We start from the raw sequence: 262,855 nt of genomic DNA on the forward strand, positions 1-262,855 counted from the left end.
TTAGCGGATCGTCAGGTACCGGACTTGGCAGAACTTACAAGGCTGGCCAGACTCCACACGCTTGTTGTGGTACGTGGTACAAGTCGGCGATGAACATGCCTCGGGTGTACTTCTTCTTGGACTCGATTCTGACACTTGCACGTCCGCGATTTGTGGCGCTCTGAACTGGTGATAGGACCTTTGCGGAATCTACTCCCATATATGATCGCTTTGCTGTTGGATTGTATCCGATCAGTCCTTTGGAAAGCGCTGCAGCTTGAGTTTGGTAGTCGACGAATCCTCCAGTTGGGTCATTTACCTTTACAACGAATCAGTCATTGTTCATGCCACATTCCCGGGACGAAGTTCTTACAGTGATGAAGTCAAAGTTGTTATAAAAATTGGGCCCGGAGAAATCATCCACCAACAAGTATTGAGCGGCATCGACCTGAGCAGAGAGAGCCAGAGCCAGAACGGCCGCCTTGACCAAGGAAGTCATGATCAAAAGTATTAGAAAGACGAGAGAATAACGAGTGACTAGACGTATAGACGTCAAATATAAACCAAGGCGCGGGGCTCAGAACGAGTGATGAGTGACAAAGACCGAGGTCGTCAGGACAAGCCACTAGATATGGGCGGCAGCCATCCTTTTGTTCACCACCTTTCAACTCCCCAACTCGGTGTGAACTGTGACATCGGCCCAACCCCTAGCTAGACCGTTGGTCGTATTGATGACTATGTGGCAAAGCAAGGCAATAAATACACATCTGGAATGGTGGCTCTTTGCGGCGCAGGCTTCTAGAGGCATCGCTTGATCCCGTGGATGACTTCTGGACGGCTTTGCTGGTGTCCTGTACGGATGCAGAAGCTGAACCGAGCGGATATATGAAGTGTGGAAATGAGTTCCCAGCAAGGCGGGAGCGGCTTGACCCTTATTTGGACTAAGACGAGCCGAACCCCTGAATGCCACATCTACGCGAGTCCGCTTCCAGCTCAAGGCGCGACGCCCAAAATAGCCACTACGCCCAAAATAGCCACTCGAGCAGATCAGACGATTTGCAAGATAGCACGAAGTGATGATGCTTAGAAATTGTGACTATGGCTCGGTTGAAATCTATTAAGCGATCAAGGATTCCTTGGGTGTGCGGATAAAGTACCCGTGGTGCACGATTTATGTTGTTGTAAGCAAGAAAATATGGATTCGCTTACTATCTTCAACTAGGGGTTCATCGATCCCAGTCCAGATGCAGGTACGAGTCCAGGGTCCCGGCCACTGGCCAAAAACTTGCAAGTTTTGACTCCGATAGGTATCAAACAATTCTCAACCATTTGATCAGAGCAACAACTTGACATGGAGAAGAGCAACTAGATGTGTTCTCATGGAGAGAATAGACCGACACTGAAATATCATTCAAAGCGAATAGAGGGAAGGGAATGTGAATGCGATGAAGACCTCGAGGCATGCATAAATCCAGATCTGACAACCCCTGCAAAACCCTATCGCCGGCGAGCGGGAATAAGCATCTGACACGGTGATCCGGCCGTGCATCCGAAAGTCTCTTCGACACCTTGACAAAATAGACTTTACGGAAGATACAGTAACGACTTCAAGCTACTGTAAGCCTATAGATGATTTGTATCATCGTGAATTGTTCACGAGCAAACCAGTTATCCTCACTCGAAGGCTGGAACGCCGGCAAAATTATCCAGCTGGCAATATTCGAGCAGAATACCCGCCACGGAGATGTCTTCTCATTGGGACTAGCTCGAAAATGAGTAATCAGACCCCTTTAACTCCAACTTAGGAATCTCGGAATCATAATTCAACTTAAGAAGTCCACAGATATTAATGTTTATCCGTGTCTGACATCTTGCTGCAATTTTTTTTTGGCTACGCCTTCGCCATACATTGTGCCACGAGATCACTGTTCTTAACTTGCAGGGGAAACTTCCTAAGACCATGCACCTCGCGCAGAAACCTCGTATTTGTCTGACAGCCAAGGCTCAAATCTTATCTATGCTTTCAATCGCCGCCTTCGAACGCGAGAGGCTATCGACCGGAATCTGCAAGGGTATAGGTTGGACATGTAGATGTCTGCATCGAGGGCAAAAGATTATACATCAAGAAAACAAAACATTTACCCAGCCAATACCCTCTCGATCCTGAAGATTTAGAACCTCTAGTCCTACACTTAGAGAAATATTTGCTGCTTCTGATATCAAGCACCGAAACCCCACCAAAAGGGAGGTTACACACACCTGTCTCTCGCGCAATTTCCCATCAAAGGTCCTCCTCATCGCGAGTCCATTGTACGATTTTGATTTGAAGATCCTGCTTCTCATGGAACTCAATTCTCCGGCGTGCAGCCTCTTCACGAGAGTGCATTTTACATGCCCCAAGTCGTCTCAATAGGACTGACTTCATTTGAGATGCACAACCAAACTCATCCATCATGATCTTCTGCAAATTTTGAGCTGCGCGGACATGTTCTCGCGTCATAGTGATGTTTTCGTGGTCGGCGTTCGTTTCGTTGCTTGATTTGAGGATTCCTGTAAGACCGCTGACAAATCTTGGCTTCTTGAGCGGTGTCGCGTGGTGGGGGAATCCTCTCGGGTTGGAAGAAGGTGAATGCAAGACTGCATAGTTGTTCTTATCACACAATTAGCCATGATCCGGTGAACACCTCTTTGGAGCTAGATCATTACCTTGGGATGGAGTCAAATGAAGGATGAACTCCGAAAAGAATGGTTGAGATCCAACACTATACTTGATGCTTCCTGGTTTAGCCTCCAGCTTGCCAGCTGTTAACACAACTCTCTCGGCATCTTGATGGATTTTGCGCCATAAAGCTAGTCTGAGGTCGTATGGAATGTCTGGAAATCCCCTCTTTGAAGCGGGAGCATATGGATTTAGGCATGCCGTTGTCTCCGATATTACATGGGATGGCTAGTCAGAACCAGGAGAGTCGTGGTAGAAAAGGTCGTGGCAGAAACTTGTTGATGAAGTAAGAAGTTCTTTTTGTAAACAAATCGCGATGGGTGGAGACACTTGTTTAAAAAGGGACTATTTAAAGCCTGATAAGGCGCACTACGTAGACCAATCTGGGTCACGAGGAGATATCTCCGCTAGCTTGTAGGTAAAACATTGCAAGAGTTCAGAGCTTTCACGTTCGGTATACTATTCACGCCGCCTTCCTTGAACGTCCTTGAGAAATAGAGCTCTTCTCTTTCGTCAAAATGATTGCTACTCGCTTAACTAAGTCCTCAATTTGAGGATTCATTTTATTATTGGTCATTGCGAGCTATTCCAGACAAAATTATATTTGACACACCACTAACTCCCTCTATAAACGAATGATGTGAGCCAAGTGAAGTGAGGAAGAAGATTTATGCCAAGAGTGTTCATAGTTACATCAAGCGTAATTCACAAGACATAGCACTCAAGAGAGACATTGCTGCACCACACTTCACACGGTGCTAAAGAATTTTGTATCAGCGTCCTATGTAACCCGAAGGTCGCATCTACTATGATACTTCCCCAAGTTCAAGTGCTATGCTATCAGAGAGTTATGGCCACTAGAGACTCTTTGGTCTCTCAAGTATGCCCACAGTAATTTCAAAAAGTCACTTGTGGAACTGTACAATCTTTACCTCCATTCCTTGCCCATCCACGGAATTATTCCGCTTCCACCAGTTATACCTTGATGATTCCCTGTAAACTGCACTAGCTGTTGGATGTTTGAAAGAACAAGGTTGAAATCTTGTGGTAAACGACTGGCAACCTTACCTATTGCCCCCGAATTCCCCGTTGTTCCACTTCGTGACCTCTCTATTGATTATCTTTTTCAAGCGCAAGGCGTGTTGGTACTGTTCCGTTACACACCTTTTGAAAGCTATCTCCCTGGTAGCATCTTCTTGTCCAGCGGTTTCAGTCGCAGAGTTGCCTAGGCCAGTTGCACCAGGAACGAATCTAGGCTTCATTGTGTCGGAGTTCTTGGCAAATCCTCTCGTATTCACAACGATGTATAACGTCTTTAGACCCTTGTGCCATTGCAGAAGTTGCAGCATCAGCTTCTCGATTCGATATGGACAGTTGTATCATAGCAATCTAGGGACCTGGGTGCGAATGCATGGAATGCTAGGCTTTCCGTTGTAGCGACAGACTCCACCTTCAACTCCGGCTCTACGCTTACCAACATCCAGGACGGCTTGAGTGGATTTTCTTCGGAGCCTAGCAGTCCATATTCGGTCGTGTCGTTAGGGCCGGCTGGAACCCAGACTGTCTGTCGTGATACAACAAGCTCATAGATGGGTTTGAAGATCTCGAAGAGGTCGCCAACGAAGAGGATATTTTGGGCATCGAGGACTTCTTGCTGAGCAACCTGCAATGTCTTGCTGAGAGCATTGGTACCTGCCATGTCGGTTTGAAAGAAGGTAGCAGCAAGCTCTGCGACACTTTCTATGCATCAATCAACTTCAAGTAATATCAATCAACTTTGAATAGCACCTACCCTTATCTGGTGCAATCTTGAGGATGAATTAATTGGCATAGAGATTTTCAAACAAGTGGGTCTGAAAGTTTGTAAGTTAGGAAGCTGTTCTCGATAGTTCTTCGATAGTTCTTTGAATCATGTAAGCACGAGTATCAACCAAAACTGACCTTCAGATATTCATTGCCTTCAGACAAGCTTGTTCTGGCCGGAACGACTCGTGTCTTGTCCTTGAGAGAATCTTTCCACATGAGAACGCGAACGTCGAAAGGGATGTCGTGAAAAGTGAGCTTCTTTGGAGCCGCGTCTTTCTTCTGTTCGGTGTTTGAGATTGCGGAGCTGTCTGCTGTAGCAGATGCTACTGTGTCTTGCTGCGATGGAATCATGGTGCTGGGATAGGGGATTTGGTTTTCGAGATACAGGGTGCGTAGTGGGATGACTCGACTTCATTCTCAAAAGAAGTCGAAGTCGTGTTTGCTTTCCAAGCCCAGGCTGAAACGCGTTTGTAAAGTAGAAGCAGGTAGTCATTGTTGATTGTGGACTAAGCGAGGCTAGCTCGAAATCGAAGATTATCCGACCACCCGACACCGACATGAGTATATTGAATGTAATGTGACAAACTCACTTATATCATGCTTACTTCAAAGTAGGCTTCTATTCATTGTAAAGCACGATTTATAAATCAAAACCATGTGAATGTAATTCAGCGTGATATGTATTCCATTGTCTATAGTCCTTCCTATCAAGAAGGATATTGCCATACCGAAGCTTTGTAGGGGCTGCTCGCCAATGCAGCACGATACATAGTATGTAAAAATAACTCTGGTCACTTCTGGTACCAAGGCAGTGTCGTGGAAAAATAAACCATCGTTAGTAGGAGCATTTCCCAGCACAACAATTTCCTTGCAAGTTCTCGCTCCTGCTGCTCTACGCCCACGAGACAATCTCGATCTTCGGACATAGCGAAGACTTATTTTCGTCTTGGTAGCTTTGCATAGTGCTCCTTGCTTTGAGTGCTTCCTGAAGGCTGACAACGTCGAAGGTGCTTAGAGTCTTTCTCTGCTTCCTTTCTGTTCCAGTTCCCTCATAGACCGTATCGATCCTGCAAACGAATTTCTTGAATCGAGAAGATTGTGACTGTCCTTTTCTACCCGTCTGATCATAGTCAACGACTAAATATATGATCTTGAGATGTGGCATCGTCAATATTGCCCTGTAAAAGTCCTTTCTAATCTCATCATCTGTACTATGGGGGAGGCGAAGAATGCTCCGTAGCGAGAATGCAATATTTTCCACCGTTCCCTGAGGATCCCACGTGACGGGAGGCTCTCCCAATCTTAATCTGTGTGCCTTTTCCCAGAAAGCCCAACGTTCTTTATTAGACCTTTCTTCCCTCCAAAGCTTGGTGGCATGCGCGAACAGACTTTCTAGAGCCTCAGAATCCTCAATAAGTGGCTTGGTGAATGAAAATACATCTGCAATGAAGAAGATACTCTTGGGATTTTCGATTGCGTGCCTGATTGGTTGAGTGCTGAAGAGGAATTGCAAGAAATGTGGCGAATCCTTGATCTCAGGAGCAAAGAAGACGATCGCCAAGTCCACATATAAATATCTTGCTGGCACTATGCTGCCTCTAAAGCTGTTTACTATGTTGACAGATGATTCGTGGGTACCGGCTCCAGGTATGGCGATGGTATCAGTATCAATACCTTCTGCTAATGTTGCGTCAGCATTGGCAACTCTGGACTCGTCTTGCAAAGCCCTTTGGAACAAGGCAAGCCTGATATCGTAGGGAATGTTATAGAACTCGATTGATTGCGCCATTGTAGCTGTTTCCATCTCAGGTCCTGACTTTCGAGTCGCTTCGGTATGGCAGCTTTAAGTGGAGATATTGCAGTTCGCTCGCTGAATTTGGAGGAATTCGCTGTTGTACTGGCAATTCCTTTGATATCAATGCGCAATGGGGGTGGATAATGGATGAGGAAGTCGAGCTTGAGAGAATTTTGAATGTAAGGTCAAAGTGAAGGAGTGCTCTTTAAATGTCCAATGTGAATATCGACTGACTAGAGCGCTAATCAGAATCTTAGACTGAGATTTTGAAGCTCGAACTTTTAAATCGAACTAGCTAACAGGAGTAGGCTGCTCCCGTCTTTCGCACAAGGCGAGAAAGGCCTAGCCTCGTTTACCTTGCGACGGACCCAAACTGTACCACTCAAGACAAAAATGACCCAGGGCAATACTAGCTTATGGCGTGGATTAGTCTCTTGTCATCAAATTATTTTCGAATGAAAATCATCCCAGAGCTTGAATTTGTTGTATAATTCGGATATCTAGACGTTTGAAACATGTGAGCCGTAGAGAAGCAGCTCGAGCTATCTAAAGAATTAAGTAGTATTCGCAGACCCAGTCAGAGACCAGACTCCTTGTATTGTGATCGTGTAGCAAAATGAAAAAAAATTCAGTCAATTGCTTTCCACTCTTCCTGTATCTGACTATGAACATCAAGTCTCCGTTGGTACTCTGTAGTCAGCTGCTCCAGAGGCGCATTTCGCCACACATTAAGATCGAGTGGAGGTTCGTATCGACTGTTCGCAGCATTGTGATGTGCCATGGCAGCACTCGCGCCGCTGTGGGTGAGGTAACCCATACCAACCTATCAACTAAATCAGCATCTTGAAGTCATCACCAGAAAATTAAGACCTACTGTAGAATTGCCATATCTATACCCGTGGTCAGTCGCAGCAGCCTCAGCAACACTTCCCCCAACCCCAGAAATAATTGCGTTCTGCTGAGCGTTCAATTGCTGTGCCAGCCTAATGCTGCCCATCTGGATATTCATCTGTGTCTCGGCATTGATCCTCGCAGTGTGTCCCTTGACCAGCTCACCCAGAGGCTTCAGCTCTTCTATACTCCTCCATATCCGGGCGTACACTTCTTCTCTCTTGTGGTGATACTGAGCATATGATGCAAAGTTGCTAGTCTCGCAGGCAGTCCGAAGACGCCGCTTGCACTGCTTGGACCAGGTACTGCAGCGATGACCTTCTGGATTATCAAACGTGAGATGTGTGAGGTCGTTGCTCAAGAGACTCTCTAATGGTGTGCCTTTGACGGAATAAAGATGGCATTCTTCGCACATAAGAAGAGTCGCATCGTTGGGATCATTTGGGTCGCCAGCGACATGACCAAACCACTTCCTTCCATTGACCGGCTTGAAGCGCCTAAGTTCTGAGCCACAAGGTTTTGGTAACTCAGCAATCTTCTTTATTTCGGTGATGGCAACTGTGAAATCGTTTCCGGCAAAGTGTCCATATCTCAAAAGATTTCTGATATAGTTTCCCCTCCAGAAAGTTGTATTCTCATAGTCCATCGGATCCCAACTCTCGGATACCGTCATATCTTTGGATGGCGATAGGTAGCATTGACGAATCATTCCAGGTTTCAACTCTCTCGTGATTGGAACGAATAAGTGCTTGGCTTCTAGCACAGCGACATTTGTTCGGTAGCAGCGTGGGCAGCACTCGATGTTTGGATGATCTCTGAAGTGGTACCAAGTTTGCCAATTTTCTCCCATGGAAGGCATGTCTGCTTCATCAGTGCCAGCAATTGAAGGGCACAATGGCAGAGAGTGATGGGCCTGAATGGGATCAAGCCAAAGGCTGAAGTCAGTGGCATTCCTTGCAGTGGTCATTGCGTATTTGGAAAAGGGACTCGCCAAGTCACAACAGAGAGTTCCTTTCTGAGGTTCTTCCAGCTCGAAGGCATAACCGAAATACTTCTCCGCAGGAGTCCCTGCGACGTCATTGTAGAAGCAAGTGGAGCAGAACACACCACTATTGTCGGCCACAGACCGGTAGGCGTATGAAAGACCTGCTCCGGCCGGGAACATCGCATTCCCTTCTCCAGCACAAGGAGCAAAACTGAGTTTCTTGTTCATGGCAGCTGCAACATGAGCGAAATCGGGTCGAGCTTTATTGAGATCTGCCAAAAGTGTTCGGTTACAGAACCCGCTATATCCCAGGTCGCAACCCCATTCCATGTGAGGCTCTGGCATATGCTGCTTCGTGAAGTTCCTTTGGAACGGCGTACCGACGATGAAGCATTCATAGCAACTATTGCAGAAAGCCAAAGAATCGATAGCTTTGCATGTATAGTATGGTCCAGTCGCAGATCCTCCTTGACACGCACCGAGGTCTGCATCAAGCCTGCAGTATTCGACGAACGGTGTGATTGACCTCTGCGGAATACACTGATTGATAACGGTACTTCTTATTCGAGGAAAGGCTAAAGCACACCCACCGATCCTTTCGAAAGAGATCTGGGGATGGGTCTTGTCTGCAGGCCGTTCATCTTTCGGTCGTATAGTAAAACAACTTGCTAGATGTGGATGCGGTGCCAGAACCGTCAAGAAGCAGTACTCGCAGACGAGTACGATAGATGCTGGAGGAACTGGCATGGAGTGAGACTGCAGAACTATGGTATTCAATTCGTAGAATGGAACCACATCGCTTAGGACCTCTTCGAATAGGGGGCACTTCGTTTTCCAAGGACTAGCTGAGGTTGGAGATATTGCAGAGCTTGTTTGATATTGCTGTGGTATATTTGTATGTGGCCCATTTTGTGAGTTTTGCGATTGGGCCACGCCTCCAATGTCAAGTCCTCGATACTGTGCCTCGAGCTGTTGAACTGGATCAGAACTAGGCGGTTTAGTGGGATCTAGAGGACCGGCAGTTGGGATTTCTGGGGCGGTGGAGGAAAAATAATGGGCTCCTGAGACATTCTGAGGCGCGGCTGGCGGATAGCCTGATGCAGGAGTTGGTAGAGGCGTAGGCGGTTGATTTGAGTCTTGGTAAAGAGGATATTGGTGTGGTTGTTGAGTCGGTGGCTGCTGGTAGGTGGGTTGGTATTCAGGAACTGGCTGCCGATGAGCAGAGCCGGGAGTCTGAGCAGGGCTAGATGTTGATGGCGGCGGTGGGTATGACTGCGGAGGTGGGAAATATTGTTGTTGATTCTGGGGTTGGTAACCCGTTTGTGTCTGCGTTTGTCCGGGATATCCATAAGCAGCAGTCGGAGAAGAATACTGGTGCTGTGGTGGTGGAGATGGGTAAGCCTGCTGTCCATAAGCAAGATATTGAGTTTTCTGAGGAGGCTGTTGAAGAGGAGCATAAAATTGCTGCTGGTTGTTTCCATACAATTGTGTGTTTGCAGGCTGTTGGTGCGTTCCGCTGGAAATCTGATTGACTTGTTGCTGGACATCCTTCACAGCAGCCTTCACCTGCTTTCGAGCTTTTTTGAACAAATCCATGGTGTAGATATCAGATATACCGGCCCAAATCTAAAGCGTACCAAAATCATGAGCACCGGATTTTGAGATGGTATTGGGAAATTGGCATTATTTGATGGTCACACATGGAGGGGTAGCGGGAGGGGCAGAGGGGTCCACTTCTCGGGCTGGGCCTTCAGCCGCACTGCACTAATCCTTATCGTTTTTGATGAAAGCCATGCCAAGTATTGAACGAGGTCCAGGTCTTGGTGACGGGAAGTCTTGCACAGATTGGAACGTGTTCTAGCTGATTCTGAGTTTGTGGCTTGCGACTGTGATGTTTTGTTGGTTTCCTTAGCGAGAGGCTTTTCAGGGGCGCTCGCTTTGTCATAATTGCAGTTGCATAAGGAGCTACTACAGAGAGAGAGAATCTCCTATATAAAGGGGTAGCGTACTCAGTAGTACGGCCTACAGTACTGAGTCTACGCCTACAATCCCCATATTTCTAACAGCCCCCCTATTCTCTATATCTGTAGTAAATAGAGCCTTCTAAAGCAGTACAGCGCTGAATATTCCCGAAGCGACGCTAGAGTATCGCCGAAGTATTACCGATAACTTATATTATATAAGGAGCCTCGATTGTGCCTTATTAACTCCTGTAATATACTAGTATATATATAGTGCCTACGTCTCCTGTTTTCCTAGGAGTTCAGCAACTTTGTAGTATCAAGGCATATAAAACGGTATAAGAGTGCACCTAAATCGCTCCCTTATTAATGATCTCCTGCTCCTGCCGCTCTTATTTACTCTTCTTTATAGCTATCTCGCACCTTCCTTTTGTAGCTACTAAGATATTCCTTACTAGCTTTCTCTCTAGCCTCTAGGGTATATAAAGGTCGTCCTCTTCTAGTTCTGTTTCCTTTCCTTCTTCCTTTAACCGCGGAACAAGATTCGTCTTAACTATTAGGTATAGTAGTTATATATCGTGTTTTACTTGATTCGCAGTTATATATTATCGTTAAGGAAGATGTTTATTAAAAGACTGATTTTCCGCGAAGAATATTCTATTTTTTATAGGTTCCACTACTAGAAATAGCCTTGATTTATACAGATCTACTGTTAATTAGCTAACTGTTGTTAATCTTAGAGTTGTTATCAGAGAATTAGTTATTACTAAGTAACCCTATATATGTCTTATATCGTTTAAACGATTCTGAAAGTAAAGCTTTCGTAAGAGTATCTGTTATATTATTATTACCTAGAACGTGTTTTACTACTAACTTATTATATAAAACTATATTGTCTCGAATATAGAACTAGCGGATATTAATATACTTTACCTTTAGATAGAATTTCCGTTCTTTTAAGAGAGATTCAGCTCTAGTATTATCGAGATATAGCGTAGGAATTCGGGATAGCTTTATATCGAGGTCTTTCTATAGCTTAAGTAACTAGGCTACTTCTCTAGAGCTATCACTAGCAGCTATTATCTTAGAATCTAAGCTAGAGAGAGCTGTAGACCTTTACCTATTAGTAGCCTAAGAGATTAGACCCCTGTAGAACCTTACTATCTATCCTTGGAACGATTTCCTATTATATTCCGTCCCCTACGTAGCGTTAGTTTAAATATTAAATATATTATTATCTAGCTTTCCCCTATATTCTATTCCGATTCTAAACGTTATTCTGTCACCTTCTATATATTATAGATATCAGAGGAGAGGTTTCGTGTCTTAGAGGTGAGATTTAAGGGGATTTAATATATGCCGCGCTAGCTGGCCTATTATATAGGTAATATCAGGTTGTATGAAGTTCGAGAAGTATATTAGAGAGCTGATAATCTGCTAAAACAGTGAGATCTCTTCAGGGGAGACTAGTATAACACTTTCATCTTTAGCTAACTCCTTTAGTACTATTCCAGCGGCTACAGGTAAGGCATTACCTCTAGCTACAGCTATTCCAAACCTTTCTAGTAGCTTTTATATGTAAGCTATTTAATAAATCCGTAGAGTCTTATTCTTCCTGTCTCTCTTAACTTATAGGCCTATAAACGTATTAATAGCTCCGAGGTCTTTGCCTTTCCAGGTCTTTAAGAGCTATTTCTTAAGATATTCGCAGTTAGTAGGGTTACTTATAATCAGTATATCGTCGATAAAGACTAATATGTATACTCTATTCTTAAAGATAAAGAGATTAAAGTCAGCTTCTAACGCTTCTAGACCTAGCTTTTCTATCTTATCTTTAATAAAGAGCTATTATTCCCTAGGTACTTATTTCAAGCTATAGAGAGAGCGTAGGAGCTTCAGATATACGTCTTTCCTTCTATTTAGCTCTAGGTGAAGCTTATTCTATATCTCCGGCGTCTCGTTGTTCGGAATTGTTATATATATATCTTCTTTTAGGTACGTGTTTAGGAAAGTAGTATCAATATCGATATGCTCGATCTCTAGGTCTCTTTTAGCCGTAATAGCGAGTAGTGCTTATAAGGTGGAATAGCGTACAACGCTCGCGAAGGTATTGAAGTAGTCAAGGCCGTGTTTTTACTTAAAGCCTCTTACTACGAGCCTAGCCTTTCGCCGTGCTATAGAGCTATCGGAGTTGATTTTATTATGTAGAACTAGTCTTGAAGATATCAGTTTTAAGCCGGAGGGAGGCTTACCAAAGTATACTCTATAGGTTCCAGCGCTTTATATAGCTTGTAATTCCTTAAGAATAGCGGCCTTCTATTCCACTGGATTCTCCCTTAGAGCCTCTGCGACAGTTATAACCTTAAGAGGTCGTATAAGTTCACCCTCTAGCGTAATTAGCGCTATTTAACAGGTTAGTGCCTTATTAAGGATTTACTAAGAGTATAGCTTCGTAGTTATTACCTAAGTAGCTTACTCGAAGTGTTATTTTCTATACTATTTCCTACTATATCTTAATAGTGAAGTGTTATTAGACGCGTTTGCTAGTTAAGTCTATTTAGGGAGGCGTTAATCAGACGCTCCTTTAGTATCTCCTACTGTGTTTTCTATAGCTAACCTTCCTGTAACGTTTCTAACTCGGTCGGTGTCGTGAGTACAGACTCGTCGGTTGGTATCAGCTATGAAGTAAGGTAACAAGACGCTCGATTCTCAATAGGAATTGAGACGTTACAAGCAGTGGTAAACTAGGTGTAAACTTGCTATTTGATTTGAGCACGAAGCTCTACTATCTAGGAAACTACCTACTCGTTATATAGAACTTCCGACTTCCTGTGCAAGCCGTGCAAGACGTCTTGCAGGGCGCGCAAGCCCGCAAGCCCGTCTAGCAAGCTAGCACATCACGTGACCCATGTCCACCGTGATCAACATAACTATTATTATGACAACGAGCGTGGAGTATGGTACTACTCGCTAATTCGTACCATTCTCTTGTTGGTGCCATTCTCTCAATGGTACCATCAACCCTTTGGTACCAAACACCGACTGGTGCCATCCACTTGGTAGTACCATCAGTATTATGGTGCCAACCCGTGACTTGTACCAAGACTGAGCCTGGTTCGTGACACTATCCCCCTTCCAGCCTAGCGTGTCCTCACGCTTAAGTATGCCTAAGGAAATATCGACGACTGCCCACGGCCGTCTTCTTCTTTCATCATGCCACCCGAACGCTCAACCAAAAGAGTCGATCATATTGCGCTTGGGCGACAGATTGAATTGAGTGGAAAAATCATGGCACCCTGTACCAGATGTGAAAATGCGAATTGCAAAGACTGTGTGTCGCCCCGCGATCCCAAACTGACTCGGTGTGGTCGATGTGCCCGTCTAAACAAGACATGCGATGTGCGTACCGTGAACCGCATGCCGACAGCGTTGGATTGGGAGTCCCTTGACTCCCAGATCGAGAAGTTGGATGCCGAGGAAGAGGAGGCGATGGCGAAAATCCTTCGTTTGAAGAAACAGAAACGTTTCCTCTACGAAAGGCGGCAGAAGATGATTGCTGCCGGGCTGAACTCAATGGAAGAGCTCGACGCTCTCGAAGCGTTGGAAAAGGAAGCTGAGGAGAAGCGGAAGGCGGAGGAGGCACAGAAAAGTGCTGAGTTGGCAGGCGCGGAACGTCCTAGTTCCGGCGACGTCGACCCCCCCTACGACCCGACGGTCGGCCTTCCCTTCGACCCTGAGGACCCGCTCTGGGCAGACCTGGGTTTCGTTGATGGAAACTGGCAAGCAGCTTCGGGCAGCGAAGGTTTGACCTAGGTTCCCAAGTGTTCTCGGATTGTGGGTAATCCTTCCATTTCACTAGGTATTTGATGATACCGTACTTGTACTGACAATCCAGCAGTTCCTCTACTTCGTATTCTTCAAGCGGATTGATGGGTTCTGCGATTGTTTTTGGGGCTGGTGGTGCGCCCGGTGGTGCTTTTTCCAATAAGGATATATGGAATACTGGGAATACCTTCTTCATCGTGTTCGGCAGTTGGAGTTCGTAATTCAAAGGTCCTTTGACTTGCTTGATCTTGAACGGTCCTAATTTCTTGTGGTCCAATTTGTCGCTTGGCCGCTGCGTGTTGATGTTTTTCCGTAAAAGATAAACCCTATCCCCCTCCTGTAGCGTTGGCTCCTGGCTACGCGTTTTGTTGTAGTAGTGTGCGTTTCTTTCTGCTACGAACTGGAGTTCCTGGGATAATTCCTTGTGTAGGTCCTGAATCTTCTGGACCTGGATGCGAGCCGCATCATTATCCTCAACCGTCAGGTTGGGTTCTCTGTATGCGACAGGTTCGTAACCGTAGTTGGCGAAGAATGGTGTTACGTTGGTTGTTTCCGTGGTCGAGCTGTTGTAGGCGAACTCTGCAAGTGGCAGCAGTCCTACCCAGTTATCTTGTTGGTAGTTGATGTAGCATCGCAAGTATGCTTCAACGACTTGGTTCATCCGTTCATTTCCTCCATTTGTCTGAGGGTGAAATGCTGTTGAGAGTTTTCGTTTGGTTCCGAGGAAACTCGTCAATGCCTTCCAGAATTTGGACGTAAACAGCTTGTCCCGGTCGGACACTATTTCTTCCGGTACTCCACGCTTGGAGACCACTTCTTTAAGGTATACCTGCGCTAGGTCCTCGGCCGTGAGCGTTGATTTGACTGGTACTAGGTTCATGTATTTGGTAAGTCTCTCCATGATGACCAGTATCATATCATAGCTAACTCCTGTGGCCGGGTCTTTGGACATGGGTAATGGTCCAATAAAATCCCATGATATCGATTTCCAAGGTTGTGGTGGTATGGGTACTGTGATCATCTGCCCATAAGGTGCGTGCCTGGTTGGCTTGTTCCTGATGCAGGCATCACAATTTCCAACTACCTCCTTGACTACTGCGCGAAGTCCCTCGCCCCAGTAGCATCGCGAAATCCTTAGGTACGTTCTTCGTACCCCTTGATGTCCGTGTGCGGGTAGTCCATGTTGTTCCTGAACATATTCCTTGGTCAGGCTGGGCGGGAGCCACAGCTTCCCATTTACTCGCACGTATCCTTTCTCAACCGTGGTGTGGTTGTTGGTCTTCAGGAGAGACCTTTCGAGCTCCTGAGCTTTCTTCAGTGTTTCTGCCCAGGGTCCCTTGAGTTCTAAGGCCGCTGCTTCTCGGATGTGGGGGACTAAGTCCCCATTGTCCAATTCCTTGAGCAAGGCGGTTTCATTGTAGACCTTGTCTCCTTCGTACCCTGGCAGCCTGCTCAGGGCGTCGGCTCTGGCGTTGTCTTTTCCTTGCACGTACTTGATTACAAGATCAAAAGAGGCAAGTTCCTCGGCCCACCTGGCCAACCGTCGATTGTCTAAGACCTTAGTGGTTGTGAAGGTTCGAAGATTCATATGGTCGGTGTGGACGATGATTGGATACTTGGCTCCTTGCAGATAGATCTTCCAATGTTTGCATGCTTTGACGATAGCCATGAGCTCCTTCTCGTATATGTTGTAATTTTGTTCGGCTGGGGACATTTTTTCGGAATAGTAGGCGACTGGGTGTAGTCGGCCTTCCTCGTCTCGCTGTAGGTGGGCTGCACCAGTACAGGTATCCGAAGCGTCGGTTTCGATTATGCTTTCCCTTTCCTCGTCGAAACTGTAAAGGATTGGTTCCTTGGTGAATTCCTTCTTGATTCGTTGGAAGGCTTCCTCGCACTGGCTAGTCCAGGTGAAAGAGACACCCTTCCTGGTCAGGTTGGTGAGCGGTTCGGCGATTTTGGAGTAGTTTCGGATGAACTGTCGACAAAAATTGGCAAATCCCAGTTGGGATTGCACATCCTTGACGTTCTTGGGTGACTCCCACTCTTTCACCGCTCTGACCTTTTCTGGGTCAATGCTCATCCGTCCTGGGTTTATGACATATCCCAGGAAGGTGACCTGCTTGACCGAGAATTCACACTTTGATAGTTTCAGTCTAGAATCTACCTTGTGTAGGGCTTCCATGACTTGTAGGACGTGTCCTTGGTGTTCCTCGATGGTTCTCGAGTAGACCAGGATATCGTCCAGGTAGCATATTGCGAATTTTCCGATGAAGTCCTTCAGAATCTCGTTATTCTGCCTTTGGCATGTGGCCGGTGCATTCGTAAGTCCGAATGGCATCACCGTGTGTTCCCACAAGCCTGAGGGTAGGATGAAAGCCGTCTTCCATTCGTGCCCTCTTTTGATTCGGATCAAATTAAACGCGTTACGTTGGTCCAATTTGGTGTATACCGTTGCTCTGGCCAGCCTGTCCCGCAGGTACTGAGCATTGGGCAAAGGATACACGTCCCTTATCGTCCCATTGTTGATCATGCGATAGTCGCCACAAGGTCTTCCCTTAGGATCCCCTGCTTTCTTGGCGACTAACATGTTGACCGCGCATGGTGATTTGGACTTCCGAATCCATCCTTTCTTCACTCCTTGTTCCCGCCATTCCTCAAGCGTCCTCGTGGTGGCGTAATTATGGTAGCGAAGCTTCTCTGCAATGGGTATGAACCCTTCTTTGAAGTTGATCTCGTGGTCCCAGGGTTGATGTTCAGGCAATGCCCTCATGTCCTGTGGATCCTCGAACATCTTTGCGTACTTCCTATAGGGTACGGGCAGCTGTTCCCGTACGTCATCCTTCTGTCTGGGATGACCTTCAGATTCCTTCTGGCTGGGAATCGGACTCTCTCGTGTAGAGTCAATCGGCGTCATCCTTAAGGAGGCGGCGCTAGCCTCCCTTTCGCCGGATAGTCAACTGCGGCGACAGTTGCATCTATCAAAAGTAAGCGTTCTTGCTTTCCAGTCGATGCTGGGGTTGTGGCTGTTCATCCACATGGTTCCGAGGACGATATCGTGTCGTCCAACTGGGACAACGTCGAACGATAAGTACTCCGTGTGACCATCAGGCATCTTCATTTCGATGCTCGCCGTTTTGTCTCGCACCCACCCGTCAACCCCTGCGTTTTTCCCATCCAATAGGGTGAGTCTGTAAGGGCGTGGGTTGCGTATAATGGGTATGTTCAGTTGTTCCACCAGTCGTGGGTGAATGAACCTTCCCATGGCTCCTGAGTCGATCAGGGCCTTAGCTGTATTCCCATTCAGCTCTACTTGGACCACTAGTTGGTCCATCTCTCCGGTGGCGGCGAGTTCGGGGTAATCGAGGTGATCGGGGTACTCCTGCGGTTTTACGGGTAAATCCCTTTGTTCCTCGACGATTTCTCCCGTTGTCTCGTCCATCCACTTCCTTAAGCCTTGGTTGTAACTGATGAGGGTGTACGGGACATCCTCCTCAAGGTTGACCTGGCTCTGTATGGGTTCCTCTCTCGTCCTCTGGAATCGGAGGGGTTCCCATACTTGCTGTCTTCGCTTCCAATACCGTTTTCCGCTAGTCGTTGCGGTCACGACCCACGTATCTTTGACTTCCAGATAGTCGTCTAGCTGGCCATATTCCCGAGGCTCGGGTTCTTCCACAAGGCTAGCCGTGTATCTTTTAGATCGTTGGTCTGTATACTCGGTGTTCTCTTGGAATACGATGATCTCGGCGTCTCGGTAGACAACGACGCAACTAAGGCCTCGCTCTGGGGCATCGTGAGTCCTTCGCTTTTCCGCTAGGTCTGGCTTATCTCCCACGTGCATCCAGACTCGTCGTTCTCCGTTGTGAGAGCGGAGGGCCCCATTTTCGTTGATGATGGGCAGCCGGTCTGCCCAGTGATCATTAGTCACCTGGCTTTCTTGTTGGGTGTCCAGGGATTCTATATCACTGATTCGCTGGTTTTCGAGGGATTCGGTCAGGACTTCCTCCCAACCGTCGTCCTCGCTGACTCGTTCGAGCACTGCCGCTTCGCGGCGCTCGGTCTTTCGTTCGGCCAAAGCGAATTGTCGTTTGTCTTTAGGAGGGGCTTTCCCTCCGTTCTTGTTCTGAGAGCAGTCCCTGGCGAGGTGGCCGGCCTTGCCACAGGTGTAGCACAAGCCCTTCTCTCGTCGTTTCTGCTTCTCAGCCTGGCCCTTGCCTCCTCTCTCGGCCCCATCCATTTCCATCGGGTCATGATGACTCCGTTTATTGTTGGGGTGGGGTTGGAAGTTTCCTCCTCTCTTCCCATGTCGTTCCGGGAACTGAGGCTTCCTGTATTGAGTAGGGGCAAAATACCCTCTTTTTTCCTTCTGTCGTTCCTGGATCCGTTCGTCGATGGTTGTAGCCGTTTTGATCATTTCCTCCAGGCTGTCGGGTTTGTCGGCCCTGGAGAGTTCGTCTTTGATATGGTCCTTTAGGCCCTTGTAGTACTGGGCTTTCAAACCACTATCCGTCCAGTCCAGTCGCATGGAGTGACGGTGGAACTCGGCAGTGTATTCGTGAACGGATCCTCGTTGGCGGATGCCAAGCAGGTGTTTCTCGGACTGTTCTTTCTCGTTGGGGTCTCCGAAGACTCCCTTGATAGCCGTGGTAAATCCTGCGACGGTGCGGAAGATGACGCGACTCTTCTCGGTCATGGTGGTGGAGCAAGCTCCGGTCACATGTCGGTTGAGAAGGTAGTCGCTGAGGGCTGGTTCGATCCAGTGTGCTGCAGTGTCGCGGAGGAACGAGGCGATCCACAAGACCTTGAGGGATTCGGCCTCGAACTTGTCTCCGTTGAAGGCTAGGTACATCTGGTACTGGAGTACGAACTGTCCTAGCTTGGATCGTTGACCATGGAAGGTATCCGGTAGGTTGACTCGGGGTGGAGTAACCTTGTCTTCCTTCTTACTGGTCTGGGAGCTTTCTCCCACGACGGATCCTTCCTTAGGGGCCATTGTGTCTTGCTGACGATACTTCAAGTGAGGTGCTCAAAGTGTAACGTTTCTAACTCGGTCGGTGTCGTGAGTACAGACTCGTCGGTTGGTATCAGCTATGAAGTAAGGTAACAAGACGCTCGATTCTCAATAGGAATTGAGACGTTACAAGCAGTGGTAAACTAGGTGTAAACTTGCTATTTGATTTGAGCACGAAGCTCTACTATCTAGGAAACTACCTACTCGTTATATAGAACTTCCGACTTCCTGTGCAAGCCGTGCAAGACGTCTTGCAGGGCGCGCAAGCCCGCAAGCCCGTCTAGCAAGCTAGCACATCACGTGACCCATGTCCACCGTGATCAACATAACTATTATTATGACAACGAGCGTGGAGTATGGTACTACTCGCTAATTCGTACCATTCTCTTGTTGGTGCCATTCTCTCAATGGTACCATCAACCCTTTGGTACCAAACACCGACTGGTGCCATCCACTTGGTAGTACCATCAGTATTATGGTGCCAACCCGTGACTTGTACCAAGACTGAGCCTGGTTCGTGACACTTCCCTTTAAAGGATTTTTAGCTTCTATAGCTAGCCTCTCTCTTAGAAGTCTTTCAGCTTCTATAGCTAGCCTCTCTCTTAGAGGTCTTTCTAAGCCTTTAGTACCCTTAGCTAGCCTCTTAGTAAGTACTAGACTAGTAGCTAGTAGCAGAGGTCTTTCTACTACCTTGTTACTACCTTTTAGTGTAGTTTCCTTACTACTAGTGTGTATAGAGTATATTATATACTTGTTAAAGCTATAGTCGGCTATTTCCAGTTCCTTAAAGGTTTCTATATTCAGGAGCCTATAGGTTAAGGTGTTAGCTATACCTACTAATATGAAACACCCCGGAATCGTCCTTTACTTTATTTTACCCTAATATAGCCCTAGTAGATACAAAGGGTACACTATAGAGCTAAATACTCTTATTTTAAAGAGGTTTATAGGCTGTCCTTTATACGCTTCAATTGGAGTAAGTCTAGTAGCTGTTTTATATAGTAAAGCAGTAGTTAGGCGTCTATTCTTTAGCTTTACCGCTTACTTAATAGCGTAGTACTATATATTCTCAGGTATCTTCATGTCGTAAAGGATTAAGCGTGTAATCTTAGCTAGTTTATATATCTATCGCTCTACGACTCTATTCAGAGAGTATTTATATAAAGGAGAGAGTTTAGGAATAATTCCACTCTCTTATAGCTAGTTAATAAACTCAGGACCGAACTCTCCCTTACTATTATTAGTCCTCTAGTAGATAATTATGCGGAATTTACTTTACCCTTGAGTTTCAAACTATAGCTTTAATTTCCGAATAACTAGTTGAATAATTAACGTAGACTTATTAACTAAGAGATCTACCTAACATATCCTTATAGTATTATCTACTACTAAAAGGAAGTATTTATAGCCGCGAATTAAGCGTAGTAAGATACTAGAGATATCAGCGTATAATCGACGAATAGGTATATCAGTTCTACTATCTGACTTCTTATTAAAGTGCTCTTTTATACGGCTTGTAAGGTAAGCCTTGTAATACCTCTCTCCCTTTAGCTTCGGAACAGAAATCAGTCTTATTCCGTAACTACTGTAAGTAACTAGTTTCTTTAAATAGGTGTAATTTATATAGCCTAAACGCCTATAGAGTAGATCTGCCTTTATTTCCTCTGTGCTAAGCTAACTCTCTATTCGTTCCTTCAGTAGCTTTAAGTCTAATAGAATTACGTTATACGTAACTTAATATCAAGGATTTGTATCTAGAATATATAAACCTCCGTTTCTTATACTTATAAAAGCTAGTTCACTATTCCGGTATCTATTTGCTGATGTCTTAGTTAGTTCCGTATTAATTCCTTTATCTGAGAGTTAATATATTAATACTAGCTTTATAGCTCCAAAGTCAGGTATATACTATACGTCTTTAAGGGTTAACTTATTAATAGTAATATCTCTATAACCTTCAGCTGTCGAGTACGAATTAGTTACTGTTTTAACGTATTTAGTGTTACGCTAGCGCTTAAGTTGCTTAAACTCAGCTAGAACTCCACTAAAGTAGCGAGTAGCGCTAGAGTCGATTTTCTAGACAGATTCTGTAATAGAGATTATTAATAAAGCATATTCTACGTCTTCAGCGTAGTAAATCTCTTCCGAAGGGAACATAGGATAAGTATTATCGTCTTTAATTTCCTCTACTTTGTTAGCGCTATCTCTCGCGTAGGTATTCTCAGCTTCCGTGTAGTCTACGTATTAGTAGTTGTAGCTTTTATATCGGGCACACTGATTTCGGCCTAATTTAGGGCGATTTCCTCTCTTTTCCATGTGCCCTCCACGTCTCTATTAGCTACTACCCCTGCTATTGTTATTCCGTCTTTCCTGTCCTCTCCTATTCTCATATATATTACCTCTCTCATATGAGTAGCCTCTACCCCTCTAGCCTCTACTATCTCTACTACTTCTCCCTCTATTATAGCCTCTATTCGCGTAGTTCGCGGTGTTACTAGTAGCTATAGGTCGAAGCTGTTCCCTCTATTGAATTTAATATTCGTTAAGCTTTTATATAGTATCTCTAAGATCTAGGTCTTATGATTCTAGGGTAAGCGCTATAGTAATCTAAGCTCCGGACGCTAGCAGCGACTATAATAGCTTAAGATATATATCCTTATCAGTAAGAGGTTTACTATCGCTGCTAAGCTTTATTTTAAAGAGTAAGAGCTTTATAATATAGTTCTGAAGTGTTTCCTCCCCCGGGATAAACTTTATCTTAAAGAAATCGTCTCTTATATTAGTAAAGGCAAGACTCCCTTGAACTACTTTACCTTTATCTACGTGAATAGCTTCCTAGAGAGGCTTAGTGTCGTTTAGTTTAATAATATCTCTATACTTAGGAAAGAGAAGCTTAGAGATTAAGTTAACAACTATTTTGAAAGCTTCCTTCTTTTCCTTAGCGTGAGTATTCTACTAATTAATACTATTCGGCACGCTAACTTTAGTAAGAACGTGATAAAGAACACTAGCTTTAGCTAGCTCTTGTTTAGTCTTAAGCTCCTATTTAAAGAAGTTATTGAACTCTAGTAGAGTTTTACCTTTTAAGGCTCCGGTGACGTGGGGAATTAGTGCTTTTAATTAGGATAATATCGTAGCGTAGTAGCAGATACACTAAGAGTTGATGAAGTAGAGATCTTAATAAAAATAAAGTTTTAAGGTCTTTTTCGATCGATTGGAATTACTACTATGTTATAATTGCAGTTGCATAAGGAGCTACTACAGAGAGAGAGAATCTCCTATATAAAGGGGTAGCGTACTTAGTAGTACGGCCTATAGTACTGAGTCTACGCCTACAATCCCCATATTTCTAACACGCTTAGCCGTGTGTGGCCCTCTCGAGGTTGCCAGGTTGCCAGTTGTGAGGCTCATGGCACAGTGTGGCGAAAAGGATGATTACCGCGATGCTTATCTTATGGGTGGTTAAATTCTACTGAGCTGACCTTACGTATCAGGAGGGATCCCAAAGCAGATATTGTCAGAGAATTGTTGAGCACCCGCAAGAAATATTCGTAGCACATAGGATGCATAAAATCCTACGACGTTGTATACCCGAGAAGAATATTTACTTTTCAAACTTTGTAGTTTCGTTGTTACGAGGTCATGATATCTTGATGGCTCGGCTGAACTATCATTTGGGACGGTTGTCTCTGTCAGAGAGATCATTTTGATAACTACGCTATCGATTACTTCTAAAATACGAGTTTGACAAGACTGAGCAACCGTCTAAGACACTTATTATGAGCAGTTTCGAGACTCAATTGATATCAGCCGAAGTCTAGCTTGGAACCAATCCAAAACCACAATTCAGAATCAGAAGCCTTTCACCCGTAAGTAATAGGTAAATTGCCAGGTAAGGACGTGAGCCCTGTAGGTAGTCAGTCACAAGTCAAAATACCAATCACCTCTATACCTGGGGTGAGAAAGGAAGGAAAACTCACATCCGTCCACAGGCTCCTTAGCCTCCTGCCCCTTCATACAAGCATTCGCCTGTTCTGCAGTCTGCGTCTTTAGCGCCGAACATCTATCGCCGGTACATCTAGCATCGAGAGCTTTCTGAAGCACATCACCTTTCCATCCAAAGAGGTAATCGCCATGCCAGCCATAGCCAGTACTACCAATGTTTCATTAGCATTGTAGAACCAGGAAACTGGGATTGACGAAGTGACAGGAGTAAACAAAACTCACGGATCACCCATAGAGTACACGAATGGGTTTGAACCATCGACTGGCCACAGTTTGGGGTCATTGAAAGGAGTTGTGTCCCACATAACTTCGTACATGACCTGCGGTAGTCTCACGGGGTGAGAGGATGGACATGGGCCTGTGGACTCGAAAGATCCAGAACTGGGGTATGCAACGTGGGCTTTATGGTCTGGACTGTCGATGTCCTTTCCGTCCCAGCATCTGTTGTTTGCAGTCAGTATCTATTGCAAATATAGTTGCTATAGGTATTGGAAGCCTGGTGGAGACGGAATGAGTTGATACTTACGTTGGAAAAGTGATCTGAGCACGAATGCCACCACCACACATCTTGTTCGGTAATGTCGCGGTGTCGTTTCCCGTACATGGTGCCCCTCCAAATGGATCCTGTTGCTTGTTGCTGAAGCATCTGTGGCAGAGCTGTTTCTGCATCGTTGCCTTGGACCGCAACATTGGGTCGCCGACGATCATTCGGAACCCCTAAATCGAAAAAAATCAGCTGAAAGCTCTTACCTATCGAGTTCCGCAAACTTGCGGTCTACCACCAAGAATTTTCTGGAAATTTGAAGTAGCGCTCACAGGTTTGAAAGCAGTAACCTTCGTCTTCCCATCATACGGCGGGATATAATAAACCGTCAACCCCCCATTCTTCCCCTTCAATCCCAGATTCGTCATCTGCGGCACCCTCTTGAACGTTCCATTCCTCGCCTTGAAATACAGATTCGCTGTCCAATAATTACTAAAGTCCTCACTGAACGTACAACTCGTACAGCTGGATTTTGCAGCTGGGTCATAAGCCACGGGTTCCATGGCTGAGTTGAATGAGTTGCCGCCGGCGATCTGATGCGTGTGTGTAGAGGGTGATTGACCTGGTTGCACGAGAGGGTTGATCCGCTCGATCACGAGTTGGGAACATTCGAAACGCATCATGGCTGCTTGGGAAAATTGCCGTTTGGAGAGCTCGAAGTCATTGGCTGGGGTGGGCGTGCTGTGGACATCGTGCACGAGGACGAGTGCTGCGAGAATGCTTGGGATGTGCATATCGAGGTTGGGATTTCCGTCAAGTTCTCGAGAGACAGTTGAAGTTTCCAAGACGTGGAGAAATTACTTGAGAGAAAATGAGGGAGATATACCGCAGTAAAACCCCGCACATGGATATTGGACGATTCCTTGCTCGCAGGATTGAACCCGATCATGCATATCACAATATAGAACGCCACACAAATGCAAAGGATATTGCAAACTCATTGGTGTCGCATGTTTACATTTTGCCGAACGTAACATCAGACTCTTCGGCAGTTGTTTTGATGTTGGAGATCGCTTGCGGGGTTGAAGGATGGCTTTTGGCAAAATAGATATTGACCTGGACGGACAGGCTTAAAGCGCCACTTCAACCGTGGGGATGAAACCACTCAACAGGGAAGGTTGGATAGCGAGATGCGAACGTTGAAGATGTTTCGTATAAACTAGCCTGAGTTTTGATAGTGAGGTAGCGTAGTACTGGGTGCTATGTACAATTTTTTGTGTATATAGTGTTTAAGGACGAAGGAGGTCATCTCAACGTCGCCCACATGCAGTTAATAGTTCTGTAGAACTGTCTCACATCTTGTTCCCAACGTAGGCTAGAGTTGAAATGGCTATCTCATAGCTCAAATGCTGAATCCTTGGGAAGTCAGGAGCGCTGGAAGATTTGATAATAACAAGTGATCAACAGCGCCTCGTAGGAATCTGAGGTCATGTGATCAGTTCTTTCGATGTTGCCAGGACTTGTTTGATGTTTCCTGCAGCCCACAGGTGCGTTCAGAGTAAAAGATTTGGTACAGCTATAGTTCTATTGTTCGAGTCCTCGAAAATCCATCCAGCTCGTCGTACTCCCCAGAACAGCAACCTCCTCACTCACAACAATCCCATCCTGAACTATCTTTGCTCTCAGTATAGAATCTGCGACCATCCTCCCAGCGACCCACGAATCAAACTTTGGAACCGTGACGCTGAAATCCACGGTTTCCTCCATCTTAGGAGGCACAGCTGCCCAGCATGTGATCTTAGTTTGCCGAAGCGAAGGCATGGAAAGGAGATCTTCAGTCCATCTCCACTCTCGCCACTTCTTTTCCGTCTCGAACCTCTCTTTTCTTTCTATCAATGCCATTTCATCCCTCTCACTCAGTCCATATTCCCTCACTGGCATCCTCAGATCCTCATTCACATCCCAGCCAATCTCCTCGTCAGCCTTCGGAAACCCCGACACACCCCCATCCGCACACCACAGCATCAAATCCAACTCCCTCAACCCCTTCAGCTCGTTCCTCAAATACTCCACGAACCTCATCCAAACCACCACTTTGCGCCCTAAAATCTCCCCACCACTTCCACTCTCAAAGATACCTTCCCCAGCAGGACACTCCCACGCCACCCTCAAACTCCTAACACACTCCCTCGCCAACTGACTCCTCTCCGCCCAAAACCCCCTCACAGCATCTAAATGCACGCCAAAATCCCACACTGCCTCGCTACTCCCATACAGGACCGGTTCAGCTTCATAATAAATCTGTTTGCATGTTTGGAGCAACGCGGTTGTGATGGTGTTGTGTGGGTAGGAGGCGTGGGTGTTGGATGTGAGAACTTTGTAGGGGACAGTGAGAGGTTTGCCGGTGGGGGATAAAGGGGCGGAACGTCCGAAAGGGTAGGATGGTGGATGGAGAAAGGAGGAAGCGGAGGTGTTGTAGAAGAAGTTGGTTGAGGGGAGGGAGGTTACGATTTTGTGGTGTCTTGGGGGGAGGATGTAGCTGTAGATTTTGAGGCGGAGTTCGAGGGGGAGGGAGAGGATGGGGAAGTAGGTGGATCTGGGATTTGTATTGGCGAGGGAGATGTTTGAGGTACTGTTGTTTACTTGGAGGATGTTGGTGAGGGAGGTGGTGTCATGTGATGCTGGTGTTTTGACTTTGGCGTGTTCCTGAAGATCGGTTGTGGTAGCCATCGTTGGTTGGTTGGATGCCATGGAAGGATGCATGAGTTCTTCTAGCGTTTCCGCGAGTGCCGAACCTCTGGTTCCCTGGAAGGTGGAAAAGTATCGTTTTTGTGTTTCCGTTCCTGAAATTCGCAAAATCGTAGAATCAAGAACCAAAACTGAGCAGGTGAGACAGCGCAAGCTGATATATGTGCAACCCACAGTGAGTCTTACTACGGGAAATCCATGTGTGTGCATATCTCCGACTTGCGCCGGTAGGCTATGAGCACGGCATTAATTATTGTTATCTCAAATCAGCGCAGCGATAACGGGAGACCTTGATGGCAGTTCCCTGTCAAGGTTGTTGCGTGCGATTCAAGTGGTGTGGTGGATCCGACACCCTCATGCGCTAGAATAATCACTGAGAGGCTGACCCGGTACAGTAATCACTGCCCGTTGTGACTGATGGGGGTGGGTGAGTGGTGACGGAATACGCTGTGTTTATGGTGATTTGTCAATGCTTTTGTTGAGGCGGCTGCCGAGGAGGACGATTCCGTCTGGACTGGCTTGGTGCGTGGGAGATTGGTTGTGATTGATGGCATGATCTGACCGCTTCCAGTGCGAGATGCATACTACTTTTGTTATTGCGTGGAGTAAGTGCGAAGCCAGCCTCTTCCACCTTCTATCTTGCATATGAGATGCTCGCTTGAGTGAAGATGATTCAGCTGACGTACAGGTTGGAACTCGTTTGTAAATAGACTTGCATCGGCTATACAGAAACCTATGATGACTACATTTCCTCATGAATACTGATCAATAGAACATAGCCAAGAGAGACAGGCCTGGTTCGGTAGGAAGAAACTGATCCTCTTGTCTGAACACGCAACTCAAGGTTCAGCCACCATTTCCGAGCGAAGAAACTCGGTGAAGCCCTTCTCTATGGAAGAGGAAAACGAAGCAAAGAAAGCCATTGCAGTTGAGTGCGAAGGCGGACAATGATGACTCTCCGAATCCACTTCCAAGTTCCGAATCCCTTTGATAGACAGCAATTCCCATACCCACTCCAAAGGCTCATACCGAACGTTCAACAGTGTTTTGAAATCCGAAGCAGTGTATTCGGGTAAACCTTCCCACCCCAGCGAAGGACGTCCTCCCTCAACAGTCAACTTCAAACTCCCAAGCTGCATATGATCCTTCAGGAAATCACAAACACTGCTCCATTCGCAACGATCGCAATCGCGCGCATACACCGAGCCTTGTTTAACCAGAGAGATTTCATGAACCATTGGTCTAGTCTGCTTTGTGATATCCGAAAAGAAGGGTACGATGGCCTCGATATCTCTGCCGAAACTGAATGCCCTATTCCCATACAGAATGTGTGCCGTCTCCTCGTAAATCTTGCGATTTACACGCATGATCGATACGTGCAACTCGACGTCTGTTGTCATATGGTAGGTTGTCGCATTGCTCTGGCGCACAAGGTCGCGGCCCAGAACTCGATATTGCGCTCGCACATGAGGGGCGCCTCGACGCTTGTAGGCTTCAGGATCTTGATTTCGGATCTCGAATGTACGTTCGTTGCGATCATCGAAGAGGAGGGAGTAGATCATAAGTCGAATCTCGCTCGGGACTCGCAGGAAGGGCGATTGCTCTGCCATCGTGGAGATATTTGATTCTGTGATTTGGGAAGTTCGTTACCCAAAACCGTAAGCTTTTCAGAAATGCAATCTATGACAGCGGGTATCATGGGAGAAGAAATGCGCGAGTGTCATAAAAGAGGGTACGGTGAAAGATATAATTGCGCCATCAAGGTAGTTGCCGGAGGCTTTCAGGACATGCTGAATCCAATTGGTTCCGTGTTTTGATACCCGACGGTTCGCAGCTGGTGCATGCTACAGGTGACCAAGGATTCCATGCCGTGATAGGACATCGATCATGGATGTTGCTCACACTGGCTCGACTGGCTCGTGTTTTGAAGCACGACTCAAGACGAGAGAGGAGGAACAAAGCCATCGGCGGTGAGCTTCGATGACGATTAGCTAGCCAAGACTATGCGCACCGATAAGAATCCAGACCAGTGTGCCGCTGCCATATGCACGAGAAAAAGAATCGGATGTGCCTGGGAAATGGGACACAATGGTCGCCTGATTCATTGGAATTGGACAGAAAAAAGGGTATACATTTTCCACTGGGAATTTACACCATTGGAGGAATACTCGTATGGCACCTGTATTGATATTGAGTTCAAGGGAGAATGAAGCAAGAGATCGTATTTTCCTCGCGGAACTTCACGATATGGAAGCGTGCTTTGAACCAACCTGCAATAAATCCGAACGAGGTCAGATCCATGGAGCTAAAATAGAAAAATACGCAGGAAGAACAGGAAAAACGAGGAAAGACATGCCACAAGAATTTTCCACATTCCTGCAGGGCACAACATTCCAGGCAATGATGCTCGGCTGAGCCGAGCCCCTGAAGATATGGAAGTCGCTTACATAACGCTTGGCATCCAGCAGCCGAGGCCCTATGCAACTCTCCCTCAGCCTTCCAGATCAACAACAACAACACCATAACTGTTCCGGCAAATATACAACTTGGCCCTGGCTGGAGAGCCTCAGCGCTTATATATTAGACAGGAACCAGTCTACTATCTTAAATCTTTGTGGTCTAGATGGTGCGACACCAAAACCTTCCAAGTATTTTGGTGGGGATGCAGGTACCAGCCATCACATTTACGCGCACAACACCAGCCATGCGCAAGAACACCAACCCCTCCCAAATGCAAATGCCATCGGGTAACTGCGTATATCTAAACTGAATCTCCAACCCCCGGTAAGGTTTCTTTCTTATCATATTCGCTCACTCATCATATCTGTGCAAGTATCGCATCACATTTCCACTTCAAGCTTTTGTGCGACAGTCAACATGCGTCTTAACACCTCAACCCCGACTCTCTTTGCAGTATCATCACTTTTTTGTTTTGGCTCATCGCTACCATTTCTTTCTCAAAGGGTTCCTGTTCTGGTACCATTGGTGAGAAGGGCAACTTATTCAGTTGTGCCTGTTGATGGAGGGCCTGCTGCGACCGATGCTGGATCTCCGCAAGCGACTATCGTCACGACCATCATTCATACACCTGCGCCAGTTACGATTGTTGAGACGGACAATGTGACATTGCCGCCTGTCACTGATATTGTTGTATCAACGAAGATCATTGAGGGGCCAAAGACAACACAAAATATCGTTGTTACAATCACACAAACATCAGATCCAACGACTGCTACAACCACAGCCACCGAATACTCCATCATCGATGTCAGCTCGCCCCCTGTCACCGTTGTAATTCCAGTCCCAGCATCTTCAAGTGCGCTATCAACCACCTCGACATCGGTGACTGTCTCCTCGGAATCGTCATCTACCAGCGTTGCAGCACTATCCTCGAGCTCCAAACTCTCGTGCTCGAAATCCTCCCCTACAACATCAACTTCGACTTCCACTTCTAGCCTCGCCATCTCACCAAGCACACCGATCACATCCGCTAATTCGAGCAGTTCTGCTATTACTTCGAGCGCATCATCTGCTCAAACTACCTCAGTCGAAACATACTCGACTTCCATTTCCTCTGTCGTGGTTTCCACATCAACTCCAACTTATGACGATGGGCAATGGCATACATACTACCCCACATGGTCCAATGCAACTGGGACACCCACAGGGCTGGCATCTAGGCCAACTCTGAAAGCAAGCCTTGATTCTGCTGGAGAGTGAGCTGCAAATCACGGAATTATGGCAACATTGAAGCAGATTGTTTCTTGAAGCTGGTAACAATAAAGGAGAGAATACACACAACACAGCAAAACGGAGACGTCCAGGGGAGTAAGAAGTACCTGGAGAAGAGAAACAAACTAAGAAGTGAAAGAGAGAAGCCCTCAAAAGCTTTAGATATCTGGATTCACGTCCATAGCCTGGGGACTGTTTTGATAGAAGAGGCTGGATCGCACCAAGAGCTGGAAGCGCATCCTTGTAGGTGTTGGGGCATTGTAGACCCAAGAGAAATGTACACAGTAGATAACTAATACATAATTAAACAAAATCAAAATAAATCTAGCTCATAAATATGTCACCGCGATATTGTGGTGATTTCGTGCAGTTCTCATCAGGACACCGAAAGTAAGCCTTCCTTCCATTCGCTGCCGCCTGTTGCGCGGCTGGGGTTCATGACGCCGCCTGCCGGTTGTAGCGAGCTGTTGGCCGCCATCTTCAACATCAACACCTCTCCCCTCTATCTTTGATCTCACTGTCCCACGACATCAATGCCACCAGTCTGAGCTTCACTGGCCATTGTGCACGATCTTACAACTAATAACCCGTCATGGCCAGTCCTCCGGCAGTGGAAGATCAGGCTCGATTGCTGGAAGATGCCTTGACTGTAGTGAGGCAGCAGACGCATCTGATGCGCAAGTGCTTGGAAACACCTGGGAAGCTTATGGATGCTCTGAAATGCAGGTAAGGGGATTCTCGAACCAGTATTGATGTCTCGGGAGAGCTTGCGAAGGATGCGCAGAGGTTCGAGTATGCTCTTGTGCTGACCTGTTTACAGCTCCACCTTAGTATCAGAGCTTCGGACAAGCAGCCTGGGACCGAAACAATACTACGAACTTTACATGGCAGTATTTGATGCCCTGCGACACCTATCTTCCTACTTGAAAGACTCCCATCCCGTTAACCACCTCGCGGATTTGTATGAGCTGGTCCAATATGCAGGCAACATCATACCCCGATTATACCTAATGATAACGGTTGGCACGGTGTACATGTCAATCGAAGATGCGCCGGTCAAAGAGATCATGAAGGATATGATGGAGATGAGTAGAGGAGTGCAGCATCCTATTCGAGGCCTTTTCCTACGATATTACCTCTCCGGCCAAGCGCGGGATAATCTACCTTTGGGCAATGGGGATGGACCAGAAGGGAACTTGCAGGACTCGATCAGCTTCACCTTGACCAATTTCGTGGAGATGAACAAACTGTGGGTAAGATTGCAGCATCAGGGGCATTCGAGGGAGAGAGAGCAACGGACACAGGAGCGGAAAGAGCTTCAATTGCTTGTCGGAAACAATCTGGTCCGTTTGAGCCAGCTTGTGGATCTGGAGACGTACAAGAATGTGATTCTGCAGCCATTGTTGGAGCAAGTGGTACAATGTCGAGATGTTTTGGCGCAAGAGTATCTCTTGGAAGTCATCACGCAGGTTTTCCCGGACGAATACCACCTTCACACCCTGGATCAATTCCTGGCAGCTGTCTCCCGTCTGAATCCTCATGTCAATGTCAAGGTTATCGTTATTGCGCTTATGGACAGACTTTCATCATATGCTGCTAGGGAATCTGAGGCACATCCCAAGGAAGATCGAGAGAAGTTGGAGCAGGAGGCGATTACCAAGTTGCTGGAGAAGGTAAAATTAAGCCAAGAGAAGAAACCAGAACCACCTGCTGCGGAAGCAAATGGGGAGCAGCCACCGGCGGAGACCAATGGATCCGAGGCACCAAAACCAGCAGAAACTGAGGAGCCTGCAACGAAGGAGGAATCCAAAGAACCCGAGGCCAGCGAACCAGTCAATGGTACAGACGGAGCGGTGGAAGAGAAGAAGAGCCGAGGTATTCCAGAGAATATCAAGCTGTACGAGATATTTTTCGAGCAAGTTATGAACTTGGTTAATGCTCAGCATCTGCCAATTCAAGACACAACTGCTCTACTTGTTTCCCTTGCGAACCTCGCACTCAACATCTATCCTGAGCGCCTGGATTATGTTGATCAGGTACTGGATTATGCCAATCAGAAAGTCAAGCAACATGCCAATAGCGCGGACCTACACCATGCCGACTCACAAACCAATCTCCTAAACCTTCTTCTGGCGCCAATGAAATCTTACGTTTCCTTATTTACAGCGCTGTCACTCCCGCAATACATTCCGCTTCTTCACTCCCAGACATATCCCACTCGGAGAGCTGTGGCTGGTGAGCTGGCACGAAACTTACAGAAGAACCTGATAATCATCTCAACGCTTCCCCAGTTAGAAGGAGCTCTCGAGATTTTGAAGGTGCTGATCAAGGAGGGTACTCAACAACCTGCTGGATATCCTGGCGTTCAACAACGGAAAGCTATCGAAACAGATGAGACGGTTGAGGAGCAGGGCTGGCTTGCTCGGATAGTTCATCTCATCCACAGTGACGATAATGACACCCAGTATAAGCTACTTCAGATGACGAGAAAAGCATACGCTGAAGGAAACGAACGAGTCAAGTTCACAACCCCAGCACTGATCACATCTGCAATGAAATTGGCAAGGCGGTACAAATCTAGAGAACATTACGACGACAACTGGGAGTCGCAGTCATCGGCGCTGTACAAGTTCATGCACTCTTCTCTATCGACGCTGTACACCCGTGTACCAAGTTCTGCAGAATTGTGTTTGAGATTGTTCGTCACTTGTGGTCAAATAGCTGACCAGACTGGAGCAGAGGAAGTTAGCTACGAGTTCTTTGCTCAAGCTTTCACTATTTATGAGGAAGCCATCAGTGATTCGAGAGCTCAATTCCAAGCCGTTTGCATCATTGCTGGAGCACTACATGAGCTCAGGAACTTTGGAAGGGAGAATTACGACACTTTGATCACCAAATGCGCTCTTCATGGCAGTAAATTGCTGAAGAAGCCAGATCAATGTCGGGCTGTGTACTTGGCATCCCATCTATGGTGGGCAGTGCCGATTGTTGCCAAGGGTGAGACGGAAGATGACGAGAAGAAGGTATGTTGCACCATGTGGATACGTAGAGCATGGACTAATGGTTGCAGCTCTATCGCGATGGAAAGCGTGTTCTTGAATGTCTTCAACGAGCTCTTCGTGTTGCTGACGCTTGCATGGATACCGCCGTTTCAGTTGAACTCTTCGTTGAGATCCTAAATCGTTACGTCTACTACTTTGATCAACAGAACGATGCTGTAAGTAGTCACAACTTCTCTTTCCAAACCCAGCTAATGTGATTAGGTTACCACAAAATATCTCAATGGTCTTATCGAACTCATTCACTCCAACCTCCAAACTAATCAAGAATCCGCTACTATCGACATGCCAAGACGCCATTTCCAGCGGACAATAGAATACATTGCATCGAGAGAGTATGATGGCGTGGTAACGAGTGCGGCAAAGTGATTACGGGAGGATTCGGCTGTTCAGGGGCTAGCCCATTTGTAAGAAAGTTTGATGGAGGTTTGGTGACTTACAGCACGCTGAGCTCACTTTGGCCAGTATGTCTCTTGGGCTGGGTTGCAGACATGGAGAAGATAGAGAACTGCACTGTCGAGCTCTTGGCAGGCTATTTGTAATATTCAGAGAAGAGAAATGAGAAGCTTGGAGGGTGATCACATGACCTTGGCTCGGTGTTTCCGGAGTTGCTTTGTGACATTATATTGCTGTCTTTTTTCTCTATAGCGAGATGACATCCATCGCAGAACTGTATAATGAAACAAAATTGTATGATTTAATAATCTAGTCGATATATATGTTCGCAAGGGAAACACTTCCAAGAATGTCTCGGCTTCCAAGCTCTGGGCCAGCCGAGACGCGAATCATACTTCAGAACATCCAGCTCGTAATGGATCCGACAACACATTTCACTTTCAACAACAGTTTCCAAGACCACACCACTCATTCCCTTCTCCCAGTCTCTCGCAAACCCACATTCCTTACCACTCAATACAATAGCGGCACAATCTACGATGCGGCAATCGACCCAGCTGGCCTGATTCAACTAATCCCTTATCGACCTCTCCTATCTACATCATCATCGCCTCTCTCCACGACCGAGTCAACCCCATCCCATCTACACCATGCCCACCGACGAGAAACCCAACAAATACGAACCGGTCCCCATTCCCACCTACGACGAAGCCATCGGTTCATCCTCACGCACAACCCCCGTTCCCCGAGACGACAATGCGCGCGAGGCCGCCGACCCGGCAGAGCGAGAAGGACTGCTTGGACCAGACACCGGGGCTCGCACACCAGTACCTACACGCAGAGCAGGATACCGACCGCCAACAGTAGAAGATGTTCCCGATGAAGACGACGCCGAGCACGATACGTTCCTCAATCAGGATGGCACGCCCGATCAGCGGAGGCGGAACAGCGGAAGCAGCGAGGAGGACGAGGTACGGCGCGAGCTCCAGGAGATGGACATTGAGGATCCGCCGGCAGCACAATCCGCGTGGGGGAAACGCATATCCTCTCTCTCGCTCTCGCTACCCTTCAAATGGAAGTGGCCGTCCGGTCTGGGCTTCAAGCCGCGCTGGCCTACGATCGATGCGAATTTCTGTATAGTGCTTGGACGATGTTTCGCTATTCTGCTGGTTATGGCGGTCGTGTATCTCCTGTTCATGAGCGATATCTTTACGTCTGCGGCGCAGAGGATGGCGGGTCAGATGTTTGAACCGGAAAGCGTGAGGATACATGTTCAGCAGATGGTGGATGAGAATCGTATTAGGGAGTACCTCCGGATTGTCACGAGTACGGATCATTTGGCTGGTACGGAGGGCAATTTCGTCCTTGCGGAGTACGTGCAGGACTTCTTTAGGAGTAACTTCCTGGAGGACGTACATATGGACCAGTATGATGTGTATTTGAACTTCCCGAAGGAAGGAGGGCGGAAGGTCGAGCTTGTGAAGGATGACGGGAGTGTGCAGTGGAGTGCGAAGATTGATGAGGATCCGGTCTATGGCCAGGGGGTTAGAGCGCAGACGCCGGTTTTCCATGGACATAGTAAGAGTGGTGATGTTACGGGCCCGCTCATATATGCGAATTACGGATCGAGGGAAGACTATAAGAGGCTGTACGATAGTGGGATTGATACGAAAGGTGCCATTGCGCTGGTAAAGTACTACGGAGGTCAAGGAGATAGAGCATTGAAGGTCAAAGCGGCTGAACTGGCTGGGTTCGCAGGGTGTATAATATACAGTGATCCACGGGACGATGGATTTGTGAAGGGAGAAGTTGCACCTGGTGGGAGATATATGCCTGAAGGAGGTGTGCAGAGAGGTGCTGTCAGTCTGATGAGTTGGGTCGTTGGAGATGTATTGACGCCTGGGTGGGCAAGTGTAAAAGGTGCAGAAAGGCTGCCCAAGGAAAACAACCCTGGACTTGTGAACATTCCAAGTATACCTCTGTCCTGGGGAGACGCTCAACATCTTCTGAAAGCGATAGAAGGTATCGGCGAGGAATGTCAAGACGAGGACTGGAAAGGAGGCATTCCCAATGTGGTATACTGGTCTGGAAACTCGAGTTCGCCTAAAGTACACCTAGTGAACGACCAAGACGAGGTCGAGCAGCAGCCGATCTGGAATGTCATGGGTAAGATCACGGGAGTGGAGCAAAGGGAGAAGTCTGTCATTGTGGGAAATCACCGCGATGCTTGGGTGTACGGAGCTACGGATCCTGGGTCTGGGACAGCTGTCATGATGGAAGTCATTCGCATTTTTGGCGACCTTGTTGAGCGTGGATGGAGACCCCTCAGAACCATCGAGTTCGCATCATGGGACGGTGAAGAGTACAACTTGATTGGCTCCACCGAATACGTCGAGAATAACATGGACAAGCTACGACAAGATGCTTACGTCTACATTAACGTGGACGTGGCTGTTGGGGGCTCTGACTTCGTCGCAGCAGGCAGTCCCGTTTTCAAGAAATCCCTCCTCCGGGTCTTGGACCGCACAAGCGACATGGCGAAGAACGCTACTATGCGAGAACTCTGGGACAAGCGGGGTGGTGAACTTGATGGTCTGGGAGCTGGAAGCGATTATGTCGCATTTCAAGATATGGCTGGTGTGTCCAGTCTTAACATCGAGTTCACAGGCGATAAATTCCCTTATCATTCTGCCTACGACAACTTTGAGTGGATGGAAACCGTTGGCGACCCAGGCTTCCAATATCACAAGATTCTAGCTCAAATCTGGGCTCTCCTGATCCTGGAATACTCGGACCGTCTGGTACTTCCTTTTGATATGTCCGCCTACTCCTCGGCTCTTACAAGATGGTGTATGGATCTTGACAATTGGGTTAAAGACAAGGGAATCAATGTCGATGGCAACACGCCGTGGAGTATCGAGCCGCTCAAGGAAGCTGTCCTGCAACTGGCGAAGGATACGAAACTGTTTGAGAAGTGGGAGGAGGAATGGGATGCGGTCGTTCTTGGTGGAGGAGGTTTCGAGAGTGCGATTCTGGCGGCGCATAGGAAGAGCCACAATAACCGGATGGCGAACTTTGAGACGCATTTGCTGGATTTGGAGGAGGGTGGTGGTGTATGTTTTACCTTTCCTCTCCCTTCCCCTTGAGCACTTTTTGCCTTCTCATACCCTTTCCCCCCTAACATACCTCTCCTACCCCTCTTCCTCGACCAATAACCCGCACTCTGTACTGAAAATTCACAGATCCCGAACCGCACCCAATTCAAACACATCGTCTTCGGCCCCCAACTCTGGTCCGGCTACGACGAAGCTTTCTTCCCTGCCATCCTCGACGCGGTAGATGCTAGGGATTGGACGTTAGCGCAGAAACAGGTTCAGAAAGCAGCTGATACCATTATGAGGGCGAGTAGGAAGTTGATTGGCAATACGTGATGCTAAGACGTATGATGTGATTTTGTATCCTGCCAGGGATTCCTATGTACAGAAACGGAGAGGAATGGAAAAGGTGAAGGGGACTCTGCTACAAAGTAGGAGAGGCCATTTTGTTCGTGGATGAGGACCATTCAAAAAAGACAAGCCAAGGCGAAGGAAGATAGAGGTGGAGACGAAGGCGGAGAGAGACCTGTACATTCAATCTGCTTTCAGCGGTTCCTTTTTACTTCTTTCTATGCGGACAGACAGACTGGCGGATGACTGGCGATTGCCTATTCATCCGCCTGTCGCACTTCATGTCAGGTCAACTTGAGCGGCGTTCTCAACTGACTTCTTTGCATATCCGTACGGTGTTTGGGCGTTCTTTTTGGCATGATTCCGTCTGGCTTGGTTTGGTTTGGTTAAAGCATGGAATGGATTGCAGATTTCAAGTTCCTGCTTCCTTGAATAGAGTAGACCTGCAAGGTGGATTACTTGCGGGTGATTGTCTGGTTGGTTCTTTTGTCTAGTGAGATAGATAGGTACATGCATACATATATTCGAAAACGAAGCAGCTCGTTTTTCTGAATAGGCTTCATGTTGATTTTAGTGATGAGATTTAGGTCGTGTCTGGGTTTTGTGCAATGACGAGATAGATCCAATGGCAACATTTATGCCTACCGAAGCAGAACCTGAACCCATCCCCCTCTTGCCCCCATCGCTCATTCAACGATGGGGAGCTCGGAATCCTGTAAAATATTCCATGTTTGTCACTTATTTGAATTCATGTAATAGATTCCCTCCAGTTCGTTCTTCGTGCAACGGTCTTTTCAAGTCAGGTATTCCTCGATCACTCCCAACCGGAATCAATTTGGAACTGCTGAGTTCTCGTCATCAACAGTGTGTGCGAGTTTTGAGTCGAGGCTGCAAAATGTCAGGAGTTGATCTGCTGATTCACTAAGTGTTCCATATCTCTCATTTTTAGACTGGCAATGTCCGCTGTGTCATTTCACCCACGTCACTGCATGCTGGTGTAAGCCCCATAAGTATGCACATGCAAGGCTTCATTTAGCATCTTGCTTCTCGTTCTATTCATTCTCCAGAACCTAGAATGCAACAGGGAGCTTAAAGATCTACTGGAAATTATTCACCAAAGTGTCTCGCCGTAACGCATCTACTGGTTCCTTATTCACCAAGACATCTCGCTGTAACGCACCAGCCCAAGCAAGGAGGAGATTGAACAACCAAGTGAATAAAACGCATTAATTTAACGATATTCAATCATATCACACTCAGTATAAATATATCAATATCTTCAGCTAAGTAGCGAAGGGAAAGTCCAAAAATTCAAAATTGAAGCCAACAAGTCTCCCAGACTTGTTTGTGCAAGCACCTTAGAGACAAACAGAAAAGCTAGCCTGCTTCCCTCACGATATTCAGACTTTTGATATTCATTTTCTGCTCTGGAATCCCATGGAGTTTCCACCAAGCTCTTACTATACTGAAAGGCCCAAGCATTCTTTCGGCATGGGTCTAGTAGTATTCCCTGCTTGGTTATCAGTACGTATCTATTGTCCTTGTGTAGCCATTTTTGCAAGTGGATCTGAACATACATACAGATAAATAAATGCTCGCTAAGATTCTTTCCTTACGACCATGCAGCCCCTCATCAAACTTTTCATCGAGTGAATGAGTAGCTTGACACTTTCTGATGAGCTAATTCACTTCTATACAAGCCGAAGCTTAATTTAGCGCTCTTTATTGTTGTTGTTCTGTGTTCGAGGTGATGCCTGAAGTCACTCGCGATCAACTAGACGGAATGGCCTCGCTTATTTTGTTAGCGCCATCTGCCCCTGCATCAAAACATCAAAACATGGCAGACTCCTTCCGTCCCAAACAATCTCTCGATCTCAACCAAAGCATTTTGCATTGCAATCCCGACAGATCGATCTTTTTCAATCAACCTTCAAGCCTCACGAATTGAGACTCGCTCTTCATTGGATAAGCTTCTACACAGCAGTGCCTGGTTTTTACAGGTTTGTTTACCTTTCCCCAATAACAACGCTGGGTGCTTGCTAATCATTCTCTTCAGCCTTGAAAGACGTATCTCAGCTATCAAGCTCGTATCTGCTCTTTTACCATCACCGATTGTCTCAATTTGGACTTCCTTTCATCCTACAATCTTCCAGATTAGAGAATCTGATCGCACAAAGTATGCTCACTCTCTACTCGGAGCTCTGGAGGTGACATTGTGCTAAGACGTCTCTCTAGCAATTGAACTACCAGTGAATATCAATCGGAGTTACTTTCGTGTATCATGTATTCAAACGCCTCGAGTCTACAAACTATCGCTGTGGCTGCTTCTACTGAAGGTGCCACTGATGTTAACACCCCTGAGCTAAACTGTACGGCCGAACTTGATCTCAGAGACCTCTCACTGGAACCTTCATCTCAATCTATCGACAGGGCTATCTCGCGTCCAAGGGTCATGACTCCCCCGGTCGGCTGGTCTCTCCAGTCGTCTATCCCGGAGAACTTCCCAATGTTTTCCAGGCTTCCATTCGAGCTCCGAAGCATGATCTGGGTTCATCACCACCATGAGACCAACGAAATCGTTATCAACTTCAAGAAGACGGTCTACCGAGCTAAGAGTAACGATGTCCCAATCAATAACGTGAACACGAAAGGCGTCACTATCAAGCGCATGTAAGTTCTCTCCCAAGGATATCCTCCAGTCTCAGATTTCTTGTTCTAATTGAATGATAACAGGTGGAGGAATAAAGTTCGCGCCTACACTCCCGAGGAGAATACCACTGGTCTTCTCATCTGCAAGGAGTCTGCAACAGCGTACAAGCGAGCAAAGCCGTGTATCTTTAAGTACCGATTGACCGGAGCGAAGATCCATTTTAACCAACGCCAAGATGTGATTCTTTTCAGCGCCGAACACTGTTACTTTACCTATCTGTACGCTCAGGCTATTCGACCACCAGGAGGCTTCGCTGGCGGGTTCATCGGGCTTGAGAACATCAAGCGGGTTCTTTTCACCTCATCCGCGCTTGTTTTCGACATCGATAGAGTGATCGACCACTACAAGGCAGAATGTGCTAAGGCAGAGGAGGGCAGGGAGGATGCGATGAGGTACGATCCAAGCTATGAAAGATATATGAAGGAGGCACAAGACTACGAGATCGTGCAGATTAAGAAAGGTCAGAAAAACGCTCAGTACTTCATCGAGAAATTTGTTCTGGTTCTCGTTAAGAATAACATCCAGATTTGGCAAGAAGGTGAAGAGAATGAGGTTTTCTTGGCTCAAGTCTAGCGCACTTGAAGTTGGGCTGGATAGTATTTGTGTTTTGACCCGGGGGAGCTTGTTGAGATTTTAGGAACTGTTTATCTTTGAGTCCGGGAGCATGACTAGACATGATTGGAGGAAGGGTGTTTTTCTTCCAGAATAGCCATAAATGGAAGAAAATGAGCCTCACGTGCCGATTTGAGATGTGCTTTAACACTTTCTTACTCCTGTACAGCGTGTGCCGAAACCTGACTGGAAGAAATATTTGACGATGAATATTAAATGCATCGTGTTTGAGCAGCTCCCGAGTGATGGAAGCAGAGTCGTTTCGACTAGGGCGTATGTTTCACCGAGATTCCATAGAGCTCGACCAGGAAATAATCTGGAATGCCCCAACTTTACCAACTATCCTTCATATCATTGCCAAAAGCACAACTATTCAACTCGTTTAATTGTGAACAGGCGGAACCAAAATAATGACACAAGCTGATTTGACTTCAAGCGAGATTTTAACTTCTTGCTCCCCAACATTCTCTTGGTGCAAAATCAAAGCGACGCCACTTGCCTTTTGGCTCCCTGTCTTCGCGGCATCGACTTGCTGGTTGAGTATCCGTTGCAGTCGCACCCTGATGCCGCATCCACGTAACCCCTCCTTGTTCGCCCTTCTCCATCTCCATCCTCGTCCAGAATCATGATCAAGTCAATCAGCAGATGCTGCAGTCGTCTCAACCGATACGTAGGTACTCGGTCCCTATGCTTTCCAGCATACATTAGATCTTGGATTCCCCGCTCGATGGGGATGAACCACTGTCGAAACTCAGGCTTTGTTTTGTACTCCACCGAGAAAGTTGAGTATCCAATGCAGTACAATTGATCATCGCCTCTCGTCATCACTTCCCCGATAGCCATTTGTTGTCCTTTCCAAAGCATGAACGGAGCTTCGTCGGGATTCTTATCGGTATAGAGGACATAAGAAATGGCTTCAAGTGTTCTAGCCATTTCACGATTGGTTTTTTGCGTGGAAAATCTGAGAAATTGCGCTTCCCTTCTCAGGATGTACGTCCAGGAGAGAAACTGGCCGAACAAAATTGCGGTATACACATAGATTAGGTCTTTTTTCTCTTCGTCCTCGACGTGAGCCAGGAGATTCTGTTGTGTCATGTTGAAGAGTCTGGACTGGAGGTCGAGAGAGGCCAGAAGAAGAGGGTCGTGATATTTGGCGACAAGCTTTTTGGCGTCAGCCCGCCGTCGCACTTCGTCGATAAACCATGTCACCCAGCCCGTGAACGCTGCGGCGACGAGGGATCCTATCAGGGAGACGACTGCAATTACGATCGAGACGCCATCCACCATCTTGAAACTAAAACTTCCACAATCTCGATATCCTTTTTGATGCGGATTATGTAGAAGTGGAGGGATCACGTAGACGAAAAAATATGGAGTTATTTCTTCAGCTTGGTAGCTACAGGTGGTTGTATTTCAGATTTATTATTGATTCGCTGATGTTGTCGGATGAGACCCTATTGCAGAGCTGACTCCATTCGAATCCTTGTAGACACATGTAGCTGCATGAAGCTTGTATGTAGCCGCCCCACTAAAGGGTGAGATTAGATGTAAGCCCAGCCTCTGAAACAGAGGGGATCTAAGCGCAGCGAGGATAACTTGCACCTCTTTCCCTTACTCTCTTCCTTTCCTACATGCGTTCGCTCTCAGTAAAGCTTTGATTTCCCCACCCACCATCCCTTTGGGTTTCTGTATATAAAAGTGATCAAAGAATCTACTCTAGTGTCTTTAGTCCTCTTTAGTGCAGGGATAGGGTGGTTTGTAGCCCTCGAGCTCGCCCCCTCACTGTCGAGAGCTGAAGGCACTAGTTCCTGCCAAACACATCTTGCTTGCCTTTAATTGAAGTGAGACGAACGCACGATTAGATCTCTTTTCAAGTCACCATTTTCCACCAGGAAAATACATGCAGATATCAACCAATGTGTCTACATCAGACCTCTTGACGCGAAGCCTCTGAGAAGGTGTGCCACCCTGCCGCCTCGCTTGCTTTGTTGACCTTAACCGAAGGTTCAGGGGCACGATCACTAACTTCGTAATGTCATGCGCTGGCTCTTGCAGTGTCGCCAAACTTTGTCCCTGAACGGATCATGATAAAGTACCTCTGCGAAATGGGTAAAGAGGAATTGTTTGTAATCTGTTTCGTCCTTTGACGAATTTTCTCTACATCATTAACCACATTTCTTCACTTACAGGCTTCTGGAGCTGGTGGTGTGCCCCGTATTGAGAAGAAATGCACTTCTCACCTCCCAACTTAAGACCAGAGAACCCACCAGAAGCTATAGTATGAGCTCGCATCTCATTAATTGAGAGACTAGTAAGATTCCAATCCAACAATTGCTGTTTTATTGCCCATCGAAATGGTAAAAACCGCTGCGGTGTCGTCATCCGGCCTTCAACCCCCGCAACTTTGACCATAGCCCAACCAAGCCGCAACGTGTTTTTCCACCGTGCGAGTGGTTTTGGTTTCTAGAGATAAAAGGAAACAGGGGATCATTATATTATTGTGAATCCGGTTGATTTCAAATCATGGGCTTTCTATCAACTCCTGTCTGTAACCGGATTATGTTTATTTGAAGGTCAAAGACGAAACAGTGCTTGAGACGTGTGGATGTTCAGGTTTCAGTTACTGAGAGTCTTCACAACCATCATGGTTGGAAAGGCTGATTAAATACTTGCTGCACTGATCAATATTCAATGGTGAGTCACAAGCATTCCGAAAGGATACGTGAAAGTGAAAGGGCATTGTGAATTGGAGTCCGGCATCGGCATCTACTCTTCATTTCAACGGGAACATTGCTTGATTGATCTGCTTGAGTTAGACTTAAAAAGGTGCGATTTCAGCAGTCCGTAAGGCTGTAACAAACAACCATCGGGATGAAGACCTGTTGTCATCTCCGGAAATGGCTTACTGATCCCGGAATCAGAACAACCAAGTTGCTGGCGAAGAGTCCCATCAGTGGAGGACTCTCTGCTAAGTGGTTGGATGTATTCAGTTGAATTCTACATCTATTCAGTGCTAGGTGAAGATCATGTCAAGGAAAATTGGTAAAGAAGCAATTGCCTCCAAGCATCCATCTTGGTCGAGCACAAAAGATACGTTACCGATGCTCGCCAATCAACACGCCCAAATCGAATGCTCTGCATCAATGAATACAAGACAAAAGAGTTTAGGGTTGATAGATAGAGCATAATGGAGAACAACATTCTTGTGCAAACAAAGCTTCTTGCACGATATCCCGTCCCCGCTCCTCAATCAGCTTCAAGCTAAACAGGTCGGCATTTGAAAAAAATGCGGCCTCGATTGTATGTTATGTAAATAATAGCGACTACTGCAACTACTCGTGACCCCAAAAGAGCAAATATTCTAGCTTAAACAAGAGGGGGTAGCAGGCCAGCCCCAGCCACACCAAGTTCTTTGGGTTAGCGGTGTGCGCTTGTGTTCCTGACCTGTTGATGCCCAGGGACTAAGCGAGGCCTAATCGGGTCCAGAGTTCTCGGCTGTCGCACTCCAACCAATAAACACAGTCCGACACACGCCAATGAGCCTTTCAGCTCTGCAGCACGAAGCCAGTTACCGACAATACACAACCTCGATGGTTAAAAAATCCGATTGTTGACTTAAGGTTATGGCTTCACGTTGGCTTGGCGCCCAGGGCAGGATTTTTGTTCGTCGCTGGCCAGGCGCGAGCTGGCAGATTTTTTCCCAGCTCTTGGGTAGGCTAATGCGGGATGTCTGGATCTAGGGGCTGTTAGTAGATCAATTGATGGGGTTGAAGAGGAGCTGAACGACCTTTATGATCCCTTGGCTATGGCTAATCCAAGCTGCCGGATGCTCTAGAAGCTCCACAGTGTCAGTCTGTATCAGGTTGTTTTTCTTGGGTAGACTACACTTGGGAATTATCAGCTACTTTATTTTCTACGAGAATGGCTATGGATCCATAAGTAGACAAGATATTCTCATGTGGTATCAATGCGATTGCTCCACTGGGTACAACTTGAGACCAATCCCAAAGGCCTTACAATGAAGCTCAGCGCATGGATCTTGGTTGCTATCGCAGCACAAGATGCGTACTGTTCTGATATATTTGAAAGAGGCACCTGTCATGCAAACGACTGTCTCCGCGTTGTGAGGGGTAACTATGCGTGGCCAAACCTTGCTTCTCGCAGAGCAGATTGCTCCAAGTTTCAGCGAGCTACTGTCACCCCTGGAAGACGGTGAGTGGGCTACTAGATACCCTCTGTTTAGATTCCAGATGATTGATCCTTTATAGGACAGCAACTGTTACTCGAACGACTACAATCACCACTACGTTAACTCCAAACATCAGGATTCGAGATGGTGAGCTTGATGAGCGAACGTATGCAAATAGGAATGCTGTTCCTTGGTATGCGAAATTGGTGTGCAGATCTCCAGAAGCATATGCCAGTGCATGTTCATGCATCGGGTGAGTCAACAAAATCCTGTGAAATGCTGGTGTGCATCAAGAAACTAACTGTAAAAAACAGAATCCCAAAATATACCACCGTTCTGGCTACGCCGACCACTACCAAGACCTCAAAAGCAACTGCTACTGCTACTGTGTGCCCAGCACCATTCACAAAGTGCGGCACTACATGTAAAAGGCTCTCAACGGACCGTGATAATTGTGGTGGCTGTGGTACTCAGGTACGTATCCATGTAACAGTCGAAACTTCACACTAACAACGGACAGTGCCCTACTGATTACACCTGCGAGGAAAGTGTCTGCCAACCCCCAGCACTTCAATGCGGCCCACAAACGAATTGTGGTGGGACTTGCATCGATACGCAGACAGATAACAATAATTGCGGAGGCTGCGGTCAATTTGTGAGCAGCTCTTCTCTTGATACCCAGCTTTTGGAACTAACCAAGAACGCAGTGTAGCCAGGGCTTCACTTGTCAAGCTGGAACCTGCACTCAAGAGACCTGCGATGCAGGTGGTGGTGTCCAAGGTGGTTTCTGCCGTGGGGTTTGCGTCGATTTCCAAACAAATAATAGAAACTGCGGGATGTGTGGAAGAGATGTAAGTCTTGTTAAGTATGCTGCGAATTCTTGAACTAATGGTATGATAGTGCGGTGATGGCTCAGTGTACACCTGCGACGCTGGGACTTGCATCCAACAGCCAGTTTGTATCTTGCCCGATTCCAGGATTGGATTCACCTGTGGTGGGCTGTGTAAAGATGTGCGATATGATCGTGATAACTGCGGTGCTTGTCGTAATGCTGTGAGTGATGCAACACCTGCAGCTTTGGTTCGTTTACTGACGCTTGCAGTGTCCGGCTGGAGATATTTGCGACAACCTCCGGTGCTCCACTCCGCCCACGAAGTGACTTCAGAGCTGCCGCTTCGTTTCTAACTTGACTTTGTAATCTGTGATCTATCAATATCAATAGAAGGGTGGATTATTTGCAATGGCATATTGTCCGCGTGAAGTGGATGTGAAATTGACTGATGGGCAGCCAAAGGGCACGGCTTCAGATATTGTTAATCTTGTAACATGCCCAAGTGCTATGTTGCTTCAGACCCTCGATGAAAACCAGTACCAGGGGGACATTCTACATAGGATTGAAAAACTATGCCGCTGCCGTAAGCCACACTCTGCTCCCTTGGGTTAGCTGCCTGAAGGGCTGAGAGACTATCGCACATGAGAGATCTTCATCTTACAAGTTGTTAACAGAAGTAGTAAGCAGTCGTCCATAAGTAATTATAAGATTTGACTTTATAACACGACGTGGATGCTGGATGGTGTACAAGTGTTCAATGCGATGGTATATATTGCTAATTCTTCTTCCTTCGCCATGACCAAAACTCCCAGATCCCACCAGAACGATATCAATCAAGAAAAGCCTAAAACTCCGCGCTTCAGTATCGCCCAAATCTACATCAAACTCCCCCCCGGATCCAGTATCTCAAATGTGAAAATTCAATGCACTCCAACCTTCTCCACTACCTCCACCCCGCACCGCTTCATCGTCTAATTCGATTGCTTGGCGACCTCAGCAGCTGGTCGTTGTCCTTGGATTGGCATGCCATAGTAGGCATAGAATGCTCCATTCACACTCTCGTGATGTTCCTTCGCATGTTTCTTGATGCCCCTCCCGATGCGTCGGATCAAAGAATCCTTCGTTGCTGACCCGGCAGAGCGGTTGGTGTCGAAGGAGGATCTTGGTGTTTCGCTGGCGAGGCTGGAGTAGTCTTTCTCGCTGAGGAACTTGGATGTTGTTGTGCAAGACATTTTGGACATTTTGGACTTTGTTGTTGGGGCACGAGGTAGAGGTAGAGCTGGTATTTTGGATTGTTGTGTGATGTTCGATGCTGACGAGGATTTGCGAGAAGTGGAAATAACGTGCTCTTTATCCTTTCACGAATCGGCCCTTCGTTGATGAAATGGTTCAAACTATTTTTAAATTGATGTTCGGCGGCCGCGATAGAGGGCTGAAAGCTGATTGTTGTATTCTTACACGGGACGATGGCTTGAAGATGACGGCTGAGCTGATGATATCTGAAGGGTATCAAGCGACGGTCGACCAGCATATATACTTAAAATTTCTCCTAAGGCATTGGAAATGAAGCCGACTATCGCAATCATAGCCAGACACTAATTCAATAGTCTTTGCAAAAATTCGAGTCATCGCAGCGGTCTACAAATGTCAATGTCGTGCTCACGCCTTACGCGGAACAGCAGATCCAGCAAAATAGTCAAACCGGAGTCGCTGGCTCATAAGACCAGTTTTGGGAAAGCTTGTCAAAGCAATGTCAACGGGCAGGGCGCATGGCTGATTAATTAGGTCTTCGCAACGACGCAGTGGTTATTATTGGTCACTTCCGTGATTATGTGGCGTAATTGTTCCAGCATCTTCGCTTACTCTCGTTTGGGAATAGGTAAGCAATGTTGACAACATCAATGCGGCAGGGCGTGAGACTCGGTAATAGTCATCCAGGTAGCCGGGAACCGGCAATTCCATGAAGTCCGTAAAAGTACGGATATCGTATGAATAGACGGTAGCAAATAGTCATGTCTCTGTGGGGAGCTTTGCGTACCCAGAATTTGCTAATGTGCAGCTGGGTCTGGAAACGGAACGGCTCATTGGCGCTCGAATCAGCGTTTGAAGATGTTAGAGCTTCCCTGAATTGTGCAAGACACGCAGTTATTCTTTGATCTAAAAGCACTACCAAGTTTTGATCAACGCGAAGTGCTGAATCTCTGGCAATTACGACGGTGGAAGATGACTCAAAAGTATTGCTCTCTAAGACCTGAATGAAGGAAAACCTTTTATACCTCCTCCATCGGTGAGCATATTTTCAATGGGGTACGCTGGAATAGCCATACGAGAGGTGATTGCTACGATGATAATCTGTTCGAGAAGAAATGGCTCAGAAGAATCGAGCATGTAGGTATCGCTCGAGCTGCGGTATTGATCTGTTCATCGAGAAAAGTAACTCTGTAAATAAATACTTTAGATACCTTCTCAATACTCGCCAGCACCGCAGCATATCTTGACAACCCGAGTTTATTTGTTCAGATCCGAGACGGTATCGATTCTGTGAAGCCCAAAGAGAACTAAGACAAGGCACGATGTCTTGTGAGGGAAGCGGAGAAAACAAAAACGACGACGAAGAAAGTAGAGGAAGGAAATGCGCCTAGAAGAACGACGCCAGAATGGATCGCTTGGGCCTTGAACTGTAGCGCCATGGATCCCTCTCAAACACAGATAGATAGCGACGCCAGTATTGTATGAGCATTACCCTCGCCGCGAAAACCTCATTGATTAACTTACCCTTGATACGGCTGCAAGTCGCCTGAACTCAACCCGCCATGACACCTTTGAGTGCATCGGACATAAATCCCCCTCGACCTGAGCCCACGTGCTCAACTTCCTGGTGAGCTAGCAGATATCTCTCAGTGTTTTGATCCGGATGCCGCGATACTTTGCGCAGGCTCGAGCCGGTGTCGGAGTCAGAGTCTGTCTCGGTGGTACCCTCGTCGCTTGGCTCACCCACAAAAGCTATGAACACTCCACCAGAACCATCAATGAGAAGACCTGTCAAATCATTACGGAGCGTAGAGTGTCCTCTTCGTCCTCGCACACAGCTCTATTATGTCTATCAGTATACCCCCCTCCTGGCCCTGCTCCTCGATGGCTGCATACGTGTCGGGTATTCCGACGGTACACATATGTCTACTTCCAAGAACACGCGAAGGTTGAAACATCCTGCTGAAACAACAACGAGGTTGAATATTGGTACAGTACCAGATACATGTATTTCCTTTTGAAGAACGGATAATCGACAGAATGAACAGGTAAATTTCTCATCTCCGGAAGTTTAGTACCAATTATTTGCCAACAAATCTCTAATGAAGCTACTAGTGTGGCAGATTCGGCTATGTCCATAGGCTAGGAGGACTTGATACATGCAATATCGCTTTTTTAAGATAGTCAAGCCATGGACAAAGGTATTCCACATAAATCTCACGCGTAATACCCTGACAATTGTGGCTAGCCCCAAAGCGAAGTGAGAGATACAATCAGTCTAAACTTTTCTGAAGGGTATGCGTCTATAAGTAGGTCCACCCAATAGGGAATGGAAGAGAACAGAAAGAATCGTAAGCCAATCAGTCAACCACCACATGCCTTAGTTACTCATCAAAGGTTTTATGAGCCCCAGACCAGGAAAGTAGCTTGTAGGGAGACGGGGAATTGGGATCTCAGAAGAGAGACCAAATCCTGAGCCCAGGTCCCCGGACATCTTTGGGGCCCTGTATCCTGCCCTAAGGACATGTCAGCAATTTTATACAGCAGCCAGAGAGAGAGACTCACGGAGGAGAATTAACCGTTTGCGAAACAGCTGCATACGCTCCTGTTCCACTTTTTAAGCAAGCTCCAGTGCCATGGGCAGACCTGCACTTGTACGTCACACTCGACCCTGCATCAGTCCAAAGACTCATATCCTCTAGATTGATATCTGTGCAAGGGGCCGCATCAGAGCACAGAATCTGAATGGGAGATCTCTGATTGCCATCCGCTGCAGTACCCGACCAGTTTCTAAAGGTCAGACCAGTGAGCTGAACTCCCGTTGAAGCCGATCCTGGTTCGAGTCCGCTCCAGTATTGGTCAATATTAAGGGTGTAAGCGGTGCCATGCACAATGAAATTTTCAAATAGACAGTCCCGAACATAACCGCTACCGCCAGTTTGCGACTTGATCATAAATGCTTGGTTGCTTGCCCATGTGTAGATGTTGCGGTAGACGATATTGGAGATAGCGGTGCCTTCACCAAGAGACCCCATAGCCGAACCACCTGATTGGTTGCACCAAACGCGCTCGATAAGACAGTTGGAAGCAGGTGACTGACTTTCGTTAGTATACTTTACTTGTAGGCTCTATCTGGGAATCGCGAACCTTGACTGTGACACATTCATCCCTGTTTGTCACTTCAATGTCGTGAGCCCAAATGTTGTCGCCCCAGATGTCAATACCATCTAGCCCGCCTTCATCTCCCGCGCGGATCACGAGGTTGTAGAGTTCACCACGCGATCCTTTCTCAACAATGAGTGTAAAAGCTGGGGCATCAATGAGAGCCAGATCGTGGACGGAGAAACTGGTGCATCTCGTGAATCGGAAAATTCGTGGTCTTTAAAGTATCAGCTTCTTCACTCGAGGACCAAAGGATCGCAAACATACCCATAAAGTCCTTTCTTGCCATTATGCATTTTATATCCCGCTCCTTGAATAGCGCCTCTGCTGGTCTTGGAAAAGACTTCGAGGTCGGTTGCACCGGAGAAGATGATCATATGCCCACCTGCTGTCCCTGTGCGAGTTATGACACCATCTATTTGGAGTGCATAACTGCTACCACCATTGAGTGTGATCCAAGTGTTCTGCACGTAACCTCCAGGAGGAATGTAGATGGTAGCGCCTCCGTCTTTGGCACAATTGTTAAAGGCGGAGAGGATTGCAGGGCCGATGTCTGTTTGTCCATCTGCCTTCGCACCGTAGGAGAGGACGTTACAAACCTTCGACTTGGATGCAAGCGAAGTTGTTGGCCCGACAGTCGTGGTCAATTGAGCTGAGGACAGGAAAGGGAGCGCTACTAGAGCAAGAACTGACAAGTGCCTCATTGTGAACCTTATGAAGCTGAATAGATAGGTAGCAAGTATGTCGAGAATAGGGTGGCTATCAGGTATACTTATGCCAAAAGCGGCCTGTAGAGCGATCCAGAACAGACGTGGCTTTCGCAATCATAGAGATAATTAGTGGGGCTCTGAATAGTAGCTTCCATTGTCAAAAAGTTGGACCTCCTCTACTGACGACTTCTGACTGCATTGATCATAAATGTACCAGGTTTTCGCCGGCTTTCATGGCCGGTAGAAGAAACAGTACTTCTATTTACCGCTCTTATTGAGTTTTACGCTCCCATGACTGTCGCTAGCCACGCAGGATCCGCTCAAAGCTTAAAGGGCCTGTAAGCGCTAGTGTTTTACTCTTACCCTCCGCTACCACGAGAGTCCGGATCGGTCGGATGATTAGCCTTTTTATTTATTTGACTGAAGGAAATGAATTCGGGAGAGTAGGGATTAGAACCGAGCGGAAACGAAGATGAGTTTTTTCAATTCTGTCGTTCACATACCCAAATTCTAGCCGAAGTCCCTGATTGAGCCAAAAATTTCCCATTCACTCTTCTCTTACAAGCTTAGAGAACTCCTGTGATTCCTGGCACAGTGATCATTGTCATCATATCATGCCATTCCATATCATATAGAGAGCAATTTCAACAGAAGCACGTGAACTCGTAATACCATAGCCTCAACGTTGGATATGCATCGAGACATGGTTTAATACAATGGATGGCCGGCCGTAACATTTGTCAAGCCGGATGAATGAGCCCTCTTTATTGGCCTTTTCTTTTTGACATAATCAAGCAGACCAGTTCTTCTTAACTGCAACCCGTTGGCAACATCATTTCTCCATGCAGCCTTAGTCACTTTGTGTTATGCATGTCAAAGACATCATCTCCTCCGCTTCCGGAGTCACGGCTCACCCCCCCTGACTCTACGATGCTCGAAATCCTGCTCCAAATGAATAGCAGAAATCGCGTAGGTTCAGCCTTCGTCTATTTACTTCCGTCCACAAGTGGACGGGAGACATGGGGGGCTTGTTTGATCTCAAGGGCTCATGAAAGAGATATATGAAGCTATGATCTAAGGTTTGGTACTGACATCTGCTACAAAGGCTTATCATATTAAAAGCGGCTGAAATCATTGGCAATAAGAGAAGTTTAGAGCGAACTCTGGCATTACTTTGATCGGAGATCATAGCCATAGGCGAGTAGCGCCCAGCTAAAGTATCCCCTTGGCTGCCGTATCAAAGACACCTGTAGCGAGACCCTGTAATTAAGCGAAGAACGCTGAAATTTGAATGCTGTGTTGCCGTCCAGGCAGCCTTAGCGCCTCGCTTCAGCGCTGCCCTGGAAAAGTGTGATTTCGGCAGTCGAGGGGGTAAGCTCAAACCGAAGCCCGATAGAAGCCTTGTCACTGTGGATAACCGATGTGCTAGCGGCCTTGCTTCCTCCGACTCCACGTCGATGAACCTCGTCCAATCTCTTCTCTTTTGGGCTGTCAATTCGACGAACATAGATTTGAGTGATGAGCAGAGCTGAACAGTTTTACAATAGTAATAGTGCCTATTTATCGGAGCCGAACGTTGTTCCCCTTTGTTTGTAGTATCTCCTGTCATTCCACGGAAGGTCGGCAGGTAACTTCGAGGTAGCTGGATAGCTGATGGTATTAGTTCTGAGAGCAATGGTACTGAAGATATGTATATATTCCCCTCGTGAACTCATCCGTAGCATCAAATCATTCAACAACTCATCTTCTCTTCATTCACCTCAGTAGCATCACAGTCGATCAAAATCTCTTCCGAAACAGTATCCAACCGCAACTATGCAACTTCAATCTACTTTCTTTGCTATCATGGCGACAAACAACTGTTCTCAAGCTCATGGCGACCCGACAAGTCGTCAATCACTTTAAGTACGAACATCTTGGAGAGAGTTTCACATACCGCCGAAGGTGACAAAGTTTCCAGCGGCGACGTATCAGCTACACCAGAAAATATCCAGCAGAGAAGTCTCCGGCGGCAAGATCCAATGTAACACATATGTACGGCGACGCTGCTGGGACACTATCTGATGCTGCTCCTCAGGGTCATCCAGCTATTCTCAACGGCGGAACGGAAGTTGCGAACGATGGCCTACCAGTGGCACCTCGATATTTCCGGGGCGAGGCTGACATCTCTGCACCCGCCGCGGGACCTGGAGAAATTGAAGAAGTAAGATACATTCTGTACAGGGTGAGGTAGATGGTCTCTAACAAATGAGGCTAGGTTATCCGACTGCCTGGTCTTGATGTTCCAGAAGTGCTTCTTATGGACTGGTCTTCCTAAACCAACCCGGAGTAATGAAACCCCTTGAAGATGCGGATCGGGCATAGGCCGAGCAAGAACCTAAGTTTTCATTTTCCGAGGCTTTCGGCAACAGTGACGCTTAATAAATCCAGTCACATGAGCTCGAGCATTGCTGGATAGTAGAGGACTGATGCACGATAGATTCAACATCACCCAAAGCATAGTGGAGGATAGGATCGCTCGAGAGCCTAGAGAGGCGATGTTGTAATATTAGATCACTTCGGCAGCATGATAGTCTTAGGAAAGACCCGGGCTGAGATTTCTAGCTAGCGATTCACGACGGTGCGCGCTATGGACGGGAACAAATAGATCACACAGCTTTGAATTCCTGTCACAAGAGCATTTTTGCTTTCGAATGTGAACGTGTTATTGTTGTGGCATGATTTCAACCTCGAGATAGAGATATGACACCTGGCGTTGCACACCTGAGAAGGTTCTCGCGAGGATAAGATTCATCGTCGCCGCCAGTCCAACATTCAAGAGATTCTGCGAAGCTGAGGTCTCATAGAAGCAGTTACAGAGGGACTATTCTCTGTACTGTCCCAAGGCTCGCTTCCAAGTGAATGTAGCGATACGTAATAGAAACAACATGAATTATTTGATCTATAGAACCGTCTCAATATGAAATCGAGGTCCCAATCTTCCATGGTGCCACATTATACAGCAGTTTTCGTTTTCATCACCAGATGGTCAATCAAGCAGTGGATTTTGTTGTACGCATCCAAGTGATGAACAGCTTCGGCAAGATTGACACTTTGTGATTCCAAGGTGTTGATAGAGATTCTTCGATAGATGGGCAGAAAGTGAACTGGAATACATGTGAATGCTCTAGCGCTCTGAAAAGCTGAGGTGATCATGTTGACAGGACTGTGGTGTGGACAGCCTCGCTTATCAGTAGCGCAGAACTAGCGTGGTTTCCGCACCTAGGTAAACAAAACAAATTTTCTTTTGAGCTGCCTTCAAAGCAACGGCTCCTTCTGCTTCAACGGAGATCTCGACACCTTCTTTGCTACACTCGTACTGAAGTGGAAGATGGAAGACAGCGGAGGAGAAAAGATGTTGCCGGTGGCACTGAAAGGTACGATCTCAGTTTGGTTCGTCGCTACATTACATTCAGCTCACCACATTTCAGAACAAACTGGCAGCATCGACCCACCCAGGAAGTCACTTGGAGATTCAGGTTCATCCTCGGGTCTCGAAGTCACCCCGTCGCCACCACACTCTCCAATCAAACCCCTTGCTGGTGTAGATGGCACCGTCACAGAAACTAGAACTGAGGGACGCGTCGGCAGGGCGATTGAGCCACAAGCCGCGGCAGAGATACAATTTTCTGAAGAAGAAGAGAGAATCGCAGACGAACATTGCGCAGCTCTGGTAAGTTTTTGCTCCCAACGTACTCGTCGGTCAACTTCTCATTCGGAATAAGTTACAGTTATGCGGGAACCTGCTCGACCTTTTCGACAGTCAAGTCGCCCCTCTAGAGGCCATACTAGCCAAGGATAGTGATGAGTTGCAGGAATTGGAAAAGAGAACTCAGGTACTAGATGCGCAGTTGACTCGTTTGATGCAGCTGGGGGAGACGGAAAGAGAACAACTCGGCGTTCAGATTGATATCAAGTCGTTGGACAATTTGGCTGAACTCAAATCAGAAGTGAAATTGGCTGCAGATAGACTAGTTTCGACAAGGGCTATGATCAGCACGCTCAAGTTCTCTTTTGTCAGGGACGCTGCAGCAGCAGCTATACAGGGCTGTATGTAGGCTGAAGAGCATGAAGGAGGGCCCATGGTGCAACGCAAAGCATGTACATTTGGTTCAACAAAAGTGGCTCTTATTCAGAACATAGACTTTCTATCGAGCTATTCTGGCTTTGAGCAATCATGATTTGAGCAAAGTAACTTCTTGGACTTCGTGACATCGAGACGTAGCTTGTGAACAGACTCTTTAGATCAGGACTTTTTTTCAGCATACATTCTGATGGTGTGGAAGTTTGATCATGCTAGCGCATCAAGATTAAAGATACGACCTAAGGTACCTGCGGTAGCATAGTTAGCCGATCACCTTCCTGTCTCGTGGAAAGAAACCTACCATATTCTGTATACTTCAACCAAACCACCGCAAACCACGATCAACGCAGTCAATCTCCCAAACATGGCTTCCACCACCCAAAAGCCTACAAGGAGCGATCTTGAAGGTTTGCGACTCCAAGAGAGGAACTTACACAGCTTGCGACAGATAACGCCAGGAAGATCGAAGATGTCATGGAATCAATCGCGAAAACGGAGGCAAACATTCAGGATAGAGCGGCCGATCTGAGCCAGCGGAAAAAACAGCGTGAGAAGACGATAATAGAGATCAGCGAACTAAAGCTGCTGAGGAGAAGTAAAGAAGAGGGAGCCTTTGATGGGAATGAGGTTTTGGCTCTCGGCCAGCTGGTGGCGGCAATGGGAATTGTTGTTGTCGTCGAGGAAGAGGATCCAAACGGAGGAGAGCCCTTCTAGACTTTCTCACCAGGTCCGAACAACATATTGGTAAGGCTTATTACTATTTCACAAGGTGTGTCGCTGACTTTTGGGCTTTGTAGAGAACTTGCTCAAAGAAAGCTATACACGTCAGATCGCAAAGCTGCAGGCCCGCCTGGACGCACTCAAGGGAGATGAGGCTTTTGTAATATCTGGCTAATCTTTCAGAATTATACACTATGATCCGCCCTATGGTCGCTCGGATTGAGGACGAACACGTAGACATGACAGACCCAACCAAGTTTGCACTTTACCCAACACGCTGGGCGATGAAGATGACGATGGCATTAGCCGGCAATCCGTTGTGAAGCATGTGCAAGAAATAGTCAAATGCATTCGCCAGTCTATCGGCTCAAAGCCTATCAAAGGTGGGTTAATCCCAGAACTGCAATCTGAAAGCGCCATTAAAATGATACAGATGAGGCCGAAACCGAGATGAAACCCATTTAACTGCGATTGAGAGAACGCGATATGAGACCACCGATACAAAGATTCGTAAGTTTGCGCTACCTAAGCGCTTTGAATATGCACTCACAAACAACAGCTCATGTCAAACAACCTGGAGGATAACTGCATGTCGTCGTCGCGGATCTTCATTTGGGCTAGGATTCTCTGGAGGTCACGAGTGATGGGAGAGTTTTATTTGCTTCTGGGGACACGAAGGCCTTGACAAAACAAAGAATAGAGGATTTCTATTGCAGCAAAATCATTCGGAGCGGCGAAGATGACTATCATGGTCAACAAGACGCTGTTCAAGATAGCCACATGATGATCAATACATTGAATTTCCATTACCGGGGACAAGCCGTCAACCTCGTCAACAAACACTGTAAATCAGTAACACCGTCGCCGACGAATACAAACATGTTTGCAAGGACATCTCTACTTGAGATCGTTCTCGCCAGTAATGAGCCTGCTTTCTGTTGTCCCTTGTCAAGCCGTCGCTGCACACACTACCTTGATGCTCTGATGATGGCCAAAGTTCGACTCCGGATCTAAACAACGGAAAATCAAAGCTCAATCGAACACGACTTGTGTTAAAGAAAATTTGCATAAGTCCATGAAAGTACAGAAGATTTTGAATCTCTTTGAACATTGCGAAAGCCGCGATCTCTAGCGCAGACTTGCGAAGAACTCTGAACTGGTAATGCCTGCGCCCCGGCGCCACCTTACATAGCATCAGAGCCTGAGAGGTAGATCTCATGAAGAAAACCCGAAAAACACCCCGATCTTTCAATGCGAGCCCGAACAGGGATTGGAAACAACGCATGGATGCTCTTGTACGTGGTGCGAGATAAATTGTTCTGGTGAGGCGGTGGTATTTCTTCAGAAACATACATTTTATATATTCCGGCCCCTCGCTACGGTTACCCACCTGGAAGAGAGTCGAGATTGTACCATTATATGATGAAATACGAAGCTGAGGATTACATAGTCTGGAAATGAATCTGTTGAGGAAGAGTTGATGTCGCACGCCAAGCTGGTAAACGTAGGTGGTGTGGCGCAAAAATGTGGCTGACTAAGGTCTTTTATTTCCTCACCCGCAATTTGGCCGCAGCTCTTTGACTGTGATCTGTACCCAAATAAGAAAATTTTCAAAAGTCACGGTGGCCTGGTAGCGTAATGGTAACGTAAGTTGTGCCTCGAATCGACAATACTTGCTACACAAAACTAACTATCGACAAGGCGTCAGTTTCCGGTTAAAGGACATACTGAAGACTGCGGGTTCGAGTCCCGTCTGGGTCGTTTATTTTGCATTTTACAGCTTCGTTTTTGCTTCTGCGGTTGTTTGAATATCTTTTGTCCAAGACTGGAATGCTCGGGAAGGTAGTGTGTGAATTGGTGCGGGGCAGTGCAGACAAACCGAGGATGACAGCTGGTGGATGGTTTTAGCTCCTAAGCGAACAAAACAAACCATTTTTCACTGATGAGATGATGACTGTAGCTGATGCGCTCTGTTTATCTCCGCGATTAGTAGCTTTATGTACTATTCTCTCTTTTTGAATTCTCTGGAGTTGAATTGGCTTTGAGATTTTGCACTAGAGCATACTGTATGGATCCTGCTGCCTCAGGCATAATTCTATCAACTGCTCCAGGAGACTTCAGACTTTAAACCCCCACTTTCTGCCGGCGAAGCTGGGCAAACACCAAAACATCACCGATTCGTTCCACCACGGCAGCCTCAAAGCAACGTACACATTCAAATACGAACGATGTGATTGGATATGCCCCAGTAACGTTACATACCCCAGAGTGGGCTGGCATGCAAGGCTGAGGCTTGATTCCCAAGCTCTAATATCTCGAAGATACCCCTCCATCGCGGAGTAAACCCAAGTCAACATGGCACCACACGCAGACTCCCCAAGCGACGATGTCGACCGTCTCCCGGCTCCTCCTCGCCCTTCAATGTCCCTGAACCCTCCTCGACTCCTTATTATCGGTGCTGGATCTCGCGGTACTGCCTATGCCAGAGCTACAGGCGAATCGTCGAATGGTATCCTCGTGGCGGTTGCAGAACCAATTGCATATAAGCGGAAGCTGTTGGGGGATTCATACATTTGGGGCAAGGCTGGACCTGCAGAGGGGCAGGAATTCGAGGATTGGAAACAGTTCTTGACTTGGGAACAAGAGAGGCGAGAGAAGGCTGTGAGGGGAGAAGATGTACCAGAAGGAGTCGACGGTGTATTCATCTGCGTACTTGATGAGATGCATAAGGAGGTTATCGTAGGACTTGCGCCTCTTGGTCTTCATATAATGTGCGAGAAACCACTGGCAACAAGTCTTGACGATTGTGTCTCGATTTATAAATCTCTCCTCCCGGATCTACCAAATACCACACCGTCGAAGATCTTCTCCATTGGACATGTTCTCAGATACAGTCCGCATAATATGCTACTCAGGAAATTGTTACTTGAGGATAGAGTGATTGGAGATATTATGTCTGTCAACCATACCGAGCCTGTGGGATGGTGGCATTTCACACATAGCTACGTCAGGTATTTCTCATAGTCTCACCTCGTAAACAAGTCTAATGTCTTGCAGAGGAAACTGGCGTAAAGAATCCACGACTGCTCCGTCCCTCCTCACAAAATCCTGTCACGACATCGATCTACTTCTCTGGATTCTTTGCTCCCCACCGCCAGGGTCTGCCAACTCCGCACATATTCCAACGACAGTCAGTTCTGTGGGCGGCCTTCAATACTTCAACAAGTCGCGGAAGCCCAAGGCTGCCGGTAAAGCTACCAACTGCCTATCATGCCCAGCAGAACAAACGTGCAAATACTCTGCGAAGAAGATATACTTGGGAAAGGACCACACGGGACTCGGAAGTGGGAACATATTCTGGCCAGTCAATATCGTCCTCCCAGAAATCGAGGAATGTATAGCTGCTGGTGGTGCCGCAGGAGGTGAAGCTGCTCTGACAGCCAAACTCGCAGAGGATTACACGAACGAGACTCCAAAAGCTGAAATATCTGCCAAAAACTGGTTCGGTCGTTGCGTCTATGAAGCAGACAACGACGTCAACGACGACCAAGTAGTCACCATGCAATGGGACAACGACCCAATCCCCACAGCAGACGCAGATACCGAGAAAGCGCTCCTCGGCCGCGGCGCCAAAACGGCAGTCTTCCACATGGTAGCCCACACCAAGAAACAATGCGATCGCTACAGCCACTTCTACGGCAACGACGGTGAGATCTACGCCGACAGCGAGACCATCACCGTACAGGATTTCAACACCGGCGCCACCAGGATCTACAAACCGCATCTTGCTGGCGGGGGACATGGCGGTGGTGATGATGGGCTGGCGAGGCAGTTTATCCTTGCTGTTGATGCGGTTAAGAATCATGCTGTTAGTGTGGAGGAGGCGCAGAAGGTGCATGTCGGGTGTAGTCTGGAAGAGGTTATTAGGAGTCATGCGATGGTGTTTGCGGCTGAGGAGGCGAGGTTGGGGAGGAGGGTGGTGGATTTCCCCGGGTGGTGGAGGGAGAATGTTGAAAAGAGTTTGGTGGAGTGAGAGAGTAAAGCTGTCAGTGGGAGAGCGCCACTGCTTCTTGACTCTAGATGCCAGCCTTGTGTTCCACGAATGTCATGTTAGTATCATTACTTCTACCATTTTATTTGATTCGTTTCTTTACACACACTCCTCCAGGTCGTCTCACTCCTCATCATTTCGTAATCATCTAAAATAGGTGCACAACAGCAGCAACCAATCCTTCCAGCGACGGTTTCAAAACATATCTGTTTATCCTCTCCTCGCCGCTACCTTCTTCCACTTGAAAGGACCATGCTCGTTATGAAACACAGAATCAAATTAAGAGCGCCACATTCCGTCCTTGTCGCTCTTGTATCCCAATCTCGTAAAGCTTCTTGTATTTGTGGCGAAAACACTACTTCTCTAACCCAGCTACGATGTTCTTTCAATCGTAAAGCAGCGGTGTGGAGTCTACTATTTTAAAGTACTGTCACTTGGATTTTTTGCTGTCAAACTCCACGCGGCTGTCATCCCATCTTACATCTATGCCTCTACCCCCACTGCCAAAAGTCCTGTTTCCAATGGAAGGTGTTGCTAAAGATGTTTACTTCTTTCCACTGGAACGCATCTTGCCGTTCTAGCTATGCTTTTTGGAAGGAAATTCATCAAGGTCACTGGTATGGTACAGTCTAACTGTCTAACTGTCCTCCGTCCTAGCGGGTATATCTTTCTTTTTCGAGTGGCATCCTGAGCTTGAGAGTTTCCTTTGAGATGTATTTACGTACGATGCGTAGCACATACATGGGTTGCAGGTTCTGAGAATTTGGGGATGGGATTCACTGATGTATGTCGTTCTTTTCTGTTGATGTTGAGATGTTGAGGCAACGCGGAATTGCTTGTGCTTGGTGGGTAAGCTGTCTTGAAATTGCTAGATTCACATTTACTCTTCGATTCCGCCAATTCCGCTGCCCAAGTACCATGTCACTGAACCCAAGTCAGGGGTATTGGTAGGAGTATATAATGTTCTATCGGCGCTCAGAGTCGATTCTCCAGCAGGAGTAAGCAACAGACGACTTCCAGACGCTTCTGCGTTATGGATTGGACCTTCTACAGACATACTCTCTGCTCTCTGATTTTCATGGAAAGAGTTGAGGGCGCGAGAATTTTATCTGGGATTGAGAAGGGAGACTCTGGCTTTGGGGCTACGATTTGGGTAACTGATGTTTGGAGTTGCTGTTGTCGGATTTTGAGTTGTTGTCGAGTTAGATTTTGTTGTTATCTGCTCCGTTATGTCGATCTGGGACAATCAATCAAGGCTGGGTTGGCTTCAGAATTGTAAAAGTCTTCTAGCTAAGACAGTCTTGGATTCTCCCTCCTGGTAAGGTGAAAATGTTGAGGACAGCCTAGTAAAGAAAAGTAATCATCACTGTTTAATAACATCTGAGCTACTAATCACGCCTTCACCAAAATGTGTTTCAAATTGTGTACTGTTTTGTTTATTTAAGTAGCTTGCTTCCCGTCTCCTTCTCTGTATGTCTGGTTTGCCTCAGTTCGCTGGCAAATTTGTCAGTCATTCCCGAACACTTTGAAATACCTCACCAGACGTGTCACAAGATCGTCCACCGGAAGCTCTATATCGCTCTATCTAGATATATCCACGGCGTTCTTGCCGCCTTCTTGCAGGAGGTCACTGCCGACGGGACGCGAATCACTACACCTTCGAACCTCCACACCGCGTGCCCCGACATGCACCCAAACATGGACGTTGTGCAATTGGACAACATTTCAAGATCATCTCATAGCGAAGTGGCATGGCACACTAACAGAAATTCGAATACCGGTATTGTAGGACCCATACATTGTCATTTGTAGATATACTGTCGATTTTGTTTTGGCTATCATTAACTCAAGTTGCTGGACTGCTGTGCCTTTCTTCTCTGGGCTCCGAGTGGACACCACGCCTGCACGCGTGTCAGAGTTCCATCCTCCTTGTCCGGACTCAAGACAAGGGATTTTCATGGACTAGATGGCGATTGTAAATTCTGGAATCGTTCCCACCCTCACTTCTTCCATCATGATCTTGTCGGTGCTTGTTGGGTGTTGACGGAGGTTGGGACGTGGAATTTTATAGCTCCCAGGGAGTAGTCAGATCGCAGAATTTCTCGTATCACTTGAAGTACGGTTTCTACCTAGGTATTCACTTATGTTTCCAATAGTATATAGCCTCAAGTGAAGGATATTTTGCTGAAACTAAGGGCAGTGTGAAGGGTACATATTGAGTACCCTTCTCCGGCGAAGTTCTGATCTCCACGAAACTCAACTATTGGGTTTCTAGATTTAGATTCTTCGCTTGCGCGCTGGGATGTTTCAATCACGCTGTATTTGCTTTGTTACGAGTAAGTGCACTTTGTTCGTCAGGGGCAGAAAGTATGGATCTTCTATAAGAACGAGGACGACGTTTATGGTGCTTGCTTTGGGAACTGAATTTTAGAGTTGCTGTCAGTTTTTGATTGCTGTCATCTACTGTCGGGTCTTTCTGGTCGTCATCCAGCAAAGCATCTCTGTCCTGACAGTGCAGCGCCGTGTTGAATTGTCCTCGCCAACCATCGCCGATCAAGCTTTAGGATATACTTTTGTGTTACACGAATTGCTAGTACTTGGTACTTGGTCCCTTCAAAGGCATGATCCTTGGACTTGTGAGTTTGAAATCCCTTGGTGGGTTCCAGTGGAGTTCGCACGGAGGTAGTTTCATAGCGCCGCTTTACTTAGCAGTAGTATGCCGACTCCCTTTGCTAGAAGAAGAAAATCAATGTCAAGAGGGATTACGCTGTGATTCATCGCCATTTCCAAACAGGTCTCGTGGTGAATTGCAGCTGTTGTTGGACATGCTGAAGTCAACGAGCTTCAATGCCCAAAGATAGATGAAAGCCTATATAATGCAGCACCATGTCTTACTGCGTAAAAATCCAGGCGCTGTGCGTAGACACAGAAGCCAACGCTATTTGTTGAGCGAGCCTTGACTCTCACAGGTAAGAAGTGCCATTAAGCCTAGACATGACAGACACGGTGTGATACTCTTCTCAAGGCTTCCAACACTTCGTTCAGGGTACTTGGAATGGTAAACTGCTTATGAGTAGGGCCTGGGTATTGGCAGCCGATCGCTGTCAAGAGCATTTCTGTTGTCAGATAACCATCTTGTATCGTCAAGTGGCATTTGGAACTGCGGAGGGTTGAGGATCTGTTCATTACTTTTTAGCAGTCGCAGCTTTCGTAAAGCAGACATCTACATCATACTCCCATTTCTCGCATCTGAGCTAATCTATGCCTTGTCCTGGAAAAGAATTTACCTCATCCGAAGTGTCTGGGACCAATTGCAACAGCAGAACGTGAGGTTCATTCGCGTCCTCTACAATGACAGGACCCTTCTATAGAAAGACAGATAGGAGACATAGGTCTTGATATGCGCCAATCACATGAGGCATGCGCGATATCGGCGTTTTCTGCCTGTTCTTGTTGCCTTTCTGCCAGATTGGGAAATCAGGTGATCTGCAACCGCCTCCTCACCTTTAACCTCGCTTGCGGCCTCCCACAACATCTCAAATTCTCGCGACCAGCGTTCTATCTCTTTCTCATTCAACGTCAACTCCCTCTTCCTCCATTCTCTCAACTACCACCATCACTTCGATCTCCTTCCCACCCCTCCTCCTCTCAGTATACATCCCTCCTCAAGCACTCTCCCCTCAATAGCAGTCTCGAGAGACACGCCAAGACACGAGTCCACACATCTCTCCGGGCGAAGCCACAGCCTCACCTCTGGTAGAGTGACGGCAGCTGTTCAGACAGTTTTCAGAGGTAGACAGACTGCGCGGATCAACTGGTAAATACAACACCCCATGTTCTCTGTCACATAAGCTATGCAATGTACTCACAACTTCGCAGGAATTTCTCTAGTCTTGGATACACTCAGGGAAGCTGAAATTGCCAAAGCATTCAGACGCGTCGCTAGGCAGCAGCAGTGGTGGCCACTGCCAGGCAGCCAAAACAATTTCACGCCAAGGTAGACGAGAATGCTCTCAATCTTATAGACTGGAAGTTGACAGTTGCCAGAGCAAAGCAGACAGCGACTCGCTCGCAGGTTGATATCAAAGCACCCGACCTGCCAACGCATCTCTCTACTCTACCTTCAACGATGATGGCACATACTGCCCACCCTCTGATGATGGTGATGTGAAGACAGGGACATTTCAGACTTGGAAGTAAGTCAATCTGCTTTCGATCTTGTGGGGTGTAGATTGGAAGCTGACAGAGACGAAGGCAGCTTTCTGATCAACGAGCAACCGTGCCTGAACCAATAAAGCTAGGTTGTCGTTCAGAAGGTGTATCCAGTCTCTGAACCAGACATCTAGACTGATCTCGGCACCCTTGGCGCCTGTTGTTTGTGACACCATTAATGAGCTTGACTCGTATAAGACCTTGAGCTTAAAGCGAGTAAGCGCGCCAAGTCTGTGTAACTGATGTTGACTTCGATAGTAACCATTGTGTTGAAGTCACAAGGCAGACGCCCCGCCTCTGACGGCGCCGCTTCGTGTTAGAGATCAAAGGATGCACGAATTGCAATATAGGAAGTATCATGGAGAGTCATTTATCCGGTAGATTTTTCGGCTCAATCCCAATTGAAGGTTCTTAAGCTTAATTTCTCAGCAGGCCGAGCGGCTTCGATCTGGATATACCCGACTGACTGTATCTGGGGGCCAAAGGAGCTGGCTCAAGCGCTTGTATTGCATGCGAAGTAGCTAGCTCATTTATGGTACCGGAGTCTCGCCAGGCACAAAGTCTCACCATAACGCAGGGGATGTGTTACTAAGCGCATAAGTGCCGGGGGGATATGCTACTGGTTCCACAAGCCCCTCTGATGTGACTTTCAATTCCCGAAGAGGCGATTGAGGAAGGCATAGCAAGTTTGGCTGTGATGAAGGTGATACTGCTGCGAGAACTAATGTAGAAGCAGACGCTGGTGGGATCAGTGTCAATCCAGCCGACGTTACACCGTGATGATTACGAGAAGATGTACAAAACTAGGCTTACCAATTTGGACATGCAGACCTGGATCAATTACCGCTCGGGAGTAGCACTTCTTTTGGTACCTGCTCAAGGTTTGTGTACTGGGAGCAAAGTCTAACGCTTAGTAATTTCCTATCATCTTTCGATATTAATGCGTAGGTGGTCCGAGAACAACATATCACCCGCTTAATCTACTTTCAAAGGGCAGATATCCGAGGCAACAAGGTAAAATTATCTGGAGACAGCGTCTTCGCCTAACTGGAAGAGGAAAATGAGAGTGTGACAAAAGAACCTCAATTGCGATCCACGCATTGCGCAGAGAAGCATGCTTAGTGACAGAATGCAAATTTAGCCGTGAGAATACGAAGATGATGACTGTAAACAGAAAATGATCGGTGGTAGTATGTGTGACGAGATTCTGCCAGCCCAAATTTGAAAGAACATAAAAGAGCGTCGCCCTCCATCGAGCCCAGAAGAGAACACCAACACATCAACTTGCAGACCACCATGGCTTACACATCGTACAAGACGTTGATCCCAGTACTCATATTCGGCGCCGTCGTGCTTGCCGATATCCTTGATAGCCCCGAATTCGAAGGGCTGTTCCCAAACGATGAGAACCCATCAATCCCAGTGTGTCATATCCAAGACCGCATTAACGGAATGTATTACTGACAAGTTCAACAGCCAGACCCAAAAGCCTGGGAAGGCGTGAAAGGCGTGGTTGTCTCGGGGCGATCCTCCGACTTGGTCGAGCGTCAAGGCGTGGTGTATGTCGTTCTGGCTATCACTCTTGTGGCTCAGAAAGTCTGGTCAGCTGTCAGCTGGGCAGTTGGCTTGTTCGGACTCGCATCTTCGGCGTATGGACTTGCGAAAGATTGTGTCCAGAAGTATGATAGGTCGGACTGTATCATTGCTTCCATTGGATTGGTGATCAGTGCCTTTGCTACTGGGTACAAGGTCAAGTCTGGATTCCGGTATGTTGTTTGACATTTGCCCTTATACCTCGTCTTGTAAGATAGGCTGACGCGGGTTTGCTTGTAGTGTGCGGAGTGATGGGCTTGAGACTCATGCATACTGGATCGATGCCGACGAGGCAAAGCGATCGTCAGAGGCACATATCCCGCTATCCCATAGATCACTCAAAGAATCTTCCATGGCAACCCAAAATAACGGAACATGGGAGCGACATGCAACTTTCTTCTGGGATAACGAGGAGTCTCACTATCTTATGTAAGCAACCCACGAGGTGTTGAGGTATTGTACTCACCATATATTCGCAGGTACCGAAAAGCAACACCCGAAGATCTTGGTTTTGAGAATGACGGCACTTTCCATCATTACCGTATCGAAGACAGTGACAACGTGAAAGATCTTCGCAAGAGAATTGAATTGGGCCACCCCGGACTTGAGAAGCGTCTTGAGAACAGAGCCTACGGCGTTGTGACCGATTACCTCTGGCAAAACGGGTACGTGAACTTTCTCTGCTTCCAATATGAGAATATTGCGATCTTGGACACTAACAACTTCTAGAAACCAAAATAACTACAACCAGATGCATGATTCGGCTGATTTCAAAGATATGACACGCAAGATTGACAACTATTTGGAAGGAAATAAGCAAGGGGTGTCTTGTCTGACTCCCATTGGGACGGTTGCTGGGCCTGGAGGCAGTACTCGGTTCCGGGTTGACAACGGTATTATCGCGTATGGCTGGAACGATAAGCCTTTTGGGTTCAATGGGCGTGCTGGAAGCTGGACAGAGGGATGTAAGGGGAGCAACGTTTGATTACTTAGTCAATGGTGGTCACAACTTGACAGTAGCGAGTATGGTTACAGTCACATCACAGAGGCGGAAACGGAAGTTCATTTAGGTCGTCATAAAATCATATTCGTACATTCATCCAACAAATTACAAAGCCATATTCAAACAATTTCCCTCTCCTGATTTCCTATCCAATGACACCCCGATCTTCCCATGCTCAAGCCTTCTTCTGCTGCTGCCCAGTGGCACCTCCAACCAACCCTCCAGCCGTATTTGTCAATCCTCCTGCCGTGTTTGCAACTCCATTCGTCGCCTGACCAGTGGTGTTCGCAAGCCCATTGGTCGTCTGACCCGCCGTATTTGCCACGCCGTTCGTGGTCTGTCCCACGACGTTCCCCAGACCATCTGTGGTCTGCCCTAATACGTTCCCTGCGCCATCAACGGTTTTTCCAACTGCTCCTGTGACGCTACCAAGGAGTCCTCCTTGACCTTTTGCTTGGTCACCTCCTGTGAGGGTGTTGTCGAGGGAGTTTGTGAGGTTTCCGAGGAGTCCGGCCATTTTGAGGGTTTGTGAGGTGTGTTTGTGTTTGTGAAGAGAGTTGGTTTGATGTTGAAGATGTTTCTTGATATCTTGAGTGAGGATTTATGTGTTTATGAGATTGATATTTCCATGTTCAATGGTAAGTGCTCTCTTTATAGATACTCTTCGATGTTGTCACCCAACCTGAGCGTCAAAACTCAAACTTGAAGCTCAGTCAATCACGTCGTAGAAAGTGCCACAATCAAGGCTGAAGAAACATCTCTCAGCTACAACCTGACCACTACACAACATGATCAGCGATTATGATGTCAGTTATGATTTCACAGCTCATGCCGATGACGCTATTCACGTGTCTTCAGGCCTGGAAGCACGTGGCTTGTGAGAAAATTGCCAGATTTGGTTGTCAGTAAGAGCTCTTGATGTCTCAGTCCCCACAGACCACTCTCACGATATGCGGAAGATGAAGCAGAGATCCTTGACCTGCTGATAGTTGTGGCTCCAAGTTTCAAGATATGCAGATTACCTGCTTTTCTTCCGAGAATCCTGTTGTAAGAGTAACAAGATGCAAAACTAAAGTACATGTGTTGAATGTGCTGTCGTGGATTTGACATGGATCAAGGTTTGAGCAAGCTGTCGTGGCAGGCAAAAATATTCTGGGGGATTATTTGATATGCCACAACAGAGAATGTCGGACACGTATCCCTGGCTCCGAAACACCACTTTTGAGTCTGATGCCATTTCCAAATGGCATTTATGGAGGGGCCGACAATTCGGGCCTCTGTCTTGATCCATGGTGGTCAAGGAAACAGGGTGGAGTATGTGGTCGCTGAAACTCGGGCTGGGACATGACAGATCATGAAGAACGATCTAATCGGTTTTTTGTACTTTATCATTGATGTAGTTACCTACGTAATGTTTGTATACTTACATAAATGCGATTTACCACATTTCTGGTTTGTCTCAGTGTCGCAAAAGCTTTCCAAGCTTAGAAAGCCGCTCATCTCTTGAAAAGTCACCCGCCAATATCAACACACCTGGATAAAAGATACCAAATAAAGCTTACAAAACAGCGGCGTAAATACATTAAAACTGTTTCGTAATGTTTATCATCAATGCGTGTGTGCCAGCAGCTAGCTAGCACATAGGCCTAAAGCTGAAGATGCCTAACGCCTAGAAATTCTAAAGCCTAAAGCCTTAAAGATCCAGCAAGCAGTGGCTAGTAAGCGAGAGGCAGGAAATGCCCAAATCACCAGAAGAATTAGAATACGAGTTTACAAGGTCATGCCTGCGCTCCTGAGCACTCTCCAGATTATCTTGCCGTTCCATCCGCGTTGGCACTGCAAAAATGACATCCTGACCCCGTATCAGCAGCTTCACACTCCACAGCGCTCCACAGAAAGGATCGAATCTGCGGAAGTACATCGCGTGCTCATGACTCAAGCGATTGGCTGGGCGGACCTCGCCATGACCTTGACCAATCCTTGGAAACTTCCATTTAGAGTTTGTCCTCACGGCACAGCCCGACCCAAATATCGAAGTCACATCGTCGCGATCTGAACCTTCGCCAACTTCTTCTAAAGTCTGTTTGGATGTTTTGTTTCGTCTAATGTTGCGGCTGGGTAGTGGCTTTGAGCCCTACGGAGTTAATACTCTCTAGTCATTGAAGCACGAGCAATGTGACTGCACGCTGCAGCAGTGGCTGGTTCTCTATCCAAGCGGAAACCCTTGAGTTTCTCCTCAGTAATCTTGGCTCATCGAAACCTTAGGAGCCCTTCGGAGGTTCAAAGGAGTTTGTTGTGGTTCTTGAAACATGCACAAGTGAGCTGCGATGTCCACATGCCGACGATGCCGAACTTCGAGCTGGGGTCGTGACCAGTCGTCAAATCCTTGTCAATAGGGGCTCGCTCATCTTTCCGCTTAAGGATGGACCCTGCACCCAAGCACAACAATGCACTGGTGGAGTTGGTTCCACGCAATCGACATGCAGAGCCTTTGTGAAGGTGTATCATCTCGAAAGTAAGTAATCTGGAAGGCATCTTTACAGCTTCAGTCACTCTTTTCAGTTTTTTCAAATGGAGCAGAAAAATACTCCAGCCCACCGGGAAGCAGACGAGTCCGCGAACGAATACTCAGATCTCGCTTCGGTTCACTCAGACAACGAGACCAAGCAGCGGAGGAAACACAAGCGAGGTGGTCGAAAGACAAGTTATGAAGAGCCAACCCCGGAGGAAACTGCTGGGCTGCTAGGACCAGAGGATGAGAAAATCGAGGATGACTACAAGCCTGATGAGGACGAAACTTGTCAGTATTGTTCGCGGAAACCAAAACCAGCAAAGATAGAACGCCAACCAAGAAGGAGGATCCAAGAGCCGTTCGAGACTGGAATACGGGCATTCAATGTCCGCAAAGCGGCAGGCAGTCGAAGACCAGTAGGAGTGAGAGCTACACCAGAGAAGAAGAGCACGAGAAAGCCAGCACCGCCCACATTAAACAGAAAATCATCGTCAAAAAGTGACGACGCTGGATATGAAACACAATCTGAAGGAAGCACATCCAAGGCAGCGGAGCCGGATGAGGTTTCTGAAGAAACGGAAGAGGAGTCAGCAGGAAAGCCCATGTCAATACGACTGGATCTCGACTTGATGATTGAGGTGTTCCTCAAAGCAAAGATTAAGGGAGCTGTGACTATTACGTTCTTGTAAGTTTCGAGTTACTGGTGCTACTCTATGAAAACATCGCTGATCTGGTACGCTAGGGAATGAAAGATCGATCTGGTTCACATATCACATACAAACACACGAGCTCCATTCGTTTCACACAGACTGAAAAGCCAGGACGAAGCCTGTGGGAAGGCAGATATCACAATTCAGTGGCCTACATACAGTCAAGACTGTTCACGCCGAAGACAACACGGATGTGCAAGATCAACAGCTCTCATCAAGGGAGGACTCAATCAATTGAAGCAAGGAGACAGATGTCTGCAGCGGCACATGTAGGCTGCTCCAGAGTGACGCCAGCTGCTTGTAGTAGTAACAGCACTATATAATCAGACCATTGAATCCACTATCTGGGATTCTGTATACTTGTTCATCAAACAGTAATTCTGCGTAAGTTAACGCATTCCGCTTACTTCATCATCTAGTCTCCATTTTGCAAGCAGTGAATTCGGCAAACAGCTGATCCCGCCATTCTGGAAGCGGATCTCCAGGTTGTTACACTGACTCGTTACAACTCACTGTGGTCCCTATATGGCGCAGCCGATAATGGCATTCCGTTTGCGGAGCTTCAGATTTCTCCTCCAGTAGACATGGGAAATTGGAAGTGTGATGAGGCACAAGCGCTCGCTGAAAGTCAATTCAATCCAAGGGCGACCCTGCAATCTGGGCAGAGTTTTAATGCGACTTTTCTGACCTGGCATTTCCTTGGCAGTGAATTGGGATAGAGTAGATCCGTGGACTTATGGGATTCAGACGTCAGTGTGGTCCCAGTGGATTCAAGTGGAGTGTGAAATGATACCCACCAATCGAGGATCGGAAACTGAATTTTCTCGGTGTTCTTCACACAACGCTATAGATCCACCGTAACGGCGATGTAACCCAACCTCAGATATAAGACATTTCCGTCTTAAGTAGTTTATATTCAGGATAGCCAGTGATTTCACTCAAGTGGTGTGAAGAAGTCGTGCAAAATCAAGTTCTGAAAACCGCATACCAAGCTGTAACTGCAGCTTTGTACGGAGTGCGGACTGCTGTCCGTCAATCATTAACCCGTCCACTCTTGCGTTTTCGATTTTCAACCCACTGATATAAGACATGGTTCCCTTGGCCTGAATATTCTAACCTCAGGCACTTACTCTACTGAAAGGCAGTGGAGTCTACATAATATGCACTGGTGGAGCAAAATCCCACTTGGCTTACGCCATGCAAGAGTCGGTCTGAAATGCGATTTTCAATTGTGATATACGTGGTCTCCTGAGACAACTCAAAATACCCATCTTGACATGTGCGTGAACTTGAACTTTTGCGCCATTTTGCTTGAGTTCCGATCAATGTTTCCACGAAACTCAACGCTGCCGTCCTCGTCAGCCTCACCGTTGGACGGCGTCGAGATCGTCCCGTGTGGCTTGCTCATTGACAGGGTTGGGTGCACGTGTAAAACTCAATTTGGACGAAGAAACCTGATCTGGACGCACTAAATGCACATCTCAAGCCGTGTGCCGGGACCCATGTTTCGATGGGCTGGCAAGCGAGCCGTACAAGGGTCTTTTCAACGTCGATTTGGTGAAGCCTGGAGCACATTTCGTGATGATACGAGTTGACTGGTGAGGAATCCAGCTTTGAGCGCTTCCGAGCCATCTAATATTTGTGGGGCAATTAGGAGATGTACGCAAGAGCAATGGGGTGGCCAAGCCGGAAACGCGAGTGCTTCCGTCGCGGTGGTTGCAAATGTTCCATGCTTGGGCAATCCTAGAGGCTGGTCGTGCTGTTCGACCCGGCGAGGAGATTGAACTTAATCGGAGTGGAGTCTCTGCAGTAAGCAAAGTAACAGGAGGAACCCAGGTTCACCAGGCAGGTGTGTCCTTGTTCCAACCTGGTGGGATGTACCATCAACCCGGTCTCTCTGAAGGCACGCAAATTCAAAATGCTTTTCATGGAGTTTGATAATCAGATCAGACAAGATGAATGTGAAAGCAAAGAAATAGTTTTCTCGATTCTATCTCCTTTTTCTGCTACTAGTACAAGAAGTATTGTGTGTTGTACAAGAATCCCAAATTCAGAAGAAAACGCCGTCATATATCATCGTCTGCTTCGTATCAGAAACCACTCCATGAGGTAAATCTCGGCGCTTCTCACAGTAAGCCTATAGTCACATCTCCCTTGACTCTCGCGTAAAGGTCGACCTACACAATTACATCAGACCTATGGTTACATCTCCCTTGACTCGGGCGTAGAGATCTACCTCAACTTCAAGATCCAGCTCGATTTTGATCTTCAAACTGCTGTCTCGCTCTTGTGCTGGTTGTGGACGATCCTTAATTCTAGACTCCCGGATGGCACCTGTCCTGCCACCCATACTGCCAGTTTGTCGGTTCTCAGCTGGAATGATTTGTTGTTGTTGTGGTTGTTGGTATTGCTGTTGTTGCATTTGTTGATCTGGCTGACGAGGGGCTCTCTGCATCGTGCGCTGACTCTTCTTTGGTGTGGGTTGGACAACCTGTTGTTGTTGCTGGTCGTCGGACTCTGATTGGTACTCTTCCTCCTCCTCAAAGGTCTGTTGCTTCTCGCTATATGGAAAGCCATCATTAGTTTCGGTCCCATATTCAAGCTGAATCAAGAGCCCGGGTCATGTGGGAGACTTACTGGTCGGACATTGTGCTTGGATTATCTGACTTGACTGGAGAAGACGGTCTTGTTGCTGGAGGTGAAGGTGGGAAATGAATATTTGCTTTGATTGGGTGTCTATATGCTGTTGATTCTAGGCGAAGACGATGTATGAAGAAGAAAGCTGATGCACACTTCCTGCCGTGTTTACTTATAGAGAACCGAATCACTTATTGTTCTCAGATAACCAGTCAAAGCAGTGTTTGATCATCATGACATAGCTGGCAAGCATCTTGAGAAGTGTGAAAGTCCAGACCACAACAGATCGTTTGGGAAACAAGTTTAGGGAATCCTGGTAACGCTTCAAGCCACAGGCTGCTGATCGCAAATTTCCCACCAGATCGCAGCCATGTAACTCTGATTACAGATGCGTCATATCACCCCTCAAGATCGACGTGGGGCTCACGGGCATAATCTTCAAAGAGTGGAGAGAATCTAGAAATGTTATGGGTACCCCCCAGCAAACAGCGCCGGGACTGCACGAGAACCGCCACATCACCGAGAAACCCAGCCTTTGCATTCATGTCTGAAACATGGAGTAGAGAAAAACAAGATTCTACTTCTCCAAAAATAAAAGAAGATTGCTAGCTTCTTGGTAGGAATTGCGTGTCTGCCCCTCCAACCCGAGAACCTAAGCGGCTGATCTGCATGCCAGGCCCACCTGTCAACACAACTTGGTTCAGGTTCTAGGCAGTCCGCTTCCTTCGAACTAGCGCACTTGGAAGTAAACATTAACCCCACTGGGTCATCATGAGCTCTCAAACTGGAGCAAATTTAATTTATATCTCAGCACTTATTGGTTTCAGTAATGACTTGATGCATGATACGAGCACAGGGACACTCCCACAAGCCATGCCTGGCTGTCTGAAACTACATCATAGCTCCAGCGTGACAGCTGAGCATGCTTCAGAGCTCCCATGACAATGATGTAATATGGTATACTAGATTGTTACCTGCAGTCTGGTTGTTCCCGTGTAGAGATGGGAAGTACAGATTACAGTGTGAAGTTCTGTGTTAGAGAGAATTTTGACGCCTATTCTGTGCTCGTAGATCAGTATGCCACTTGGAATCCTGACCTCAATTGCTGCCTGTCCAGCAATTATTGGAACCACAGAAGCTGTTCGTCAAGGCCAGAAACAGAATGCCAAAGAAGCTCACCGAGGTCGAAAAGCCAACTTGTATGTCACCTGCAATGACCCCTCACGGAAAAGTCGTGATATTCATGGTGGGACCGTTGTCCTTCGCAACAACAAGGTGAGTTCACTTCACAGTGAAAGTGATACCGATCAAGCTTTTCGAACCATTCGAACTGAGATTAATCTAGCTCTATGTCACAAAATGTAAATCCGAAGTCGAAGTTCCTGCCAAAGGAGGGCGAGGACAACATCACAAGTCAAGGTCATCAATTCGCGGGATATTTCTTCGGTTACCCAAATAGCAACTGGGGACGACGAGGCGAGGGATACGTATCGACGATCTCAGATGACCCTCCACAACTCAACTGGATCTACATCGACAAAGACACATACGAGATCAAATATGGCTTGAAAGTACAAGCAGAGGGAAATTTAGTTGGGCCTTGGAACATCACACCTATAGACAGGAGGCTAAATTTTGATGGGTGGGAAGGGTTCACTGTGGTTGAAGAGGAAGAAGGTGTTTGGGCCCTGTACTTTGATGTGGATGATGATGGCCTGGCACAGAAAGTCGAGGTGACGAAGAGGATAATGGAAGTTGAGCTGACGAGGAGGGAGATTAAGATGAGAAAAGGTGATACCATTTTGAGATAATTGAGGAGTCACTTGGGAGTTCTGGCGTTCAAAGGAGCTTTAAGGCATGCTTAGTATTGGATCTTTAATACAGGCTCTCGAGAGAAGTTTGTGAGGATCATGTGAGATTCATCGGAGAGCTTTGCCAACCGACCCAAATGACACTATCTAGAACTCTTCGTTTACTGGTAGAAATCGTACCCATTTCCAAGACACCTTCCAGCAAGTTAGATTTCTACACTATCTCTCAGATAAAAAGACGATTTTAGGCGCCAGTTGCCCTTCTAGTAGCCTCGGATCAGCTGTCTAGACGTTTCTTGACTCCACCAATAACAGCACCAAGGCGACTTATGACTTCACGCTTCTGAATCTAGGACCCTGAACCATGCCTCTCATGCCTCATATCGAAAAGTGGAAAAAATGGCACTTCAGAAAATCTCTCCCTGGCAAAACGATTATATCAAATGCCACAAACACATCTAGACCTCCTATCCACCTAGTCCTGGTCAAACCCATTCCACTTCCCCCGCCATCCCGCTGATCTCTGACACCTACTCCACATGACACATCTCAAGCCACAGCCACATCATCAATAACTCTCCTACCTGAAAGTGACAGCAACACAATGACGTTTGAGTTTGGAAGGCAAAGACCAGTAACAGGTTTTCGGAGTCCGAGAAACAGCTCTCAAGCTTTGCGAGGTTTTCGAAATACAGTCCCCGTCCCTCCTCTTCTTCCGTGCCGCCGTCCGAGCAAAACCACTCACTCAAGTTTCCACTTCAAAACGCACATCACACCATAGCATAGCAGATTCACTCACGCTATTTGACGCAAGACTATCCAAGAGTTCTTTTACCTGACAAATCCACCTGACCATCATCCGAAGAACGATCGGCAAGATGGATCCCAATGTCAACGTTACCCCGCAAAACCCGATGAAGAAGGAGGATACGTATTATGAGGCTACGATGAGGTGGATTGAAGATACGTACTTGAAGTACTTTGGACAGAACAGGACATCATATGGTATCAAAGGTTTGTTTTTATCTTTACCTTGGTGACTTCATTATGGGAAAGGTGGGAAAGTTGGCTGATCGGAAATAGATACATTGAGTAAGACAGAAGTCACTGGAAACAAGGACATAGATGGCATCCAACATGCTGTGGGAGAGACAGTCGGCAATGTGTTTGCGGAAGATGGGCTTGCTGCACCGGTCGGGAAGGTAGTGGATAAGGGTTTGTTGTCGAGATGAGTGGCGGGAAACACTTGATGAGAATGAGCGGATTTGACTACTTGATGATATGATGTACAATTACTCCAAAGCAGGATTATGACTACTATGAGATTTTTACAAATAAAAGGTGAAGTATACAAAAAGTACATCATTAATGTCGTAACTCGTCAATCTCGCCCACGCTGCCTCATACGAACGCTCACACGACCAAATCATCCGCTGGCAGAGGCACCACCATCGCCTCTTTGAGTTCAATATCCTCTCCTCCATCATCTGCCTTCATCCTCTTGATAAACTCCTCATCAATAGGCAAAGGCGTCTCCGCCGCTCTCTTCAAACTCTCCTCATCAACCCCACCATCCACCAACTGCGGCATCTCCGCACACCTCAAGATAGCCTGCAACTGGAACTCATCTTCACTCTTATCCTTCTCCTTCGACAATCTCGGACTCAACATCTTGCCATCATCATCCCAAAGCTGCGACTCCGATTGCGTCCTGGTGAGCTGTTCCCTTGTCGGCTTATACTCATCCACAATCTTCCTCGGATCGTTCTTCGCCCATTCACTCACAAGCGTCGCAGATGTCTCGAGCATCTCATCGAACATCTCGTTCTTTTCGGGACGGAACATGCTACAGTGGGCTTCGATCTCGCTTTTTGCTTTCTTGTTGGGCTGTTCTTGGAAGATTTTTGCGGCAGCGGCTTCTTTCTCAGTGGGTACGGCGCAGAATGTACGTTTAGGGACGAAATAACCGCCGCTCCACTAGCCGTTTTCGCCGAGAGAGGTGTAGAGATCTTTGATGCCCAAGCCTTCGAGTTGGCTGAGTCTTTCAAGCCGGGTCGTCAGTTGTGCTTGTTTCATTAGAGCGCCGACGAATTTAAGATGGCTTGCCATCCATGCAAAGCCTTCACCAATACTGTCGCGACTCACGTAGGTGAGCCCTCGCGATACATTGTCTTTGTAGTTGATGTTGTAAGGATTGAGATCTTCCTTCTTGATTTTTGAGAGGGAGGTGCGGATGCTATCTCTGTGGATGTACGCCGCGACTCCTCCTGCCACGATAGCACCATATGTTCCGGTACGGGCAGCAAGTGTCTGCCAGCGCATCCAAGAGGATGCTTGAGCTGTGGTGGCTAGAGCTGAAGGAGTCGATGCTCCAGTGAGGGAAGAGGATACAGTTGAAAAGATGTTCCAAACCGAGCTCAGGTTCTGATACTGTGAGAATGCTCCATACGCAAACATGGAGCGAGACAGCCCATTGAAGGGCGTGTCAAAAGTGAGGACGCCATGAATCAGCGGGAACATCAACATCTGCCCTGGTATATTCGACACTGGTCTATCGTCAAGCACCGAGAATAATGCGTCGGCTGCCACAAAACCTCTGGAAATTACAACTGTCAGTTATGGAAATTGTGTTCGCGATACTTGGTACGGCGGACATACCCCATAGAATGAGCCACCAAGACTACCCCCACTGAAGGATCCAGAATAGCAGATGGAGTCGCGGCATCTCTTTCAAGATTGGTAACCTGATCTTGCAGCCTGCCATTCATCGATCAGTAAGAGATGCAAAGTAGCATCGTGCAAACAGCATACCATTCTCTGAATGTCTCCACACAAGCGGCTAGATCCCCTCGTGTCTCGTATTTGGGATATACTCTCGTCTGCACATCCAGATGTGGGGACTTTTGCGACACGGATTTCTTGAGTGCCTAGAGATATGGAGTCAGAGTGTGGATTGCCCTCATAAAGTTGGATTTCTTGGGGAACAAACGTCTGGAAATTCAAAGAAGGTCTCTTCGTCTCCTTTGAAGCCGTGTATAAAACACAGCAACAACGTCTTGACCATTCTCGCAATACCGTCCGTCTCACTGTGCAAATGCCTGCGTCAACTCTCAACCTTCAGGGTGGATATGTCAAAACACCTAGATCTCGATCTCGATCCTAGAGTTTCTCTGACAAAGACCTGATGGACACCACAGTGGACCTTCAGCGGCGGGGTACGACGACCTACCCGCCTCATCCGGTGATGCAAACAGTGGACCTACTCACTCCACCCCAAAACCTAGCGATGCACAGCAAAGCACGAAAAACAGGTTTTGTTATTGTCTGCAACAATGCAACAGTCCCAAGAGTCGAGCTAGAGATCCTTTGATTTTGCTTTTCGAGCACATGGATGAAGCTGCATCACGAAGGCCTGTGGCACGGCAGAGGTGTGGCGGAAACTCTACTCTAGACGCTAGATGTCAGAATTGCAAGGACGTGGCTGAGGAGTCTGTGCGAATTAATTCAAACTCAATCCCACGAGGAGGGCTAAAAACTGGATTTCTTACGAGTCAATGCATTTGCAGCGTTCTAGGTTTGACATCGTAGAAATTTCATGTGAAAGAGGATTGAGTGGGGTTGCACGGACGCGAGCTCGTGGGAATCCAACGGGTTGGACATTTGGACATTGCGGTCATGGATTTGCAAGGGGTGGCTTCTCACAGGTAGAGGAATTTCATGAGTGATATGGGACAGTACTGGTGCGTATCGATAGGAATGGTAGAAAACAAATGATAAGATTACAAAGCTAAACCAAATTTACATACAGTTCATATTCGTCATACATAATCAAAACAAAAACAGTCCAATCCAAACAATCAAGGCTGTGACAAAATTACTGCTGCTGGAACGCACCCGGGATCTTGATCGTGAGAGTCGTCCCGTTAGGGTTCGTCTCGACTTTGATCTCAATCCCACTGACACTGACATTCGCCGAGTCAGCGTTCCCACCAACCTGATCCTCACCATGTTTAGTCGCGATCTTCGATGCCTCATCACCCTTCGCACTCGCCACTTCACTCACATTCCCCAGAACTTTCCCAGAATCGTCCACGATTGCACCCGCATCATTCACACTTCTCCCTGTCATGGATTTCAAGTCTCCCGTGACCTTTCCCAGATGTTTCCCTGCTTTATCATGTACGTTTCCTGAATCGTCAACTGTGTTTCCTGCGAGTGATTTGGCACCGTCAACAGCCTCCGTGACTTGTTGAGTTGCTCCCCCAGCGAGATCTTTGCCTTCCTCTGTAGCACCCCCAACAGCTTCGGTCGCACCGTTTGTGAGACCTCCCAGAGTATCGGTAGCTCCATTTGCCAGTTCAGTTGGCTTCCCTGCTGCACCACTGACTGCCTTTGTGGCATCTCCAGTCATTGACTGGGCTTTGTCTTGGACGTCTCCGACTGTAGGCTGTGCGCTGTTCTGGACATCGCCCACAGCGGACCCAGCTTTGTCTAGGTCATTACCAACTGCTTTTTCAGCGGTATCTTTGGCTCCCTCAAGAGCACCACCACCTCCATTGTCACCAAGATCAGGTGCCGCTCCCTTGCCACTATCAACAGCGCCGCGAGCAGTAGAATTTGCTTGCTTTGTTGCGCCATCGACTTTTTCGCCAACAGAATCTGCGACACCACCCAGTAGCCCACTGGACTTCTTCTTTTTCTTTGGGACAGTATCTGGGAGAGATCTGGCCTTAGTTCCAGTATCTTCTGCGGTATTCTTGACTCCATTCAAGGCATCACCTCCGGCAGACCGATCCGGCGTATCTCCTAGACCAGGAAGAACCTTAGTAAGTCCTTTCGCTGATGAAGTTGCCTTGTCTGTGGCACCTTTGGCGGTATCTTGAGCCTGATCTGAAAGATCTGAAGTTTTCTTCTGAGCGTCCTTCGTGACGCCATTTGTGGCTTTGTCGACACCTTGTTGAGCTTGTTCTGGAACTCCAGATGCTGCGTCTTGAGCCTTCTTAGGAGCTTCACCATCAGTATTGGTGACGCCATCCAATGGCCCGTCATCGGACTCTCCATCATCCCAATCGTGATCCTCCTCGTCCTCATCCGAGTTCCGCTCGCTTTGGTCATCGCCGTGATCATCAGACCCATCGTCATGATCGTCCTGATCATGCACACCATTAGTGACCGACTGATAGTCATTCTCCTCCTCCTCTGGCTCATCATCGTCATGCTCCGACTCAGAAGCCATTTCGGGCTCTGGCTCTGGTTCAGGCTCTGGTGCTAGAGCCGGCTTTTTCTTTTTCTTCATGATTGGCTTCTGAACATCTGGCGGCGGAGCGGCGTCATCGTCAAACTCGGAATCTCGACGTTGAGAGGAAGACTTTGCTTGATCTGGTTGAGGCTCTTGGTCGGCATCTGGAGCTGGAGACTCCGCTGGAGGCTGAACTGGCCTCTTCTTTTTGATCACCTTCTTTGGAGTCTCTTCGGGGTCGGTAGCTTTGGCGTTGTCAGAAGCTTGAGGAGTTGGTGGAGCGACATCAGCAGCTGGTTTCGGAACTCGCTTCTTCTTCCTGATGGGTGATCCAGGAGATTGACTATCATCTTGCTGAGGGGGAGGTTTGGGAGAAGATTTGGAAGCGGATTTCTCAACGCCGTTGACATCTCCATTTGTCGGGACTTTCTTCTTTTTCAATGACGATGGAGTCTTATTGGGCATTTCACCCTGGCCCATAGGCATTTGAGGGGCCTTCGGTGTTCGTGGAGCAGACATGATCGTAAATGTAAAGAAGTGTTGAAAGTGTAGAGTTTGAAGCTGTAGAAAGAAAAGATTCCGAAGGTTTAATGGTAAAAGAAACTCTGAAATCATGTAGCAAACCTGCCTTGAGATTTTTCTTGTTGTGGAATCAGTGACGACGGAGACGGGGAGCTATGACTTCGTTGAAGCATCCAGCCAACCGTGCATCCCGGCCTGTCTCGTCATGGCCCACTTCGTACTCTGGGACAAGTGTGCGGGGTATGAAAGTTGCATCTGCATGCTAATCCTGCTTTTCGCTTTGATTTGCATAAGCACAAACGCCGTTTGCGTAGTTTTTGTTTCTTGTGGCTGATCATGAGCCTTGGAATATGGAGCTTGGTGGGTTTCGCCACGGTTGAGAAAGTTCAAAAGCCAAAGTCTACAGTGCCACACCTGTATGTGACAAGCTCTGCATTGCATCTTACTTTAGCTCTCACGCCGCAGAGACATTTCCCATTAAGGAACAAAAGGTATATGTATAGATATGGTGTATGCCCCATGTTTCAAGGACACGGCTCCGGATGCAGCCCAAGCATCAAGCATAAAAACAGGATAGCATTAAGAGACATCACAGCCGGACATAACTCAGCCAATGTAAAGACTTGAACTCTGTTGCATTTGCCGCCAAATATATGTGACTTGAACTATTGCAGCTCTTAGCAGGGAGAAACGAGAGAGAAGACTGCACTGCAGCAGATAGTAAGGTGACGAATCCCAAGAGTCGCCTGCAAGTCTCCATCCAATGATCGGACAAGATCGACATTGCAGTGATAGAAGGAGCGAAAGTGCCATTCTGGATTACTGCTGCATTTGCAGATGTATGTGGAGGATATCCCTTGTTGTTGATACTACCCAATCTAGCGTAGCGTAGTCGCCTCGGGTGGTGGCTGGTGTTCTACAATAACCCTAGCAAAAATATTAGCGAGGGTTTGAGGGTCAGCCACGGGTTTTTCTCTTGGTTTCCGCAGGATCGACGTCCAGGCTCGATGATCTCAGACAGGGACCTAGCTAACCCTGGGACAGGACTTGATCGACGATGTCAGTAGAAGCGAGATGTGGCTTGAATGTTGACTTTGGCTGGCATCATTCTTGCTCAGGGTGACGGAGCTCGGAGCTGTCACTCCACAAGTTTCCATGTTTTGGATCTCCGGACGGGATAATCCTTTTGTCTAGGCCCAAGATGCGGAGACCAAAACTTGAAATTCTGTGGAAAGGATTGGTTCTGGAGTGAGCAGGACTGCTATGATGAAAGGAGGCGTCATGGCGATGCTTCAGGGCCAGGTTCCAGGAGCTTCATCCCGTCTAAAGGTTTATTTCCTGATGCAAGTAAGTGGTTGGTCCTGGAGGAAGGGCTGTGTTTCGCAGTCAGCTCTGTAAACACTCATTGATGACGTCGCTTCTTGCTGAAGCTCATCCTTGTCTGCTATTTGAGTTTAGAGATACTAATATGGGTGCTTGTTACTCTTCCTTCTCAAATCTATACCATCTATCATTCTCGATTCAATACCCATACATCTTTCCACATCCACCACAAGATCGAAATATAATTGTAACCTCACGTCACAACAATCAATCACCATTCAAGATCATCAGGAGGCTCTCACAGCAATACAGAGCTTCACACCATCCTATCATCATGACGGATGTTGCAAGCAGGCAGACGGGCAGTATGCCCAAGGTTCCAAGAACTCCAAGCAACAGCGGAGCTCCCAGAAAGACACCAAAGAAGAGTGATACAAGCAAATCCCTGAAAGGTGACAAGTCACAAGTCGACGACGCCAAAACAAGCACCAAAGGAGATCCGTTTACACAAAACGACCTCGAGAGTATGGCTGAGGATCAGAGTCTCGACAATGCTACGAATGATGGCGTGGAAGAAGAGTCAGAAGATGACGGCACAGAGGTCATCCCAGGTCAGTTTTTCAAACACATGTCTCACAGACAGTCTAAAGATTGGAAATATTAATACATTCGATAGCTGGCAGCGTAGACAATGAAGGAAACGTCTTGGACAAAGACGGGATCACCATTGGACATGTACACGGAGAGGCGGTATCAAATTTCGAAGGAAGTTTGGTAGATCAAGAGGGTGATATCCTGGACGCGGAGGGAAACGTCATAGGGACAGCAGACTTGGTACAGAACGTTTCCAAGTCCGCATCTGGAGACAAGCCATCGCTTGAGGCTCAGGCTCCATTCGGAGTTCAAGATAACGGCGACATCACGAACGCTACTGGATCAGTCGTAGGGAAGCTCGCTGAAGGAAAACCCCAAGATCTCGTCGGAACTGCCATCACAGCCATAGATGCCAGCGGAAATCTCAAGGCCGAATCGGGGAGTACCATCGGCAAAGCAGACCTGCAGGAAGGACTACTCGAAGACGCCACTTCCAAAAAGCCAGATGAGACAGTCGATGATGAACAGCTGTCGGAAAAGGCAGACAGTGCCATTGAGCTGCAAGATCAAGAGACAGCAAAGCCAGAACTGACCGCAGATGAGAAGTCAGGTCTCAGCGCTGACAAAGATGTGGACAATCTGAAGCCTGATGACTCAGCGTCTCAAGTTGGTGGCTCTAAAGTCCCAGCTGATGCTCCCAACGTGGCGGAGAAGAGGGGACAAGCACAAGATCTTGGCTCCAAGGTTGATCCTGCCAGTGCTTCGAGAGTTGCAGAGGGAGATGAGGTAGCCAAAGACTTGAGTGCAGATGGATCTGAGGTGGCCAAGGAATCAAACTCCAAGGTTGCTGGGGAGCCCCAGGCAGCCGAAAACCTGGACGCCAAAGCCGTCGACGGTGAGGCACCAGTTCCGGAGATTACAGAAGAGCCCGAAGAGCTGAACGAACTCGACCCAAAGCCGGTCGATGAAAACCAAATCGCTGAAGACACTCCTGAGCAACCAGATCTCTCCATCCTCAAGGACATGAAGGTAAACAAACTTGGGAAAATCGTGGACGAGAATGGCATCCCATACGGCCAACTCATCGAGGGAGATCCCAAGAAATTGGCTGGTAAAAAAGTGGATGTCGAAGGTCAAATCTGGGATGACAAGGGTGTCATCATTGGAAGGGCAGAACTGCTGCCAGAAAGTGACCGCGAGGTTACTTCCGCACCATTCGAAGATTTTCCAGATTGTGTCGTGGATAAGTCAGGTGATGTCTTGTTCGATGGCAGGATCATTGGGAAATTGGTGCAGGGTGACGGCAAGAAATTGGAGGGGAAAACCGTTGATTCCGATGGGGATATTTTGGATAAAAATGGGAACTTGATAGGAAAGGCAGAACGATTCCAGGAAGAGGACATTGTGGAACAGGAGATTGTGAAGGCTGACCTCTCGATTTTGGAGGGGAAAAAGGTGAATAAGGCAGGGAATGTGGTAGATTCTGAAGGGAGGCTGTTTGGGCGTGTCATTTCGGGTGACAAGACCAAATTGGTTGGGAAAACAGTAGACTCCGACGGAAATATATGGAGCGAGTCAGGGAAAGTCATTGGGACCTCAGAACTTCTGGATGTGGATGACAGGAATCCATCAAAGGATTCACCTTTCGAGGATTTTCCTGATTCAGTACTTCGAGATGATGGGAAAGTGTTATTCCAGGGGAAAGTAGTGGGAAGACTGGTGGAGGGAGATGCCAAGAAATTAGAAGGGAAAAGGGTGGATGCTGATGGGGATATCACAGACAGTTCAGGGAACGTTTTGGGGAAGGTTGAACGGTGGAGCGAAGAGACGCCAGAAGCTGAGAAAATTGACCTTTCCATCTTGGCAGGGAAGCGAGTGAACAAGTTGGGGAAATTGGTTGACTCCAGCGGGAGTATCTATGGGCGCGTCGTCGATGGGGACATCAAGAGTCTCTCAGGGAAAGTATGCGACAAAGACGGCGCTATCTGGAATGACAGCGGAAAAATCATTGGAAGGGGAGAATTGGTATCGGACAGTGAAAGGGACGGACAGAAAGAGGGGCCATTCAGCGGGTTTGACTCCCCAAAAGTGAACAAGGAAGGAATGGTTGCAGATTCTGTAAGTGGATGTCAGCAATTATGACTGACTTGCCCGCTAATCCACCTATAGAAAGGAACAATCATTGGACGTCTCCTTGAGGGGGATATGAAAAAGCTGTACGGCAAAGCAGTTGACGCGGATGGAGAAGTCATAGACAGCAACGGGAACTGTCTGGGAAAGGCCGAAAGGTGGGATGAAGAGGAAAAGGAGAAGACTCACAGCCCAGTCGAGGGTCGAAAGCTCAATCGCGAGGGGAACGTCGTGGATGAAAATGGCGACCTCATAGCCAAATTGACGGAAGGAGAGATCACGAAGTGCTCTGGGAAAGAGATTGACGCTGATGGAGACGTGTACAACTCGAAGAACCAAGTTATTGGTCACGTGACACTTCTTGATGAGATTCCAGCTGAGCCTGAACCGGAGGCAGAGCCAGAGCCAGAGGTGGTCGAGGAAGAACCAAAAGAGTCGCAGGAAGAGATTGATGCCAGGAAGCAAGTCGAGCAAGACACAAAGCTGGCTTCTCGCATGGCATACACCATACAGGAGTCGATTGATAAGATATCTCCTATCCTCAAGAACATCACGGATGTAAGTGCTTGATCCTTTGAGGTCGTGAACATTGCTAACTAGCTCAGGAAATCGATGCTGTCGAGCGCCAAAAGGAGGCCGATCGTGACGAACAGAAGCTGGTCGAGAAAGTCAAGCCTCTCATTGAAGAAGGCGGCCGCATCCTCACGGAGACAAATGGTGCGATCCGTGGAATGGATCCTGATGGCAGAATCACGGCCAATGCAAAGCAGAAGGCTGCTACCAGAGAAGCGACACCAGAAGAGCACCACCTTGCTGAGCTTCTGAAGGAGGTTAGTTGATCTGTACCAGAGACCAAAGCTTATACTAACCTTGCCACAGCTCACCGGAAACGTTACGCAAACAATTGAGAAGGCAAAGAAGAAGATCGCCGGGATGCCGCACGCCAAGAAGGAACTCAACCCTCTCTGGGGTCTGCTCGCAGAGCCATTGGGACAGATTCTGGCTGCTGTTGGTCTACTCCTTGCTGGTGTCCTGGGTCTTGTCGGTAGACTCCTGAGCGGTCTGGGACTTGGAGGACTACTTGATAATCTGCTCGGTGGTCTAGGTATCAAGGGTATCCTCAAGGGGCTTGGTTTGGGAATGGTGACTGAGTCTCTAACTGGTCGGAAGTAGAGCTTGAGGGGTTTGTATATGAGTAATGATTGTTTTTGTTTGTTTGTACCTCTATTGGCAATGGTTGGTGGACAGTGTGTTCTTGTATGATCGTAGTAAATGTATCATGATCTTCCAATATCGGGTCGAGCTCTATGTTCGGGGACGTGCGCCATCTCCATAATTCACGAGTTGAAAGCGCCCATGGATTTGCGAGGCATCTCGTGTATCCGTGTGGCAATTTCAATGTGATACTCGAAATCATTGGGTGCAATGCTGGTCGCCTTCGCTTTGGAAGATTATCTGACGACGTGACGAGACGCGGGTGAGGGTAGCACTGTAATACGTCAGCAGCCAGCCTCATATCGCGTCTCGATTGTCTCGATTCCGCAGAGTAACAGACTAACGATGATAAAAGACGAGACTGATTCTCAAGTCTTTGGTAATGCGAAAGACATCGTGGTGGAGCCTGGTCGTGTTGCGAGATGTTCAGTCCAGGAATTGACAGAGGTCGATGTCAAAATATGGTTGGGACTAGCGCGCGCCACGTTATCACATGACGAGGAAGGAGCAATCATGGTGAACCACCAACAAGAAGCCAAAACTTTTGTTACATTCCGGCCCAGATCGGGTTCGACATAAACTATTCACGATTTTTGAATTCGTTCACGTTGCGCTATTGGCACAGTTCTTGTGAATGGCTGTTATGGTTGTGGAGACACCTTGTAAACCTACTAAACCCATCCCCGAGCGGGGATGATCAGGAACACTTGCCCTTACTCTCTCTTAAGTAAGACTTTAAGCCAAAACAGGTCTCCTATTCATCACGGAAATAACATTGGTGTTGAAGTGCAAGTTTTAGCACCCTGGAACAGGGATATCAATAAGCGAAAGATCAAAACAACATTTGGCTGCACAAGCAGCTCCACAGTACCGTTTCTGCCATTACTAAAACGACTGTTCAAGATCATCAAAGATCAATTAGTGGTTCAGGGATACAGCGGGGGAGATAAGTTTGGAATATCATTTTTGATTGGACAGTATCGAGTCGTTGGGAACGGCTCAGCTCGCCGCCGCCCGGCGGACACCAACACTCTCAATGAACGAAACATTCCGGTCACTCGGGCGACTCAAATCACCCTGGCATCTACCAGCTTACAAATGCCATATTCTGAAAATGAGCAAATATACGTAAAGTCCTAATTTGCATTTAGATATGGGTTAACGTCCCCGTCTTAAGTGGAACGAGAAAACTCGCAACAGGTCAAATATGGCTTCCTGTTCTCTTAGATACATCAACTAGGAAAGGGAGTCCCCATTCACAGTTCATCTTGAAAATTAGACATCCTCTAGCTACAATAAAACAAAGCTGCTTGACAGAGAAGCTGGCGAGTTGGCGCTAGGATCAAGAATCGCAGCTTGTATTACCACAACTTCCCGTGTCTCTTGATACAAACACAACGCCTGGCGCAGAGACGGTTGTAGGAGCTTGAGAGAGCGCATATATTTTGCAGATCCCTCCACCATTTGGTGTACGACTGAAAACGACAGCTGTGCAATCATTCAAGTCGTCACAGGTCTGAGCACATTGTTGATAGTTAGCAGACGAGATGGTCAGGGCTGGGTCCGTCGGGGAGTCGGTATCACATGCGACGGTGTACACGCATTGGCAAACGCGGTCGATAGGAAAAGGACCCGGTGTACATGTTGGGGCAGCTGGGGCTGTGGTTGTTGTCGTCGTCGTCGTCGAGGTTTGGGTTGCTAAAGTTGTACTCGTTGTACTTGTTGGCCCAGGTACAGTTGTTGTCTTCTACAAGCGGAAGTTCCGATTAGAGAAGGAAAGTAATTGCAGCAGTCGATTGTTACACTCACAGTCGTTCTACCAGGCTTGACGAAAGCGATGCAGGCTGCTTTGATGACATCACATGCAAAGGCTTTGATAGGGACCGGCAGACCCCTGATGGAACATGTTGGGTTTGCTCTCCTCGCTGGCGGCGCCGCACCAGTAGTCACTGTCGCAGTTGCGGTAGCAGTGTCGGGTGTGATAGTCACTGTCTGGAATTGCTGAGGTCCGGTCCGAGTCTGTGTAGTTGTGCTCTTCACGATTGGTACGAACGACGAGCAAAACGCAGAAGCTTTAAGAGCGATCAGTATGGCCTTGCAAACCTGCACAGCATCCCGTTGCTCAAGAGCATCACGAGCAGCGACTTGAGGGTTTACCGAATTGTCTAAGGGTACCAGGACCGTGGCCAAGACAGCAAAGAGGTTGGTAGCAAAGATAAAGAGGGACCACAGAAACTTCATGGTGGTCTTCGTCGCCAAGCTAATGAGAGTGTGTTTGAATTTGAATAGATAGCATACGGGTATTATGTACATAGAGAGGGTCTCACTTCTACTTGTGGACGTCCCTGGTAGCAAACAGAATCATGTTCTGGACGTGTTCCTGATCTGGGTCTGGAAGCCATCTTGCGAATCCAAGACTTCTGATATGTGCCAATCACATGAACGATGGCGCATCCTGTACGAATATTCGGTGAAGAGAGCACCACCTGCGGGTCGGTGTTCTTGACCATCGCGAGGCTGCCGGATGGACTATTTCGCCTTATTAACAACTTCATTGTGATATAGAGCAGTCATCTATCATTCGCCGAACCTTCTGTCTGATCCTCTGCGACAACGCACCGAGGTCATGATCCATGGCAAGGCACTCGAGTTTGGCTGGAATAGGCATACACGCCACAAGCCATGCTTCCTTCAAGCTGCTGAAGAGGTGATCAAGAACGCGCTTCCAGGCTATAATTCCTCTTCTAGTAAATATGCCAAGGTAGCTAGCCATCTTTTCGTGTGGGTGTGCGCGGGGTGGGCTGCGAAGATCAGCCGCTAAGGAATTTGACACACCCCTCGCTTAGCAAAGCTGAGAGGAATACTTATGCAGCCAAGGGTCCAGATGTACTTGTGTAGGTACTTATGTCAAAACTCATTATGTACTAGCAGCTTTCGTCACTTGGTCACAAATACCAATGCTTTTCGTTTTCTTCAAACTTTAATATGGCGCGCGGTATCGCAATGTCTTCGACTGGATCGACATCACTCACTAGAATCACGTTGATGAAATGCTGAGTGGCACGGTACAAATTACTGTAGTCGAAATTTCCCACGGAACATCATTCGGCACTGGAGATACAAGATACTAGCACAGGGAGATATTAACTAATCCTTTAAGCGAGTTAACAGCCACCCTAGAATTGAGATTTCGAGGCCCAAGAAAAATTCGAGATCCAGGTTTAATGCAGATATGGAACTGTGCATCTTCTGTGCCTTGGACTTAATTCATCAGCATCGCTTCCTCTAAAACAGAAGAACTATCTTGACCTCACATCATCCGAAAAACCGACAATCCCAGGACATGGCGGCATAGCTCATCACGAACTACACTTCGTATTTAAAGAATTTACTGAGGATGATTTCCACTTTCTACGTTTGAGTCTCACCCAAAGTTCTAGGTGCATGTATTGTGGAAAATCACCTTGGGTTGTAAGTCTGGCAACAGCATTATTTGACAGCAACAAACAGCTAGAGAAATCCAAATTGGTCTCTCTCACCCCTGACATTATGGACATTTCTGAGCCATGAAGAATACTGACTCTTTAAACCCGGATCTGTTCATATGATTCTCGAAAAAACGAACAAAATGAAATCTGCCGAAAAGAGCCTTGCTCCCCAAGGACGATACAAAGTCCCTCTGGTTATTGTCTACTGCAGCAAAGACTGACATTAAATCATGCTTTTATATCCCAATTCCTAGCTCCCAAATCTTTCCAAGCCGCAATGTAATAACATGAATAAAAAGAAGTCGGGTGCGCTTGGCCGTGCCCTGAGTGAATTTCTCTACTAAGCGGAATGGATTTCGGTAAGTGAGACTGGGCGCAGTTCTCATATATAAGAAGGTGTTAATTGTAAAGCATGAGAGGTTGAACGGTCTCACCACCACACCTTCAGATCGCGTTATGGGAGTATCCTGATCTCATATAACCGCTTTACCTGTCGGACTTTCAAAGGCCAAGAGACCTCCATATGCGAGAGATAATACAGAAATTATCATTTTACCTTGGCATGGGCCTTAATCTTGCTTCCCAAAGTCGACTAAGGAGTTACAACGACAACAAGATAAATGTCGACAGCATTTCAACTTTTCTCCAAAATATGTTCCGTGCCACTTCACTAGCAAGCATTGGACTAGTATTTGAATTCTCATCTTTACCACAGGTATATGTTCCCTGAAACTTGGGAGCCTATAAGGCAAGTGTTAAGACCTAGCAGCTTCGATGGAGTTCACAATGTTCCGCAGTGACCGAGCACACATGAATCTGACTCTGGGTTAGATTGATAGCTTGTCTCTTTCAAACAGGATAAAGTGTTATCTTAGTACCCACTGCGTTCTTGAACGAAGCTAGCTGCATGCAAATTACATGCTCCATAGAACAATTCACAATCACAAGCAGCGCTATCAATTGACTTGTAGTTCCGAAGTTGAGGAATCACAGAGGCTTTAATACGGAGTCCTCATTCCTATCACGATCAATGACGAGAACATTCGCCACAATCAGGTATCACTACGCTGGGCACTTCAAGACGCAGTTCAAATATCATGTAGTACTAATTAAGATAAGTTAAATGAATGAATAAATATCAAGAATCCCATACTAGACTTCTGATCATCTTTATGTTCCGATGTGGGGTGAGATTACGGTATCCTTCAGCTCTGTAGATGAAAAGCTTCGACAATGGCCCAAGATCTGACAGCACTGCGACTTCTTTGCTTGTTAAGATCCAAAGGCACCTTCCCATGAATACATTTTCCCAGTAGAGATCTCAAAGCAGGACTGCCAGCTGAGGTATACATGTATATAAGATGCCCGTCCTCTGGAAATATGTTAAGTCAAAATCTCACATTGAAGTTTCTCTTTCCCTTATGTCTCCCGTCACCATGTTATGATCGGTTGCCGAGCAATGATGATTGCTTGGATTTTATATACCCGTCATCTCCTCGTCACAGCAACATCCTTGAATGAAGCTGAAAGGGTGAATATCATAGCTCAAGGCAGACAGGTGAAGACCGCTCCCCATCAGCACGATCAGCATTCTCGATATTCGATCGCAACATCTGCACAGACAGCAAGAATATAAATAGCCCCGACCGTTGCGGTTTACTTTCATTCAAGTCTGATACAAAGCAAACCAGAAGAACAAAGTCGTGCAAGGAAGTCAGGGAACGAGGACCAGGCTTGAACTTTTTCCACCTTTCTTTTTGGACTTGATGTGATCTAGGGACCGCGTTATGGACCCCCCTTCTTGGTACTCTTCCCTTTCATATAACAACATACCTACAGTACTGGCAAACAGAATCTGACAGCGGTCTCGGAAACGACAGCATCTCACCAACTTCGAATGTCTTGAGCTTTCAAACTCGCAACACAACATTGCCCCCACATTCTTATCGGCATTTGTTCTCCCATTATTCCCATCCGAAAATCAATCAAGTGAATAGACCTATTCTTCCAACCAGCACAATACATCGATTGCAACCTATCAACTCTGAAGTTTGCCAACGTTTTTGCCATATGTATCAAAGCCCAGCCAGGAGAGAGAGTGTCTATATGCCACATACCGCCGAGCATACCTAGCTTGGTCTCATTTAATATCCTCAAGTATTCACAAAGCCTACAAAGCAACAGTTTGGAGCCACCGAGAATAATTAGATCGAAAAGCGTGAATATCACCCAGTCACCCACCCCTGTCAAGTAATCTCTGAACCTCGCCAGGTGAGTATATAAATGTCCACCATATAGACTTGACTTCTCTCTATAACGAATATTCAGCGAACTGTTGACTTTGTTTATTCCCTACACTCTTTTAGGAGATACGGATAGGGCAGAGTCAGCTATACCCCGCCAAGTCAATCATAAAGTGGTCAGCGGCTCGCATTAAAATGATGACTGGTGTCCTCTCTATGCATTCGGACAGAAGATTACTTGGATAGAACGAAGGTCCACCTCAGCAGTGCGAAGGAAATGAGATGAAGACGATAGTGAAAGAGACAATGATAGCGGAAGTTTCACAAGAGTAGACAACTTGACAATAACAACTTCCCTCTCCATGCTCCACCACATTCCAACCTTGAACAATCTGCCAGCCTCAAAGAATGAAATCATAAGCACCATCCAAACTCCAGCACCCAATCAAGCATTACTCTGCAATGAATCAGACACACAGTCCATATTCTGGATACAGGATTTCCACTTCCAATTGCTGGGTTGCTGGAGAGAAACAGACAGAGGTTTTTGTCCTTCCCTCGCTTTCCCCCTGCCCCCCACATTCCCTTGCATCCACGAAAATCGGACATGAATAAACCCACCTCATCTGATATTCCCATCAACATTCACTTACCACACACAACACCTTTCCTCCCAAACGAGTGCGTAGCCCATCTAAATTCCAAATCAAGACTCCACAGACATGTATATAATCTTATCGCCGCCCCCCTTCTGCATAATCTGTATCAGCCCAAGGTCAAATACAAGTTGGTCATACAGAGACGAGCAATCTGTAACTTTCCCGGGGACTCGGTGAAGGAAGGAAAGAATCTGGAGACATGAGAAATGGTGCCAGTTTGCCTGAATCCTGAAGGTTTCAAGAATTGTAAACTTACACAGGCTTCGCTGTAGCCTCGCGCTCTCGTCTTTTCCCCTCTCCAGTTCAGAAAACGATACATCACCCAAAGCAGAGGATTGACAACATCAAATTCATCGACAACACTTCAATTTTCATTTACATTCCACCATGTTCTTCAATCTCCAACCACCTTCAGATCTATCCAAACTCATTCCTGTAATGCTCCTGGACACTCTCATCAAACTTCGCAAAAGCTGTACTGGCATACACAAATGCACTCAAACCTCAAACACTCCACAGCAGACACAGACTCCAACTCCATGAATTGTCGTCACCTTCGAATCGACAATGCTGTTGCTCTTCCACAAGAAGAAGAGCATGGGTTTATATACCCGCAACCTTCCTCCCTCAGTCTTCTCCATCCCCAGCCGTCTGAATCCCGAGAATGAAACCTACCTCCATTCACCTCACCCTGAAATTTTCTGACTGGGTAGAAGTCTTGCAGGAGTATACCTATTCACAACCACCAGTCACACTCCCATCCACAATCCTATTCCCCAGCTCCAAAGTATTCCCAATCCGAAACGCAACAGCGAATATCTCAACAAGGTACAAGAAAACAGGTAATCTGAGGAAAATACATGAACCCGAAGACGGAATGGTGTAGAGAGTGAGTAAGTATATAACCCCCACATCTCCCCCGCTCATCCCAAACCCTCAACACCCAGACAAGCCCGAACCGACGTGTTACAAATACGCTGGAATGGGTAGCTACCCATCTCCACCCCAAGCCAGCCCTATCACTCTCTCAACAATACCCTTCCATTCCCATACCTTCCACTCACACCATACAATACGCTCGAGATTGTCTAGCCACCCAAGGTTTGGCCTCTTCCCAAAATCCCGAGAGTTGGTTTCCATAAAATTTGACAACGACAATGTTGGGAACTTGGGAAGAATGACAGTAACACCCTTTCCCTTTCCTCTCGCAAGTGATTCCTTGTCTCGCAGTACTTTTTCTCGACAAAATCTCTCCCGAGTCCACATCCTCCCACTCTACCTCTCTTCACAAGCATACTCTCTCTCATCAACCTCCAAACTCACACCCTCACCCTCACACCCAAGATCAAAACCAAAATCCACAGTATTATTCTTGTTCCTCAAGTGGCTTGCTTCCACGCTGTTAGAACAATCATGACAAAAAGTATGAACGTGCATATATATACCCCCCTCCCCCCTTCCCTCCGTCCGAGAATTCATTCATCATCCATCCACCCCCTCATTCATCCATCCATCCATCCATCCTACAAACAACGCCACAATGCCGACCGCACATGCCACAGGGTAAAAATATCCAGAAACAAAACCAGGGACAGGGGTAAGTAGAAAAGCCTCGTATAAGGCAAGAAAAACGTCAAGGCAAAAAACCAACAGCGATTTTTGGATATTGATTGATTGATTGATTGATTGAATGATGTAATATGACCTCTCTCATACTCTTGACATAGCTCAGTTCTATTCTACTCAGACATGTATCTCTCTTCCACCCACCTCCGGCTTTCCTCCTTTCCAGGGTCCGCAGAGATTCCGAGTTGCACCGCTCAAAAATCCCATACTCCATCCAACAAAAATGCACGCTCATTCGCTCCAAACCGGACAAAAGCAAATATACGACGCTCAGCGCTCCATGCCTCCAAGTCTCGCCCATGCTAAGCGATGGACGAATTCTTAACGCCATTCCCAAACCACGCAGTATACAAAATATCCTACACAACACCTCACCACCCACCCCACCCCTCCAACACATCCCTCCCACCTCCCTTCCCCCCTCCCCACAGCTCACCCCGTCACCCTCCTAACCCACAACCCCGTCGGCTCAAAAACCGCCTCCTTATCCCTCCTCTTCCACGCCCTATGCAGCCTCAACCCAACCTCATGCTCCTCCCTCCTCACATCCCTCTCCTCCTCCCTCAGCCTCTCCACCTTCAACTTCTCATTCTCCCTCTTCCTCCTCACCTCCTCCGTGATCAACACCCCATCCTTCGGCATCAGCTCCGTCATCTGCCGGATACTCTTACTGATATTCGTGCGTCTGTGCGCGAGATTCTCCAGCTGCGCTTGTAAAGAGGTGATCAGGTCGTGGGAGGACGCCTCGGCCGGTGACATGGGCAGGTTTTTGGCGATGTTGGAGGAGCGCTTGGAAGCGGGGAGGTTGGATGGGATGGTGGTCATGGAGATGAAGACTGGGGAGGCGGGCGCCGGGGCGGCGACCGCTTTGCGGGTTACGGTGCTTTTGGTTGATTCTGGGGAGTCGCTTGGGCGAGGGCGCTGGCGGTTGAGGATTGAGGAAGGGTCGGGCATTGGGTGGTTGTCGAAGGTGTCGGTTGATGGACGAGGGGTATTGTGTGCTGTGGATGGTGCGTAGGTCGTTACGCTGAAGCGGGAGGCCGGCTGGATATATTCCGGTTCAGGCTCTTCCGTGATAGGCGTCGAGACTTTCTGTAACTGTTCGCGGAAATTGCGCTCGATGTTCGCCATGGTGCCGTCGTCTCGCTCCCAGGTATTTGTATGGTCATGCGACTCGCTTGGGGCAGCATTCCGCGCCAGGGTTTTGGTTGCAGCTGATTGTGACACGACATCCGGATCCGGATTGACGGTAATAGGGGACTGAGGATTTGCGATGCGAGGACTGCTTTTTTCAGAGAGGACAGTGTGGATGTTTGGTGAGGGGTAGGCTGGTGATGCAGGGCTCGTTTCACCATCGCTATTTCGGACGATTGTTACTGGGCTACTCCCTCCAGAAAAAGATTCCGAGTGAGGCGAAGCGACACGCTTGCTGCTTTTTCGCGGGATACTAATAGGAGGCATGTCCAACTGATCATGCACTGGAGATACCAGCGTAACTCGGCCAGTTGCCCCTTTCCATTCTGGTCGTTCGACTGGTGCGCTATGATTGCTTTTCAGTCTGCGAACACGATCGCTAAATGAGGTGTGAGCTTTTGGGCCTGCAGTCGTAATGCTCGATTCATTTCCCAGTACGAGTCCTGTCTCCTTGTGGACAGAACGAAGTCCAGGTGGTGAGAATGTTCCTGGTTTAACGGATTGTGGCTTGCCCTTGTCACTTGTTGTGATCTCCCCAGAATAAGGATCCCATCTTGGATCATGCGCGACTCGACCTCTTGGGTTCTCCCCAACTTGCTTTCGATTAACCAGATTCGCAGCCGCTGCAGCTACCTGATTGCGCTTCTCTCGTCGGAGGATCGGAATGTTACTCGAGGGAGGTTTCGAACCCGATGATGGACGCAGATTGAGATGGGAAACGTCGGGCATTTCATCAATAGGCGAGACCCCGTCGTCTTCCTGTGATTGACTCCTAGTTGTAGTCAGTATCTATTCCCGCTCACGAGGCGCAAACATGGATAAACAAAGGGAGATGTCGGGATGGTTTTGACAAAGAACCCGAACATCTAAGTGAGACGTAGGAGTGACGGAACAGTCCTTGAGATTTTGCGTAGATTTTGTTTTGTAGGCAGCTCAAGCGCAAGTCCACAGCAGATTGACATACCTATTCTTCGCAGGACCCAGCTCAGGAGAACTTTGTGGGGAGACCTCCTCCTTTTCAGTGTAAGAAGTACTCTGATACGAGTTCTGAGTGAACCGGGTATTAATTGGATTCGGCGACGGCTGTGAGTATATTGAGGACGCTGGACGAAATCTCGAGTCTTGGTTGGATTGTGGCGGAACTGCTTCACTGCTTGGTATTAGCGGGGTCCTAATAGTCTTTATGTATCTGTGACGGAGAGAAACAAGGTAGATCTGCCAGAATCCTGCTACGTGTTCTGGCAGCCGTTGTCCTGGGAATAGACCTGGAGGCGAGAGGAGGTGCAAGGAACATCGATGTTGCAGACTTCTGCAACCAGTATTCCGCCACCATGAAGCTGGGAATAATGCGCAGGCCACCACGAGATCAATAGGTGGGTTGGGAGCTCATGAAGTCGTCCACGAGGTATACAGCCACTCCCAGTCTACACACCCAAGATTAGAGTATGTATCGGTATGCACCGCATCTGCCACCTTCAGGCTCGATATGGTTCCCCTCGTGCGCCTTCCTTCCCACGGATCAACCACAGCACAACACCCCTCCTCAGCACACCCCAATAGCAGCACAGCCATCTCCTCTCCCCATTCCACATTCCCCATCCCCTCTCCCCACACCCACACCCCTTCCCCCTCCCCCTCACCCCAAAATAAAAAGAAAGAAAAAACCACACCCAACTTACAAAGGCAACCTCGGCAACACCTTCGGCCCCATCCCCATCCCCATCTCATCCCCCTCCCTCCTCGGCCGTTCCAACCTCCCACTATTCCCATAACCTCCCATATCCCCACCATACCCTCCCTCATTCACCTCTCCTCTCCGTCCCAATAAACCCAAATCATCCCCAGAACCAGCATACGATTTCTCCAGCACAGCAGCTGGGTCCTCCACAACCGCATGCTGCTGCTGCTGCTGTCGCGCCCCCTTGGGATTGTTCAGCCTCTTCCACATACTGGGCTGCCTGCCTGTGCCTGTGTCTGTGTCTATATGCACTGCACATGCGACTTGTGCGGTGCGTGTGTGATGTTCGCGGGTGGGTTTGAGGTGGGTGCTGTGCTTCCGAGACGAGTCGGGTGGTGTATGGGAGGAGGGCGGCGGGATCGTACTGTACTCTTGGGTATTTGTAGAAGTCGGGTCGGGTGAGGGTTTGAAGATGTTGATAGATTTGTAGATAGGTAGGTAAAAGAGAAGAGGACAGAAAAAGAGGTCGTGAGAAGTCGTTAGGTCGTAAATAGAGTTGTGGTCGTGTCGTGCTGTTGGGTTGGCGCGGGGTGTCTGGGAAGGAGTCCAGGCGCTGCGTTGCGCTGCACGCGGACGTGAGGCTGTGCGTAAGAATAGGATTCCGGATCTGTATCTGTGCGTGCGGGTGAATGGGATCCAGCTGAATCCTGCGAATGTTGGTTGTGTTGTGTTGCTTGACTCGAAGATGCGTACAGTACAAAAGGGAGAGTTGGAAATGAGAACAGATCTGGTTATTGGTTGGGCCTGTAATTAATCAATAATTACTGGCTGGTTGCAAGTAAACAATCCCATTCGCGGCGGCGGGCGCGCTCTCTTTATTGATTTTGATGGCTCTGGTTTGATCGTCAGGGTCCAATCGGATGGCTTCTGGACCGGCGGCAGAATGATCCAGGCGACGTCGCAAACATAAATAGTAGGGAACAGAGTAGAAGTCAACAAAATAAATGGGAACAATGAATATTCCTCACTCACAGAAATTCCCAACAACAGCTTTCAAAAGACAAGTGTTTTCTCCTAAGAATTCCACACCCAATGCTTTCCCTTTTGTTTCATCCCAGCGCGGGGTCTGGCTGTGGAGGCGCGAATTGGAGGACTTCCTCTCGTTTCATCTTCATCAGCCTAGCCGAGCGGGTCAGGCCGTGGTGGGCCGTGTCCCACTGTGGATGAAGTGACGGGCTGCACGACTAATTATAGTTTGGGAATAGCCTCAATATGCTTTGATGACGGGATGAATTGGTGCGGATCTAATGTGGAGGGACTTGCTTTGGCAGTTGCTTTGACTTATTGGATTTGCCTTTGGGATTCGGGGGTACGCAGGGTGGAGGCTGTGGGTTTGATATCAAGCTGTGGTATCACGACGTTCTAGTAAATTACAACGTGAAATTTGCCATGAATACGGTTAGGTTGAGTTGCACAACTTATTATTGGTACTTTCCTACTTCCCTTTATCCAGTTTATCGTCTCGATGGCCTCCGAGACAGATACTTTCTGGAACCAGGTAAGTACCAATTTCTGGCAGGTCACCTGACCCCTTACTGTACCGAACATTCTTGTTTACATGCTGCAAGGTGCATTCCAAAGTCAAGTTTCCCTGCTACACTCTACTACCAAGCATTAATAAAACCCAATTAAATAGATACGTTTTGAGATGTTGTGAGTCTCTGCAATTATTGTAAAAAGGACTCTGAATCGTAATTGAAAGACATTTCGCCATCTTCTTTCTTGTGAAGCACCTCACTGAAGCTTGTTGATTTCGTTGCCCTGTAGATTGCTAATCTTTCTCTTTGGAAACTAGATTAAATCATCTGAAGCAACTGAAGGTTGTGATATTGTTCGATTCCAAAGAATAACTCGTTTTAACTCTGGAGCATTGGACTTTCCTGTCCTGTCCTGAAATAGCTTATATCTCTTTACGTAGTACTGTATTCTCTTAGTAAAAATAATATCCATGATTTTTCCTATCGTATTCATAAAGGCCACTAGGCGGTACGACTTTAGTTGTAAGTAGTCGTCCTTTCCAGGCTTCCTTAGTCCTACTGTAACTAATCGTTTAAACCTCCTCGGGCAGTACTGGAGTCGAATAGACCAGTTAAAAAGTTTAGCGTATATTGATACCAGAATATCTATTGCGGCCTTCAGGACTCTATTAGGGACTCCATCCTCTCCGGGGGCCTTGTCTGGGGTGGTGATGATGGCTTTGTTGACACGAACACGAAGCGAGCGAGTTGGAGGGCAGCGAGGTCCCCGCCAGCCAAGCCAAACCCCGCGACTTTGCCCAATCCCAAAAAGCTTCAGGCTTCGCGTTCCACCTCACTCCGTTCTGCACTCAACCTCACCTCAACAGCGCAAGTCGGCCTGCCACGAACACACACCTCCTCTGCGAATGTATGATATCCTCGAACATCGAGTCGTCGCATCCGCAGATTCGAGAGACCGTGAACGGACTTTGAATGACGAATCTGGAATAACGAGCACGCGATAGGGCGTTTTTTTTTTTGGGAATCTGAGCTGGGAGCCAAGGAATGCTAGAGGAATGGATATTTGTCGTAGTGCAACGGAAAAAGACGGCATACGGGTTTACCATCCTCATTGGAAGTTTCGGGACAACTGCTGCTTGTGTTGGAAGGGGGAGAGTCGTGGAGGATTGGGGGAAGTAAGTCTGGAGGACTGCAAAGCGGCGCAGCGCGCCATACGGAGGTGATACCGACTCCCATGTTCTGTGGGAGACTCACATAACGGGAAACAAACCGATATGGCTTCATAGTTGCGCTATGGTAAGGACGTGGTCGACATTGGAAGCAAGTTGCTGGCCGATACATATGTACCTCTGTACGACCTTCTGCGCCAGAGCTTTATATAAAGCTGTTCGGATTGCTCCCACACGCCTGACTTGCCTGAGAGAGATTGAAGAAAAGCTTGAAACGAAAGACATCAATGCTCTTTCGATAAGAGAAGTTCTCCTCAGTCGCACACTGCAACTTCAGCTCATAGTTGGAGCTGTCAACCTTTCTTCCTTGCGTGCGCAATCGACTTCTTCTTTGAATCAACTTCTTGCAGTGGCATTTGATGCCTACCGAAAAAAGGAGTTGACTTCGTTCAGCCGTGTTTGTTGGTCCCTTTTGACTTATCTCGTCTTTCTTTCTGAGTCCTCTGATCTGTGCCTTTTCTCTCTTGCGGTATTTATCGGTCACCCCGAAGGAGATAGCTGCACGGACGGGCAGGCGAATCTACTGCATGATGCAGTTGCTGTTATCCCTTGCTGCAGGAAGCTATGAACGGGTACGGTCAGCGTCATCATTACCCGCTGCCATGAGAGTTGACCTATGAGGACTTGGTGTCTCGTGTGTTGCAATATGAGCATGTGGCTCGTCTTCGGTCTTCTGGCTTCTTTCGTCGAACGCGCCTGGCCACATAGATTCATGCAAAAACGGTTTTCATGAGTCTTATGTCTCGAAGTTTTATTTACTTTTTGCATATGCGTATCCCAAACTCAAACTGTCAATCCTTATCTTCACGCTAAGAAAGCCTCTTTCTGATGTTATCTCCAGACCTCACGAGACACAGGCGTTCAACGCATGAGCTAAGAAACAGCGACTATTCAAGCGTTCGATACGGTCCTGAGGATCCCTATCCATGACTCGTTGAACAATATCTCCACCCTTGTCTTCCCCCACACTTTGTTGCTGCGGGAGGTGGATTTGACCTACGTCTGTGGCGTATTGCTGCACTGCACCCATGTCCGCATCTCAATGGAAATCCCATCCTGCTTTTGCGACCGCCATGGGCAAATCACGACGTTTGATCCCATTGGACCAATATTTCCAACATCTGTTATCCCGTTGAGTATGCCCTGGTATCGATTGTTATTGGCGGCAACATGTTCCTGGTGTTGGTGAGTGTCATAGCTCATTAAGAATTCAATCCAATCGATTAGTGTCTCGTGGTGTAGATCTCCAAAATTCAGTCCAACTCGGGACGAGGCGTAAAGCCTCGCGGGCTCTTATCTCGGTCCCAAAGCTTGAGCTCCACCAAGCTCAAATGGCACATAGCTAAGACCACTTAGCATGCTCGGCGAGGTGTGTCGTGTGAGTACCCTGCATCGATCAGTAAAGTCTGATTGTCATCCCATAATTCACCAGATAAGGGACTGTACCCCTCCTTTTCACTATTTCATATCATCAAGGTCTCCCCGCGTTGCTCGTTCTTGACTACTTGGTCGAAACTCCACACGCCTCAGCTTCTCAAAATTATTACAGACATAGCGATAAAATGGCAGAACCGCTTCACGAAGATATTGAGAAAACATCCGCCTCGAAGCTGGACAAGTCTTCCTCTCCCTCTCCCAATCGCGATCCCAACCATGGTTTTGACAAGGAATCACATATCCGAAGGGGCAGCGTGACAAAACACCACGATGGCTTCTTCTCAGCTTTCACGCTGGAGAGCTTCAAACGCAATCCCAATGCGAGAGTAGTGACTGAGGCCACAGATCTGGAGGGAAGACCATTACCCGACCAACCTCCTGCTGAGCCAGCATTGGCGATGAAGTTGAAGGAAAGACATCTACAGATGATTGCCATTGGAGGAAGTATCGGTAGGTCATTCTCTCATCACGCTTTGGTCTTGCAATTCATCACTTCGAGATGCAACACTAAATTGACTCTTCTCGTCCTCTAGGCACGGGTCTCTTCGTTGGTTCCGGTTCGGCTCTCGCATCAGGTGGCCCTGCATCTCTCATCATCGCGTATGGTCTGATTGGCATGATGTTGTACTGCACGGTCCACGCTTTGGGTGAACTAGCTGTTGCTTTCCCTATTGCTGGTGCTTTCTCGGTGTACTCGAGTCGATTTATTGATCCCGCATGGGGTTTTGCTATGGGTTGGAAGTAAGTCTCGTTCTTCCCCAGAACAAAGGAACTGTGGTGTGCTGACTACGATATGAGCTACGCCCTCAATTGGCTCGTCACCCTCCCTCTCGAACTCACCGCAGCGTCAATCACAGTCTCGTACTGGCCCGGCGCCAAAGACGTCTCTCCCGCAGCCTTCGTCGTGATCTTCTGGTTCGTAATCGTCCTCATCAACTTCTTCGGGGTCAAAGGATACGGAGAAGCCGAATTCGTCTTTAGTATCATCAAAGTCATCGCAGTTATCGGATTCATTATTCTAGGTATCATAATTGCAGCTGGTGGTGTTCCAGGATCTCCGCAAGGATATCTCGGCGCGGGGTTTGGGTATAACCCTGGAGCATTCCATCATGGATTCAAGGGCCTTTGCAGTGTGTTTGTCACGGCTGCATTCAGTTTTGGTGGGACTGAACTTGTGGGTTTGACGGCTGCTGAGACGGAGAACCCGAGGAAGAGTCTGCCGAGTGCTGTTAAGCAGGTATTTTGGAGAATTACGCTGGTAAGTTGCTCCGTGTATTTATTTATGTTTCTTCCCAGTTTTAAACCACTCAGTATGCTACATGCTGTTCTGGATTTCTGACTGACCATACTTTACCAGTTTTATATGGTCTCCCTCACCATCGTCGGCTGCCTAGTCCCCTACAACGACCCCGATCTTCTGAACGGCTCCGGCTCACAAGACGCAAACGCCTCACCATTCGTCATCGCTGTGAAGAACGCCGGCATCTCCGTCGTCCCATCCATCATGAACGTCGTGATTCTCATCGCCGTCCTCAGCGTCGGAAACTCTTCTGTCTATGGCTCTTCACGTACAATGGCTGCTCTCGCCGATCGAGGTCAAGCCCCGAAAATCTTAGGATACATCGACAACACAGGTCGTCCGCTGGTCAGTATCATTCTCGCCAGTGCAATTGGCCTGCTTTGCTTCATCGTCGCAGCTGGAACCGATGTTCGTGTTCAAGCTTTCAACTGGATGTTGGCTGTGAGTGGATTGAGCAGTATCTTCACCTGGGCGAGTATTTGCGCATGTCATATCCGTTTCCGACATGCGTGGAAATACAACGGCCATACCTTAGACGAGTATGTATTCCTTTGGAACCCTTCTTCCCCTTTCCACCAGCCCGCCACTAACACACCCCTCCAGACTAGCTTTCACCTCCCAACCCGGCTACTACGGCTCCTGGCTCGGCCTCATCATGAACTTCCTCATCCTGATCGCCCAATTCTGGACAGCCATCTGGCCCGTCGGCTACGCATCCAATACTCCGTCCGAAACCGCACAGGGCTTCTTCCAGGCGTATCTGGCGATGCCGATTGTGATGGCGTTTTTTGTGGTGTTCAAGCTGGTGAAGAAGACGAAGTGGAAGAAGTTGAAGGATATTGATGTTACGAGTGGGAGGAGGGAGATAGATTTGGCGTCTATACTGGCGGAGGTGAGTTTGGCTTTCTTTCCTTCTTTTGGTCGGGTTGAGACGAGGTCGGCTTCTGTTGGGGAATTTGGTGGAGTTAAAAAGTGTGGGGGTTTGGATTTTCACTGACGCGATGTTAGGAACGTGCTATTCAAGCTACTTGGCCATGGTACAAGAAATGGTGGAACATTGCATTCTAGGTTGGTGTGCATTGTAAGTAGCGTGGTGAATTTCTGGTTGGTCATTGCACTCGGTCTATCCTATCTGCAAAAATTGCAGCGTCAATTCACTGAAAGGCATGTGATTACGTGGCAGGAATGGCTTGTAGCATGGAGAACATATATAAATACAACGCAAATACAGGGCATTCTTGCGACAAGGCATAGCATGTATGAAATCATACATTGATGGCACGTTGCGAACCACATGTTGGCCTCTTTCAATATTGAAACATCAAAGGGCAGGTCTCATGCGTATATTTCCTGAAGATGTCGAATCAGTATTTGTATCTATCTTTTGGAATCTCCAACCCACCAATATTTTTGATAAATTCCAACGCTGTCGTGGTAAATCCTATGGTCAAACACCATGTTGTTGTCACTGTCACAACTGCATTAAGTACCTTCCAATCTCTCAAACCGTAGGCTGAGGACTTGGACATGATGATCCAGGCTATTTCGCGTCCATGATCTGATAATTCTGATTAGTTTTTCTTGGGGTTTTGCAGGGAGAATAGTCGTGAATGGAACACGGTGATGGCAAGCGCACCAGTAAGACCTACACGGCAAACGGGCTAAGTCCTGCTTTCGTTGATGTTGCTCTCCCCTTCAGTTTTATATGTTCGCTGGTGTGTTCTGATCAGGACAGCGAGGTGAATTGTATGGCAATTTGTTGGTAGAGCCCACTGACCTCAGGATGTGAAAGATGAGATAATTGGTGAATATGCTCAAGCTTCGATTCATACCTACTGTGCTTGTGGTACATCACTTGCAGTCCTCAATACTAGTCCAAATAGGTTCATATATAAGGAGGCTGGTAATTGAGAATATTCCAAGTCAAGCACTCACAGCAAGTCCACGAACAAGACCGTGGGTGGAGGAGAATTTTCCACTTACAAGTCTTTTGTCCACTAGGCTATTTTCGCCTGAGCCCAAGTACAGGCTATACAGGGTTTGTTAGTCGGTCATAATATTCCTTTGTCTAGTGGATATTCCTGCTTCAATTGTGCTTATTGATCTTGACTGAAGACTGTTGTCATTGCTAGCTCCGCTGTCGACTATCAAAGCAGCCTCTGGTGCAACATGTGCTCTCCATTCCTTCCGACTTCTTTTGTCTCTATATCTTGGAGGCACAATGCTTGAAAATACCACATACTATTGGCGCTTCAGAATGGAACGGCAGAGACCCGATAAATTTTATTCTCAGACTCAATTTATTCCATATATGCGTGGTTTTATTTGCTCTGTGTTCTCCTTGCCCCTCCATATCACACCGATCCTTCTTGTATTTATACCTAGAAAAGGGACTTAAGTGACTATCAAAATATCCAGAGACTACCACTGGTATCAATTCACCTTTAAATGCCATTCAGTTTGAAGTCAATATTTCAATGAGCGGAGAGTGTTAGCCGAGCTGGGCAACACAAAAGGGGGCTGAGCTCTCGAATTGACAGAACGTTGATGTAAATGATATCGGGCAGGAGAAGCAGATACAATTTCTTTTGCTTTCCAAACAGCAATTAATAGACGTGTTAAAAACGGCAAAATAAGTGATGGGTAGTCACACTCGACGTTCTCGAGCTCTCGTATATCCTCCTTCCTTTCTCCCTGATGAATATTCACTGCTGATTCTTGTTCGCGGGACAGACATTCGTGGAAGTACAGAGCAAGGAAGAGAGTATGAGGATAACGTGAAGCTTGAGACGTTTTGATAATATCTGGATTTGTGAATCGAACTACGACTCGAACCTGGCTCAGGAAACGAATCCCAGGATGGGGAAACACAATGCTTGGCGGTTCGCTTCAGGCATTGTTTACTCCGCACTTAACTTGATCATCCTCTATAATCTTAAACAACAGGTCATGTCCTCGAAGCTAACATAGCATTACCTCAATCACAGGATCAGAAACGGGAAACTTGCCAAAGTATCTCTTATATCAAATATCGAGGGGAGGCACAGCCATGGGACGAGAAAAAGGGGAACAAGCCTAAGCGACCCGCGTTCAGGGCAGGTAGTGCAAATCCGAATACCTACCATTCGACTGCATTCCCGCTTCTCTAATACTCCTGTTGGATCCTTCATTCCATATCCTCATTGACATTGTATGCATAAGACCCGGCATTTATTTTTTGGATGAGAAAGAAATCAATTGGATCGCTCGTGCCATCTGAAGCACTTACCGCCTGCTGTGCCACACTGAGAAGCGGACGAGGCCTAGTGGGCCGTTCTACTGGGCTGCAGGTGTTTTGCACTAGAAATTCGGGATACTGCAGTAAAGGAAGAGGAGAATAGAAAACCCTTTTTTTCTCCCCTTATGTCGTAGCACAAATAATTCTCTTGTGAATCAATCGAATATAATACTTAGTTGCCCTAACTAGATCTCAAAGTCAGCTAGCATTTCTCTGATGTTTTTCAAGTTTGCTGTGTGAGGTTCATATCGAACACTTCACAGCACTGGCCCATAAATCCCAGCGGATCGAAATAAGCTTCCGTAGCGCTGACGAGATAAAACAACACCCCACCTCCAACCCCTGAAGTGCCAAATCCGGTATCCAGATCGTGAGCAATCCCCAGTTTTCAAAGATTTAGATTTAAGGGACGGAAGCGGGGGGTTGGTGAGGCTACGCGCTGCAGTGCCCTGGCCTTGGGCCTGCTGTACAGTAGGAGTTATTGTCAATGGTTTATCTTGGAGGGGCTTCCACCTGGAGGGGAGGCGAGAGGTTTTTTCCTTTGGCTTTCTTTTTGGAACTTGACTTTGATTTGATCTGTCTTGGGATTCTCCCTCTGTTCATCTGATTTCGTATTGATCTTTCTCATTGAAGTCTTGTCTAAGGGCTCGTGAAGCACTCGTTCCATCCTTCTCTTTCTTTCTCACTTCAACAGACATCCCCTCCCCTCGTCGAAAAAAAAAACATGCGATCCTCCTCCTCCCTCTCACTCCTCACCATCTCCCTCCTCAACTCTTTGTCTCTCCCCCTCACACAAGCAGCCACCCCTTCCTCATCCTGCTACTACCCTAGCGGCATCCTCGCCCCTCCCAACGACGTACCATGCAACACCAACACCAACGACCACAGCGCGTGTTGTAGCCAGGGAGTGGCGTGTTTAAGTTCAGGGTTATGTTTTGATAATGGGTTGGTGTCGAGGGGGTCATGTACGGATGAGAGTTTTGCGGATGAGGCGTGTGCGAGGGTTTGTACGGATTGTATGTCACCCTCTCTTGTCTTCATCTCAAGTTTCTGTCTCTGTTAAACCAAATCTATTCAAATTACTGGTGTCAAAGGTGCAGTTATGTCAAGGACTGAATATGGGCTGATAAATGAGATAGTCACACCCACAGGCGGCGCACCCATCATCCTCGCCTCGCCCGCACCAAATGGAAATGTTGCGAACATGGGATGGTGTTGTGGTTTCCCGCTCGATAATGGGACGTGTCCGCAGGGTGGAACGATTAAGATTGCGATTGGGACGGTGTATGCTACGGCTGGGGTGACGAGTTCAACTTCATCAGTAGCTTCTTCTTCGGCCACTTCGTCTGCTGCTGCTTCAACGAGTTCAAGCTCAGCAGCGATAGGGGTGAGCGGGAATGCAACTCAAGAAGAGGGCCGGTGTGAAGAGAATCACGAAGTTGCTATTGGTGCTGGTGTAGGGATTCCGCTGGGTATTGCGGCGTTGGTTTGTTTGGGGATGTGGTTGAGGGAGAGGAGAATGAGGAGGGGTGAGAGGTTGAGAGCAATGGCTGGGTATGATGGCTTGAATAGACAGGGAATTGGGATCGTACCGGGAAGTTATGGAGTGGTGAGTGAAAATGGAAATGGAAATGGAAATGGAACTGGGATGATGGGTGTGCGGGAGAGGGACAGGAAAAATCCTATGGAGATTGGGGACGGGAGAAGGCCGGAGGAATTGCCTTGAGAAAAGGATTGTGATGAGAAAATGGGGGTGAACTTTGAATGTTGACATGGATAAGTATATAAGAGTGAGTCGAGGTTTGTAGAAAGGTGTGGAATGGATAGCGAAGCCGTATCTTCTTCTACGCACAATTTGGTCGTCTCCTCGTGCCTTGCCTAATACCTCCAATCAGGCTTCATGCACGTACGCGGCCACTCGCATAAAGACAAGAGTCTTGGCGCTCGCCTCACTACTCATTTCTATCTTACACCTTCTCCCACCATGTCCCGCCATCTGTCACCATCTATCATCGTCGCTCTTCTCTTGTGCTCCTCAGATCTTCGGTCCGATACTGCCTGGTCCCGTTATGGCTTCTTTTGACCTTGACCACAAAACCGCAAGTAATGACGAGATAGCTGCCTACTGTTCAAATCCAAACCATACCTCTCTCAGCAAAGCTTGTTATGATAACCATGTTGTCAAATTATCTGAAGAAGCAGTAGTCAAGTTTGGGCGGGGCATCAAAGAAGAGGAGGCGAAAAGTCTGAGGCGAGCCTACGAACTGGTTGATCACGATGTCGTGCGCATTCCATTTGTCTATCGATTTTTCACCAAAGCACAACAAGGTTATATTGTCATGGAGTACATGCGGGGAAGGGTCATCGAGCCTGTTGAAGACCATGTTCTGATAGAAAGAATCGCCGATGTTGTTGCCTATCTTACGACTATTCGCGGTTCTGTACCTGGTCCGCTTGGTGGTGGAGTGTCAAGTGGTATCCTTTGGTCTGAACACAGTGAAGAACCTCTCCTTCATACTGTTGAGGAGATGGAAAATTGGTTCAACAGGAGACTACGGAAACAGGATCCTAAAGTAAGATTCAGTGAGTCTGAGTTGGTTTTGTGTCACCTTGATATAGCTCCTCGAAACTTCCTCCTACTCGAGGATGATTCTATCTGCCTTCTTGATTGGGCCAGTGCTGGGTTTTATCCAAGGGTGTTCGAAGAATGTGCTATGAGAATTACACGTGGATTGAGGAATTTGTTCAATGATGATGCCCTGAAACTGAGGGGTTTGACGGAAATGGAGGAAGTTCAGATAACTTCGATGATGCAAGCTTACTACAATAGTGTGCGATTTCACTTGTAAGCACGAATCCTTCTATTCGGAACGAAATTCCTCACTATATCTATAGCAAACCCACACAGCCATCACACGTCACCCTGGGGCGCAGGGATGAAAATCCTGTCGATGATTGAAGAAAGCACTGGTTACTAGTCACCGAGTTGGCAGAAAGTATCGATCAACTTTATCATACTACTCCTCGTCGCCAATGTTGGAGCGTCAATATCCAGAAGCGCCAGAGGCTTTTACTATATTTAAATTCTGTTAGGGGGTAATGAAGCAATGCGCTAGCCAGGCACAGCTTTGGGGCTCTGGTTGATGATACAACATACTCATATCGAATATCCTCGTATCCATGGTTCACAAGAGAGGTGTCGAAGCGTACGAACAGACTTGTCTGAGCTCGGCTATTTTATGTGCACCTTACCCGGGACGAGTGCATGCTCGGGCGTTCATTTGGAGCAGAATCAGACATGGAGAAGGGAATCCAATGTATTGGCATATGCTCGTGTCTACGCTACAATGATACCAAATCTTTGTATCATATATTTTGCTGGGGTACTCAAGTCACGTTCTAAGCACGTTCGCAGGAAGCCTTATCTCCGAATTCTCTGTTGTGGCGCAGAACGTCCTCTCTTGTCATCATCCATCAACCATCAACCAACTTCTCCTGCCAACTTCCAACTTTCTCTCATGAATATCATCCTAATACCAACAACGTCACATACTCCCCTCATCTATCTTCATTCCGCCCTCATTTTTGCAACAAATAGATGAAATCCTCCTTCCCCTCATGATCATTACCACCCCTTTAAATCAAGCTCTTATCGTCGTGCCTCTAACCCGCAGCTCTCCCCCCTCTAAATTGGCAACTCACATCGTATTGTCCATCACCCTTGTATTTATCGTCCCTTCTATCAATCAAGGAAACCAACATCCAACCAACTCTCCACCCAACCACGAGCTGCACATCTTCATGATCCCAGGATCAAGCTCCTACACAAGCTCTAGTGGATCCATTGCCAACGGCTTGAATGCAGGCAAGGTTGCATTAGACTCGGAAGAATGTAAAATGTGGAGCTGGATAAGGGAGACAGATAGGTTGATAGAGATGATCTTCACGATGCAGGTTGGTAGGTCCATTTACTTGGAAGTGACAGGTACGTGGGTAGTAAGTGATAAGCTAAGCAACGTCCCGCGTGAGGTCTGATTTTGATTTTGATTTTGTCTTTCGAAGTTTCTCTTGTTTTGATTTGCTTTGTTATTGTTGTTGTTGTCCTCCCCTTCAAATGCTAGTTCACTTCAATTCAGGCCGCGCTTTCCTGTCCTCGCGTCAACAGAGCTCGTGAATATCAAGGCACAAGACAATCAAACCTCGACTTGCGATCCTCCACGTCGAATTCACCCAACAGAACCCTTGTGTAAAATATTAATTTTGCATTTGCATTGCATTGCTTTGGAATATTTTTTGTGCAGCATCTTCTACGCTTTGGCTTGTACTGCGTCTGCATCGCTTTGTAAACAAACCTCTGGTCCTCCGTCCACACAAACCTCAATTGGAGCTCTAGTTCAGCAACCACACTCGCTCTGGAAGCATCAATAAAGCTGTATTCGACCTGGAAATCCTCTCAATTGCGACACTCGCTCCCAAAGCATTGATAGATCTCCAGCATGTTTAAGCAATTCCTGGCAATCGCATTGGTTGGATGCTTAGCTCTTCAAGCCTCAGCACTACCTACCATCACCGTCAAGGGCGCAAAGTTCTTCGCAGGCGGCCAACAGTTCTTTCTCAAGGGTAAGAATCCCCCTCAATCTCAATACCTCAATCTGACCATCTAGGCGTCGCTTATCAAGGTACTCCAGCTGATCCCCTCGTCGATACCAACCAATGCCAACTCGACGCCAAATCCATGCAATCCATTGGCACAAACTCAATTCGAGTCTACCACGTTGATCCAGATGGCAACCACGATGGCTGTATGTCCGCCTTCAGCGACGCCGGAATCTACATCTGGTTGGACCTCGATACCTTCGAAACCCAAATCGTACAAGCCACACCAACATGGACCAAAGAGCAATTCTCCGCATTCGCCAAGGTCATGGACGAGTTCCAGCAATATGATAATTTGGGGGGATTTTGGATCGGAAACGAGGTCATCAACAATCTTGGAGGATCGCCATCTGCGCCATATATCAAGGCTGCTGTCGCGGATATGAAGTCCTACATGTCTGCCAAGAGCTATCGCCAGGTTCCTATCGGGTACTCTGCTGCTGATATCGCTGAACTTCGTCCTATGTTGCAGAATTATCTGGCTTGTGGTGAGGCTGATGAGGCTATTGATTTCTTTGGCCTCAATTCATATGAATGGTGTGGCACTGCTACATATGAAACTTCTGGTTATGCTGGTCTTCAAGCTATGACTGTTGGATACAATCTTCCTATCTTCTTCTCGGAGACTGGTTGTAATGTTGGTGGAGAACGTACTTTCAATGATCAGAGCGCCATTTTTGGTCCCGAGATGATCGACACATGGTATGTATCCTCTCCTGCCCTGACCGAATGTTTTAAGGATCTTCTTGTCCTTGGCTTATGGTTGTGGACCATACATGCTAATTTTGTGCAGGTCCGGCAGTATCATCTACGAATGGGTTCAGGAGACAAACGACTACGGTATCGTGGACTATCCTAATGGCGAAATTTACAGCAGCACTCCAACTCCAATCCAACCAGACTTTAACAACCTCGCAAATGTTTGGAAGGATATCAATCCAGTCGGAGTCTCCGAGGACAGCTATAGCCCCACATTCAGTCCACCAGCCTGCCCTGGTGCTACTGGTGGATGGGCTGTCAATGGTAACGTCCCACTTCCAAGACTGGACACAAACATCATCAAATCAGTTGCTTCCGAAGTCCACACACAAATCAAACCCAGTACATCGAATTCTCCCAGTCCGACTGCGGAGAACACAGGTATGCCTACAATTTTTTCAACCTCTAGCAGTTTGTCGACTTCCGAATCTTCTTCATTGGCGTCAACCTCTTCCATTACCTCCTCAAGCACCATGCCAACGGTATCTTCCATTTTAGTCCCTTCATCTTCCACTCTTGGATCGACGAGCAGTTCGCCGATCATCTCTCAACCCCTTTCTTCATCAATGATTCCAGCAGGTGAGTTTCCCCCTCACCTCCATCCAAGTATATTTTATCTCGTCGGCCCTCATTTGAGGGTATCGACTCATCATGTCTTCTCTTTGCAGTCTTCCAAGAATCTCATCCGGATATCACGGTCGTTTCCACCTCTACGATCGTACATTATCCTCCTTGGCCTGGCGATAAGGCATTTACTACTTGTTACCGTTCTGGAACCTGCTTGACTCTGGCCGTCGATTCTGATAATAAAACATGGACTCTAATCAAGGCGTACGAACCTACAGGAACTTCTTCCCCTCCGTCACAGTCCTCACCCACTACTACGGGTGCCAGTCCCGCAGCTACAGAATCCAAATCTGCCGCCACGGCTTTGAGAGCCACTTCTCTTGGAGAGTGGGTCAAGCATGTTGATAACCTCGGCGGACACGGTGGATTGATCGGCTTACTTTTCGTGAGTATCTCGCTCATCCTCATCACGGGCTCTTTTTTATCCTGATCTGGAGGACTGTGAGCCTCAAGATTAAAGGGTGGAGAGAGGGGAGTGTTGGTTGGGGGTTTGATGATAGTTTACGTGATAGGGAGGAGTGTTTGAGTACTAATGATGGAAATGCCGATTTTGATTGTGGGGATCTTGATTGGAATGGACGTGGTAATGAGTGGCGGGGTGGTGAATTGTCGGATATTGAGAAAGTTTTTAGGAAGGCGAGGTTGAGGAGGGAGAGGGTTGTCGAGATGTGATGCTGGGTAGTCTGGGGAGGGCTTGGAGGGGTTGGGGTAGTGTAGGACATGGGGGTGGTAAGAAGGGAAAAGGGAAGGAAAGGGAGAGGAGGAAGAGAATTAGAGATGTGGAGTGGGCGAATGCTTGTGATTAAGTGATTGATGGGAAGGTCGATCGATCTTGAGCTGTCCGCTGCTTCGCTTCGTTGGATTGTTTGCATAGATGATAGATGATGATGATGATGATGAGACATGGGAGATCCAAATAGAGGTAATGATAATTATTTTCCCAATGGGTGGGCTAGTGAAGCTATGTCTTGAAACAAGTGGTACTATAGATGAAGACTCCTTTCCAAGTTTTGTCTCGCATGTGTGGGAAAGGATGCTTTGTTATTTATTACTTGATTCTTACCTGTGAAGAAGGAGGATGTCGATCCCCCCCACTCCCTTCTTTCTCGTGATCTGGGGCCAGGACAGGTGGGGTCGTGCAGGTAGAGTGGTAGAAAGAGTAAGTAACAATAGGTATGGAGTTGAGAAACGTAGATTTTTCATATGGCAAGGAAGGAAGGAGTGTTGCCATTTCTCTGCTCGCTGCCATCTCACCTCACCTCACCGTTCAAAATGCGGCCATCGCTCTTACCATTGAATAAAATCTCCCTATTGTTATCTGATTCCAAATCTCCCAACAGTCTCGATTCAATTTCAACGTACATATTTGCCTCGTTGTGAGCAAGTCATTCTTGTACCTACCTCACACTTGTCAGCCTCTCACCTGCCTCTCTCTTCTTCTCACCTTCCCTTTTGGTTGCTTCGAGTCTGGGGACTTTGGAGATGCGGTATGGGAGGAGGTTTTTATAGTGTGGGGGACTGGCGGGAGAGGGTGAAGAGGGGTACCTGGTTAGAGGACAGGGAGGGAGGGGGAGTGAATTAATATGTGATAGTTGGATTGATGTTGTTATTGACTGTATTGCTCCTTCTCAACTACTGGCTGTGGGAAATGGAGAGAACTGAAGAGTTGTTGGAAAGCGTAGGCTAGGAGAGTATCAGAGTGTATCGTGAGTATATAATAACCATTATTTTCTTTTGAGAATAATCAACGCTGCGCTCTATTCCATGCTGGCCGTGACAGTTTGTTGTGCTGGGTTGTCTTGTGGGTTGTTTACGTGGCTTTGGAGGGTAGTTTTGGTGATTGGTGGTATGAGGGTGGGCTAGATTATCGGGCCTTGGTGCGAAAATGAGACGTTGCATTTTCAACCTGTGGTTTTTTTTTATTCAGGAGCTGGTGCTGTCAAGGAAATTTTCGTTGTCATTCATCTGCTATACCTTGCCACAACGATACGCCTACACTTATGTGCACATCCAGAAACCGAACGGAATGGGCTCCTCCTCTTGTAATGATTAAATATTCAAAAATCGAATTGTTAAAAGACTCTATTGAGGAAACGGGCAGCAGATTTACCTCTCATAAAGTCGAGCAATCCCTGATTGGTCACAAAGTCGAGGATCTTTGGTGGTGATTAGTTTGAGTGCTTTTATAGAACATCTATACAGATTGCTCTTGGGCATGGAAGGAGATCACAGGTGTGCTTAGGTGAATTGGGACAGTGATTTCATATTGGCGGAAGAGGGTAGAGGATACTTGTCGGAGTATGCTGAATGAATAGCTTGTTCTATGGGTCTTGAATGGCTAGTCACAGGCGAATTGCACGAGTAGCTATCCCCGTCGCCGACTTCGTGGCTGCGGGGAGATTAGGAGGGTGTATATATACACCACTGGAGCCACTAAGCAACGATCAAGTTCTAGCCATCCCTTAAGAATACAAACATAGAGAGATTGCTTGGCCCTTGGGGTGTCCATCAGGAACCCACCCAACTACCTAGAGATTGTGTTTCTGATCAGGGCAAATCTCTATTTGAGCTCTGAATGTTTGCCGGTAGAATGAGAGATGGATGGGATTTGCGAAGATATGAGTTGTGCTGTCTTTGTGGAGATCGTTGTCGGGGTTTCTGTTGTTGTCAATTATCTAGCCCGCGATTTACCAACATCCAGAGCTTGATAGGATGTTGAACCACACGAGACGAGAGCTCGCCCGTCTACTGGATGTTGGAAGCATGGGACGAACAGAGTTCTCAGAATCGGCTTCGACGTCACGGTATTGAAGAGGGTGTTCAGCTAGTCTTGGAAAGAGTCGATATGCTTTCTTGAAGATTGTAGAGTGTAGAGATGCATGAAGAGCATGATTTATAGGATCACAGTCAGAACTTGCAGGAGCGAAAGCCTAGCCGGAGGCAGTGCATCCGTGAATATTCCTTGAAGCAGAGTGCAAGTGAACGTAATTTCAAATGAATTGCAGTTTCAATTTGAAAACTTCCCAATAACATGAGGTCACAAGGCATAACACGTACTTTGTACGTACCTGAGTATAATCATGTATATAAGGCACTAGGAGATTACAGGTGCAAGGGGTATGGTTAAGGAGTTGATGAGATTACAGACAACGAGGCCTTTGACCCTATACATAATAGCCTCTGGAGCTTCTAACTAGTCCGTGGGGTAAAAGTCAGCCAATTGTCTCTCGAAACGGAACAGAAGCAACCAGAAATTGTTAGCCTATAGTAGGGTACTGTTGAGTAGCCATTGTCGAAGGCTTGATGCTGTCATTAGTGTTACTATTCCTATTGTCACTTCACCTGCCTTTGAGAATCTTGAGAATTGTCGACTTGCTGAACCAGAAAACGATAAAATAGTCTGAGAGCACACAGCAGATCACAGCTTGGGTCCCGCAAACTTTCGCGGTACCAAGTATTGGAATGAAGTTGAAGAATAGACATAGAGCGGTCTTGGCGAGTCATTGAAATGATACGACCTCTTTTTCTATCTTGCGGATTGTGATGGTTGAAATTTATATACTTGACCAGTGGCAGGGGTTCGGGACGGGGGGGATAACTGGATTCACCCCTGAGCACTAGAAGCTAGAGATGAGTCATAATATCCAATTAACTTGGAGACGAAAGAAGAGAATAATGGAACTGGTGGCTAAATCACCGGGTTGTAAAGGCCGATGCAAAAGAGGTTCAATTCCAGTATGATGACATCAGTCGCACCAAAGTCGACTTAGCAGGTTTACAGTCCACCTGTGCAACAAGTCATGATTTCGTGTGGCTTACCTGCTATCAGAACCCGAGCATCGTGACCCTCTCCCAAATTTACCATATACCCAACTGGCAACCTCCAATCATGGGAAACTGCTACTTCCCAGGGCCCATGACTGTGTTGCTATTGCCTGATCCTTTGTCAAGCCCATCATCACTGTCACTGAGATTGAGCCTCTGGAGTCTTAACCCTTAAAGTCTTCGGCAACAATCACACTTTACGTCTATGATCCCCTCGAAGTAACGTCGTGAATTTTGTACTTGTCTCGCGGTAAACAAAGCTCTCGCTTCCAGGGTTAGGCTCGCCAAATTAGGCGGACTTTAGGGACCCCTGAATTGGCAACCTCGGCTCCTCGTGACCCTTGGAAAAGGGAGACGAGCGGCCCGGGTGCTCAATTCTCAACTTCATTCTTCCAGCATCACCACAATTACGATACCAAGCTCCCGTTTTCCAGCCTGCCGTTCATCATCGCAAACATACACATCCGAATACCAGCAATTTCCTAAGGAGCCCAGCGCTCAATTCACCGCCAATATGCCACCACGGTCACATATTTACGATCATATGGATGAAGCCACGTTGCAGAGGTTTGTTGCCCAAGAGATGCGCATGGCAGAATCCCGAAACCAAGCCGTTCTGAACGATGGCCTTGCAACCGTTGCAGCTATACAAACTGCGAGCCAGCAGCGAGTCAACGAGATCACGCGTCTAGGACAGCTGGAAGGGCAATACCTCAACGATCTATATGCGGAGAAGGAAGCAGCTGCTCGAGAAGAAGGAACTACCAGAGAGCGGGAGGTCAATGGGCTTGGAGAGGCAGAAGCAGATTGTATACGGGACCTTTATGAGATGAAGAAGGAATGTGCGAGAGGGGAGGGTATGGCGAGGCAGTACGAATGGCAAGGGATTGGACAACGAGAAGGTGATGAGATAGGGGATATGTATCGTGAGGTGACGAAAGCGAAGATCAAGGTTGTGGAGGATGCGGCGAAGACTAGAGCGAAGGATCTGAGAGGTGTGGAAGTCGCAAATCTCAATGATATGTACGGCTACGAACGAGATGCGAAGGTGGAGGCTGTCGAAGCGGAACATAAAGCTATTCTGAAGGAAATTAAGACGACAAAGGAGCATGAGAGGAAATGTATAGTGAGGATGTGGGCCGCCGAAGCGGAGGCGAGAGTACTTGCTGTACGGGCAGAGAATGAGCTGAGAATGGAGTTGCTCAGGGAAGAGTCGAAGCTCAAGATGGATTTGATGAGGCAGGAGAGTGCTGCGAGGCGCGAATTGGATACATTGAAAGAGATTGAAGTTGAAGTCAGATCCCCATCTGTGGTGTCGAGAGAATCATCCCGGGTAGCTGGGAAGCGGAAAAGAGTGTCGTGATCAAAGCTTCCGCAGTTACACAACGCAAATGGTCAGATGGCTGCGGGCAAGCCACACAGACGAAATCATGACACGAATAACAACAAACTACGTGGGGCAAGTCTTCATCACATACTCCATATTCGAAAGAGGAGGTTTATGGATGCCGTTGCAGTTCAAGATGTGCTCAACAACGCATTGTTTCCATAAACCTTCAAGTTAACACGGATGACATACTCGAGAAAGAGGATCTCGAAGTGAATTTGCGCTTCACATTGTTCAAGAAGAGCCGATTCGCCGCGAAGAGCAATCTCTTCCCAACGGTTCCGCTTTCGAAAGTGAAAGCCCTGTCGTCTCACAGTTCCAAGTTGAAGTGGCCGCTGAACGAAGTATTCAATGGTCTCAAGAGCGCCGTGGAGAAGGGTTGCCTTCAGTTCAGTACAGATAGATGTAAAATATGGATGCCTAGCTTACTCGAAATCAAAGGAGCCAACTTTGGACGATTGACTGCCGTCGTGATACCAAGAGAGTCACATCCGAGCACAATTCGAGCACATTGGAGTCAACATCGATGCTTCCTGTGAGAGTAGACACTATCTATCTGGAAAGCCTTTTCTCAAGCACAACAAGAAATCTTGAACGTTGCGTTGCAACAGGGTATATTTCTCATGCTCTCATCCGGTGAACAATCTATGTAAAGAATTCCTCCTAACCGATCCCACCCAAACTCCAAAACACCAACATCATTTCTCATCATCTGAAACAACCACCATTCATCACCATCTACGGACATGGAAAGTTACACGCCCACCCCTCTCTCCCTGCCGAAAACACCACACTCGAAGCCTCACAATCATCCGTCGACCATTTCGTCGTCCCCACCTGAAACTGCAACTCCACCTTCGTCTTTCCCGGCTCATAATCCACAAACGACCCTTTCAGATTCGGTTCATTGTATGTAAACACCGGCGCATTATCGATGTTCGTGATGTTGATTGACTTTGTATTTGATGCCCAGGAAACCGACAGCGACTCGCCTTTGTCCATTTTAGCGTTCCTGAGAGTCGCTATGATGTTGACATCTTGAGGTTTGGGTTGAGGAACGTTGTAGATTGTTACGTCCCAGTGGACGTCTGCGAATTGTCGGCCGATCCCAACACTACATGTTCCGGCACGTTTCTCGAGGCTGTATGAGGACTTAGATTAGAAAAGAGCTGGATAGTCTCTCCCCCAGCATACAGCGGGTCAAGAATGGGGAACGTACTTGTCTTCTTTCGAGGCTGCACAGCAGCTGCTTAATGATATAGCAACAGAAAGGACTGTATTGAGCTTCATCTTGAATCTGTTTCCAAAGTACAAATTTCGCAACAGAAACTTCACAAAAACCAGAGAAGTGACAAAGAAGCAGTTCAAAAAGGATGAAATGAGCTCACCGCAAAGTACATACAGTACACCCCATCCATCCATCCATCCCATCAACAGGCGGGTGGCTGACCTCCCGCTGACACCAGTCTGGGCTTACAGATAAAAATACCAAAATAAAGAATGATCTGCATCTTGGATATTCTAGCGAACCAATCCCTATCCCTGACCGTCTAGAAGTGCTGGTGAGCTTACAGGGTATTGATTCGCTAGAAGCAGCCCAGCCAAATCCCCAAGCCGTGTCCGCGGACGAGCAGGCCAATCGAAGGACCTCCCGCGTCAAAACTCCAAGATCCTTGGTGTGTTTGGGGAACCGCGGCCGCGATATTCTGGCCTTAAGGCGCGTACGGTGGGGGAATCATACGATTTGCATCTGGGTCTGGGATCTGGGAGTGGGTCGGTCTGTCTTTTTATAGATAGATGGAGGGAAATGGGGGGGTTTGAGCCTCGTGGCCGCTATTTGGGGGATGTATGGTAGGGTCGAAGACTGTCATTATTTGGTACAAGAATCATGTTCGTGAGGCTCTCTGTTAGATGCATAGACACCTCTAACAAGATCCGGTGGAATTGTACACTGAGAACAGTAATGCACCATGTGGATAGCAACACAGCATCATCATCAACAGTGGGTAATAATAGCTTGTCCGTCCTCCTTTACCTTCGAGGACTCAGGAATAGAGGGGAACCGACTCTTATTAAGTTAGCCCGAAAAGTGGGTTGAAAAGTGGAGTCTGGAGTAGAAATTGTGAGCTATGAGTCGTCAGGATTTCAGAGCGCTTACACGCATGAGAAAACTGGATACAATGACAATTAAACTCCGACAAACTCAGCAGCTTGACTCGTCAGGAGAAACGGTTCCGAAATACACCAAGCTTGGACTGCAGGTCAAGTTTCTTGGAGCCAAGGCGAGGCAATATCTCTATGGCTCTCACTTCATCCTTCTCAGGGCATCTTGACAGCGTCCTCTGCAAAGTGGTGCTCGAATGACCTCTAGGCAGGAACAAATGCAATTGCAAACGAGATTCAATCATCCAATTAGGCTGTACCAGACCGGCCCAATATAACCACTGGATTATTCAACCAAAACACTCGTGGAATTCTCGAAATCGATCAATGATTCGTCCAAGGATCCAGCCCCGACCCGCTCATAAATATATCCGCTCGCCACACCCTTCGGTGCAAGTACAAGGACATAACTATGTTTTCGAACCTGTGAGTGCTGGTACTCTGTCAACTTCTTCCGCCCAACGACAAGGATTCGGAGTATATCTCGACTCGGAAGGTTTGCCTCATCATCATAAACAATGCTTTCATACGTGTCATCGTGGTTGAGGTGAGGATCATGTTTCCATTCTAGTGCCTTCCCTTTCAGGGCCCTCTCACCCCGATACGAGGCAGTGGTCATCCGAGAATGTGATTCTTTCGCTTTGGTCCAGGGCAATATGACTTCATCAGACAGCCAATCCACGGTGTGGGGATCAGGCTTCATGAAAGTTATACCACCAGAGTGGCCTTCCCATGACCACGACGGAGCCGCCTCTCTCCCACTAGCTCCCCGCCTGAGCCGTATCATCCTCTCGACATTAGCCTCCCGTTGCCACAGTAGACCACGCCCCCAGTAGTGATCGAATATGCCCCAGAATCCTCCCCCAGATCCAATCTTCTCGTCGAGAGCTTGATGAAGTCTCTGCTCCAGTCCACTGATAGCAAAAGGCCTGTCTTCGATATGCGTGAAAGATTTCCTAGAATAATCTTCATACAGAGACTCATAGAACGTTATGTCTCCTCCCTTCGTCCCTTTCAAGCCGTATGTAGGAAAATTCGGGTCGCCGAGAAAGCCCACTCGCTTGTTTCTCATCTTTGTCAACGTTTAGCATCGAATCCCTTCACCACATTCCCAATAGACCTGCTTGCTGGTGAAATGTATGGTTCGACGTGCGAGGGCTCTTTCCTGGAAAACCCAGCCACGCTCGTTCAGAGGCCCTTGCAGTACGTCCTGGTCGAAGTCGTCAAAACGTTCTTCGACGAAAAAGTTGCCGTCTGGGTTGGCAGTATCCGGGAACCAGACAGGGTTACTGTACTCATTCACCTGCGGTATGTCCCGGCTTTGCGATCTGTTCAGGAATCCGGAAGAGCTTCCATCTGCACTGGTGGCAGCAATCACACAGTATGCTGAACTGAAAACAGTATCCATTCGGTCAGCCTCTTGTGCGAAATCTCCATCCACGCCCTGAACAATGCAGAGAGCGTCTATCCAAAGATATCGAATACCCAGGCCCCTTGTGATCTCAACTGCATCAGCCAGGGTCTGCGGGAGTGGACCAGGAATTGCCTCATGGTGGTCGCTCGAGACTTTCGAGTTAGTGACGAGGTGTTCGTGAGGAGGAACTGTCCCCCAACGGTATGACAGAGCGATGAAGTGGGTCGAAGTGCCGGCTTGGGTAGTGAGCGATGCCGATTCGACAAGACGTAGAATAGGCTGTTGGGTGGTGCCAACTTCGATCATTCTTGTTGGAAGAGACCGCTGACGCTTGGAGGTACAATCTCCATGATTTTTGTCACAGTCATCCAGCCAGGCGAGTATGAGAGAAGTCTGTGGCTTATTACCCACCAGAGAAAGCATGGGAAGCCCGATTTGAATCGGGAAAGTACTGGCATCGTGTTTTTGCGCGTTTTGAGATGAAGGCAGGGCCAAATTATGTTGGTCGGGGCCAGTGGATTTCCTATCCGAAGTTCGTTTTGCCTCTGTACGGCGGACAAGCAACAGTGGAAGTCCAGGACTTTTCTTTGGCTTCAAGCCAGATTCGCTGAGAGTCAATTCTCTCCAATCTAAATCTGGATACCTGTCTGCACCTCGTAGTATCATCGCACAGAATTCACATCCGGTATTGTCCGTACATAATGGCGTAAGTGGGCGGCCAGTATTTGCATTCAAGTCGTTGAAATCAATCTTGCGACAACATTGGCACAACTTGGACGATCTCATGTCGGATCGCTGTTGAAAGTCGGGGGACGCATGATCGCGAAGGAATCTGTTTGCGAATGAGCTGTCATCAACAAACTCCCATTCCCTATCGAAGTCATGATCGTAAGTATCGGAAGCCCTTAGACTCTTGGATTCATTTGTCTGCTCCTCAGTTCTACCTGATATTGTTTAGCATCCTCGTAAATATATCTCGCGTTGGGGTACCGACCTTGCTTTGGCATGAAATTGAGTATTTGAACACGGTCTCGGTTTACCCCCGAGAACAGATACAACTGGCTCTGTTTACCTTTCTCAATGATTCCATCAAGCTCTTCCACCAAGGTCTTGCTATTGATCCTACAGCCTGGCTCGCATCTGTCGGCGTTTGTGGGCAATTTGAGCACGATGAGTTTGTCTTTTATCAATCGAATCACATCTTGAAAGGCTGAGCCTCCGTCTCTTTGCTTACATTCGCTGTCTTCACTCAATAGACGCTCGACCAACCGAAAGGTAGTTGCACTTCGTGTAGGGTTTCTCTGTCCGTATTTATCCTGTGACCAGTAAAGCGATCTGGTCTTCTGCCCACTATTTGCTTGGCTGTCCAGAAATTGATTTATGCCAACGGAGCCGAATAGCATCCAAATAGCTGTTTCCAGAAGCACGCAGCCAAATGACCAGATGTCGAAAAGACGTGACCTTCCGTGTTCATTGTCCAAAGCTTCTGGTGGTTGATATTGCCATGTTGTGAACATTTCGCCCGTACCCATCCGTTTCTCAGTCTTGTTCATGTGCTGCTTGGCCCTTCCAAAGTCCGCCAGCTTCAAACGTCCCAGCAGCGATTGCGATTTATCGGTGACGCTAACAATGTTCGCCGGTTTAAAGTCACCATGCCGCCAGTTTTCATCAGCGGTCGTAAGCCGATTGACTCTGAGGTGAGACGAGATCGACAGGTCTTGATTCGAGGCGACACTTCCTCTGCCTTTCCCTGAATCATCTGGCCTCGCAAGAGCCGAATTCGGATTCTCTTTTATTGGCTTGTTATGCATTTGATTCAAAGCCATGGCGAGGCCTCGGAACTGTTTCAGGAATTGCTCCACTTTATTTGCCGTCATTGACTTATGAGGCTCTGGCGTTTTTTTCCACACCTTGTGAAGATCTCCCCTATCCGCCCATTCCATCACGATGTAGTGACCGCCATGGTAGGTGAAAGCTCCGATGCCCCTTACAATGTGCGGATCGTCAAGTTCATTGAACGCGTGTAAGGCTTTTGCTTCCCTATCCCAGTCTCCCACGAAGTTGGCAGATGATCTCATTTTCTTGACAGCCACCGGGATAGTTCGCCTTCCTTCAGTCTTTGCCAAATTAGCTCTAAGTCACAAATGTATTCTATTATAAACAACTGACCGATTTGATAGCTGTCTGATGACTGGCAAGCATGTGTTCTTGAGTAACATCGCCAAAGTGGCCTCCTGAAAGGTCGATTCCAGCGTGCACCTTCTTGACAATGAAAGGAAGTGTAGCTTCAGGTTCGAAACGATGTGTGAAAGTTTCCTGAGTGAAAATCGGGACCAAAAATGCCCACTGGGTGGTGTAGAACTTTTTAAAGCTGGGCTCGTCCCACAGTGGATTGTGGAAAGCGTTTTCAGCAGATGGGTGTTTACATGGACCACTTGGATCTGAGACATGTGAAGAGACTAAGCTATCATGTGTTTCTAACTGGCATGGCATGCTGGAATCCGTCGGTTGAGTTGTTTCGTCTTCCGATCCAGAGCTCTCTTGCACTGGCAACCCAATGCATACATTCATGGAAGTGTGGTCTTCGACAGGTAATTCGCTGTCAATCATTCTGCTGGATTGAAATAGAGCGAGTGCTTTAGCACGACTATACTTTTCTTCGTTTTTCTCAAAATTACGTATTGTAATTGCGAGTAGTTTCGGATTCTGGTTGGCGAACATGAGAACCTCGTCCGAGGCATTGTGAAGGGCTTTTTTCGTGTTTGCGTTTGTAATGATCCCCTCTAGCTGGGCAGCTGACACGTAAGGCTTTGGATTCATAAACCCGAATCCGATGTCCGTCTCTTTCAATGCATCGCTTATTCTTTTCCTCAAGCTCGTTGTTGGAGCATTTGCTATATTGGCCAGCTTATTTTGCAAGGTGGATGATGTGGGGTCCTCTGATTGTGATAGCTTCTTGCTGATTTCCTGAGTAGGTGTTTCTACTGGCTGTTCGGTAGCCAAAGGTAAGCCTTCAATTCCTTCGTGCGGCGCAAAGCCATTGGAGCTTGATTCCGGAAGTTTATGGCCTCGCGAAGTTGAGCTATCCTCTGACATGGGGACATCGCCGTCATTGACGCGGATTGTTGGCACAATGTTTGGTAGTAGGAGGTTGTCGGACATGTCGAAGGCTGCTGGAAGACAGTTGACTGTAAACCTGTGAACAGCTGTCGTTGCGAGTGTCTTGGACTAGTGCTGTATGGGGTTGGGAAAGGAAGAAGACAGCGAGGTCCAAAGGGTATGAAGTAACAGCTCGGTATATAACTTATCTAGACCTCGACGCTACTTCTTTCACTCAATGGAAGCGCCCCCCAGATGACATCCATAGCTTGTGACTCCATGAGCAGTGGCTCATGACGCCTTGGAAACGCTCTTTCTCGATGTGGGGGGCTGCATGATCTCTGATGTGCAAGCAAGCTATTGTCAGCCAGTCTCATCAGTGGCGGAGTACACTGAAAGAGCATTCGATCCTTCTCCTGGTTCAAGATCAGGCCATTCTCTGGTGGTACAGTTTTGGGCTTGAGCCTGGAGCGCTCTTGAAGCACAGGAGTTGTCTCTTGCCCAATCGTAGCCAGCATGGAAGATTCGCTTGGTCGGGGGTGCAGGTGTGATATTCCTTTTTAATTTGCAGCTGCAGAACGGAAGCGCTGGCGACGAAATCATTGCGTCAAGCGAGATCAAACTTCCAAGGGGGTCTTCACAGATAAGGCTCGAGAATGAGGAAGCCGGCGAAGAAATCCGGACAATGGAGCTGAGGGCGGGCAGTGGTATCTACCGACGAAAAGGAAGCTTTCCGGACCTCAATTTGCTATGAATTTGGTTCATGACGATGATATTCCAGTGGATGTGTCTGATTTTTCAGCAATTGAGTCTTTAGAATGTTTAGAATGATGGTAGAATTACCTGAGACGCCATCTCCGTCAACCACGACAGTATCTGGGACAGAAGTGAGAATCCAAATTTGAGATCGGTAGTCGACACACATTTTCCACTTCTGGAGAATTGATCCCAATGATCGATGCCGCTGTGCAACCTCCAACAATCCCAAAATCTTGGACATCTTCAATATCTTGGCGTAAGATCCTGAAAGGTACGCCCGAGGGTGTGGCATCAATGCGTGGCACTGAGAAGAACGTGACCAAACGCTGGAAAGCATACTGGTTTAGAGACTCGACCAGACTACTTTTCGGAAGGGCAGCCTGATCAGGGATCGGGACGATGGTGCAGGTGAAATGATCTTTGATCCAGAATTAGACCCCCCATGTCGCATCGTCCGAGGGCGTTTGTTCATCTGCACGAGTTGCATGCGTACGGGAATGATAAGCCACTTGCATTATTCAACTAGCGTCGCCGACGATTCGATATTTTGGAAGAGGCCAGTGTACAAACGAGTCGAATGAATCCTCCTCGTTTGGAGATCTCTTCGCTTGGATAAACGGAGTGAAAGGGTACCTGCATGCAGACACAGTGGGCAGGTAGTACTAGAGCCTGATCATCTGAATTCTTCGCTGTAAAGGGCAGGAAATATGCATTGTATCGAGAAGACTTCCCAGAGAGGAGGTGGCGTATTATTGGAATCATATACCCGGTCCTTGGTAGGATGGAAAAGCCGGGATTCTGGATGATATTCTGTGCGCACATATTAGCGGTTGGCAACGCCCACCCTCTTCCAGGCATAGGTACTGGGCTGATCCTGGCACTCTCGATATACCATGTCAATATCTTTGAAATCTGCTCCGCCTTCAGATAGTCAGAGAGGATCTTCACCTCTGCGGGGAGTTGCTCTCATTTGCTTGCAACAGAGGGGTGGCAACTGGCGATTGTATTTAGACCTGATGTCTCAACCGCGACGTGTGTCTTGAATGTATCCTGACGGGCTTTTTGTCAAAGATTCCGACTCATTGAAATCTCCTAGGTCAATGGCCGGCGAGAAACGGCAGCCCCCAAAAATAGATGACTCGGCTCCGTGACAGGTTTCCTGGATACCGAAATCTCTGTGCGGTCTAGCCCCTGAAAATTGAGGTAAATTCATCGCGCAAAGACAAACAAGCTTATCGTTCATCCGTGAAGAACATTTTCCGGTGGATAATGCGTCGTAGCACCGCTATACACCATTCCTGAAGATTTCGCTCGATGATGTGTGGCCAAGAAGGAGCGATTGGTAAAAATGAGGCGTTGAGTCTCAGCGACCTGTGCCGCTGGATTTTACCTTAGCGAATGCTAGGGCGTCTGATGATATGCCCCCACTTAAATTTAAACGACCATAAACAAAATGTTCAAATGGTTGGAATATTCTAGTTGCACTTCACATTACTAGGGAATTGTCTTCTCTGCAGGAGCACATCAATTTTAAATTGCATCTTAATCATGCTTTCCACTGCACCACTAGGCGAGGAATTTCCCATTTCACTACTTCGGACAAGTATCACACGCAATTGTGATGACAGCCTTGCCAGGTCCCAAATACTCTTTACTCAGCATTCTTCGACTTCGAACATTGCCCCCAGCAAGTACTATGCTGCATAGGAGGATGAAAGAAGAAATCACATTCTGTGAGAATTGAAAAGTGAAAAATGGAATGAGAATTCTGGATTGTTCACCACTTGGAGGTTTTCCGTACGCCGGCACTTTGAATACTGGCAGTAGAATATGACATTCTGACATGGAAGTAAACCAAGGCATAGCTCCTCCTTCGCGACACTGTATTGTATATGCATTCATAGCTGCATCATAAGGCCCTCCAATCCATAAGTCGAAGTTCTACTCGTATTTCAATGTATCAAGCCCCAAAAACCTCTCCACCTGCGCAGTAATATCATAAAACGGAAACTCCCTCCTACTCCCCGCCAACGTCCCAGGCACAATCGGATCCGCAAACGTCGTCACAACCATATACACCGAACTCCCCACTTGCACTGCGGCCGTCGAAAATATATCATCCGTCACATACTGATTCTTCGGCACCGTCCCAAGACACTCCGCCGCATTCCACTTCCCGTCTTTACTCCTCAACACCGTGATTCCTACTCCATCTTCAGCAACCAGTAAGACAGTACCGCCGTATTTAGGAGGCAGGTAGATGGCATCGCTAAAAGAGATATTGTAGGCTGGGGTGAGGGGCACGACTGTGGGAATGCCAGTGGGGAGACGCATGTTGAAATTTAGGAGACGACCGCCATTGTTGTCGTTTGAGATAAGAGTCCAGTCCTTTGAGGCGAGGCCGCTGAGACCGGTGCGGGTTGTATCAATTGGTTGAGAAACATACCAAGGCTTGACTTTCGGGTCTCTCTTCCCCCTCTTCTTATCCACGCGTAAAATACTTCCGGGGAATGTACCCACTACATAAACTCTTCCATCAGGATCTTGCTCAACGTCTTGGAACCCGCCGTACTTCCCGTGTGTGGTGTCCGTTAGGTTGATCTTGTAGATGAGTTCTTTTGTTGAGGGGTCTAAGAGCAGGATAAGGTTTGTGCCGGATACGTCTGGTGGCGTGGTTGAGAAAGCAGCTGCGGCGTCGACGACTATGGAGAGGAGGCCGGTGCGTTTGTCGATCCCGACGCCGCCGACGTGGTACTCTGGGTTGTGTGAGATGCCGGGGAACTCGATGATGTCGACGATTTTGTTTTTGTAGGGGTCGTAGACGCCAACGGATGAGTTGAAGAGGTTTCTACACAGCGTTAGTCATTGACTCGTACCTTTGAATAATGAGAGAGGACAGTATAGGAGAAGATCCAGGGCTGATTGAATGTCTGAGTGAGAGGAACATACCCAGTGTAGAGTAGACACGAGTCAAAGTCAAAGTCTGCATTCTCAGGATACAGTTGATATTGATCAATCGTGAAAGTTCCCCCAAAAGGTGGGCACGATCCCATCCCAGGATGGCTTCCATGTCCACGATTAGGTAGAGCAATGGCCCGCGAGAAAGCAGCAGCAGCCAGAATGATATATTCACCAAACATGATCATTGACGTTGACAAGACGAGGTCAACAGAGACAATGAACCAGCGACGAAGCTTAAGTGACATCCGACGAACCAAAGGTCCAATCTTTAAGACGGAAGAGACGTCATCTTATATCTCCCTCTCTCTCTTTCCACTACTGCCCCTAAGTCTTGAGTGTGATGCAATATTAATTTACCCCTCAGTACCGACCAGATTTAAGCTTTCCTGGTGAGATAAGCTTGTACCTTATTGACGAACCGGGTAAAGCCTGCATGCATACTGTATGGCACGGCCCCCATGCTCCCGAGCCCCAGCCCCAGATCCAGTAGAAAATGATGTGGGCGGAAGCGAGTGGATAAATCTGCATCTCGGACCCCAACAACTGAACATGGTAAAATCGAGGTTAATCATCAATAAACTAACACTTCGCTTGGGATGAGATTCGAGATTCAGGAACCGTGTGATGGTGTTGTGGGAGCCGTTTACTACTTATGCGAACCGTGCAACTAGCAACTGCCGGATGGTTGGTTCAAGGTTGTATCGAATAGAAATGCCATTGTCCAATCACATGCTCGGTTATCCTATGGCTTGAGATCTCGGAGATATAATCCCGATAGCTTCATTTGAAATGTCTTCTCTAACTGATACAGCAAAGTGGAAATAACTGTCTTACACTAGAAGGATTTCGATTACTAAATTTTGTTTCTAGAATAAGTAAGCGGGTAGAGTGCTCGGGATTTTCCCATTTTTCTTGTGCAAGGGGGATCCTCAGTGGAGACTTTACAGAACTGGGAATCGAGAATGAAAGAGCAGTGTATGCAGGTACGTACTTCGAGGGTACCTAGGCAAGACCTGTGTAATACCGCGTGTCAGTCATCTGCCTGTATCTTGTGTCCATAGCACGTGGAACAGTTGTCACGTTTCCGATGCCCTGGTTCCTTGTCGATTATTGTAACATGCATTAGATACTATGAGGTCATTTGTGACCAGTAAAATGAGCGATGAGATCTAGTTCTCATCTCTTTGCTTTCCAAAACTCAATGACCGGTATCCAGCGTTCGAAAATCAAAAGATTCCAGCTTTGCTGAGTTTGCCCTTCAAGCGAGAAGGGAACGGGTCACTGCAACATGCGAAGCCATTGAGCTATCCGACTTTCAGCATTTGTACCTCCACGAGGAGGAATGACAAAAGATAGATGACAGGCAAACTACTTGATACACAGGAAGTGGAAAACAGGTAAGTGAAAGTGATTGTGTTGTAGAGCCACGTAATAGCTCTTGATTTCAATCTCAAACTAAGATTCCACATCCAACTTAAGTTACTATATTGTTCAATTTATTCTAAACATCACCCGGTATCCTCTCTCCCACCCCTAACGATGCGTAACCTTCCTCTCATACCACCTCGCCGGCGGATAAACCAACAACGTAATCGCCCCGGACATATAGATCCCCACATCCCCACCATACGTCCCAAACTTCAGCGCCACCGGCCCAACATACCACGTCTGCGACATCCCGGGCACACCACCTCCCAGATACCCCGCCAGCAGTGCCATCACAGCCGCAAGACCCCATGGCAGCTTTTCTGGCACGTCCCAGACATTCAGATCATACCCTTCGGTCTTCCGGAAATATTTGTCTTCGATAAGCAGGATGAATGTGAATGATATAGTCCAATATCCGAGAAGCGAGACGAAATTACTGACGATTATGGAGAGGTGTTCTCGGCCAGCGATGGCGAGGACGGCGATTACGAGGGCGTTGAGGAAGGACCAGATGAAGCGAGGGATGGCGTGGAAGTAATGGCCTAGAAGTTGGAGTGACAGGCCCGAAGAATAATTGATCGCGATGTTGTTCCCCAGGACAGAGAAAACCAGGAGAACAAGGCAGAATTTCGAGAATCCCATTGGATGGTAGGATTCCCTCAGAAGTCCACCCAAGCCATGGTCTTCATATGCTTCCGCCAGAATGGGATTCGCAGCCCCGTTGGTGATTGCTGCGTTGCCTAGACAGGATCCAACTGCAGTTGCGAAGACGGTGGGGATCGTAATCCCGAAAAGAGTCAGGAAGAAGATCTTCCAGGACTTGGTGGTAGCGGGATAATTACAGTAATAATCCGAAGCCATTGAACACCATCCCGAGGAAGACGAAAAGCAAATCGCCATGAAAGACAAAAACGATCCCGCGATCGATAGACTCGTCCCTTCAGATGGCAGGCTTCGATCGACTTTATCGCCTACTTCGCCCATCAGGATGATAAGCAGGATGAATGTCATGATCCAGGAGTATTTCTCGAAGGTGTGGATGAGCGCAAATCCGAAGATCGAGATCACATAGGAGATAACGGCGATTATTATACAGCCTACGGCGAGCGGCATGTTGTAGTTGGAGACTGCGGCGAGGATTTGTCCGACCACCACAACATTGACGACTGCGAAGCCACCGCCGATGACAACGTTGAGGACAGAGCAGAGTTTGGCACCGTAGAAGCCGAAGGAGTATCGAGAAGCTGCGATTTGACGGAGACCGAGCTGTTGGATGTTAGACTGTATTGCTTCTGGAGATACGATGGAGGCTTACCTTTGGACCGAGAGTTCCAGTAAATGAAGTACAAAGGGCACCAAGAACTGTTCCAACAACCACAGCGGCAATGGATTGATCCAGAGATAGCCCGAATTCTGGACCAAGCATGCCCAGAGGAACAGTTCCAACATGGCATGTCATAGACCACCAGAGGAGGAAGACATTGAGTATTGACGGCGGCTTCTTGTCTTCCTCGTGGATTCGATCGATACCCTGGGTCTCAATACCCATTTTCTCGTCAAGCCATTCTTCTCCACGACGCATAGAGCGTAGGAAACCTTTCTTCTGTTGAAGTTCTCGAGCCACGATTATATCTTGCGACTCGGTCTCGACATCGTGAGAAGCACCTCGCCCGCCTTTGAACTCCTTATCTGATCCGGACTCCAGGTCATGGCCATGAAGATGCTTGACATCGCGAGTGTGCCGCACGTCAGCTTGATCGCCGTGAACAAAGTCAGACATGCTGAAGTCAACTTCTCAGTAGCTGAAAATTAATGGGGTTGAAAAAGCCGCTCCAACAATGCAGTAGGAGACAGCTGCCCCCCTCCCTATGTACTCTCTCCCACGCCCACCCCATGCCCTTCCATCTTCCAGAAACAGGACCAACTCCCTTCCACGAACGAATCATCTCCTCGCACAGCAAGATCAGCCGGGTCGTCGTGCGACCAGATAACGATGTTCTGTGTCCCTCTCGCACGCGCACACACACAACGAGGGGCCCGCCACCACGTCAAAAAAGATAACGGATGTACAGCTAGACTTGATCTGGCAGGTCGAGGGTCTTTGAGCGGCGAATTGAGTTTGGCTAGATGTCAAAGGGGGTCAAGATTGTGGGGTTCTGACACGGAGTTGCCGCCCCTCTTTTGATAGCGGCGAGCGCCGAGGACCTGTCGATTTTATGGTCGTAGTGCATGGCGGTTTCAAGCTTCCTTGGAAATTTGCTAAAACCAATGAGTTGAGATTGTAGAAGGGGACAATCGTAATATTCAGGCTTCGCCTTCGTAAGCTGATTCTGGAAACTCATCACGACCTGAATATCTGATCTCCAAAACAACATACTATGAAGCCAAAGAATGAACCTTTGTAACTCCACGTTAAATCAAGCCCCTATCATCTCACCCCTCTCAAATCCTCACAATAATCTTCGGAGATTTCAGTCTCGCAGATTCACCTACTACTCGCATGCCGTACATAAGCCACGCAATCGCCAAGGCCAGTCAAGCTCATCCTGCTGATAAGCACAAAGCTTAACCCACCTGCCAAGATAAACACACCAACGAATGGCATGCAGCCACCACTGGGTACGAATATGGTGTCGGGACGTCGTGGCCCGGAATTGTCGGTAGCACGCAGTTGAGCTGTCAGATCACTGCATAGGTTGATCTCAGGGGTGGGACACAAAAGACGTTTTGTGCGTTGTGTTCATGCGATTTTTCGTGGGGCGTTGCCACTCGAAGAGATTTTAGACTGCTGGGGTGCCTGCTACGGGCAGCGGCAGGACTGGGTAGGACATCACGTGGGTTTGTAAGGATATCTGCGTCCTTTGGAATTCAAATGTGCTGCAACTAACTTAATTGACATGTTTTGGTTTGGAGGAGTGTTTGAAGTTCAGATTGAGGACAAGCTGCAATATGCAAATACCGACGAAAAGAGAAGAGTAATGGCAGGATTCCAACGGAGCGAAAGCACCATTCCATTTCCAGCACAGCACACGGCAAAACAAACAGAAAATCGAATCATGACGCAACGTCTTACCATAGAGCCATATACCTGTATGACAATTGACCATGTAGGAGATTCAATTTGGGTATAATAAAGGTAGGTGACAGTACCCAGGGTCAGAGACTGAAATTGGAACACTCGTACTTCTTGTAGCGCTGCAAAGCCCATGTGAGACTATTTCAATCGTGGTTGAGCGTATCAGAGGACTCCGAAAGTCTTGTGGTATTGATTCAGTCGACGAATTAGATACAAATTCAGCGCATTTGGCTTTGATGATGAAAATCACTACAGGAGTATTGACAAGCGAAATTCCAAGGAATCGGCGGGAAGGAGAATTATGATTTAGTTCGGGGTCGTCCTTGAGATTTTTGATTTCCATACCTATTGACTTCCCGGAATATTTAGTGAGCATGCAATTTAGGGCAATTTGAATCGATTCACATTGGCTCAATCACGTGGTTCTCATGTCTTCTGACAGGACCGATGTGTTTGAAGTGGTCCGGACCAAGCACTCTCAATGTGGGTCTTGTATTTCTTCCGAGACTTTACTAGAACGTTTTGATCTTTATCGCAGAAAGCCTTTGGGACAAATCATACACACTCCGCCGGCCTTGATGAAGCCTCTCCGATCTTGTGACAAGAAATTAAAAGGCCATAGGGGGTTCCTCGGCAATAGGACGAAGAAGTTTCGGCACCGCTTTAGGCCAGGTGCGACCTAGTTCAAGTAAGTACCCTTCCAGCGATTGTGCCATGGGTAACAGTGTATCCAATCCATATACTGAAGGCAGTGCAGCCCAATCGAAACACATTTAAGTGCCCAATATGCTGGGTCTCGAAGTCCAGGCACATGCATCACTATCCAAAGACCGAGACAACCTCTCCGGCATTGAATGCAGAAGTCTCCCTACGCTGGAATCAATAACTCTGTTGTGGTTGTTATCACGGTACATTGGCCTCATCTCGTGGGTACATATGCATGGCAATCTCACCGAGGTCTCGCGTACTTCCGGAATGCATGCCATAAACACTCGCTTGTGCCAAGCGAAGTAAACATCATCCCATCCAATAGGATTTGCGCCGCGTTCTACGCCGGTAACATTGCATTTGTATTTAGGCTCTCTGATTTCAGGAGTACGCGAAGTGGAAGAATTCTTATCTTGTGCCGTTTTGAGTGGCTGTGCTTTATTCTAGAAGAGAACTTAGGATTCTCATGAACGCTTAAAATCTTAGGAATTTTCTGAATTGCGTCTTGAAAGCCCCCTCTAGGTATCCCAAGTATTCGCGAGTGACCAGTGAATCTATTCAGCCCATCCACTTTCGACCTTCTACATCTAAATCCAACGCATGCTTCATCCATTCTTCACTCTCGGCCCCCAATATCCACATAATCTATACCCCAGCATTTTGCCTGCGGCACTGGCTAATCCAGCCGATAACATCCAAGTAAAAAGCTCAACCACTGTCACCAACATGATAGAAGTAAATATCAATCCGCCGCCAGAGTAGTATAGTCCCCAGCAGAACTGTGCCACCCAATGCTGCTCTCCACCCTGGATATTGTTCGATACCTGGGGCGTCCCGTTCTCACCATGCTTGCTCTCTCCGTCTGAACCACCCAGAGGTCCACCTGTCGATACAGCGCTATACCCATTTCTGACATTCTGCGCCTCTTCGTCTCCAGACACCACCACAGTGGACTTGCCCGAACCCGCTTCTCCATTCTGCGGAACTCCATTCTTTTCCAGCTTCGCAGTATTGTTCCTAGCACTCCGTTCTCGGTATCTTCCAATCGCGACTTCAACCGTAGCTGGAGCTAGGCCAACAATAAACCAAAGGACAACGAATGCAGGGACAGGACATCCCAACGACGACCGCTTCGAGTACACTTCCATCACAGCCAAAAGTCCATACGACACCAACAAAAACACCACAAGAAAGAAAAGTATCGCCGCCGAAATAACCGGATGAAACGACCTCCCTGCATGAAACCTCGATCGATCCTCCGGAATAACAGGATTCAACCCCAACCCCCTAACCACAATCTCCACCGCCCAATTCCTCTGACTCGAAATCATAACGAGCCTCTGTTCCGGCCAAGCAATATCCTTCAATATCAGAGGAATCAGCGCCATCACGATAGAAATCGCGCCATATTGCTGTTTGCGGGTCTCAGCTACTAGGCCAAAAATGCAGTCTGCGTACCACCAGCATGCCATGTTGTTTACGAAGTTTGGATCGTCGCCGCCAGGCCCGCTGGTTACGTTTGTCCAGGCTTTGAACCATGGCGAGAATGGCTTTGTGGGGTTCCAGCTGGGGAGGTCGCAGTATTCGTCGGAGCTGAGGGCGAGCATTGGGGTGAGGAGACATGTTGACAGGAGAAGGATGCTGAGTCGTGAAGATGAGGAAGTCATTTTTTGTGGCTGTGATTTCAAGATGCACAGCCAGGCGAGCAATTCGAAAGGGAGATTTTGAACGTGAAAGCGAACGTGACCAGAAGTAAAAAACTTCAAAACTCAATGGGGAAAAGCAGATATATAACTCTCCAAACAGCCCCCCAAAACACCTTGTTGCAGCCCCTCTCAGCGTTACAACTTATTACCAGGATCACGACGATCCTTCATCTCCAGTGTGCCAGCGCCGCCGAGCTGCACACCCGATTTGGACAGCCGCTCCACTCGGACCACCACATGGGTAGGGCTGACATGCATGCAGACAGGATTTGACCCTCAAGTTTCATTTCTTGGCTACACGCTGCGGCTGCTGTGCCATAAATAAAGCTGTTTTATGATGTGGTGGAAAATGGGACGGTCCGCCGAAAAATTGGAGACTGGTGGTGTTGTGGCCGCTTGGCGTTGGATTTAGGTGCTCCACTACTTGGGCCGAAGTTGTACCAGCAACAGCAGTGATGGGTTCTGCTGACGTGAGATTGTTGATGGGCCTGAGTTTGCCATGGATGTGATTTCCACTTACTTATTTATGCTGTTCAAGGATTGATTATATTGTGGAGGTAGAAACTGTTTCTGCTTGTCATGCTGGGCTGGCTCTTTCTTACCTCATTAAATTCACCTCCCCTGAACTGACCTAAGGCGGAACGAACGTCAATGAAGTTGGTGCAAGATGATACAGTGCGGTGCAGTAACTCAAGCTAGAACACACTTTACATCAAATCACATAAAATGCACGACATCAATCCCGAGAAAGTATTGTTATTACTTTATAAAATAGCTTCAGCCCTTCGCCTCAGCATCTCAATCAACCGCCTGGCCAAAGGGCTCAAACGATGAGAGTATTATCATGAACTATATACAAAGAAAATAAACGTGACGACACATTACATTACTCGTCACACGGTTCTTCTGAACCAAAAAATGCACGCCCGCCCCGTGTACGCCGACGCAGGAACAATGCAATGCCTTTTTCTACCAAGAAGCGACGCCTACAAGAGAGCAGCGGCGAGACCAGCGACAACGAGGAGACCCCCGACCTTGTTGGAGCCAGCTGCGCCGGTGAACTCGTAGGTGGGGGTTGCCTTGGGGTAGCCGGTTCCGGAAGCGATGGGGCCGGCGTAGGTGGTTGTGGCGTGGACTGGGTATGTCTCAACTGGCTTGGAGGGGACGCCCTCGTTGATCTTGGTCTCGTGGACTGGGTAGCTGACTGTCTCGTAGACGGGATACTCAGTCTTGATGGTCTTGGTCTCGTAGGTTGGCGTCGAGTATCCAGGCTTGGTGATCGTGACGGTCTCGCTACAAGGAAATTCGAATTAGTATAATTCAAAGGGACGGAATATTGAGACTTACTACTTGGTCTGGGTGGTGTGCTTTGGGTACTCGGACTTGATGGTCTTGGTCTCATACTTGTTGTGGTCCTTCGTAACCGTCTCGTAGTAGGTCTTCGTCTCATACACTGGCTTTGTGTAATAGTCGTGCTTGTCAGTCTTTTGTGGGTAGTGTTTTGAGACCTCGGACTTGGGGCAGACGGTCTGGAGCAATTAGCACGAGTCGAGTCAAGATAAAAGTAGGTAAACATACAGTGTAGACCTCATAAGTCTTGGTAACGACTGGCTTGGTCTTGTATGGGCAGTCGGTCACCTCCTCCTTGCACTTGGAGACAGTGATTTCATAGGTCTTGGTGTAGGTAGCAGTGGTGTATTCGTGGCCATCATCCTTCTTGGTAGTTGGGTACTCTGGGTGCTCAGGGTACTTTGTTGGCTCTGGCTTCTTGGTCACATGGCCATCATCCTTCTTCGTTGTTGGGTACTCTGGGTACTCGGGGTACTTCGTGTGCTCTGGCTTCTTGGTATAATCATGGCCGTCATCCTTCTTGGTCGTGCAGTCCTCAGGGTACTTAGTGGGCTCTGGCTTCTTAGTGGGATGGCCGTCCTCCTTCTTGGTGGAAACAGGATATTCGGGGTCATGAGGATAACCGTCGTGCTTTGGCTTGATGATTTCGTACTTGTAGTCGAGCTGACCACGGACAACACCAGCAGGATAAAGGACAGTGTGGGAATCAGTGAAGAAACCGGCTGGGTTAGCCTCAATTTGAGAGAGCTTGAAGCCACAGCCAGTATCGGTGACATTGTCAGGACCAAGGATGCCAGTGGTGAAAGGACCAGTCAAGCAGCCGGAGATGTGGCGATATTTGTCATCACCGACGGGGTTTGGAAGGGCAATGCGAGGAGGTCCTGCCTTTCCTTTGGCACCCTCGTGAATGTGGGTTGCGGTTTTGGCTGGGGATCGGTACTCTCCAACAACGCCTTCAAGTGTGATGTCCTATGTAAAGAGTTAGTGATGTTTTGACTTCAAAGATGAAAACATGATTCTGGCTTAGACGACATCGATCTCGTGTAACTGATTCGAAATCTTGTATCATTTGGAAGAACAGCTTAAAAGAAATACATACGTAGCAGATAGTGTCGGTCTTCGAGTCAATGGCATAGTTGTATTGACCCTTGGCGCCATATGGACCTGGAGTAGACTCGCCTGCGGAGTTGACGACTTCGTATGGGGTGGCAGTCACGTTGTAGATGGAGGTAAAATCGTGGGCAGAAGCCAGGGCCGCAAGGCCGAGGAAGGTGAAGCTGTATTTCATTATGAGAGTTGAACGAGAGACTTTGAGAAACGAATGTGGTGCAAAAATATGCAAGTGTAGGTCGATAGTAACAGCAGGATGAAGAGGATGAGAGAGAGAGAGAGAGAGAGAGGAAGAGAGGAAGAAGGATAGGAGTTGCGGTGTTTATACAAGAGGTGGCTGTAAGCCTCCAATCTTGTCTAGAGAGATGCAATTTCGGCCTCTGTCATATCAACTTCGTAGCTTCACAGAAGTGGCTTGGCCGACTTGCACCAAGAGGGACCTGAAGAGGCTTGCGCCTTAAAACTGTAAGTTGGGTTTCTTTTGCGCGCGGCCAAGTAAAAACCAATCATACGAAAGACAAAATGTGCTCTCAACAAAAGCCGAAAATTGTGACGACATCGAATCATCGAACAACTCTTTGTCTGATATCAAGTTTTCGTATCAGTTGCATTCTTGGAAGCTCTTGGATGTTCTTTCTCATGTTCTTTGTGTCTTGAGCAGTAGGCATTCGTCCTGAGTCGAGCTCTTGATTTTCTGGGGAAACATCAACTATGGACGGTAGTCGATCTGTTAGGGTTCAATAGCCGCTTGGCAACCCCTGGGCCAGCAGACTAGACAGCGATCCCGCCCCCTCATCGCCAGTCCAGCTCGAAATGACGTGCGAAATCAGCACGTTCCTGGGGGCAGCGGCACGTCGCGTTTGTTTCTTTGGGGCCAAATACGAGTTGCCGAGGAGCTATAGCGAGTGATTAGCAAATACTTTTGTCTAAGTTCGGGACTTGTCACATCCAAATCTCCCATCCACCGCACTTTATCTAAGCTTAAACTGTACCCCACACCCAGAATAGGATGGCTAGTATGCCAGTAATTTGCACAAACGCCACGTTATCTCTTTTGACCAATCACGTGGTTTGCCCCTGAGCTGAAAAGCACCTCTTCGGAGACTCAGGGGGGTTTAGCGAGAGGCTGGGATAACGTTCGTGAAGCGGCACCAACATCCAACCTCACCCGTGGTATCGAGTGACTCTTTGAGGACTGATAGAAAGGATTCCGATGATATTGTAGCTGATGTTGCTCATGTCTTCACACCAGCACTCTTGAGCTACGGAAGGCGTACTTAACTAGCTGCACTTTCACCTTAATTTTTGCGTCGAAAAGCCAATGCTTGAATTGCAAAGGGACTGGCTCCTCGGCTTTCATCCATGGCATATTTTCCAAGCCAATTGACACAGACATGTAGTGTGACGGGCATCCGCGTCTTGCCCAGTTTGCCATTCATGGCTTGGCATTTCTGCTCTTGGCCGACGTTTTTATACTCCAAAAATAATCCCTCGACGTCGTCAAAGAAACTGGTGTTTCTTAGGTGTGGTAGTTAATGTTTGGGTTGAATCCCAAGAGCTGGTTGTGGTGGTCGGGAAATCCGGATGGTCGGCAGGCTGGAATACATGCAGAGCCAAGGCCGAAGATTCCGATGAGTCGATGACACCACTTTCCCTGCCTCCTCAACTTCTCCTCAACTCCTCTTCGCCCTTCCAGCTCGAGCGAGTCGTCAAGATCAAGTCTCAATCACACAAAATTTGCCAGCCTGCTTTGACTGCCGCTATCTGTGCAAACATTCGTTCAATTTGGAAATTCCTCCTGTAAACTGTGGCTTCATATCAGCTTCTGGTCTTGATCACCAGTCTGGTAGTACCAGCACCTATGTGGAAGAATGATTGAAAACACCTGCTATTGCCTTTTCTTGTAATTTCAGTCATCACGTCTGAAAATCCTGGCAGGCAGACTGAGGTGAACAACGAGAGATGGCATGGCGCGAGCGTCAACTTCATCTCTGATCGATGAGATAGTCTCTATGAATCGCGTATATGGTGTTGTTGTCTTTATTGTTGTTGCTTTTGTGGAGTAGGCTGCTATGGGATGGTGAAGAATTCTCGCGTAATGGTGACAGCAGAAGAGGCAGGAAGGAAAAGTCTCGTGACTCGCGTCTTCCCGTCTCCATTCAAAGAAGATTTGCTTGACCTTCCCCTGACAACAGCACCATCAACATTATGGCTCAGCGAAGGTCTGTGAATTAATACAGAGAGCTTTACCACGCGTTCGAGCATCGGTTGAATGAGGAATGGAATGAGGTCTGAGCTTCACTAGACTACGACATGATGAGGTCGATATGAGAGGCGTAGACAGACGTGCTCCCTAGACTTCCCAAGGCGCATCACATGAGATTATCAAGTTTCACTTCCAGAGATTGTGTATACTCGATCTGATCTATTTCGCAGTTCTCCATAAACGAAGTCAACGCCGCCCATACCGTAAAGCTAATAGTGCAGGTTGTGGCGAGTACAAGTTGTCTCCCAGGCCATATTACCAAGTCTTTTTCTCTTCAATGTCTCCATGTCAATATAACCCAGTTCCCTTTCATTTTTCTTGGTTCGCAAACAAGTTCGAGTGCCTTTCAGTGTGTTTCAGACAGAAAATCTTAGACTGGACGACTTGTGAGAGTCGGAGCCAGTGTAACTTCTCCTAGGGGAGATAATGGTGCTGTCTGCCCATCAGAGGCTGGCAGAGAGGTCGACTGGAGTGGGCTTGCCGAAGTGACGTTCATCTGCCGAAGTTCTAGTGGATTGTTGGATGCCGTTCGGGAATGAGGCACTGGCAGTGGATTCAAGTTCTGGAGAGGTACAGCATTTTGAGATGTATTGTCGAAACCAAGGGCAGATGCAAATATGTTATTCGAGTTGGCCCGGAAATGGTCGCGCAGTCTCGGTGGCTGTCGAACATCGACCTGGTCGTCAACTTGCCGTGCTGAAGTCATGCCAATGGCAGGTGACAAGGTCTGTCTTTGTATGAGGATACTGATAAGCTGCTCTTCTGTTTTGGATGTGTTAGGAATGAATACCGTCAAGTGAAGTTTGGGAAGTTGGAGGATATTGGTGGAGTAGTCGGGAGTGGACATTACCATCAAATTGCGGTTGTTGTTGGCGATACTCCTTCCAGATGAAGGCCAAGCTGACGAACACCATGACTACTCTGTGCACGATAGTCGCTATGATCTCGGGAGTCCAGAGGTTTTCGGACATGGTAGCAGCAGAGGAATTTTGAGTTGGGATGTAAGAGGAGTCCGATGTCTGATTTCTGTCTGTGTACAGTTTAGAAAGTTGGTGAAGAGGATTTCAAAACTCACATTGACAGTGAGTAACTGGGGATTAAGTAGTAAATGGGAATGGGCTGTGGGCACATAAGTCTAGTAGAGGGAGTCTGCGTCGCCGCAATGGGCTGGACAGCAAAACAGCGTCGCCATGTCGGAGCAGCGCCGAACACCATTTCGATACACTTCAAGGCGACGCAGAAACCAGAATTTGATTGAAAGAATACGAAGAAATTCACAAAGAATCTTGAATGGGCCATATCGAAGTTTAGAGTGGGGCTTGCGTCACCTTATGGAAGGTTCTCTACATGGTGTAGTCCAGGCTGTGAACTTGCTGAGAGATAGGTTCTGTCGATGTTGAGGAGCCCAAGGCGACGCAAATCCCATGCACGAATATGAGAAGACAAAGATGATTGGGATTTCATCCACTCAAAATCATGATCTTGGAGGGAACATGTACTACGTCGCCTTGAGGGGTGGTTTTGTTCTTTACTAGCTGCGCCGCTCAGTTCCTCGTCCAAGTTCGCAGCCGAAGCATCATGGCATGTCTTGAACTCGATGGCTTGAAGGCGACGCACATAGTTTGGGAGGGACTCTCTCTGTTGAAAGACGCAACGGCACAGCCATCGACCATACAGGGCTCTTCTCCAACAGTGGGCAAGCTTTGCGTCGCCTTGGTATGGCTCGCGAGAAATGCCCGTACCGCGGAGGACGCAGTGTTTACTAGTCCATATATTCGATGCAGCTAACGACTGGTAGATTCAGGTAAAGGCAACGCAGATATCACAATGTGCTATGACAGCTCAGTGTCTGGGATGATTCGTCCATTTAGCAGACCGACATCGCCCCTGAAGTCTGCGTCGCCTTGTGCTATGTACCGAAGCTACCTATGTGACTTATTTGCACTGTCAAGTAATTTAACTACGGAGGGTAAGACTGTGAGTGGCGTCTGTCTTAAGTACAGGACAGGGCCACGGACTCAAGCCGACGCAGTCGAGGCAGGCAGGTAGGCTAGCGGGTGCTATTCTGCAGTACGCCCGAGTGCTTTGGCCCCGCTACGCAGCTGCGTCGCCTTGAGGAAAATCCGCTGTCAATCCCTGAAAGAAACAGCAAGGAGGGTGGTTGGCTCACATCAACCAACCGGCAGCCTGTTGTTTGGTCGGGATAGGTTGCGTCACCCTGAGCGGTGATAACTTTGAGCACTTTAAGCGAGGGCTGAGCATCAGCCACCATGCAAGCCAGCATCTGATGGTGAGCGGGCCCTGTCCAAGGCGACGCAGAATCTTGCGGTCAACAGGTCGTTTGGATGAGCAGCCTCGCTGGTTTGTCTATATTTTTCGTCGCTGTCACTTCGAATCTCTTCGAGAACAATGCTCTGCTCCGTTTGTTTACATTCTGTGTGTCTTAACCTTCAACCACAGTCGTCTACTTAACTCCCAAAACCGATTTCCAAGTCAAGATTCAGACATCACTACAACTATCTTGATCTTTTCAAGCAAGTAAATGACCAATAGCGGACAAGAATACCATAAATCCTGACACTATCTAGCCTCTTCCCCAGAGAACCACGCTGAGCATCTCGATCCACTTCATCGGAACAAATATTCCAATCATCGAAGATCAATCATGACCACCCAAAGCCCAGATACATCTCAAGAAATAACCCTCCAACCTCAGACCACGACTCCACCAAAAACGAAAGAGACAGCGCGATACAGATGTGACATTTGCGCCAAAGCATTCACGCGCTCAGCAACCCTAGCCCATCATGTCCGAACACATACTGGCGAACGACCATTCCAATGCAGCTCATGTTCGAAAGGCTTTGCAAGATTGAAGGACATGAAACGCCATGAGCTTTTGCATAGTACCGAGAGGAAGTTCGTTTGCCAAGGGGTTGTGGATGTGAGTGGGGAGGATGTTGACTGGGGCTGTGGGAGGAAATTCGCAAGGCAAGATGGCCTTGTGGCTCACCTCCGATCTATTTTGGAAACTAGATACAACTTTTGTTTTTTCGAACTGGCATATGAATTAAGGCTCGCCATGAGCAAAAAAGACTGGAAATACCCAAAGTATCTACTTCACCAAGGAATCTGGACATGTCAATTTAACGGCCCATCGAATCTTTCAAAAAGAGAAGCTATCCCAACTGGTTGTGGGCGCAAGTTCGAAGGGGCGAAACCTCTGAGGAAACATCTCGCCGATGGGGGCTCACAATGGTGGAGGGCTTTGGACTGGCAGGCCCAAAGTGATGCAATGGGTTTGGTGGTAGCACGTGCATCTCATATTCCACACAACAGAGAGGAACTAAAACCTCCAAAGAGACTCTCCTCGTCGTGCCAAAATCTCAGAATTCATGGCTCTACAATTTCTTTCTGGGACATAGACAAATCAACGCAGGTGATTTTGGGTATGCCACCAGAAATCGACTCTTGGAGGCCGTTCGATTTGGACATTGGCGGGACCAAAATCACCAACTTCAGGATGAGGAAGTACGATGGCACAATCTACATTTCTGGGAATGTCTATGAACTCCTCTTCATCATCCCCGATGCACCCTGTACCATTGACGAAGATGCTCCAATCATTCTACGGGCAAATCTTGTGGGAGACTGCAACTCTTATTCCTACGACAAAATGATTCTGGGGGTATTCAAGTCTAAGTCTCGCAGTACGACCCCACAATCTGTTCGAGCAAATGGAAAGGAAATAGTATCCAGAAAGGGGGTATGGCAACTCATTTCGCAATACGATGGGGAGAACATCGGCGTTACCTGGTCCAACGGCGAGCTGGAGCTCCACTTCCTGAAGGAGGTATCTGTTACGAGAGTAGAACAGAAGTTATGGTAGATAGATCAGGTAAACATTGGGAGTCTTCAACGGACGTTGCAGGAGGAATTGTTAGGAACTTTGTAACTGGCAGCATTCATAACCCCTTCCCATCCCACACAATCCACTCTCACCCCATACAGTCTTCGTAGTAATGCAGTCGAGGTAACTTTTCACGCAAGGGATCAATATGTACTCCAGTGATATATCCTCCTCTTCTCACCTCCGTGGTGTGAGAAGCTTCACCAAGCCGAAAGCAACAGCTCTCCTTTTCCTAGCTTTTAAAACTCCTACAGCCAAATTGAAGCACATGCAAGCAAATTCCAATTCTGCATAACCCCAAAGGAAATGCCTCCATCGACGTCGATATTGATTGGCTGATAAAGCACATGGAGTACCCCAAAGTCGGCGTCTTGCGAGAACAGTTACACAACGTAGAGCGATTAGAAGCATGAAAATTCGTTATTATCCCCTGAAAAATAACTGCTTAGCTTTTGCTATCCGTCTTGATTATTGATTAATTAGAATGTCTTGACTAGGAAGTGTATTTTCTAGTCTACGTGTCCCACCACACACGGCACACTTGATATCGACATCGATACCCCCTCTCCCTTTTCTACTTCTCTTCGTCCCAGATTTTGTGGTCTAGACAGCAAACAACCAGATGGGAAGAGCACTGACACAAGCGGTCACCCCTTACGAACTGGGGGGTTAGAGGGGAAGGGGATGCTCAAACGTTAGGAGCTACATCAATCCTACGTCTCGTTACGGCTCAGGAGGCTAATATATTTCCCCTTTTGAATCTCTTCTCTTTACTTGCATGACCTCGTTTACTTCTAGTACGGGTATATCAGGAAACAGGAGGCAGTGATGAGGAATATCATATCGAACACAATCTGAACCTCACAGACTCGCAAAATAAAAAGTAAAAGTAAAAGGCAAGAAACCAAGAAATTCAAACAATGGTATCATTACACTTGCACGCTACATGTAACAAAGCTCAACTCTACCCCCTCAAGCCTTCACGCCCAACACATCCATCTCCCCAATCTTCGTCGTCCCCCCCTCCCCACCACTCAAATTCCCCTCCACCCTTACCAACAAACTCCTCACCCCCTTCCCCCCACTCGCCCCAGCACCAAATTTACTCCCCTTCAACTTCAACGTAACCACGCCATCCACAAACTCATCACTAAACACCTCAAACCTCTGCTCATTCTCCGCCCTCCCCATACTCCCCTCCATATCCAAATCATTCTCCTCCCTCACCTCCCCGGTCTTCTTATCCTCTATTTTCCGAACTGAGACAGGGACGTTGGATCCGATTGTAAGTTTTGATGGGGCGGTGCTGAGATCGGAACCTTTGGCGACGCGGATGGTGAGGGAGGAGGGGTAGATGGGTGAGGTGAAGGGGATGTAGATGAGGAGTTTGGGGGAGGAGGATGTTGATGCGAGGGAATATCCCGCCGGCGGCGGACTCGCAATGTTTCGTATGCTCGAAAGTAATGTAGCGTTCAGTAATCGCCCTTTCTCAACATCAATCAAACTCCTCAGACTCCCTGGTCCTCCACTTCCCGCACTCGCACCCCCATTCGAACTCCCACCTTGTGTTGTACCAGCACTACCCTTCGCCGCGGTCGAAGTCCCACTCCCACTCGCACCCCCTCCCCTCCCGTCACTTTTCTTAACCTCCCCCACCCACCACCCAATCTTCGTACTCAGCTGCTGACTATCCGCCCCCTTCACCTCATCGATCTTCTTCCCTCCGCGGAAGAACTGGAATGTAGGCATAGCCGTTATACCACATGTCTGCGCTACATCCTTTGCTTTGTCGACATCTACTTGTGCGAAGACGATTCCAGAGGAGCCATGCTGCGTCGCAAGTCTTGAAAACACCGGCGAGATAACCTTACACGGTCCGCACCAGGTAGCGTAGAAATCGATTATGAGGAGGGAAGAGGAGGATTTGAGGGCGTTGAAGTGTGAGAGGGAGGTTATTTCGAGCATTTTCGTGTCGTTCTACCCGTATCTTCTCTATCTATTTTCTCTATCTGTCTGCCTGCGTCTCCCTATCTGCTGGCTGTTGGACGTGTGTCGTGTAGTGGATGCGGACGTGGCGGGGTTCGTTTTGTGTCCTGCCTTCTCTTCCTGCGTTCTGATGTTCTGATTGTCGACAATCTGCGGAATTCAGTTGGGACGTCGAGATATCTGGTCGCTGGATTGGTATAAATTTCTAATATTGGCAGAAGGGGGGAATGCTGTGGTCGTAGGATGTGTGCTTTATGTACGATGATGAAGGAGTGACGTCCAAACAAAATGGCGGGGTCTCGTCTTCGCCGCCGCCAGCCGCTGGAAGATTCGGCGGGGTCATTCATGCTTGGAAATCTCGCTTGGGAGGTTACATAATCAGCAATACATTGTTTTGATTTGGAATAGGGGCTAGACTCCCTACTGTCAATGTATTTGAGTCGTTTTGGCTGGACTTAAAAGAGGTAGGGAGTTGTTTGCATGCTGTAGGAATTCGGAATATTTGTATTCAAGTGACGCTCGCTAATCTGCTATGCATACTTCAAGTGGTGCTAAACGCTGGTAACCCAAATCATACCACCTCATACTACTTCGCTGTCCATAGCTCCATCAGACCTAATCCTACGTTTCATATCCACATACATATGCAACGACCAGGCCAAGATCTCAACCCAAGGCGTCGAAAACCACGCCTGAATTGCTGATGTGAAAGTTCCAGAAGCCGTTAGGAGTGACAACAAAACATCACGCACTCCTTCCCCACCTAAAGACAAACCATCGCCTCATGGCGGTGGTGGTGGACGAGATGGCCGACTTAATGGATCTAGTAGCCCTGGTGGACCTGCTCGCTCGCCACCAGGATATACTCGCGATGACCCATTCAGAAAAGTATTCAAAGGCAAATGTGCACCAACGGTGTTTTGAGCAGGGCCAATCGGAACTGGCACATTCTGAGCTGGCGTAGACTGTGGTCGTGGATTCCGAGAATTGCCATTCCCCAAAAGCATACTCTGACTTGGCATAATCGGATTCGAAGCATTCCGAACCATCGCGTTCGAGTTTGGTACGGGTACGTCTTGCTCTGGTCTTCTTTGTCGTGGTGGTCTAAATACACGAGGTTGTTCTGGCTGCCACGGAGGCATATTCATGGGGTTCGGCGTGGGTATATTCTGAGCAGGCATACCCTGAGCAGGGATGGCTGGCATGTTCTGAGCAGGTATATCTTGAAATGGGACAATCTGACCCGAACTGCCGTATGCAGGCATCGGCGGAGGTATGGAATCGGGCCAAGAAGGTTGAGGGGGCATCAACATAGGAGTAATCGGAGGGCGAGGATTCCCATTGCCATGCGGAGGCCAGGGAAGCAGAGCAGACATAGGATAATCCACCATATTACTATACGTCCTAGTCCAATTCCTTCTATTCTCAAAGAACCGATCTGCTGACTCATGAGCAGCCGCAATCCGATCAGCCACAGGCTTGGGAAGGATGTTTGGTAGAAGATCCGTAGTCTGCTCAGGCAGAGTTTGAGCTGCAATAACCCCAGCTGGTGCTGGTAGAGCCGAGCCAGGCGCTTTTGGTCTCTGTACTGGCTGGTCTCGTTCATCTGGCTGAAATGGCCAAGTGAGTTGTGGTCGGGATGGAGGCGCAGGGAGTGCCAATGGAGTGTCCGATAGCCCTCCATAAAAGTCATCATGTACATCATCTCTTTGATCGACTCGTTGATTCCGCAACAAATCCTGATTTCGATTGCCCAGGGTGCCAGTCAATTGAGACCCCCGGTAACTGACAGAAAAGAAATTTTTACATTTAAGAATCGTCAATTTCAGTTTGCCCAGCGGAACTCTGTTGTTGGGATTGTGCATGAAGATTTCTCGAAAAATTGCCTCCAATTTATCTGAAATTTGGGGAAATCGGGACTGCAATGGCTGGCCTTGTCTGTAAGGTCCCAATAGGGTCATACTGTCATCGAAGGGTTTCGAAGCAGTACACATGTAGAAAAGTATGACGCCGAGTGACCAAATATCTGCTGCAGCCCAGTTGTATGTAGGAGTCTCGCCTTCTCGCCTTTGGTGTAGCTCTAACCAGATTAGCCAGCTTGAATCTTCCTGGTCCTTGAATCAACATACCAGGAGCCGTATAGCAATCTACATCTAGGTCAAGGCAATGCTTCGATATCAGACCACTGACAGCCTCGCCAAAATCAAGCAGTACGGCTTTATCTTCGTTGTATTTGGCATCGAAAATGATACCGACATTACGAGGGTTCAGGTGTCTATGAGCCACATTCAGCTGATGACAATGCATGACACCATCGATGGTATCCAGAAAGAGCTTCTTAATGTTGAGGTTTACGGGTTGTCGGCCTGTTTGGGTGGTATCAAAGTCAGCATTTATTTCGTCCGAATTTCAATAAATCAAAGATCATTGTCGCGAAGTTGCTTGGAATATCGTAAGAAGCAGACACCTACAAGACTGCTCAATCAGTGCTTGCAGGTCCGTCTTGCAAAGTTCCATCAATAAATGGCCCACAGGGGTATACTGAAACACTGCATGTAATGTGCAGATGTTTCTATGATGGTTAACTCGATTGTGTATCCACACTTCCTGTCGGATTCTGCATTTCTGTTTCTTCTGACCCCAGATCATTTTGCTTTGTCGATCATAATCGCTGATGGTTTTGAGAGCGAGCTCCTCCTGGCGAGAAATATCATGAACGACATAGACACGGGTGCTGCGAGGAGTTTCTTCTTTGAGCTTGACAATCTGATATAGGTTGCCATTTATTGGGTTTCCACGAAAATCGTTTTCATTGATACCTGGAAGCCCATTGAGGTGTGCAGGTACTGCGTCGGGTGGTAATCCTGGGTAAGCAGCTCTAGCAGGAGGGTCATCCCGATGACCATTCCATAAAACCACGGCTCCAGAAGGTTCAAACTCTTCCGCCAGAGGGTCGAATCCCGCCATGTTTTCGTCCGCGAGCGAGCTTCAACTCAAGTTGTTCTCCTCCCTTCCTTGCTGTACAGTATCCCTTTTGACTTCTCGTTCTTTCTATACCTCCGAATAGGCGTCAGACTCTTCCCCTCCTCCACAATCTTTACCGAACCCTATCCCCGGACAGCCAGAATTCTATCCCGCCGTTCTCCCTTCTATTCTCCGATCCAGACTTGCCCTCAAGCAATGGTGACGAATGCCCAGAACTCAGACCTCGATATCGGCTGCTATGTATGAGTGGATGAATACGCTGGTCGCTTATCCAAAACAACTCCACCAATGAAGAAAGATACGACAATGAATGATAGAGCGACTGTGGTGCGTGGTGCGTGCTGCGTGATAATGAACAAATGAATGTTTGTTTGTTTGTTTGTTTGTTGTTAGTGAGTGTGAGGACGCGCGATGCGATAGTAAGGCGATGCAAAGGATCAATTGATATTGGATAGATAGATGTATGATAAGAATGTTAGTAGATGCGAGTTGGGAGACAAAAATATTCGGAAGAAGCTGGTTGTAAAGAAATGTATTGGATTGGGTTTGTGATGGTTGGGCTGAGGGAAGGAGCGGCTCGTATGTTTCGCTGGAATAGCTGTATATCGAACATGGAGGAAGGAGCGAGTTTGACAGAGAAGAAGTTTGATATACAGACAGTGGAACGGGGAAATATAAAGTACAAAGTAGGAAGACTCGAGAAGAGACAAACGACTACCTACAATGAAATAGAAACAGCAAACGTACCTAGCTGCAATCACTATTTGTGATGAAGTAGCTACCAGCAAATCGCGAGCACACAAGGGGTAGGTGTACAGAACTCAGGGAATCTTTGGGCAAAGCTACTTCTGTATTGGTACATAAAATCTCGTCATTACCTCAGATGTACACACTCTCCCAAAGTCACCTCGCAAATCCCCAATAACCGCTCGTGGTATCGCCTCAATACTCGCTGGCCAGGTGTATCCTTTCTCCCCAATGCAACTAACCCTCTGTTCCACTACTTCTGAAAGCTGCACATAGCGCGGCGTAGTGATGCGTTAGATCCAGGACATTCTGCGGTAGACTAGTGGCCTGAATGATACTCCTGACCTTGACGGCACCCTCATCCTCAATCAACGTACGGATAGTGTACAGCAACTCAGGACTGAACTCAGAATACCATCTGTACTGCCAAGTAACCAACCTGATAACAGCCGCAACAGTCTCCCTCGTGTTCTTCTCCTTCTCGAAGTCGCCAAGGATACCAGTGAGAGCTTTGGGCGAGAAGCGGATCGAGAGACAGGCTCGGTAAGCTTCTACCGCTTCGGTTTGGTGATGGAGACGGTCGGCTAGCGAGCCGAGGATTTCCCACTCTTCGGCGGATTTCTTGTATTGCATTTGTTGAGCTCGGTATTGAGCCATTTCGGTGCGCCAGATGGTGTAGATTCTGAGGTCTTCGTAGAGGACCATGAAGAGACTGTCCAACCAACGTTCGCAGAGACGCTTGTTGTTGAAGCGGGAAAGTTGCTCCTCTGTTGCCTCGGACTGCTCAAATTAGCTACATCCAACACGGGAAGTCTCAGACCTACATCTTCATTTCCACCTTTCACCTCCTCGGGAGTGATAGTATGCGAGGGCTTCTCAACTTCCTTATCTGCTGATGCACCAATTACACCATTCTCAGCAACCAAGGTTGGGGCAGACGACTCTCCATTCACACTCTTTCCATCATCGGTATGATCATCGCCATTGACTGGAGGACCTGGACTTCCTCTCAGTACGTCGGTGCTAGCATTTCGCTGGGTAGGTTCACCTTGTGCTGGCTGCTTTTCACTGCGATATTCCTCTTCCATCACGAATACATTACTCCGGATCTTCAACAACTGATCCCAACCAATCTTCGCAGTCATCTCGGTCAGAATGCTATAAGCATGTTTGAAGGTTCCCTTGTATTGAGCAGCACGTAAGCTCAACAAACTTGGGTGGACTTGCTCTTGATACTTGGATTCTGGCTCGCTGTCAATCTCATCTAACCGAGTTTCAGGAAGGGTTGGAAGATGGATTTCCTTCGGCTCAGGCATGATTGGCGCATCCTTGTCCTGGTATGTGAACATCGGACAGGAGTTGAGAGTAGTCAAGGCATTCTCCCAATCTTCCATCGCAACATATACCTCTGCCAGTCTTGCCCAAGTTCCGAACTCACTTGGCGCAGCAACGGTACTTCTATCCGCGCAACCAAGTGCCATCCGTAATCTGTCTTGTTTGAGGTCTGGCGCATTGGGATTGAGAGCTTTCTGCATCAGGAATTCGGCTTGTGTATCGAGCATCACGTAATCCATCGGGGACTGTTTGACTGAATCATGCAAGACTCTTACTGCTTGTACCTCTTCATTTCCCATGAGCAACACCTTTGCCAGCAGGGAAGATACCTCGACATTTCGTGTTCGCAGCTTCTCGAAGAGATTGATTCCAGATGTAAATCGTCCGGTGGTGTGGAAGTATTTGAGGAGGCCAGACGTGAGATGGTTGGAGACATTATTTGGTACTTGGACGACAGAATCCGATCCAAGTTGCCAGCCTATCGAAGTCAGTATCATCGTTGTGAGGAGATTGGCTTGACATACCCCTGAAGAACAATTGCTCGGCCGCCTGTAGAAACCTATGTTCCGTCTCGGTATTGGTAACTGGATTGAATCTCCGTACGCCCATGATCTTTCTTATTGTCTCTCCACTTCCATCGTCTGCGTAGGAGTATGCTCTCAGAACGCTGCAGAGGTATGTCTCGAGCCATAATTCGTCCGAAGCTACTCTCTTCTCCCCTCGCTCATCTATGCAGTAGCTGTCCACACTTCCTGGAATGGTTACATGTACGCGCATATCGAGTCTTGAGAACGCATTGTAGCAGCTGCTCGGTATTAGCGGAGGACCTCGTAGTTGCGTGCCAATGTATTTACCAATAGATTCCCTCAACTATCTTTGTACTCGACTGATGATTCTCTTTGTATGTGAGGGTATTGATGTAGGCTGCCAGACTCGCAGAAGACGACGCATCTACACCTGTGACATGATGATAGACTCCAATCTGCAGCACCCTCAGCATCTCAGTGTCTGACCCGTCAAGCTCGAACATACCTGTCTTCCTGGATTCCGAGGGGCTTGCTTGATCAATTGAACCAAATCCGGTGGACCTAACTCTCTCAGCGCAGCGAGTACTTCTGTTCGCGCATCAATAGATTCGTGCAGGATCTCCTCCGTCAGCCTGTGAGCAGACAGTCAGTATCTCCCAGCTTAAACAATGGTTTGCGGGAGATTGCGTACTCTGGGACAGCTGGCGCAACCATCTTGGCTGACTGTTTCTCCAACCGCGTGGAGTTGGTCGCGTGTTTGCCTGTAGTCTTCCACTGCTTGATACGATATGTATCTCCAAGACCCGATGGAAGGAGGAAAAGGTTGGGTTGTTGAGGTTGCTGCAGGGAGGGTTTGGCTGTCAGGATCTTGATCTGGGCGAGCTTCGAATTGACAGCTCTCGATATCCACAATTCATATGGCGCTTGGACCGGTTCTCAGCCTCGTCACGTGAGCACAGAGAATTGGAATCATTCTAAGCTTTCTTCTCTTCCTCTTCTAATTATGTATTTTTCCTTTTCTGACCCTCGTCAATTCTGTATCTTGACGATCTTGTTAGGGAGGAGCATTCTATTATCTACAAATGATTCACAGCACTTTCACTATAGCACTCTCCCGACCCAGGGAAGAGCTCCGAATTGACGATTGACAACTTTCAGAGAGGGCTATAGGGAGTCATGCCATGGACGAGGTAATAGCGTAAAATTGAAAAGTTCAATTGAAGTATCAAAAAGGAAGTGACTTGTACATACATGCGTTGAGCCAGCATCTTCAATGTTGAGGTTTACGACAAGCCTAGCGAAGACCCTCAAGCAACCGACTAGACTGGACGAAAGCAATAACCCGAAGTCATACTGAACTCCTTGTGGATGATCTGAGCATTGAAAAACATCATCGTATGGACTAGATCATCTATCCTACAATACTTGAATAGAGCATGACAGAAGAAAATCTTGGATGTTGGAGAGATACTTGCTCTTCCAGAAGCTAACTGCCAGTTCTGAAGTAAGACAGACTTGAGGAGTGAACAAGTCTAAGTGTGAATGAAGATATATAACCGTTCATCATGTCAAAATCTGTGACCTGGTGCTCATGCTTGAGGGTAGTCAATTAGTCCTTGAAGCGAGGTATGCTATCCTATCCCCACGACTGTCTCACTTTCCAGGTTCCCACTCAAAGTGTGGCGTTCCAACCCACACCTCGAGCCGTTCCACCAACCACGACCAGCCCTGCCCTTCCAGTGCCGTGCATTGCAGATCGATCAATCAGGGATGGCGTCCGACGAAGCTGTCAGAGCTCCCGCAGAGCCGCCTCAAGAGTTCATCTGGAACAAATATCCAAACGGCCAACGTCCTTCGTGACAGCGACAACGACAATCGTGTCGGCGACGCGCCAGCAAACCTAAACATTGACAGTCATCCTGCTGCAATAGAGGGACGCGAATACTGTCGAAGTATCTTCTGGCGCACCTCCGCGAGCCTACCATATCCACGATTGCGCGACCACCCCCAGATCCGTTCCTCGACCAACTAAAGACAAGTACGATATACCACTGAAATTTCAACTGGATAGACCAATAATTCTTCACTGACTTGAAGAGCTCCATCTGCAAATTCACCAAAGACAAGCACAACCACTTCGCAGACTGCGCCCTGAAGACCGAACTCTCCTCATCAACTCCTTGACTCGATTACTCAAGCGCTGCCTTAATTTCGACAGCTTCTGGCACAGCACATACTGCTTGGAACCCTTCAAGGGTAGCCTCATCACCTGGCACGCGAACGAGTCCTTCCCATCTGCTTTCGACTGTACCCAGTTCACCCAAGACATTCACCAGGATAAACCAAGATCAAGGCGTGGGATTGGGCACAAATTGAGGAATGGACGGGATCCTGCTGCAGATAGACAAGAGGGAGTCACTCGACCGGCACAAAAGTCTACTGAATCTGTGACGTACCTACGCTCCACCATTCGGAAGTCAACAGGGTGAAGCTGAGTTAGAATTGGCCACCTTCACTTCCTTCAACTCAGTAGTTCAAACACAAGTCGGATCAGCGCAAAGGAAGAAAGAAGCGCAAAGACAGCCCATTTTGAAGCCGCGGTCCGAGTACCATTTTCGCTGGATACCATCATTCCGCCTGCTGGGGAGGTCGGCAGCTTCGAGAAGACCGACTTCCGTGGACAGAAGCTCGCAAGACCCAACATATAATCCGGGCACCTTAGATCCCGCAATCTTGAAGCCGTAAAACTCCTCCGTTCGCGCTTTTGGCCCTGTATACCAAAAGCTGAAGGAGACTCCACCAGAAGCAGGTTCTCAACGCGTTCCACCTCGTCGTTCTACAATACACATGAATGCACAATGGTATGCCATGTTCTTGTGCAGCATTATGACAATCCAATGACTAACAAGCATAGTCCGCCTTCACCGCTCTTAATATCATCCCAGATGAGAACCCCGATGATGAGATTGATAACACGAAAGAATTACAAGTAAGCATTCTCACCCTCACGCTTGAGCCGTGACTCACCATGCCCAGATCGAGGAAGCCTTGAAACTTTACCAAGTCGCCCTCAAATTACATTCACAAGGCCCAGAGCACTATTCAGATGCTGCTCAAGCCTATACGAACCTCTTCAAATCCGATATATTTACGTATCCCGAGAGCGAAACCGAGTTTCTTCGGCTTGATAAAAATCCCGATCTCGAATTTACAGAAGCTTCGCACGCGCTTGGCCTGGATATCGCTGCTGCAGTTGCCGAAGCCAGTCCGAGCACTCTTCCTCAGATCCTATACCTGTCCTACAAGAATCATGGTCAATTCATACTGGATTGTGTCAAAGGTCGTCTTCGTCACGAACCCCTCACAGATGGCGCTCTCGATTACCAAGCAAAGGCTGCCGTCGATAATTTTGCCCTCGCCCTTGCCAGTGACGAGTCAGACACAGAACTATGGCGGCGTGCGGCACGGATAGGTGCTATGCTGGGCAGCCGCCGTATCGCGAGATATTGTCTAGAGGCAGCAGTCGAGGTTGACGATGACCCTACTGTCGCTGAGGTTGACCCCATGTCTCTGGAAGAAGGTTTCGCGGGCGAACAATTGAAGCAGCAATTAGACGTACTTTCAGATGAGACTGCACTGTCGCATCCTATCATGGGTCCATACCTCAAGAAGACCATGCCCAAGTTCCTGTCAAAGAACATGGACCCCTACCCTTTCCTACCAGATAACACGAAGTCGTTACAGATCGCGCGAGCCAAGGCTGACCTGGGAGAGACCGGTCCGGCATCTGTCGTGATCAATCTGGAATATCGAGGTTGGCTTGCACTTGGCGAGAAATTATGCGAAATGTCTCGTGAGCCAACGGCGTCACGAATCCTCCTCAATCTTCCCTCGCCTATCTCTGAAACCCAAGAGGAGACAGCTCCTCCGGCTGATCCACCACCTCAATCTGATCCTGCTGTCTCAGAAGATCAGATTATGAAAGACGTTGGCACTACAGAATCTCCTGCTGCAGAAAGTAGTGAGGCTGCTGCTGCAACGCCCGTCACTTCTAAGTCCGATGAGCCAGCTGTTGAGATTGTCACAACCACAACTACGGTTCCTGTCACCGATGGCAGACGACCATCAAGCGTGTCGCTTCCTACTCGGAAGCGCTCCCAATCCGCAGCCGGCATTCGCGAGACTCCAGAAGACGAGAACGGAGCGCAGAAGCGGAGTAAGCGTATCAGAAATCGTGACAACACAGAAGGCGCTCCTGTTGACCCTGCAACTCTTTTCGCCGAACAGCTCAAGCCATTCATTTCAGCAGATGAAAATGTCTTTGAATTTGTCTCGGAGCTTCTGAACAAGCTTGGTGTTGATGATCTGGGGACTTTAGCCGACCTCCAATCGGCAGTACAACCAGATGCACCTACCGAACGCGAACAGATCGTGGCCAATACTGCTGTTAGAGATCTTCGTGATATCCTCAGGACTTGGGATGATCCAAAAGCGTCCACATTTGTAAATGGAAATGCTGCAGACATTCTCGGGTCGTCCGCTAGCAGTGCGAATGCTGGTCTTGCAGCTTTCCTTGATCAAGCAAAGATTGGGCCCCAGAGACTTACACATATTCCATGGTTCGCTGATACTGATGGAATTGCTGAATTTTCTGACAGGGTGAACAATGAATGGATGCCATTCGAGGACGTCGTCTGGGAGTGGCTGTGCGCAGTGTTACCAACGTACCGTGGAACACTTTGGACAGAGCCAATGAAGGTCATGGTAGTTCGAATCATTACATATAACGATGCAGAGGTCTTCACCCGTCTGCAGATGGAAATAGAACACAGCCCTCGCGATTCCGACATTCTTGGGACATGGCAGGAGATGGCCGAAACATTATTCGAACTTCATATCGATATATATTCAAGGATCACCAATCCGACTAGCGCCGTCCCATTCGAGACTCGCCTCCTGACGAAAGAACGCCTAGATCGATGGGCCGACTTTGCAGCTGATGTCATTAGGACTCGCAAGGAAGATCAAGATGAATCTCTCTCTTCAAGATATCTCTGGGCCTCTGTATTCTACGCCACCATGGCAGACAGCGTGTCCCGAGAGCACAAAGTCCTCTGCTGGTCCGACCTCCAAGGGCTGCTCCAAGAGTCGAAACAGCCGCCAATCGAGCTCCAGAATAATGCTGTGATGCCTGAGATCTCGGTCGAGGCAGCAGAGCGAGAAGTTTCTAGACTCACCACGATGGATTTCTTCTTCAATCTTTTCCAGACTGACCGATCTGATCCAGCTGCCATCATCGAAACCCTGGAACCTGTTCTTGATCCTGAGTCTGCTTGTGAAGCCATAGAGCCAGAAACAGAGGATGGTGCCGCAGCAGAAGCCACCGACGGAACTCCAGCTGCCCTACGAGACATGTGGAAGTTCCTAAAGAGTGGAAGTACTTCATTGCGGCTTTTCCTATGGCAGAGACTCCGAGAAGCATATCTCAGCATTGGGTACAATACCAAGGTCTTCTCTTGCCACTTGAAGAGTATTGAGATTATTGTTGCCGATTTGAGAACTGGCGACTACTTGGATAGCGCTGACGATCCTCGAAAACACAAGTTACTTCTTTGGCTGAAGGCGCTTGACGACTTATTGGTGAAAGCTTTGACTATCGCTCTCAATGATGCGGCAACGTGCTTTGAAATCATTGATGAACGCCATATCAAGTCGACCTGTGCTGCACTGGCTCAACTAGCAAGAGTCTTGCACACGGCCGCAATCTTCGATGATGAGATCAGAGTTGGCATGACTCAACTTCCACAGAATGCAGCTTATGCACCTCACGGATCCTTCAATAGCTTTATCAACAAGCTCCGCGAAATGCAGGTCAGAACTTGGGCTCTGCAATACACCATGGTTAAGGAAGCCATGAGTCAAAATCGTGATATCTTCCTGACGCCAGACAATGACCTTGCTGATTATCTGGCACTCGTCCATTTCTCATTGGGGCTACGCAAGTGCTGCAAGGCCTCCAATAAGATTTTCCTCAAGATGATGAAAGTAGAGATGATTCGCCTGAAGCATATTGAGAAGTGGGAAGACTACCTTGGCCAGGTCTTGTATGACCTCTACGGAATTCGACTTGGTGTTGGGACTTACCTTCTGGACGAGCATGGTTGTCCAACAGAGCAACTGGACAGACGTACTGTCTTGAACATTGCTGATCAGATCATTATTCTGGCGAACAGAATGCCAATGAAGGATCTCCTGAAGCATGAGTTGAGAGGTACCCTTGAGAGGATGCAGACCGCTGTTGGTCCAACGAAATCTTCTCCTCAAATGCAACACAATCTCCGAAACTACACCGAGTACCTCAAGACGTCAATTCGTCCTTCCGACCTGTACAGAGCGTGGAAAGGTCAGGTCCAGGTGGATTCGCTACCTGTTGTCACACCAGAGAGCCCACTTGCGGACAAGAACTGGTATTTCTTAATGGGGATGATTAATTTGACAAAGTTCCGGGCACAGAAGAGACTTGGTCCTGGGTCTCAGACTGACGATCTTCGAGTTGCCGCTACATTCCTGAGACTGCAGCTCCAATCCAGTGGTGACTTCTGGGAGACGTGGTATCGACTTGCTCAATGTTTCGACCATGAGCTAGAAGAAGAGATTCTATGGAGTGCAGACAAGATCAATAATCACCGCCCAGATCTTGTACGACTTCAACGGAGCTCCATTCACTGTTACGTCATGGCATTGTCTACCGCATATCGTACTGCTGATGACAGCTTTGAGACTGCGGAAAAACTTTCCGAGATGTACTTTAATTTCGGCATGCGGATCTACTCCGCTTCCAGAGAGCCATTTGGCATGGAGGTATTCTACTTGGACGAATTCGAGAAGCATATGAGCGGATCTGATGGGATGTACAAGAAACCTTTGCATGAGGAGTTATCTCGTTACCGTGCGTGGAATTACGCGTTGGCTCTTTTCAAGGAGTCGCTCCGTGAACGGCCAAGTAACTGGATGTAAGTGTTTATTCGCCTTGCACTTCGGCAAATGACTGACAGTCTTAGGGCTCATTACATGGTAGGCAAGTGCCTCTGGAAAGAGTATTGTAACGCTGGGGCCGATTGGGATGATCGAATCAAAGCAAGCCGACCACAAATGCAGGTTGTTCTGAATTACTTCATCAACGCGGTCAATCACGCTCCGAAAAGCAATAATAGCAGTCGATCGGAGCCTTTGCTCGAACCTCATTACAAATTGGTCTCCATTGTTCACAAGCTTGTACTGATGCAAGACATGGAACCCCAAGCTGCAGCGGATCTTCTCCAGAGTCAACCAATGGCACCTGACAAGGGTGCCTCCGTCACTATCGCCAATGCAGAGGAATGGAAGACTTACATCTCGAAGAACTTTCACCATCTTCGAGTGGCCGACAAGCAGCACTGGAATCATCGTATCGTCGCGAGAATAGCTAGCATTTTGTACGACGAAGAAAATCCAAATTTCGACCAAGCAAACGCTGCTCGCAATGAGTTGAAAGACTCTATCTTCACAAAGACAATGCATATCCAAGTGTGGAAGTCTGATGCCGAACGCCCTGGTCGCCACTGTGTATACATGGAACGTTACGTCAAGTTCATGGTCAAGCTCCTGGTGATCACGAATGACAAAGCGAGCCTGGAGATGCTGGTCAAGAGAGTTCGAAAAAAGAGCAACGAATTCCATCGTTTCGAGAAAGTCTGGGCTGAATGTTGTCTTGCATATCTCCGTCTCATTCGACGTCAAGCAGAAATCCCTGCGAGCATCGACGATACATTCAAGACCGAATCCCACGAGAGCTTCGAGAACCTCTCTTCTCGTCTTGATGACTGGCTTGAGAACCCACGGATCAGCCAGCCGATCAAAGATGCGTTCAAGGAGGTTAATGATCTCAAGAAACTCAACGGCACCGCCATGAAATCAACACCAATCGACGACCTCATCTCTGATATTTGGGCTACTCTACACATCCAAGTCGCCAAAGATCTCCCTGATCCAGATCGTGGGTCATTAGCAAACCACCAAATGGATGGCACTGGCGAGTCATCTGGTTCTATGCCAACAATGCGCAGCTTAGGACCAATGAGTCTCAACAACCTCGTCATGGACATGAATGGCACCCAGATTCCAGTCCCCGTCACATTCGCTGGATCCGAACCAGCACGTGCTCGTAAATCCGGAATCAGTCGTCGCGAAGTCCTCAAACGTGCAGAGCAAGCCTACAGCCGCATGCCAGATCTTCCTCGTCCCGCACCCCCACCAGCACGACCTCGTCTCTCAGAACCATCACCATCTCTCGTCCTCGGCTCGAATGATGGACAGTCCAAACAGCGTCGGAGCGCTAGTGCCGCAGGGTCCACGCCTCGCGTGCAAACTCCGACTCAACAAAACGAGGATGCTGCTGGCAACCAGGAACAAGGCCAAGATAATGAACAGGAGAACGACCAAGAAGACGACCACGACGAAGGCGACGATCAAGACCAAGACCAAGATCACTCCAACTCCCACACCCAATCCCAACAAGACGACGACAACGACTCCCACCACGACCCCAACGCACAACTCTCCCACGAACAAGCCGCACAGCAACAACTCGAATCCGAACACAACCACCAAACTGAATCCCAAGCCCAATCCCGAAATCAGGCGGATGCACAAGTTGAAGTCGAGAGCGTCAGAGGTAGTGTCCATGATAGTGCGGACGATGAGAGCGATCTCTCTGATCCACCGAGTTTCGACGATTTCGATCCAGAGGAACTCTTTCCGGAGGGGTTTCCGGGGGGTTTTGGTGGTGATGGTGACAGGGATGGGGGTGGCGATACGGGGGAGAACGATGAGGAGGAAGGGGGGGAGGGGGAGGAGGGGGATGAAGAGGAGGAGGAGGAGGAGGAGGAAGAGGAGGTTGGGGAGAGTGGTGCGGAGGAGGATGATGGTGCGGAGGAATGAGTGATTGAGTGAGTTGATGTTATGAGATGAGCTTCAGTTTTGGTTTCCCTCCACATAATAACTTGTGGCCTACGCATCGCGTGCAGGGACGAGGATTGGCAAATCAATGGGTTTGAATTCTTGTCGATCCCTTATGTTCGAGATTATATGTTATGGATGGTGTATGTACGATCAGGGCGTTCGCAGCTGTTTTTCCCTGTCCACAGATTTCTTCGCCCTGACAGATATAACGTCTCACCCTACCATTCCGCCTACCCCCCTATTCCGGCCACCTCGCTTAACTCACCGCTAGTTCTTCCTACCTACTTTAATAATTATTAATTCTATTATTCCTTAATAGATTTCTTTGATATTTAGAATATAAATTGATCTTATTATAAAGCCTTAATATACTAAGTATAATATTATATATATAGTTAGGGACGTAGTAAATAGTAAGTCCTTACGGAAGGTATCGCTTAACTAGGGTATTCTAAGGTTTATACTTCGTAATTATAATATAATAACTCTATTATATAAAGAGGCTATAAGTTACTTATAAAGACTCTCTATAGTAGTAGAAAATCGTTTAACTAATTAGGTTCTTACTTAAGAGTCTGTTAGCTATAGAGTTATATATATATAGATTCAGGTTTTTAGAGAGAAGCTTCTAGCTTTATAAGGAGACTACTAACTACTTAGGAAATACTAGATAACTCGATTTCTAGTATATAACCTTATTCTAAAGACTAAGAAGTAAATATATATTAATTCTGTATATATTAATTACACTTATTCTAAAGTTATATAGCTATAGTTCTAAAAACTAGAGATTCTAGCTATTAAAGCGATTCTAGCTTACTAATAATAGAATATAGATAAAACAGGTATTATAAAAGGTTATAGTCTTAATAGACTTATTATAAGGAGTACTGAAACTTATAAGATATAAGGGAAATAGCTAGGTATATATATTTAGATATTAATTATTAAGTGTACATCTGTAATAAGTAGTTTTATATACTTAGCTATAATATATAAAGGAAAATCAGTCTAATAATAGTAGTTTCTATCTTAATTAGACTTATTCGAATAGTAGTACTTTACTACTACTAAAAATAGGTAGATAACTAATACTATAGCTCTTAAGTAGCTAGAGAAGGTCTTTATCCCTTAAACGTAACTACGTAACGATTTAGTAAGGCTTCTTATTCTAGATAGTTATAAGAGTTATAAAACTACGGAATTCCTTTAGAAATACCTTGAAAATAATATCTACCTTCTATTCTTACTTATATATATATTATATGTTTTATAACCTCTTAATCTAATAGTTTTCTCTATTCTTAAATATTCTTATTAGAAAGAACTTTAAAAGTTAAGTTCTCTAATTAATTCTACTCTAATTAATAAGCGTAATTTCCTTATATACTACTATAAGGTATAGTAAGAGAGTTTTACCTTATCTAATATTAAAGCTAGGTAGAGAACTATAGGGTTATAGCTAGTATTAGTTATAAAGCTATTAATTGCCTTTTACTATTAGAAAATAGTAATAAATTAATAGATCTAACTTCTCTAAGGCCTTAAGATATACTATAAAGAGGTGGGGTAGTGCCGTTAAAGTGTATAGTAAGTAGGGACGTAGAGGACTACTAACTAAACAAGTAGTAAGAGTAAGAGAGAGAAGATAATATATTTGTTATACGCTATCGCGCCTATTTATATAACCTTACGAAATAAGCTAACTATCTTCCGACCTAGAACTATACTACCCTATTACATATGTCCCCCCCTAACTAAGCAGTCGCCCCCTAACTATATCCCTTAATATATTATATAAATAAAAGAAATATATAGATACTCCTCTTAACTATCTACTTCTATTATATTACTTATACTTACTACTAAGTACTCCTTAGCTTCCTCTGTAAATAATAGGCCCTCCTTTAATATAATCTCTATTACTTCCTTACTTAGCTAGTTAGCGTCAGCTTCTACCTCTCTTATTAGAACACTTATAGCTTCTAATACCTCCTTTAAGTAGTAAAAGGACTTCTCTCTAAACGCCTCCTTCTTTACTCTCCTTACTATCTTAAAAGCCTCTATAGCTATAACTAGTGCTTTAGCTCTCTACTTATTAATAAAGCTATAAGCTACTACTTAATCTCCTCCTAATAGAACGTTTCTTTAAGCTATTACTACTAGCGAACTCTATTATTATCGTATAACTAGAGTATTAGATAAAGCACTTAACCCGGAAAGCTTAACTATAGTAGTGAACTAAAAGGGAATAGCTCTGTACTAATTTATAAGGCCTAATAAAGTAGCTAAAAGTATAATAAAATCTTGATAAGAATCAGCTAGATCTCTCTAAGTTCCCCTTTCTATAACCTCTAAGGTTTCCTTATTATCCTAAATTATAATAAACTATAGTAAGATAGTCCGACGAACCTTTATCACAGGCCTAGTTAACTTATATAGGATCTTTAGTAGTATAATCTATATATCTCTAAAGCTATAAGAAGTCCTAACCTAATTTACTCCTAGGACCTCTATATCCTCCTAAGTAAACATTTAGTTTATAATTTAGTAAATATAGTAGTTAGTATCCTATCCTCGCTTATAAATACGCGCCTACTACTTACCTAGCTTATATTATATCCCTAGATAGTAGAAAGTATAATTATCTTTATCCTCCTAATCCAGCGAGATACTACCTTAAATTATAGTAGCCCCTTGATTAATAGTAAGTATATTATTAATATTTAAATTAATATAATAGAAAAAGGTTCTATCTCCTAGTATAGTATATTTAGTGTAATAAGAGTAACTAACTAGTCTCTACTTCTTATCAGGATAAAGAGCTGTATATAATATATAGTAGGCGAGGTCTTAGTATATAAGCTACTAAGTTACTAAAAAAAATATATTCTATAGCTATCTGATATTCTTACGCTTATTAATCTCTTGTAAGTAATACCGGTATATATCTAATTTATTATAGATTTACTTTCTAAGAGAGGAACTAAACTACTATTTAAAGAGGGAGTAAATAACTTATCTGTTCTCTTCCTACTATAGTAAGATTATCAGATCCTAGCTATCTAAAATCAGCTTCTAATTATAATCGAATAATTCAAGCCCCTCTTTCTTATAAAATTTATAAGGTTCGAGCTTATTTAATAAGCAAGGAGGGCGATTAGCTATATAAAACTAAATATAAGTCTCCGGGTTTATCTTTAGCTTTCTGATTTCTAACCTCCTATTATATATAATATATAGTTTCTTAATAGCTAAACCTTCTAGGAGCTGCTTTATATAAAGACTTATACGCCCTACTATTAATCGCAAGTAATTATAATAAACTCGCTGAAATCCTAGTATCTTACTTAGGAGCTTTATTATTACTATAATTAGTAGAACTTTCTTTCCTCCTATTATAGTTTTCTAGCTAGTAGTTATATCCTTCTTATAGCTATACTTCTACTTATCTCCGCCCTCCTTATTAACCTCTTACTTTTCCTATTCCTCTAGTTCCTCCTTAACTAAGTTAACCTTTTCCTTATTAATCTTGACCTCTTCCTTATATATAAACCTAAACTCTTTTATAACCTTACTTATTTCCTCCTAGTACTAGGACTAACACGGTTAAGGAGCTAGAGCTACTATAGCGCCTATAATAATTTCCCCTACTAAGCGAGCTAAATTATTAATATTACTAAGGCTCCTTTTCTCCTTACTTGTAGCTATAGGTATATCTTCTAATTCCTTTATAAATACTCCTTCTTCTATAAAGCCTCTTATATCGACTTATATTCTAATACTCCTCTATTCTCTCTCTAATAACTTCCTTGCTTTCTTTTCTCTTACCTTCGCGCTTATTATATAAGTTATATCTATTATAGTAACTTCTTTTACTTTAGATATCTCTTAATAAAGTAGCCTTAAGACTTATCTCTAAACTTCTAAGTTAACTTATAATCTAGCTTCCTTAATAGATATCTTCGTGAAAGCTTATTAGTAGTAACTTACGAATTCCTCTAACTTAGTTACTAGTTAAGCTAGTACTTCCGAGTTTATCTAGTTCTTCGCTATACCCTCGTAAGCTTTACTTTATTTATTTCTCTTCTTTATGTTATTAATAATTATAACTCGAACTTCTATCTAGGACTAGTGAAACTTATCCTCTAATATATAGATCCGGAATACTCTCGACTTTTCTATATACTTATATACTTACTTAATAAGTTCCTTAGCCCTATTATAGTACGCTATTATAATCTTTAGGACCCTTAACTAAGTATTATACTAATCTTATAGTAAGATCCTATCTAAGTATATAACTACCTTATTAAAATTAGTAAAAGCTAGTAATCTATCTTCCGTAGGTATTTTAACTAAGCTTATACTTATATCTCCCTTGTTATCTATAGTGAACTATTATATCTACGTAGTAATTTAGTTATTATAATATAAAATATAAGGAAGTTATTATTTTTTTTAAAGAAAGTTAAAAGTTTCGAATTAGAAAAAAATCCCTAGCGCTTTAAATCCCTTCTTAAAAGCTCTTATACCTCGCTTAGTAGCTTATAGCCTACTATTCCTCTAATCGTATTATCGCGCTACCTGCTAATAATTAATATATAATAAATAACTAGTAACTTCTCTGCCTTTTTTACTTTTCCCCCTTAAAATTCACCTTTTTATTCGCTATCTTACGTTTCTTCTTATTAAATTCACCTTTTCTATAGCCTCGCTACTACTATCCACTTAATATAAAAACCCTCTTATACTTCTATTTTTTTAAATTTTCCTTTTTCTTTTAATAACTATTTTTCTATAGTTACTTTCCTCCCTTATACTATTATTACTATCCTTATACTTTACTACCTTCTTTATACTTTCTATACTTTTAACTTATACCTCTATTACTTCTATTACTATAGTATTACTTCTAAAGACTATCTCTACTTAGTATATCTTAAAGTATTCTCTATATAGCTTAACTCCTAGTATAGTTTATATCTAGGATATTATAGTAGCTATCTGAGCTAATAGGACTATACGTTTATTAGACTATATAGTTAGCCTCCTAGTCCTTACTTTTAATAAGTAAGTCCTTACTAAGATAGAAGTATCTAATAAGTAGAGGATCGATTTTCTCTTATATCTTCGTATATATTCTAGTTAGAAGTTTATAGATCACGCTTTCTTTAGTCCGGATAACCTTATTATAGAGTTTAATAATATACCTCTTTATAGTAGTATTACTATAAGATCTAATATAAATACTTCAGACTTAACCTTTATCTTTATAAAGAAGTATAATAGTTATAAGTAGTAGCGTAATAAGCACTTATTTAGTAGTAGTAACTCTCTTAATAACTATAAGAAGAAAGAATTATAGAAGTATATTAAGTCTAAGCTCTTAATTAACTTACCTATAAAGACTCTTAACTTATCTTCTAAAGACCCTTCTACCCTTAGTACTATCCGCGTTAAAAGCACTATTAAGAAAGAGAAGCTTACTAAGAAGGAGACCTTCCTTATAAAGAAGTCAAAGGATACTAATAAGTATATAAATAACGCCTTAAATCAGGATAATTCTAATAAAAGTAATACCCCTACTATTAAATATAAGCTTATATCTATTACCGCTACTTCTACTCTTATAACCTCTAAGAAAATCTCGTTCTAAGTTACTTAGTTCTCTAAGACTACTCTCTCTTTAGAGAAGGCTATTAATAGCGATAAGGATACTAAGGTTCACGCTAATATCGATAATATTAAGGATAAGGATAATAGTAACTATTCTAAGAAGAAGAAGAAGAAGAGATCTACTAAGTATCAGGCTCTTAAGACTACTTCCGGAACTACTACTAGACTATACTAAGCTCGCCCCTATCATAAAGCCGCTATAATTACCTCTACCTTTATTACTAGCTATCCTCTTAAGATTAAGTTACTTCTTAATAAGTACTTCTAGTGATACCCTTATAATAAGAGTACTTCCGACCCCGCTAATACTTAGTCCTACCTTATTACTTATTAGATATACTTTAATCTTAAGTATATTAGTTATATTAATAGCGCCCTCGCCTAGGATATTAATAGTAAATATTATTATATAACTTACCTTAAAGGATATATTTATTAAATTATTACTAAAGCTATTCTTACTAAGCGTAGCGTATTAGGTAGTTCTTTCTTAGCTTACCCGGCTACTATAAGTAAGCACTTTCCTCTCCTAGCTAGCTATAGTACTAATAATAATAGTAATAATAAGAGTAGTAAAGAAATAGACACTAATAATAATAAAATAGCTAAGAATACTACCCCCCTAGTCTAATAAGTCCCCCTTACTACTATATTTATTATCTATATAGATTTATTTAATTATATAATTAGTATTTAAAGCGATTATTTTCTTTGATTTCTTTATATAATAACTACTCCGAGTACTACTCGCGATACTACTGTAATGTTTCTAACTCGGTCAGTATCGTGAGTACAGACTCGTCGGTTGGTATTAGCTATGAAGTAAGGTAATAAGACGCTCGATTCTTAATAGGAATTAAGACGTTATAAGCAGTAGTAAACTAGGTATAAACTTACTATTTGATTTAAGCACGAAGCTCTACTATCTAGGAAACTACTTACTTATTATATAGAACTTCCGACTTCTTATGTAAGCTATGCAAGATATCTTGCAGGGCGCGTAAGCTTATAAGCCCGTCTAGTAAGCTAGTATATCACGTGACCTATATCTACTATAATTAATATAACTATTATTATAATAATAAGCGTGGAGTATAGTACTACTCGCTAATTCGTACTATTCTCTTATTAGTGCTATTCTCTTAATAGTACTATTAACCCTTTAGTACTAAACACCGACTAGTACTATCCACTTAGTAGTACTATTAGTATTATAATACTAACCTGTGACTTATACTAAGACTAAGCCTGGTTCGTGACACTATCTCCCTTCCAGCCTAGCGTATCCTCACGCTTAAGTATACCTAAGGAATTATTAATAACTACCTATGGCTATCTTCTTCTTTTATTATACTACCTGAACGCTTAACTAAAAGAGTCGATTATATTACGCTTAGGCGATAAATTAAATTAAGTGGAAAAATTATAGCACCTTATACTAGATATAAAAATACAAATTATAAAGACTGTGTATCGCCCCACGATCCTAAACTGACTTAGTATAGTTAATATACCTATCTAAACAAGATATATGATATATGTACTATAAACTGTATACTAATAGCGTTAGATTAAGAGTCCCTTAACTCCTAGATTAAGAAGTTAGATACTAAGGAAGAGAAGGCGATAGTGAAAATCCTTCGTTTAAAGAAATAGAAACGTTTCCTCTACGAAAGGCGGTAGAAGATAATTACTACTAGGCTAAACTTAATAGAAGAGCTCGATACTCTCGAAGCGTTAGAAAAGGAAGCTAAGAAGAAGCGGAAGGCGGAGGAGGTATAGAAAAGTACTAAGTTGGCAGGCGCGGAACGTCCTAGTTCCGGTGATATCGACCTCCTCTACGACCTGATAGTTAGCCTTCCCTTCGACCCTAAGGACTTGCTCTAGGTAGACCTAAGTTTCGTTAATAGAAACTAGTAAGTAGCTTTAGGTAACGAAGGTTTAACTTAGGTTCTTAAGTGTTCTCGGATTATGAGTAATCCTTCTATTTCACTAGGTATTTAATAATACTATACTTATACTAATAATCTAGTAGTTCCTCTACTTCGTATTCTTTAAGCGGATTAATAGGTTCTACGATTGTTTTTAGGGCTAGTAGTGTGCCTAGTAGTGCTTTTTCTAATAAGGATATATGGAATACTAGGAATACTTTCTTTATTATGTTCGGTAGTTAGAGTTCATAATTCAAAGGTCCTTTGACTTGCTTAATCTTAAACGGTCCTAATTTCTTATAGTCTAATTTGTCGCTTAGCTGCTACGTATTAATGTTTTTCTATAAAAGATAAACCCTATCCCCCTCCTATAGCGTTAGCTCTTAGCTATGTGTTTTGTTATAGTAGTGTGTGTTTCTTTCTACTACGAACTGGAGTTCCTAGGATAATTTCTTATATAGGTCCTGAATCTCCTGGACTTGGATACGAGCTGTATTATTATCCTTAACTGTTAGGTTAGGTTCTCTGTATATAATAGGTTCGTAACTGTAGTTAGCGAAGAATAGTGTTACGTTAGTTGTTTCTGTAGTCGAGCTATTATAGGTGAACTCTATAAGTAGTAGCAGTCTTACCTAGTTATCTTGTTAGTAGTTGATATAGTATTGTAAGTATACTTTAACGACTTAGTTTATCTGTTTATTTCCTCTATTTGTCTAAGGGTGAAATGCTATTAAGAGTTTTCGTTTAGTTCCGAGGAAACTCGTTAATACCTTCTAGAATTTGGATATAAATAGCTTATCTTAGTCGGATACTATTTCTTCTAGTACTCTACGCTTAGAGACTACTTCTTTAAGGTATACTTGCGCTAGGTCCTCGGCTGTGAGCGTTGATTTAACTAGTACTAGGTTCATATATTTGGTAAGTCTCTCTATAATAACTAGTATTATATTATAGCTAACTCCTGTGGCCGGGTCTTTAGATATAAGTAATAGTCTAATAAAATCCTATGATATCGATTTCTAAGGTTATAGTAGTATAGGTACTATGATTATCTGCCTATAAGGTGTGTGCCTAGTTGGCTTATTCCTAATACAGGTATTATAATTTCTAACTACCTCCTTAACTACTACGTGAAGTCCCTTGCCCTAGTAGTATCGCGAAATCCTTAGGTACGTTCTTCGTACCCTTTGATATCCGTGTGCGGGTAGTCTATATTATTCCTGAATATATTCCTTAGTTAGGCTAGGCGGGAGCTATAGCTTCCTATTTACTCGCACGTATCTTTTCTTAACTGTAGTATAGTTATTAGTCTTTAGGAGAGACCTTTCGAGCTCCTGAGCTTTCTTTAGTGTTTCTACCTAGGGTCCCTTGAGTTCTAAGGCCGCTACTTCTCGGATGTGGGGGACTAAGTCCCTATTATCTAATTCCTTAAGTAAGGCGGTTTTATTATAGATTTTATCTCTTTCGTACCTTAGTAGCTTACTTAGGGCGTTGGCTCTAGCGTTATCTTTTCCTTGTATGTACTTAATTATAAGATTAAAAGAGGCAAGTTCCTTAGCCTACCTAGTTAACTGTCGATTGTCTAAGACTTTAGTAGTTATAAAGGTTCGAAGATTTATATAGTCGGTGTGGATGATAATTGGATACTTAGCTCCTTACAGATAGATCTTCTAATGTTTATATACTTTAATAATAGCTATAAGCTCCTTCTTATATATATTGTAATTTTATTTAGCTAGGGATATTTTTTCAGAATAGTAGGCGACTAGGTGTAGTCAGCTTTCCTTGTCTCGCTATAGGTGGGTTGCACTAGTATAGGTATCCGAAGCGTCGGTTTCGATTATACTTTCCCTTTCCTTGTTAAAACTATAAAGGATTAGTTCCTTAGTGAATTCCTTCTTGATTCGTTGGAAGGCTTCCTCGCACTAGCTAGTCCAAGTGAAAGAGACACCTTTCCTAGTTAGGTTAGTGAGCGGTTTAGCGATTTTGAAGTAGTTTCAGATGAACTATCGATAAAAATTAGTAAATCCTAGTTAGGATTATATATCCTTAATGTTCTTGGGTGACTCCTACTCTTTTACTACTCTAACTTTTTCTAAGTTAATACTTATCTATCCTAAGTTTATAATATATCCTAGGAAAGTAACTTACTTAACTGAGAATTCACACTTTAATAGTTTTAGTCTAGAATCTACTTTGTGTAGGGCTTCCATAACTTGTAGGATATATCCTTAGTGTTCCTCGATAGTTCTCGAGTAAACTAGGATATCGTCTAAGTAGTATATTACGAATTTTCTGATAAAGTCCTTTAGAATCTTATTATTCTGCCTTTAGCATGTGGCCGGTGCATTCGTAAGTCCGAATAGTATTACCGTATGTTCTTATAAGCCTAAGGGTAGGATAAAAGCTGTCTTCTATTCGTGCCCTCTTTTAATTCGGATTAAATTAAACGCGTTATATTAGTCCAATTTAGTATATACCGTTGCTCTAGCTAGCTTATCCCGCAGGTACTAAGTATTAAGTAAAGGATACACGTCCCTTATCGTCCTGTTGTTAATTATACGATAGTCGCTATAAGGTCTTCCTTTAGGATCCCCTACTTTCTTGGCGACTAATATATTAACCGCGTATAGTAATTTAGACTTCCGAATCTATTCTTTCTTCACTCTTTATTCCCGCTATTCCTTAAGCGTTCTCGTGGTAGCGTAATTATAGTAGTGAAGCTTCTTTGTAATAGGTATAAACTCTTCTTTGAAGTTGATCTCGTGGTCTTAGGGTTAATATTTAAGTAATACCCTTATATCCTGTAGATCCTCGAATATCTTTATGTACTTCTTATAGGGTATAGGCAGCTGTTCCCGTATATTATCCTTCTATCTAGGATAACCTTCAGATTCTTTCTAGCTAGGAATCGGACTCTTCTGTGTAGAGTTAATTAGCGTTATCCTTAAGGAGGCGGCGCTAGCCTCCCTTTCGCCGGATAATCAACTGTAGTGATAGTTATATCTATTAAAAGTAAGTGTTCTTACTTTCTAGTTAATACTAGGGTTGTGACTATTTATCTATATAGTTCCGAGGATAATATCGTGTCGTCTAACTGAGATAATATCGAACGATAAGTACTCTGTGTGATTATTAGGTATCTTTATTTCGATACTCGCTGTTTTATCTCGTACTTACCTGTTAACCCCTACGTTTTTCCTATCTAATAGGGTGAGTCTATAAGGGCGTGGGTTATGTATAATAGGTATATTTAGTTGTTCTACTAGTCGTAGGTGAATGAACCTTCCTATGGCTCCTGAGTCGATTAGGGCTTTAGCTATATTCCTATTTAGCTCTACTTAGACTACTAGTTAGTCTATCTCTCCGGTGGCAGCGAGTTCAGGGTAATCGAGGTGATCGGGGTACTCCTGTGGTTTTACAGGTAAATCCCTTTATTCCTCGACGATTTCTCCTGTTGTTTCGTCTATCTACTTCCTTAAGCCTTAGTTGTAACTAATAAGGGTGTACAGGATATCCTCCTTAAGGTTAACCTAGCTCTATATAGGTTCCTCTCTTATCCTCTGGAATCGGAGGGGTTCTTATACTTGCTGTCTTCGCTTCTAATACTATTTTCCGCTAGTCGTTGCGGTTACGACTTATGTATCTTTAACTTCTAGATAATTATCTAGCTGGCTATATTCCCGAGGCTCGAGTTCTTCTATAAGGCTAGCTGTGTATCTTTTAGATCGTTGGTCTATATACTCGATGTTCTCTTGAAATACGATAATCTCGGTATCTTAGTAGATAATAACATAACTAAGGCCTCGCTCTAGGGTATTATGAGTCTTTTGCTTTTCCGCTAGGTCTAGCTTATCTCTTACGTGTATCCAGACTTATTGTTCTCTGTTATGAGAGCAGAGGGCCTAATTTTCGTTGATAATAGGTAGCCGGTCTACCTAGTGATTATTAGTTACCTAGCTTTCTTATTAGGTATCTAGGGATTCTATATTACTAATTTACTGGTTTTCAAGGGATTCGGTTAGGACTTCCTCCTAACTATCGTCCTCGCTAACTCGTTTAAGTACTACTGTTTCGCGGCGCTTGATCTTTCGTTCAGCTAAAGCGAATTATCGTTTATCTTTAAGAGGGGCTTTCCTTCTGTTCTTATTCTAAGAGCAGTCCCTAGCGAGGTAGCTAGCCTTATTATAGGTGTAGTATAAGCCCTTCTCTCGTCGTTTCTACTTCTTAGCTTAGCTCTTGCTTCCTCTCTTAGCCCTATCTATTTCTATTAGGTTATAATAACTCCGTTTATTATTAGGGTGGGGTTGGAAGTTTCCTCCTCTTTTCCTATATTATTCCGGGAACTGAGGCTTCCTATATTAAGTAGGGGTAAAATACCCTCTTTTTTCCTTCTGTTATTCCTAGATCCGTTCGTCGATAGTTATAGCTGTTTTAATTATTTCCTCTAAGCTATCGGGTTTATTAGCTCTGGAGAGTTTGTCTTTAATATAGTCCTTTAGGCCCTTGTAGTACTAGGCTTTTAAACTACTATCCGTCTAGTCTAGTCGTATAAAGTAACAGTAGAACTCGGTAGTGTATTCGTGAACGGATCCTTGTTAGCAGATGCTAAGTAAGTGTTTCTTAGACTGTTCTTTCTCGTTAGGGTCTCTGAAGACTCCCTTAATAGCTATAGTAAATCCTACGATAGTACGGAAGATAACGCGACTCTTCTCGGTTATAGTAGTAGAGTAAGCTCCGGTTATATATTAGTTAAGAAGGTAGTCGCTGAGGGCTAGTTCGATCTAGTGTACTATAGTATTACGGAGGAATAAGGCGATCTATAAGACTTTAAGGGATTCGGCCTCGAACTTATCTCTGTTGAAGGCTAGGTATATCTAGTATTAGAGTATAAACTATCCTAGCTTAGATTGTTAACTATAGAAGGTATCCGGTAAGTTGACTTAGGGTAGAGTAACCTTATCTTCCTTCTTACTAGTCTAGGAGCTTTCTCCTACGACGGATCCTTCCTTAGGGGCTATTGTGTCTTACTAACGATACTTTAAGTGAGGTGCTTAAAGTGTAACGTTTCTAACTTAGTTAGTGTCATAAGTATAGACTTATTAGTTAGTATTAGCTATGAAGTAAGGTAATAAGACACTTGATTCTTAATAGGAATTAAGACGTTATAAGTAGTAGTAAACTAGGTGTAAACTTGCTATTTAATTTGAGCACGAAGCTCTATTATCTAGGAAACTACCTACTTGTTATATAGAACTTCCGACTTCCTATGTAAGCTATGTAAGACGTCTTACAGGGCGCGTAAGCCCGTAAGCCCGTCTAGTAAGCTAGTATATCACGTGATCTATATCTACTGTGATTAATATAACTATTATTATGATAATGAGCGTAGAGTATAGTACTACTTGCTAATTCGTACTATTCTCTTGTTAGTACTATTCTCTTAATAGTACTATTAACCCTTTGGTACTAAACACCGACTGGTGCTATCCACTTAGTAGTACCATTAGTATTATGGTACTAACCCGTGACTTGTACTAAGACTGAGCCTGGTTCGTGATAACTACTTGTTTCCTCTTCTCTTAGTTTAACTCTAATATTATTATAAGTAGTTAATAGATAGGATTTAATAATATTTAACTTTACTTATTCTTTTACTTAATAAGTAAATATAACTGTAACGGTCCGGTATTTACTCGCTGTAAATACAGAAGGCTGCAGTTGATCTCTGATGATCGAGAGGTAGGTGTATCACGTAGACGGGAAGACAGTTACTAAGTATCAGAATACTATTTGAAGTTGAGCACGAAGCTCCTATCTAATGGCAGACATGCCAGTCTTATATAGAACCTTCGTTCTCCTTGGATCCCTTGAGATACTGGATCCTTGGATCCTTGGATCCGTTCCCCCACAAAGGGATCCAGGGATCCAGGGATCCATCACGTGACCTATCGTCCACCGTGATCTAGGTAACCATTACTACCGAGCGTGAGTGTACAACGGTACCACTCGCTGTCCTGTATCATTCCCTGGTCGGTACTACCCTATTGATAGCACTGTTCCTTCGTCGGTACCAATGCCCCCATAGTACCACTGATGGTACTATCAGCATCTGGGTGCCAACCGTAGCGCTAAGGGATTCGTAACAATAACCTATATCTCCTACTTAAAATTCCTAGCCCTCTTAGGAACTCCTATTACTTTATTTCCTTTACTAGGCAAGTTAAATTATCCTACGGCTTAGCGGCCTAATTATAATAGCTATATACCTACCTTCCGGAATTATTACCTGCTTTTCCTTTAGTTCTTAGAAGTCTCTCTCTACTCTAGCTTACCCTCTTATTACTAGTATAGTACTTAGGATATCACTTCCTGAGTTACTTTCTATATTACTAACTATTACACTCTCCCCTCTACTTAGATCTTTAGGTTTAGAATTATTAAATCTCTTACTAACTTCAACTAGTTCCTAGATAAAGTCCCTTTTATAAAAGACCTTAAGTCGATTCCCTAAAAATATACCGCTAAATCAAGTACTATAGAGTTCTAAGAGTATATATATTCCTTTCTTCGCGATAGCTACGTCGATCTTATATAAGCTAAGCTATTAGTAGCTAAGCTTTAGTTTAGAAGATATATTAACTTCCTATTTAGTATTATATAGTAGAATAATATTACTAACTTTAATTTCCGCCTAATAAATCTGCTAACTAGTATTAAACCTATCCTTACCTATTACTTATATCTTATACTACTTCGTAATTACCTCTTTTAAATCTTTATTCTTAATTTAAATCTACCTTATATAAAGAGCTAAAGTCTCTGCCTCTATCTAAGTATTCTTTTAATCTATAACCCTCTAAGTAGGGACTCCTATTTTAACTAGTAGAACCGCCTCTAACTTATACTATATCTAAAATAGTATATACCTAGTTGTTTCTTTTACTATATAGTAGTTTACTAAAAGTACTATATATAGATTTCTAACTTAATCGCCTATCCCCTTATCTATTATCTTCACTAAGGTATTTATAATAAGTTTATAACCCTACTCTACTATTCTATTCGCTAAGGTATAATAAGCTAATACTACTACTTTTCGGATCTTATATTTCTAAGCGAGCTCTTTTACTTACTTCTTATTTTCTAGCTCTTTATTTATAACTAGCTTTCTAAAGATCCTATAGCGATATATTATATCTTCCTAGAGGAAATCTATAATAGCTACTAAAGTCGTATTTACTAGGGCTCTAGCTTTAACTTACTTAGATAGATTATCCCGCGCTATAACTAAGTAGTACTTTCCTCGCTTTAGTAGTAAATATATTATATCTATTCCCACTTTAGCCTATAGAGTACTAGTCTATATAGGATAAAGTGCTTTCTCTATTCTAGTAGAGTCCTAAAGTTAATAAGCTTCGTATATCGCTATATAAGCTTTCACGTCCGGGTATAATAAGTCTTAGAAATACCTTTCTATAACTTTCTAGTAAGTACTCTCCTATCCTTTATAGCTTATATCCTTATAAAGGGATTTAAGGATTATTTACCGCTCCCTTTTATTATTTATAACCCTTCTTATTAGAAGACCCTTATTAATATAGCGATATAGAACTCTATCCTGAACTATATAATTCAGGGCTTACTACTTAAATCCCCTGAAGTCCTTAGGGTTAACCTTACCTAGCTGCCTTAGTATAAGAAAATACTTTACGATAAGCTTAGAATCTAAACTCTATACCCCTTATAAGTAAGGAGTCGCTCTCTTAGTCTAAATACTAACTTTAACTTAGCTAAACTAAGTATCTACGAAGTTATTAATATCCTCTTCTAGAGCCTTAGTATTTAACTCCTTCTAAGTAGCTAGCTACCTAAATAGCTTATCCGCTATAATATACTTAGTTCTTAGTATATAGCGCACTTTAAAATCGAAAAGGCGTATCTAAGTAATCTATCTTATAACTAGAGCCTTAAGTAAGTCCGACACCTCTTAATTAAGCTATATAACTAGAACTATAGTATCTGTTTCTAGGATAAAATAGTAGCTGATTAAGACCCCGCGAACCTTCTTTAATACCTTTAAAACCCCGTAATACTTTCTCTTAGTAGTATTATAGTTTCTTTCCGCAGCTATCTATACTCCGCTATTATACCTAATAAGATAACACTTAAGGTTACGATCTAACTATATTAAGACTATCTCCTATCCTTATAAGCTTATATCTACCGCTAGAATCACTTCACTACTTCCTTTAGAGATATCTAGCTTTACTAGCGCTAGGGCTATCGTTAGAGCTAACTTTAGTATATCTATTATAAACCTTTTAATATCTCTAAATTTCTACTTTACTCCTTTTTAGAGTAAAAGGTATAGTAGCTTAGCTTTTCTAGTGTAATTAATAATCTAGATATAGTAGTAGCTATAGACTCTAAGAAATATCCTAACTTTAGTCGTGTTTTAATATTCCTGCTAGTTAAGTATCTTTATTACTTTTTCACTATCTAGTAACCTACTTTCTATAGTATAAATATAACTTATTAACTTTAGGCTATTAACCCTGAACTACGACTTAAAGTTAATCATAGCCCTCGCCTTTTCTATATTAGCTAGGACTATATCTAAATTAATAAAGTACTTTAAAATATATTTTCAAATACTAAGCTTAACCTCCTTATTATTATATTTCAAGTAGGGGCTTAGGATAGGAATATTATTAATAAATATCCTAGCTCTCTTAAGCTTATAATCCTTTAGAATTACTTTTCTAACCCTATAAAATTATATAATAAAGTTAGTTACCTCCTGAACTAAGGTAGTATAATAGAAGAGACTAAGTAATATTTAGAATATAGTTAGGTCTCTACTATTTAAGTATAAGGTAACTTAATTATACCGGGAAAAGAAGTTTATTAAAGAGGTAATTATATACCCTGTAAAATCTTCTGATATTTCCTTAATATTAGGCGGTAAGTTAGCGTTCTGAATTATTACTATATTATACTTTATTATAGTATCTACTATCTAATATACTCTACTCTTTTTCTTAACTAAAAAATACTAATTCCTATATAGTCTATAGCTATATTCTAAGGTACTAGCTTTAAGCCTCTTCATAAGTATATCCTTAATATATTTATATAGATATTTTAGTACCAGGAATCCAGGCGCCTACTAGGCTTTATACGGAACTATACGAATTTCCTATAGTAAGTAGATATCTTTATATATCCTTCCGTATTTAGAGAAGTTAAATACTATTATAGTCTCACGCTTATATAGTATTTCCTTTAAAAGCTTATGTTCTTATAGCTATAATCCTCCTTTAATTATTATCTCTTTTATTTTTTCCGGTGTTAACCTTATCTTATATAATAACTCTAAGAACTTCAGGGTTATTTACTTATTAAATTTATAAGGTAGTTTAATAGGCCCTTTAACTCTCTCTTATTCTAATCGCCTCTACTTTTAGTCTAGCTTCCCCCCTAGCTTTAACTTATCTGAAATTCCCTCCTAAATCGGAATAACCTTATTAGCTTTCTTCTTATAAGTACCCTAAACTCTAATAGTAAGAAAAACCCTTTTTACTTATAAAAGTATAACTAAATCTATACTCCTTAAAAGAATTATATCCTTATCCCCTTCCCTATTAGGCTTAGTAAATACTATAGCTGAAAATACTTTTACTTTTCTCTCGCTAAGCGGGTTAAATACGCTAGTTAACTTACTCTTTCCTTTAGTAGATCTATTGCTAGAACTACCTACTACTATAGCTTTAGCTAAGTGTTTTCCGGGAAAATATCCGATTTAGTACGAGACTCTATTAAATCCGCGACCTTTATTATAACCTACTTAGTTCAGTTATTATTTATAACTATAATAAACTAATAACCTCTGCTATAAGAAAATAATAAGAGACTCGCTATAATAAAGAGTTATCCTAGGACTATGTTATTCTCCGCTTATACTAAAGTAAAAAAACTCCCTGCTATTAAGATACTTTTAATCTCTATAATAACTCCCTTATATAACTCCTTAAACTTCTCCTACTCCCTTAAGTAGCCTATTATTCTAAGATTAAAGTTAAGTTAAATAGGGAGCCCGGCCTTTAAGGTAATCGTAGAAGTTATTAGATTAGCCTCTAATCCGTAATTAATAAGCGCTATTATAGTTAAAGAGCTTAGTTAGACTCTAACCTTCAGGCTTCTAATTACTAAGACTTAGGAGTCCTCTGATATCTCCTTTACCCCTGCTGACTTTATTAATACTAAGTTAATCTAATTACCCTTAACTCCCCCCTCGGAGGTCTGAGGTAACTTTACTATAGCTATATTTTTAAAAAGTAGTTTTTATAAGAGCTTAAAGCACGCGAGTACTTCCCTACTAGTAATACCCTTTAGTTTATTATCTAGGACCTTATTTAATAGCTCTAGAGGCTACGCCTCTTGCTTTAAGATATCTAAGTACTACTTTACTTTCCTAGTAACTCTTAGACTAACTTTCTTTAATTTCTTAGTCTATTTCTTATCTATCTCTATTTCTTTAATAATCTCTCCTTACTATACTCCTTTCTTTAATACCCTTTTAATTAGATCCTTCTACTTTTACTTTCTAAGTTATAGAACTTTTAAAGCTACTAAGTCCTTTTCCTTCTTAACTCGCCCTTTTAATACTTTCTTAAGGTTTACTTATTTATTATCTTTTCCGCTCTTTAGTTTTTTACTTCTAGCCTTTAATATTCCTATAGCTTCCTAGTCCTTTTTATCTTCTTTAATATCCGACTTATCCTAAGTTACTACCCTTATTACTATTACCTTCGCGGGTTTAGCCTTATTTATAAGGTGCTATAGCACTTACGTTAGCTATATTATTAAACTACTCCCCTTAGCTTATCCTTCACCGGTTCCCTATATTAAGGTTCCCTTCTAACTAGCTCGTATACCCTCTATTACTAAGACCTTCTTACGCTACCTAACTAACTACCCCCTGCTACTCGCGTGTCTATAATATATCTAGCCCTAATAGTCGTGCACGAGCCCCTTTTCTATATCTATTAGGAAGTCTAGGTAGTCCCTATAGAAATACCTATTTTCTAAATAGTAGAAATATTAGTTCTAGCGATCCCTATAAGTACCTATTATATATACTCTAATTAGCGAGTTATTCGGATACTAAAGTTAGCCTAAGTAAGCCCCTTATAGTAGTCTAAATAGATTAATTCGACTACCGGGTCCTACTAAGTAAGCTCCTAACTGATTTCCCCTGCTAAGTAAGCTAAATCCTAATCTTTCCCTAGGTACCTATAGAGCTTATAATACTCTCGCAGTTAGCGCTAGCGCGTTAAATACCTAGGTTATCTCCTTTACTATTTCTACGGATACTATCTTTAAGCTAATAATAAGGGGAACTAGCTAACCTTTTACCTTAAGGGCGGCAGGTACTTAGCTAAGTAAATCTACTAATTTACTAAGGCTCTTTTATTTCACGTGATTATTAGAAAACTCCCGGACTATCTTATTAGACGTATAAATCTTAGTAGCTATCTTAACTAAGTTATTAAACTTAATTATACCCGGCTTATTAATATTAACCTTATTCTTATATATCACTTTCCTATAAACGTCCCCTAGTAGCTTGTTTAAGAACTATACTCCCTGAGTGTAATTTTCTAACTAGCTCCTTTTTACTAGGGTAGCTGATATTACAGTGAATTATCGAATAAACTACTTTATATTACTTTCTATAGTTCGCGGTTTTAACTTCAGAGCCTTAAGGAATAATCGGGAGTTTATTTATTAAAAAGTATCTTAATCCTTATACTCCTCTAAAAGAGAGACTACTAGCTCTTCCTAATTCTTACTTATCTACTCTAGTAGCGTCTTAATATACTAACTAATAGTAAGATTATAATATCAGGGAAGCTGTTTGATTTAGTCTATATCCTTTAATTAGGTATTATCGTACTAATTAGTATACTATTCTAAGAACTCCGTAATATTAGCTCCTTTAAAGTATAGCGCGCTTAGTATACCCGGGGCCGGTATAACTGAAATATACCTGACTTCTACTATCTTAGAATTCGTAGTCCTTAATTCTTAATAGCTTTCCTCCCGGACTTAAATATATTCTACTATATCACTTTCTTCTATACTTAGTGTTCTTTAGTTCTTAGGATCTCCTAGAAATATAGTTGTATCAGGGAATTTAGTAAACGATTTAAACCTTTAGTACTTACTTATAAGATATAGTATACCTAATATTACTAGAGTTAAAAGTACTAGAGTTAAAAGTACTAGAGTTACTAGTAAGAGCGTAGTAATTATATTTTTTATAACCTCTAGACTTAGCTCCCCTAACTACTCTAACCTCCCTAACTCCTTTTCCTTATATCTCTTTTTTACCCTGCTTTAGGCCCCTTTTTTATATTAAACTTACTTTCTTTTTATATTTATATATTCCCTACTTATTTTCCTTATATAAACTTTCTTTATTACTATAGTAACCTCGTCTTTTAAGCCTATTATAATAACTTTCCCTTCTATACCTCCTTAGCTCTCTCTACTTATATTCTGCTATTTCCTGATATCCTATCTGCTGAATAAGAGCTCCCTAAGCCCCTTTTTTCTAGCTATTTCCTATGTATCTATCTATTACTATAACTAAGTTACTAAGCGATAAAATTCTAACTCTTACCTTTACTACTAGCTTAGTTATATCTTAATTATTCCTCTGCTTTACTTCTAGTTCCCTATATCGATTACTAATATAAAGAGGTAAGGTAGTACTATTAAAGTATATAGTAAGCAGGGATATAGAGGACTACTAACTAAACAGGTAGTAAGAGTAAGAGAGAGAAGATAATATATTTATTATATATTATCGCGCCTATCTATATAACCTTACGGAATAGGCTAACTATCTTCCGACCCAGAACTACACTACCCTACCATAATACTAGTACTACTTATAAAGGTTTCTAGCATGTTAATTAAGATATAGACTCTGAAAGCTAGAAAAGAGATCTACTTATAACTATACTCCTTAATAGCTAAGTTATATAACTAACTTTTAACATGTTATTTACTTTTTAGGAAGGTTTTAAAAGGATTTAATAAGAAGGACTATAAATTAGGGTAAGTAAATATAAGGATTAAAGAGTTAGAGGTATAATTAAAGCGATTAAGACTAAGGAAAAAGAGGAAGGTTTAAATAAGCCTGAATTCTAAGTTTATTATAACACGTGCTATTAAGGAAGCTTAAATTATAGCTAGAGAACACTAAATTATACCTATAGAACCGGAATAATAAAAAGAATTATATTCTATAATATCTAATTAAAAAGATAACGTAATATAGAGTTATTATATCAGCAAAAAATTCTGGCGCCGGGTGCACGTGCCACCCGCCATTTTCGCTATTTTCGCTGTTCGACGGCCTCTTACGCCTAAAGCGGCCTTAAAATATAAGAGGCCGCTATACGTCAGCCTAAAAAATAAGAGGCCGCCTTATACGCCCTAGGCGCCTTTTATAAGACCCACTTTTATATATAAGCTAGACCTAATTAGGAAAGATATAATATTTTTAATTAGAATTAAAAATTAAAAGTTAAGTTTATTTTTAGATTTTAAACTAACTATAAATAGTTAGACTAGCGTAGATTTTAACCGAGAATTTAAAAAGACCTGCACTTTCTACGCACGTCCTTAAAACTAGTCTCGCTAAGCCTTTAACGCTATAAATATCCACGCTAAAAAATCGCTAATAAGCTTATAATTCGATTCGGGTAAATTCTATGCAGGGGTGAGTCGCCGCCTTGCCTAATCGGGCGATATAAGCCCAATAATACCTCCTTATAAGGTATACCTTTATAAGTACCTTTAATATCCTTAGGATTAGTATTATTAAGCTTTCTAAGCTTACTAATATATCTTATATAATAAATAAAAAAACGGACCTACTTTTATTTTATACGCTAGTCCTAATTAGGCTTATAAGCACCTATAGCGTCGAAGGCGCCTAGGGCGCTAGGGGCGCCGGCTAAAATTACTATATACCGCTTTAGGGGTCGCTAGCTATCAAATTAATCGACATGCAACTTAGGCTGGAAATCGCGAAAATAGCGCCTACGGCGGCCAGCCGGCGGCTGCCTGGAGCCAGATCTTTTTGCTGATGTAAGTGTTAAATGGGAAATACGGAATATAAGCGAGGTAGCCGGAATAGGGGGGTGGGCGGAATGGTGGGGTGAGACGTTAGACGAGATGTAAGTGGGAGATGAAAGACGAGAGAGAGGGAGACAAGAAATACCCTAGTGCAGAAGCTGAATGATACTCGATCATGTAGCGAAAAAAGATGTACTTGGGTTTAAGGATATTATATTGTATTGTATACTAGGACAATTTACAAAATGTATTCTTGCAAATAGCATTCATCGCCAAATATGCGTCTACAGAAAATACCCATCAGCCATCCCCCTCCCCAACCGACCCGAAACTGTGCCACCAACTCTGACAGACGACCTATCCGGATCTCCGGTCCCTCGGCAGCGCGTCAAATCAAGTCACTCCACAGCTTTTTTCATAGCTTGTATTGGAACCATCTTGTGCTGAACCGCCGAGTCTTTCTGTCTCGTTCTCGTTCTCTCTTGCACATCGACTTGACAGGCTTGGCGTTTCCCCAAATTATATATATACATACATACAACACAGCACGGCTACCTATGCCATCTTCAAGAAAACTATAAAGATATATTATCATATATTAAGTGGCTATGCCGAACTTGTGCTTTGATTTCGGGAACATGCATGGTCTACGGCAATTTGCTCGGGTCTAGGCTTGAGTTTCCCGTTCTGTAAAACTGTCCGGAAAGTGACATGATTTTTGAAGGACAGGGTACGTTTCTGGCTTATAATTTCTATGGGATTCTTTGAACCTGATGACTCGCGGGGGAGATGTGTTTTATCACCGCGTGCCACAGGCTATGATGCCTTAGGCCGCGATGTAGTACAAACAATACCTTAACTATTCGGGCACAAAACGCCACAAATGACCTTCTTGTCCATATCAACTCACAAACTCACAGACTCAGTCTTAATACGCCTAACTTTTTATCTTACCAAGACGGGAGTAGATCTTTTACAAACAATGCAATACGAACCTCTCGATTTCCAGGCCTTTGAGTTCCGCCTTCTTCGCATCTTGCCGGCTTCCAGCGATGTTGGTTCTGAGAGAACTCTTTTGCGGTGCAGCATATTTCACAGCAATTTGATAGAGCCACCTGAGTTCCGCGCGCTATCTTATTGTTGGGGTGACCCCAACATCACCAAAGCTATTGAGCTCGATGGGCAGCCATTTCACGTCACTACAAACCTCTATTCAGCGTTGAGAGAACTGCGTGCACAAGGCTACGACGTCATATGGGCAGATGCAGTATGTATCAATCAAAACGACATTTTTGAACGGGGGCTACAGGTCATGAGAATGGGCCTGATCTATTCTAAATGTGCAGAAGTATTAGCCTGGTTGGGTGACTGGGAGCATGATCAAAGCCCAAATCCGCTTGCACAAGTCGCTCGATTCAAGCCTCTTGGTCTGGCCAGCCATGTAAGAGGCGACCCAAACCTTTCCAATGTTTCAACGGATTGCGAAGACCAGTCTTCAAATGCTCCAGAATTCGGCTCCTCAGACAGGCGTTCGTCTGATCGAGAACACGATCCATATGCAGCTGAAGACGAATTCTTTCGCACCTATTTTGATCGCGATGCAACTGTGCGTGCGCGACCTGATTGTAAACCTTGGATTACGACAAGACAGGAGATCTTAGAAGGCATACCAGCGGTACTCAGAGCCAAGGAGCACCCGGAATCGACAGCACGAAAGCTAGACCGCCTCGAACGGCGCTCAAAAGATTTACAGACCATGCTGAGAAAGGCGAGGGAAATAATGGACGAGCGTGACCTTGAGCCGCAAGACAAGTCTTCTGCCTTTCGAAGTGTCAAGGGGCTTGAAAATGGCCAGCCTACCATGTCAGGGGTGATCCAGGGCCATGATCGCATGTACACGCCAAAAGAGACGGCTCAAGCAACAGAAAACGACCTTTTGCGAGATATTCCCGATAATGATAACGAAGCCACTCAATATAGGAAGTATGCTGGCTCTAGGACGCTCATGTCTTCCCTTGGTCGACTATTTAAGAAATCTCGTGGAGCTTCAGTCAAATCGAAACCTCATGCAGTTCATGTTGTACAACCTGACGTACCTTCAGACTCTCTATCTTCTACCCACTCTTCTGCATCGGATTGGGACCCCTCCATCCAAACAGGACACATAGTCACCATGTCAAAAGGGAGTCCGAAATATTCTCGCGAGCCGCCTGCTTCACGGCGTTCAAAGCCTTTTCTGGCCCAAGATACCAAGCAGAGAATAGCTCATGAACCTCCCGAAGAGTTTCTTCTCCAAGATTTGAGAGTTTCTAATAAGATTGTAAAAGAAGAGCTCCACAGACCCCTGAAGCTTCCTGGAGTGATGGCTGTAGGTGGCGAATCCGTAGCAGGCTCGACATTTATGGAAAATGCACTTCGCCTTCCACAATTATCTAAAACGGACGAAGAATGGCCGCCTGGGATCTTCAGAGGTCGTAATAAGGAGTCAGTAAGCATAGAATCTGACCACATGTACCCTACGCAAGAAGCGTCAGCCAACAACGTATCAACATCTTTCGTAGGACCAAGCTCTTTACCCATTACGACTAAGGACAAGGGAGAGCAACCAGAGCTTGAAAGTGATCCGCGTCCTAAAACTATGGACTTGCATTTCAAACAGCTGCTAGATTTCCCCTTTTGGAAACGCGTCTGGATCATACAGGAGCTATCTAAAGCCCCACAAGTACAGTTGATGCTAGGTTCCATCCAAAGTACATGGATACAACTGATGCTTTTTTTTTTGATCATCATCGCCTACAGTTTAGCAAAACAGATTTCGCGGCGACTGATATGATCATTGCTCTGAAACGTTTTCGACAGCGTGAACAGCATAACAACCAGCCCCGACTTTTTCGAGCTCTTTTACTAAGCCGCCATTCACTATCAAGTGATCCGAGAGACAAATCTTTGGTATTCTAGGACTGGTACAAGATGGAGCAAGGCTTGTGCCTACTCCAAACTACACTCAGCAACCCAGAGTCGTATTCAAGGATCTGACGAAGCAAGCTTATCGTGCTCATCCAACGGTTCCATGGCTGATGCTAGCTGAACCAGATCGAATAGGTGGAAAAGCTTCGATGACTTCTCTGGATCCATCTTGGCAGATTAATTGGGGAGGCTTGAATCCTACGGAATGGGGACATGCAGCCTTAATGGATCGTTACCGACAGGAAACCCGCAACGAACTAAGGCTTGATAAACGTAATACGCTTCTAAATGGCGAGAGTCTAATTTGTGGTGGTTATTTCTACGACTCAGTATACTCGTTTTCAAGAGGCCCTGATGCAACAGAAACAGGACTCAAAACGCAAGCATACAGCTGGGCTATATCACGAGAACCGTTCCCTGAGCATCCTCCTATCCGGCATGCCGCATTGTTCCATCCAGCAGCTTTCATAACTCTTTTGTGGCGTCAGTTGACATTTTTAGAGCATAAGCATGTGCTCATGCGCAACCAAGTTGGCCCTAAATTCGGAGCCCGTTTCCTCTCTTATATAATCACCACGGACAATGACGACGAATATTTGTTGGCTACATTTCTCAGCGATTCTCCCGAAGCTCTTGCAGACTTGCAGGAATGCAGAGCAAGAATGAGCTGGCATAGAGACACACTTATGGTCCCGACACCAGACGGCGAACTCAGCCTCTTCCAGCATGCTGAAAGGTTCTTAGGAATGGAAAATAGGCCGTTTCTGTGGCAAAAAGCTAGCCAGATGAATTACCCGCCACATTTGCGAGAGAAGGCTGTGTTGGTGATTCTGCAATCTATCGAGGCTTTAACTAACGGCCTGCGTATCCTCGATCACTATTGTATGGGGATCATTGCTACGTCAACAGGCGCAGTTCTTCTCTCACGGGGTCACGTAGAGAAAGAAGATATTATATGTAATATGCATGGTTATGACTGTATTCTGGTTCTGAGAGAATGGTTGGGTGGCTTTCGATACGTAGGAGAAACTTCGAAGATGGTTGGGCGTGGTTATTGTTGGGATGAAGGATTTCGACAAATCATTGGCAATGACGCATCGGCCGGATGCAAAGAGTCTCAGAGTCCCAGCGATGATGAGGAAGCTGGAGAGTACAAGGAGCGGAGGTTCAAGATATTGTGATAACTGTTTTCCTTTAAACAGCAGACTTAAGCGCATCCTGTCGTACATTGAAACTTCAATATGATTTCAACTCGCCCGCAATACTACCAAACCCGAAATGTCCCATCGCTAGCTGGGGATGCTAGTCTCTTACTCCTACATCCTCTGAGCGCCTTCCCTATTTACCCAGTCCAAGATCTCACCTCCTTACAGTACCATCAAAAGATGCCGAGGTGAGCACATCTCCGCTAGCGGAAAATATCATCCGGCGTGAAGTAGAGGAGCATATGTGCGGATCTGTCTGCCGCTGATTTCTTCCTGGGACAACTGTTGCATCCATCTCACTTTACGACGTTATAGGACATTGCTGCACGAATTCACTTCTTAGAATACAGTCATCTTTGACAAAGGAGATCCGCGGATAAAATTCGAATCTGGAGCACGCAAACTCAAGGCCAGCTTCGCTGGTTGAACTGTTGATGTTCTATCTGCTACGGTGCATCTGATTGAGGCTTCATTAATTTAGCTGCATTTGAAGATATACAGAGACCATGTCTGTTGCTGCACTGTTGATTTGTGATGCCTAAATTTGTTATCGCTTTCAAGCTATTAAGTCGTAGTCTTTCATGATTCTTGGATATGTCTTGTATTCTTGCTATAAATCGGAATTCTCAGCCTGTGACAAGTATCTTTAGATGTACACAACGTTCTTGAAAGTGATACCACAAGGTTATCGTGGCAAGTTTTTCAATGAAACGTGCTGGTGTCCTCTCTTGATTTCTTCCCGAGTGATTCTTGCGGGATTGCCCCTTGCTACCAGTTGTCTGTTAGGAAGCTCACTCCAGGATCGCGGGCCATTGTTTTGTCTGCACCAGTGTGGCGGCTTTGAACAGTTACGTACGGCTCAGGTGTAAAGCCAAATGCTCAAAATCCTTGCCGAGTTTGGCACCTTGAATTCTTTGAAGGCAGATCAATCCAAAGTCGAACTCTGGATCGTCTGTGTCCAGCATTTCCCCTTCGCGGATAAAGCTCTGGCCCGCATGGATATCAAGCACTGTCAAGATGTGAATCCGAGAAAATGCTTTGAAAAGCTCCGTCAATCCTTCCTGTGCTTTTCTTAGTACGACAAGACATCGGATATTTATGGAGAAGTACAATACCTCAGACTGGTTGAAGTTACATCAATTTCTAGCTCTCTCAGCTTGGGGCATAATTCTGTAATCCTATAAAGCTTTTTGCGGTGAATGAGGTCTTCTGTGTTCCCCTTGTAGTTCTCGACCATGAGACATAGTCGTGTCAGATTCGCACCTACCAGCTCGAGGAGAACGACTCCAAACGACCTCTCTTTGTGGTCTGAAAACCCGCCGCCTTATACTCCGTGGTCTGATCATCGTCAAATACGAGTGCCTCTGTTGTTGTCACACAGCACATGATGTGCCCAGTGTCCGCGTGAATATGTCCAAATGGATCGACGCCGTACCTTCTGAATTCACATCCTCGTCACGAGAATAGCGCCGACGCGGTGCACATCATCTGAGTTCGTCGACATTACAACTTCTAGTACACGTGATACCCTTTGGCAAGTGAAATAGGCTGCAGTTGCATACTTAATAGTATCTAAGAACTGGTTGGGCAGTCTAAGACGTGTGGTGTATGTAGAGACAATCTTCTACATGTTAAAACGGAATCTTGGAGAACAATTCACCAAATGCGTGGTACAAGGGTATTCTTTTTGAATCTCACCAACGACGGATTGAGGATGCGCGAGCCGGCTACCACATATTTTGGTGGCATCCATTATGTTTGTTGACGTGACATAGATGGAGGGAACGAAAACTTGAGGTCATGGACATGTCAAGGTAGAGTACGGTTGCCCAGACGTTGATGAAACATTAACATGCTCTGCCTGTGGTTTCCTTCGGTTTCTTTTCTTCTTGGCAAGAATTGGTAGAGTTAGGTAGACACGCGCCAGCGCAACTGCTACATCATTGAGTGACACAACCAAAAGTTGAAAAGGCTATCAGGCGTACTTCTCCTCACTTTGCATCGATGATGGAATAGCCTATGAAGGCGTATTGGTGGCTGTTCCCGAACGCACTCTATCCAAGAAAAATTAGAGTAACTGTGTAATATCTCATGATAAGAAATCGGTTGAGAAAAAGACATGATGATGCAAAAGTTTCCGCATCGACAGCGGCATTCCCATTAAACACTTTCTTGATTCGCAGCCAGTGCTGAAAGACCAATTCATTATCAAATCACTAAATACACATACATGCAGGCGAGTGGAGAGCCTCTCCAATGACGGAGCTTCCGGAAGGAACAAAGCATAATCAATTGCCTCCTTCAGCTTCTGGTCCACCATCAGTATCTTCAGTCTCAAAACCTATCTTTTTCGGAGGCCCCTGATATCTTTTGCTTCCCCACTGCTCGTAGGTTCCTGTATCATTTGTATGAGAGTAATAGTTTCGCTTCTTATGCCGAATATACCAGATTGAATCACAGCAGCTCTCGAATTCCCGGGGATTGCTCATCAACTCCGCCACGCGAGCATCGGAACCAAGCTCATGCAAGTTCTCCGGCTGCCAGTGGGGCGGCATTGGTGGCCAGTATTGCATAATCGAAATCTTGCTCGGTCTTTTGCTGTGATTCATTGAGTGAAGATAAAACATGATACGACGTGCGTTGTCGTAATCTTCATCAGTGGATAATCCGAGTGGAGTTTCTCCTTTCCAATCAATTTTTCCGTAAACGCGGAAACTGACCTCCTCCACGTTCTTTAGTCGTGCAATCGCGTTTAAAAACTCAGTGTTCTGCTATACTTGTCAGAAATCCGGAAGATCCATATAAAATCTCTCAAAAAGCAAAGACCACGAAACAGCGAAGGATTGGCAAGCTTCAAATGATAGTTAGACTTAGTACTTACGTTGTAGAGTTCGCTCGTGTAGGTGAGGCCTAGCTCGAGGAGACTTTTACAATGAAGACCTATCTCGTCAATGCAAGACTTGGAAACCAAGTTTTGCTGAAAGTTTTGATAGTCACCACTGTACAAGTGGAGCTTGTCAAGGCGATCACCGATTTGTTGAAGCACGTCAACTGTGACTAGATCTGCTGGCCATGGGCACTCCAAGCTGAGTACTTTCAGACCTCTTTGAGAGACAACAAAGTCTCGGAAGGTTTCGACAGTTTGGACGACCTTTTCATAGTTTCTTGATCGAAGCGGTATGATGATCTTCAGGATCTCAATCGTATCCACCTTTTCTCTATGTAGGTCAGCCAAGATGCTGGAGAAATTGGTATTGTGGAGGACCAAATTGCTGAGCTGAGAAAAGTCCCAGACGTTTCCACAGTCTTCCACCGAGTAGTGCCAATGATAACCACGTAAAACCAACTTGCGCATTGGTGGGAGTTTTTTGGCACATGGAAGCGGATAAGCAAGTGTGTTTCCAATAGCTGTGGATCTCGAAGACATCGAGGATTTGTGCCGCACTGTTCTTTGTTGAAATCATTCGGTGATCAGCGCGATCTTTTCCCAGCGTAGCGTCTTGGTAACGCGGATAGTGTGCTTCAGGGATGTTTTGTTGGTTGGTGATGACTTCAATAAGAAATTCGCTCTTTGCAATCGTCATACGACATCTGCGCAGGGGATTGTCTCTCTTTCTGTTATGTAAGAACGCATTGAGATATTCAGATATCGATTGGCCGACATGGATTCCCCAGTTCAGACAACGGCCAGATCCACCATCCTGCCATCTGAGACTGTAGTCAGCTAACGGACCACACATCTGCCAGGTAACCGTCAAACTTACACAACTCGTTCAAGGTATCGACTCGTACTCAACAAATCGACGGTAGTAGTACGCACGTTGTCTGATTGACAGGGAGAAAGTTCAAGTAGTTTGGCGTTCCGACGAATGTTTTCCTTTGCATCGTCAGTCAGTTTCCTTTGCTGAAAAGGAGATAAGAAAAATTTAGATCTGGCAACTTTACCTTCACAGCATTGCACGGTGGCGCAGTGACATAAGTCAACCGGTGTATGAACGAGGCTTGGGAGAGGTCGGTATAATAATACGCAAAGCGCTTTAAGACAGCATCGAACTGGTGAGAGACCAATCGAGTATCATGGAGCCAGCCCTTGAGGGGATCTCTTTTTGGGGTGTCGAAGCTATCATCGTCACTAGAGTAGAAATCCAATGTATCATACATTTCGTTGTCAGAAGTGGTGATCCAAAACATATAGTCTTGTACAAGCTGTAGATTCGGGTCAGTAAGCCTCCTCAATCCTCAAAGAGTAGATCGATGCATACCAGAGCGAACACCATGTACCATATGTCAGAATCGAGAGTGATCTTCCTTTTCGGGGCAGGTGCGAGAGCAAGATGCTCCATCTCCTTCGAGATATTCCGTTCAGCCATGTTTACCGTCATGATAATTTGTTATGTGCGGAAGTTGAGTCTATTTCGAGCCTCGTTGAAGAGAAAATAGGTTGCAGGAAATGTGGGTTGGAGCGCTAATTTAAGCGTGTTTGTTGACATCACGTGTCCAATGACTCTTTGCCAGTTTGTCGCCTCCTGGCGGTTGAAAACAGGTATGGAGCGTGGAGTAAGGGTTCATTCACTCTCTAACATTCATCATTTATTAATAGGAGAAAAGAACTGAGCATTAAACTGGTTCGCTGAGGATACAAGGCCATTCCCAGCAGTCCGCAGCCACCGAATGCTGCCGCAATGCGAGCCTCACCATGTTCTGAGTGCAGCTCAAGCCCAAGCTCTCCCTATTGATTCTGTACAAAAAGGTGTCCTGCCGTCTTTTTCTGGCGATCTACAAAGTCCTATTCCTGATTCTGTTCATCAATCAAAGGTGTTGCCAAGCGAAACTTCCTTTGTTTCCAAACAAGTCAACAACCTGAGTTAAGTCTCTGACTCGCCAGCTTCCCCGTTGCTCGTAAGCACAAGATGGATTAATATCCAAGACTAGAAGTCTTTTATGATTCAAGCGAACATAATTTTGACTGATGATAGTACCAAAAGTCGTACCAATTCGGAGGTTCGCGAGCTTCCCAAACGCGATGAGTAAGGGATTCGAAAAGAGGGCCGACTCTCATGAAGTGAATGTAAGCCATCATCTGTTCCGCATCGTCGTAGTCTGGTTCTGTGGATCTCTTTACTCTGGGTCTGTGGATTTCTTAACTCTAAGCCTGCAAGAATCCGGGTCTCTTCTGTCATATCTTTCGTTCATGGTGGAGAAGTCATGCGCCCACAGTCGGAGGCGGAGATTCTGAAGGCTCGGAACAGCTGTGATAATCTGAAGTACACTCGCTCTCTGATGGGGGTTTGGTAGCATGGAGTTGCAGACCCCTCTCGAGATAGATAAAACAGATCGGCTGCGGAATCACAAAAGTATATTACTCGCCTCGGTGAGATTGTATCTGAAGTCCAACTCAAGTTCTTCAAGTACACGGCAAATTAGCGTGATACGCCACAAACTCTTTAGTGAACAGGATTCCCCGCCGAATTATGTATCGATGATTCGAAGCTTCCTCGGGTTTTTCTCCTGGTCCTGGAAGGTTTTTGGAGTCAACACACTTTCCCAGCTTTTACATTTGATCTCGAGAGTATGCAAGTGGACGAATCTTCAAAGTAAATGACGGATCTTTTTCGGAAAGCGAATATCATAATATTGTAAGTCTGGATACTCGATCCTGATGATTTCCAGTTTTGTCCAAAAGATGGCGGGTATTCTAATGGGGTAATCAAAGCACAATTTTTCTAGAAGACTGATATCGCACAAAGAAAGAGAGCGTAAGACTGCCCCCGTTTGTGGTATTGGCAGGGGGGAGGCACTTCTGTGTTGACATTTATCCCGATGTATTCTAGCGTAGCAATACGTTTCAATAGTTGTACCAGGCACTGGGCTAAGTGACATGAAAGAGGCTACCTAGCCCATCGGTTTATTATGAACTCACTCGGTCTTGAATAAAAGAAAGCTATCTGAATAATCAGGTAGCAGTGCTCAAGCAAGCGAAGACGGCGTTGCAGGAACGGGAGCGAAAGGATCACTCTCAATTGTCTCCACTAGTTTAGCAGTGACGCCTCAGGGAGAGACATTTCCATCCATTGATAACAAAGCTGCATGATAGAGTCTAGTCTTACAAGGGGATGGGAGCAAAGCAAGAAGATCGTGTCACCCTTCCACCCATGCCGTGCAAGGGCTCAGTTCACCTCGTTCGTGGAAGCGCCACCATCTACAGTTTCTAGAGATGATTCAGATGTTCTTGGTCCAATGCGTTGACTTCCGGTCTGCTGATATACCCCGAACTCAGTGATTTTCGATTCGTAAGATCTGCACGAATCCCAGACCTCCCCGTCCGCTGGCTTCCATGCTGGCGGTGGGCTTGAATGTCGGACCAACAGTCTAAATTGCAAAGAGTCGCCAAGTCTATGTGAATGTAGGTATCTCAGTAATTTTTCGGCTGCATCGTAATCAGGATCTGTTGCGTTGTGTTTGCTCTTATCAACCCCAAGATTGTGCGCGGACATTATCAGATCAATATGACGGAGTCCTGGAGTCTGTGCTAGAAGTTTGAGGATCTCAAAAGCCTATCAAGTCAGTTGTGAGCTATTTCATGGCTTTGATGAAAACAAAATTATTGAAATAAGGATTGATCTGGCCAAAACTTACATCTCCATCTACGGGGCTAAACTCTAGGACTAGGGACTTGATGTTCTTACCGACGAACAGTATTTCTTTCAGGGAAGGGAGAGATATGGGCTGCTCATCGTAAACCCCGGTCAACTCCAAGCTTTCGAGATTTTCCAGGGTTCCAGCAATAACATCGATCGGAAAGACTTTATGTAATTCATCGCAGCCAATTTCCAGAGACCGGAGATTGGTGAAATGGTTAAAGATCTGCCGCATTACCGCTCGAGCCATTTCTTGCATCTCTTCCATCGATTGATAATTCGTCATGTCAAATTTGGGCGCTTCTATGACGAGGACGCATACTTGCCACCATGAATCCACTGGGATCTGCATGAAGAATTGAATCAGATCCATTTCTTCAAGAGTCAGCATGCAAAGTTCCGAGAAGTCCCAAATGAGACCGAACTCTTTCCATGAGTGTTTCCAGTCATAATTGTTGAGAAATAGCCTTTCCATAGCGGGTAGTCGATGTCCTGTAGGTGAAAGGTATCTGAATGGCGAGGGGTTGCACCAGAAGTTGATACCGAGGCGATCAATGGAGCGGCCGGCGGCAGGATGGTATGGAAGAGCTAGATCTGCACTTTTCATTAATATTGACCTAGATTCTTGGACTTGGCGTACATACTATCATATGGAGTTGCGGTTTGCTCTATTACAGTCCATCTGGAGTCGACCGAAAAGCAACATCCTTGTGGGTGCCTTCTGTTGTTGAGGAATGATGAAAGCCATATCGATGCCAAGTACGACATGTTGTGACCTGTGTTGTCTCTAAAATCGACCATATTCTTAAATCTTGGGAAGTCAGTATCGCACCATTTTATTACGGCACATGGTGCTGTGTAGTCCTTACTGCACTTTCTTCAATCGCTGACAGCTCTCAATCAACTGGCTTACGTCGGTCTCGAATTCCAAATCATGAACATGTGGCAATTGGAGAACAGTGGTGACATCTTTGATCAACTCCTGTGCTTGTGTTAGGAAATTCCAATTCAGGGGAAAAGCTCAACATTACCACGAAGCTATCACGTAAAGGTCCAGAGACATTAGGCAGCCGATCCTTGATCAGCGGTCCGCTCATGTCCACAAAACTATACCCCAATGGCATCACTATCATGTCGAAATCTTTGGACACAAGTCTGCACCCGCGAAGCCAATCGTAGAACTCCTTGGTGTGTGGCAGGCGGCCAAGACTGGGGTGAGATGCGACGATGAGGTTCTCCTTGACGAGCTACGATAAAAATTACATAAGTTGTTGTGTCATGGCGCTGTGTCAATAGGAATAGACTCACCTTTGCAAACACCATGTACCAGATATCGTTGACTAGCACTACCTTGGGTTTCTCCACCTCATCTTTCGAGTTGACCGACTTCGCCTCGTTGAGTGAGAGGGACGCGATTTGGGGGAGATCCATTTTGCTGAGCTTGACCATCTTAATGTCCGACGCCATCGCAGCTGTTCTGTGGCTGAAGATCGTCACAGAAATCCAAGTTGTACTCTCAAAGGAAAGGAAAGGAAGTGGACATGGAGCGCGGGGAGGCGTCTAGGTAAACAAAGCTCGGTGGGGATCCACTTTGAGTAAATTAGACGAAGACACGCTAGCCTACCTAGTCTCTCTTCAGCGAGCCAGCTTCGGCTTTCAGACATCACCTGTCCCGTCAGAACTTACATGTTTCTTTCGTGAAGATTCAAGACAAGAAAAGAGACGAGATCCAAAAATGTGTGTACAGTTGAATGTAAACCAGAGAAGAAGCATAAGACCGGAGGCAGAACAACGACCAGATTCCAGCAAAATGTATCCAAAGGGCAAGCACCTCACGGAAGCCTAAATACAATACTGCCTGACGAAAATTCTCGCTACTCCCAGACGTCACGAGCATAGACCTGAGTGTCAAGCACGCCGATGCATACATAAACGCATTACTCGATAATCCCCAGTAGAGATATCGCCATAAAACCAACATCGACAATCACATCTCAGCCCTCCTCTCCCACCTACTCGGCGCCTCAACAGGCTCATGTGTCAATGCAGGCGGCATATATCCACCCTGGCCTCGTCCAGAAGGTGAACTCGGAGTTCCCGCCCAGCCTCCTCCTTCAGCACTAACTTGCCCCTGTTGAACGGCAACCGGACTCTTATACTCCATCACAGGAGTCTGCTGTTGAGCCTGTGGCGTATAGGCCGGCGCGTTCCCAGCGGCATAACCGTCCGGACCAGTCGTTACAACAGCGTTGTCTCTCGCCTTCCGCGCACCAAGTACTTTCCATAGCAGAAGAGCAAGAAGGAGAAGAACAGCCACAGCACCAATCGCAATTCCTACCGTTGCCCCGGTTGAGAGTTTAGATTTAGATTTCTTGCTTGTCTTACTCCCGGAACTTCCTGTAGACTCGCTGCTACTCGATCCAGACCCACCATCCGATACCTCAGTCGCGGTAGCTGTGGCAGTTGACTTAACCTCCGTCGTGATCGTCGTCACACCACCATCCTTCAATGTGCTCGTCACAGTCCTGGTCGCACTTGTTGGCACAGGGTTTGTGTTCACACCAGTCGTCAATGCCCCGCCTCCAACCTGACTTGCAGCAGTAGCTATCAACGAGCTTGCCACAACTTGATCATTGGGAACGCAAATCCCAGCATAACCGCGAGAGGGGAGGACTCCATATTGTCCTGGTTCGCAGCAGAAGTATTGGTCGCTGGTTAGGATGTACATGTTCCATGTCTGGTTGGCGCAGACCGGGAGGTTTTGCACGGTGGAGAAACAGTCGGATCCTGGGAGGGGATGTCAGGAAATTGGTTGAGGAGAAGACATGGACGGGAAACAAACATACCAGTTGGACAACAGTAAGGATAAATTGTCCCGTCGCAGAGTTGGCCTTCAGGACAGCAGGCTGGATTCACAGTTCCAGATCGGGTTGGACATGCTACTGGTGCGATTGCAGGACAATCTGCACCTGGGATACCGAGAGCCCATCCTCCTTGATATGCTGCGCGATTTCGAAGAGATTGGGGTACGAGTGGTGCGAGGTTGTATGCTTGAGCTAATGTAAAGAAGGGTGACAGGAAAGCGAGAGTATAGAGATGCTGTGTTGAGAACATCGCGAAGGACTTCTCCGTGTATATCAAGGACTGGTCAGGAACGAAAGAGAGGAGGAAAACGACGAAAAAAAGCGAAAGAGAAGGAGAAGGCGGCAGCATTTGAATAATATATCAAGCGCCCGAATCCTTCAAACTAGAAGTGACTTTCAGGGTCCAACCACAAGGCCACCCATCTCCGAAAACAAGCCTCCACACAGCTCCTACCACGGTACTTCTACGACAAGGCTTCCCCCGTCTTCATATTTCCACAACTTCCAATCCACACGGAGCAGGCACAAATCAGCAGAACGCTCAGAGCCAGGCAGCAAATCAAACCAGAGCACAGCAGCACAATAAGTCAAACGTTTCGGCAAGGCAACACAACACAGCCACGGAACTCCGCATTGGCATTAGCATGAAGTATCAGAATAGATGGAGAGTGGACATACTAACGAATGAAAGATTGAAGAGAGGAGGATGCGGGTTGCGGCTGGATATGGAGGCTTGCATATAAATCCGAAAGAAGCGGGGGTGTTATTGGTTGCTTGACTGTGGCTTGAGCCATGACTGACATGGAAACTGCCGAGGAAATATGACAAACGGGATCAATTTGGTTTCTGGGACCAAATTAAATTGAATTGAATGAGAAGCTTATTTCGGACCGCAGCAGATCTCAAAGTCGTCTGTGTTGAATTCTGATGTTTGGAAATTCTTGAATGTCAATTCAAAGTTGACATCAAGGGGACGGAAAGATGTCGGGGTTTTTTTTTTTTTATTGACAGGATATCATATCATAGCTAAACACTCAATTCCAATCACCAGCAGCCGAATCAAAGTCAAGAGAAAACAACGACTCCCTCGCCTGCACATCATCGCTCAGAATCCACCTCTCATACTCCTGCAGCAGCTTCAGGTCGCGATAGCAATCATTACACACCACCATCCCACAACCAGGACACATCGCAGGTCCACACTCAGCAATGAAATGGAAAGCCTTCTGATCGCACCGGCCACAATCATGTTCGCCTCGCACCCGCTGCCAGTCTCCTGGGTCGTGCCAAGGCCCCTCGCTTGGGGCAGGTATCGCCGATTTGGATGCTTCTTTCACTCGCCCTAGGACGTTCCATCGATTGATGGCGAGGCCGCGTCGGTTGAGGATGCAGAATAATGGGGTGTTTAGGTCTCGGGGTCCGAGGATCTCAAGTGCTTCTTGTACCCTGTCTTGCCTCGAGCCGTACTCTGCTGCTTCGTAGGATCGGCCGTCCCAGTTCAACTCCCGGGTTAAATTCCGAAGTTTGTTTTGATTCTGCTCGATGTTTTGAGTCAGTCGGAGTATATATGCCCGTCTGGCCTCGAATAATTTTTCCAGGACCACGGAGTCGTGATCGTCAGGTAGCGCGCCTGTGGTCCTTGATCGGCGAATAGCATCTCGAAACACTCCTTCCACATAAGCCTCAGTCTCATTATTTTGGTTCCCCAACTCTGTCTCTGCTTTCTTCAAAGCCCGCTTCGTCTCAGCTATCTGAGTCAACACCACCGAATTCCTGTCGCGATACTCCATCCAAACCCGAAGCCTCTGACGGTACTCTTGGCAAGCAACCGCTTTCCAGATAACCGCTCTGGATTTCCGAATCGCCTCATCCGCCACCCGAGCCTTTTCCTCTTCCTCCTCACTGACTTCCGAAGAGCGACTCTCGCGCCGAAAGCGCGCGCTAGCTTCTCGATCGATATCCTCCCTCCTCCTTCGAGCCTTCTCAATCAAATCCTCCTCATCCTCAGCAGCATCTCCACTCCCCCTCCCAGTCCGCCAACTCCTCCCACTAGTCCCAGGAGTGAAAGACCCAGATCCCCAAGGACTAAACCCCCTCTCCCACCACCTCTCATTCCCACCCCTCCTCTCACGAAGGACATCATACTCCGTCCTCCTCCTCACATCGCCCAGCACCTCCCACGCACGGGACAGCTCCTGGAACCTCCGCGTCGCGCGATCTAAATCATCGCGGTTCTTATCCGGGTGGTATTTCAGCGCTAGGCGGCGATAATTCTCTTTGATGAGGGGGTGTGGTGCGGTGGGACTGACTTCGAGAATGGCGTAGTGGTCGGGGGATGCTAGGGGTCGTGCCATGCCATTGCGCTTGCGCGACGACGACGATGAGGATGAGGACGACGGCAGCGATGGCGATGGCGATGGCGATGGCGATGAGTGCAACTACAGCTACAACTACAACTCCGGCTCGAACTTCTCGGATCCAGCTGTGCGAGGATGGGTATGGGCATACTCCAGCTTTGAAATGAAGCGAGCCAGGACGGACGGACAGAGAGACACCGAAGGAGAAATAAATGTCAACCCATAGGGCCCATAGGCATAGGGGGAAGAAAAAAAAAAAACAGCGACACGATGTGTTGTTGGCCGCGGCGTGCCTGCCTGCCAGCCCTTTTGTTGAGGATGGGATGGGATGGGATGGGATGGGATGGGAAAGGGAAAGCCAGAGCTCGAGCTCGGTCTGATAAAGAAGAGCGAGCGGGAGTGAGCGACCAACAAACACACACACACACAACCCCACCACACCCCACCAAGACCCCGACCCCCCATTATTCCTATGCCAAAACGTGCCGCGGCTCATGCACCCTCGCACCTCAACCTCCAGCGAGAGCTCCTCCAACGGCCGCCGCCCCATCTTCCAACCCAACCGGCTATTATTCGATAATAAATACGGGGCTGGCTCGAACATTCTCATTCTCCCTGCCTGCCTCCCCCAGCTAATAATCGCGGGATTATTATTTCGCCCGATCGAAAAGAAGAAGAAGAAAAAAAAGCCCAATTCGTGATCGCCCTGCCGGCAGGGTTTTGGGTTTTGGGTTTGGGTTTTGCGTGGCGTGAGAGTTTTATTTTACCTTACCTTACCTTACCTTACCTCATTTCACCCGCCATCCCTCCCTATCTTCGCTGAGGTAGGTAGAGAAAAGAGCTTCGGTCGGGTTCGGGGCATTTTTGGGAGATAGTGTATAGTAATCCAGAAATTGATTGCGCATGCCTGAGCTACAGTAATGTGACAGCTTAACCAGACCGAGGCTTCTTGCTGTTAGCTCGTCGCTGCTCGTTTCTGCTCGTTTAATGGCTGTCTTGTCTTACTGATTGGTTGGTGGTGTCCGTCCTCCGTCTTACTGTAGAAAGGCGTCGCTTTGGTTTTGGGCTGAAAATAGGTAGCTCGGTTTGTCCCTTAGGGAGACCCTTAGGGGGATAGGGCGGAGTCATGTGATTTACCCCCCCCCCCCCCCCCCCCCAATTGCAATCCATTATCGATGGAAGTCCGTCCGGGCGGACCCATGTGCGGCTCGGTTGAGCTCTCACAGAGATAGAAAAGGGCAGATCTGACGCCTTGGATTATGCTACTACTCAACATTCTTCTACATTCGTCCTAGAAGGGGGGGCTGAATAGTTACAGTAGTTTAGTTAGTTAGTGCTCGGCTTTGCTTTGTATGTGTCTTTCTCTGGCGGGGGGAGGCTGCAGGCTACATTTCTGGAACTGGAGCTGAATGTGAATTTGAATGTGATAAGGCTGGCTGCCCGTGGCTGCCGAGGTTCGATCCACTCCGGAGCTAGGTAGGCGAGCTAAGCTAGGTTAAAGTATATCTATCTCAGATTGACTGACTTCCTTCATTTGACATGACTTAACTTTTTCCTTTCCGAAGTCAAACCCTAACTTAACCTAACCCAAATCAAATTCAAACTTTGAGTCAATTCAATTCAATTTTATTCCGGTTCCGGGGAAGGAATCATTTTTATTGCCAGGCTGACCTGACGATGATGTGTACTCGTACTGGAGAGGAGAGAAGATTATTGTTTGTCCATTTTTCAGCTCCTTAGGTAAATTACTGTATTGCTTTGTCTGGCTCTGGCTATGGCTCTGGCTTACTGTTGCTGGCACTTTACAGGTACGAGCCTCCGAGCCGAGGTCAGCAGCTACCTTAGGTTGTCTCTTGTCTCTTGTTAACTAAGGTACGAAGTTGAGAATGATAGAATCGATGTGGAGTATTGATTACCCACTCTGAAGATAAGACAGATATTTATCGACCGGGGGGGGGGGGGGGGGGGGCTGGGTACCTGGATGCTTGGATGGACAATTATTGGGAGATCAAGGTAGGTAGGTAGGTAGGTACGAGGAGCTTGTCCCTGACACGTGATGTTTACATTACCTACCTTTAGTCTTCAGAATGACATTTATGAGAAAATTTGCCAATTCAAGGAACTGCTAGATTCAGCGTGCATCTATTTCACAATGGCTTTTCTATGCAATCTACCAACAGTTTACGATTCTTCAAACCTCCAATTGATACACGGTCACTAAAAAGAGCTTGACTGATCCTCTTTCCCGAGCAAGACAGAACGAGGCTCTGTGTTTCGCTCGCTCGGTGGCTGGCTAACGATTTTCGGTATATCCTACATTTCCAAATACATCAGTTTCCCCAGCCCCAGAAATTCCCTGTGATATTTCTACGATATCTGCCATTCCTCTTTGCGAGGAACGAATGTTAACAACCTCGCGTAAGCTCCGCTCTCGCGGCCTTGCTAGCGCGGTTTGGGCCCTCCCTCCTGGTCGCAAAACTCAATTCTTGCCCAGATATTCTGTTCATATATCAAAGTTTGACATGTTGGGAACTACAATCTAGTACAACACCCAAAGAAGACCTAGCACAACCCCGTCTGCCATCCCCGAGCAGGATGCTAGTAATAGTAGCAGACGACCTGGTTAGTGGTCACTGCTAGGATGAGGAAAGAGGTTCCGTGCTTGAACAGTGACATATGACCCTAATGGTAGCTATATACGAAGAATTCAAGTCTTCTTTCTGTTGGCCGATTTCCTAAGGGTTCTAAAGAGAAACAGCTCTGTGCTGCTTCTGCTACTCCAAGATACCAAACATGAGAGTAGGTCCATGGATTATATCCACACTCCATTTTAATAGATACATGATGTGACAAAGAGTCAAAGGGATACGACATGTTGCCCGTGAAAAAGCTCCTCAATTTGAACATCGCTTGTTCCTGTCCTCGCTAGCGTGGCGTGCTGACGGCAAACACTCCCGTGATCTATGTACACATATTATCTCGTGAAACTTCGACGAATGCCACCAGTACAAAAGCAAAGCCTCGTGAACTACGCCTTCATCCAAATAACCGAGGAGTTCGAATCGCTGTGGGATCCCTCGCAGCTGTGGAACTTACTTCTCGATGGACCCGGTATGATAAAGACCCTCAAACGTCTACCAACCAAACAAATCGCTAATCTTCAAGTCCTCACCATCTACGGCCCCTCTCCGTCGCAACGAGAAAGCATCCCAGCACTGAAATATCAGAGCATAGTCGGCGAGCTCATAGAAAAGTTGAAAAGCCTTGAAGTCATTGAACTCAGCTTGTGCTGGCCCATCAGCTCACGTGCTCTCTGTGAGCGTGGAGGTGGGGAATTGCGAAGGGTGCGTTTTTTCAATTCTTGGTCGACGGTGATTAGGATGAAGGAGATTTTCTTGTATTGCCCACAGCTTTCGGATCTGCAATTCAGTTTGCAATATTGGGAGAATACCCCAGTAGTTTGTTATGTCCTCGTTCAGCTGTCTCTGAGAATTGTGCTTGGAGAATGTGCTGATGATGATGTATCTAGGATCGTGATCAGCTTCTCGATGTTCTGGGCTCGGCACAGTCCTTGCGGACAGTGACTATCCATGCCTGTCTGGAAGTGTTCAGTGACTTACGCTCGCTCACTGAGACTTATGATCCTGGATTTGATGTAATGCAGAAAGCTACGGAAAGCATCCATGCTAAGAGATGTGGAACGTCATTTCAAATGGTGACTGTGTTGATGGAAGATGATAGTGATTTAGTCTGTCAGAGTCGTGTCGATCAAGAGGGCGTACTTCAAGTTTCCGTCCTGAGAGACACAAGATCTTGGTCAATTGAGTCGCCGACTCCGGCAAGCGGATGTTGGTCTGGTCCTCAACACCAGTGAGTGACAATATCCCAGCGGTAGATCTCGAGGCTGCCGTAGAGAAGTGGTTATGAGTATCCATTCTCTGTATGATAAGAGCAGGCAGTGCTCCTGGCAAGTAAACTTGGAAACAAATTCCCCTCTCAATAATTTGTCCCAGAAATCGGAAGTCATGTGCTAGACTCCAAGACGGCACAAATTTATGAAGACAAGCGAGACTTGAGAACCGTTAGGAAATTCCTAGCTTATACGATACACTTCAGCTCTTATAACAATTAAAGCAAGCTAAAGCCCATACTCATAAATAATAGTAAGTAGTTTTGTCTATCAACAGTTTTTTCGCACTTGAAACAGTAGTCGTTCTTGAACATAGGGTAAAAGCGCAACAAGTTTCCAGGGCATGATGGCTCGCTGAACACAAATTCTCCGCCTTTTACCTCCAATGCCATGAAACTTTTCCCTGGCTTAGCTGCCTGATGAATATTCTCCGTTTGTTGACTTTTCATCGAATAAATTTCCGCTCAAACTCCCTCAAGACTTCCAAGCACTCTCATCTCCCTCCCCCACCACCCCGTGACCTCCCCCCCAAGCGCTGCCAAACCCCCTCCACCCCTACCCCTGACCTCCAGCCGCAGCTCGGCTCAGCCCTAAGCAGTTCCAATCTCTATTCCTGGATGTTGGTGCAGCGTTGCCGGCCAGTGAGATGACAGCCAAGTCTTACAGGGTCCTCAGCCAAGGGCGTGGCTGATGTCGCTTAAGAGCCGTGTTCCGCTTGTTGTGGGGAAGGAGTACTTGTTTATTGGATGAGGATTCTGGGGACGCGACGAAACCCTTGGAAAGGGCAAGACGGGGACAGTAACGATTAGATAAGGAGGGAGAGGTTATGATGAAATTTGTGGATGTTTGCATCCGGTTTTGTGGATTTAAAGAGTCTGGATTTCCCCTTTGTTTTCGATAATTGCGAGACAGGAACAATCTCACCAAGAAAAAGCAATCACTTCTGAGTTCTTGAAGAACATCACAAAAGAAAACTTCCACAAAACCTCTCATCAAACACAATTCCATCTAAGATTATCTGAACCTCCCCCACCAACGCAAATGGGAGCCTCACTATCAACACGCCGCCATTTCGGCCCCATCATCTCGTCTATCGATTCGAGGCCGGGAGACAGTGATCTCGGAGAAGGCGTCACAAGAGTTGGAAGCATGGCATCAAGCGTAGGACGAAGCGACAACAGCTACGCATTCGCATATGGTCTTGGAGGTGGAGGATATGGTCGAGTCCGTAGTGCGAGGAGGAGTATGAATGGTTGACGCACGGAGAAAGTGGAGGGGAGAGGAGGCAACACTTCGCTGCATGAACGAGAACGGATGTGAGGAGTCAGCGTCAGACTGGGTGAGATGGAAGGAAGATGAGCCTCAATATGGCAGGGACATGACTGAAACGAGTGCATATGTGCAGCAAGAGATACCAATTTGAAGCGCGTGGTGGTTTTCTGATATTTTGGGGGAGTTTAAGGCAGGCTAGCTGGAAGGGACGATAGATTTTGCTTCTACGCACCCAGAACATCATTCTGTAGAGATTTCACCAACACAGTTTTCGAGTCTGCATGACGAGTTCTAATGACGAGTTCCCAAGATACTTGAGGTGCTGCCCAGTTGTGGTGTGGCTAACACGGCTCGCCAAGTGTGGATCTGTCAGCCCAGCCGGCACATCATCCCGATCCCCAGTATTCTTGGCGAGACGACAACTATTTGAATTCGTCTGTTTTTGCCTTTCAGATCTAATTTATTGCATCTCTTAGATCATTGTATCCAAGAAGACACCGTATCGTATCAAAAGTAGATTAAGAATGCCAACACTACAGAAACTCCCACGTGAAGCTATTCACAGGTGAACATGGATCAGCGCCACTCTCTTGAATCGTGCGCACCTTATCGTGGGGAACGAGAAAATGCGTCAGTCATGCCGTTAACAGGCCGCATACTCATCATCGCCTAGGATGACAAGGCTTAGGTTGAGTCTTTGTGATATTGTAGCGACAGCGACTCCGCGCGCAGGAAGAAGCTCTTCATTTTGAATCAACAGCTAACACACATCTCACGACACTCCTTTCAGCATTTCATGTCTTTAAACCCGTATCTGGACCGTCTATACTCTATTCTAGGACTACATTCAGGAAGTTACGGGACGTGCGAAGAACTCATGGGTGTGAATGAAACGCATGGACTGTACGATGACATTTACGTCGTTCATTATGATTTCAGCGAGATACGTACGCCTGCCATAAATTGAGATATTTGACATTTTCTGAACTAATTTTGCTTTCAGAGGGCGACATTGCTTTATCTGAGTTTCAGGAACTTCTCAGCGACTTGACATCTGCTGGCTTGAAAGTGAATGTCCAGCCAGGCCCCGGTAAATCGCTAGTCATCCTCGTCAAAGCTCCTCACGACTTGCTCAGCAACTTCGTTTTTCAGTCACGGTATGTCCTGCACGGCGTCGCTGTACCTTAGTAGTGTTTGACATGTAGACCAGAGTCAAAGACTGGCTCCATGGTGTCACACAACAAAAGCCGGAAGATGACGGCAATCGCTCCATCGCAGGCAACACCGAGACGGAGAACCTACGTTCTATGTACCACTTAGTTACATGGAAGAAGTCTTTGGGGGGTGCAGGCATCACACCTGAGATTGGAAAGTGGAAGAATGTCAAGTCGGTGTATTCACTACACAATAAGACAGCTACGAGATCTTTGCTTGTCAAGTGAAGCCGGCAGCTCATTCTTCACCAGGAAGATCTTGACCTGATCAGAGGATTGTTTGGCGAGAAGGTAATGAGCTCAGGTTTGTTAGGCCAAACAAGGAGACTGAAATTATTCAATAGACTGCAATCTACTTCGCCTTTCTACAAGCCTACCTCGTGGCTTTGGCTTTCCCCTCCATCACCAGTATCTTGGCTTGGTTCTACTTACCTGGGTACACACTGGCCAACGCGATCATCACCAGTCTCTGGTGTATCACATTTCTCTAATACTGGAGGTTGAAAGAGGTTGATCTCAGTCTGCGATGGTCTGTCAAAGGAGTGGGGAGATCGAAAGTTAATTGTGCACAATTTGTTCCTGACAAGGAAGTTTTCAACACTATCACCGGTGAGACAGAGCAACAATTCTCGCGCTGGAAGCATACTCTTCGACTTTCATTGCAAATTCCATTTGCTATTGTAGCAATGTTTGGGCTCGGTACTTTGATTTCTTTAGTTTTTGTGATCGAACTCTTCATCTTTGAGGTATATGACGGGCCAATGAAGCGCTATCTCGTAAGCGCTACAGATCCACCGATAATGATAAGAAAATTAACAATGCACAGGAATATCTACCCACGATCATATTGACTATTTCTCTCCCCTTTATATCTTCCGCATTCGAGAAACTAGCAATAGCACTCACTAAATACGAAAACCACCGAACGGAAGATCGCCACGAAATGGCCCTAACACAAAATATCTTCGTCCTCAGCTTCATCACGAAATACCTTCTCATCCTACTCACAGCTTTTGTATACGTACCATGTGGCGACATGCTGGTTGAGCAGGTTGAAACTATGCTTCGAAACCACGGTATCGCGATCAGCAATTCCACGCCATTCGAGAAATTCTCAAAAGATGCATCAAAACTGCGGAACGAAGTCATCGCACTTGTTATAACTGAACAAGTCATCGATTCTGCGAGGAGTTGATCCTTCCAGTCCTGAGACGAAAAGCAACCAAATGGTACCAAAACATGCAAGCCCGGCAGATTTCATTTTCCCTCCGTACCACAACACTTGACACTCCCCATCGGTCATCAACGAAAGCCAATTTACCAATGGAGGCTAGATATGAAGCTGAACTATAGAAATACAACGTCCAAGACGATATACAAGAAATGGTCATCCAGTTCGGATATCTCGCTTTATTCTCACCTGTCTGGCCGCTCATTCCCATCGGATTTCTCATCAACAACTGGATTGAGATCCGATCCGATTTTCTCAAAATCTGCATCGAGTATCAACGACCACCGCCAATCCGCGCAGACTCGATCGGTCCATGGATTGACTCTCTTAGCTTCCTCAATTGGCTTGAGAGCATCACGACGGCTGCAGTTGTTTACCTGTTCCGCGAAGGTGTCGATGGAGAGGGGTTTAGGAAGGGGAACTTGTATGCACTTGCAGCGACTATTTTCGTGAGCGAGCATATCTATCTGGCTGTGAGATATATCGTTCGTATGGCTCTGGAAAGGATTGGGTCAGAAGCCGAGAGGCAGGAATTGAGGCAGTTGTGTTTGACGAGGAGGAAGATTCTGGACGAGTGTGAGAGCAGGAAGGGGGGTGTTGATGGGGAGGTGAGTAGTGAAAAAACATGAAATGAGATCGAGGAAGGACGACAGAGACATGTATGATAACCTGGAGGCTGGTATACGTTTGATTCAATGCGTGGGAGACTCGACTCAGGTAAAGAAGAAGTGCTGAAAGAGCACCTTCCCTTCAGCTGTTTTGAAATAAGCCGCGGAAAGAAAGAATTGAATAAAAAGTGCCATTTTTCTAGCCATGGTACTACAGAACTCTCAGCTTGTGCTGCAAAGAAAAACAAAAGTCTTGTGCCGGGAGCTCACTCTTCATCAAATGGCCAAAGTCATGTGATTGATTTGTTGACTTCCCGTGCATTGCACGATCACAAAGTGGACGATTCCAGATAAACCGGAAAATGATTATCCGCCCACATTCAGCTTCGAAAGTAATTTCGACAAACGTTCTGAGATGAGATGAACCTGCCAGGGTCGTCCCGAGAAGGTCACCTCATCAGGGACAAGGGCCGACTGACAAACAAGCTAAGCGAAATCTAAATATAGCCACCAACAACGAAGCTTACTTTATTTCCAACACCACAGCAATTCCCCACCCATCTCACGTTCCACACATCCTGCGCACGAAGCTACAGCCTTGAAAATTCGACCGTGGCGATGCTGCAAAGTCGGGAATCTTGTGTATCGTCGCGCGTGTGTTGGTGTTACCCTGAACGAGGCTCCGAGAAGCTCATTCCCGAGGCTCTGGAAGAAGGCTGAGGTGGCTGTCGAGGCTGGATTTTGTACCCCCCTGTGCCCCTCGAGATTCGGCCTTGCGACAGAAGAGGATTGTGTTTCAATCGACAAGTTGATAGGTAAAATCCGATGCATGGTATGGTGTGAGAAAGGCGACGACAGCGCCATCCAGATGTGTCCATGGAGAGGTGCATGCACCAAACTGGTGGCGGCCCTGGTGGGTTGTCGCAGTTTAATTGTTTTCTACATTTAGGCATTCCATTTAGTGTGGTTATTGTTTTCACGAATTAAAGCATCTACACAAATCCATTTAGCTCTTTTCTGGAATATCTATCGTCAGGAAGTGTCCTGGTGATGTCTGAAAGCAAAGAAGGATCAAATCCTAAGATTTTATTCTGGGGAAACACATCAGCGTGGGAATCCAGCAATTCCCCGATACGATGGACTCAACTTCTATGGATCTAGAATTCGGAGATTCGGAGAACTATCGTCTAATTTTCTTACTATGGCAACTCATCATCTCCAGAACAGTAGTCGAGCCTCGAAATAGATTTATTTCCCGGGATTTGTTTTCACCGATTGTCCCACCCCAGAATCCCACGCAGCTGGGTTGCGGTATCAAGATCTTCCATCCCAAAAAAGATTTGGATTGATCCTGGCTAGGAGGCGTTGCTTGTTGATGGCCAAACTTGCTGGGTCCAATCAGCAGCGACTTTCAACACGCCTCCTTGGATCTGATAGGGCCGTTCGAGATCAACAAGCAACCCTTCCACCTTGGCATGCAGCCTTCTGCAGTAAGCATTACCACGTGACCATCCAAACAGGAATCCGCTCCACCTCCATGGGAACACAAATTTTAAGGTTGCTGCGATGCGACTCTATCTTTGGTGCAGGGCTGAGTAGTGCACTTCCCTTTTTGTGTTCATGGGATTGCGGCTCCTTAGGTGAGATACAAGACTGTGCCAGCACGGTATGCTTACCTTCCGAGGATAGAGATGGGACGAAGAAGCCATGTCCAACATCAAGCTCGTGAAGCTGCGGCTCGATCTAATTGAGGGTGTTCCTACGAAATCAGATTGGCCATCAGCTTGTCTACGATACTTGTATATAACCTCTTGAGTTTCTCCTTCTATCCTATCTCATTCCATCATCAACAATCACATCTCCTCAATCACATCTACAAACACATCTCAGCAATCACCACTACACTTTTGGCATATATCCCTTCCAGGTCTTCTTTATACTTTCATCCACAACATTTCCCTTTCATATTCAAGATGCACGCTTCAATTATCCTCCTCTCAATGGCCCTTGGCCTCTCTGCTGCCGCTCCAGCTCCGGCTTGGAGCGCACCAACAAACACTTCGGGTCACACTGCTGTAGCAGTAACAGCAAGCACTGTCTCTTCTGCCTCAACAGCAACCGCATCCTGCACAGCCAAACCCTCCGCCAAAGACCCCGAGTTCTTCGAAAAGCTCATCTCCGCCCCCAACGCCGTCCTCCGCCAAAAGCTCCTCAGCGACGCCGATTTCGTCTTCGACTTCCAGAACCCCTGCGACGGAGAAAGCTCCACCGCACAAGGCGAGGGTGGGAAGATAGTCCGCGCAGACCGAGCCTCGTTCCCAGCTCTTGTCGGCCAGGGCGGAGCAGTAGCCATTGGATTCCTCGGTCCCTGCGGTTTCAACACTCCTCACGTTCATCCTCGCGCTGCGGAACTCAACCTTGTCATTGAGGGCAGACTATTCGCTTCTGTCACTGCGGAGAATGGTGCGAGACATATGAACCATACGCTCAGCAAGTATCAGATGACTGTCTTCCCTGCTGGAGCCGTACACACTGAGTTCAACCCTGATTGCACACCCGCTACCTTTGTCGCTGCTTTCCCACACGAGGATCCAGGAGTTGGACAAATTGCTCAACTGTACTTTGGCTTGGAGAATGAGATTATCAGTGGCAGTGCTGGTGGAGAGGTGTCTGTCGATGGTGCTGATATCGATACTTTCCGCAAGTTGATTCCCGCCAATGTCGCTGCTGGTGTTGATAGCTGTTTGGCCAGATGTGGCATTGCTAAGAGATAGATTTCTGGGGGCTTGTTCGTGGTTATTTGGATTTGTATTGTATGGGATCCGGGTTTTGCATAGCATTTGGGATTTGGTTTGGTGCATCAACATGGTGGGGTTTGGGAAGATAGGTTATTAGACTTCACAGCGATGGCGTTTTAGATTTGCATGCATCATAGAAGTCTGTTCATAATAGATTAGATTGACGTTCAGCACGTCACGATTAGAATCAACGTTTGTTTGAGAGCATTTTCTTTACCTGGTCTTAACGTTGGCCGTCATTACGTGAGACTACTGCTCCGCTTTACGAGGTGGCAGTCACTTTCTTACTCGGCCCAAGCAATCAGTATTAAGCGAGAACCTTGTGAAGTCCTGAAATGAAATAAACTTCCAGCTTTCATCTGAACAGTCTTTCTCATTGAAATACTCAAGATTCTTACTCCATCGATCGCATCGGCTCAACAGGATTCGCTCTCTTGCAGGAATGTTCCAGGATCTCTCAACATCTGGCTGCGTTATACAGACAGAGTCGAGCTATGACCACTCTTTGTGTGGTACAGAAACCTTTTCTCCCTACCTTTGCTTACAAATTTATTTGCTTCTGGGTCTCGTAAACATCCCTGAGTCAAATCTGATATCAAGTCCACCTAGCTTATCTACCGTACTAGCCCCAGTCCCAATGATATTTAGTGGAAAACATGACTTCCAACCAAATGCCGTAATTCAGCGTGTGAATACCTTGATTTGTTCAGAACTATTGAAGCCAACACACCAAAGTGGTACACAGTAGTTCTAGATTTGGAAATCCCTTCTAGCCTCGTCGCTTCATAATTTTGGGTTATGTGGCTCAGATCTAGGCTTTGTGCCGCGCGGGGCATCTGACACCTCCCAACTATCCTCCTATGTAGCGAGAACTTTGTTTTCATGGAATCGCCTAATTGCCCAAACAAACTCCATCGTCTATTATGGCATTTGCTGATCGTCAGCCAGCCACTTGCATAAGACCATGTCTTGCGGCGTCGAATCTTGTCCTGACAGCATCTAAGAAGCATGGAGCCCTATCTTTGATGGAAACCCATATAACCACTCAGAGCCAGACCCGCGACTTAGATGTGCCTTCACAGAGCTTGTTGGTGATTAAGCTTTCTGGCCTATCTCAAGCAGTTTTCTAGGCCGAAGCCGGAAACTCCACTGGGATGCCATATAACTTCAAGTTTGAGCACCCGATGGCTGAGATATGTGCGGCGACATTACTCTGGTTGATCCTCAAATTAAAAATGTTTGATTGTGTGTAATTGAATCACAATGCAACTATCACGTTTCTTCATCATTGCCTGTGTTACTCTGCAACCCTGTGCAGTTTCAGCAGATCTCCTTGCCCCAAGGAACCTCGAAGCCGAAATTGTCCATGATATCGAGCAACGAGATGTCGTGCAGCTGTGTAAAGGCGTGCTCGTCGCCTTGAAAGCTTCTGCTTTCTGCTCTTCATTCGTACCTATTTTACCGAAGACCGCGACCGCGACAAGAACCGGGGCGCGTTACAACTGACAACTGCCACTATCACACCTCCGACTGCTACAACAATAACTACTACAACATTCACCAGTGTTATACCGGAAAAGCGAGCAGCTGCCCCAACGTGCAGCATTAAAGGGTTTCCAGCTCTCAAACCTTTCGCTTGCGATGTCATCCGTGCTGCGTGTCTCTTGTTTGTAAAGCCTAGTGTCACTACTGTGAGTCCACTCATTTGCGTCTACTGCCGGTTTTCAAGAACTGAATGATACCACAGAGAACTACTACTATTCCCGGCAGCACATCAACAACCTCAACTACGCTCCCAACCCAAACCACGACACTAGTAACAACGACTGTAGTCGGTCCTCCACCACCAACTTGTAGTAATGGTAACCTCAATCCACCTGATGGCAATGGTTTCCACTGCAACTGTGATTACAAGATCCAATGCAATGTATTGGTCTTCACCGGGTTCGGGGTGGGCGAGAATACTCTGGAAGCGGATTATGTAGCGTGCGCTACACAGTGCGACACCAACCGAGAATGTCAATACTTTAATTTCCAAGAGCGCACCGGCATTTGTTCACTATTCAGTTCCATTATCACCGACGGTACCGTCAATAGCTTTGTGCTTGGGAGGAGGATGACCGACACATGCCCATATTGCAATCCCGTATGAGAATAGTTATTTTTATCAACTCTGGAAGATATTCATTGTACTGTAACCCCATTTGGCAGTTCCCACATCGCCTTTATCGTGGATCAATGTTGAAAATGTCCAGTGCTGGAGAAGGACTATTTGGGAGAGCGAATGCAGTTAAAAACAGGTAAACCGATCAATCTATTCAATTGATCAATGGACAGTAATCACAGGATAGCTTGAGAAGTACTAGATAAAAACGTACACATATGTCTGTTATTGCTTGTGGAAAGGGTCGAAGATTGTGAGTTGATTGAAACACCTCATTGTACAAAAATGGCAGCCTAACCTGGCGGATCACATGCAGCTGTCTTTCATGGCCATTGACTATCCCCTCTAAATCCTCTCAGGATAAAGCGACAATACATCTCACGCCTGCCACTATTCACGAACCATGTCTATATTTGGACAATCACGGAAGAGCATAGCTACCAATTTACACGCCGACCATAATACTCAGCCACGTCACAAGCGCGACATGGCTTCATCCCAAATTGCGGGCCACTCGGATCCAAAGCCAGACCTTCACGCACCAGATATATATCCAGACCCTCTTATCATAACACCAGAACTCGAGCATCGACAATCAATCATCATCTTCCACGGGCGAGGGTCTTTCGCTGCTAAATTCGCTCCCCCACTCCTGGCGACCAAGGCAGCAGGCAGCGACGAAACACTACAGGCGGCTTTCCCTCATGCAAAACTGATTTTTCCAACTGCATCGCGAAATCGTGCGACTATCTATAAGAGATCATTGACGCATCAGTGGTTCGATAACTGGCATCTGGATGAACATACTGAGAGGCAGGACTTAATGGCTAAGGGCTTACGGAAGAGTGTTTTGTATATTCATTCGCTTCTAAGAGAAGAGATCTCGGTCGTAGGGGCGGAGAATGTGGTACTTTGGGGCTTGAGTCAGGGCTGTGCTACTGCTTTGACATGTCTACTCACTTGGGATGGAGAGCCTTTTGCTGCAGTGGTGGGGATGTGTGGATGGCTGCCATTCGCAAATGTCATGGTGGATATGATGGCAGGGAATCAGCCAAGTTCGGAAACACTTGATGACGAGAACCCATTTTCGCATTCAGGAGACGAAGATGGTAATCCCTTTGCGTCTGAAGAAGCATTAGGTCTCAATGATCGCGGTTCCGATTCAGCACTTTCAGCGGTCAATTTTCTGAGAGAGGAACTCGACATGAACGATGACCAAACAGAGACATTCCGAAAGATCCCCATCTTTCTGGGACATGGGACTGAAGATGACAAAGTGGGAATTGAGCTAGGGAGAGAATCCCAGAAGTGTTTGCAACTACTGGGGGCGGACGTCAGGATGTTGGAGTACGAAGGACTTGGGCATTGGTATTCGGAAGACATGTTACGGAACATCTTTCAATTTTTGAAGCAGGAACTACGAGATGAAAAGCTGAGATAACAGCTTTGATTTTTCAGTAAAGTGTTATCATCTCGTGGCGTCTCAGAAGAGTTTCACTGCATGAGTTTGACCTGGGTTGAATGGTATATACAATGTGGGATACGAATATGCCGCGACAATACCTCCAAAGACAACCTCAGACTAAGTCCCAAAAATGCTCGTCCATCTCCGCTCTCAAGGTCTGAATCTTTTGCTGATGACTCAGCAATTCTTTCTTCTTCGCCGCTCTCTCTTGATCAGCGGCATACCAAGCTCTACTGGCGTCTTTGAACCCGTCAAATATAACCTTGCTCGCCTCACTCTTGTGAGCGTCATGATCGCACAAGAATTGTGACGCATTCGAGTGCTTGCTGTACGCCTCGTTTGCTTTCACTTCCAGTTTCGCCAATTCGGCCTTGAGCACTTTCTCTTGTTCTTTGAGTGTGCATAGTTGACAGAATCTCTCGTCATTGCTGAGGTCGAGCTGTGTGTTGCCATTGGTTATCGTTCCATAATTGGACGTGTAGCCGCTGTCAACGGAGGTCTGTCGGCGGTGAAGAAGTGGAGAATGTGCTGTTTCGGCAGCCTGTTGCAGTGAAGGACAGCCTCGTAACAAGTAGTGTGTGACTATGCTTACTACGGTGGCGAGTGTATATGCTGCGAGTGGGAAGAAGAGGGACATGCCTAGTACGTTGGCTACCCAGACCGACAGTAAGAATGAAGTGCAGTATATGAGGAGGCAGATGACCAGCCGATCATCGTTAGCCTGCTGATTTTCGTTTTCATCAGTGTCCATATTGGAATGAGGGGTTTGTGTTTTATGTCCTAAATGTCGATGACTTGGTCTTGATTGGTGTGTTGTAGTGGAGAGCAGGAGAAGACTTAGAGGAAGATGCGAGGTCGAGCTTGATATATCCGGGACGTATTTGCAAATGGACTGATAGATTTATCTTGTATGATCTTGGTCTAATTAAGCAGATTCCACTAGTAGCATATGAGTTGTGCGTATGTCATGAAAAATCACCATCTACCAGCCTGGTTCTCGCTTACCATTCCTAGCACGACGCTTGTTATCCACGAAACCAAGCCCGCACTTACATACTTTACAGCAAAAAGAATATTTTAGGAACCAATGTTTTACAAGAAATTACTGTGAAACGAAATGATAATTTTTGCTACAATTTCAATCTCTTCCAAAAGAATAACCCCGAGTTTGCATGCCAAGTGCCAATGTGTTTCCGTCGTGTGTACTCAATCACCTGAAAACAAGCACCACATAGCAATCCACACTTTCAACCAACCGCACTGGATAACTAATAAATCACCACCATAGAGAGCTTATAGCATCAAGTAATCGCACGCAAGCCCTTCAAAGAAAAGATTCAAGGAAGCCTATATAAACCGAACAGAACCATTATGGCCATTGAGTACACATAAAAAATAAACTCTGAAACCAGTCAGCACGAAAATTGGTAACTGTGAAATTGACTTGCTAAACCACATACCTATGATTTTGGGGTTGTTTTTAACGTATTTGTGAATTGCTTCATGTGCAGTGATCTCAGCTACAATCCTGGAAGCATAGAGGATGCAGAAAGTCAAACACGCCAGGTAAGATGTCCAGATTATAATCCCGTCTCCCCGATGGTTCCACCAACGCATGGCTATCGTGGGGACGATGATAGCGACTGTCAGTGGCATGATGAATGTTTTTGTCGTTTTGGATTGATAGGGTTTGAGCAGTATATATCTGGTCTCGATGTTGTCTTGATAGAATGGAATGTGATACGCTGCGATTCTTGATGATGTTTGGCACTGCGTGTTCGTAATAGAGGAATTGTGTTTGCAGAAATTATATTTTAGGCCAAAATCATTCATTAGTCCGGTATGGTAGCTGTTCTAAGCTCCTGCTAGGTTAGCGGCGCTTAGGCCTCATTTGACAGATCTCTCTCTCGATTTCCTTCAATTTCCTCTGATGCTGCCAATGCTTCGCCTCAATCATTCGACATCTTCTCTCCGCCCTGTTATATTCTCGCCTGCCTTCATCATCCCATCCAGACTTGCCGAACTTCCGGGTTGCTTCTTGGAATTGAAGTCTCGCTTCCTGGACTGTGGGTTGCCCTTCGATGGTGTCCAGCAGCTCGTTCCGTTGTGCATATAGACCTTGCAGGATGTTGCGCCTTGTTTCTTCGGGTGTGAGTTCTCTCTTCGTATGATCTTCCGAAGTGTCCGATCTTGGAGCTGGTGATGCCGCATTTGAGTATGATGGAGTGCGTTCGTCCGTCGAAGAAGACTGAGCTGTTACATGATCGCTCAAATCCACATGTCTTTTTCGAAAGACGTTTGGAAGTCCGCAAAACATAATGACAGATGTTAAAATTTTTGGAGGAAGAGTATACACAGGCGCTTAAACTCGAAGATAGAGACTTTTTGAGAGTGAGGGATTCGTTTGCACAAGGACGGTAGTTATCTCTCAAATATGTAAAGTTGGAACTCGTGGTGAGCTAGTTACATAGGTTAGGGTTAATGCCCACGAGCGTTGTCCACTTGTATCACTCTCCACTAAGCTCTTCCCAACGTTGCCCGTTCTCATATCAAAGCTGATTTCGTCATTGACCCGCTTCAACCAAGCCTCTTCTCATCTGTGACCTCACCAGCACTCCCAATTTGTAAATCGTGATGTCGTATTCCTCCTGATTCGCTGCAGTGTTCTCCTCATTTGGCGTCTATCCACTGAGCTTCGGCGCGAACATGCTTCTTCGAATTCATGAACTTCCGCCTCGTCATCAATGTTGGATAGACCGATTCTCTCCAGTTGAAATGCACGGAGAAGCAGACCATGACTGATCGTTTACCGAAAATCATTTTGTGATAGCAGCATCCGCAAACCTCAATATAGATCTTAAGCAGTCTGTTCGCTTAAACAGCCAGACCTTGACTTGGCAAACGTGCTCAAAACTGCATATCCCCGCCTTGTTTCCGCAAAGCTTTGATATCTAGCTCTATACGTCTAACTCTCAACCTAGTCCCCTCTCTGGCGTTTGAAACCCTTTGCCATGCAGCTGCCATTTGATGGTATTCGTCCTGTCCTTTCTTCATGCCAGACTCTTGGAACCGATTCCAAGCTTCACATCGCTCGAGCCAGGCTTCGTCAACTACATATCTCTGCTTGTCTTCATCTTTCAACAATTGCTTCTTCTCAAGCTCCAGTTCCCTTATATTCTCAGCGACTGTCTCATCTGGCATGGGCGAGTCTTTGCTTTTGACCCTTTCCTCTGCTGAACTTGTTGCTGCAAGACTGCACGCTGGCGGAAGATCGGTATGTGATTGTTAAAGGTCATGGTTCCCGAATGATGGAGCAATTGGCTGATTTATCTTCTCTAAACCCATGACTGTACCTGTGGTGGTTTCTTCCTTCGACGTATCTTCTGGCAGAGCTTGAGAATCTGACCTGTTGCTGCTCTTGCGCCACATTATCGTGAGATATAATGGTCAGTATTGAAAGGTGGAAATATGCAATCAAAAGTGATGAACCTTCCAGGCAGCTTAATTTGAAGTTTATGTTTGCGGATGAGATAGTGTAGTAAGCGGACGTCATGGAACTCAAGCATGGCGCCGCACTAGCCTTCTTCTGGAAGTACCGTCCGCCAAAGTTCTGTAATGATTGTAGAACTCATCCGCTCCTTCTACGATACCACTACTTGCACTGGTGACATGAAGATGGACTGTATGTGGTTGTTCGTACGTCACATGGCATCCTCAAACCCCACCACCCGTCGAATCCATTTCAATCCCAATTAGATGCCATAGCAGAGCTCCAAATCAAAAGTTCATCCCTTGTGAATAGCATGGCACGTATAGAGTATCACCATTTGTCTCCTGGCAATCGCGTCCGTGCGAATCCTTCGCTAAGCCCACTTCCTCAGAGCCATGATATCCATCTCTATTCGTTTCAGCCTTAAACACTTCTTATCCCGGGCAAGAAGGAGACATTTGTACCGTTCGTATGCGTCTTCTTCCAGTAGACGATATCCACTTGACTGATCGGCAGTCAATTTTTGACTTGCATTCTTCCAATCGATGTAAGCCTCATCTATTTTCCACGCCTCTTCTTGGTCATTCTCCATCAACTGTTCCTTTTCTTTCTGCAGTCGATTGACCTTCCGCGTCTTTGAATTGAAGAACCAAAAGACCATGATGACTGGATTGTAGGTATGCTTAATGTATGCGAGTAACGATAATGACTGTGATTGATATCTGAGATGGGGTCGTATTTGTAACGAGTTTGATGGATATTCTGAAGAGATAATGTGTGGAATCCATCAAAGTTTATGGACACAAAGTACTCTCAAGAAGGTCAGGCAAGTCAGGTAGGGGATTATGCCCACTTTGAAATAGCTTTCTCATACAGTTTAAATTCCAAAGTTCTAGACCCAAGCTAGAATGTGTAAGTGTTTTGCTCTGGGTTTACAGAAGCGTGAGTGTCCGTGACGAGCCGACACGTTTAGCGCACCAACGCACCTAGGTGATACGTCATTGCTAGTATGCTGCAAAACTCTAGGAGTTCTCCGAAGTCGATACCAAAAGATGATTTCATAACAATCTATACAATTGAATTTTATAAATCAAGTTCCCCTCACACCTGATACAGATCACAGTTCTCGACCAGCGTCTCCCCACTCCCCCTTCTCTCCTCTCTCTCCTTCTCCGCTTCCTGTCTCAATCTCTCCTCCACTCCCTCAATCTCTATAGCTAATTCTTTGATAACATCCTCTTTCCCCTTATGCAATCTTATTATATCCCTGAACAAATCCCTAGCTTTCAAATATGCCGCTTCACCGACATGCTTATCGCTCCCACAAATCCTATCCGTGCGAAGATGCGCAAAATAAAACTCCATTGCAGCTCGTTTCATCTCAGACTGGAATTCAACCACCAGAAAGGACTCTGCGAGTTCAGTTGTCAACTCCTCCTTGCTGGATCTGAGGCGACTGAGTTGAGACATGTTTGATTCCACGTCTGGCTCGAAGAAATCTGGGAACTTGGTTGGTGGCGTAGTTGGCGGGAAAGAATTGGGCTGTTCTTGAGATTTGACACCAATCTGGCATTTGGAAAAGATGCCTTCATTTTCCCTCTCCTGCTTTATTTGTGTTGGCTCTTGATTGGCAAACCCTGCCATGTGACTTGTCGTCTGTTTTGAGACGAGAACGTCGCTTTGCTCAAGCTTTCCTTCCGAGTGAATAATATAGCAGACCAGAAGCCAACACCCAGTGATCATCGTGCAATCAATTGCAAGAGCTCCGCCAAGTCTTAGTTGCAGGATAGTGAGATGGCACAAGGATGCTGTGGTCCCGGTTAGGAGTGCAACTTTACCCCATGCCGAGAAGTCCATTTAAGGGAGTAAGAGGCCAGGATCAACTGAAAAGAGAATTAAGTTCAGGAGATGAGAAACTGATGTATTGATTACTATAACTATATGAAGGTTGTGTGGATTCAAGAAACTTGCCATGGCAATAGTCCAGCCCGGCGTGTGGGAGCCAATCGAGCCGGTGGGAGCGATCAACAGTTCAAGCGAGCGCATACGTCAGTGCGTATTCGAATATCGAATACTCAACTTCATTCCCGAGAGTGCAGTACCATGTGAACAAGACATATCTGCGCAGAGTAGGTAAAACAGGTCCTTAGCTTCACTGTTGAAGATTTGACGCAGCCGAGCAGAAATACTTTGTCCCAGAAATAGCTCACCCGCAGCAAACAATAATGCGCACATGTCAAACGAATTCTTTGTCTTGTGCTTATCAACAACAAAGAAAAATCTTGTTTGCCGTTGACTCATCTTTGCGACATCGAACAAATCTGACTCAGACTTTCTTCTAAGCTGTTCTGACATTCGAACAGTGATTGCGAGCTAGTGCTTCAAGGTGAAGCACGTGAGGCAAGATGGTGTATATAAACTCCAGTTGGAATTGTACCTCTTCGCATTGAAGTCAAACTACCATCGGTCATCCAACAGCTCACCACAACTTTTGCGCTACCTTTCAGCAGCAAAACTCTACAAACCAGACAAACCACCCCAAACATACCAACTATACCACCCATCTCAACAATGGCGCCTCCGGATCCCTGCTTCGGACGTCGACCAATTGGCATCACAACCTCCAAACTCATCGCCTTCCACCTCGGCGTCGTCCTCATAACCTATTCCAACGTCATACTAGCCTGCTACTTCTTTCTCACGTACGGAGCCACAACACGCATGCACCTCCTCGCGCAATTCTACAACCTCGCGGTAATTTTTCTGGTGCTCCGACTCTTTCGTACAGCATACCTGTTTGGATTGGAAGTTGGTAAGGAGGAGATGGCGGTAGCAATGATGCGTCAGAGATGGAGAGAGATATCGGAGTAGAGGGAGGACGAAACGGATGATGATAAGGAGGCAGAGAGAGCTCATGTCCAACCACGGCGCGAGATTGGTCTCTGGGAGCGCGCTTTTCCGTACTTCGCTGACCTGAATTGAACTGTGTACGGCCCCGTGACGCAGTTTCATTTTGTGGTCCCTTTTCCTAGGAGTCTCGAGCTGCTCTGCGTTTCTGCCCCTTTCACTTCCAAGATGAGTTAGTGGACTTGTTTTTTTTTTTTTTTTTTTGGTTTTTTTTGGTTTTTTCAACAGAATAACCCCCCCCCCCTCCCGCCCCCCAATAGGCGTGGAAACACAAATAAAAAAGAACAGAATAGAAAAAGGTTTTAGCAACACTTGAATTAGCATGATCTGAATGAATCCCGTGAGTGTATAATGAAATAATCTACCTATCTCTTGCCTATACCCAAAGTCTATCAATATCGGCAAGAGCCTGACGTATTGATACTTTGTGATATTTTCCTCCGCTCTGCTTGCATTCCACCGTAAAGACAGGACCTTGGACTTCCTTCTTCACAAAAAACCATATCCTCAACTGCAAATGGCTGTCTGTACATCATATTGAATACTCTCCTACAGCCTGGACTGGGCATAGTAGCTTTTTCCCACCATATCTGTTCTTCGAAACTCAGAGGGAGCTCGCTTAAGTGTTGACATGTCGAAATGGTAACGTCGGGGCTTGGCTGTGATTACTCTTTTGAAGCTACAGCTGCCAGGTATTATGGTGTGCCGGTGATCTACGACGGCACTAGATATTGCGCGGTAAGTTCAAATTGTAGCTTGTCACCGAATTCTTATGCAGAAGTACCATATACTCACTGACCACGATGCCTACAAAAAGGGTACAGATTGCTATCTCGAAGAAGGCGAGTCCTTCACAGTCGAAAAATCCGTCTCTATCAACTTCGGTCTCGAAGGGCCAGGTCCACTTGAATCTGTTCTCAGCGCAGGTATCGGTTTCGGAATCGCCATCTCCGAAACACCTTCTCTCACGCAAGGCTTTACATTCGGCGACGGTGCATGTGGGTGGTGGTATAAAGTCCCAGTTATAATACATTCCTGTGGCACACTAAGTGAATACGAGCCAAACTTTGGAGGTCAGTCTGCTTTCTCCCTATGTCGTCTTTCTTGACCGACGAATGCTGATACCAGACTGCTCAGGGGAGGGCCCAATATTGTACTGTCTTGTCGACGCACCGTTCTCAAAGACGACTCCTAACGCTTGCTCGGAAATTCAGGCAACAGCTATCAACAGCGATGATCCTGATGTGTTTGTGATTCCCAAATGGGTGAATTGTGGCGATCGCACTGATCTTCCGGATGATCAGAATTCCCAGGCTTGGAAGAATACTTACGCTGGAGAGAGCGATACTGTACATGCATGTTAGAGACCTACAGGGTTTATTCGTGGTTTGGCCGCAACTATAACTACTGTGAAAGCTCATATGGCGTGGGAGAATTATCTTTTCTATTTCTGAGATGGTCGTTGCGCCAAGTTATACTAGGCTGTTAGTCATTACAATTTGTGGGAATGGCGAGTAACATTCCATACCGCACACGTGTAACAAATGCCAAGGCAAAAATACAACCAACTATTCTGTATGCAACTTCAAATTCTAGACGTGATTGTACATTTTTTGGGATTTGTGATGTCAGTGGCGCTGTTCACTTCCGCTTCCAGAGTTGAGGTTCCTGAAGGAGGAATTTCTGTTTAGCCGAGTTTCTCAGAACCTGTCAAAACAACACTTGGCGACTTGGCAATGGTACCTCACCTCGCTCGTTACCTTCATTCGAGTGTGATCAGCCAGCAAGGCAAAAGAAGTTCTTACTACCTTTCCTCGAGCGACAGCCATCTTCAATCCTCCTTCAACAGCATACCTCACTCTAACGATTTCAAACAGCGACCAAGCCCTAGCACCAATCCCTCACGGACTTTCCACTATTCTAAACTAAACACCACGCCCCTTACCGTATCACTCCACTCAAGTAATTATAACTTCTCTGCTCTGCTCTACTCAGCATATAAACCCCCCCTAAACCATCTCACAATGAACTCCCTCGCCAACCTCACCACCACACTCTACAACCACACCGAACCCATCCTCTCCCTCCCAAGCTCAGGGACATGCAGTCTCCTGACCGGCATCGAAAGAGCAAAGATCACACCCAACATCTTCCAACCCTGCTGCAGTGACGCAGCTCCTGTGGGGTTTGAGCGCTCGTCGTAAGTCATACCTATCTTTCGACTTTCCTTCCCCAAAGAAGAAGAAGGAAGGAAGGAAGGAAGGAGGGAGTATGATATGATCGGCTGATCTGATCTTTGTATATGTGAGAAAATAGGTGTAAAGCGGAGAATGGATGGGAGACTTGTTTTGCGCAGCATAGGGAGGAGTTTAGACTTGTGGCTGCTGTTTGTAGCGCTGATGGTAGCTCGGATGGTGGGAGGAGGATGAAGTTGGGGAAGATTGAGATGGGGCTGGGGGGTGTGGTGGTTTTGTTGGGAGTGTTGGCTGTTCAGAGTGGGTTTTGAGACGCAGAGGTAGAGTAGAGATTTGCTTCTTGATTCTGAGATGGCAGATATGTTGCTGTTGTTGAGCTTTGGATAGCTAGCTAGCCAGTGTCGTTGTGTATCTCTCCATGATGTCGGACAGGAAGTTAAATAGTCTATCGGATGTAACCTAGTGACTGTAATAAGTCTGCGAGTTTGTGAGATGATACAGAGATAGGAACAAGCAGGAAAAGAATTACATATTCTGCAGTTCGTCAGTTCAGAGATATTGTTAGTACACCTATCAAATACCGTGCTTACAATCGTACTTACTCAGTCCCAGTCCTCGAGTGAATTCTGGTCATCAGCGGTGTCAATCCCGCCCACTATGGAAGTACGGACCTCTGCAAATCCAATTATTCCATGTACGCTTCTGGCAGTACGAGTAAGTAATGGCTACAGGCGAGTCTGTGCGTTGCGGCTAATTAATGTGTAGTAAAATTGTTCTTACCATTCAGTGAGAAAGTGGCTTCGGTACTTAGTCAAACTCACTATCACAAACTTGAGCTCTTCTCCAGATAAATACGAGTTAAACCAGTGTTTACCTTTTCACCAACGACTTCTCTCACCGCACATTCTTCACACATATATTGCCGGCCTTTGTATCAGTCTTTCCCAAACGGCGCCGGCTTGAACTACCGCTTGAGGCTCACTGAGATGCTTGTATACTTGCCCTTGTCGCAGAAGGTGGATACTAAAATAGCGAGATTGATACAGTTTACATACACGAAACTGCGAAGCATTTATGGTGAGTGATTGAAGGAATGGTGTAGCTCTGAGAAGAGCAGAGGATTAAAATGCCAGGAAACAAAAGTCATCAAAACAGAGAAGCGGAAAGAAGTATCACAGCTTACTGTAGAGGAGGTGGATGCTGGCTGCGTGTGTGTGTTGGGTCTGCGTAATTACTTTGAGGTGCCTGCTCGCTCTTGGCTGTTGAGCTTGCTGATGATAATACTGAATGGGTGGTGCAAGGCCAAGGACAAGCTCCATGACATGATTTGACGAAATACCTCAATGGTTTGAATGGATAATAGATAATGGAGAGACGAAGAGAGAGAACCGAGAACGAGGATATAATAGAGTAATGCTTCGTATTGATTGATTCATCTACCGCTCGCAGTCCTTGCTGGCTGATGCTGGCTGAGTTCCATGCCTACTACCCAACCCGACCACGCGATCATATTAGAATCGCTGCGACCATCCTCCCATCCGTCAACCAAAAGCATGCAACAGTTCTATTCCATGCTGTGTGTCTGTCTGTATGTATGCGTTTCTATCCATAGAACGCCGCTCTGGGGATAAGATTCAAAAATTTCGTTTGCTTTGTTTGCTCGTTCGTCTGTCCATGGATGGGCTTTTCGTTCATCTCTCTCCACTTCATCTCATCATCACCCTCCCAATCCCAATCCCATGCGTTCCTCCCCCTCCACTTCCCACTTCCACCCCCACAAATCACCTAAACAGTCACTGCCCCACCCACCCTACTTCCCCATCGCATACTTCTTCGTCCACTCCCTCGCCTCCTTATCAAACGTCTTCCTATCCTCCTTGAACTTCTGCGCCGCGCTCTGCTCCACCGCATCATCCGGCACGGGCTCCATCATCAGCTGCTGCGTGGCGGTGAGCACGCTCATGATCTTGCTGGACGGCTTCCAAGCGTCGGCTTTCAGGATCCCGATGCACATGCTGCCGTGCTCGTCGAAGGTTACGTTGGGGTGCCAGATGCGGGTCTTGAAGGAGATCTTGGGTGGCTTGAAGGGGTATTCGTGTGGGAGGGTGAGGAGGAGGTGGAATTTGCCGCCCTGGGAGAGGGGAGAGGGGATGTTAGTGATTGTTGTTCACGACATGTTAGGGTATGGAGTTGGATTGTGAAGATGGTTGGGGGTGTTGGGTGGTGGTTTGGTGGTGGTTTGGGGAGAGGAATGGGGAGGGACGTACAGCGTAGGGTGAACCTTCGGGACCGTCCATGATGATGTTCCAGGTGTGGACGTTGGCTTCGTCTGCGAGGCTGACTTTGATACCGGCTGGTGGGCTCTCGGTCACTTCTGCGAGCTCCTGTTGACTGTCAGTACACAGCTTCTTGGTGAATCCCCCTTACATCTTCCGTAGTAGCTTCGGAGGGGGTTGTGGGGCCTCACCTTTGTGATTCTCTTCTGCGAGCTTCCCATGTTGGCGGTGTTGCTCTCTGGGGAGTAGAGTCGGGTGGTGGGGTAGCTGTTTGCTTGCTTCGTGGGGTGAGGCGGGGTTGTATTTGTATTTGTATCTGGTGGACTGTCAGATGCGTTTTTTGCTTAGAAATTGTTTTAGGGAGAGGAAGAGAAACGGAGTAGATACGTACTTGTACGGTGTTGGAGGGAAAGAAGTCTTAAGCTGAAAATTGGGACAAAGATGGTGTTTTATTTTGGAGCAGAGACAGTGAGAACCTGGAAGAGAAGAGCGGCAGGGCAAGCGGCTGGCTGGAGATCTCTTGAACCCTTGTCCCGTTGGCGGGGCGGGGCGCTAAAATAGTAAGAAGCAGGCTGCGCTGGTCTGGCCAGGCAGGCGGGCACGCGAGGCTGAGAGTTGGTGTAAATAATGGAGTGAAGCTTTGAAGAAAGTTAATAATGTCGCGAGGTGAAAATGGGACGTTTCAGAGTTTTAGTTCTACAAAGCGAAGTGATCAGCAAACTCTTGGAAAGTTTCTCCCTTCTTTGATGCAAAGTCAGTCCTTCAATTTGACAAAATGAATGCAACCCTGAAGCTCTCACAGCTACCTAGCGTGCAGCATGTCATCAAGTCAAACCATCAGACACTGGGCGAATGAACCCTTGAATATGCAAGGACAACGTGGATCCATCCCAACTACCGAATTTGGTCTCAATGACTCCCCATGCATTGCAACACCGACTTTTATTCTTTGCCGTATGGCATCTGTCATACAAGCCGGGCCGGGTATCCCAACGCCAAAGCACATCCATCCCTCTCCCTCCACGCATCAACATATATATCATTCCCTCTGCAGCACGACCACCAACCCCATAATCCCCAGCATAACAGTCTTCAACCACGGATGTTCACTCAATAGGATAGTTACGTAGCCCACGAACGGGATGTATGCTACCACGCTGCCGATGATGTCTTTCCGCTCGATGTAGTCCTGTCCGCGGGCGTAGAGTTCCGTATCGTCTGCTACGTTGTTGTCGCCTTTCGTGAGGAGTTTGGCGTCTTCTCTGTAAAAGCATTAGTACATGACCATCCAAAAGCCCGCCCACCCAAGACCAAATCCAAGTATGTGTGTTGCTTCCATTTCCACAAGCAAAACCACAAAGCAAGTAAGAAAGACCATGAACTCACCCCCTCCCAAACTTCCTCACCAACCGATGCACAATCGGGATATCCTTCCCCTTCACATTATACACCACTATCTCCCCCACCTTCGTATCCTCCATCAGATTCCTATTCCAGAGGAAGAGTAGATCGCCGCGCTGGAACGCCGGCTCCATTGAGCCTGATAGCACGACTACGATGGGTGAGGGAGAGTCGGCGAGCACGGAGAGCCCTTTCCACGTCATAAAGGCGGTGGATAGTATCAGCGCGAAGTTGAGGACTTGGGCGGCGGCTTGCCGCGGGTTTTGGAGCGCGGAGAGCATGGTTGGGTGGGTAGGTTGTGAGGTGAGGTGAGGAGGGTTGGGGATATTTGAGGGAGGGAGGAGATGCGGCGCGCAAGATGTGGTGGAAGGAAGTGCTGGAGATTAGCAATGTAGATTGAGGGGATTGTTTGGTATCCAGAGGCTGAGGAGTTGTCGGTGGCGGCCTTTAGGGTTTCGTGCTGGTGGACAGGTGGTCTTGTGTATTGACTGGACTGGACTGGACTGGCGCTCGTCTGGTGAGGTGAGCTTGATGTTTGGAGTTGTGGACACCTTTGGAGCTGCGGAATTATGCAGGGTTTATGCGGGGCGTGCATAAATATGTGCGCTAGTTGGAGGTCAGCCTCTTCCAGTTTCACATCCCATTGCCAACACCCTGATTAATGATTTGATAAATTTGTCTTAATTTTGTACCGGAGCTCCCATTGAGTTCGAAGGGCTATTGAGGTATCGTCATTTTTGTTGCTTTTTTCTTGTCTATCCTACCATGACTGAATTTCTTGCATGGCAATGGTCCAGCTAATGAATCCCAATACCCCTACCTACCGAAGGGGAAAATCACTAATAGTTGTGGACAAAGTACAAATGAATTTTCTGCAGCTGGGAAGGTGAGTGACCGAATGACAGTAAGTTTGGGCTTGTGCTTTGCGAAGTGCTCGTGCGGGAGACTTTTTACTGTCCATCCCAAGGGAGGTCGACCCATGGTCAAGTAATTTCAACTACATGTTAGCAAACCAAAGAGTGCTTTGCTAATTTCATGCGACCAAATGCAAGATTAGTTTTTGTTGGACTTTCAACTCTGGCTTCCTGGCTGCCAGGTCTTCTATATGATGTCGATCAAGACAGCCGCGCAAGTTCGAACGTTTCGCAGATTGATCACCCGACTGTTGCGTGCACCTTCATTTGTACTCCAGCTCAAGCCTCTTGGTCTTTTGTCTGAATACAGTGATATAGAGACAATGTTTTCAGTTATCGACCTGCCTCTACTGAACCTTTTCAACTATCTGAAGATTCTCAAAACAGCCTTGGAATTTTACTGGGCGGCTTGACAACCCCTTCGAAAATATGTACCTAGATGCTCGTTGGCTTCGTGTGTATGGACAACATGCAGAAATATTTGATTGCTCTTTCTCTTCTTCCACGTTTCTCGTACAGTCACCACCATGCACAGTTCAATGCTGAGGGCTCGGTTCGGCTTTGGTATTTTTTGGTTCTTGTAAGCCCCAAATCGTATTGGGACATTCTACACCAATTTGGCCGAGCGACCTCAAGTGAGGGCGTGACGGTATCCCGACTCGCGCACCACGGCTGGAAGTTGCTATTTCAATGTCCTGGGAACAGTTAAAATAAATTAAAAGAAATTCAGAAACCTGCTTGTAACGATGGCTTTGCCCCGTCAGCATCCGGAGCTTCCCCTCCTCGAATGACATAAGGCTTGACTTGTATTGTTCTTCTTCTCTTTTCACCTACAACTCAATGTTCTGAGCACGATTTTGTTATTGACATGCGCATTTATATACCTCTTATTGCACGTGGGTGTCGAATGCCCAGGTCAGATCTCTTTCCTCGCTTCGCGGCTTCCACAATGTCACAAGTCGTGCCTGCGACCATCGTTCACTCCTTCCGCATCCGCCCAACCGTCCAACCGCCCAACCATCCAAAACATCCCCTCCTTTTCCTCCTTCTTTCTCCTCTCTTTCTCCTTCTTCCATCCGACAACATCAACACCATCACCTTTGTGCAGCGCAGTTCCATCAGCTGCAGCAATCTCAAGATCTCGGTTTTGGTTCTTCCATCCATCGTTCCGTTACCTATACACAATTCACATCCACCCTCTTTCGTACAAAATGTCCTCCTCTACAGCGCTTCTCCCCAAGAACAAGAAAGATGATCACGTACGTGCCTCGCCCAAACCATCAACACCACAACACTGACATCTTCCAGCCCATCTTCCTTCGAGTCTGCCACTCTCCATGGACCTCCATTGGCCAGAAAGCCCTTGTTGGTCTTCGTGGCTTGACTGCAATCTATCTTGCTGTCAGCTTCGCCATGATCATTGACTACGAGGTCAAACACACCGATGATGGAAAGCTTGCCTTCTTCAAGTTCTCCAATATCGAGTATGGTGTTCAGGTTCTCTACCATTGGATCGCCTTCGTAAGTCCGTCCCTTCTGCCAACTCTGCTTGGGCTGACTACTTCAGATCTGGACCTTTATGCACCTTCACTACCCTCACCACAGCACTTCTTCCCCTACCAATGCAACCCGTCTCCAAAAGGCACTGTCGCCACCTCGCCAGAACCCCTCCACCAAGAATCGTACATGGTTCAGCATCTTCTACTCTCTTGCCCAGACCTGGCCACATGTTTCGACTTTCATTCACTGGGCCATCTTGGTTCCCAAGGGCAGAGCTACCGTCCCAGGTTGGTTGATCGTTCTGCGATCGCAGTTCTCTGCTTACAATCCATAGGCAACGAGACTTTCGGCCACGGTGACTTCAAGACTTTCTACGTTCTCAGCAAGTATGGTGTCAACTCTATCATTGCATTGATTGAAGTGATCTTCTACAGTAGCATCAAGCGTCAATTCGTGAGTTCCTTGTTCTATACAATCAAGTATGTTCTGACATTGATAGCCCATCGCCGCCCACAACATCGGTCTCTCGATTGTTTCGCTGGCATACATTGGTTGGGCATACATCGGATACATTGTTACAGACAAGTGGGCCTGGTTCTTCTTGAACCATGATGAATCGAAGTGGGAGTATGTCATTTTGAGCTGGGTTGCCTTTATTGTCGTCACCAACATTTGTAAGTCTTGTCTTTACCTCTACTGATTTCTCTGCTGACCTTCCAGTCTTTTTCATCGTCTTCGGTATCACGGCTGCTCGCGAGAGATTGACTCGCAAGGGAGAGCACAAGAATTCGGGCTACCAACAACTTCCACATTGACCATCATGGCCTCTGGGTTATTGATGAGGGATATTACGAGTATGGATTCTTGAAGGTGCCGCTAGATTGACTTTGAGTTTCATATGTCTTTCCTTTGTTTTGCAGCAGTCGGGTTTGAGAAGCCAAGTATGGACATAGACTTTGTATTGTTATGATGAGTCGGAATGCTCCTGGTAGTAGTATACATAATTCAGAGCTTCTGTCGGATCACTGCGTTTAGCTGCCAATTTGATTTAGGTTGAGAAGCATCAGCACCACTGGTGAACGACCAAATTTTGCCCAGAAATGAGAATAGACAATGGAAGCCATGCTAGAAGGATTTGTCCGGAAGACTTCCACCTCGATCCTGGCTACAAGTCTTCCAGTCCTAAATGAGAAGATGACGTCGTGAAGAGGTAGGAGCAATCCAGGCAAATTCGACTGCTAGAATAGGACCTCATTTCAATACGAAGGAGATATCTCAACCACTCCTCCTCGCGAGCAAATTTCACCAATTCTCCACACACTCAGATCTCCAACCTCGCCACTCTCCCCGCGTAAAATTGATCCAAGCTGCTTCCGATCCTTCAGCATACCATCCGGCTGAGTTCCACTAAATGTTATCCACGTTCCATGGAATCAATTGGTCTATTGGAATGGTTCGCGAAGCTGGAGGGGGAGCTTGCAGCTGGATGCGGGTGTGGATGTGGATGTGGTTGCTGATCCCAATATGAATTTACTGCTGTCTTTAGCAGAGTTTGAGAGAAGGCATGTATGAGGATTGAACGAAGTTGGATAGTAAGAAGTTGATAGAGGGTAGTGGGACTCTGAAGGGTTCGAAATCTGGGGAGAAAGAGTGGGGATGGGGATGGGGATGGGGATGGGGCTGAGGATGGGAATGGGGATCTGGTATGGTTGAAAGAGTGAAGATTAGAACTCAGCCCTTGCCAAATCTCGTGTAATGTTTACCCAAGAAGTGTCGAGGACTTCCTAGATATAATATTTTTATACTCTTTCTTCGCGTATATCCCGATTTCCTGGGACGGATTTGATTTCGGCCGATTGGTAGGTAATGTCCAGTGGCGCGATGGCCATCACGTGATGTCAACAAGTCAGCGTTCCACAATGGAATATCCCTCTCTACTCAGCACACGCGCCTCTTCCTTACATTCCACTCCCTCACATCCACTCATCTCACTCTAATCCTCCACTCCCCTCCTCCCGCTCGGTGAAAGCGCAGCCTAATGTACCTACTTAGCCACTCTTCACCGATGCATATGTTGTCTCGGGCGATCTTGTTTGCCTCGTGCTAAAATAAGCGAGATTTTTCTTGAAGGCCGCGCCGCCGTCCGTCGAACCGTCGCCCTCGAGGCTCGCCCCGAGTCACCTTGTCCGCCTCGTGTCATGCTCACTTCGGAATCTGTCTGTCTGGGTTTCCGGAGTCTTATCTCACCGGTCGATGAGATCAATCGTTATTTGGTGTGCTCAGCCTCAGTGGGAGATTGGGAGTTGGGAATAAAATGGGAGGGAGCGGAGCGGAGCGGCTTGTGATTGGCGGGACTGTTTTGTTTATGTACGAGGCGGATTTTGGAAAGGGAAAGGTAGCTTTGAATGCCCTTTTTGTTTGCTTTTGTTGACGGTCGGGGTATTTTATTGGAACTGGACTTTTTCATTTGTTCTCTTGAAGGTAAGGATGTTTGGAAATTCATGAGGCTGGATGGTTGACCTTGGTCGGAAGGGCAGTTGATGAGCAACGGAGCCTTGCCATTTGTTGCGGTGATAGATTTCCATACCGTATCATATTGTATGACTTCCGAGTTGAGACATTTCTTCTTACCTGGTGGTTTGATTGGTGTAGCCTTGCGGTATTTGAATGTCCCCAATCTGTCTTGCCAGACCGAGGTTTCCCGTCTGCCTCATCTGCGCAAGAGAGTCCGCTCACGACAATCAGGCAGCTCAGCCAAATGCCAATGATTTCCCGCACATCTCTATCGAGGGCACGTTAGCCCTTTGGTTCCTGTACAGCCCCACTGAGAATTGTTGAATGCGTATGAAGTTGCAAGTGGTCAGTTTGGCGTGACTCAGTCACGAGTTCGCCCAACTCTCAACGTTTTCAAAGACGCCCTGCAGAGGGCTTCTGGAAGAACATCTCAAGAACGGGAAGCATATATACGAAGAAGAAGCCTATCATGGCTGTGTTCGAGAAGATATCAGACCAAGCCACTTTGCTTCAGTACCAATGGGACGGTCCGTCTCCTTTGTCCCGAAACTTAAAAAGTCATTCTATCGCACATCAAATCGTGTCTCATCACTCAAATATCGGTGCAATACTCTGTCACATCTTATTCGCTACTCTAAGCACTATCGTTTTCATCTCAGCCCTGTTCGTCGCTACATCTCCCAATCTAAACCATGTCATCATCGCAAAGCAACAACCGCAACCGCAACAGCGGGACCAACTCCTCTCGATCCAAGCCCGAGACATATCAGTGTCTCCTATGGGGATGCTGTGCGTGCGGAGAGCATGGTGGAATGGATTACTATGCCACCAGATCTTGCCCAGGGCATGAGTGTCTACATCGGAGGTGCAAGTACTGCCCTACACAATGGGTGGAGAGGTTGGTGAACGAACCGGACTTTAGAGGTGAGTGTCTATTGCGAGATCATTTGATCTTTGTACTGTAAATCTCGATTCTAACTTCCAGAAGTGTATCCAAGTAATTCAAGAAGATGAGAGTAGGGAAGGGTGTTCTGGGGTGGTGTTGGACTGGTGGGCATGCTTGAATAGTGTTGTCTTTTCGTGAAGTTATCAGTAGACCGGGGAGGAGGAAAGATCAGGCTTCGCTATTTTGATGATTTTCCATGTATTCTATTTATTTTCGTTCCATTTTAGGAATATATGATACCACACGTGTACAATTATTTGCGAGCGGCCTTGAGATCGGATATGGCGGTCGTAGCGTTGTTTAGTAACTTTAGCTCGGGCTGCTGACCCTAAGCGAGGCTGCACAGGCTCAATCAAAACAAACCAGGCTTTTTCTCAACCCAATTCGGTATCCTGACTTCTCACCAAATCCAAAGCCGTTAGTTTCACTCTTTTTGTCGCGATTTCCAAGTGGCCCACGAGTCTCAGGCGTAAAGTGTCGGTGACCATTGCACAGTCGCCCTCTCATTGGCTAAGGGCGTTTCGCCCACCTGCTTCCGCCCGTCACGGATCCACCGCGCCCTTTTATTTTCGTGTCGCCCTCTTGCTTGACCAAATGTTTGCCTCCCAATAGTTGCAATTTCATGACCCTTTGGCATATTCTGCGGAGCACAGCCCCTTTGTATATTTTAAATGAGGCAAATTCCGTGGCGTTCAGGGCATGCAAATACTCACGATGCAGTTGCCCTCGAGGCAAATACTGGGTGGCTGTGACTTGGGCGGACTGTGTTGTCTATGATTTGCCTGTGGAGGGATGTTTGAGCGCGACGTACCTCCGGACAGGCACTTACACGGTGAGCAAATCTATTATATATTCTCCCATTATCCCCTCTTGTGGGTATTTCCGAAGACTATCAAACACACCTTCCCAATTGCCTACACCCAAATAATTGAGATCATAACAGTCTCAAATTCCCTGATCCCTTCATCATCTCTGTTCCACCTGACGACAGTTAGTCCCAGCATTGAATCACCATGCCGTCTTTCATCAGACAAAAAGAAGAAGGAGAAAAAGAGGGAACCTGAGTACTACTGGGCCAGGACTTGGTCATGCGGATGGTGTCGAAATCAAGCAGGAATGTATGTGAAGTCAACTCCATATTGCCCTGAGTGCAATCATCGGTGGTGTGGAGAGCATGCTGTGGATGGCTGCACATATGAGGATGTGAAGTGTTATTATGATGAGCACCGAGGTCGAAGCGGGCGATGTAAGTTCAAGATTATTTGTGGAAGAGACGCTCTGTGACTGATGGATGCACAGAAACATGAGAAAATTCCACATGTTCCTTGAAGATTGTTTGGTGCCGAGATGTCTATGGCATTCAATCATGACAATACTTTTACAAAGGAGGTGGGGTTGGATAATCTTAATTGTACCATTTATGACTAGGGGAATACTCAATAGAAATGCTTGCATGTCAAAGTTTCTAATAAATGTCAGCTTGGCATGAATGATTTGAAGTACATCGCTTATAAAGTTACGGTATCAGACCAAAGTAGCAAAACACATATCCCTCACCGTGTTTTTTTTATCAGCGGCTAAGATTGTAAATATCATGGGGATAGCTTTCATTGGGCTCCACTTTATGCCATTGGCGCCTGGTCGCAGTTATTTTGCAAATGAACACTAGGGATAGGAACTAAAGTGACTTTTGTGAGACTAGGACAGCAGAATCATGGGCATCATATGAAAAATGACTTTCTTGTCGCATCATGCTCTAGAGATGAAGTCATGGATGTGCCAGCAAACTCCACCAGCGTACATCAAGCAACCTGGGAACACCGAAATGAATTGTGATGAGCATCGGCGAAATCTCATGATTTTCAACGCAACTCTCTGTTTATTGAGGTCCTGTCAAATAACAGACTTGACTTACTAGAATAGCCTGAAATTGCTGCGGGCTATCTAATGCTTGGTTGCGTTCTATATGAGCATCAGCATGTGGCGCGTTCTTCCCGGATTATTTCACGCAGTGAAATAGTACAGCGCTGTGTCTTTTGCGGAACATATTTCAGGAAGCATGAAGAGCTTATTGTGGCTGTCTAGAAAGACCAATGAGGCTAAGAATTCCATGTTCGCTTTGGAAGTGTTAAGGTTGCATTAAAAGTTGGTATTTACAAATTACAATGTACCACTCTGTTCCTCTTAATCAATATTAATCGCCCAGGATTTGACAGCTAATCAAAAAGCTTGAATAACACGCATAGAGTGTCCGATGACATGCCACACTTATGGCGAGGTAACGGGGTCATAGTGGTTCGGGAGTAGGCTGCAAGATCGGTCCTTTCGTAGCCCAGCTCATTGACCCAGTCGGTCAACTTTGATGATCAAACTGATATCGTTATCTGACTGTTTTCTGCGATGTCGTTTCAAAGGGCTCAAAAAGAAATAAGATAGGAAAAAGATCTCCAGAGATAGAAGACTGTCCACCAAATATTCGCGACCGTGTGTGTTGGTTTCGAGATCTCAAATGAGCCGTTACTTGGCATACCAATGAGATGACACGGGCGTGCACGATAGAAGCCTGTGGAAGAAGTGTTCAGCGCTGAATGGCCAGCCTTGCGTTACACGGCTTGGGATATCGGGCTACAACTACACCCCAGAAAACATGATCACGATATTTTCTCCTTCCGTACGACTTATCTGAAATGCAAGCAGCTGATCGATATTGAACCTTCACCACACTGGTTTCATTAACCCTAAGTCTATGAACAATATCCCTATATCTACAGTGTCTTGACTGGATTGCGAGAATTGCCTGACGGTCGAACACGAATTAATTACTCGTTCACGTCTCATCATGTTTCCCAGTTCTCAAATTCAAGGCAATGAAAGGAAGAAGCGAGATTACTACTGGTCGCGCTTTTGGTTTTGTGGAAATTGTCAGGAGATGGGAGGGATGAAAGTAGAAACCACTACACACTGTCTATCCTGCAACCACCAATATTGTGGGATGTACCAAGGCTGTTGTACCACAGAGGATGTAAGGTGCTATGTTGACGAAGGAGCTTCTGGTTCGAAAAATTCAAAGCGTGGGTTAGTACCCAACTTGGAATGCTGTCCCAAGTTCCGTGGAAGGCGATGACTTCGTGGTTACTCAGAGACGGGATCTTTAGACTAACACACGAGAGCGTGCCCAGGTCTAAAGCTGATACACCTAGCGACCGGAGGGGAGGTTTTCGTACAGAATCAAAGGCAACACCAAATGATGCCACACAAAAGAGAACCCGTTTTACCTCGCCTGTGGCTAATCAGCAGCCGTGCCCGGAGCCTCGTATGGATGGAATATCTGTGCAAAACGATCGTGAGCCACTGGATTCCAGCTCAGCCGGGGACTTCCCAACAGTCCATTCACCAGCAGATCGGCCAGATCTGTCCGTCATGAACGAACCCTCTTCTCTGGGCTCCTCTAATGCCGAAGAGTGCGTTATTAAAGTGAGCGGCTTTGGAATAATCCAACTGGCACTACTATCTCTATGCAGAAAACGGCCCGCACCGGGAAAGACCAGACTAGAATGGCAATGTGTAAGTTCAAACGGGAATACAACGAGAAATGCTAATCTAATTTTTGTGATGGACAGCGCTGTGGCCACATCATTCAGGACGATTTTTCCGAGTTGAGACCAGGCGGAATGTATCGATTGAAGCAAGCTTTGTCAGCACGAGAGGCACTGCGGTCAAGAGAGTATATCAGAAAATTCATCGTAGTTCACTCAAAATACTACAGGAAGATGGTAATACTGGCCAACTTAATTTCTCTCTTTGCTGGAATGTTCGTTACAATGATTTTAAGCACAGAAACGACATTCTCGCCTGTTAATAGTCCAGATCAATCGTTTCCACAACTTCCACGGAGGAGTTGGGTCTCAGAATGGGCTGCTCTTGGTCTAACCCTGTCTTGCCTTGCCATTATACTAGGGTTATGTTTTCGAGTAGTGCTAGCGACTGTTCGAACAGAGAGGAGAGAAACGATGGCACTGCAAGATGTCGGCGACAGGCACCAGGCGCAAGGAGACCAGACCAATCGCGAAACAGGAACAGTGGGTATCACATGGCTTTAGAAAATCATCTTCGGTAGAAACCAGAGCGTTACAGACGATCTACCGCTTCATGAGCGGGCTCCTGCCAGTCTATTTTCGGCGAATGGCAGAAACGTACCAAGTCGTGCCTCAACCAATGAGGATCGACTTTTCCTCCTCATATGCCGCAAAGAAAGTCGGTTCGCCACTCAAATTCTGCAGCTAGATCTTGCTGAAGCCCAGCCTTCAGGCGATCGGTCCATTTTCAAACTCCTCAGACGCAGCTACTTGTCAAGGAGGAAAGGATGGCTCTCAGAACTGTCGCTACGGAGCTTGTTGTGGATCAAATTCGTGCATTTTCAATTGCACCCCAATGAGTTGGTTGATGTGAGGAAAGTGGATTGTGTTCCACCGCCTGATAACACAGAGTATCAGTATCATCCTGTGCCTTTGGATGTGCTTCCTCCAGTCGGAGATAGACATATGATGCATCTCTATCATCATCCGGAATGTGCGAGCACCGCTCTTTTCTGCGTCCCTCGGTTCCCGAAGAAGAAGAGGGAACAATTGAAATGGTGTCATACGAAGGGTTTGAATCCAGGATGGGGTCTTGAGTTCATCGAAGGTTGGGATATGAAGAAGATTTGGATAATTGTGTTTGTTCTTTTTTGTCTCGGCAGCCTTCTCGTTGCGGCCATGTTGACGATTTTTGGGAAGAGTCTCCAGGATGCATTTGCTGTTGCGGCATACATGGTGACAATGGCTACAGTGACAATTGGTTTTGTGCAGGCGCTTCTAGTTTGATACCATGATTAGCGAAATGAATAATACATTTTAACATTTACATTTTTCAAGGCTTGAAATGGGTTTTCACTTGGAGAGACCGAATTCGAAGACGAAACTAACAGAACTAGCTCTACAAACGTAACATATTATGTTGATCAATTCCATTCGCAAAAAGTGACGGATTAATAGTTGGAAATATAAAAGGGTCTCATCCAAGTCAAGAAACTGGAGTTGGTAGTACACACCACGTGACCGTGCCAAACTGACTTTGCCTAACCCCACTTGCCGAAAACGTCATGACTTTATATCCTCAAGCACACTTCTCATCCTTTTTACTTCACATCCCTACTCTCACAACCCGAAAGATGACACTCATAATGACCGTAAGCCTTCTCATCCTATCCACCAACTTCATCCTATCCACCAACTTCATCCTATCCACCAACTTCATCCTATCCACCAACTTCATCCTAACAGCCTCATAGACCCAACCCTTCTCAAATTCCTCCAGCTCCGTGGTCGACATCCTCATCCTAGGCGCCGGCTGGACCTCAACATTCCTCATCCCGCTCCTTAAATCTCAAAAAATCACCTACGCAGCAACCACCACAACAGGTCGAGACGGGACTCTTAAATTCCAATTCTCACTCCCCAAGAATCACGATCAGAAACCTGATCTGAGTCAATACGATGCTTTACCCACAGCCAAAACAGTACTCATCACTTTCCCATTGCGAGGAGCGGAGGAGACGAAATTCTTGGTCGATGCGTATCTGAAAACCCATTCTCATTCACATTCAGAATCTCAATGTTCAGATGCTCCATCTGAATCTGTCACCGCCTCGAATGAGAACAACAGCAACAGCAAGCCAACCCACCCCTACCAAATCATCCAACTCGGCAGCACCGGAATATGGACGATTCCAGACCAACCCACCTGGGTAACCCGACACAGCGCCTACAACACCTCCGACGCTCGCGCTCAAGCCGAAGACGCGCTTCTTGCTCTCGGCGGTTGTGTCCTCGACCTCGCGGGTCTGTGGGGCGGCCAGAGAAATGCGAGGCATTGGATTGATCGTGTTGCGTCCACCAAGGAAACGCTTGCTAGTAAGAAGAGCTTGCATATGGTTCATGGGCTTGATGTCGCAAGGGGGATTGTTGCTGTTCATGGAAAGTGGGGGAAGGCTGCTGGGGAGAGATTTGTATGTTCATCCCATTCCAATATAATTTCATCATTCAATTCCATCTATAAAATTTTGAAATGCTAATACGAAATAGATGCTGACCGACCTCATGGTCTACGACTGGTGGGCGCTCATCCTCGGCTTCGCGGGAGAACTTGACGTCGAGAATGGGAATGATGAGAGAGCAGGGAAGCAGATGAAGTGGATTGGGGAGTTGATGGATGAGCAGGGGGTTAGGGCATTGCCGAGGGATATGGAGAGTTTGGGGCGGTGTTATGATTCGAGGGAGTTTTGGAGCACGTTTGAGATTATGCCTACGAGGAGCAGGATTTCGAGTGTGGTTATTGGGGGGCAGTATTAGATTATGTGATTGGAAACGATGTTTTATTTGGGGGTGGAGAAATTCAGCAATAGATTCCGACCCGCTTGTTAACTTACAGCTTCCAGCACTGCTCGTTATCTTCTGCGAGTCCACCACAAGGGTCTCCGGTGTGTAGATAGAGACTGCATCGCCTCTGACAGGAGAAGTCCCTACAACAAAGTCCTCCTCCACATCCCCTCCTCCTCTTCAATCGCCCTCTTCAAATTCTCCCTCATCTTGAACCCATGCCCCTCCCCCTCAAACACAACCATCTTAACATCCGCTCCCTTCCCTTTCAATATCCTCTCCATCTCCGCACTCTGCTCCAACGGCACAACCCTATCAATATCTCCCTGTAACAACAACAACGGACTCTCAGTCCGGTCAGCATGCAGACACGGACTGCGCTCAAACAAGATCTTCTCTTTCTCTTCTTCGGTAGCGTTTTCGGGGAAGATTAGAGCGATGCCATACTGCGATTCGAATTTGTGCGGATCGTCTTCGAAGAGGGCTCGTAGGTTACCGATTCCGAAGAGGGAGACGCCCGCGGCGAAGAAGGTGGGGTAGCTGCAGAGGGCCTGGATGGTGGTGTACCCGCCTGAGCTACGGCCTGAGATCCCGACTTTGGTGCCGTCGATGAGGTTCTGAGACGCGAGGTACTCGACGCAGGAGATTGTATCTTCGACGTCTTTAACGCCCCAGTTGTGGTCCAGCTGTGCGCGATAATCGCGACCATAGCCTGTTGAGCCAGCGTAGTTGGGATAGCAGTATGCGTAGCCTCGAGAGGTGTAGTATTGAGCCCCGATAGCGAGACCGGGTGAGACGTGGCTGGTTGGACCACCGTGGCTGAAGACTATGAGGGGTGGTTTGGAGCCGGCTGGGGCTTCGTAGTCGGGGTTTTGAGGGGGGATGAAGACGGCGTGGGAGGGGGTGCCGATATCGCCGTGGGTTCGGGGGAAGGTTATTGTTTGTGCTTGGGAGAAGATAGAAGGTGGGAGCGGGACGTTGATTGATGTCTTGAGGAGCTTTTTCTCCGTCGGCTTGGTGATATTGATCAGGTACAAGGACTCCGGTGCTGTGAGAGTAGCTCCAATGACCACGAATTCAGTGTCGGAGACTCTGCTCAGAGCACACCAATCGATGGCTACCAGACCCGTGGGTAGCTCCTGAACTGTCTTTTTGGTCATGTCGTAGAGTAACAGACCATTTGTTGCGTCTCTGTTATACGTGACAACCAGTGTGTTCGCATCCATTGATAGGTAAGTGCATCTGCGCAAGTATTAGCAAAGCACAAAACCTGATCAGGCTGGATACTTACGAGCCAAGCGCAAACTCCCGACATCCCATCTCAGCATCCTCATACCCCTTAAAATGCAAAGATTCAGTCTTTCCAGACTTCGGATCATACCGATACATCTGCCAGAATCCAGTCCGATCACTAGTAAACAGCAGGGTATTATCAACATGCCACTTCGGCATCGACACGCTCTCCTCTCTCGCCTTGCCCGCGACCCTGACAGCTTTCCCTACCTTCCCACCCTCCCAATCAGCAACATGGACTTCAGCCCCTGTCCACGGCATATCGGGATGATTCCACTGCAACCAAGACAGCTTCTTCCCATCAGGACTAGATTTAGCCTGGGAGTAGAAATCCGCTCCTCGCACAACAATCTCTGCTTTCTTGCTCTTACTGTCGATGACCACCAGTGTGTTGACAGCGTCAACAAGAAGAGGTGCGGAATGATCTTCTTGGATGGCGACGATGAGATGGTTGTCAATGGGATGAACATCGAAATTGGCGTATCTCAGTTTTGGGTTGCCGGCCAGGATTTCGGTTACTTCTCCCGATGGAGAGAGGGAAAAGACACCATTTGTATTGGCGTCATTGAAGATTAGATTTCCATCTGGAGAAAGCGTTGCTGCTGCGCCGCCATATTCGTGGACTTTGCTACGAGCGTTGTATTGCTCTGGTAAGATGTCGATGGTCTTGTCATCTTTGACTTCCACGATCACTTGGCGGCCTTTCTCGGCGGGACGGCCCTCTACGAGATAGATTGATTTGGTTTTCGGCTGGGAAATGAGTAAGTAGGCCGTTGATAAAATATGGAGAGGGAGATTTTACGTTGGCGTATACTTCTGCGAACACCAGGCTGCTTCCAGACACGATGTCTGTGGTGATGGGACTCTCCCAGGTGCCATATGGCGCGATCTTCTTTGGACTCATGCTGGCTCGAGCTTGCTGATTTATTACTGATGTATTCGATAGATTGCGATTGAAGCTGGAGATGTTCTTATTTCTTGGTGTTTTCTCGTATCTTGGCTGTTGTAGTCGTGGTACTTGTGAGACCGAGTGGTAGTGCTGATGTTGATGCTGCAGCTTCTGCGGGGCAAACACCAGATAACTATCCCACCTTCCTAAACAGGAATGCTGTTTTGGTCGCGCAGAATTGAGAAGCATTCGAAGGTGACCGTGAAGATATACCTCGAATTGACGTGAAGGTTTGCTGCATTTACGAGTTTACGTGAGAGCTGGTCTAACTAAGGTGAGGTCTGTGGTCTTTCAAATCCTTGCAGGTACCTAAAATGTTGACGCGAAATTACAACACGTGACATGCTTCTCTTAACGTTCCAATGTTTTGATGTGGTTTAGGTACTTGTAAAGGAATAGAGGGTTTGGGGTCATTAACATATGATAGAGAGGCTCCTGAGCATACATTTTGAGTGATTGGCCCCGCTTTATTCGGGTTGACTAAATGAGAACTCCCAAATCTACCAGAGCGAGGTAACAAAATCCAGTCAACATCCTAGACGGAAGCCGGTGACACAAACGTAATAGTGACAAAACCATTCTACCCACGTCTAACGCACCCCCAAGAGTGGTGCGGATAATCCGCCAAACAGTGCCAACAAAACTGCTTCCCACACAAACCTACCAAACGCCATTAGTTTAGCTCTTGTCTGTGAACCTCAGCCACACTCTCAGGATTGAACTTACAAGACATATGCTGGCAGCCGCCATTCTTGTTAATATACCTCTGACAGCCTGGACACCTCTTCGCAATCCTTTTAATCGTCTTCTGACTCTTCCTGTCCGTCAAATCCGCACCAGCCTTCACCCTCGTATCATACTCTTCGCAATTCTCGCCGGAATGCCATGGTATATTGTGATGTGCGCAGGAGACGAAACCACAGGAGCTGCACACAGATATGGGTTCTTCGGTTGGTGACTCCGGGTGTTCTTGCCCAAAGGTGCAGTTGGGTCCGAGACACCAGCGGAAGTTGGGGACGTCGTTTTCAAGGGCCCGACGGGTGCTGAGGGTATCGTATCTCGTGACTGTTAGTGAAACCTTTGATGTGGGGGGGGCAGTGATGAGTACCTTTCGAATATCTCTGGAGATGCAAATTCGGCTACATCGTTGTGCTGGAGTTGAAGGTTGCAGATTGGACATCTGATGTCATCCCAGATGTTGCTCTCGAACGCCGAAGCGATGCTCTGTTGTAGACATGAAACGCAGCACGTATCGCCTTTATGCCCACATTCAGAAGTTGGTGGCCTAGCTGGGAAGTCGGCTACTTTCTTTTCTTCGAAGCAAACTAGACATTCAATCATCGCTTGAAGATCGCCTACTGGGCCGGCAGGTTTTTCTGTTGATACCGCACGTAAGTGAGCCTTGGGCGGTGGTTGAATATCTCCAGGTCCAGGCATATATCCAGAGGGAACCATCTGAACTGGTCTCTGAATACACCTCGCTTGGCCATTCCATTGCTCTAGTTGAAGCCCACGAGCATTTGCAATGGGTAGCCTCATGAGTCTCCGCTCTGCACGGAATATCTTGATATCCTCAATCCAATACGGGATTCGACGTATCGTCAACCATGTTCCTTTCAAAATATAGAACACCAGGGCACATGCTCCTACAGCTGCTCCGATACAGAGAAGCCCGAATGCAAGTGCAGCCAGAGCAACCAACACGCAAGTAGCGAACGCAAGTGGGATGCCAACTACTGTCATACACATCCACTTTAGAACGATGCCCAGTGTATGCCATGAATGGATGAAGCCTTTCCAAGCTTCAGTGGCCATATTGGTCACAAGGAACCTCGAGAATCCGGAAAGTCCTGGTGTTCAGGTGAGGCTGTAGCCTTGCCCCGTCTGGAAAGCTCGCACAATCATGAAATGTATCTAGCAGTACAAATGTGAATGAAAGAACAAGATACAAGAGTTGGGAGAACAATATTGATATTTCTGTGTAACACAAACCTTTCTCCCATATATACCTTCAGAAGGAATGAATGTGCATCTTCGGGGAGAGGCTTAGAAATGACTAACACGTGAGGGGCGTTCTGGACATATTCAGACGGTTTCTGCAAGCTTGCAATTGCCGGGAGGCTCTTCATGGCGTTCCGGTTGGATGAAAAGCCATCGGTCAATTCGTGGCTGCATGGCAGACAGGCAGTCACTTGAACGCTTACTACAGCTGGTTGACCGAAGCAGCCTCCCACGACTAGTACGTAGACGTTGTCTCTGGACAGAGCATGGGCCTTGTTCTAACCGGTCTAGTTGACTTGGACAACTTCACCGAAGTGAACGAGGTCCTGGAGAGGAATAGTCCTACCATGGGCTATCTGCAATGGATTCCCTTCCGCCAAGAATCCCAGCCTTATGCCACCGGGACTTTTGCACCTTGGTTCTTGAACTCAAAGGGCAGATCGGCAATAAAACTAGCTCGCTGGCAGTCACTAATGGTCTTCCATTCGTGTTGACAGCCATGTAAGTCCTGCGAATCGCGCTCACAGGACTTCTGCTGAAGATGGCTAAAGGATCAGGTGGGGGCTGTGTTCATGGAGTCGACCCACTTGTGAGGCCCTCAGGCTGTACAGCTAGTCTATACGCCCAAAGATATGTACTGACATCGGGCATATAAAGATAAGCAGCCTTGGAATCATATGCCGAGCCTTGAAGGCAGAATTTTGGGTGCTGGAGATACTTCCTCTAGTGATGATCAACATCGCCAGAATTCATTAAAAGAGCAAACACTGTAAAACTAAGAATAGACCGAAAAGGCTATGAATATCTCGTAGAGGGAATAAGATGTAGTGTACAGATAATACGATATAATTGAAGCTGTTACAAAGTGTCGATGAAGTCAGGGAATGTTGTTGTCCAAAGCACGGGATTTGGCGTCGTCGCCCGCCTCGGTTGAGCTGCCCCAGCTGCGTCATTGCGCGAGAGAAGCTCCAAAAATTTCCACCACCAAACAATGTCCAACCTCCCAACCTCAACTTCTTCCACAGCAACAGCATCGACAACCTCCATCCTCCCCCTCGATGCTCTCTTCAACAACCCTCTCTTCGCCGGCGGGCTCGGGCTCGCAGGCCTGGGGGCTGCAGCAGCAGTTGCCCGCAGAGGTGTGATCCGAGGCGCATCCCTCGTCAAGAGGCGCCTCCTCATGAACGTTGAGATCAGTAAAAGAGACCCTTCATACCAATGGATCCTCGCATGGCTTAGTATACCACGTCCGCAAGCCGGTTTTATCGCGTCCAGAATTACACGAATCCACGATTTCTCCATACAAACGGTACAGAAAACGGCGGAGGGTGGTGCTGCTGGACACTCGAATATGATGCTGCAGGCGGGCTTTGGGAAATACATAATCAAGCATGGCAATGCTTATATAGCTGTCAATCGAGAAAAGGCGACGACCTCGAACCTAAATACCGGCGAACCACATGAGACAGTGACGCTGACGACGCTGTATGCGCATCGACATATATTTGAGGATATATTCGGGCAGGCGCATTACATGGCCATGTCGGCACAAGAGGGGAAGACGGTCATGCATACTTGTCAGGGCACAGAATGGAAACCCTTTGGCGATCCGCGGAAGAAGAGGCCTCTGGATTCAGTTGTCCTGGATGTTGGGATCAAGGAGCGCATTGTGGACGATGTGAAGGATTTCCTGGCCAGGCAGTCGTGGTATGTTGATCGCGGGATCCCATACAGGAGGGGGTATCTTCTCTATGGACCTCCAGGAAGCGGGAAGAGTTCTTTCATACAGGGTCTGGCTGGAGAATTGGACTTTGGCGTTGCGATCATCAATTTGAGCGAGAGGGGTATGACTGACGATAAGCTGGCACATCTGCTTACAAAATTACCTCCGAAAACAATACTTCTGCTCGAGGATGCAGACTCAGCATTTAGGAATCGGAGACAGGTGGACGACGATGGATATTCAGGAGCTTCTGTTACATTCTCCGGACTGCTCAATGCATTGGATGGAGTGGCCGCTGGGGAAGAAAGGATAGCATTCTTGACTACGAACCATATCGACCGACTGGACGAGGCCCTGATACGGCCAGGGAGAGTGGATATGACTGTTCGAATCGGGGAAGCTACAAGATACCAAGCAGGAGAGATGTGGACTCGATTCTATGGAGATGTCGATACAGCAGGTGACGGAAAGAAGAGATTCCTGCAGAAGCTCGAAACCCTCGGCTTGGTCTCTGATGCTGCTGGAAAAATGAAGCCCCAACTTCAGACGAGTACGGCTGCCATCCAGGGACTCTTTCTGTTCAACAAAGATGATATGGATGGAGCAATCGAGATGGCTGAGGGCTTGATACCACGGATCTATGAGCCGCAATCGTCTCCGAATGGCGTCAAGGTTTCAGCATAGAATTTGTCTACCTTATGGGCAATATGCCTATTGTCCTTCTTTTGTTGGCCAGTGGCTGACTGTAATATATGTCCGATTTGAAAGGGGATCCTATATTTGTTCAGCCCTGGCTCAGATAATGGCGTCAGAAGCTCGTATGCCATAATACCCATGTATCAATCACTATATTGCTACTTGATTCATTTATTCTTATCCACGTCCTTCTCTCTGCCAGAAATAACACCGAGTCCCGGATGGCTCTGTCGCAATATATAGAAACGAGAAGTCCGATATGATATTAACACAACAGTTGAACTGAATAATCATGGCCTCGCAGCAGTGTCTATACATAACTACATATACAGTGTTGATAGTTGATGAGAAGGTCATACGCTTTTGAGAGAAAAGTCGATATTCTTTGACGGCTCTTGATGTGTTCCGGTGGAATGTGCTTCTAATAAATTGTTGGTATCTTGGTTATTTCATGTAAATACATTGGTTGCGCCTGGTTTTTGCTAGCTCGACCACACCTCCTTTGTGTTCACCGACTTAATTATTCATAAATACCCAGGTTCATGGATTACAGAATTTAGGTTCCTTTTGATGAGAAGTACGACTTTACGAGACTTCATCTCCGGCCCAGTTCTGCCCCCTCACTTGAAAGACAGAGGCTATCTCTCCTCCGTGGAACTGAATTGGTTGTGGAAATGACAGGTGGTCTTGAAGGGGGAACTGTGCTTTCCATTCTTCGGCTTCCGGCCCTTGCCCAAGATCTTTCCAGACAGTGATTGTGATTTTTATAGTGCAACCATTATCGTGCTCAAAACCAGCCTTATATTCAGTTCGACAGTATCGACATTGCTGAATTTCCGAGCAGAGATCCCACGATGTCTTCTTTAAAATAGTACTGTTCTTGCAATGTGGTAATATTGACCACTTCTCAAGAAAGGGAGGACAGGTTGTTGTGATACGGAGACTGGCAGGCCGCCCTATTAATTCGAGGTCAAGATGCCCGCATATCCAGAAGCATATTGAGTCTCGCTCAACACCTGTACACGTGCCATGGAAAGCTACGCGTTGGCAGGTGAATAGGGAACCGTTTCTAATTCGACATTCTGCTTTTTGTTTTTGGACCAAGGTAACCCGGGCGTACGTGGAGAATTTTCCTGACAGAAGATTCAAGAGCTGGCGGCTTCGAGCATCATAACCAAAGAGGTGGTAGTGCTTCATCGCCATCTTGAAAACAGTGGTGCTGAAATTCTCGTGAATATACCGTGTTACCTTTGCCTCTCTGTCATCGGAGAGACAATCCGGCGCTACTGCTTGCAAAACTCGTTGACCATTCTCGGTGTATTTCCGGGCATCTTGTATCCTATGAAGCTTTTTGCAAGAATTTCAAACGATCTGGTTTGGAAGATCACGTTCTATAAGTTTCAAGAACACTAGTGTTTCGTGAGACGAGGTCGCTAGGTTCTCAAGGTACCGAGTTCCGATCAAAAAGCGAATGTGCCGACAAGAGAGAGAAAATGATGCGGCTGATGCGACGGGAAGGTCGTTGGCAATCTGTTGCAGTAGTTCTGTTGGGAGCTTGGCCAAAAGCGATTTTTCTAATGCATTTGACCTCTGGACTGCGGGATATCGAGAAAAGCGTTTTATTTCTTGATGAAAGAGGACGAATAACCTCTTGGTGTAATTCATGCTGAAGCCAGAGTGAGGTGAGATGTGCCAAGACTTGACACTGCTGTGCTGCAAAAAAGAAAAAGATTCGAAACCATTGAGACGTAATAGAATTGAAATATGGAAAGAGCTAGGCTAGCTAGCGTGATTACATGGTTGGGTCATGTGATTCTGCAAAGGGTCCTTTTTCGGTCTCTTGCGGATCAGCTATAGTTTCTAGTTGTACTTTTAGTGTGGGTGACATTTCTGGGACCTCCATATCTATTTTAGCATTTGGAGTATTACAATTACGAGTGCATTGGTTTGGAAAACTACACTTCGAAGTGCTTGCCTCTGAAGTACAACGCCTACACATACTACAAAATGGCGTATGAGCCTTACATTTACTTCAAGCTAAAGTCGTCCGGGTTGCAGTAACGGAATTCGGATTACCATGGTAGTCGCAGACGAGTTTTGTGCAATTCGCACCCAACTCGGTCACTTAGCATCGCCGCTCTGCTCATGCGCTAATCACACTGGCGGAGAGCATAGAACACCGGAGCTATGTTCTTTTTTTTGCCGCCACAAACGAAACCTGAATTTTATGTGGCCAAAAGGCCAGGTAGATAACATCAATCGGTAAGAACTGGTACACTTGATTTTGGCCACAGCTAAATCCACTTGGGCAAATAGCTATAGCCACTTGCTAAGCCTCGGTTAGATTTTCGAGTGACTACACCTGTACATGTATCAACTGCACCACCCTATACTAATTACTAAGGCACGCAAGAGAGATTGATATGAGGGTATTATACAGAGCAATTATCAGCGATACTAGTCAGATCGTGTGGTGGGGTAGTGTGGTTCCGGGTCGGAAGATAGTTAGCCCGTTCTGTAGGTCGCATAGGTAGGCACAATAGCGCGTAATAAATACATCATCTTCTCTCTCCTACTCTTACTGCTTGTTTAGTTAGTGGTCTTCTACGTCCCTGCTTACTGTGCACTTTAACAGCACTACCCCACTCCTTTACAATAGGTAGTATAAAGAATGCTATATTAGTCGCTACACTTTGTAATCTAAGCACGTACTAAGTATTAAAATAGCTCCCTATTCAGGTGTCTTTAATACAATTCTAAGTAAGCTAGTCTTCTATACTTACAGAGTGTTAGCTAACTAAAGCTAACAGTTAAGGTTAATTCTCACTAGTAACTTAAGGATAGGAGTACTTAAGAAAGTGCACGATAGATTTCATGCAGGATACATGAATTTGGCAGTCAATTGCACGTATTCGCGAGTATCCTAAATGCACACCTCATATCCGAGACTTGGCTAGCTTGGCAAGTGGATTTAGCTATTTGCCCAAGTGGATTTAGCTGGCCCCTTGATTTTTTGTGCCTGAATAACCCATAGTCTGGTCTAAGACGAGGGTGGTCCGTGACCTGCACTGACCATTCAGATAGATCGATACGATCTGTATCAATCAAAAGGATCTAAAAGAACGTGAGAGTCAGGTGAAACATATGGCAGATGTGTACTCGAGTGCATCCAGTGTCATAATGTGGCTTGGAGAGGATATGGAAGGCGTAGAAAATGCATTCCAGGCTATTAAATGGGTCCGGAGCTTGTTCCCAACAAGTATTCCTTCTGCCACTGTTTATGAGATGCCTCCAGCAGAGACTGAGCAGCGACTCGATGATATCAGGTGGATTCTCAGCTCAGAAAAAGGACCTGAGATTCAACGACTTTGGATTCCAATAGGCCAATTACTTCGGCGTCCGTGGTTCACGCGGAAATGGGTCATCCAAGAAATAATCAAAGCCGAATCTGGACTACTAGTCTGCGGATCTCTGAGTCTTCCTTGGAGCGAATTGCAAGATACGATGGCATATCAAATACCTCAGTGCATACATCATGTTTCTAAGCGTCGGTGTTGATATCCCACCCGAGTCCCTCGACCACATACCTCTGATCGAAACCATGAAGAACACCGAGTCTTTCATTTCGCTCGACCAGATGCTCTACTTGACTCGACGGTTCTCGGTGTCTTTGCCTCGGGATCATGTGATAGACATCCTGGGACTAGCATCAGACATTAACGCTGATGACATCAACCTTCTCGCGAACTACGTCGATTCTACCACAGACTACTTCAAGATCTTCATGCAATGGAGTATCGAAAAGAACAAGAACCTGGATTGCCTTAGCTCCGACTTTGATCCAGCCAATATCAGCGATTCAAGCTTGCCATCTTGGATGCCAGATGTCAGATCATGGGATCGCCAACCTGGCATGCCGCGGAGCATGTGTGGCTTCAAAGCAGCAATGAACTCTGTACCCAACATGTCATTCTCTTCCGAAACATCCCAACTCCAAATCACCGGCTCGAACATCGATCAGATCGCAACACTCGGAACCATGCCTCCTGAAAACGTGGATCTCGACCTCGTGGAAACAGATGATCATTATCAAGACCACCTCATCAACTCTCAACTCGTCACCGAAAGAGACCGCACCTGGCTACTAGAATGCAAATCCATCGCTACCTCCGACTTTAACACCCCCGATTCTCCCGGCTTCCTATTCTTCATCCGAACATTAATCTGGAACATGCCGGGTACACCAAATCCCTACTCTCCTGAACAACTATCCACTATCTTCGAGCAATATATCCGGGAGACGGAAACTCGGACCCACGATGATGCGGCTCCGTATATTGATCCTGTGGTCATCTCGTTTGTTGGGACGTTCTCTGTTGGAAGACGGTTTGCGAGGACGACGAGTGGGAGGCTGGGCTCGATGCCAAGGTTTGCGGTTGTGGGTGATAGGATTTGTCTTTTTGAGGGTGGGAGGATGCCGTACGTGGTGAGGCCGTATGGTGGTGGGAGGTATACGTTTCTGGGGGATTGTTATCTCGATGGGGTTATGTATGGGGAAGGGATGGTGGAGGGGCGGAAGGTGGAGGAGTTCTCGATTGTCTGATTCGCTTCAATGATGAGGAGTTGAGAGTGGAGACTTCGATCATTCCGGTCGTTGACTTCGATGTCATCGGAGATGACGGGTAATTTCTGGCCCTGCTCAGTGTACTAGGGCAGTGCATCTTATTCTGGAGTTCAGATTCTCATTTGGAAGGAACATTTGTCCTGTATACAACTCCGAGTACAGCACTGAGCGTCATCAAGAAGCACTCATTCCAGCTTTCACCTTCACGCAGCACGTTTCTTCTTACAAACGCTTCCTGCTGGCTTTCGATTGCCGCCGTCATACGATGCGCTGTGCTCAGCCAAAGTTGATGAGTAACACGACATTGGCATCCAAGTTGGATATGGAATGTCAAGTCTCAGCAGCGACCAAGGGTCCCCCAGAATGCTTCCAATCTGACTTTTACGAAACTCTCAGGCGGTGTCATTACCGAGGGTACAAAATGCGAGTCGACCACAGCACATCAAAGCATGTGATTCGGGATACAAGAGTTAATAGGCTACGAGATCAACTCTAGGAAAAATTTCCTACTCAGACATTGGCCTTGCCCCCGGACTCATGGGACTCATTGGACTCTTTGGACCTTGAGAACTCCTCCATGTCGTCCTCGACCCGCGCCCAGAGCCACTTACACTCGCAACCAGTCCAGCATCAGCAACAGCTATCTTCCCCTTGTCACTCCCATCCATAACCTCTCCATACTTCACCTTCCTACCTCCCACTTCCTTAATCACCTTCTCTATCGGTGCATTGCTAGGGTGATGTAAATCCGGCGCTCTGAACGCAGCCGCGATCTCAAACGGACCCAGCGTCACTGGCCTACCGAGTTGCCAGTAGCCGTAATACACAGGCAGCACGCAGAGCACGCAGAAGAGCATAGATGCCAACGCTCCCCACATGAACCCAAAGTTCGTCTTGTAGTGGATAGCATCTCGGTACACATACGCCTGCCGTACGAGCGTTCCAGCAGTGACATTCTTATCATCATCCTCGTCCGAGATATCCAGCGCGAGAGCAAACATGACTTGGTTTATCTTCCCCACGAGAGCTGGCACGTCGAATCGATGGGATGGGTCTTTTCCAGCCCAGCCCCCGAAATCATTATGTGACATCGGATCCATATACTGGAAACCACAAAGATTTGCAGAGTTTTCTAGACCGCCGGTTTGTACACCGAGATCGTTGGCGAGGTACGTGGGGGCGTTGCCCGATTGTTCGAGGTGGTAGCCTCCCCCGTGGTAGTGCATGACTGCATCGCCGCCGAGATATGTTTGCAGGCCTTGCGCGATGCCACCGAGTCGTGTACGCTCACCACCAAGAGGGTTCTCGTAGATGTTGGAAATGGATTGGACGGAAAAGCCGTTCTGCTGCTTGAGGGTGTAGTTGAAATCTCGGAAGGTCTGATTGTTGTAGTGTCTGCCATCTACCGCCAGTGACATGCCATTGACGAGGTTACTTGCATTCTGGATCTTGACGGGGTATTCGATGACAGCAGGGCGAAGTCTGCAGCTTTGCGTATATCTTGTTCCGGGACATGAAACATTGACATTTGGTTGGTCGGTGGCAGTGGTGTAGTTTATGGTCATTTCAACCTGAGATACGAATCAGTACTTCCGTGGCATTTCATCCCTACCTGAACTGTACTTACATATGACCATGCATCCGCTGAAGTGTTCGTTCCGCTGAACACTGGTACGAAACCAACATGGAACAGCTGCGCAGTGCGAAGGTTGAGTTCTCGCTGGCATATAGAAGTAGCAAGCTGTCCGAATGTTTGGTTTCCGAGGATTGAGCAGTCCAGGTTGTCGAAATCCGTAAGGTTGTACCTCTGTGTGATATTTAGAAGGTCTGTATATGCGTTGAACGTCTGGGTTCCCGCATTGATCGCTACTTGTTCTGGCTCGGTACAGTCGAATTCAAAGCCCGCGCCAGGAACATGCAAGTAGCAAGTTCCTTCGCATCCGCTGTAGGAATTTGGCAGCTGGCCACCACCTTGAAACCAGATCTTGAGGGCATCATTGAAATTCTTAGCTAGCAGCCCAGTTTCATCCTCCACGCCAGATAGTCTTCCAGTGTTTGGAATGGTTTCGTTCGCATATCCGGTGACATTATTATTTGGTCCCAGATCCAGCGGCAAAATTTCTTGAGAGAAGGCCTTTTGAAAGAGTGTACCGTCGATGATTGTCAACTACAGCGAGGTCAGGGTGCCTATCATAGTCATTAGGTTGGAGCTTGGGACTTACTTTAGCAGTGAGTGCTGCCAATGCAATAAAGTTGAAGTACTTTGCACCCAGCATCACCTCTTTCATACTATCGCTGAACTTCCACGACCGATCCAGTTGTCTGATAGTGGCCCCTGCGAGAGTCTTACGCCACCATGCAATAGCAATACCATTTGTAATCGCGACTCCTAAACAGAGATTGGCTACACTGTTCAAGATGTTGACGATAACGTTTGGAGCCACATTCCCCCAGTTCCACTGTGCCACGCCATCAGCAAGAATCAGGGTAATGAGACAGCCGACGCCACACAGCAGAACTGTAAGTAGACATCCAAATCCCAACCATGGGAATCTGGCAATGAAACCTGGTCGCCAATGAGCCTCTTTTACAATAGCCTCATGGTTACTCTCTAGTTTCGCTTGGGCTTCGCTGTGGTTTCTGGCTTTCTCCTCGTCAGTTTCGATATCCGGAAGTGACGAGACTGGTCGTGCTGCGACGTTGGAGTCCTTCTCTGAACCCATTTTGGACTCGATGAAGAGTTATCGATGAATAAACTCGGGACAAGCTCGATTGAGTAGGAGCATAGGGAAAGATCAGAGGGACGTGGAGCAAAAGAGCAGCCGCAGGAGATATATCATATGGCACTGTGCCAGCAACACCCTGCAGGTATGCCATCTTGTCGGAGGTCAACTTTCAACCACACGACGGCAGGTCCTCCATCGTGGTGTCATGCTTGCTACAGTCATGTATGGACGAGCCGTCGGTAAGGCAGTAATAGCGCGAGCCATTGAAGCTTGCTTGCTTGTTGCTGATGTCCTGGAGAAGGGTGTATATCGACCCCCATTGGAAGTTGGGGGGCCGGGCCATTTCTGTGGTTCTACTGTGGCTGACTGATTATGCAGGCGTGCCGTGGTCCAGATGGAGATATGGGGGCTAGACTACCGCCAGCTGAAATCGAGACTCGGCTGGCTGAAGCTTATTAGTCGAATCGACCAGTGAACCTCAAACTTTTCTCTGCACTAATACATTCCATTTTTTGACCTATGCAAAAACCATACAAAATCTCGATACGTTCGAGTGCATTTGAATTGTTCCGATAAAGGCTGAAGTTTCGAGGCATTCGTATCTCTTGTACTTCCGTGCATGTGATTCAGCTTGGTCTGTATTGATACATAACAGCGACAGATACGTGTCAACGTACGATGTACTTTCTTTGTAGGATACGCTCGAACCCCTTCAACTAGATGAAGATACCGTCATTTTAAAGATTTCTTGTCAGCCCAGCTCATAAATACTCTGCAAAGATTTGATCTTCTTCCTCCCCTCCTCCTGCGCCTTGATCCCCAATCCAACAAGTCCCTCGTCCACACACCTTTCCCCTTTGCCAACCAGAAAAATGCCGCACGAATTACAAGTCACAGAGGAGACATTTTAATCCTTCGCTGAGAAGCCTTCGAAGAGTTGCAACCCATCGCTTCCGCTTCCGCCACCAGAGGAATCGTAACTTGAGCTTGAAGCTGACCCGGTGTCTTTGCTTCGCGAAGCGACCTGTTTGCCGTGCTCATAGAAAATTATAGCGACGACTATTAAATCACAGTGGTGATGATGGTCATTGCTACTGCGATTCTGATGTTCCTTGAAGCTTGGGGGCTGGGTATCGTAGGGAGAGTGATTGCGGCTTGGCATGTGGGTGTTGATGATGCTGCTTGAACTTGACTTGGCGAGCTAGAATGCACGGCTTTTGTCAATCATCTTGGAATTGAGGTTGATGAATTGGAACGTAATGAGATACGCGCCGTTGTAGTACTGGACTAGAAGACTGTATTAGATCTGGTCGCCAGGAGAGGCAAATGAACAGTAAATGTTTACTGGAGAGGACGTAGCACTCGAGCTCTCCACCTTCTTGACCAAATTGAAGGGCTGTGAACGTTCCTGGCTACCTTCGCTATTGAGGAACATGGCGTATGTGATGTTTGTTTCCAACGATGAAGCTGGTGCCCATTGGAAGCTGTTACCAGACAGTATGACTTCTGGACGTCAGAGATACCCGAGTCATATTTCACAGAGACCACTCGCCTGCAATTGTGCTGACATTGAATAACTCAATTGTTCGTACGGGATCAGTGTTGCCCCATAATTCCAAAGTCACAGGACCTTGTGTCGACGAATCCCAGCTGATGTTGAAAGGTTCTCCTATTTCTACATCCCCAAAATCATTCATCATTGACGAAAGACGCACACACACGATTGAGATAATGAGTACAAAGAAGGAAGAATGCGAGGACCAGCTGCATATCAAATCAAATTTTGACAGACTAGATTAAATGAAAGGCGTTGCTTGAGGATCCAAGATCGTGCCATGGGTCCGGTATTTAAGATTTGAGCAGTTTCTTGGTCGGCGGTAACTTCAGACGGGGCGGGCCGAGAAAGATGCGACCAATTGTTATGGTTGTTTGGGTTGTCTCGGCTAGGGTCGCTCTGTCAGTCTGGGGAGACATTTTGGCGAATGCTCTTCGAGGGAGGGCAAATTTCATCGTATGCGGCCGTTGACTCCTGCAGTGATGTTGGTGTTTGAAAGTCGAACCTGGACTTGATGGGTCCGCTTCGGTATTGTTCTTTACTTTGGATCAGAAGGTGTTGAATCCGGAATCTGGACACTGTTCATGAGGTGAGCGACAGGAGTAAATGTTCTTGGATTCCGCGGCATTTCCTCATCCTCAGCCGCGATCTAGGTTCATCGTGAAAATCAAAAGTGCGATGCTTGGGACGGCACCATAGTGGGCAATCTGTCACTCCTATTTCCGTTCTAAGATCGAGGTGATGGGCAGAACTCTCTCGCTGGCAGAGCCAAACTCAAACGAGAGTAAACACTTCTGACTTGCGCTCTTCCATCATAGCCTCACCATACATGATTCCGTCAACATAACAATCGCCGATGTATCTATATGTTCCATCCCCGCGGGGTCGAACAACATATGGACATGTTCCCCCATAGAACAAGCATACCTTATCTCCCACCTCTGCATACCTGGGCATAGATCCCAGTCTTCCTTTAGCCGTCCGCGAAAAACGCCGGGCATTCGCGTGCGACTCGATATAGAGTGTTACTTTAGTATCTAGTGGCTGGGTTTTGCTTCCTATGGATAGGGATGCTCGATCGGCATGTGTGGCAGCTGCTGTCATTATCGCTTGAACTTGCGAACATACATACTCCTGAGTTATATCTTCACTCAAGCTGAGATAGATACAGCTCTCCCATGTCAGGACGTTGCAAAAGCCTTCGAAGCCGGGAGTTCCAAGAGCATTTGAGTCTTCTGTGGCGATTTCTTGGCACTCCGCGTAGTATTGTCGCACTGAACTGTAATTTTTATCTCCAATGGCGTCTCGTTCCTTCATTTTATCTATTCTCGAGGAGCCCATGGAATCCGAATATTCCATCATGCGTGGGGTTCCAGCTGCAGCGATCTCGTCTACAATGGTGCCCGTGATAGACATTATCCTGTCCTCAAAGTCAAAACTTGCCTCAATTGGAGAACCTTCAAGCGACACAGTGGGCATAAATATAATGTTGATGCATGGGGACCACCGTGGTGATCCCACGCAGTGACATCGAATATCCAGGATGGTTGTGTCGGGTCGACAACATCTGCTTGTTCGAAGCCGGAACTTAGAAAATTTAATGTCCTCTTGGTTTGGACACTCCACTCCATAAACCTCATTAGATATTCAGTCGTTGTCGGGATACTATAGTTCACGATGAACCTGACATCGTCAGGGTTGAGATCTGAAGCAACCATGCTAATGAGATGATCGCGAGGAACAGTGGCCTTGAGTCTGCGAGTTTCGCGCACGAGTTGTGCAAACATCGTTGTAACACTAGGGATTCTCAAAGTCCCAAGGGTGGTAACTGTGTTGAAGCACGTCAACTCCGCATCGGAAAAATACGGTCTCCAGTATTGTTCCATTCCTAGAAATCTCATGTGGCTGAAAGTTTCTTCAAGAATACTCCAGGAGAGTGTGTGTGATCCACAAACAATAAGGCTGTTCCGGCCTCGAACAACTTCTTGAACGATCCACTTCCTCGAGAACCACGGCCGCGATAACAGCTCCATTACCGGCTCAAACATTTTAAAGATTCGTACCATTTCACCAGATTCCACGTAGTCAAAGTGGCGCTGCTCATAGAACTGTATCTGATTCGGTGACATCGCTTCCGCATTTGCCTGTGCATCTTCTTCAGGGAATAACAGACGGGTCAACCGAATGGCTTCGAAAGCCGCTGGGACACTCTCTGTTTCTTCACCCAGCCAGATGAGCACCCTAGATGCACTAGAATAGATCTCAGACATTTGCTGCACCTGAAAACTTTTCTCTTCATCGTCGTGTTGGTTGATGCAAATGGCATCTATCCAAAGCACGCGCCTTGCTGAGCTGTCACGCAACCGTTTGAGTGCCTCGAACAGATTGGGCATGATATTGAAGCGTCCATTGCCGCATCGTATGGCGTGTCGTTCTTTTATGTCTTTCGAGTCTCCCCAGGCATAAGAAAGTGCCTCGTAAGCTGGAGCCCTGTCGAGCAGTGCCACTTCCAGAGTGCAGTATATTTCTTCGTCGCCGGTTCCGGGATGGAGAATCAAAACGCGAATGTGTCTATGGCGCCTAAGAGCATGGTACCTGTAGCATTCGAGGGCTGCTAGATCGGCGTCTTGTTTCCGGAATGTTGATTCGCGGAGTTTGGCGGGGAGTTGTGCGATGGAGTCCGTGATCGATGGCAACCGCAGGAGAGCGTTGTCCGTCGCTGAGAGCAGGCGACGGGGGAGTCTCCAGGTAGTGATTTTGTTGTCCTCCATTTCAACGATGATCATATAGTACTCGAACTTCTACACAAGCTGACGACTATCACCTGTCTTGGTTGTCCATCGATGTGTATATTGAAATGTGCAGCGGTAAAATGTTTGAGGCTACCGCCGCCAAGTCAGTTGTGTCATCTCAGGCGGTGAGGCGCAGTGCATAACCCCACTGAACGAACATGACGAATGAAGATCCACACACCGAACTAGATGCAGATAATAATTTTATATAGACAGGAAAGGAATCCGAGCTCTATTCCTATGTTCTGTTGGAATCATATGGCACTTCATGTGACTTTGTTGACATTCGCCCCGCTTAAATATCACCCACGCGGCTGTGATAAAGTTTAACCTTATTTCTGAGAGGTCCTTTCCTACCAAATCATTTGCACATAGAATGACCAACAGGCGATTTGTGGAGAAATGTAATCGTAAGATTCTGATATATTATCGTACAACTGTGTTTGAATCCCACTGCTAGAAGCGTACCCGGGTGTCGGCAGCGGTTTGTAAGTTCGCGACTGAAAATACTGTGTCATAACTTACTTCGGCCAATGTTATATAGAACTGTGGAAGATAAGACAGACTAGCAGTTCAAAGCTTTGAACGACCTCCGATCATCTCCTGTTGTTTGCTGGAATCTCCATTGGTCGGATTTGTGAGGGCAAAACTAGAATATTGAAACCTGAAGTTTTAGCAACATCCGACTTGGCACGGTCAAGTCGGCTTCGGCTTGGTGTTCAGCCGGATGTAGGAGCCGGTAAGATTGAAAACGTCTGGGTAGAGCATTGGATAACCACCAAATGCAGTGCAACAGTACCCGATGACTCCATTTGGGCAATGAAATCAACCCCTTACGCGATGTGCCTCAGGAGCGTGCCTTCTCCCTCGATTGACAGCAATTGTAAGCCAAAACTTCCACGTCAAGTGATGTATTGATACTCTGATTGGCTTTGCTGTACGAGGCTAGTCAGCATGCTGAAGTAAACTGGACCGCTGGAGGTTTCCCACTCAAAAGCCTTGAGGTGTCGGTGAGGAAGGACAAAGGTCTTGTCCACATGTCTCGATGCGGTGCGCTTTAGCCTCGTTCAGGTTATCCCTCATCTTGTCAAGTGCAGGGTTTCTATGGTTCTAACTACGATACAGCCAATAAGCGAGAGGGTTTACGACAGGGTTGCTTGAGACAGCCCTACGCAGCCCTACAGAACCTTTTGTTTTCTATTCGTCCGATGGCAAGAATTATTTTGTCAAATCGGTTCGGTACTGGGACTTTTCGGCCCTAATAATGTAAGAAAGGCCGGCCGCCGTGATCGATATGGTGAACTGCCCACCACGAACCACACATTAGCATCTTGGACACTTAACAATGCTCTTTCGAATTTGCGGCCTCATTCTTACAAGCATCGAGATCTTGCAAGTTTATCTGGCTGTTTCTCATTCCAACAAGACAAGATGTCTCCCAAGGAGCAAACTCAGTCGTTGGAGACTGGTACAAAGCGAGTTAGAAAGGGTACAAAGAGAAGCCGTGCAGGATGCTTGACGTGCAAGTACGTGTTCGACATGGACTGAGGCCAGACTCTCTAACCAGACATCAAGATTTCGAAAAGTCAAATGCGATGAAGTGAAGCCAGAATGCACTCGTTGCGAGACTTTTGGTATCAAGTGCGACGGCTACGAACATCCTAAGTCAAAAGCCTCACTTCCGAAATCTCAGAAGAGGCTTTCATCGTCAGCATCGAAGCTTCTCCCCGCCCCCGAATCGACTGTGAGACATGACACGGAGCTTGAACAGAGAAATTTCCATGTCTTCCAGACGGAACTAGTGGCCGGCTTACCAAGTTCATTCGACTGCAGCTTCTGGAACAATTTCATCATGCAAGGATGTCAAGACGAGCCCTTCATAATGAAAGCAGTAACAGCATTGAGTTCCTTCAGCACCGCTAAGACTCTCGCGCAGTCTGACAGCCATGGAGAAGCAAGGTCCAGCGCTATGGTAGCAGCGCATATGGAGTTTGCCTTTCTAGAGTACGACAAAGCACTCCATCTCATGGCCACTACACTCAAGGACCAACCATCTCCAAGGAAGGCACTGATGATGTGTCTGTTAGTCTGTTGCTTCGAAAGTATGGCTGGAAACACATTGGCAGCAATCGATCATGCGAGGAGTGGACAGAAGCTACTGGACGAATGGATGATAGGCCACTCATACTCAAAAGGAGTTGGGAACGATACAAACTCTCCGACTAACGAAATTCTGGAGGAAGAGGTCATGAAAGCAGCGGCGTTCTTCGGGCATCAAGTGGGGTTATCTGATACGAGACAGATAGAAGACATCTCTGAAAGCTAGAAGAGGTGGAGTTGTTGCAGCACCTCCTATCCATTCCACGATCATCGACAAGCCACGACCGGCATGCAAGCAATACGTGCTCCGACTATCGAGGTCTGCGACTAGTGACGCCCATATTATCAAGGAACCTCGCACTGGTGGCTTAGATTTTGCAAGATATCTAGGCGTGGGATCTGGCTACTCAGGACTCAACCACTTTCGTATTTGAAGGACAGTGTATTGCCATATCGCCAAATCGTGCAAGAAATCGTGCAAGCGAAGAGACACATCTACACCAGATAATATTCCTTAGAGATGGCAAGCATATCTCCATCACGCAGAATGATAGTGCTGCTGAAGTCCTTGGTGCAATGATCAGATTTGAGCGAGAAGTAGTGAGAATACCCAGCTACGGAGAAACTGAGAAACTCAATATCATACCGAAAGAGCCAAAAAGTGGGAGGATAGAAGGACATTTGGTTCTAGAACACGATAGAATCAGCCTGCCAGGCCTGTAAATACCCACTAAGAATCACCGGTAGATGACCAAACGGTGTGTGAGTCTTTACCGACAAATTGGTCAATACTTATGATCCAATTTGCTTGCAAACCACTTGGGACAGCCTGATTAGTTTCTGGCTGTATCTAGGTCAGTCACTTTGAGATAATGCAGTACGCAGTCTGATAATAGCCTATAAATATACATCACGTAGCATGTATAGCTTCACATCATTCTTGTCTGTTGTTTATACACTGCTGAGCAAGACCACCATTGTTTAGTAGCGGGGCTGTTCGATGAAGTATCTCACTCCACAAACCCCTCCCGCAAGCTCTCTGATCATGATAGTGTGTCATGATATGGTATCACCAGCTACATCATTTCATGTATACTCCTCAATCAAGTAGCCAAGGTTGACTGCGCCCTCGTATACCCAGAAGGTCACACTGGTGTTGGTGCCCTGTCTTGCAATCGCCGTCTCATCTCACCCTACCAAAACGATGACGGGATTAATCCTTTGCTACCTGCCTATTAAGGCGTCCATCCAACATGCAACTACTCGTGGCTCGCATAACATAGCCAATCACAGATCTGCCAGTGATTAGAAACCAAAACTCGTCACCGTCCAGCGATGCCTTGCTTCCTCTTGGCATCTTGCACAACAATGCAATCAACTTGATTCCAGGGCTGGTTGACAGCCTGTCCTGGCCACAATCCACATGTGTCAAGACGAACATAGATCTAGGAAACGTCTCGTCTCAGGACCCGGAAAGTATGTGGACTTTCGTCCCCCTCTCCGCTCCTGGTCTAGGTCCTTCGATTGGATGTCTTTTAACGAATGCGAAGCGTTGCTTGGCGATCCTTGTGCCGCGTGTGAAAGTGAAGCCCACTAGAGCTTTGAATCACATAGAATATACTGAAGCAGGTCGGCTCATATATGACTGCCTGCTCATAAGGCTGTGCAGTATCTGTGATGAGCTGCCCGGTAAGGAGCGACGATTGTCCACCGAACACGGATGGTACGTGTCATATATGCTCAGCTATGATGCTGAGTAGGCGCCACACTGAATTACTTCAATACTGTGCATGAAGTAGTACCAATGGCTACAATTTATGCTTGGTATTGGGGTCTTGGTGTGAAGAATCGTTACACTGGGTCACAACTCTCGCTTAGCTCAGTATTCAAAACACGGCGGAAACAAGACGTCAGCCCATAATCATGGAGGCTTCTGAACTTATCTTGGACTTTGTACTACCCCATTCGCTGATCCAGTGTTGAATGAAAACCCTGGATTTATTTCATTATTTCAGATTCAGCCTGTGTCAGAGCAACGAGAGAATTCAATGGTGATTGCGGTCACCTATCTCAACAAGTACCCAGGGGTTTTAACAGACGGTTCATCCCCTTCAAAGGAGGGAGCCAAGAGATGATATGTGCTCTAGGAGATCCGATTTGTGTATGTAAACTGATGGCAATGAAAGCTTCCAGGCGATACCAGTAAGAAAGCCTTACAGTGACAGCTTATTATTTCCCATCTGGAATAACGTAGTCTTCCTGCAACTCCTCCCCTCTCCTCTGGTAGTCCACAACAGTCGCAGCTTTTGCGGCAAGCTCTGGCCCAGCAATTAATTCGAGCAGGTAGAAAGTAGCGTCAATACCACAAGCCACTCCCCCCGCAGTAATTAATCTTGGCAACCCCTCCTCCCTCGAATCAACCCATCGAGCTCGCACAACCTTGGTCTTGGATCCATCTGCGCATCATTTGTCAGCGAATTCCCCTGTAGCTTGAACGGTGCTTAGGGCAAGGGAGTCTTACTTTTATCACACAAACTTTTCATTGTTGCCAAAGAACCCCAATGCGACGTCGCTGTCCTCCCACTCAACGTCCCCAGGGCAGCCAAAAACAACGACCCCGTACAAACGGTCAAGGTCAACCCATCCTTCACCGCCGCATACTTCTCTAGCACCTCCAATAATGTACTCTTGTTCTCACCACTCTGGTGTTTCTCAATAATCCCCAGAATCGTATCTCTCACTCCACCAGGCAGGAGAACAATATCCCATTCCTCAACCCGTGCAAGTGCATCTGTAAGCGAGATATCGCGCGCGATAGAGACTCCTTCGATGGAACGTGTGAGTTCAGTGTCAGATGCGATGGAAAGGGCGAAGATTGGAGAGCCAGATGGGTTGTTGCGGTTTGCTTGGGAGAGGACTTCGATGGGTCCGTTGGCGTCGAAGGTGTTGAAGTCCGGGAAGAGTGGGATGAGGACTTTGAGAGGGTGAGGGGATGATTTGTTTAGTGCGCGAGGTGAGAATGCCATTTGAAATAGTCTTTTGAGTTATGCCGTGCAAGAGAGGGAAATGGATTCGTTGGTTGGAAGAAGAGTATTTTCTGTTCCTGTCTCGAGCTTTCTGAGCACGTCTTATATGTTGTAATTTTCGCGATGTCAGATAAAGGTGTGGGCAAGATGAACTTCAACCCTATCTTGGTTGACAAGACTTTTATATCCGGTTACATGAAATCCAATGTTGTTATCGCAAAAGACATTCCATGAGTGTCCCTGGCTCAATATTATTCTTGTACATCACACCCTTGGTTTGAGATTGAAGTGGATGTAAAACTTGGATGGCGGGGTAAAGTTCCACCGCCAGGGAAGCGGAAGCGGGGCTGCGGCTCGGCTCGGGCACAGCTCTCTGACTTTACTGTTTGTTTTCATTCCTGTTCCTCATTGTATCCTTCACAATGCGTTTGACCCGCACCATCTCACATACTGTGAAGAAATCGAACTCGTTCTCGTCGTCGCTTGCTCCTGGCCACATTCTGTCAGGAGCACTTTGGAACTATCGCATCAAGGAGGCCGTTGAAGGCGACAAGACGCAAATATCTACCGGCTTCAAAGCCGAAATCATTTACCATGGAAACCCACTTGGTTCTCCCCAATGGTTCGTTATAGTATCACCGTCCTCTAAGTTCCAGGTCTGATTCTGCTGCTTCAAGGGCTTTCATCAAAGCAGCGTCGCCCAGTGATGCAACTGCTACGGAGAACCTAGAACGTGAACGTCGAAGCTATCTCATTCCTGGAGTCGCTTCGGCTGCATGTTTTCGGAAGCTGTATGATGTCTTTGAGAACTCTATGGGTGGTACCGGGACGTGTATCGCTCTAGAATGGCTTGATACCACTCTCTCAGAGGTGAAATATCTGCCTGGCGCGGCCAACTACGCTATTATTCAGTCGGTCTTGAGAGCAGCGTTAAGTAGCTGTATCGTGCTGGAAAACCAGAATTTTGTTAATACCGGTATTAGGATCTCATCCCGATATGTGGAAATTCGCTGATCAGCCCAGATTACAAACCGGCGAATATCCTGCTTTCTGGCCTCAAAACTGGCCGAGTTGTTGCTAAAGTGGGTGATTTGGGACTTGGTGAGCAAGTGTTGATTGATACGTGGGATATATACACCTTAGCTCACATTCATAGTGTTTCCGACTGGCGACCGTTTCGAAGCCCAGCCATACTCTATGCGCGCGCCTGAAGTCTTCCTAGGCCAGGCGTGTACCGAACCGTCGCAGGTTTGGGCAGTTGCTGCAATGCTACTTTGCTGGATCAAACCTGGGATTCTGGGCACATGGGATAGCCCTCATTTCCTAATCGATGAGGCTTGGTCTATGGCGAAGATCAAGCGACTGTTTCCCAGCTGGGATTTACCAAATCCTGATGAGGTAGAACGCTATCCCCTGGAGTGGCACCTCGCTTAACGTATTTTAGCGCGGAATCACCACCAAAAGTGCCAGTTTTGGGTATATCCACTTCAATTACTCCACTCTACGCTATGGAACCGGGCAAAGCAGGTGCTATCTTTACATAGGGGAATATTACACTCTTTACAGCAAAACAGGGTACCTTTCCTACATCCGGATCCCTTGAAATTAGCCGGCATATTGACTGAAAGCTCGCCTATCACCTTCCTCTTTACCGCTCGATTCAACCCCTCCTTTTTATATACAACATAGTCTAATTGATATGGTAGCCTTCTAAGGGTGTGTTTTTGGACCGGAATAGTAGTATTTGGTAACACCACACTTATAGAGACTCGTTTACGTTTCTTACTTGTTTCCTTAGCAATTCGGAAACAATTCCTTACAATCTCACTGCGAAAAGCTATCTGATCAACCCATTTCTCCTTATCTGGTACAGGGGAATAGAAAGAGAGCTTATACGCGTTAACTAAAGCTGTGTCTTCAATCCACGTGATAAGAGATTGATAACCACCTATTCGACAGATCCTCTCAAGCTTATCTGCTACCTTCAGTTGATTACCACGATTAACTGCCCCTATCTCTATATTATAGAGATATGTATACTCTGGAATCTCTAGCTAAGCTCGAGTATATGTTCCGAAGGGTACACGTGCTGTTTTTGCTACGGAAGAGGTCTCGGAAGGGCGTTTTCTAAGAACCTCAACTCGACTAAGCGTATTAGAAGCTGTCGACATTGAAAGGACCAAAGCATTGTCTTTCTAGGCCATCATATTGATCAAGTTGTCTAGCGTTGCTACAACCCATAGTTTCCCCTAGGGAATTGCGTCTTTCCTTGCGTCCTCGATCTTCATTTAACTGAACTCCTTTAAGATACCGGACTTTGCTGTGCACGTGCTGGTAACAGCCCAACTACGCTCTCTCCTATACTTCAAGAGCTTGATATTCGTGAATAAGTTATCTAGGTACACGATATAGCCAGTGCTATAATCTGGGAGCCGTTCTATCAGATGCGCCACTACTCCGGAACTAGTATTTTGTCCAAGAGCCTTTAGTTACTTCACTTTCCAGGGACTATATCTCCCTCTTTTTTGGTGTGTCTTTGTCCCTTTCCGATGAAACACCTAATCGTAGAAATAGCCCATTTGGGCTAGAACCTATATCTTGTAGCCCTGATCAATAGGCTTACCAGGAATCTTTAAAGTGTCTAATGAGCGACCCTAAAAACGTGACATAGCTTCGTCGATAGCTACGTCTCTACCCGGGTGCTATAATCTCTTGGAAACGTTCTGAATATGTGTGTTGAAAGGCTCCAATCGATTAAAAACAGCCTTAAAATCATAATCCGGATCAGCAGTAGATAACCTGAACGCTTTATGAATTGCTTAGAATCGCTGAAGGCTCATAACCTCTCGAACGGAGTGACCAGGCTATTCGAGAGTTGGAGGCTTCTAATAATCAGGGAACCTGTTCTCTCTATGGATCCCTATGTAGATCCGGATACCTAAATACCCGTATATCTCACTCAAAACAAGTGGCCGCCAGTCCCAGGCATGAGATCCGGGCTTTTCAGGGATTGGAACCTGTTCTTGGCGCTGGTTCGTATTATCACATATGATTTGAAGCTGTTCTCTTGTAAAAAAGAGCTCGAAAATACCAAAGGCATCTTTAGGGGTAATATGCGAAGGTAGGTTGATAGAGTAGCCAAAAGAGGGGGTTTTCATAGGTATGAATCCCGTGCCGACATTAGTCACGGGATCAAGGTCGGGTCTTGTTGTTGCAGGATCAGTAGAATCAGCTTGAACGTCTTGCATCGCAATTGCACCTATTTTGAGTGGAGTTCTGATAGAGAAAGATACGTTTGTTTACATCCTTTGTTTTGGTGGGGGCCCGCCAAGGCGCTAAAAGACGGGACTGCCACTCCAGGGGATACTCTCAAAGCTGCAGTCAAGGCTGCTGCACGTATGAGTCTTGAGGAGCCAGAATTGCAAGCTATTTCACCATTGGATGTGGAGCTCCGGGGGGTGGAAATACCGGAGCAATTACGGGACCTTTTCCGGCTCATGCTGATAGTGGATCCGAGGAAACGGCCCTCCGCTTCGACTGTGTTGACATCGAGAGAATTTTTGGCACTTGAAAAAATGAATGGCACATGATCCAGTCATACTGTCTAATCATCAGCGTAGCTCACTCAGGAACCCACACCAAGCTCTCTCTAAGAGAATCTCGGTTTACATCGCGGAATCTGGAGATGGCTTCAGAAGCCCTACTGGTTCTGTCGGCCAGGACGTGAAGGAATTGGTGCTCGCCAAGGTTTAGAAAAGGGTCGAGAACGACATATTCGGTCATATCTACTTCGCGGCTTTGACCGGCTCCCAAAAGCTGCATCTGCTGGTTCAGGTTCCAAATCGTATGATCAGGCGCCGTTCAGGCTGATGTCACCGGATGAAGTCCAGCTCGCTGGAACCTTGAAATGTGAGAGTATCCTTGGGTACTGTGGCGTCGAATTTAAGGTTTAGGTACGGGGCGGTGCCGCATCAAATCCACGGTGTTGGTGCCGATCTCCACTGCGGGAGCCCTGAAGATGCATGATGATGATAAAAGATTCGGGGTTCACGCATGTGCTTCAACTCGACGACCCATTCCTTCGTCCCTAATATCGCTACCGCGCTGCACGAGTGTATCATTATGAATGCCTGCTGTGCTCCAAGTCGATAACCATGTTTAAAACATCTCGACAAGAATTATGATTATAACGCCTCTA

The 262,855-nt window shown here is 46.4% G+C and overlaps 83 protein-coding genes across 86 annotated transcripts in view; 39 read left to right on the forward strand and 44 right to left on the reverse strand.

Moving 5' to 3' along the window:
• Nucleotides 1–34: 34 nt before the first annotated feature.
• Nucleotides 35–478, reverse strand: ONS95_008458 (uncharacterized protein; the record flags this gene model as incomplete). Its single annotated transcript, XM_058502012.1, has 2 exons — nucleotides 35–298; nucleotides 353–478. The coding sequence occupies 2 exons, from the start codon at nucleotides 476–478 to the stop codon at nucleotides 35–37; spliced, it is 390 nt and encodes a 129-aa protein (XP_058349182.1).
• Nucleotides 479–3,762: 3,284 nt separating this feature from the next.
• Nucleotides 3,763–4,855, reverse strand: ONS95_008459 (uncharacterized protein; the record flags this gene model as incomplete). The annotated part of the gene is made up of 4 exons (XM_058502013.1): nucleotides 3,763–4,020; nucleotides 4,173–4,438; nucleotides 4,491–4,506; nucleotides 4,640–4,855. The coding sequence occupies 4 exons, from the start codon at nucleotides 4,853–4,855 to the stop codon at nucleotides 3,763–3,765; spliced, it is 756 nt and encodes a 251-aa protein (XP_058349183.1).
• A 541-nt stretch (nucleotides 4,856–5,396) lies between these two features.
• ONS95_008460 (uncharacterized protein) lies at nucleotides 5,397–6,293 on the reverse strand (the record flags this gene model as incomplete). Its single annotated transcript, XM_058502014.1, has 1 exon — nucleotides 5,397–6,293. One exon carries the CDS (start codon nucleotides 6,291–6,293, stop codon nucleotides 5,397–5,399), a length of 897 nt encoding a protein of 298 aa, XP_058349184.1.
• A 634-nt stretch (nucleotides 6,294–6,927) lies between these two features.
• Nucleotides 6,928–9,771, reverse strand: ONS95_008461 (uncharacterized protein; the record flags this gene model as incomplete). The annotated part of the gene is made up of 2 exons (XM_058502015.1): nucleotides 6,928–7,122; nucleotides 7,174–9,771. 2 exons carry the CDS (start codon nucleotides 9,769–9,771, stop codon nucleotides 6,928–6,930), a joined length of 2,793 nt encoding a protein of 930 aa, XP_058349185.1.
• Nucleotides 9,772–13,349: 3,578 nt separating this feature from the next.
• Nucleotides 13,350–13,949, forward strand: ONS95_008462 (uncharacterized protein; the record flags this gene model as incomplete). The annotated part of the gene is made up of 1 exon (XM_058502016.1): nucleotides 13,350–13,949. The coding sequence occupies one exon, from the start codon at nucleotides 13,350–13,352 to the stop codon at nucleotides 13,947–13,949; it is 600 nt and encodes a 199-aa protein (XP_058349186.1).
• Nucleotides 13,950–22,832: 8,883 nt separating this feature from the next.
• ONS95_008463 (uncharacterized protein) lies at nucleotides 22,833–24,252 on the reverse strand (the record flags this gene model as incomplete). The annotated part of the gene is made up of 5 exons (XM_058502017.1): nucleotides 22,833–22,876; nucleotides 22,950–23,122; nucleotides 23,197–23,415; nucleotides 23,501–23,691; nucleotides 23,791–24,252. 5 exons carry the CDS (start codon nucleotides 24,250–24,252, stop codon nucleotides 22,833–22,835), a joined length of 1,089 nt encoding a protein of 362 aa, XP_058349187.1.
• Nucleotides 24,253–25,042: 790 nt separating this feature from the next.
• Nucleotides 25,043–26,416, reverse strand: ONS95_008464 (uncharacterized protein; the record flags this gene model as incomplete). Its single annotated transcript, XM_058502018.1, has 1 exon — nucleotides 25,043–26,416. One exon carries the CDS (start codon nucleotides 26,414–26,416, stop codon nucleotides 25,043–25,045), a length of 1,374 nt encoding a protein of 457 aa, XP_058349188.1.
• Nucleotides 26,417–27,045: 629 nt separating this feature from the next.
• ONS95_008465 (uncharacterized protein) lies at nucleotides 27,046–27,816 on the reverse strand (the record flags this gene model as incomplete). The annotated part of the gene is made up of 1 exon (XM_058502019.1): nucleotides 27,046–27,816. One exon carries the CDS (start codon nucleotides 27,814–27,816, stop codon nucleotides 27,046–27,048), a length of 771 nt encoding a protein of 256 aa, XP_058349189.1.
• A 923-nt stretch (nucleotides 27,817–28,739) lies between these two features.
• On the forward strand, nucleotides 28,740–30,286 carry ONS95_008466 (uncharacterized protein). The gene has a single exon (XM_058502020.1). It carries the CDS (start codon nucleotides 29,084–29,086, stop codon nucleotides 29,924–29,926), a length of 843 nt encoding a protein of 280 aa, XP_058349190.1. The 5' UTR covers nucleotides 28,740–29,083; the 3' UTR covers nucleotides 29,927–30,286.
• Nucleotides 30,287–30,330: 44 nt separating this feature from the next.
• Nucleotides 30,331–33,668, forward strand: VPS35 (Vacuolar protein sorting-associated protein 35). Of its 2 annotated transcripts, none has more exons than XM_058502022.1 (3): nucleotides 30,331–30,664; nucleotides 30,759–33,155; nucleotides 33,202–33,668. In XM_058502022.1, the coding sequence occupies exons 1-2, from the start codon at nucleotides 30,531–30,533 to the stop codon at nucleotides 33,115–33,117; spliced, it is 2,493 nt and encodes an 830-aa protein (XP_058349192.1). In that variant the 5' UTR covers nucleotides 30,331–30,530; the 3' UTR covers nucleotides 33,118–33,155; nucleotides 33,202–33,668. The 2 variants fall into 2 exon arrangements, with proteins under 2 accessions (XP_058349192.1, XP_058349191.1); XM_058502021.1 differs by having other exon boundaries at nucleotides 30,759–32,961; nucleotides 33,009–33,668.
• Nucleotides 33,669–37,466, forward strand: ONS95_008468 (uncharacterized protein). Its single transcript, XM_058502023.1, has one exon. The coding sequence runs from the start codon at nucleotides 34,044–34,046 to the stop codon at nucleotides 36,537–36,539; it is 2,496 nt and encodes an 831-aa protein (XP_058349193.1). The 5' UTR covers nucleotides 33,669–34,043; the 3' UTR covers nucleotides 36,540–37,466.
• Nucleotides 37,467–39,120: 1,654 nt separating this feature from the next.
• On the forward strand, nucleotides 39,121–40,279 carry ONS95_008469 (uncharacterized protein; the record flags this gene model as incomplete). Its single annotated transcript, XM_058502024.1, has 2 exons — nucleotides 39,121–39,509; nucleotides 39,573–40,279. 2 exons carry the CDS (start codon nucleotides 39,121–39,123, stop codon nucleotides 40,120–40,122), a joined length of 939 nt encoding a protein of 312 aa, XP_058349194.1. The 3' UTR covers nucleotides 40,123–40,279.
• Nucleotides 40,280–40,541: 262 nt separating this feature from the next.
• Nucleotides 40,542–41,493, reverse strand: ONS95_008470 (uncharacterized protein). The gene has a single exon (XM_058502025.1). The coding sequence runs from the start codon at nucleotides 41,446–41,448 to the stop codon at nucleotides 40,642–40,644; it is 807 nt and encodes a 268-aa protein (XP_058349195.1). The 5' UTR covers nucleotides 41,449–41,493; the 3' UTR covers nucleotides 40,542–40,641.
• A 2,686-nt stretch (nucleotides 41,494–44,179) lies between these two features.
• Nucleotides 44,180–45,517, forward strand: ONS95_008471 (uncharacterized protein; the record flags this gene model as incomplete). The annotated part of the gene is made up of 7 exons (XM_058502026.1): nucleotides 44,180–44,373; nucleotides 44,430–44,603; nucleotides 44,665–44,824; nucleotides 44,871–45,005; nucleotides 45,058–45,201; nucleotides 45,251–45,403; nucleotides 45,453–45,517. The coding sequence occupies 7 exons, from the start codon at nucleotides 44,180–44,182 to the stop codon at nucleotides 45,507–45,509; spliced, it is 1,017 nt and encodes a 338-aa protein (XP_058349196.1). The 3' UTR covers nucleotides 45,510–45,517.
• Nucleotides 45,518–46,153: 636 nt separating this feature from the next.
• On the reverse strand, nucleotides 46,154–46,414 carry ONS95_008472 (uncharacterized protein; the record flags this gene model as incomplete). The annotated part of the gene is made up of 1 exon (XM_058502027.1): nucleotides 46,154–46,414. The coding sequence occupies one exon, from the start codon at nucleotides 46,412–46,414 to the stop codon at nucleotides 46,154–46,156; it is 261 nt and encodes an 86-aa protein (XP_058349197.1).
• Nucleotides 46,415–48,398: 1,984 nt separating this feature from the next.
• ONS95_008473 (uncharacterized protein) lies at nucleotides 48,399–50,601 on the reverse strand. Its single transcript, XM_058502028.1, has 4 exons — nucleotides 49,863–50,601; nucleotides 49,581–49,812; nucleotides 48,999–49,528; nucleotides 48,399–48,949 (listed from the first exon to the last, which is right to left on the reverse strand). The coding sequence occupies exons 1-4, from the start codon at nucleotides 50,297–50,299 to the stop codon at nucleotides 48,814–48,816; spliced, it is 1,335 nt and encodes a 444-aa protein (XP_058349198.1). The 5' UTR covers nucleotides 50,300–50,601; the 3' UTR covers nucleotides 48,399–48,813.
• Nucleotides 50,602–51,766: 1,165 nt separating this feature from the next.
• On the forward strand, nucleotides 51,767–52,974 carry ONS95_008474 (uncharacterized protein). The gene is made up of 2 exons (XM_058502029.1): nucleotides 51,767–52,508; nucleotides 52,563–52,974. Exons 1-2 carry the CDS (start codon nucleotides 52,338–52,340, stop codon nucleotides 52,620–52,622), a joined length of 231 nt encoding a protein of 76 aa, XP_058349199.1. The 5' UTR covers nucleotides 51,767–52,337; the 3' UTR covers nucleotides 52,623–52,974.
• A 701-nt stretch (nucleotides 52,975–53,675) lies between these two features.
• ONS95_008475 (uncharacterized protein) lies at nucleotides 53,676–55,142 on the forward strand (the record flags this gene model as incomplete). The annotated part of the gene is made up of 3 exons (XM_058502030.1): nucleotides 53,676–54,017; nucleotides 54,076–54,394; nucleotides 54,877–55,142. 3 exons carry the CDS (start codon nucleotides 53,676–53,678, stop codon nucleotides 55,140–55,142), a joined length of 927 nt encoding a protein of 308 aa, XP_058349200.1.
• Nucleotides 55,143–56,750: 1,608 nt separating this feature from the next.
• On the forward strand, nucleotides 56,751–60,151 carry ONS95_008476 (uncharacterized protein). Its single transcript, XM_058502031.1, has 4 exons — nucleotides 56,751–56,794; nucleotides 56,850–58,159; nucleotides 58,206–59,257; nucleotides 59,317–60,151. Exons 2-3 carry the CDS (start codon nucleotides 57,504–57,506, stop codon nucleotides 59,179–59,181), a joined length of 1,632 nt encoding a protein of 543 aa, XP_058349201.1. The 5' UTR covers nucleotides 56,751–56,794; nucleotides 56,850–57,503; the 3' UTR covers nucleotides 59,182–59,257; nucleotides 59,317–60,151.
• Nucleotides 60,152–64,707: 4,556 nt separating this feature from the next.
• ONS95_008477 (uncharacterized protein) lies at nucleotides 64,708–65,989 on the forward strand (the record flags this gene model as incomplete). The annotated part of the gene is made up of 5 exons (XM_058502032.1): nucleotides 64,708–64,833; nucleotides 64,888–65,177; nucleotides 65,245–65,433; nucleotides 65,484–65,669; nucleotides 65,734–65,989. The coding sequence occupies 5 exons, from the start codon at nucleotides 64,708–64,710 to the stop codon at nucleotides 65,987–65,989; spliced, it is 1,047 nt and encodes a 348-aa protein (XP_058349202.1).
• A 193-nt stretch (nucleotides 65,990–66,182) lies between these two features.
• ONS95_008478 (uncharacterized protein) lies at nucleotides 66,183–66,524 on the reverse strand (the record flags this gene model as incomplete). Its single annotated transcript, XM_058502033.1, has 1 exon — nucleotides 66,183–66,524. The coding sequence occupies one exon, from the start codon at nucleotides 66,522–66,524 to the stop codon at nucleotides 66,183–66,185; it is 342 nt and encodes a 113-aa protein (XP_058349203.1).
• A 2,054-nt stretch (nucleotides 66,525–68,578) lies between these two features.
• On the forward strand, nucleotides 68,579–69,268 carry ONS95_008479 (uncharacterized protein; the record flags this gene model as incomplete). Its single annotated transcript, XM_058502034.1, has 2 exons — nucleotides 68,579–69,204; nucleotides 69,262–69,268. 2 exons carry the CDS (start codon nucleotides 68,579–68,581, stop codon nucleotides 69,266–69,268), a joined length of 633 nt encoding a protein of 210 aa, XP_058349204.1.
• A 1,944-nt stretch (nucleotides 69,269–71,212) lies between these two features.
• Nucleotides 71,213–72,075, reverse strand: ONS95_008480 (uncharacterized protein). 2 transcript variants are annotated; one of them, XM_058502036.1, is made up of 4 exons: nucleotides 71,867–72,075; nucleotides 71,466–71,790; nucleotides 71,360–71,406; nucleotides 71,213–71,309 (listed from the first exon to the last, which is right to left on the reverse strand). In XM_058502036.1, exons 1-4 carry the CDS (start codon nucleotides 71,875–71,877, stop codon nucleotides 71,303–71,305), a joined length of 390 nt encoding a protein of 129 aa, XP_058349206.1. In that variant the 5' UTR covers nucleotides 71,878–72,075; the 3' UTR covers nucleotides 71,213–71,302. The 2 variants fall into 2 exon arrangements, with proteins under 2 accessions (XP_058349206.1, XP_058349205.1); XM_058502035.1 differs by having other exon boundaries at nucleotides 71,213–71,406.
• An 868-nt stretch (nucleotides 72,076–72,943) lies between these two features.
• Nucleotides 72,944–73,677, forward strand: ONS95_008481 (uncharacterized protein; the record flags this gene model as incomplete). The annotated part of the gene is made up of 2 exons (XM_058502037.1): nucleotides 72,944–73,065; nucleotides 73,212–73,677. 2 exons carry the CDS (start codon nucleotides 72,944–72,946, stop codon nucleotides 73,675–73,677), a joined length of 588 nt encoding a protein of 195 aa, XP_058349207.1.
• Nucleotides 73,678–74,286: 609 nt separating this feature from the next.
• On the forward strand, nucleotides 74,287–74,997 carry ONS95_008482 (uncharacterized protein). The gene is made up of 2 exons (XM_058502038.1): nucleotides 74,287–74,691; nucleotides 74,761–74,997. The coding sequence occupies exons 1-2, from the start codon at nucleotides 74,556–74,558 to the stop codon at nucleotides 74,907–74,909; spliced, it is 285 nt and encodes a 94-aa protein (XP_058349208.1). The 5' UTR covers nucleotides 74,287–74,555; the 3' UTR covers nucleotides 74,910–74,997.
• A 93-nt stretch (nucleotides 74,998–75,090) lies between these two features.
• On the reverse strand, nucleotides 75,091–75,522 carry ONS95_008483 (uncharacterized protein; the record flags this gene model as incomplete). Its single annotated transcript, XM_058502039.1, has 1 exon — nucleotides 75,091–75,522. One exon carries the CDS (start codon nucleotides 75,520–75,522, stop codon nucleotides 75,091–75,093), a length of 432 nt encoding a protein of 143 aa, XP_058349209.1.
• Nucleotides 75,523–75,654: 132 nt separating this feature from the next.
• On the reverse strand, nucleotides 75,655–76,741 carry ONS95_008484 (uncharacterized protein; the record flags this gene model as incomplete). The annotated part of the gene is made up of 4 exons (XM_058502040.1): nucleotides 75,655–76,273; nucleotides 76,336–76,434; nucleotides 76,489–76,604; nucleotides 76,667–76,741. The coding sequence occupies 4 exons, from the start codon at nucleotides 76,739–76,741 to the stop codon at nucleotides 75,655–75,657; spliced, it is 909 nt and encodes a 302-aa protein (XP_058349210.1).
• An 810-nt stretch (nucleotides 76,742–77,551) lies between these two features.
• Nucleotides 77,552–79,531, reverse strand: ONS95_008485 (uncharacterized protein; the record flags this gene model as incomplete). The annotated part of the gene is made up of 1 exon (XM_058502041.1): nucleotides 77,552–79,531. The coding sequence occupies one exon, from the start codon at nucleotides 79,529–79,531 to the stop codon at nucleotides 77,552–77,554; it is 1,980 nt and encodes a 659-aa protein (XP_058349211.1).
• A 527-nt stretch (nucleotides 79,532–80,058) lies between these two features.
• Nucleotides 80,059–83,548, forward strand: ONS95_008486 (uncharacterized protein). Its single transcript, XM_058502042.1, has 2 exons — nucleotides 80,059–81,372; nucleotides 81,438–83,548. Exons 1-2 carry the CDS (start codon nucleotides 80,847–80,849, stop codon nucleotides 83,495–83,497), a joined length of 2,586 nt encoding a protein of 861 aa, XP_058349212.1. The 5' UTR covers nucleotides 80,059–80,846; the 3' UTR covers nucleotides 83,498–83,548.
• A 2,494-nt stretch (nucleotides 83,549–86,042) lies between these two features.
• ONS95_008487 (uncharacterized protein) lies at nucleotides 86,043–86,941 on the reverse strand (the record flags this gene model as incomplete). The annotated part of the gene is made up of 2 exons (XM_058502043.1): nucleotides 86,043–86,447; nucleotides 86,510–86,941. The coding sequence occupies 2 exons, from the start codon at nucleotides 86,939–86,941 to the stop codon at nucleotides 86,043–86,045; spliced, it is 837 nt and encodes a 278-aa protein (XP_058349213.1).
• A 6,203-nt stretch (nucleotides 86,942–93,144) lies between these two features.
• On the reverse strand, nucleotides 93,145–96,675 carry ONS95_008488 (uncharacterized protein). Its single transcript, XM_058502044.1, has 3 exons — nucleotides 95,590–96,675; nucleotides 94,875–95,060; nucleotides 93,145–94,682 (listed from the first exon to the last, which is right to left on the reverse strand). Exons 1-3 carry the CDS (start codon nucleotides 95,856–95,858, stop codon nucleotides 93,149–93,151), a joined length of 1,989 nt encoding a protein of 662 aa, XP_058349214.1. The 5' UTR covers nucleotides 95,859–96,675; the 3' UTR covers nucleotides 93,145–93,148.
• Nucleotides 96,676–97,957: 1,282 nt separating this feature from the next.
• Nucleotides 97,958–102,444, forward strand: GAP1_2 (glyceraldehyde-3-phosphate dehydrogenase 1). The gene is made up of 6 exons (XM_058502045.1): nucleotides 97,958–100,242; nucleotides 100,326–100,533; nucleotides 100,591–101,050; nucleotides 101,150–101,631; nucleotides 101,696–101,984; nucleotides 102,101–102,444. Exons 1-6 carry the CDS (start codon nucleotides 99,918–99,920, stop codon nucleotides 102,158–102,160), a joined length of 1,824 nt encoding a protein of 607 aa, XP_058349215.1. The 5' UTR covers nucleotides 97,958–99,917; the 3' UTR covers nucleotides 102,161–102,444.
• A 2,376-nt stretch (nucleotides 102,445–104,820) lies between these two features.
• ONS95_008491 (uncharacterized protein) lies at nucleotides 104,821–106,223 on the forward strand. The gene is made up of 2 exons (XM_058502046.1): nucleotides 104,821–105,385; nucleotides 105,509–106,223. Exons 1-2 carry the CDS (start codon nucleotides 105,094–105,096, stop codon nucleotides 106,093–106,095), a joined length of 879 nt encoding a protein of 292 aa, XP_058349216.1. The 5' UTR covers nucleotides 104,821–105,093; the 3' UTR covers nucleotides 106,096–106,223.
• A 112-nt stretch (nucleotides 106,224–106,335) lies between these two features.
• On the forward strand, nucleotides 106,336–107,777 carry ONS95_008492 (uncharacterized protein). The gene is made up of 2 exons (XM_058502047.1): nucleotides 106,336–107,214; nucleotides 107,265–107,777. The coding sequence occupies exons 1-2, from the start codon at nucleotides 106,439–106,441 to the stop codon at nucleotides 107,326–107,328; spliced, it is 840 nt and encodes a 279-aa protein (XP_058349217.1). The 5' UTR covers nucleotides 106,336–106,438; the 3' UTR covers nucleotides 107,329–107,777.
• A 57-nt stretch (nucleotides 107,778–107,834) lies between these two features.
• On the forward strand, nucleotides 107,835–111,393 carry ONS95_008493 (uncharacterized protein). Its single transcript, XM_058502048.1, has 4 exons — nucleotides 107,835–108,989; nucleotides 109,034–109,727; nucleotides 109,819–110,165; nucleotides 110,630–111,393. The coding sequence occupies exons 1-4, from the start codon at nucleotides 108,866–108,868 to the stop codon at nucleotides 110,839–110,841; spliced, it is 1,377 nt and encodes a 458-aa protein (XP_058349218.1). The 5' UTR covers nucleotides 107,835–108,865; the 3' UTR covers nucleotides 110,842–111,393.
• Nucleotides 111,394–114,750: 3,357 nt separating this feature from the next.
• ONS95_008494 (uncharacterized protein) lies at nucleotides 114,751–115,599 on the forward strand (the record flags this gene model as incomplete). The annotated part of the gene is made up of 1 exon (XM_058502049.1): nucleotides 114,751–115,599. The coding sequence occupies one exon, from the start codon at nucleotides 114,751–114,753 to the stop codon at nucleotides 115,597–115,599; it is 849 nt and encodes a 282-aa protein (XP_058349219.1).
• Nucleotides 115,600–116,361: 762 nt separating this feature from the next.
• Nucleotides 116,362–117,561, reverse strand: ONS95_008495 (uncharacterized protein; the record flags this gene model as incomplete). Its single annotated transcript, XM_058502050.1, has 3 exons — nucleotides 117,012–117,561; nucleotides 116,843–116,869; nucleotides 116,362–116,764 (listed from the first exon to the last, which is right to left on the reverse strand). The coding sequence occupies exons 1-3, from the start codon at nucleotides 117,047–117,049 to the stop codon at nucleotides 116,362–116,364; spliced, it is 468 nt and encodes a 155-aa protein (XP_058349220.1). The 5' UTR covers nucleotides 117,050–117,561.
• A 511-nt stretch (nucleotides 117,562–118,072) lies between these two features.
• Nucleotides 118,073–118,858, reverse strand: ONS95_008496 (uncharacterized protein; the record flags this gene model as incomplete). Its single annotated transcript, XM_058502051.1, has 1 exon — nucleotides 118,073–118,858. One exon carries the CDS (start codon nucleotides 118,856–118,858, stop codon nucleotides 118,073–118,075), a length of 786 nt encoding a protein of 261 aa, XP_058349221.1.
• Nucleotides 118,859–118,870: 12 nt separating this feature from the next.
• ONS95_008497 (uncharacterized protein) lies at nucleotides 118,871–122,362 on the reverse strand (the record flags this gene model as incomplete). Its single annotated transcript, XM_058502052.1, has 3 exons — nucleotides 118,871–120,144; nucleotides 120,195–121,317; nucleotides 121,370–122,362. 3 exons carry the CDS (start codon nucleotides 122,360–122,362, stop codon nucleotides 118,871–118,873), a joined length of 3,390 nt encoding a protein of 1,129 aa, XP_058349222.1.
• A 2,451-nt stretch (nucleotides 122,363–124,813) lies between these two features.
• ONS95_008498 (uncharacterized protein) lies at nucleotides 124,814–126,407 on the reverse strand. The gene is made up of 2 exons (XM_058502053.1): nucleotides 126,008–126,407; nucleotides 124,814–125,906 (listed from the first exon to the last, which is right to left on the reverse strand). Exons 1-2 carry the CDS (start codon nucleotides 126,262–126,264, stop codon nucleotides 125,000–125,002), a joined length of 1,164 nt encoding a protein of 387 aa, XP_058349223.1. The 5' UTR covers nucleotides 126,265–126,407; the 3' UTR covers nucleotides 124,814–124,999.
• Nucleotides 126,408–127,379: 972 nt separating this feature from the next.
• On the reverse strand, nucleotides 127,380–130,129 carry ONS95_008499 (uncharacterized protein). Its single transcript, XM_058502054.1, has 2 exons — nucleotides 128,763–130,129; nucleotides 127,380–128,713 (listed from the first exon to the last, which is right to left on the reverse strand). The coding sequence occupies exons 1-2, from the start codon at nucleotides 129,225–129,227 to the stop codon at nucleotides 127,553–127,555; spliced, it is 1,626 nt and encodes a 541-aa protein (XP_058349224.1). The 5' UTR covers nucleotides 129,228–130,129; the 3' UTR covers nucleotides 127,380–127,552.
• A 1,707-nt stretch (nucleotides 130,130–131,836) lies between these two features.
• Nucleotides 131,837–132,898, reverse strand: ONS95_008500 (uncharacterized protein; the record flags this gene model as incomplete). Its single annotated transcript, XM_058502055.1, has 1 exon — nucleotides 131,837–132,898. One exon carries the CDS (start codon nucleotides 132,896–132,898, stop codon nucleotides 131,837–131,839), a length of 1,062 nt encoding a protein of 353 aa, XP_058349225.1.
• Nucleotides 132,899–133,923: 1,025 nt separating this feature from the next.
• Nucleotides 133,924–135,575, reverse strand: ONS95_008501 (uncharacterized protein; the record flags this gene model as incomplete). Its single annotated transcript, XM_058502056.1, has 4 exons — nucleotides 133,924–134,230; nucleotides 134,285–134,466; nucleotides 134,516–135,256; nucleotides 135,387–135,575. The coding sequence occupies 4 exons, from the start codon at nucleotides 135,573–135,575 to the stop codon at nucleotides 133,924–133,926; spliced, it is 1,419 nt and encodes a 472-aa protein (XP_058349226.1).
• Nucleotides 135,576–138,033: 2,458 nt separating this feature from the next.
• ONS95_008502 (uncharacterized protein) lies at nucleotides 138,034–138,634 on the reverse strand (the record flags this gene model as incomplete). The annotated part of the gene is made up of 2 exons (XM_058502057.1): nucleotides 138,034–138,425; nucleotides 138,514–138,634. 2 exons carry the CDS (start codon nucleotides 138,632–138,634, stop codon nucleotides 138,034–138,036), a joined length of 513 nt encoding a protein of 170 aa, XP_058349227.1.
• Nucleotides 138,635–139,793: 1,159 nt separating this feature from the next.
• CRZ1_2 (DNA-binding transcription factor) lies at nucleotides 139,794–141,696 on the forward strand. 2 transcript variants are annotated; one of them, XM_058502058.1, is made up of 2 exons: nucleotides 139,794–140,197; nucleotides 140,252–141,696. In XM_058502058.1, exons 1-2 carry the CDS (start codon nucleotides 139,951–139,953, stop codon nucleotides 141,550–141,552), a joined length of 1,548 nt encoding a protein of 515 aa, XP_058349228.1. In that variant the 5' UTR covers nucleotides 139,794–139,950; the 3' UTR covers nucleotides 141,553–141,696. The 2 variants fall into 2 exon arrangements, with proteins under 2 accessions (XP_058349228.1, XP_058349229.1); XM_058502059.1 differs by having other exon boundaries at nucleotides 139,806–140,201.
• A 615-nt stretch (nucleotides 141,697–142,311) lies between these two features.
• ONS95_008504 (uncharacterized protein) lies at nucleotides 142,312–143,538 on the reverse strand (the record flags this gene model as incomplete). Its single annotated transcript, XM_058502060.1, has 1 exon — nucleotides 142,312–143,538. One exon carries the CDS (start codon nucleotides 143,536–143,538, stop codon nucleotides 142,546–142,548), a length of 993 nt encoding a protein of 330 aa, XP_058349230.1. The 3' UTR covers nucleotides 142,312–142,545.
• On the reverse strand, nucleotides 143,229–147,291 carry ONS95_008505 (uncharacterized protein). Its single transcript, XM_058502061.1, has 3 exons — nucleotides 146,031–147,291; nucleotides 145,689–145,925; nucleotides 143,229–145,639 (listed from the first exon to the last, which is right to left on the reverse strand). The coding sequence occupies exons 1-3, from the start codon at nucleotides 146,524–146,526 to the stop codon at nucleotides 144,342–144,344; spliced, it is 2,031 nt and encodes a 676-aa protein (XP_058349231.1). The 5' UTR covers nucleotides 146,527–147,291; the 3' UTR covers nucleotides 143,229–144,341.
• A 62-nt stretch (nucleotides 147,292–147,353) lies between these two features.
• On the reverse strand, nucleotides 147,354–150,031 carry ONS95_008506 (uncharacterized protein). The gene is made up of 7 exons (XM_058502062.1): nucleotides 149,845–150,031; nucleotides 149,659–149,785; nucleotides 149,481–149,608; nucleotides 149,151–149,431; nucleotides 148,340–149,104; nucleotides 148,116–148,288; nucleotides 147,354–148,071 (listed from the first exon to the last, which is right to left on the reverse strand). The coding sequence occupies exons 1-7, from the start codon at nucleotides 149,865–149,867 to the stop codon at nucleotides 147,529–147,531; spliced, it is 2,040 nt and encodes a 679-aa protein (XP_058349232.1). The 5' UTR covers nucleotides 149,868–150,031; the 3' UTR covers nucleotides 147,354–147,528.
• Nucleotides 150,032–150,911: 880 nt separating this feature from the next.
• HIR3 (Histone transcription regulator 3) lies at nucleotides 150,912–158,553 on the forward strand. Its single transcript, XM_058502063.1, has 5 exons — nucleotides 150,912–151,191; nucleotides 151,251–152,014; nucleotides 152,068–152,142; nucleotides 152,190–156,166; nucleotides 156,215–158,553. Exons 2-5 carry the CDS (start codon nucleotides 152,012–152,014, stop codon nucleotides 158,130–158,132), a joined length of 5,973 nt encoding a protein of 1,990 aa, XP_058349233.1. The 5' UTR covers nucleotides 150,912–151,191; nucleotides 151,251–152,011; the 3' UTR covers nucleotides 158,133–158,553.
• Nucleotides 158,554–180,803: 22,250 nt separating this feature from the next.
• On the forward strand, nucleotides 180,804–182,753 carry ONS95_008508 (uncharacterized protein; the record flags this gene model as incomplete). The annotated part of the gene is made up of 1 exon (XM_058502064.1): nucleotides 180,804–182,753. The coding sequence occupies one exon, from the start codon at nucleotides 180,804–180,806 to the stop codon at nucleotides 182,751–182,753; it is 1,950 nt and encodes a 649-aa protein (XP_058349234.1).
• A 283-nt stretch (nucleotides 182,754–183,036) lies between these two features.
• On the forward strand, nucleotides 183,037–184,068 carry ONS95_008509 (uncharacterized protein; the record flags this gene model as incomplete). Its single annotated transcript, XM_058502065.1, has 1 exon — nucleotides 183,037–184,068. One exon carries the CDS (start codon nucleotides 183,037–183,039, stop codon nucleotides 184,066–184,068), a length of 1,032 nt encoding a protein of 343 aa, XP_058349235.1.
• A 2,312-nt stretch (nucleotides 184,069–186,380) lies between these two features.
• Nucleotides 186,381–188,507, reverse strand: ONS95_008510 (uncharacterized protein; the record flags this gene model as incomplete). Its single annotated transcript, XM_058502066.1, has 6 exons — nucleotides 188,355–188,507; nucleotides 188,038–188,298; nucleotides 187,857–187,969; nucleotides 187,429–187,800; nucleotides 186,974–187,310; nucleotides 186,381–186,860 (listed from the first exon to the last, which is right to left on the reverse strand). The coding sequence occupies exons 1-6, from the start codon at nucleotides 188,472–188,474 to the stop codon at nucleotides 186,381–186,383; spliced, it is 1,683 nt and encodes a 560-aa protein (XP_058349236.1). The 5' UTR covers nucleotides 188,475–188,507.
• Nucleotides 188,508–190,159: 1,652 nt separating this feature from the next.
• Nucleotides 190,160–192,179, reverse strand: ONS95_008511 (uncharacterized protein; the record flags this gene model as incomplete). The annotated part of the gene is made up of 6 exons (XM_058502067.1): nucleotides 190,160–190,646; nucleotides 190,729–191,324; nucleotides 191,375–191,541; nucleotides 191,600–191,712; nucleotides 191,762–191,977; nucleotides 192,039–192,179. The coding sequence occupies 6 exons, from the start codon at nucleotides 192,177–192,179 to the stop codon at nucleotides 190,260–190,262; spliced, it is 1,620 nt and encodes a 539-aa protein (XP_058349237.1). The 3' UTR covers nucleotides 190,160–190,259.
• Nucleotides 192,180–192,428: 249 nt separating this feature from the next.
• Nucleotides 192,429–194,286, reverse strand: ONS95_008512 (uncharacterized protein). The gene is made up of 2 exons (XM_058502068.1): nucleotides 193,577–194,286; nucleotides 192,429–193,517 (listed from the first exon to the last, which is right to left on the reverse strand). The coding sequence occupies exons 1-2, from the start codon at nucleotides 193,941–193,943 to the stop codon at nucleotides 192,718–192,720; spliced, it is 1,167 nt and encodes a 388-aa protein (XP_058349238.1). The 5' UTR covers nucleotides 193,944–194,286; the 3' UTR covers nucleotides 192,429–192,717.
• Nucleotides 194,287–198,723: 4,437 nt separating this feature from the next.
• Nucleotides 198,724–200,017, forward strand: ONS95_008513 (uncharacterized protein). Its single transcript, XM_058502069.1, has 2 exons — nucleotides 198,724–199,295; nucleotides 199,481–200,017. The coding sequence occupies exons 1-2, from the start codon at nucleotides 198,915–198,917 to the stop codon at nucleotides 199,823–199,825; spliced, it is 726 nt and encodes a 241-aa protein (XP_058349239.1). The 5' UTR covers nucleotides 198,724–198,914; the 3' UTR covers nucleotides 199,826–200,017.
• A 1,912-nt stretch (nucleotides 200,018–201,929) lies between these two features.
• Nucleotides 201,930–202,575, forward strand: ONS95_008514 (uncharacterized protein; the record flags this gene model as incomplete). The annotated part of the gene is made up of 3 exons (XM_058502070.1): nucleotides 201,930–202,080; nucleotides 202,137–202,290; nucleotides 202,344–202,575. 3 exons carry the CDS (start codon nucleotides 201,930–201,932, stop codon nucleotides 202,573–202,575), a joined length of 537 nt encoding a protein of 178 aa, XP_058349240.1.
• Nucleotides 202,576–203,108: 533 nt separating this feature from the next.
• ONS95_008515 (uncharacterized protein) lies at nucleotides 203,109–203,542 on the forward strand (the record flags this gene model as incomplete). The annotated part of the gene is made up of 2 exons (XM_058502071.1): nucleotides 203,109–203,123; nucleotides 203,174–203,542. 2 exons carry the CDS (start codon nucleotides 203,109–203,111, stop codon nucleotides 203,540–203,542), a joined length of 384 nt encoding a protein of 127 aa, XP_058349241.1.
• A 188-nt stretch (nucleotides 203,543–203,730) lies between these two features.
• ONS95_008516 (uncharacterized protein) lies at nucleotides 203,731–204,207 on the forward strand (the record flags this gene model as incomplete). Its single annotated transcript, XM_058502072.1, has 1 exon — nucleotides 203,731–204,207. The coding sequence occupies one exon, from the start codon at nucleotides 203,731–203,733 to the stop codon at nucleotides 204,205–204,207; it is 477 nt and encodes a 158-aa protein (XP_058349242.1).
• Nucleotides 204,208–206,159: 1,952 nt separating this feature from the next.
• On the forward strand, nucleotides 206,160–206,960 carry ONS95_008517 (uncharacterized protein; the record flags this gene model as incomplete). Its single annotated transcript, XM_058502073.1, has 1 exon — nucleotides 206,160–206,960. One exon carries the CDS (start codon nucleotides 206,160–206,162, stop codon nucleotides 206,958–206,960), a length of 801 nt encoding a protein of 266 aa, XP_058349243.1.
• Nucleotides 206,961–209,551: 2,591 nt separating this feature from the next.
• On the forward strand, nucleotides 209,552–210,589 carry ONS95_008518 (uncharacterized protein; the record flags this gene model as incomplete). The annotated part of the gene is made up of 1 exon (XM_058502074.1): nucleotides 209,552–210,589. One exon carries the CDS (start codon nucleotides 209,552–209,554, stop codon nucleotides 210,587–210,589), a length of 1,038 nt encoding a protein of 345 aa, XP_058349244.1.
• Nucleotides 210,590–210,725: 136 nt separating this feature from the next.
• ONS95_008519 (uncharacterized protein) lies at nucleotides 210,726–211,364 on the reverse strand (the record flags this gene model as incomplete). The annotated part of the gene is made up of 1 exon (XM_058502075.1): nucleotides 210,726–211,364. One exon carries the CDS (start codon nucleotides 211,362–211,364, stop codon nucleotides 210,726–210,728), a length of 639 nt encoding a protein of 212 aa, XP_058349245.1.
• Nucleotides 211,365–212,483: 1,119 nt separating this feature from the next.
• On the reverse strand, nucleotides 212,484–212,930 carry ONS95_008520 (uncharacterized protein; the record flags this gene model as incomplete). The annotated part of the gene is made up of 1 exon (XM_058502076.1): nucleotides 212,484–212,930. The coding sequence occupies one exon, from the start codon at nucleotides 212,928–212,930 to the stop codon at nucleotides 212,484–212,486; it is 447 nt and encodes a 148-aa protein (XP_058349246.1).
• A 590-nt stretch (nucleotides 212,931–213,520) lies between these two features.
• On the reverse strand, nucleotides 213,521–214,106 carry ONS95_008521 (uncharacterized protein; the record flags this gene model as incomplete). The annotated part of the gene is made up of 1 exon (XM_058502077.1): nucleotides 213,521–214,106. Exon 1 carries the CDS (start codon nucleotides 213,812–213,814, stop codon nucleotides 213,521–213,523), a length of 294 nt encoding a protein of 97 aa, XP_058349247.1. The 5' UTR covers nucleotides 213,815–214,106.
• A 370-nt stretch (nucleotides 214,107–214,476) lies between these two features.
• Nucleotides 214,477–214,764, reverse strand: ONS95_008522 (uncharacterized protein; the record flags this gene model as incomplete). The annotated part of the gene is made up of 1 exon (XM_058502078.1): nucleotides 214,477–214,764. One exon carries the CDS (start codon nucleotides 214,762–214,764, stop codon nucleotides 214,477–214,479), a length of 288 nt encoding a protein of 95 aa, XP_058349248.1.
• A 436-nt stretch (nucleotides 214,765–215,200) lies between these two features.
• ONS95_008523 (uncharacterized protein) lies at nucleotides 215,201–216,274 on the reverse strand. The gene is made up of 2 exons (XM_058502079.1): nucleotides 216,075–216,274; nucleotides 215,201–216,019 (listed from the first exon to the last, which is right to left on the reverse strand). Exon 2 carries the CDS (start codon nucleotides 215,958–215,960, stop codon nucleotides 215,205–215,207), a length of 756 nt encoding a protein of 251 aa, XP_058349249.1. The 5' UTR covers nucleotides 215,961–216,019; nucleotides 216,075–216,274; the 3' UTR covers nucleotides 215,201–215,204.
• A 218-nt stretch (nucleotides 216,275–216,492) lies between these two features.
• Nucleotides 216,493–217,232, forward strand: ONS95_008524 (uncharacterized protein). The gene has a single exon (XM_058502080.1). It carries the CDS (start codon nucleotides 216,675–216,677, stop codon nucleotides 216,972–216,974), a length of 300 nt encoding a protein of 99 aa, XP_058349250.1. The 5' UTR covers nucleotides 216,493–216,674; the 3' UTR covers nucleotides 216,975–217,232.
• Nucleotides 217,233–217,566: 334 nt separating this feature from the next.
• ONS95_008525 (uncharacterized protein) lies at nucleotides 217,567–218,365 on the forward strand. Its single transcript, XM_058502081.1, has one exon. It carries the CDS (start codon nucleotides 217,783–217,785, stop codon nucleotides 218,116–218,118), a length of 336 nt encoding a protein of 111 aa, XP_058349251.1. The 5' UTR covers nucleotides 217,567–217,782; the 3' UTR covers nucleotides 218,119–218,365.
• A 393-nt stretch (nucleotides 218,366–218,758) lies between these two features.
• On the forward strand, nucleotides 218,759–219,831 carry ONS95_008526 (uncharacterized protein). Its single transcript, XM_058502082.1, has 2 exons — nucleotides 218,759–219,210; nucleotides 219,327–219,831. The coding sequence occupies exons 1-2, from the start codon at nucleotides 219,035–219,037 to the stop codon at nucleotides 219,514–219,516; spliced, it is 366 nt and encodes a 121-aa protein (XP_058349252.1). The 5' UTR covers nucleotides 218,759–219,034; the 3' UTR covers nucleotides 219,517–219,831.
• A 1,184-nt stretch (nucleotides 219,832–221,015) lies between these two features.
• UBE2L3 (Ubiquitin-conjugating enzyme E2 L3) lies at nucleotides 221,016–221,702 on the reverse strand (the record flags this gene model as incomplete). The annotated part of the gene is made up of 3 exons (XM_058502083.1): nucleotides 221,016–221,336; nucleotides 221,473–221,589; nucleotides 221,673–221,702. 3 exons carry the CDS (start codon nucleotides 221,700–221,702, stop codon nucleotides 221,016–221,018), a joined length of 468 nt encoding a protein of 155 aa, XP_058349253.1.
• Nucleotides 221,703–222,520: 818 nt separating this feature from the next.
• On the reverse strand, nucleotides 222,521–223,163 carry SEC11 (Signal peptidase complex catalytic subunit; the record flags this gene model as incomplete). Its single annotated transcript, XM_058502084.1, has 2 exons — nucleotides 222,521–222,743; nucleotides 222,868–223,163. 2 exons carry the CDS (start codon nucleotides 223,161–223,163, stop codon nucleotides 222,521–222,523), a joined length of 519 nt encoding a protein of 172 aa, XP_058349254.1.
• A 1,636-nt stretch (nucleotides 223,164–224,799) lies between these two features.
• ONS95_008529 (uncharacterized protein) lies at nucleotides 224,800–227,038 on the forward strand. The gene is made up of 6 exons (XM_058502085.1): nucleotides 224,800–225,055; nucleotides 225,105–225,317; nucleotides 225,364–225,583; nucleotides 225,631–225,749; nucleotides 225,796–225,970; nucleotides 226,017–227,038. Exons 1-6 carry the CDS (start codon nucleotides 225,008–225,010, stop codon nucleotides 226,109–226,111), a joined length of 870 nt encoding a protein of 289 aa, XP_058349255.1. The 5' UTR covers nucleotides 224,800–225,007; the 3' UTR covers nucleotides 226,112–227,038.
• Nucleotides 227,039–233,297: 6,259 nt separating this feature from the next.
• Nucleotides 233,298–233,618, forward strand: ONS95_008530 (uncharacterized protein; the record flags this gene model as incomplete). The annotated part of the gene is made up of 1 exon (XM_058502086.1): nucleotides 233,298–233,618. One exon carries the CDS (start codon nucleotides 233,298–233,300, stop codon nucleotides 233,616–233,618), a length of 321 nt encoding a protein of 106 aa, XP_058349256.1.
• A 295-nt stretch (nucleotides 233,619–233,913) lies between these two features.
• Nucleotides 233,914–235,414, forward strand: ONS95_008531 (uncharacterized protein). The gene is made up of 3 exons (XM_058502087.1): nucleotides 233,914–233,983; nucleotides 234,086–234,802; nucleotides 234,879–235,414. Exons 1-3 carry the CDS (start codon nucleotides 233,966–233,968, stop codon nucleotides 235,143–235,145), a joined length of 1,002 nt encoding a protein of 333 aa, XP_058349257.1. The 5' UTR covers nucleotides 233,914–233,965; the 3' UTR covers nucleotides 235,146–235,414.
• On the reverse strand, nucleotides 235,316–237,689 carry ONS95_008532 (uncharacterized protein; the record flags this gene model as incomplete). Its single annotated transcript, XM_058502088.1, has 3 exons — nucleotides 237,268–237,689; nucleotides 236,464–237,215; nucleotides 235,316–236,414 (listed from the first exon to the last, which is right to left on the reverse strand). Exons 1-3 carry the CDS (start codon nucleotides 237,601–237,603, stop codon nucleotides 235,316–235,318), a joined length of 2,187 nt encoding a protein of 728 aa, XP_058349258.1. The 5' UTR covers nucleotides 237,604–237,689.
• Nucleotides 237,690–237,770: 81 nt separating this feature from the next.
• Nucleotides 237,771–240,321, reverse strand: ONS95_008533 (uncharacterized protein). Its single transcript, XM_058502089.1, has 3 exons — nucleotides 238,523–240,321; nucleotides 238,141–238,472; nucleotides 237,771–238,074 (listed from the first exon to the last, which is right to left on the reverse strand). The coding sequence occupies exons 1-3, from the start codon at nucleotides 239,227–239,229 to the stop codon at nucleotides 237,995–237,997; spliced, it is 1,119 nt and encodes a 372-aa protein (XP_058349259.1). The 5' UTR covers nucleotides 239,230–240,321; the 3' UTR covers nucleotides 237,771–237,994.
• A 78-nt stretch (nucleotides 240,322–240,399) lies between these two features.
• Nucleotides 240,400–243,564, forward strand: ONS95_008534 (uncharacterized protein). Its single transcript, XM_058502090.1, has one exon. The coding sequence runs from the start codon at nucleotides 240,407–240,409 to the stop codon at nucleotides 241,820–241,822; it is 1,416 nt and encodes a 471-aa protein (XP_058349260.1). The 5' UTR covers nucleotides 240,400–240,406; the 3' UTR covers nucleotides 241,823–243,564.
• Nucleotides 243,565–243,713: 149 nt separating this feature from the next.
• ONS95_008535 (uncharacterized protein) lies at nucleotides 243,714–246,437 on the forward strand (the record flags this gene model as incomplete). Its single annotated transcript, XM_058502091.1, has 3 exons — nucleotides 243,714–244,096; nucleotides 244,179–244,549; nucleotides 244,665–246,437. Exon 3 carries the CDS (start codon nucleotides 245,370–245,372, stop codon nucleotides 246,435–246,437), a length of 1,068 nt encoding a protein of 355 aa, XP_058349261.1. The 5' UTR covers nucleotides 243,714–244,096; nucleotides 244,179–244,549; nucleotides 244,665–245,369.
• Nucleotides 246,438–246,548: 111 nt separating this feature from the next.
• ONS95_008536 (uncharacterized protein) lies at nucleotides 246,549–249,591 on the reverse strand. The gene is made up of 3 exons (XM_058502092.1): nucleotides 248,681–249,591; nucleotides 248,086–248,625; nucleotides 246,549–248,029 (listed from the first exon to the last, which is right to left on the reverse strand). The coding sequence occupies exons 1-3, from the start codon at nucleotides 249,179–249,181 to the stop codon at nucleotides 246,965–246,967; spliced, it is 2,106 nt and encodes a 701-aa protein (XP_058349262.1). The 5' UTR covers nucleotides 249,182–249,591; the 3' UTR covers nucleotides 246,549–246,964.
• Nucleotides 249,592–249,806: 215 nt separating this feature from the next.
• ONS95_008537 (uncharacterized protein) lies at nucleotides 249,807–253,717 on the reverse strand. The gene is made up of 2 exons (XM_058502093.1): nucleotides 250,530–253,717; nucleotides 249,807–250,471 (listed from the first exon to the last, which is right to left on the reverse strand). The coding sequence occupies exon 1, from the start codon at nucleotides 253,523–253,525 to the stop codon at nucleotides 252,155–252,157; it is 1,371 nt and encodes a 456-aa protein (XP_058349263.1). The 5' UTR covers nucleotides 253,526–253,717; the 3' UTR covers nucleotides 249,807–250,471; nucleotides 250,530–252,154.
• A 1,129-nt stretch (nucleotides 253,718–254,846) lies between these two features.
• Nucleotides 254,847–256,595, forward strand: ONS95_008538 (uncharacterized protein). Its single transcript, XM_058502094.1, has 2 exons — nucleotides 254,847–255,057; nucleotides 255,107–256,595. The coding sequence occupies exons 1-2, from the start codon at nucleotides 254,963–254,965 to the stop codon at nucleotides 255,855–255,857; spliced, it is 846 nt and encodes a 281-aa protein (XP_058349264.1). The 5' UTR covers nucleotides 254,847–254,962; the 3' UTR covers nucleotides 255,858–256,595.
• A 1,265-nt stretch (nucleotides 256,596–257,860) lies between these two features.
• ONS95_008539 (uncharacterized protein) lies at nucleotides 257,861–258,657 on the reverse strand (the record flags this gene model as incomplete). Its single annotated transcript, XM_058502095.1, has 2 exons — nucleotides 257,861–258,087; nucleotides 258,153–258,657. 2 exons carry the CDS (start codon nucleotides 258,655–258,657, stop codon nucleotides 257,861–257,863), a joined length of 732 nt encoding a protein of 243 aa, XP_058349265.1.
• A 392-nt stretch (nucleotides 258,658–259,049) lies between these two features.
• Nucleotides 259,050–260,826, forward strand: ONS95_008540 (uncharacterized protein). The gene is made up of 5 exons (XM_058502096.1): nucleotides 259,050–259,279; nucleotides 259,335–259,633; nucleotides 259,681–259,758; nucleotides 259,814–260,055; nucleotides 260,102–260,826. The coding sequence occupies exons 1-5, from the start codon at nucleotides 259,080–259,082 to the stop codon at nucleotides 260,258–260,260; spliced, it is 978 nt and encodes a 325-aa protein (XP_058349266.1). The 5' UTR covers nucleotides 259,050–259,079; the 3' UTR covers nucleotides 260,261–260,826.
• Nucleotides 260,827–262,013: 1,187 nt separating this feature from the next.
• The window catches only part of ONS95_008542 (uncharacterized protein), a 3,839-nt gene continuing 2,997 nt past the window's right edge, over nucleotides 262,014–262,855 (reverse strand). The window contains exon 5 of the mRNA XM_058502097.1: nucleotides 262,014–262,855. This exon is cut by the window's right edge and continues 1,520 nt beyond it. The gene's annotated coding sequence lies outside the window, so the exon portion shown is untranslated.

The sequence above is a fragment of the Cadophora gregata genome, assembly GCF_030347475.1.
Source record: "Cadophora gregata isolate MNR1 chromosome Unknown scaffold_20, whole genome shotgun sequence".
Taxonomy (NCBI): Eukaryota; Fungi; Ascomycota; class Leotiomycetes; order Helotiales; family Ploettnerulaceae; genus Cadophora; species Cadophora gregata.

What these genes read in the sequence shown, in the direction of transcription:
- ONS95_008524 (XM_058502080.1), top strand. Translation starts at nt 216,675, where the DNA reads ATGGCGCCTCCGGATCCCTGCTTCGGACGTCGACCAATTGGCATCACA.
- ONS95_008498 (XM_058502053.1), bottom strand. Translation starts at nt 126,264, where the DNA reads ATGTCACTTAAGCTTCGTCGCTGGTTCATTGTCTCTGTTGACCTCGTC. An exon ending in TCGTGTCTACTCTACACTGG is followed by an intron (nt 125,907 to 126,007) that starts GTATGTTCCTCT and finishes AACGCTGTGTAG; the next exon opens with AAACCTCTTCAACTCATCCG.
- ONS95_008536 (XM_058502092.1), bottom strand. Translation starts at nt 249,181, where the DNA reads ATGGGTTCAGAGAAGGACTCCAACGTCGCAGCACGACCAGTCTCGTCA. An exon ending in TGGCAGCACTCACTGCTAAA is followed by an intron (nt 248,626 to 248,680) that starts GTAAGTCCCAAG and finishes ACCTCGCTGTAG; the next exon opens with TTGACAATCATCGACGGTAC. An exon ending in CAGCGGATGCATGGTCATAT is followed by an intron (nt 248,030 to 248,085) that starts GTAAGTACAGTT and finishes TTCGTATCTCAG; the next exon opens with GTTGAAATGACCATAAACTA.
- ONS95_008531 (XM_058502087.1), top strand. An exon ending in AGGCTGCTGGGGAGAGATTT is followed by an intron (nt 234,803 to 234,878) that starts GTATGTTCATCC and finishes AATACGAAATAG; the next exon opens with ATGCTGACCGACCTCATGGT.
- ONS95_008482 (XM_058502038.1), top strand. Translation starts at nt 74,556, where the DNA reads ATGGATCCCAATGTCAACGTTACCCCGCAAAACCCGATGAAGAAGGAG. An exon ending in GACATCATATGGTATCAAAG is followed by an intron (nt 74,692 to 74,760) that starts GTTTGTTTTTAT and finishes GATCGGAAATAG; the next exon opens with ATACATTGAGTAAGACAGAA.
- ONS95_008512 (XM_058502068.1), bottom strand. Translation starts at nt 193,943, where the DNA reads ATGCTGCCGCCTTCTCCTTCTCTTTCGCTTTTTTTCGTCGTTTTCCTC. An exon ending in TCCTTACTGTTGTCCAACTG is followed by an intron (nt 193,518 to 193,576) that starts GTATGTTTGTTT and finishes ATCCCCTCCCAG; the next exon opens with GATCCGACTGTTTCTCCACC.
- CRZ1_2 (XM_058502058.1), top strand. Translation starts at nt 139,951, where the DNA reads ATGGTGAGCGGGCCCTGTCCAAGGCGACGCAGAATCTTGCGGTCAACA. An exon ending in AACTATCTTGATCTTTTCAA is followed by an intron (nt 140,198 to 140,251) that starts GCAAGTAAATGA and finishes GACACTATCTAG; the next exon opens with CCTCTTCCCCAGAGAACCAC.
- ONS95_008513 (XM_058502069.1), top strand. Translation starts at nt 198,915, where the DNA reads ATGTACACATATTATCTCGTGAAACTTCGACGAATGCCACCAGTACAA. An exon ending in GAGGTGGGGAATTGCGAAGG is followed by an intron (nt 199,296 to 199,480) that starts GTGCGTTTTTTC and finishes TGATGTATCTAG; the next exon opens with GATCGTGATCAGCTTCTCGA.
- ONS95_008493 (XM_058502048.1), top strand. Translation starts at nt 108,866, where the DNA reads ATGTTTAAGCAATTCCTGGCAATCGCATTGGTTGGATGCTTAGCTCTT. An exon ending in CCAACAGTTCTTTCTCAAGG is followed by an intron (nt 108,990 to 109,033) that starts GTAAGAATCCCC and finishes CTGACCATCTAG; the next exon opens with GCGTCGCTTATCAAGGTACT. An exon ending in CCCGAGATGATCGACACATG is followed by an intron (nt 109,728 to 109,818) that starts GTATGTATCCTC and finishes AATTTTGTGCAG; the next exon opens with GTCCGGCAGTATCATCTACG.
- GAP1_2 (XM_058502045.1), top strand. Translation starts at nt 99,918, where the DNA reads ATGGCAGAACCGCTTCACGAAGATATTGAGAAAACATCCGCCTCGAAG. An exon ending in AACGGCCATACCTTAGACGA is followed by an intron (nt 101,632 to 101,695) that starts GTATGTATTCCT and finishes ACACCCCTCCAG; the next exon opens with ACTAGCTTTCACCTCCCAAC. An exon ending in TGGCGTCTATACTGGCGGAG is followed by an intron (nt 101,985 to 102,100) that starts GTGAGTTTGGCT and finishes ACGCGATGTTAG; the next exon opens with GAACGTGCTATTCAAGCTAC.
- ONS95_008529 (XM_058502085.1), top strand. Translation starts at nt 225,008, where the DNA reads ATGTCCTCCTCTACAGCGCTTCTCCCCAAGAACAAGAAAGATGATCAC. An exon ending in TCTACCATTGGATCGCCTTC is followed by an intron (nt 225,318 to 225,363) that starts GTAAGTCCGTCC and finishes TGACTACTTCAG; the next exon opens with ATCTGGACCTTTATGCACCT. An exon ending in GTAGCATCAAGCGTCAATTC is followed by an intron (nt 225,750 to 225,795) that starts GTGAGTTCCTTG and finishes TGACATTGATAG; the next exon opens with CCCATCGCCGCCCACAACAT.
- ONS95_008525 (XM_058502081.1), top strand. Translation starts at nt 217,783, where the DNA reads ATGCAGAAGTACCATATACTCACTGACCACGATGCCTACAAAAAGGGT.
- ONS95_008466 (XM_058502020.1), top strand. Translation starts at nt 29,084, where the DNA reads ATGCGTCTTAACACCTCAACCCCGACTCTCTTTGCAGTATCATCACTT.
- ONS95_008523 (XM_058502079.1), bottom strand. Translation starts at nt 215,960, where the DNA reads ATGGACTTCTCGGCATGGGGTAAAGTTGCACTCCTAACCGGGACCACA.
- HIR3 (XM_058502063.1), top strand. An exon ending in ATAACACGAAAGAATTACAA is followed by an intron (nt 152,143 to 152,189) that starts GTAAGCATTCTC and finishes CACCATGCCCAG; the next exon opens with ATCGAGGAAGCCTTGAAACT. An exon ending in GAACGGCCAAGTAACTGGAT is followed by an intron (nt 156,167 to 156,214) that starts GTAAGTGTTTAT and finishes TGACAGTCTTAG; the next exon opens with GGCTCATTACATGGTAGGCA.
- ONS95_008533 (XM_058502089.1), bottom strand. Translation starts at nt 239,229, where the DNA reads ATGGCCACTGAAGCTTGGAAAGGCTTCATCCATTCATGGCATACACTG. An exon ending in TCTCCAGAGATATTCGAAAG is followed by an intron (nt 238,473 to 238,522) that starts GTACTCATCACT and finishes AACAGTCACGAG; the next exon opens with ATACGATACCCTCAGCACCC. An exon ending in CGGCTGCCAGCATATGTCTT is followed by an intron (nt 238,075 to 238,140) that starts GTAAGTTCAATC and finishes GGCGTTTGGTAG; the next exon opens with GTTTGTGTGGGAAGCAGTTT.
- ONS95_008540 (XM_058502096.1), top strand. Translation starts at nt 259,080, where the DNA reads ATGCGTTTGACCCGCACCATCTCACATACTGTGAAGAAATCGAACTCG. An exon ending in CCACTTGGTTCTCCCCAATG is followed by an intron (nt 259,280 to 259,334) that starts GTTCGTTATAGT and finishes TGCTGCTTCAAG; the next exon opens with GGCTTTCATCAAAGCAGCGT. An exon ending in CCAGAATTTTGTTAATACCG is followed by an intron (nt 259,634 to 259,680) that starts GTATTAGGATCT and finishes TGATCAGCCCAG; the next exon opens with ATTACAAACCGGCGAATATC.
- ONS95_008499 (XM_058502054.1), bottom strand. Translation starts at nt 129,227, where the DNA reads ATGTCTGACTTTGTTCACGGCGATCAAGCTGACGTGCGGCACACTCGC. An exon ending in CTGGAACTCTCGGTCCAAAG is followed by an intron (nt 128,714 to 128,762) that starts GTAAGCCTCCAT and finishes AACATCCAACAG; the next exon opens with CTCGGTCTCCGTCAAATCGC.
- ONS95_008505 (XM_058502061.1), bottom strand. Translation starts at nt 146,526, where the DNA reads ATGGCGGGATTCGACCCTCTGGCGGAAGAGTTTGAACCTTCTGGAGCC. An exon ending in AGCACTGATTGAGCAGTCTT is followed by an intron (nt 145,926 to 146,030) that starts GTAGGTGTCTGC and finishes CCACCCAAACAG; the next exon opens with GCCGACAACCCGTAAACCTC. An exon ending in AGATTGCTATACGGCTCCTG is followed by an intron (nt 145,640 to 145,688) that starts GTATGTTGATTC and finishes TAATCTGGTTAG; the next exon opens with AGCTACACCAAAGGCGAGAA.
- ONS95_008474 (XM_058502029.1), top strand. Translation starts at nt 52,338, where the DNA reads ATGTACGGCGACGCTGCTGGGACACTATCTGATGCTGCTCCTCAGGGT. An exon ending in GACCTGGAGAAATTGAAGAA is followed by an intron (nt 52,509 to 52,562) that starts GTAAGATACATT and finishes AAATGAGGCTAG; the next exon opens with GTTATCCGACTGCCTGGTCT.
- ONS95_008473 (XM_058502028.1), bottom strand. Translation starts at nt 50,299, where the DNA reads ATGAGGCACTTGTCAGTTCTTGCTCTAGTAGCGCTCCCTTTCCTGTCC. An exon ending in GGCAAGAAAGGACTTTATGG is followed by an intron (nt 49,813 to 49,862) that starts GTATGTTTGCGA and finishes GATACTTTAAAG; the next exon opens with ACCACGAATTTTCCGATTCA. An exon ending in ATGAATGTGTCACAGTCAAG is followed by an intron (nt 49,529 to 49,580) that starts GTTCGCGATTCC and finishes AACGAAAGTCAG; the next exon opens with TCACCTGCTTCCAACTGTCT.
- ONS95_008492 (XM_058502047.1), top strand. Translation starts at nt 106,439, where the DNA reads ATGGCTTCTTTTGACCTTGACCACAAAACCGCAAGTAATGACGAGATA. An exon ending in AATAGTGTGCGATTTCACTT is followed by an intron (nt 107,215 to 107,264) that starts GTAAGCACGAAT and finishes CTATATCTATAG; the next exon opens with CAAACCCACACAGCCATCAC.
- ONS95_008534 (XM_058502090.1), top strand. Translation starts at nt 240,407, where the DNA reads ATGTCCAACCTCCCAACCTCAACTTCTTCCACAGCAACAGCATCGACA.
- ONS95_008468 (XM_058502023.1), top strand. Translation starts at nt 34,044, where the DNA reads ATGCCCACCGACGAGAAACCCAACAAATACGAACCGGTCCCCATTCCC.
- ONS95_008537 (XM_058502093.1), bottom strand. Translation starts at nt 253,525, where the DNA reads ATGATCATCGTTGAAATGGAGGACAACAAAATCACTACCTGGAGACTC.
- ONS95_008488 (XM_058502044.1), bottom strand. Translation starts at nt 95,858, where the DNA reads ATGTGGAAGAGGCTGAACAATCCCAAGGGGGCGCGACAGCAGCAGCAG. An exon ending in GTGTTGCCGAGGTTGCCTTT is followed by an intron (nt 95,061 to 95,589) that starts GTAAGTTGGGTG and finishes AATACCAAGCAG; the next exon opens with TGAAGCAGTTCCGCCACAAT. An exon ending in CTGGGTCCTGCGAAGAATAG is followed by an intron (nt 94,683 to 94,874) that starts GTATGTCAATCT and finishes GACTACAACTAG; the next exon opens with GAGTCAATCACAGGAAGACG.
- ONS95_008476 (XM_058502031.1), top strand. Translation starts at nt 57,504, where the DNA reads ATGGCACCACACGCAGACTCCCCAAGCGACGATGTCGACCGTCTCCCG. An exon ending in TTCACACATAGCTACGTCAG is followed by an intron (nt 58,160 to 58,205) that starts GTATTTCTCATA and finishes AATGTCTTGCAG; the next exon opens with AGGAAACTGGCGTAAAGAAT.
- ONS95_008480 (XM_058502036.1), bottom strand. An exon ending in AGCTGGATCTTGAAGTTGAG is followed by an intron (nt 71,407 to 71,465) that starts GTAGATCTCTAC and finishes GTAATTGTGTAG; the next exon opens with GTCGACCTTTACGCGAGAGT.
- ONS95_008491 (XM_058502046.1), top strand. Translation starts at nt 105,094, where the DNA reads ATGCGATCCTCCTCCTCCCTCTCACTCCTCACCATCTCCCTCCTCAAC. An exon ending in TGCGAGGGTTTGTACGGATT is followed by an intron (nt 105,386 to 105,508) that starts GTATGTCACCCT and finishes TAAATGAGATAG; the next exon opens with TCACACCCACAGGCGGCGCA.
- ONS95_008526 (XM_058502082.1), top strand. Translation starts at nt 219,035, where the DNA reads ATGAACTCCCTCGCCAACCTCACCACCACACTCTACAACCACACCGAA. An exon ending in GTGGGGTTTGAGCGCTCGTC is followed by an intron (nt 219,211 to 219,326) that starts GTAAGTCATACC and finishes GTGAGAAAATAG; the next exon opens with GTGTAAAGCGGAGAATGGAT.
- ONS95_008470 (XM_058502025.1), bottom strand. Translation starts at nt 41,448, where the DNA reads ATGGTGGATGGCGTCTCGATCGTAATTGCAGTCGTCTCCCTGATAGGA.
- ONS95_008538 (XM_058502094.1), top strand. Translation starts at nt 254,963, where the DNA reads ATGTCTCCCAAGGAGCAAACTCAGTCGTTGGAGACTGGTACAAAGCGA. An exon ending in GCAGGATGCTTGACGTGCAA is followed by an intron (nt 255,058 to 255,106) that starts GTACGTGTTCGA and finishes CCAGACATCAAG; the next exon opens with ATTTCGAAAAGTCAAATGCG.
- VPS35 (XM_058502021.1), top strand. Translation starts at nt 30,531, where the DNA reads ATGGCCAGTCCTCCGGCAGTGGAAGATCAGGCTCGATTGCTGGAAGAT. An exon ending in ATGGATGCTCTGAAATGCAG is followed by an intron (nt 30,665 to 30,758) that starts GTAAGGGGATTC and finishes ACCTGTTTACAG; the next exon opens with CTCCACCTTAGTATCAGAGC. An exon ending in CGGAAGATGACGAGAAGAAG is followed by an intron (nt 32,962 to 33,008) that starts GTATGTTGCACC and finishes TAATGGTTGCAG; the next exon opens with CTCTATCGCGATGGAAAGCG.
- ONS95_008506 (XM_058502062.1), bottom strand. Translation starts at nt 149,867, where the DNA reads ATGGTTGCGCCAGCTGTCCCAGA. An exon ending in CTCGGAATCCAGGAAGACAG is followed by an intron (nt 149,609 to 149,658) that starts GTATGTTCGAGC and finishes AGGGTGCTGCAG; the next exon opens with ATTGGAGTCTATCATCATGT. An exon ending in TGAAAAGCAGCCAGCACAAG is followed by an intron (nt 148,289 to 148,339) that starts GTGAACCTACCC and finishes GAGGAAGTCCAG; the next exon opens with GTCCTCCAGTCAATGGCGAT.
- ONS95_008486 (XM_058502042.1), top strand. Translation starts at nt 80,847, where the DNA reads ATGACGTCGCTTCTTGCTGAAGCTCATCCTTGTCTGCTATTTGAGTTT. An exon ending in CGGCACAGAGGTCATCCCAG is followed by an intron (nt 81,373 to 81,437) that starts GTCAGTTTTTCA and finishes TACATTCGATAG; the next exon opens with CTGGCAGCGTAGACAATGAA.